Source organism: Ciconia boyciana, chromosome 2, assembly GCF_034638445.1.
Source record: "Ciconia boyciana chromosome 2, ASM3463844v1, whole genome shotgun sequence".
In the NCBI taxonomy this organism is placed as follows: domain Eukaryota; kingdom Metazoa; phylum Chordata; class Aves; order Ciconiiformes; family Ciconiidae; genus Ciconia; species Ciconia boyciana.
The window spans coordinates 82,722,151-82,956,078 of record NC_132935.1 but is presented as its reverse complement, the minus strand read 5'-3'; the positions used below and the strand labels follow the sequence as shown (position 1 = coordinate 82,956,078).

At 41.1% G+C, this 233,928-nt stretch overlaps 1 protein-coding gene across 5 annotated transcripts; it reads right to left on the bottom strand.

Moving 5' to 3' along the window:
• Window positions 1-34,669: 34,669 nt before the first annotated feature.
• FBXL7 (F-box and leucine rich repeat protein 7) lies at window positions 34,670-225,316 on the bottom strand. 5 transcript variants are annotated; one of them, XM_072853118.1, is made up of 5 exons: window positions 224,699-225,316; window positions 179,353-179,442; window positions 170,576-170,708; window positions 40,634-41,245; window positions 34,670-35,806 (listed from the first exon to the last, which is right to left on the bottom strand). In XM_072853118.1, the coding sequence occupies exons 2-5, from the start codon at window positions 179,368-179,370 to the stop codon at window positions 35,070-35,072; spliced, it is 1,500 nt and encodes a 499-aa protein (XP_072709219.1). In that variant the 5' UTR covers window positions 179,371-179,442; window positions 224,699-225,316; the 3' UTR covers window positions 34,670-35,069. The 5 variants fall into 5 exon arrangements, with proteins under 5 accessions (XP_072709219.1, XP_072709221.1, XP_072709223.1 ...); XM_072853120.1 differs by lacking the exon at window positions 224,699-225,316 and adding an exon at window positions 224,097-224,275; XM_072853122.1 differs by lacking the exon at window positions 224,699-225,316 and adding an exon at window positions 172,073-172,267.
• Between the last annotated feature and the right edge of the window lie 8,612 nt (window positions 225,317-233,928).

Sequence of the window (233,928 nt, the reverse complement as noted above, 5' to 3'; positions counted from 1 at the left end):
TATTTTGTTGCTGTTTGTAGCTCAGTTCAGGTGTATGAAAGTAAGTAAAGAATATATTGTCCCTTGCGTTTAAGAAGTCCAATGGGTGTTCTACAAAACATGAGGGAAGATGCCAACTCTTCTTTTAGCTCTCCCACATGGATGTGGAAGATGTCAGACACAAGCATGACACAGACAGGGGAGGAGTCTTGCACTTCCTCTCTACTCTCTTAGATCTGCAGAGTGCTGGTGTTGTGCCTGTGCACAGAAATGATGTGACCTTCTGAGCAGTGGTGCTGAATTTAGCAGCCTGAGAATTTCTAGTACCATTCTAACTATAGGACATTGACATCCCGTATTTTTTTAAAAAAAGAAGAAATGTACATTACAACTTCTGGGATCATAATAAAGCCTAATGGAAACTGAAATAGAAATAATGCAGAGCCTTAATTTTGCCAGGTAACGACTCATCATATTAAAAATGAGCCAATATTAATCTTTATCATGATAGCTAATCAATGCTGTGAAGTTTGCATCTCTGTTTTTGTCTCATGCCAAAAATTTTAATATCATTTAATCAAATGGAAATGGAAATAATTTCCAAGTTAATAATTAAGTCTGTTGAAGATCAAGATGAAAAAGTAGGGCTGAAATGACTCTGAGAGCTCTACCTTACTTAAAACAGTTTGTGGTGGGTTAACCTTGGCTGGCTGTCAGATCCCCACCCAGCTGCTCTCTCCCCCTCCTCAACAGGACAGGGGGAGAAAATAGTATGAAAAAGCTTGTGGGTGGAGACAAAGACAAGGGCATCACTTACCAATTACTATCACAAGCAAAAAAGATACAACACAGGGAAAATTAATTTATTGCCAATTAAAATAGAGTTGGATGGTGAGAAACAAAGACAGAACCTAAACCACCTTCCTTCCACCCACCACCCTTCTTCCCAGGCTCAGCTCCACCCCTTCACTCCTAACTCCTCTACCTCGTCCCCCGAGGCAGCACAGGGGGATGAGGAATGGGGGGCATGCAGTCCTTAACAGCTCCTCTCTGCTGCTCCTTCCTCCTCACACTTTTACCTGCTCCAGCCTGGGGCCTTCCCACAGGCTGCAGTCCTTCAGGATAAACCTGCTCCAGCATGGGCTCTCCATGGGCCACAGTTCCTTCAGGACATGTCCACCTGCTGTGGTGTGGAGTCCTCCAGGGGCTGCAGTGTGGATACCTGCTCCAGCATGATCCTCTCCATGGGCTGCAGGAGATACCTTCTCCACCGTGGTCTCTCCAGGGGCTACAGGGAAATACCTTCTCCACCAGGATCTCTCCAGGGTTGCAGGGGAATCTCTGCTTGGGACCAGCTGTGTCCGGCATGGGGCAGTCCCAGCCTCTCCTCACAGAGGCCACCCCTTCAGCTCCCACTCCCACATTCCCACCTGGACACCTGCACCCAGTACACAGTTAAACATTTTTCTGTTTCAAAATAAGTTGTAACCAATGGCTGAAAAATTTTGTTAGAGTTATTTTGTGCAGTAGCTGATGTGCTGTGGTTGGAAAATTTCCTCTGCGGGATCAACAGGATGGTGCTGGAATCGGCGCATACCTTCCCTTTGTAGGAAACTCACGTGCCAAGACCAGACACAGGAGGCTTCTGCAACTATGCTTAGAAGGGATATAGAAATAATTTAAGCATTGGAGCTAAGAGCTCCTTATATATTCATAAACATTTAGCCAATGAACTCTACACAGGGCCCAGCATTCTGGATTAGTCTCACAAGCTCAAATTTACACTTACTAAATCTACAGATTATTTACTGCTCTTTAAACAATTAATGTGAAAAGCAGTACGTAAGCCATGAACAACAAAATGCTACCTCAAAAAAAGCCAGTTTATCTCTTGCATGGCAAATTACCAACATATGACTGGCAATCTCATTGAGAAACTATGAGAATTCGCTTCCAGATTAGCTTTAAACAATTTCCCAAAGGAGGAATTTGTGGAGAAACAGAAGATGAGAGAAACTATGACCGGGGAAACCTGCTGCATCACTGGGAATTTCTTGTTCTTAGTTACTACTTAAATAAAGCCCGCTTTCCCAGAAGGACCACAATTCCACACAACCAAATTGGAATCAGAGTTAGTATCTCAAAAGCACTTGTAATACAAGGAGAATAAGGCATTCCGTGATCAATATACTTAAAAGGTTATGTCTCTCACATTTTAGGTACTTGTGATCTCTGGGATTTAAAGAATGTTTCGGTGGTCTTTTTACAGGAGCCTAAAAACAAAATGGAGAACTATACGAGAACATTTTGTTGTAAAGAAATCCTTTTCATTCACATCCAAATAATTAGGGTGCTGGAAAAAAATGACTCACCAGAAAAGATCAACAGATGTAACTTAAAAGAGGACAAGATTTCTGTGTACAAGTATTTGAAAGACACCTGGGTTTAGAACACTTAACAGCTTCTGAGAGAAAAAAATGGTCCAATTAAGAGTAATGAAAAGTAGTAGTGAGAGAATTGTTTAGGGCAAACATCAGAAAAGCCTTTTTAATAGTAGGATTTGTCATCATTAATAATTTCTATGGCACAATAATTTTGCATATGTGTGCATTTATGTATTTTTTAATATATATAAAGCAAGATCATATAAACAGTGACAGAATCAGTATGGGCAGGGTGCAGTCGTGAAAAAAAAAAAGAAATTAAATCTATGGCTGCATTGTGCTGCGGAATGTTTTCTGTAACAAGAGTGCCTAGTGCAGGGTATGAATATTTCTTCGTTGACCTTGTATTTGGATTTGTGCAGTACTGCAGTGCTGTGATCACCTACATGCAAGACAGATGAATTCAAATCAGAACCCGTGCAGAGAGGGGATATTAGGATGAAAAAGGAGTAGGGACTCTATTTCACATGAGGAGATTAGAAGACCGTGGCTTGTTCTGCTTAACAAAAGTTGAGAGCGAATGTTATTGTTCTCAGTTAATACATTGCAGAATAAAATTTATTTTAGGCAAAGAACAAGCCTAAGAAGCAAAAGAACTCAAGGACACAAACAGATCACAAATAAATTTAGCTGGAAGTTCAAGGTAGTTTTAAAATATTTGTATAATGAATCACAGACAACAATTCAAGTTGGAAGGGCCTGTGGAAGGACATCTAGTCCAAGCTCGGGGGTCACTTCTGAGGTCAGACCAGGTTGCTCAGGGCTTTAAGCAGTCAGGTCTTAAACTTCTCTACGGTTGGAAATTGTATAACCTCTCTGGGCAACCAGCTCCAGTTCTTGACTGTCCCCAGAGTGAAAAAGTATTTCCTTCTATCCTACCTCTTCTCTTGTTCCAGCTTAACGCCTGTTGTCGCTCACCCTCCCATAACGCCCCACTGTGAAGTGGATGGCTCTGTTTTCTCATAACCCCCTCGCAGGTGCTGGCAGGCTGCTTTTAGGCCTTCCCTGAAGCCATCTCTTCCCCAGCCTAAGCAAGACTTGATCCCTCAGCCTCCCCTCACAGGGCAAGGGGTCTGGTCCTCAGCCAGCTTGGGGGCCTTCTGATGAACTTGCTCCTGTTACTCCATGTCTTTCCTGCACTGGGTTGCCCAGGGTGCTGTTGGCCATCTCTGCAGCCAGGGCACGTTGCTGGCTTATGCTCAGTTTGTGTCTGCAAAGGTCCCCAGGTCCCTTCCCACAGAGCTGCTCCCAGCCAGGCATGGACCAGCCTGTGTCCTTGCACTGGTGCTTCCTGCCTAGGGACAGCACTTGGCATGTGTCCTTGAATTTCATGAGGTTCCTACTGGTCTATTTCTCCAGCCTGGTTAGGTCCCTCTGGATGGCAGCACCGACCCAACTGTGTGTCCCTGGAATCTGGCATCACCTGCAAACTTGAGACCAGAACTGCCTGTCACCTCCTCCAGGTCACTGATAAAGATGTCAGATGGGACAGGGCCCAGCACAGACCCTTGCATTACTCCACTTGTTACTGGTCTACAGGCAGTGTAGGTCCCATTAACCACCACCTTCTGGACCCAACTACCCAACCAGCTTTTTTGCAATCAAATTGTCCAACCATTCAGACCTCAATGTCCTGACTTTGAAAGAAGACTATTGAGGCAGGCAGTGTGGAAGGCTTTGCTGGGATCAAGGTAAACGGCATCCACTGCTGTCCCCTCAACCACAAATGCAGTCCTTCAAACACAGAAGGCAATCAGTTGGGGCAGGTATGAGTCACTTTCAGTAAAGTCAGGCTCTCTGTTCCCAACAACCTTCTTCTTCCTGCATGTGCTCAGAAATGGGCTCCAGAAGGATTTGCTCTATAACTTCCCCAGGGACCAAAGTGAAGTCAACCAGCCTGTAGGTCTCTAGGTTGTCCTTTGGGCTCTTCTTGAAGATGGGTGTGACATTTGCTGCTTTCTGCAGTTGCCAGGGACCTCCCTGATCTCTACGAGTTCTTGCATATAACCCCTGAGTCAGTCTTTACCCACTGATCGTCATTCCTATCCTTGAGCCCTTTCTCTAAGCACCCAAGGCTGTGAGAACTTGGTGGTGAAGATGGAGATAAAGAAGGCATTAGGGACCCTTGTCTTCTCTGTGTCCAGTGCTACAAAATCACTCACCCCACTAAGCAGTGAGCCCACGTTTCCTTGTTTGGCCTTTTACTACTCATGTAGAAGCTGAAGCTCTTCATCTTGCCCTTGATGTCCCTGCGAGTTCAAGCTGAGCTTTGGCTTTCCTAATCCCATCCCTGCAGTGGAGTTGTGCCATGAGTTCTCGGCTTAGCCAAGCCAGGATCCTGATACACCTGCTTGTTTTCCTGGGTATCAGGATGGTCCGTTCTTGTATCTGGAGGAGGCAGTCCATACAAACCCTGCAGCTGCCCTCATCTCCTTCACCCTTCAGAGCTGCTCCCTGTGACCCCAGCTGCCTGCTCCCTGGACAAGCCGCAGGCTGCTCGCCCAGTGCCCCACGTCTGGGCTCTGCAGAATATCTTAGTTTATTGCATCATTATTCTGTAAATTACATATCCAAGGAATGATTACCAATACTGAAATCTACCTCAAATCTACCTACAGCAGCACAGGGCAATACAAGCAGGGACTACTATACTGAGAAGCATTCTTCTCCCTCTGAAACCTTAACAGGTGTTTTAAAGAGAACTGAAGATTTCTAGTGGACTAAATTCGAAAATAGTGTGTTATTATCTGTCAGATCTGTGACTCCAATAATTATGTACTAAGAAACATGAAAATTTTCTAATGCTTGAAAAATAGGAACTGTTAGCAGCTTTTCTGAAGGGAAATGAAGATGTTCTTTAAAACATTTCATCTTTCTTTTTTGCCTTACATAAAAGAATTAATTTTCATAAACCTCATAATAATTTCAAAAAACCCTAGTGAGCTACCAGTTCCTAGAATCATCTCTTAGCTGTTGTGTAAGAGGAACTAAAGCAGTGTTCAGGGCTGAGAAAGGACACCAGAGAAATCTTTAAAAACTGGTAATACTTGTATTTCATTTTATTAAAAGCAGAAATGAGGTTTCAGATCTTTCTACATTCAGAAATTTGTCAGGTGGATACTGACATTTCTCCTGGATATCCATACTCCTGGATAAGAAGAGTTATTTATAATGTACTGCAGAGTGCAGCCACAGTCTGAATTAAAGGTGATGCATACATTAAAACCAGTCACATGGCACAAAATAAAAAGGAAACACTAGGAGACAGGCCCCTGAGAAGCATAAACACCTTTCAAAGATCACCCCGCAGATAACAGAAAAATAGCAATCAGTAGCATAATTTTTCCCCGCTGTGGCCAGTCAGCTATCCTGCAGGCCTGTAGAAACCCATGATCATCCCCCTACTTCACGAGTTCTCGCCTGACAGACTGAAACGATCCTTTCCCCTGGAGCCTACACATGTACTAACTCCAGCTGCATTTGACCCTGACTTGTCACCATTTGCTCCCTTAGTTCAGAAGACCTTAGCAGCGGGCTTGAGGGGCTGTCCTCTGAAGGATTGAAGATGTATCAGATGAAAGTTTGTAAAAGCCTCATAAAATGACATTTTCAGCATGAAGCAGCTGGCTGAAGCCAACCACAGAACTAGTTTTAACACCAGTCCAAGCAGATAGTGTTAAATCAGGTTCATGCTGGTGAGTCTGTCTGGGTGCCAGAATTCAGGATCGGCCATGGGCAGAGATCAGAAATGCCGCCGAGGTCACCCCAAGAGCGAGAGTTAAGGTGAATGACAGGGCCTTGAACAGCGGTGGCTTGGGGACCCAGAGAACTTCCTCCAGCTTCCACAGTTCCTTCCTGGCCCAAAACCTTGCTTTGTCCTACACATGAGGCTGGAAGAGGAACAGCCAAACTTGTGAAAGGAAAAATTATGTTGAATAATTAGTCCACAGGTCCCATTTTCTAGGCCTGACCACCACTGATGCTCGAGGAAAGAGTACTTCTCCCCTCCCTTGTTTGCAACTTTTGCCCTGCCAGTTTTGAAAAAGAGGGGAAAAATGCAGTCAAAACCAAGCAACTTGGTTTTTCCGAGGGATCATATCAAAGTCACCAGATGCTCCTCATCCCAGTTTAGCTAGAATTCAAAATGTTGAGCTGGAGCAGCTAAGCCTTTAAAGAGGGGAAACCTGAACTCCACTGCAGGAGACAAACTGAATGTGAGCGATGTCCCCCTTCCCACGCCCCTGCAGTAAGGCTTCCCCCAGTGCTGCGCTCTACCAGCTGCCTGGGAACCGGCCCTGCGCGGGCTCCGTCACCGCTGGGGCTGGCTTTGGCTGAGCTCTCTGCTGCAGGCAGGGGCCTCTAGCAAGCCCTCGCCTGCGAGCCTGCAGCGGGTCTCAGCCCCTCTTTGCCCTTCTGCTCCGCTTCAGACGTCCCTGCCAGCAGAGCTGCCCCAGAGGAAGGCGTCCCTTCCGTTCCCCAAGTGCAGCTCAGCCAGAGAGCTGTGGTCAGGGCTTGGCAAACAGGCAGCTGCCCTCCCTCCTGCCCACCACAACCTATACACCGCACAGTAGCCTGAATAAGCAAACCAGTTTTACCATGGGTCACAAATATACCAACTCCTCCTGCGTAGATGCACGGACGTGGTTTTGTTTTCTCTAATGCAACCAGTCAAAATGAATAGTAGCTAGAGTCTGGTGTAGGGACAGAAGTCCTGTGCCATCTGCATTTCTCCTATCAGGGAGAATCCCTGAATATAACTCTTTCATCTCTCTTATGAAGAAAGCAATTAAATCCAGAAAAGGCCCAAATAATTTTAATGGAACGTGTTTTGTCCCCTCAGACATAGCTTCCCAAGCCGTGCAGCAGGTCTCTGACATACTGACCTAACAAGACAGGAAAATCTATCATCCAGGCACAGACTGGCTCCGTCTGGGTAGCATTTCTTCTTAGACTTTGCTGTTTCTTGTCCCATAAAGATTCAGCTTGTATTAATGAACTTTAGAAAAGAATCTATAGAAGCTTTTACACTTTGAAACGGAAACTTTTCTGTACATGGGCAGATATTAGCAAGACATTTCGAGCTAGTGCCTCACATGCAGCACACACTGGGGTGGGGTGTTTGTTCCCACTAAATACATCTGGGCTATCACTCACTCCCAGACGTTAAGGTAATTTATCCACATCCCAGTTTGCCGCTAATGACGATTTGGCATTTGTCCATGCAACAGGAGTTTCTAAGAGACCCGTTCAACATTTATCCTCACATCAAGTGTTTATCACCTTCGCAGGACTTTAATTTGGGTTTTACATTTTTAATAAAACACCCGTTTACTCCTGTGGAGAAAAGTGTGCTTCACCTTGTTTAATAATTGAAACACTTTTTAAAAAATGCAAACACAATCTCATGGTAAGTAACAACCCCTAATGACCAATCCACCATTTCCAGTCATTCATAAGGTTAAATTAGTTTTCCTGTCATCTTCCCAAATTCTCATGTTTCTTGTGACAGTTTCTAACCCATCACTCAGGAAAAGCCCCAGACACACCATGCCTCACACGCTGAAAGGTGTATGCTTTGCATGATAGGACAGCTTTAAACTCACCACGCAGGTCAAACTAGCACTCAGCTCTCGCGCCTTCACCCTGTTGGTGGAAGGGGTAGAGGTCCGACGGTCTCTTCCCAAGCATCAGCCAGATGGGCCAAATGCTGTAGTTACGGAGCTGCGCGTCAGCAGTTGTCCCCGTTTCCCCAGCTGACGTGGACTCTGCTCGTGCCACAGCAGCCTCAAGAGCTGAGACACACTGGTCCCTACGAAAACCATCAGAGGCCAGCAGCTGTCCCCGTGTGTGCACAGAGAACGCGACCACCCGTTGCACAACCCAGCTGAACGGGCCTTTGTTCTTTTGAACCATCTCCCCGTTCTGCCTTTCCCTTCTCACCAATATGCCTTGTTCATCATGCCCCACGGGTGGAAAAATGCAGTAGCCCCACCAGAAGGAAAAAATAAAGTTACTTGTAAGCAGATATTTTGGAGATAGAAGTTGTTCCCTCCCCTGCCCAGGCCCTTCATTATGTACTGCCCTTCAGCAGCAAGAAGGAGCTGTGATGGCTGCAGGGCTGCGTCCTTTCGCTGCTGCACTCTGTGAACTCAAAAAACAGCCTGGGAGGATGATGCTCCTCAGGAGAGGGACTGCATGTAAAGCCCAGTGCTCAGGACGTTGCTGGATCTGATGCACCACCACCCCAGCCAGAGCCAGGGAGCCCTGCCAGGAAGGTCAAACAGCTCCCTGGCAGCGGATGGGCTGCTTCCGTACCTCGTCAGCGACTCCAAGCCTAAGGATGCCCAAAGATTCCCTCACTCCCTCCACGCACCGGCCAGCTCTTCTGCTGCTGGCCTTCCCCCGGTGCCTGGGACCCCCCTCACACCTCACTGCCCTGCTCTGGGGTACGGCGACCGGCAGAGCCTGCCTCTTCGGCTGACCGTCTCCGGTGGGAGGGGAAAGAGCTTCACCTCTTCTTCTATTGCAGTTTTCCAGAAAACACAGGCGGCACTTACCAAACTCCCACCTGGAAACGAGTCTCTGTGCAGAGAAGGAGAGGCCACGTCTGGGCAGGCAGAGGTAGGGGGACAGCAGGAGGGACACAAAATTATCCTAGCAGAAGCCACTTCAGGCAAGGCTGTGGTAGAGTGGGATTAGTCCCGAGTGGAAACAGGTGGTGAAAAGGCATTGATCAGTTATTCTCTTTGAATCTGTTTGCAAGGTGTCACAACCATCTCCCGAGTGCCTGCGTTCGTGGGGCTCGGATGCTGCCTGCCCTTTCCTTCACCTCTGTGTGGGGAAAGCAGTGGCCAGCATTCACTATAGGACATACCATATGTTCAGTATAATGTGGGAATATAGGCCTGGCATCATGTCTAAGCTATAGCTCACTGCTGGCACAGTGTCTGTGCCCAACGCCATCCTGCTAAACCCTTGTTACATTTTCCTCCTCCGTCCCAATGCCTCATTGGCATGCCAGGGCTCAAAAATGCTGAAGCGGGCAGAGCTGCCAGTTGTCAGATGGAGATGCCTCTGGGTATTCAGCATAGCCATGCCACTAGGATCTTTTGCCGTTCACTGACCATTTCGCTCCTCAAGTTCAGGGGAAATATTATCCTGTGGATTTAACCCTGGCAGGAGCAAGAGACATTGCTGAGCGCAGGGTGTTGGTCTCAACTACAGAATTGCTTCCTTTAAAAGACATCCTGCAGCTGTCCAAAATGGAAAACTTGATTTATCTTCCACTCCTTCTTTATTGAAAGCAAAATGTGTAAGAAGGCAGGAACAAGCCTCTGCCAGTGACCCGTGGGAGGACGTGAATTCTCCCATTGTTTGAGGCCTCTTGATTGCCAGGAAAAGGGCTGAATGAGGTGCACCCTGATGAACCTAGCAGACAGCCCTGCTTGACACCCAGCCTCCTAACCTTGGGCTCAGCTCCCTCGCTACCCACAGTGAGACCAGAGAGGAACTCCTGAGGAGCTCCATGCTGCGACCCTTATGGCACATGGGTTTAGGGTCCTCCCATCCTCCTCCTCTGGCATCAGAGTGCCAGAAACTAATTCTCCTGACATTCATGGTAGCTCTTCCCTTAACTGAGGAAAAGCTTCAGCAGCTTCCCCCACCCCCGGTGGTAATGCTTGCAAGGACATATGACATGTTGGCACTGCCAGCTGGATTCTTATGTCTAAGCTCGGATGCTGTTTTATATTGACAGTGCAAATCTCTTAGAATGAAAAAACTCTCAACTGATACAGTTCAAATCAAATTTAAACCGATTTTTATTGAGATAACAATACAATATAAAAAAAGAGAAAAAATCTCTTCCCAGGCAGATGTGGGCGGTGTGGAGAGGTGACATGGGAGCGGGACACAAGGAGCCCGCCTAGATGAGAGGTGGCTTGAAGAAGGTGGACCCAAGTGATGGTGGCAGGCAGCTGGTGCTCCATGCTGCAAAGGATGGTGAAAAGCCTGCCTTGTCCCAGCCACTGTGACCTGGGGAAATTTCCTTCCTGACCCTGATGGTAACGATGGGCTTTACACCAAGCACAAGAACAGAAGTGGCACAGTCGAGTCCGTGGGGCCTCCCAGGGGTGGTCCATGCATGTGGCCATCACAGTGGCCTCCTGATGTCCTGGATCATCTGAATCATCACCATGAGGAGGATCAGGAGAATCAGGTTCAAGCCAGACAATTCCTGACTATTCATTGTCCTCGGTATACATAGCAGCCATCACTTTAACAGCGTCTATTTGAGTAGACCGTAGTAAATGATCCCTGCACATGTGAGAATTGGCTGTGATCTGAGGCTGCAGTTCTGATCCTAAGAACCTGTTTTGATTTCCTAGCTGCATACATTGTGTTTTATACATCTTGTTATTTTTTATAACTGTTTCTTTTTCTCTTTCTAGCATTTTGTTCTTACATATCTCCTCTTCTAACTTCTCCACTACTGCTCGCAAGCAACTCCCTAACAGCTAGCGCAAGCCTGCTTTCCCCTTTCCTCTCCTCCACTTACTAGAACCTTTCATTTTTTCAGATTCATCCCAGACTTGGTGGCTGCCTGGCCCAGGGGATGGTGCACCCCATGGCGAGTCTGCCTGTTGTGGTGTTCGGGTTTGTAGGAGAGTCCCTGGTCCTAGTACTAAATCTTGAGCCTCATCCATGGTGAAGATATCCTGATTTGCTCATAATGAGATTTGAGAGACTCTACTAGTTATCTCAGGTGCCTAAATACTGCCGCAGTGGGTAGCTAAGTCCATCTTGTTGTTTTAATACAAGTCTAAAATATTTCGGTTCAGCCGTCATATGAGGGTTGTGAGTTACTTTGGTTGCTGCCAGGGAGGTCCCTTTACACACTGAGAGCTGCCCGAATCGCATCACTGACCAACAGCAACACAGCAAAGCTTATCCATAATTCCCACCACAAATGCAGGTTGCTATTCCTCTCCCCTCCTCACGTCTAGGGCTGAACGAAGTACTCTCAAAGTCTCTCTGCCACACTGAGCACAAGGGAAGGACACTCAGCAGCTCCGTCATTAGTTGACTCCTGCATGCCATAGGAGGCTGGGATTCAATTCCTGCTTTTGCTGAAAGGTCTTGAACATGCCGCAAAGCTTTCCCTTTTTGCCCTGGAGGTGGCAAGGCCATGAAAAGGATGTGTGCAACTAGTGCACCCACAGCCACAAAAACCCCCCAATGTCATGACAAATCTTTTGAATTTATTGCCAAACTAATTCAGGTATTCAAGGAATTGTCTTCTATGGATTCTCCAATTCATTGCTACTTTAACACTATATAAAACACTTGCCTGTCTAGTTTTGAGTATGTTTTCAGCAAGGAAATGAAGCTTTGCTAGGCATTCCATTATAGAAAGGTTTTTCCATGGGAAACAGACGTAAGCTACTAAATCACATCCTTTTACACACAGAAAAATTGATTTTGAAGTGAGGTTTTCCGAGAACTACCAGGCTACAAGCCTGATTTATTGTGTGGCCCTAGCCCTCCAATCTGTAGTATCTATTAAAATATAGAACTACCTGAAAAACGCTGAGTTTTTCTTATCAGCAGAACATCCATTTTTTTGAGTAGGGCATAAGGCAGCCAAAATATGGGAGCTTCCAAACTTGTAGGATTCCCTGTCCTTTTATATTTGCATTTTGTATTTCTGTATTGCCTTTTTTTCCCCTTTCCCATTTTCTTTGTTTCCTCTTCATGTATAATAAAATTAATCCTTTGGAAGGCAGGGTGATTCATCTTTAGGACCAGTTGTAACTTAGTTTTTGTCATCTGATGATCTTTTTATCTACAGCTTGTTTGCAACTGAGAAATGTGTACTAACCGCATTGTGCTGGTTTTGGCTGGGATAGAGTTAATTTTCTTCATAGTAGCTAGCATGGGGCTATGTTTTGGATTTGTGCTGGAAACAGCGTTGATAACATAGGGATGTTTTCGTTACAGCTGAGCAGTGCTCACACAGAGTCAAGGCCTTTTCTGCTCCTCACCCCACCCCACCAGCGAGTAGGCTGGGGGTGCACAAGAAGCTGGGAGGGGACACGGCTGGGACAGCTGACCCCAACTGACCAAAGGGATATTCCATACCATATGGCGTCATGCTCAGCATATACAGTTGGGGGAAGAAGAAGGAAGTGGGGGACGTTCGGAGTGATGGCGTTTGTCTTCCCAAGTAACCGTTACGCGTGATGGAGCCCTGCTTTCCTGGAGATGGCTGAACACCTGCCTGCCCATGGGAAGCAGTGAATGAATTCCTTGTTTTGCTTTGCTTGTGTGTGGCTTTTGCTTTCCCTATTAAACTGTCTTTATCTCAACCCACGAGTTTTCTCACTTTTACCCTTCCGATTCTCTCCCCCATCCCATTGTGGGGGGAGTGAGCGAGCGGCTGGGTGGGGCTGAGTTGCTGGCTGGGGTTAAACCACAACACGCATGATGAATAATACTCCCTACATATCTTTGCAGATGAGAACATTGCCCAGAAGAACCACATGTTTGATCCTGGGTATTTATAGATATTGTTATAAGGATTCCCAGATGTCAACACCACAGAGCTGGAAAGCACTTCTAAAAGTAGACCCTGAGTGAAAAACACATTGACGGTAGACAATTTAAAATAGACACTTGGGATGATCAGTACACCCAGTTTTAGAAAATGTATTTTATGGTGAAGTGAAATATTAATATTTAAGCCTTGAATACTTCACTACACTACATATAAAGAACTGGGCAGTTTTTAGAGGCAATATCCCTGTTTCAATGTTGCATTCATTTATAACTACCATCTTCAAAATGAACACTGGTTCTTTTTGCCACATGTACATTTTTCACCATGTTCCATAACACAGCTTATCCAATAACTTCTGGATATGATGCATAAAGCGTGTGAAAACTCTTAAGCCCCTGGTGTACATGATGCTCTCTAGCTTCTTGGCTATCTTCCTTAAACTCAGAAATTTCTCTCACTTTAAATTTGAATCAGCTGAAAGAAAGCAGAAAATTGTTGATTTAGGTGGGGGTGGGAATTATCTTTCCTTGAAAAAAAACAAGAATGCCTTTTCTGGTTTTCATTCTTTTTGGTTACAATTGTTTTAGTACTTCCATTCATGTTTGAAAGTCATTTGATGCCCATCATCTGATGACTCTTTTCTAAAAAAGTATCATTCCATCCTTAACTTTCTAGTAAGGTTGGTATTTGCATATTTACAAAAAACCTCAAGCATGTTGACAGTGTGAATCATTAACTGCTTGAAGAAATCGCAAATAAAGCCCAAAGTCTCTTCAGTTCAGTTGCTAAGTGGCCAAGGCAGTACAGGACAAACAAAGTTATTGATGGAAAGGGACACTGGCAAACAAGAACCTAGGTTTTCATCCCAGTTCTGCTGATGACTTTTTACTCACTTTGCTTCTCTGTGCCTGGATCCTGCTCACTCTCTATGTAGTTAGGTTAGATTTTAGATTTTTAGATTTTTTTATTTTAATATACAGCTTCCTCACTGTGCATACATAGCATATGACAAGGAGCCTCTGCTCTCCAGCAGGGCCTTTTAAAGCCTACTGAAATGTAGCATAATGTAATGTAACAGCATCCTCACTCTAAATCTCCAGGATAATATTAAACTTGTGCTAAATATGAATCCCGTGTTTGATGCTGGCTTGGATTCAATTCACTTGATAAGTAAAGTAAAGATACAGTGTAGAAAAACATACGCAGATTCAGTAAGGCAGACTTACTGTTTCCAGGGAAATATTTACAGAAACACACGGGACTATTGAAACTCTGGTTCTGCTGCATGCGTTCCAACACCATCATTTTGAGCGAGGGAGAAATCTGTAGGGGTACGTGTGTGTGTATCAAAGCTGCCAGCCAGGCAGCCCACCAGCAGCGAGGCCCCAGTGCCCACCAGAGCTGGGCCGGGCACGGCGCGGAGCTCAGATCTGTGTGAAAGCGTACGGCCTCTCTCCTACGTCTCGCAGAAACGAAGGCAGAGAAATGGCAGTGCAAAACCATACAAGCCAGGTGCTTGAGCAGAATAGGATGAGTTGAGGATGCAGCTTTGGCCAGAATCACAAGTTTCCAGACTGCTAGAGTCAACCTGAAACATTAATTCATCTTAGTATGGTTTTAGGTTTGAATATCTTTCCCTGCTCTATAAACTGTAGCTGTACACAAAGTTTTAAAAAGAAGATATAAAGCCAGTGATTAAGATTTTGAGGCCAGATTTGGTAAGGAGAAAACCCCCAGCATTTTTACAGAGCCTTCCTTTATAAAAGAAAAGGCATATTTCTGAAAAAAATGGTCATCCAGATTGTACGAAGACACTTAGACCCTGTAGCATTTTAGCTTTTGCCAGGCTGGGCCTCTCTGCTTACGTGAAGTCTCTTTCAAACTGAGCTGCCATTTGCTCTTCCAGATTTTTGTTTTTTCCTTTTGTCCCAGTCAACTCAAATTCTCAAGTGGTTTCACAATGACGAAACAGTTCTACTCAGCCAAAGTGGAGGACAGCCAAAATATCCAGATAAAGAGATTTTCAGATGAGCTGGGGGAAATTCATTATGCTGAAGGTACATCATTATTTTCAGTAGCATTTGGTAAAGTGGAACAGGCAGTAGGTGATTATTAATCATAGAAACATTAGCACTTTGGCTCCTTTCCTCCTCTGCTTTAAGATGTTGTTTCTCTGCAGTCGCGCTTGCTCTGGGCTATTAGTCTTAGGCTTACACTGTACGTACTATCTCAGCATCGACGGTGATGTAGATGTTTCCTCTGCAAAACTAAAGCTGAGGATGCTGCTGCTGTACAAAAGCAAGCAATAACGCCATTTTAACCCAGAGCACTGAGAATGCTACAACCCACAGAGCAGAAGTGTGCTATGATCAAGTTTTTTTTTCTACTTGTATAAAAGAGAACCCATTCTCACTTACAATCTAACCTTTCCTTGGTCTCATCTGCAAGTTAGATAAATTAGCCTTGATGGTACCTGGAAAAGGGGATAACTATACTTATTTGTGAGCAGTCGCTTATTTGTCCTCTTCTGCAGTGTAAAGTCCACAGATTAATGCCAGTGAATTGCATACTGCTGTTGAAAGGAGAAATTAGAGCAGAAGAGAGAAATATTACAGAGGAGAGGTTAGATTTTTCTGGAGACCCTTTATTAAATCACAGTATATTTAAATGCAAGTTTAAGTTAAGAGGACAAAGTGTTGTAGCAGTCCCTTTCTAGCCCAAACAGAATCCAATACACAGCATTAGTATCAGGGCTTGTTGCAGCCTTAGGCCGCAAGCTGTGAACTTTCACCCAGATTCACCGACCATGCACTGAACTTTTACTTGGGTACGTGAAGGAAGGCCCCCGAAACCGGTGCAAACCAGAAAGTTAAGGAAGCTTCAGCCTTAGCAGAAGTTGCAACCTTAGAGATAAGAGAAGAATTGGCCTAGAGACAAGGAAAGGGCCCGATGAGGAACGGGAAGACCCCAGACCCTGATACTGCTGTTGGTCCGAGCTGTCTCCTGAGGGGAGGGGAATTTAGATTGTAAGGGTATAATTGCCCAGGGATTTCTTTGTTCTGGGTCCCTCTCTGGAGGCACCCAGCTCCAGCCGTACCAATCAATAAATTCGTCTGGCGTACGTCGTATCGGAGACTTTGCTTTGGGAAACCTCGGGTCGAGCCAGAGGGGAGAGAAAGCACCTGAGAGTGAGTGTGTGTGTGTGAGCCAGGAGCCGAAAAGGGGCACTCGTCGGCTCAACGGAGCTGCCGCTGCGCAGGGGCTCCGGTCCGAGCAGTTAACGTCTCGGGCGGTGTGTGTGCGGGTCCCTGAACGGTGCGTGAGTGCTTGGGCAGCGGCTTCTCCTGTAACAGAAGTGATACAGAAATCCGCCTCTAGGAACCTGAGCTCAGAGCCAGGCTCTGACTCCGACCGTGAGAAAAGAAGAACAGAAGCATCTCATACAAGTTTCCATGTGCACACTGCAAACCCACCAGTAATGGTTGGCTATTGTTTTTGGAGGAAGCTAAAGGATTAAAATACCTCATTCTAGAAGATCATAATGGTGGCATGTACCAAAAAGGAAAAAAAGTGACTTTCAGTAGTAACAAGCAGGGTACAGCTCCGGCTTATTTAACCCAGAAAACATTCCCGTCTGGCTTACCTGGTAAAAACCATGTCAGCCACCTCTAAGTGTCAGAGAGAGCATCAGCTGTCCCTGTTGCAATGAGCTCAGGTCTTAACAACTTTTACCAAGCAACAATTGTAAAAATCCAGCCACCTGTATACCAGCTATTTTGGGACAGTGAAATACTTATGCTACCTCAACTATACTATACTTTTTAGGCTGTTTCAACCTACTTACATGAATTCTCTAGAAATCAAAAATGATTAGGCCTAAACTGTAATTGCTGTTCTGGCATTAAAAGTCTATTCTTCTTTCATGCACAGTGCTCAGAGACTGATTGTCCCGACAGAGCCTGAGTTTTAGTAGAGGAAGAGAGAAACTAGTAGACAGCAAGAGACAACAATGTCCTAAGAGTAGATGTGCTGCAGCCTTCCTCCCCTGCCCCATAAACCTGCTTTTTTAAATAGACATTTGAATGCTAGGTAGTGTAAACATGAGTTTCGCTACAGCGGATAGGGGAAAGGGGAACTTTCCACAGTGGAGTTCCCTTCACCGGTATTATTTCTAAATTGAAGTTCAGGCTTTGCAGTCTGCAAGCAGATCGGGTTACTTGATGACCAAGGGGTTCTTCATGAAATCCGGACTGGGCTCCCAGTACATGCATGCATCTGTTTATCCCTGAAGTCTGAAAAATATCTAGCTTCCTTACACCACGATATCCTATGCTTTCCACAGTCATTTTGCCTGAAAAGAAGAATTAGGTCACTGGCAGCAGTGAGAAAAATCACAGGAGCAACATAGCGAAGCAGCGCCAGGTGAGATGGTCCATAAGGTAAAAGAAAGCACATGCGTGCTGAGCTGCTGCATAATACAGGGGCCGGAACCTGACGTCGTGGACTGAGACGTTCTCAAATCACAGCAGGATTATCTCAGTCAAGACACAGAATTCATTCCCCACCACCAAAAAAAGAGGAGGAGGATTGGCTTTTTTGTTTGTTTTTCAAATGAAGTTTCTGGATGACCGTTGTGCCTGCTCTCTCCATTGTAAGAGTGCAGTGACAAGTAGTGATGCAAAGACCTGTAAGAAAACCAGCTCCCCACTCCCTCTCCCCTGCATCCCGACTTCCTGTTGCGCATCGATATCCATGAGCGCGTTTCAGAAGTAAGCAAAGTGATATCCAATTTGCCTGATAAGTGTTTTCTCCTCTAGAGCCAGATGTAATTGAATATTGGGTGCATAAGCAATTCCACTATCTAAATTGCATACAATTTGTTCTTAAAAAAAAAAAAAGAAAATTGATTCAATTCTGCTGTTGTGCAATTCCCTATTCGAGTTAGGTTAATTAAGCCAGTACCATTAGTTGTGCGGGAAGGAGGTTTTTTCTGCCCAGAATAAGCAGGGCTGGGAGATTTGGGCCTTCTATCTTCTTGGGATGACCAGTTAGAAATGTAAAATCACAAAGACAGTTTGCGCTTCTCTGGTGTGATTGAACTTAGCTTGACAGCTGGCCAGCCTAATGGTAAATGTGCTAATCACGATAAAAGCAGGGCAATTAATCAGAGCCTGGCAAGGACATGGTGTTAACAGTGCTGAAAGCAAGAAAGGAAACCTTCCCACATTACAATACATACTTTTCTTCCCCAGGGAGCTTTTGTGATACCTATTATGGAAATGTTTACTTCGGTAACACTGGGGGGGAAATGGTGCAGTGACGCTGCTAATGGCGATAGCCTTGATGTTTTACAACGTAAGCAAGCAGTTATCTATACAGAGGGACAGCAGTAAAAGTATTTCCTACCTCTTCTGTGATGAGTCTCATAAGAAAACTTAAACCAGAGAAGAACAGGCAGTATAATTCAGAAACTGGCCTACTACAGCAGGGAAAGACCTTTTCCTCTTCAAGTCAGAGGGAATTGCATATGGCTAATAATTAGGAGACACCTTTTGGTCAGCTGTAATAATCCACGGAGTTAAAAGGATTGCTGTTAAAGCACAAGAGCTTCCAGCTAATACTTCAGGTAAAAAGCTACCACTTTTATGCCTTAGCCATGGCTACCTACCAGATTTTTATTTTAAATTTGGGGTGGAAATACACTGTCTACTTAAAGGAAGAAAAATCCTCTTGAAACGAAGGCCTGGGAAGCCTTGGTTCAATATCCAGCTCCTGGGCAAGTCACCAATATGCTCAGAGAAATACCTGGATGGAAACGCAACACGTGCTGCAGCCCCTGCGCGCACCCCGAAGCCAAACGCTGGCTCGGCCCCTCCGTGTGCCCGCGGGATCCTGCTCCCCGGCCGACCAGCAGCGGGCAGGAGGCCACACCAAGCATCACCGGGCTGGCCCGCGAAGAGCTGAATGAGGAAGAGGAGCAGCGTAGCCTCCTAGAAAAGGGGCCGGGAGCCCTCCTGGGCTCTACTCAGCTGCACAGCCCTGGGTAGGAGAGGATGTGTTTCGAAATCTGAACACGCTGTATGTGTTCAGTCCTGCTAGCTCTGGATTTTGCTGCCTGTAGGTATAAGGACATTTACTGACTTGATAGCTGTGTTGTTTTTCTGCACAAAAATTACACAGACTGAGACAGAGCAAATTTACAGCGGCGCTTCATGTTTCACCTAGAGTCACTGGACCTTGGGCTCATGCTAAGCTGTTTGCCAAGCTATGGGAAGATTCTCATGTGAAGAGATCACTGATATGGATTCATAGCCTTTAAGGCCCAAAGGAATCATTTTCACAAGCCAGGTGGGTATCCTGCAAAGCCCAGACTGCAAAATGCAGGTCCATGTGTGGGGACCTTGAACAAAACCTCCTCTCTCTTTTATTACCAAGCAACTAAGCTTGGACCTCCTAAAGAAAAAAAATAAATCCCATTAAGACGATCCAGCATGGTAAGGCATGGGACCCTTCACTCTCTGGTGACAGAAATAACAGACGACAGCTATGGAGTGGAGGTCTCTGTCCTCAAAAATAAGACACCGTCATTTCCACAGTGGCCAAAGGGACCCCAGTTATCAGTGAGCCACGTTTCTTCCTTGTTGAACAGAGGGATTGCACTTAGCTATATATAAACTCAGAAGATGACAGCTTGCAGACAAATTATATGAGGTAATAAAAAAAGTAATAGGGAACTGCCTGCCGGATTGTCATGAGCAAGAGCTATGAGAAAATGTTTACCCTGCTAGGCATTGCCAGGAGCATCAACATTCAGCTGCTCTCCCACTGTAAAACTATCTAGGAACGCCAGCTGCTGCCGAGTGACGTTGGACAGACTCAGCCACGGCAGGGACATGTACAGAAGACATGTTCCTTCTGACAGGTACAACGCCAAATGCCCATGCTTTGCATGTATGGCAACCGCAAACTAAAAAAAAAAAGAGAGTGGCAATGCAGATGGAGAGGGAGCAGCGTGCACGCACGCACACGCACACACACAGAGCCACTTACAGGAGCATTCCCAGTTTGCTCTCACGCATGAAAAGTTCAGACAACCTGTACTGGTTCCAGGCAAGCCCTAAAGCTGTAGCAACTTAACATCAGAAAAAGCAAATCCTCACCCATGAGCATCACTGCTTCAGCAGCGCATAGCTTGCTTTGCTCACGACTGCAACACGGATTCAGAGACTGAATTTTCCTGTGTGGGTTTTGCAGGCAGTGCATTTTAGCAAAACAGTAATTCACCATGCATGTGGTGAAGGCGAAACCCTGAGGGTTGTCCCCTTCTTCTTACAAGAATGTAGCATCTCCTCGGCAAGGATGCTGGTCCTTTTCCCGCAGATGGAGCCCTTGCTCAAGCCAGCGGCAGCGCAGCCGCCCTGCGCGTTGGCCGAACCCCACGCCGGGGAAAGCCATTCTTCTGCAGAGTCGGGTTTCTGCTGCTCATTCTCTCGATCTTATCAGATTGTGATTATTATTTTTTTTTCGCTCTGGGAGATTTATATTAAATGAGCTGGTTTTATTAGCGAATTCCAGGAGAAGGCAGGATCGTGGGGAAGTGTAGAGCGGGACCAGCAGCTCGCTGCTGGCCTAATAGGGGATCAGGATCACAGGGGGACTTGAAAAGATATTAAAAGTATGTAAGCAGAGTCGTCAAGTAACCGTAGTTTTTTTGCCAGGAAAAGAGCCCATTCTGTGGGAACCTGTAAAATCGGACAACGTTTTGATCCCATTTCCTATCATTGCCTGTGATTAGCAGTTGACCTTCCTGTAAGATGCATTTATGGATCACTCTGTGCTCGCACAGGTGAGGGGTGTGTTATAGTTTGCCATCCATACAAGCAGAATGGTGAGAGGTAGAGCACAGCAAACCATGTCTCCTGGAAAGAGCCAACACAAATCTGCAAATGCCATTTTCCCCTAAAACACTGCAGGTTTCAAATTTTGTTTTATCCCAAACTAGGAGAAAACAATTTTAAAAGTGTTCGCGGAGTAGAGCTATACATCCAAATGAATCATGCTAAACCCAGTAAAATGATACATGTTGATGAACTCCAAATGTTTTATTTGGAAGCTGCTATCATTTCACTGAATTGTTTTTAAGTGTTTTTGTTCAAACAGTGAACAGAGACATTTTTGGAGGGAGGCTGGTCAGGTTGGTCAGGAGGCAGGTCAGACTCGGAAGGATGGGAATGTAACACAGGTTTTATCCAAGCCAAAACTAAAAGCCCAGCATTTAAAAAAAGTTTTAAAATTCTTTTGAAAATATTTTGGTTCTGTGTCAGTGAAACTGATCTCATTTCACAATTGAAGCAGAATTAAATAGTTTCATCTAAAAAAAATTTTTTTCAATAACAAACCCTGCAATATTTTTGATCCTGAAGCACCACATTTCTTGGCTGCCAGTGCAGCAGAGAACTAGATTATAATACTGAGACAGATGTTATCAATAATAGTGGGCCAAGAAATAACTACATGTCTCAGTATGAGAGAGTCCTCTGTATTTTGAATCTGGTCAGGCTATGAGGAAACACAACAGCATTCCAGGAAAATCAAGAGCTGTGACATTAACTAATGTCACTACTCAGAAAATATGATGAAGATAAATGCATGTACTGAATACACCACTTTCACACTGGGTGAGCAATGAAGGCTGAGCCTCCGCAATTATGAAACTTTGTGTGATACTACAAAAATATGTAGTTATTTATGATACAGAACCATGAACTCTTCATCGATTTGGAACTGAACCTCCCAGGTTCTCACCTGAACCTCAACTTGAGTGAATCTGGCAAAACCCGCGTACTCCTTTTCTTCAAGAAACGAACAATTCAAATGAATCATCACATGCCAACAAATCTTCAGCAGAGGAAAGGTGGTTCAGACTGCAAGGATCCGCTCAAGGACAACTGTCTCCAGACAGCAGGTCTTTGCTCTCAGAGGTGCTGTCTTTCTCAGCAAGATGCAGGCAGCAGAAAACCTTCAGACCAACTTTGCAAGATGGAAGAAATGTAAAGAGCAGTATCTAATTTTCAAAATTGACATGAACACTGAGGAGCCATGCAACCAGAATACTTCTTATATTTATTCTATTTGCTATTTGGCACTTGTATAATTTGGTATTTTAAATATAAGGTATCTTGTCATGGGTGACATGATTTTTCCTAGTGATTTAAGCTGCCCAGTTTGAGAATTGACTGTTACAGGAGCCATAGCTTTTAATCTAACACTGTTGTCACAATACCTGGCTTTATTTAGGGTAGTTTCTACTACTTAAGTGAAAGATAAATTTGATCACCTTGTTCATTAAGAGAATTTAATCTTATTAGAAAGGATGAAGAAGAAGAGATGGGAAATATTCTCTGCAGAATAAACCCATTAATACCTCTTTCTTACAAAATAAATCAGGATAATCTTTCTGCATGTTCTGATAGAAAAGGCATCCCTACCTTTTTATTTAAAAGGCACTGTTGCTTAGCAATGAGAGCTGATATTGCCTTCAAGGAGTATCACAAACAGTGCGATTCAGCACAAACATTTATCATTTTCACATGAATCATTCACCTTGGGTAGTGATCCAGGATGACTGTTTTACAGGAAAACATTCACGTGCAAAACAAAAGTAAATTAATTTCATGCTGTCATCAGCCCATAGATTTTTCCACACAAACCAGCCTTTACTTGCAAAGGATCTATCAACTGTTGTAGCTACTGGAAAAAAGAAAAACCCAAAACATATGGGTGATAGCTTTCAGCATTTAATAGCCTGATATCATGGAAAGCAAGGCTCTAGCTCGTCTTTTATAGGTGCAGTTAATGGCTTATGGTAAAATCTTCCTAGTTCGGCCTTCTGAGGGAAAAGTAAAAAAAAATGAAGGATTTCTGAGAGACCTTCAGGGCATCTGCTAGGTGGAGAGAAAATATGCTGATTTTAAATCAAAACGGAGCAGGTAGGGTGTGAAAGCCACTGCAGAAGCAGGGAAGATGGGGGGGGGAGGGGGGCAAAGCAAAAATACCTAGAGAACAAACAAACAGACAGAGATTATTTAATAGCAAATTATTTAGTGCTGAAAAACAGGCAGCAGTGCAAATTGTCATTACCTTCTAGACCATAATGCAGGAAAAGAAACCCAGAACAACACTTGCAACACCTTGAAGTGTCTGGGTATGCTGCAAGCAGCTGTTATGCAAAGGCCCCCCAGCACTGCAGCCTGCGCTACGGCCCCTGCTTCAAAAACCCAGCTGGGCTTCAGGTCTTCATCCCTCCCTGCCTCTGCTCACCGCGCACACCTGGGATGTGCGGAGGAGGAAAGGGAGGGAGAAGGGGACACTGAGCCCTGCTGGAGTTTGCCACGTGGAGGTCCCCGGTTAGGGGACGAGTTAGGACTCTCTCACACAAGGCTCTGGGTCAAGGCCAGAAGTCAGACAAGCCCTGCAGGTCTTGCTCAACACCCCGTCCCTCGCAGCGCCCTTGGCAAGGCACGCTGAGCTACGCACCATCCCCTGCGTAGGGCTGCAGAGGAGCCTGAACGTAACTGCAAAGTGCAACCGGCTCCAGGTTTCTTCCCGTGAGCCCAGGACCCGACGTGAGGTGCTGTTTCGTCAGCAGCTGAATGGCAGAACCTAACGCAGAGCAGGGCTGTATCCTGGCAGCTATTTTAGGTGTTAGGACATCCTCAGCGATTCCTAGACCGTGACTCAACATCCCCTCCCCTTCAGCCGGGGATGGAGCCAGTGCTGCAGTTTGAGATGACTTCTTCCTTCAAATCTCAGAGAGGGGCCTAGGGACCTTCAGCAAAGGCTGGGCAGTAAGAGCTAAGATGTCTGACTTTTTTCTTTTTTTTTAAACATCAGAAACATTTCAGGTTTGAAAAGGAAGCCTGAACTGTCTTTTCTCCACGAGTAAATATTTGCACAAGGATTGCGGCAGCCAGCATTACAAAATGATCATACCCTCACATGACAGTCATTTCTATACTTGCCTGCATAGTCAATCATTTGTGGTTTATTTTTTGTGTGTTTGTGGCCCAGTGAACAGCCTGTCTGACCTTAACCACAAACATCTTCCCTATAACTTTTGGAAGCATGTTTGCCTAAGTAAGGACAACTAAAGGCATTTGAGATGCCTGATGGCATCTGTCTGGCCTCCCTCGGCCGATGCAAAAGGGCACAAGTCTTCCTCGGGGACTGTCTCATCCCTGCCAGCCTTCTGGGGATGTCTTGGATACCCCTGCGCATCTCTAATGGCATCCAATACCTGTGTTTTGACAACTAAATTGAGCCTTTGGTCTAACACTTTTCCTGAAACTCCGGCTCTAATAAGAAATAAATGTAGGCCTGGAAATGTGGCAGGAATTCACAAATGTGTGGATTCCTTCGCAGTGACAAGTCTCCCTGCAAACTGCTGCTCTACACTGCTATGATTTTCCCCAATATGAGTCTACATTTATATTAAGCTGTAAGGGTATTACAGGAAGAACACTTTATTAAAAAAAAAAAATGCAGGCTGAGATTATGCAGCAAAGAGTGGTTATTGATGACCTTAGAGAAGACCCAGAATATGTTTAAACATCAGCAGTGTTGTTTATACCTTTTATCCACACAGTGTGCATTAAGGGGCAAATTCAGCAAAGCTCTTAAACACATGAAATATTGCAGCACTGTAGGGAAATTCTGTGAAGAAAATTAAGTGAAGTCCAGGAGTGTTTCAAACAGCATCTCAGTGCTCTAAGATCAGCACAGTAATTCTGTGTGCACCTTTTTTTTGTTGTTTAACATGGGTGACTTCGGAGATGCACAGAGCAAGGACTTGTCCCTCTCATAGTGCCATAGTTCCCTCCTCCCTCTTTGCTTCCCGGCATTGCTGATGCTCTGTGCCCTACAGAAGAGCACCGCGAACAACCAAACCTGTCAGTTGGCCTCAGAAGAGAATTATAAGAAAAAGACATGATTCCCCATCTTCTTAACTCTATTTTTAACTTAGGTTGATAACGGTCTTGCCTTTCCTATTTTTCTCCAGTTTTCCCTAAAAGCAATATTAAAGAGTTAAGTTCTCCAACACTCAAGTCTTGGTCCAGTCATTCATTTAAGTGAGCGCATTTGGGGCATTTGTCTAAAAACCTGGGTGTACTTTGATATCCAGCCGTGAAGAGAATGGACTCATTTTTTCCAATCTTGGCAAGACGAGCACTCTTAAATCAAAACAACTTAGTCATATTATGAAAGCTGAGACCCTTGTGAGTTTATATTCCTCACTGTGTTTGGGTATTTGTGTGGGCCCAGGGCCAGAAGTAGGCAAGGGGTTTGAAGAAGCAGAGAAAGGACTTTGCATTGCCGATTTGGACAGCATTTCTGCCTCCTCCAGACGAGTCTGGGAATCACACCCCCAGGAACTGCTGCTTAATGACCGTACAGGTTGTACCAAGTCTATGGTCACTGGTCATGCTCTGGCTTCTGGGCATCTAAAGGAGATTAAATTTTGATGTCAAGCATCAGAGCCAGCTGTTTGAAGACTGCTAATACCTGACTGAGCTGTCAACTGCCCTTAGACAGCCTCTTGCATCTGAAATTATCACAACAACTGGCGGGCCCTTTTAAAAACTAGTAAAGGGAAGCAGAGATACTTAACTTCTTTGACTGAGCAGAGGCTACAGGCAAGTTCTGGTGTTGATTACAAAGATGTGGCACAGCTGTCTTAAAGAAATCAAGAGGCTTCTCGATTTCCCAAAGTCTCCCTGTAGATGAGAGGAGTGAGAGAGACCTGAAAAAGCAGCATGTCTCCGTGACCAGCTTCCTGATTGCAGGAGTTAGAAGGAGCACAAAATGCTCTCCTGCCCCTGGTCTCTCTTGCAAATACAGCGATGCTTTTGTTGCAGGCCTGCAGCAATAGGACCTAAATACTCAGAGTACCAAGCCCCTAGCAAAATTTCAAGTGCCTACTGCCATGAGAGTCAATAGATGAGGATGTTAGCTTCTGACAAGACTGGGTTTTGCTCTCTGGAGCATAAGGATTTTAGAAAAGAGGTTGCCAAAAATATTTAATTTGGAGGACCTGGAGCAGCTCTGACTAACGACATCATGAGCAAGAAGTGAGGGTGTGCTCTGTGTCAGGGATCGGCTGAGGCAAATATCAAAATATGAAAACAGCTGCTGACAGAAGGTCCATGTAGCTGAACAGTCTGTCTGACAGTAGCCAAAACCAGATGCCTAGAGAGAAGCACAAGAATAGAGCAAGCGTATTTTCCCAGCATAGCCTGCCAGCCCCCAACACTTTGTGCCTCAGGCATTTCCCGATCAGAGGTTGTCTGTTGTATTTAATACCTGCACACGGACTTCTTCTCCACAAACTTGTCCAGTCTCTTTTTTACTGACGTGAACACTTAGGATCTGCAACACCCTGTGGCAAGAGTCCATGGCTTTAACACATGGCAAACAAAGAACTGCTTTAATTTGCTATGGATCTATTACCTGCTGGCTTCACTTGATGGCCTCTAACTTCTTTTTTTTTTTTTTTTTTTTTAACTAGTAGTCATGGTAAACATTCAGTCCCTTCATCCCTTAAGCCATCCATGATTCAATTACTTTTGTCATACCTGTCATATCCCACCTTATTTATATCTCTTTTCCCGACGAAGCATGCTAGCCCACACTGCGATGCCAGACGCAGAAGCTGTCCTCAAACCTCTTCTGGTGCCCTCAGCACCCCAGCCTGACAGGGGCCCCCACATATTTGTTGAACCCATGGGAGGATTTCTTGTAGAAAAGCTGCATTGCTTCTTCCCTACTGGCATGTTTACCCATGTGCCCACTATATGTGATCTTTATGATAGCTTTCAGTTTCTTCTCCAGCTTCACAGGACCACATCTGAGTCCTGAGGGAGAAAATATCTTTCAAGCAAGAGATTACACATTACCATTTGCAATTCAGCTTTCAGCCCTGAATTCCTTTACTCTCTTTATTGGAAGTTTTGATGCAATTTTTCCTTGCTTTTTCTTATGTTTTGGCAGGGGAAAGGGAGGCTGCTTTATCATGCTCTCAGATTTAACCTGCCAGAGGTTTATGACCTACAAAGTTCAGGCTGCAAGGCCCTCTTGTGCCTTCATCAATTCGCCTTACAAAAAAGTAAACCAGTGTTCAGAAATCAGACACCCCTCCGATCTGAAGATAAGCCAGTCTTGCAGTGTTTTTGAATGAGCTTCCCCTACAGACAGTAAATACCACGCAACTCTAAAAGACCGTTACTTAAAAAACCCCAAACCAACAAAAAACCCCCGCCATAGTTTCTTTCTTTGCAAAAATAAGCTAGAGAGCCTGAAGTCTCTTAGCATGTGCCTGTGTTGCATCTTCAACAACCTCTCCTCAGGTTATCAGGGCACGGCCACCTCTGCCTTCTCACAGCTCCGTTTGCTGCTTCTGAGCAGTCCCTGCACAGCGTAAACTCTTTGGAGAAGGTCAGGCCCATCTGGATGCCAGAAGAGCCCCTGCTGCAAAACACACGTTTTTAGGAGGAGCCCCTGACCCTTTTTCTCCCCTCTCTCTCCTTGGCTTATGACAGGGCTCCAACAGCCCCGGCAGTACGGACCCCTCACCTGGCCACACCACACCAAGCAGACTTTCCACTCCTTTGCAACTCCAGTATCTAACAAATGACATTTAAATTAAAGTGACCCAAGCTGCCAAACACCTGACATGAGGCTCAGCATGCCCCAGGACACCCCAGAGCCCCCCCAGCTGGCCAGAGCTTCCCTCTCTCTCAGACCCGGCTCCACTGGGAAGGACAGCACTTCTCCCTTTTCACTGAGACGCTGACAGTGGGCTCTTTGCTTTAAGACTTCAGGTCCCCCTGCACACACAACTATGCAGATGCTGTGATGCCACAGCAGCAAGAACGTACCGTTGTAAAACCCTTCCCGGGTCTTCCATTGCAGCCAGGCTGTTTTGGGCAGCTGTATTTCCAGGACATTCCTCTCTGTCCTAACAGATGAAGTGCCTCCCCGCTCCTTCCCTTCTCCAGCTCTCCCGTTACTGTCATACGTGAGGCACTTCCTTGCTTGCTTGAGCTTTCCCTTCCTTCTCGGCTCTGGCAAACGCAGTGGGTCCCACCAGAGTGGTGCAGCTACAGGAATACAACACCAGAGAGAAAAAACAGCCAACGCAGTGCTGTCCCAGCAGTGTCACCGAGTGATGACCTGCTGTGTTATGAAAACTCACCAGCAGCTCAGTCTTACACTGGCAATCAGTGAAAGCCGTTGTGGCTCGTGATAGACATATGCCTGATTTTCTACTACGCTACTTTAACAAAGACAATTTTAATGGTTTGGTGTCGTCGTCCCCCCCCCAGCTGATTCATCTTGTAGTTTTACATATCACTGCAAGAAGAAGTGTTGGAAAGCATTATATTTACTGACGTTCATACAGACTTCCCACCTCCACTGAGAAACATGAGCAAGATTTGGCCACTGAGTCGTCACTGACTTGCAGCAATCACCTCACCTGACTGCCTGCCAAGTAAACAGCCTTACTCCTCCTATTAATACCGAGCCATTCGTTATTTGTATTATCCACGGCTACGTAGGCAGAATGCCTCAAAGTCTCGCAGGAGCTCGGATAACTCTGAGCGCAGAAGAGAAAAGGAAAGGACAGTATGGAGAAAAGGTCGCAGCTCTACTACCTTCACCAAAGCAGGTACTGAAGTTAGAGTTTGTTCCTATAATTTATGCCCAATAAAATGGAAGATGCTTCATGCAGTTAAGGAATGAATCACTACAAAAGTACTGACGCTATTGTAGATGGGTATTTTCAGACCCCCAGCAGCCAGCCGCACAGGAGATCTGAGCTGTGACAACTGTTATGTGTCACATACGTCATGCATTAGGCAATTCTATTTCCACGCTGAAATGCAGGTAGCCACTCTGCAGTGTCATGTCACAAAAGACACATCAACAACCGTAATACCATGAGATACATGACCATAGAATAATCAAATACAGTGTAATTCAAGCCCAGAAATAAGCTCTATTCTGCAAAGTCTTTTCACAGCATACAACAGACCAGGAACAGACATCTAAAGCAAAATTTGGGTGCCAGAAAAATATAATTTGTTATTAATAAATATAGAGAAATATTTTTTCACTTGTCCTGATAAAGGCTTAGGATATATCCTTTACGTGACAAGTGATAAAGATGTGAAAACACTTGATAAGGCAAATCATAAATTATAAATTAGCTACACTTATTTTTTTATAGCTAGAAATTCAGTTTTTCTAAAGCTCTGATGTCTATCTGCTGAGGCAATCGTGTGAATGGAGCGTATTCAAGAAGTAATGGAAACTTCTCAAGAATGGCCATTTACTTGATTTTAGAAAAATATTTTAGGAGCCATCAAAGACAGACAAGGCAACATGAAACTGTTAAAAATATTCATTCCTTTTGGCACAAATCCCTCTTTGCATTCTCTCATCTTTTTAAGATGACTTTTTCCACCTCTACCATTTACATGAGCTTGAGGCTACAGCATGCAATGTTTCTTTAAAAAACAAAGGAAAGCTAATCTATTCTAACCCAAAGAACACAGTGTCTTTAGTGCTAGAAGGAATGGTTAAGATTTCTGTTCTGCATTAAAAGTATCAGGGTCATTTATAAAAGCTCGTGGTTTTTTATTTTTTTAAAAAGATCCCTCCTTCTGGTCCCTCTGGTTCTCTCTCTGGTGCCTGTTTAGTAACTTTTATATTTATAATGGCTTAATTTGACATATCTATGGCCAACTGGACTGTTGCAGTCATAATATTTTTTTAAATTTGTATTAGCAGAGCCTACTTGGAAAAGATTTCCATTAACTAGTTTAAATCTCAGACGCGCCTCTATGATCATCCAGAGGACAAGGGAAAAATGACCTGACATTTCTGTCCAGCTTTCACAGAAGACAAAAATAGAGGAAAAACCTGCTCTGAAGCATACAGCTGTACAGCAGGGGTGCATGAAAATAAACATCCCTCAGCTATTTTATGGAGAAAACTGATTTAATCTGTTTAATAGCATGCAGTTATGCTGCTCAGTTAAATGTATTTTTGTTAAGCAAAGTTTGAATTCTGATGTCTACTGCCTGGCAGTAACTTGAACCTATTATTATTATGCCCTTAACAGTCGTCAACAGGGCACGAATTTGGCTCCACACTGACGCCTGCACTTTAGCAAAGCAGAACAGCTGGTGTTGCTGAAACACAATGCAAAAGGAAGAACAGATGTTACAAACCTGCCTTGCCTTGTTCTTCTCGACAGACTACCTCGCGCAAAGGTGTAAAGGCAGGAACAAGACACTGAGGTTGACAATGTCTCAGGCCTCTGTATACATTTGGTGGCAAAGGCAGAAGTTCTGCCTGTAAAGATTTTCTGGCTTCACAAAATATAAAAAAAGGGTAGATATTGGATGCATTAAATGCAAAATTACTATTTCAGTTTTGAAAGGCTGTTTCAAATTTGAGGCATCCTCACAGAAACAGTTTGTCAGCCTTTCTCAGAGCCTTCGCCAAGGGAGTGTACTGTATTTACATGATGTTCAGTTAATTTTCTTCGTGTTTCTGCTCCTGTCCCAAACCTCATTCTTCAGTACTTACACCTTCTCTGGCCCAACTCTCCCTGCTCAACAAGTCATACAAACCCACCTCTCTCAACCCCAGTCCCAGTTTCTTTGCTGAAAATCATTCAATCTCTTCTCATCTCAGTCCCAGTCCCCCTTGCCCAGGAAATTTCCTTCATCCTTCTTCTTGTCCCAGTTCTCAAAACCCCATCTTTCAACCCTGCCCTGACTTTCCAGCCAGCTTCCATATAATTCAGGTCATTTCCTCCTTCACACTGCCAGAGTGATAAACGCCTCTTAGCTTTGCCAAATCTCAACCTCGCCAGACTACAAGCTCCAAAAGACCTGAGCACACCCCTCTTCTCCCTAGTCATGGAGTTGGAGATGTTTAAAGACATGTAATGTAGCTAAATTTGGGTGAATTTTAACTGGGAGATCAGTAAGGCACATCCTTGTCCCAAAGCTGACCTCCTGGCGAGGCTCACACGTTCACTCTGAAGGCCTTCGAGGAGACGAAGAGCAATGAACCGTTTTCAAAGGAAAGGTCACCAGGAGTTTAACATGAGCAAAATGACATTTCCTCCTAGCTTTATTTACAGAACCAGATGAACCATTTCAACTAACATTTTCAAAGCCCAGCGTGGGAAGTTTCAGCACGAATAGCTAAATTGACAAAATTATAAAAAAACGAGGGCAGGTTACTTTCCTGGGGAACGCTGGGGGAAGAGGAGCCATGCAGCAGCTCTGTCAGATAACTTTTCCCCTTTAAACTAACACAGGCAGCTGTGGGGCAGCCAGTCTGCAGTCCAAATGGTCACTATATTTCTTTTTAATGAGAGCTTGGACCTGTTTCAAGCCTAGTGCTAAAATTAGGTCTTTTACTAGCTTTTTAATTTTCCAGTTCAAAGGCTAGAAGTTTTTAGAAACCACGTAAGCCACTACTGAAGGTTACAGTCTGGACCACGGTTCTGAGTCCAAGACACCCAGCAGAAGCTGGTTTGCATTTTGTAGGAAGCCAAATGAGCATAGCTCAAAAAGGCGAAAGTGTTGCACTTCACATCAATCTCATGCTGCTAACGTGGAAAACACAGTTCCACTTTTTACGAAAGCCAAGGGAATGAGAAGGATGAATACCTAGATAGCGAGCTTTGGCTATAATCACAGTGCACGGTAGTTTAGACGCGCCTTTTCTAAGAGACCTCTCTCTACAGGACACAAGTTATTCCAAAGGCATAAACAACATGCCAGCCTGACTGATGTGATTCATCACTGCTTTCTTTGATGAGATCACCACATGCTATGGCAGAGCAGAAGAAGCCTCAGTGCCTGAGCCCAAATTTTATGGTTCAAGAATCAACAATGTTTTCGCTCAGGAAATTTATAGTCTTTGCCAACCCCAAACTGGAACGAAGACACATCAGTCACATGTTGCAACCTTTCCAGCAAACTCAGCTCCACATGCGCTATTTCAGTTGCTTTTCTGATCGTGTCATTTTGCAAGTAGACATAGGGAAAAGGTTAAAAGTCAAAACAGGCAAGCTGTATCAATAAGTTAAATTCAAATTTTCTTGAAATAAGTAGCAGTCTCAGAGTGCCAACTCAGATCATGTAAGACTATATACTTAAAAATGTTTGGCTTAGAAAAATTACCTTTATTCATTTTCCACCAGTGCCCCCCTAGAGTGGGTTTTTAGAGCACTCAAAAGGCAACACTGCACTAGTAAGTGCTCTACCCTTTCAGTCATTCCATTTTACTTTTCATATCAAATATGTTAACTTGCCTTTAAACCAATGCAGAGGCCCTCCTGAAATTTTTATACATTTTATACACTGGTTTTTCTTTTACTTACACTTCCAGTTACTGATTATGTTTCAGGGTCAAGAAGAACCACATGAGGAAAATCAAATTTTAAAGAGATAGATAGGCAAGGTCATAATCTATACCAGGTTTTTTTTTCCTTTTTTAATATAGTCATCCACCTACCTGATGTGCTGATGTGCTCATTCACCTACCTATCTTTCAAGAAAAGTTTTACAAGTATTTAATCTTTTCTTTTTCACCAGAAGTTAATCAATTAGTGCAAATGACGATGCACGCTCATCAGTTACCAATATATTGCTTTATTTCTTGGTAGCAAATTAAGGCTTTATAGTGAGATTTGTACAGTACAGGCCAATTTAAACATTAGAAACCTTAAAAACCATGTAGCACTATTCACTCAATTTAGCATAGCCAGAAAAGTAGCTTTTTTTTTTTTAATAAACAGTTAAATGTTACTAATGAGGCCTTATATTTCATGAGTGCAAATGGCTCAAAATCCCACCATCCTCAGGAATGGGCTTAACATTTAACTATCCTCGGGGCCATTTTGAGATAAAGGATAAACAGAGAGTATAGCTGGCTCGGATAAAATATACTGTACTACTTGCTGGAGAAGAATCTCTAATTTTAAAAATACAGAAAGGAAAACCAAAGTGATATTAACTGGCCAAAGGATGGTATCACCCCCTATTAGTCACTGACCAGTAATAGTGGCCATGACAAAATCATTTTCCACGGCCCTCTTTGCTTTAGTACAATCTGATTTATAATTCAGAGCTGATGACATCCTGTATGTTAGGAGACTCAAAATTGGAGGAACATACATACATAAGTTACAGGAATTTTTGCAGCAGTAGGACAAGTTCCCTCTGCAGGGACATGTCCAAACCATTGCTTTTTTGTAATTTGAGAGAGCATTGCTACAAGTATTTCCTCAGCAGTTATGTATTTTTCTCGAGCATATGGATTTTCACTTCATATCAATGATTTTATTAGTGTTGTCTGGAGATGATGGAACTACTGCTTATGAAAACCAGACACGGTGCTTCCCTTCTTATGTTCTCTACCGAGACATTTATAGCGTTTGAGCTGAACGAATGAATTCACCTGTCAGTCAGGCGCAGGGGGCCTGCCTGAAAATATCATCACCCCTAACGTGTCTGGCTTTCAGATCTGAGCATTACATGTGAAAATGCAGAGAAATGGCTGCCAGAAGACTGTGAAGAAAGTAGCCATGAAACGACCACACGCTCTGGGGAAGGAGGCAATGAGACGGGGGAACTCCAGACCACTCTTGCTCTGAGCAAGAGTGACCATGAGAGTACAAGGGGCTCCCAGTGTCACAGGGCAATGCTGGCGTTTTAATTCCTTGTTGAACAGCAGCTGTTTCTCCAGCCTAAGGGAACACACACAGACAAGTTTTCACAAAATCTAAATCTAATGTGAATAACACTCTCAGCCCCTCTGTCCCCAGGGGTGTTATCTAACATCAGGCTAACGTCTTTGAAGTCTCAAGATCAGCCATCTATCCTTTGAACTGGAAGGCCACAGAAAAGGGTCAGGTTTCTATGTGTATTAAGGCACATACTGAATTTACCTCAACGCACGTGCCTGGTTTGCTCAGGGAGTGTCAACTGCAGTGGTGCCATGGCCGCTGAAGAGATACAGTGAAGGAACAAGGACAGACTTTCTGGTGACAGCCGCGCAGCACAGCAGTTGGGACTGCCCCGTGCAAGCTGCTCGACAATGCCTCAGAGAGTCCCCAGTGTACTATGGTGCCATCTCAGCTCGTTGCAGAATGGCAGCAGCTTCTTGCAGAATGACAGCAGCTTCTCAGGCTGATTTGCTGGCTTTTCCCTTTGCCAGGCCACCAATATCTCATCTGTTTTCCTTCACTCAGGTGAGTATGTCACTACTTATCAGACCCAGAAGTCCCTATCTGCTACCAGAGGGTGGTACTACACATGCAGGAGAGGGTGGATTTAGAAATGAAGGCAAGTAGTGATGATGCACGAGTGACCTGGAGATGGGCTTTCCAAGAGAATCCATGCATGGGCACAATCTCCAGATTCACTCAGCAGAGTGCTCGGCAATGGCCAGCAGGTCTTATTCTGCCTCAATCGAGTATGTTTAAGAACATTACCCAGTATTTTCTGAGGGATTACAATGGATGACTACCAAAGAGAAACTACTTGGAGACAAGGGGATGCTTTATCAGCCATATTGGAAGAAGTTGGGGAACACAGACACATATTGCATAGTCAGCTTCATGAGCACAGCTGGAATTCAGATGTATTTGACCCAGCTTAGTAGCATTTCCAAAGGAGGGATTATGTGCTATTTCCTTTGGAGGTAGCTACTGTAGCCTGGGACAAGGTCACGGCTGTTATGGAAATGGCACCCCACTGGGGATGCTGAGTACTCATTGCTTTTGCATTAAGGCAGTCTCTCCACGGAGACTCACCGCACCTTAAAAAGTGATCATACGAAAAGCAAACAAAATAGTCCTCTAGAAACCCCCCTCACCCACAACATACAAGAAAAGCTGACTCCCGTGAGCTATAGAAAAGACAGCATTACTGAATATGGGAGCGTGTGTTTATACATTAGTGTTTTTAATACTGCATCGTAACGACAGGTGGGGTGTCCTTTCAGAAGAAGGCAGGGTTGGTGTGCTCTATAATACAGCGCTTGCAATGTCGTTTAACAAATCGCAGAGCATCCACAGAGACATCGCAGTCCTGCACATTCAACATTTGCAGGTCGAAACAGTTGGCAGCTACAATCTGCAGGCCCTGCCCAGTGATGCTCTCACAGGATTTCAGGCTCAGGCGCTTCAGGTTGAAGCAGTTGAGGGCTAGAAACTCCAGGCCGGTGTCTGAGACCAGAGGGCACTTGCCAATATCTAGCGATTTGAGTTTTGTGCAATTTTTGGCGAGGTACTCCACACCGTGGTCCGTGATGCCCTCGCAGCCCCGCGCGTTGAGGTAGCGCAGCTTGCTGCAGTATTTGGCTATGTAACGGATGCCCACGTCTGTGATCCGGCCGCAGTGAGCGATGCTAAGGTATCGGAGGCGCGACTCCAGCTTGGCAATCTCCCGCATGCCGAAGTCACTGACAAAGCGACAGTCGCTCACGCTCAGTTCCTTAATGGATGTGCAGTAAATCATCAGGTAGCGGAGACCCTCGTCGGTGATGCGGACACAGCGGCGCAGGTACAGGTGGGTCAGTTGAGTGCAGTGAGCGGCAATGGTGTGCAGTCCTTCGTCCTCCAGGACGAAGCAGTCTGTCATGTCCAAGTAGCGAATAGAGATTTGCTTCCCATGTAAGGGAGACAGCTTGATGGAAGCTTCGCGAGTTAAACTGATGCATGTTACTTTGGAGCAGCCTAAGCGGAAACACACAACAGATTTAAGCAAGCAGTAAAAACAAATCACACAGCAAGACCAGAAAGGTGGGCACGAAACTGAGTGCTGGATGTGATGAAGATACCTTCATGTTGCAAGAGCAGAATCATCCAGACTGACTAGTCTGGATTTGCTGTGATGTGTCCCTACACCAGAGGAAATAAAATCCCCTGGAGTCAGTGAGGTTGCTTTGGGATTTTGAGCACCAGCAAAGCAACAGACCGATTTTGTCCATATCCCAAATGTAAAATGATGGTCCTAGGTTTTTATCTAGGGACAGTCTGTGATCTGTTACTGCAATATAAACCCAGTGACAATTTGAGAAAATGGTAGTACATGACAACCAACACAGCTTTTTGATCAGAGGCACTCTCATTGCTGACATCAGAGGCTCTTTCACCATCCAACCCCATTATAAAAAAGACAAACCCCACCCACCCTCCAAAAAGCATTTGGAGAACAGATGTGAGTCCAGCCCCAAGCCTGCAATGTGGGAACGATGCAAAACTATGGCAAGACTATGTGCTTGCAGAAGGGTGGAGACTGGGGTAACCTGAGGAGAATGGGGAGAGTCAGCAGGAGCCAACAGACTGGTAAGGGCATGGGAGGACATGGACAGATGCAGAAAAGGACTGTTTCAAGTGAGGAAGTCCGGCCATGAATGGAGGTAACTAGACTAGAGGAGAAACGCCACACCTTGCAAGGAAAGATAAAGAGCTAGATTAAAGGGAAAAACACACTCACAGACTTCCCCCATTTTTAACCTCCACTCTGTGCATGGTGGTGAATGAAAGCTTTTTTTTGGAAAGTGCTGTTTCTGCTGCACTGCAAACTGGCAGTCTCGGGCTCCTGAAGGGAAATTCTTATCTGTGCCAAGTTCAGCTGGGCACATCGCATTAGCGTAGCTAGAAACAGCCGCAAGGAAGAAGGGAGGGTCTACCTGTTAGTGATCAAGGCTCAACAGTTTTAGCTGTAAAAGTCACTCAGACAAATTCCGCAGCTTATGCCTAAAGAGGTGCCCTCAGGCAGGGTTAAAAAGAGCTTTGTTGTATTGCTGAAACTGGCCAACAGGGATGAAGGGACCCATGAAAAGCCAGAAAAGTTAGGATGACGACCTTAGAGCTCCATGTATCAGAAATGCTGCACAAATGCTGTAGTCTGGAAGTAAAGAGCATGACAATGCGAGACCACCTCAAAAACGTGAATGACCCAAACCCATACCACTTGATACAACAGGTTCTCATTCAGAGGTTTAGAGGAAGGTATGAATATGCTTCAGTTCTTAAAAACAAAAAGGAAAAAAAACCCCTTGAGATAACCCAGTGGGCTCGCACAAATGCTGTAAGAAGCATGGGATATGGACTTGAAACAGTTTGCCACCTGCAGTTAGATTTCTACATTCATCATTTGAATTTGCAGCTGGATTTTTAATTTAGGCTTCAAATTTATTTGAACAGATGTTAATTTTACCTTAGGCCTCACACAATGAAACGGACAAATTGTCCACAGGTTATGCAGAAGCTCTGGGACCTTGAAGCAAAGCACTTTGTTCAACAAACAACATCTTCTTAACACTGAATGCTGCTATTTCCTCTTCGGACTGTGTGGCAGATCCACCTATGTTACGGTGCAATCTTTGGAAATATGTTTGCCTTCAAATAAGTACTACATACATGGTCAATAATGCAAAGTGATTTTTCTAAAGGGAAGCAGTACAATACTAATGGTGTAAAAATGTCACCTCTAATATGTTCTTTGGAGTAGGTGATGCAAAATGCACCACACGAGTCCCCATCCTTAAGCTGGGTTTCCACAGAAGAAGCTGGCACCTAGGCAGAGTTCTGCTGGACCTGATGTAGCTGTCATTACTGCATTTGCCCGAGGAGGTTGCTGGATTAAGGAGTCAGTCTGGATATTTTACGTGCTGACCAGAATTCAATTTTAAAATCTGGCTCAGTGAGAATGAAGGGTCCATGAGGCCAAGGAGAATGTTCTGTCTGCTGGGGATCCAAGAAGAGGGAACGCTTTAATGACCACAATTAGAAAGTGAATGGGTCAGAAGTCTCACAGCAGGGTTGGAGTGACATACATCTGTGTGATCACTCTTTTGAGAAGCTCAGCATCGCTTTTAGTTACTTTGGCTACACTGTAAAATATTTAATGGGAAGAATATTCAAAATGGTTTCACCAGAAAAAGAGTCCATGTTGATATAGAACTGCCTGATTTTTAGGCAAAATGACAGGTTCCTGGGTCTGCAACAATTTTTCTGTCCTAAATAATAAAACATGTAAAAACAGAGCTCTTGTAACAGGATTTTCCATAAAGTAAGTATAACTGATTTTTAAAAGGGAGGAGAAACTTCCAAACAGATTGAAAAAAATGTTGGCTAGCGTGTTAGATAATAACTTGCAGTCAAGCTCAACCAACTTCTAGAGATATCTCCGACCTGCCCACAAAGTGATGCTGAGAGTGACAGAACTTACATTGTGGAAAACTCTCAAAGTTAATACAAACATCTGGTTTTGACATTAAAGATTTTGGTACATTATTGCTGCCAAGTAACCATCCAAGGGGGAGAGGGATTCAACTAGATGTACAACTGTGAACTGGGTTTTAATTAACTAGCTACAAGTATGGCGTTATCCCCCAGCACATGTACCCAACTTCTCTTGCTCAGTATGACCAAACCAGTGAACCACTTCAGTCCTGAGAACTGCTCAAGCGAGTAGGTGCAAGCCTTGCCCTCCTAACTACAGACAGAAGGAGGGGAAAAAGGAATCCTGGTTCCAAAACATCCTCCAAAATTACCCACATCAGAACGAAAAAAGTGGACTCAAAACAAGACCCCAGAGATCAATTATCCTCAATTCATATGCAGGCACATGCAGCAAAAGCCATGTCTGAACACAAACACCCTGACTTCTGAGCATGTTCAAAACCAGGATTTTTCCTCACCTGCTCCAAAAAGAAAGGACAACTTAGAAAAATGTGAAACTAAAATTACTTTGCTGTCCCATTGATGAGACAAAATTCAAGGAAGACAGGTATTTTACTTGCCCTCTACGTACTTCGGACCAAACTGATGAGTTCTTAGGGACAGACACCATCTTCTAGGTCTGAAAGTAACAGGTTTGAGGAAACCACAAATGAAGACAGACCCCAAAAGAACCTATTTCAAGACTTGCTATCATCTTTTCATTTTCCCTGCTTTTGAGAAAGTCACCTTTGGTCTACAGAATATCTATCAGTAGGAGCTGTGGACCAAAGCATTTTCAGCCACCTACAAGCCCCCAAGTGCACTCAGGGTGTCAGCTAACAGACTGGTGTGCCAAGGCAGTTCACCCTCAGCTCAGCAATTCTACTTGTCCTGTCTCTCCAGACCCAGGATACTTGAGCCACTCAACTCTCCATACCACCCTAGAGGATGTAGTAAGAAAAGCATAAATAGGCCAGCATACAGCCAGCCTTCGAAGTGATATGTAGCTCTAGGTCTAAATCACACAGGCATATACATTTTCTTCTGGTGTTGGAGATGCTTCAACCTGAATATGTGGTTCGCAATCCAGAACTAATGTCAGTATGTACTGACAATAAGTAATTCACATGCAAGGTCATTGCGAACAGACTCCATGGGACAGGACTCCCATGGAGTCCCGCAGAGACCCCTTATCATCTGGTGGTTTCAGAGAGCGATCACAAAAAGTGAATAATTCTCATTTGTTGCTATTTGTTTGGATGCCTTCCATGACATTCTGCCATCCTAGGAAAATTAGGTGAAAGAGTTGGATAAATCAGTTAAAAAAAATAAAAGGCAGAAAAAAGAAAGCAAATCAGTGTACACCAGATAGGCAGCCTGGGAAAAATCAGTTTATCTGGGTACCAGGGACTCAATAGCATTGCTTCCTATCCCCACTTCATCCTGCTTATCACCATTAGTACCTCTGCAATGGCAAATCTGGTCCGGCTGATTAATAACAACATTAGACTGATAACAAGTGAGATCACAAAATAAGTATTGAACATCAAATTCACTTCAGTGCTCTTCTTGGCTACATCTTTTCCATTAAGTGCCAACCTATTTGCAGAGAGGAAATTCTGTGTGGCTGACCTTGGGGAAAAAACCTCTTGTTTCCCCAGAGCAGGTCTGAGGAAAATTGTCTAAAACATTTCTGCTGATCTAAACAGCTGCAGTGATACATGGTAACTGGGTGAAAGGAAAAGCAGAAAATCACTAAGCAAATATATACGCTATTAAAAAAAAAAAATCCAAGCTAGCTCAGTCTTGTTAAAATAGCAATAGAAACAAGGGGACCTTGAAGTTTAGCTAGGGATGACAATTGATATTTATACTGAGACGAAAGGCTAGCACTGATTCTGAGCTCCTCCTCAAGTCACTTACCAGATTACAGATATATACATTATATATATATAAAATCTACATATAAATGATATATATATGAAAAAGATAAATTTTGCTGAAGTAACTAGCCTTCACCATATGATTTAGCACTGACTGCAACGTGGGCCTTTGTGCAAAAATCTATAAAAAGTACTTGTGCTATTTGAACGGGCCATCTCTGCTAGCTTGTCTTCATTGGAGGAGGCCCGGCCACTCAAGAGGTGCTGCTGGCATTTGGAGCACTGAGATTCTAGCGGTGCCTGTCTCACCAGTACTGTGTTGGGAGACTGGCATTCCTACTTCGAAAGACAACACAGAAAGAGAAAGTGGGCAGTTGTGGCGCCAGCGGTTTGACAAGCATGAGGCTTTTAGAATCAGAGGCATCCGTATTGAAATATTTCCTGTTACCTGACACATCCAGGTGTTCCAGGTTTGGGCACAGTGACACGACATCAAAGACTGCCTCATTGGAGATGTTGTAACAGCCAGACACCTCCAGCCTCCTCAGTTCCGGACAGCACTGGGCAATGGTGTAGAGTCCTCTGTCTGTGAGCCGCCTGCAGCCACTAACAATTACTGTCTCCAACATGAGACATACGTTGGGTGTATCCTGACAAAGCCTCCGGGTCAGCACTTTAAGAGCTCTGTCTACATTGATTGTCTCGCCGGTCAGGCGAATAGTCCTCCAAAGTCGGGGGTCCCAGGCAAGGTTATACCAGCGGCGGCACACACGGGCACAGCGGCACAGCTGGTTGGTGGGCAGGAAGGAGAATATCTGGACCATGGAGTGGTCGGGCAGCCGGTCTATGTTGGCCTGTTCCTTCTGGTGCTTGGACGCCAGCCGGATGAGAGGATGAGTGAGACGGGTTGGAGGCGGCGAGTGGACCATGGCAACAGTTTCCCCAGTGACTGAGGATGAAGACGTCGACGACCCTCTGCCATTCTGGAAACCAGGGGAATTTGGTGGAAATATTAATGCTGGACTGGGTGTGCTGAGCGTCCGCATGCTCAGGTCAGAGTCTGGAAGACAAAACACACAATTTCAGTAAGTGGTGGGTGAATGCAGAGCTCTCGCTCTCCCCACAGCACAGCACCCCACTAGCCCATTTGTTAATGAAGCATGATGGGCTTTGGGGTTTGTTGGGGGTTAAGCAGTCATTTTTACCAGTGAGAGTGCGGAAACACATATTTCAAAATCTATCTTAGAGTATACTCTGAAAACACTATTCACCTTAGAGTTGGGTACACAATAGAGATGCACCCCTAGCTGTGCTATCAAAGCCATGCTAGCAAAGGAGGGGCTGCAGGTCTGAGCGCTGTAATGAAGAGGAGACATCAGTGGAAGTCCAGGGACTTTAATTCTTTATATTCACACCTAAACACTGCAAGAAATGAGTACATTTGAGTCGTAGGCTTTTTTGACAGACAATAACTGCCCATAACCTTGGCAATATCTAGGCAGCTGTGAGCTGTTAGGAGAGGAATACTGTGGTCCTTTGCCTCTCAGCTCCTTCAGCCATTCAGTGGGAGGCCAAAGAGCAGCTCACAAGGCAAATGCTACTTCCTTCACCAGACCTGGGCAGATGCGAAAAGCACAACCCCGTACACTTTCACCGTGTCATTAAATAAGTTCATTTTTCATTCATGCAAACTGGGACTCAGCAGTTCAACCAAGAGCGCAGTGACTAGTTCTTGAACAGGTTGGCTGTGCCTCTTCATGTGCATGCAGAAAGCACTCCTTTCCAATGGACTGAAGTGAACTTCAGTTGGATTTGAAAAAATAAGCCCAGAAAAGTAAGTGGCAAAGAAACAGCATGACTGGAAACTTGTTACAGAGCTGTTGCACAACATTTACACGCTCTTTTTGCTAGGGCTAATTGTCACACTGGAAGCAGTCAACCCAAAAAACCCCATGCAAAACAATTTGCTACTTCTTTACCTTCTTTATTTCACTTCACTGGCAAAAAGCAGGCACAGAAATAAAGGGCCTCTGCTACTAAGAAAGGTTGCCTTTGCTGTAAGATTATTTCAACTGTTTTCCCTCTGTGCTGACATTGCTGCCTACGAGTCACTCCCACTCCTGCTCCCAGCTCTCCAAGCAAAGCAAGTAAAAGACTGGAAGACAACTAGGATATTATTTTGATAGTCAAGCAAATGCCATGGGCAATACATTTAGAGAACCTGAGATATTTCAGCAGTACGTTACACAAGATGCAACCAGTGTACGAGAGAGGAATGCTGCTGCTGAACACACTCCTTCCATCTGCGACTTCTCAGTACTGATCTCAACAGAAATTCTTCATGAAGGAAAGCACCATCCAGAGATAAATACAGGAACCACAGTTTAGTGCCCAGTAGCATAACAAATATCATGAATGGAGTAAGAACAGTGGTTTTAGAGCACCAAGCTTTCCTCCATGTCACATCTTCTGCTATCCCTTCAGCGTTCAGACATTTCAGGGAAGCGTGCAAAGCCATCTCCTTAAGTAACATCGACTCTACAGCTCTGTGACTGACAGCACAGATATGGGCTAAGCAGGGTACAGCTAGAAATGCATTCAGCAAACCTGCCCAAATCTGGGTTTAGGTAGAGTTTTTAAAGTACATTTTAGATGAATTTGATCAGTGTATTACACATGAATTTGCCCATCAAGCTTTTACTTAGGCCAGCACAGGCATGCTCTGATCTCACTAGCTGCAACAGTAGCAACCACAGGCCTGCATTTGCACAGCGTGTCTTGCAAGGGAGAGAGGCACGACTATTTGGCTGAAGAACCCAAGACACAAAGTCCAGCGGCTTGCCTGAGATCACCTAGTTCAGTTGCAGAGAGATCAAAATCATCATCTCACACTGTGAAGGAAAAACCTATGCTACCCAGCTACTTCTCTCTTCCTCTTCTGCATCTTGTTTTACTTAGAAACTCAGTATTTCAGCAAGTGACAGGAAAAACATTTTCTTCAAGGCTTCTGAGTCTATGCTATGGTTACGTGGACCTAACCCAGGGATTTGTGTATTTCTGAGCAAGAACCATATCTTAACGCAGAGTGGGTTTTGCAGACACTCTGCTCCCCTTTGAGACCTCCTAATACCCCCCTGGCAGCTATTGCAAATAACTGCATTGAGGAGTGTTATTTGGAAAGTGTCTGGTATACTCCGCTATTTTAAAAATGAGATTTACAGCTGGAGAGAAAAAAACCAAAACACCAGCAGCAGCCAGGCTCCTGCAGACAAGCACTGACTCCACAGGCCACTTAGGCAACAGTCCCTTAGATTAATTTTTGCAAGGACTTACCATATGTCTGACCTCCCTCACATTACCACCAAAACCAATGACAGTGCCTGAAGTTAAACATGTGCAGAAGATGTGGCAGACTTGGAACCTTTACTTTTTGCTCTTTTCTTGAGATTTTAACAAGGATGCTTCTAATATAAAAGAATATACATTTTTTCAAGTGCTGGATGTCTCTTCCACTACCACATATATTTGGTATTGTGAATTCCTCTCCTTTCCTTTTACTTTTTTATTTGCTTTGGGATTTTTGTTTGGTTGGTTGTTGTTTGTTTGTTTTTTACACAAACCAGCACAAAAAGGGAAAACAAAATGATATAAATAAAACCCACAGAACAAACACTTGCTTCTACACCGCAAAATAGATGGAACTAAAATCAAAAGCAAAAAGTTTCATTTTTTAACATCTGCTATAAACAATTTCTAGTACTGTGGGAACAATTACCTCCTGTAAGACAGTCTCCCAGCATATTTTGAAAACATACATTTTTAGTCCGTTATTGTTGAAAACACCTAAAAATCTCTGCAGGGTTACATTCTCCCCTAGTCTCCATTCCTCCTTAAGTATAAAAAAGCATTTAATACTCCATGATTCTCCCTCTCTCCCCTGGTGATCAAAGCACCAAGCTAATACAGCTAATCTCCACTCCTTTTGGATCAAAAGTAGCATTCCTTCATCACTCCTGAGCACACTGTGAATAATCAATACCTTAGACATTCTGGGTGTGTAATGAATTACCAAAATGTGGTTTTTAACTTAGACCTAGAGCTAAAAAAAGTTTGACCTTCTGTTTTATGAGTATGCTCCGTGCTCGCTTCGTGCTCTCTTAATTCTCTCATTAGTATAGCAGTTCCAGATGTGCATCCTGTATTTCCTTTACCTTCAATCCTGAAGGTGCATCATGTGAAACTTGCTCCCTCCACCTTCAGGGCACAGACTTCTAGACAGACACATACACGTGCATTCGCACACACCCCGTCTCTGCACCCCAAAGTATTTTGGAAAAAGCCCGTAGTGTTGTCATTATGTTTAAACAAGAGAGTCGAGAGAGCATTACTGGTCTGCTGAGCCCGTAATGCAATATGCTCTCAGACGGGAATTTTGCTGGTAGCTCAGCTGAACTCTGTACAGAGGTATTCCCGCTTCTGTTCGTTGTACACCCCTAAGGGCGAAAGAAAAAAATAGCAGGTGAGTCCAGGAGCTTTTTGCCAGTAAAAACTTGGAAACCTTTTTGCTAGCATTTAAAGCTTCAGCAAAACACTTGGTCTACTGTACATTTTCCAGGCTTTTCAAGTATTCTTGGGAGGGGCTTCCTATAGCACTATCTGAACTGCTAAGGGTTTCCTTCCAGTTTTGTTCTTCACCATTTAGTGAGTCTAACCGGCTGAGTCAGTCTGAGACAGGGCAACTTAATGACACTGTGACATTAATAAACACAACCCTGCAAGAGCAAATGTAGTTACTGATTGCACTCCTCAATACACATCTTTCCATACACATGCCCTATACAAGCATTTCTTTTCCTGAAAAAAAACCAATTGTTTACAAGCCTGAAATGCAGCTTTACATTTTGGTGATCTTAGATAGTAAAAAACAAATTACAAAGCAGCCCTGTGCTTCCCTCCCTACAACCTCTTTTGCCCCTCTTCCTCCCCAGTTACCAATCTTCTGTGCAAGATGCTTTTTATTAAAGCTTTGCTTGGGCTCTGAAAATTGTTTGTTGATGTAAGAGAAAATTTCTTAACAATCTTTAAAGAAATCTCAAAAGATACGTGCCAGAAACAGAACTATAAAAGCTGACACAGAGGGAGAAAATGCACTGGAGGGAGTTTTCTTATTCCATTAGGAATCTGGTTTATTTCAAAGGAATTTTTTTTTCCCCCCAGTTTGTCTCCCAATTAATAGATACATCTGGGAAAAAGAGCCTTTAAATATATATGATTTAAACCGAGATCTAGTCTCTGTTCCTTCTGGCATTGACAACAATATGCAGTCTCCAATTTCAGAACCAGAGAGAGAAAACAATGGTGTATTTTCATTAGTCCAGCGATGCACACTAACATGGGACACTTGATGTCCAGACCCCAGCACGGACTTTTTAAGATTGAGCCATTTTCCATGCTTAAAGCGTGACTCCATTCAACCGCACCTTCTGCTATGGTGTTGAGGGTGTGCCTTTTTTAAAGTGAATCTTATACCAAGCTCCTCAAGTTAACAAAATTAAAATGAAAAATTTGGTAAATATCAATCAAACTTCAGATTCTTATCTGACAACTGAAAAGGATCCTTCATGTTGATCTGTTGTCACAACTGAGGTTTTTAGCAAAACTAAGGCAAGAATTAAACCAAACTATGTTCAGGCTCTGAAAAGTCAGTATAGCTGAGAAAAAAAAAAGGCAATTGGCATTTTTGTCAAAATGCTAGATGCAAAATAATGTGCAAGAAGCATTTACACACAGTACAGAAACATCACCTACTTAGCGTCTCTTCAATAACGGTGTTGCATAGGTATTACATATTTTACGAAGTGCAATGTGGGTATAGACTTCACATTTTTACTACGATACCATCAACTTCGTGCATGCCAAGGAAGTACTCCTTCTACAGAGACTGGGGAAAGTGGGAGCTTAATGGTTGTAGCAGCTACAGTCTACGGTGCAAAGGGGAACAGAAGCAGCTGACAGGCTTCTACAGGGGGAACATTGTGGGCTGATTCAAGGAGAGACTTGTGAATTTGACAGACAGATGTCAAATATGGCTGTGTGCCCTTAGAGGATATTAGGAAAAGGAGTTAGCTACGATGGCAGGCTACAACGGGGCCATTTGCTTTCTAAGGCCCTGGGCATGGACAAAGTCCCAGAAAAAGTGATACCTACGAAAGAGTGTCTTCCGCATCGCAAACATCCTCAGGCATTTCTCTCAGGCTAAGTTACCCTACCAAGCTCAGTTCCTCCTAGCTTCAGGAGGCTGGGAGGAATCAGGGGGCCCGTGATAGCAAAGAGGCAGCTGGAACAAAATTCACCGTGCAAACTTGCGCGGGGCTGCAGTGGTCAAGTATGCCAGAGGGAAAGGGATGCTCAGTGGAGATACCTATGTGATTTTGCAACCTTTTACAATCAAGAACGTACAGAATGAGAAACAGAGTTGGATGAGCTCTCTCGTCTCTCTCGAAGTACACCAAGTACACTTAAACCATCTCCGATGTGCATGTCTGCCCTGTTCTTAATTTCCAGGGACAGCTATTACTCCGCTCACTGACATTCCTGTTCCAATGTTGTCACCATATCAAGTTTCTAAGTTTCTCCTCTTATGCAACTGATACAAGAAGCTGTTTCTTGCCCCTCTCCTAGTGATTGCGAAGAACGAGAGGTCTCCACTCTTCCTGCAAGGATTTCTCACGTGCATTTGCTCAAACTTCAGCCCTTTCTTCCTAGTCACATTACTAATATTTGCAGTTTCTCCTTTAGATTTTCTCCAATCTGCGTGTATTTCTCCAAAAGCACAATGCTCCAAACTGAGCACTGCACGCTACCGCACCTCACCAGCAGCAGCTAAAGTGGAGTCCTTCCCACCTATATTTCATGGAAACTACATTGTCAAGCTTCCAGATTTCAACAGTCTCAGAAGGATGATGCATTCAGTATGTGATTCGACATATTGTCCAGATTCCCATGTGCCATACAGCTGCCTGGCCATTTATTTTCTTCACCCATGTTTATATAATCTATTCATCTTCCCCACACCTGTCTCCTTAGAGAGTGGTATGTTTTCTCTCTCCTTAATCTTCTATTTCTTCAAGAGCATTCTGAGTACTGAGAAACCTTCTCAAATTGTGCTCATTTTCAGTTTTCCAAATATACTGCAGGTCCAGTGTCATAAATAAATTTTAGTCCATTCCTCTGTATATTGGTAGTTTTGTGTCTCAATTCAATTCAAACAGATGGCTTCTGCAGAGGGATGGAAAAATTCAGCAACCTAGTAACAAATACTGTAGGGTATAGCAGGGCAGATCCCTAAAGGGTCCTCCTTGAAACATCATCACAGTTGACAAATACTTAGTGATAACTATTCAATATATCATACCCTTCAGTGGCCACCTTATGATGATTTCATTTAGTCTGCATTTCACTGGCTTGTTTCCAACACAGACATGCAAAAGTCTAAATAAACATAAGAGAGGTTACAGCTACTGTTTCCCTCTCAATAGACAATTTATTCTTACCAACACAGAAAATTAGATTGAAAACTTAAGAAGAGTAAGGTCAAGGGAACAAAAACACTTTGGCAAAGATGAAAACTTATTTCTTATCCTGTGAGATCTTGTAGGTTGTGCAACTCTCTTTTTAAGAGCAAAGACCTGTGACAAAGCTCGATTTTTTCAGTGTAAGAATGAGCAGCCTCGGAGCTCATGAAGTAATCGCATCCACATGCTCCTGGAAGGAACAGTTCCACAGAACTTAAAATAACCTTTTATAGTTTTTAAAAACCTCCCATAGAATGTAATAAGACACTGTACCTATTCTACAAGACTAGAGACTTTGTTACAAGACCATGTGGAAGAGGGATATGTTAACTTAAATTTGAGGCCATTTCATAGTAGTTTCTGTGTGACATTTTACACCTTGGATTATACTGGTGTAACTTCCCTGTGATGTTGAGCTCCAGTTTTCTTCAGTCTATAAACTCCTCCACATACATTTGGAGACCTGATCTTGCATTCCTGGCATAGTCACACTAGATGCTTAAAGTCAAACAGCACTGCAAGTGAAGTAATCGTTATAGTTTTATTAAGCAAATAATTCTTCCTTACAATGTATTTGTCAAAAGCTGGAACTAATTTCCCCCCTACTGACTTTGTCCCCTGCCACTTGGCAAGAATTAATTTTATCCCCATATTTTTGAACAGAGCTAAAAATACAAAGACTGCGGGGAAAAAAAGAAAAAAGTAATCAATCTATTAATTTATGAAGTCAGAGCATCTTAATTTTGCCTTCAGTACCACTGATGATACTAGCACACCAGTTCTGAGGAAAGGGTTTGTCAGTGCATCATTGCTGGGAAATTACATAGAGATAGATGGGATGATGCATTTTTTCCACATTCAATAAATATCTAACCCCCAAATGAATTGCATACATGCTTAAGTACAAGCTCTTCTTAAACCCCTTCAGGTCAGATGCTCTCCCAACTCCTTGCGGTATGCCAGGGAGCTCCTCCAGCTGAGCTAGTTTATGTCTACATTAGCAGCCCAGAAAGAGGAGCTCTGCGGAGCAAAACTGTCACTGCTGAGAACCCGACATCCGCAGGCCTGGGAAGTGGGTGTTAGCTTTCAGACAACATCTAATTTCATCCCCAAACCTGAATGCTCACTAGGGGTTGCCTCTGGTGCTTTAGGTGTCCTGCCAGAACATATTTTTTGCTTTAGTTTCACCTGAAAGTAATTGGGTTCATACACATTGTGGTGGTAACTAAAGCATGGTAAGGAGGGACTAAGGGGAGAGTCATTTCAAAAGTGAGCTTCAGACCTGAACAAAAATGCTAGTGTAGATTAATCCACTGGCCAGTGAAGAACCCCCGTCCACCTCCTCCAAACCCTGAGTTACCACCTCCCAGCCTAACCCGTACCATGTAGAGAAGAGGCATCCTGTGCCCTGCTGGGTTCTCAAGACTGGATTATCAATGGACTGGACACATTGCATTTCATTGTCCTCCATTTTCAGGATTACCAGACCTATGGGGATTCAGTCCTTTGCTGTTCAATGCATTGCTTTGAAATGTGCAAACCAACTGTGGTTAAAATGAAAATAAGCATTTACAAGATGCTTATATATAAGCATCTTCTATATACTTCTATATAAAGGTTTAAGATAAATAAGACAGCAAAAAGATAGCAAGTTTCCTTAATTTCAAAGTCATGCTAAAAAGCCTGCCATCCTTTCTCTCTCTCCACCTGACAAGCTGTTAGCAAGTCTTAATTAACCCAGGAACTCCATCCTGGTGAATATAAAAAACCTTCCCAATTCATCCAGAGAATGACTTGGTTCAGTGAAATGGGCTTACAACTATGTTCTGCCTTTTCTTTGAGCTACTCTGACATACTCCACGGTCAAAATTTTGTCACATAGAACACTTTCCTCCCTGACTAGGCAACATTTACATTTCCATGTTCCACTTTTTAATATATTGATATTCATTTTTCATTTAAAACCCACTTTACATAACTATAGATAGGATGAGTGCACATTGCGTAATACTGGCTCTCAAGCTATACGTACGTGGCCAGAACCAGTTGCTTAGCGTGACACTGAGCTGGGGCAAACAGATCCTACTCTGTGTTTGAATGATATGCTGCTATGAAGTTTGTGTTGATGCAAATGTATCTTTGCAATTTATATAGAAAACGGGAACAAATTTGGCTCCCAACTTCAAAATGCAGAAATCCAGGTAGCTGCTGCAGTCAGGTGCAGCTGTTCCACTATTTCACCTCTGAAAAATGGAAGAATTTGGAATAAAAGATGTGTCAGTTTACATTATTATAGAACTTCAAGATAAGTTGCTGGACATAAATTTATAGGAGGGAAACATTTTTAAAATCCCCAGTTGTTCACATGGATCAAAACCAAGAGGACCTGCAGAACTCTGAAATGTAGTTCTAGTAGATGTGTGTTGCTCTAAACGGAAAATAATATACAAAGCAGAGGAATGCTTGCCTCTGGGAAAAACTGAGAATATAATAACTTTGTTGTGTAATCAAGATGACTTGCATCCAGTTGGTAGCAAACTCTACAGCAGACAAATAATTCCCCCAAGAATGACTGTTTCCAGCATATTTACCAAAAATGAATTATTCATGTAAAAGAACATTGTTTTTCATAATCAAATACTGGCATTTTAAAAATGCACAACTCTCAGAAATGATTGACTTTCAAATTAACAGGGGATCCAGGATTTGACCTCCAAAATTGGAGAAATAAATGGTAAGCAATAGGCTAAACAGAAGAGGGAACAGTAGCAAGAGATTTAAAGCCACGAAGTTATGCTCCTCTCTTAACACTCAAGTTTAGATGTTAAAGATTCATTAAATTAATGTAATTTAGAATAGTCCAAATATCCTTCCTAAAATAAATTCAGGCTTTGTAAACATAGGCTTTGCTGATAATCTGGGAAGAGACAACCCTCCAAATTATGGGACAGAGTTGTACACAGCACAAAAAGAGGCCTCTAGATGAAAAAAAAACACCACCTAAAACCAAATGAGAAAGTAAAGCCAATCCCAGCTCAGCTTGCTTCAGCCCAGCTCCTTCTGGATTGTCCTGTGAGATACCTGCAAGTGCCCACCTGGTGTCCCAGCTGAGGAGTCGTATGCCAAAGCAGATGACGTATCCCTCTACCAGCTAAGTTATCAGTAAGGGAGTGATAATAAAACAACAACAACAAATGCTGCCAATAGAAAAGAGAACGCAACCCTCTTCTGTAAAAACTGCTCAATTAGTTACCATGTCATTGCTCACTCCAGGGTGAGCGAGGTGAGCTCTTTTCAATCATGTAGGAGAATTACCCCGAGGCAGTCAGAGTTTTCCAGGCTTCACAAATCAGCAGAAGTATTTATTCCCAGACTAATGCTTTTGCAGACTAGGAGGGACTCCATCAAGAGCCCTGCCTGGGTCTGTAGGATAGCTACAGAAAATCAGCAGACTTGTGCAAAGCGTAACTGAAGGCCGACCTGCAACACCTGCTCCCGATCAGCTCAGATCCATTTACACTTCAGTTTCCAAAGTTTATTTTCTTTCCCAGGAATGAGATTCCTTCAAAAGCACCTGCTAGCATGCTGGCAAGCATTCTCTTATTTTGCAGACAAATACCTCTTTTCTAGGGTTGCATCCCTCTTCCCTTTTGACACGTGGCCAAACTGAGAAAGCTGGTCTCCAGGGATGGAGAATGGTAGAAAGGAATGGCAGAAAACGTCACTTAATCCACAGTTTTACGTTTCTTACAAGTCCACAATGCTACCGCTACGCTTACAGACAAAGGAATAAATTCAGCAAAGAGCTGGCCAAAGCCAGTTGCCCAACAAATTGCCGTTGGGACTTGGGTGAGAGGAACACTCTGGAGGGGATGAAAGAAAAGAAACAGAGGTCTCCAAAGCAGAAACCCAGGACACCAGCACAATCTAATTTATCCAACACCTCTCTAACAAAGATACACAAACCGAGGATTTTTCATAATAAACACTTCAGTTATAAGAGCCCTGGAGTGACAGTCAGCATTCCCCTCTTCTGTTACAAACACATGCACTATTCATACAACGATGCACTGAGCAAGCACATAGAGCTTATTCAGAACCACAAGGATTAAAATTTTGTTTATGGGAAATTCAGGAGTTAAGCTGGGAAAGAGACATGGCCACTGGCAGCCTTCTCCTACTAGAAAATGTAACTGGCTCAAGCCCAAGTGCACCAAGTTACGTGGATTCCTGACCACCAGTGTGAAGCAGTCCCAGACTGTGTCAAAACAGATGGTACTTACAACTGCAAAAGCAGTGAGTGCATTAGCCATCCTCTAAACCTGCCATCTGAGGTCCCACTTGCTGTGTCTGTGACTTGTGATGTATAAATTGCAGATTGCTATTTATACGCAATAGCATATGGTACTCTGACATTTGAGGAGCATCAGATGTACATACGTGCGAGTAAATCAAGAATTCAGCACTATGTATTTATGGCAACTTCAATAACTTCCCAGTCTACTGAAAGCCATGATAAATAATTGCCTCCTTGTGCATAAAATATTAACTGACTGTAATTATTCCTTTTCAATTCATTGTGATTTCAAGTTACTAAAATGAGATAAACAAAATTATTCACCGATTGTTTTTATGTCATCTTCATTTCATTAACTCAAAATCAATATGCAGAAAAAGAAAATGTGATGTTTACGTCTACACAATCGCTGAAAGAGTTATTATTCAAAGCAAGAACTCTGGCATTATCTAAATCCTTCAGCCTCTTATTTTTCATATTAACCTAACCTAATTATATTAAACACCACCACTGATTTCTAGCTCTATATGCAATTTCACATTTATCCTCAGACTGAGTATCACCAGCTTATGGCGATATCTTAGGGAGTAGACTTAAAGACAGGACAGCAGCAGCAGTGTTTGGAATCAAGAGATATTTGGCATCTTGACAAAAGAGAAAGGCCCTTTTCTTTACAAAGCCCAAGAAAAAAGTGAACCTGCAGAGCGATCTCATCAATATATATAAATACCTGACGAAAGGGTGTACAGGAGATGGAACCAGGCTCTTTTCAGTGGTGCCCAATGACAGGACCAGAGGCAATGGGCACAAATTGAAATGCAGGAGGTTCCCTCTGAACATCATCAGGAAACACTTCTTACTGTGAGAGTGACTGAACACTGGCATAGGTGTCCCAGAGACGTTGTGGAATCTCCGTCCTTGGAGATATTCAAAAGCTGTCCGGACATGGTCCTGGTCAACCAGCTCTAGGTGGCCCTGCTTGAGCAGAAGGTTTGAACCAGATGACCTTTAGAGGTCCCTGCCAACCTCAACCATTCTGTGATTCTATGAAATAACTCTAATATACCTCCTACAAAGAGCACATGAAGTTTAAGTCCCACTTTCAAACAGGCACTGTATAAACCTTTGCACTATGGTTCCAGGCATCTTCAAATCTGATCGCCCATCAAGGGGGTCTTGCAGAGTTTGCTTTTTTCATTACACCAACTCAAGCTCCATCTCAACAGGTGCCTGATCCTCCTGTTCTAAAACACCTTTTGTGACTGAGACGATAAATGATCACCCTCATCGTTGAATGTTAAAGCTCAAACAGGCAACTATTGTCAGCTGGTAACACAGCCATTAGTGAGAATTGGCTTAAGGGATACTTGTTCTGCGGTGTTTGCCCCCAGTCCAGAGAATTCCCTGAAGCTCAGCACTGGCTCTTGGTACCTGTAGAAAGGACGGGCGCTTTTTGCCAGAATTCACTGAAAAACTAGTCTACCTCAAAACTTTCAGTAGTACCCTCATCACATGTGACAGATAATATCAGGTTTACCTGAACATAAAGTTAGTGATCTATGGGTAAAAAAGCTATTTTTTACCCATAGCTCTTTTTTGTAATAGCTCTTAAGCTATTACACAGGCATTGTGTCCCATAACTTCCTTATCAACAAACTGGTGAAGTACAGATTAGATAAGTGGATAGTGAGGTGGACCAAAAGCTGACTGAACTGCTGGGCTCAAAGGGTTGTCATCAATGACACAAAGTCCAGCTGGAAGCCAGTCACCACAGGTGTACTGGGGCTAATACCACTTAACCTCTTCATTAATGACCTGGATAATGGGACAGAGTGCACCCTGAGCAAGTTTGCAGATGAGACAGAACTGGGAGGAGTAGCTGATATGCCAGAGGGTCATGCTGCCATCCAGAGGGACCTTGACAGGCTGGAGAAAAATGGGCTGACAGGAACATCACAAAGTTCGACAAAGCAAAATGAAAAGTCCTGTACCTGGAGAGGAATATCCCTATGTACCAGCACAGCCTGGGGGGCTGATGAGCTGGAAAGCAGCTTGGCAGAAAAGGTCCTCGTGGACACCAAGTTGAACATGAGCTAGCGACATGCCCTCACTGTAAAGAAGGCCAAAAGCATCCTGGGCTGCATTAGGAGGAATGTTGTCAGCAGGTCGAAGGAGGTGATGCTTCCCCTCTGCTCAAGACTGGTGAGGCCACACCTGGAGTAGTGTCCACTTCTGGGCTCCCCAGTACGAGAGAGACATGGACACACTGGAGAGAAATGCCACAGAGATGATCAAGGGATTGGAGCATCTGACATATGAGAAGAGGCTGAGAGAGCTGGGATTGGTTACCCTGGAGAAGACTCAGGGGGATCTTATCAATGTGTATAAGTAAAGAGAAGATGGAGCCAGGCTTTCCTCAGTGGTATCCAGTGAATGGACAAGAGATGGTAGATGCAAAGAAAAATACAGGAAATTCCTATTTAAACAAAGTTTTTCATGGTGAGAGTGGTCAAGCATGGGATCAGATTGCCCAGAAAGGTGTGGAGTCTCCATCCTTGAAGACAATGTCCTGGGCAATGTGCTGTATTCGGCCCTGCTTTGAGCCGGAGGTTGGACAATCTCCAGAGGTCCCTTCTGAACTCAACTATTCTGTGATTACCAATTCAACTGAACGCATCGAGCCTCTTCTCTTTGAGGCCTTGCATAGAAGAACAAACTAGGCTAATTAAAGCAAATCAAACCCTCATGAAAATGTCATAACAAATGTGTTAATTCACAAACTCTGAATGAAGAGGTTAAGTAATCTTGACCTGTGTAGCTGAAGGTCAAAAGGATATGCTAATATATAGCATTACCTCCAGTGTACGTAGATAGAAGACAGAGGTAACGGAAAGGTTACTGTACTTGAGAAGGTATGTAAGAAGGAGCAGTAGCAAAGTTTGAGACTAAGAGAAAACATTGTAGTTGAGGGTTAAAAATTATCACACAGTACACCATTAGGTCAAGGCATAGGCTGCCGAGAGTGTGAGTTGGGATTGACATCTAGAGCATTCTAGGAAGCAGTGAGATAAAAAACAAAACAAAACAAAACACAAAACACAACAATAGAGAAATGAATCTATGAAGAAAATTCTGCTATAAGCTGCTGTTTAGACAAGATGACCCAAGAACTTTCCCACCCTTTATCATCAGCCAGCCCTGATTTGTCAGCCATCCTTGCCTTTCTAAAACAGAGAAGTAAAACTCTTACTGAAATAATTTGTCACAGTGCATGAAAAATGAAGGACAGAATAACAGCGAGTAATTAATGCTTATTCTCATCAGCAAAGCTGTGCCACTCTTTTCCATCAGGCTGGCACAGATACACAGTTTGTGCTGAAAAGCAATGCCCTTGCTACAACTTTTTCAAGGTTGTTTCAGTACATACTTTTACAGATTTTGTACTCCTGATTCATAATGTGCAGACCATTCTCCCTTTTGGGAGAAAAGAGGATGAAGTTCACTGCAATGTACATGATCCACAGAAGCATATTAAACCCTGCTCATGTGGCCTGATAAGACTGCTGCACTTCAGTGAGAAGTCCTCAAGATGCTCTTTTTTTTCCTATAATGCAATGAATATACTGAAAATCCTTGTAACTTATAACTTGAGTTAGAAAGACAGCGTTCGCTGGCCTCAGTTCTCGGACTCCTGAGAGCAGCATACTGCATTGCTAGTCTTCCTTCTCGGTGCAGAAAAAGTAGCATGCGTTCTCCTTCTCTGCAGAGTTGAGGCTACAGATTTCTTGGTGGGATGCACTATGTTAAGCTTGTGGACAAGGGCTACCTGAACTACTAAACTGGCACTGAAGTCCTAGTGAATTCATGCTCAGACTACCTTCAGCTCAACTGACACTTTTCCTTGTAAGACCAACTTCAGAAGTTAGACTGATTGACACAAAGCACAGGTGAAAGTTATACTCTGTTAAGCTGCAGAGAGAGCAAAGCAGTGTCCAACTGGTGTACTACTATTATATTTAAGCAGCAAAGTGATGACAAGCTTGTGTTTACAGGATGTGTGATGTAAATTAAGGTACATCTAATGAGCCTCGGGTTCTAGAAAAGGCATTTAACACTGTGCTACAGTTCCACTAGGTACTGAAGTTTCAGGTGGACGAATTATGGTAATGACTTCATCTTCTCCTTCTTAATTGCACAAGACTTCAAGCAAAAGACCAACACAAAAAAGAAATTTATAAAAATTATTTTCTAGCATTTTTCAGTATAATTTGGAAACATGGAGCACAGCCAATAAAGAGAGATCACAAAGTCACATTTTAAAACTTCTAATGAGGAGGTAAAAAGAATTTATATTAGGAAATGTTTGAGAGACCCACAGTGACTTCACATTTTCCAGCTCACTGGATTTACAAGCGAAGAGGCTGATGCTGCAGTATCGGGATGCCGAGTACTTCCTGGGATGTGTGGAGTACCAGTGGCTACTGTAAGTTCAGAGCAGTCAGCATCTCGCAGGATCACAACTCACCTCACCTCACCTCACGCTAAATCTGAAACACTGCTGGGTTGGTTCACTCTCTCTGTTCTGTTTGTGGCAAAGAGACTTTTCTAACATCAGGAATTGCCTGGAACGTATTCCCCTCATTTTACTATACTGAGCTACACTCCACTCACGCTGGATTCATGCCTATTTATAGCATGTACCATGTATAGTAACATGACACTGCAAAAGTGTCAGCATGAGAAATGCTGAATTAAGAAGTGAGATGACATTGTAAACATTGGGCCACTAAGCTACTATAATGCAGTTATAGTTACATTTACTTGTTCCTTCATTTTAATTCCATTTACAGAACACGTGAGCCATGTGCAAGGCAGTGATAATACTGGTATTACACACAATTCAGGAAAATACTTTTGTAGCCCTAAGGGTGATTCAAAAACTAGTACAAAATGTTGAAGCTTTCACTATTTAATGTCTTATCCAGTTTGGAAGACAGTGAAATCTGTTGCCAATTCCTGATCACCCTTTAGTTTGTGGGAATAGGTGTCTGCATCACAAGGCATCCCTGTTGATCAGTTTGGATTGACTGTTTTGACATGGGACATGGAAGGAAACGGAGGTGACAAAAGCATTGCTCCTTCTGAAGCAGGACATTTTCAATGACAGGAGTGTACGTGGCAGCTTGTGCCTTAGAGAGGTGTCTCTAGTACTAGAGCACTGAAGTCCTTCCATTTGAATCTCAGGAGTTAAATTCTCCCTAGGAGCATCTCCATACCACATGAAATGGGTCTTTTGTTCACTACCTGCTGAAATAGGATGTTTATACATCAACCTGGAGATGGAAAACAAGCTATCAATGATCTGTGTCTCCACTGAGCTTCTTCGCATGTGGCTTTTGCGGTATTTGAATTCTGCCACTACAGCATCAGGCTGTGATTTAACTGCATAAAACCCTAGCATGAAAGTAGCTCATACCTTACAGAAGGGTGTCTCTTCCCAGGGTCTGCATTAGCAGAGCGCAAGGTTGATGGACAGACTGCACAGGTCACATGGAGAGCTACCCCTTATTGAACAAAACCTGGCCTTGACCATCCTGCCTTTTTAAGGAAAGCACCTTATAAGGCTTTGAGTTTACTGAAATGCAATAACAAACACATACCTTGCTGAAGTGATATTTGACTCACTAGGCTTTTATCTTGATTGGCCTCTGTTGATTTAGAAATGTCTATTTCGTAAACTCTGGAAGGAGAGAAGCCTATATTCCCAAGTGATCTGCTATCTCTAAAACAGCCAGAAGCCATTTGAAAACCACACCATAAGAAAAGGCTTCAGAGAGGCGTGCAGTGCCTCCACCCATGAGGGCTGATCATTAGGCATGGACATCAGCTTTTCCTTCCTCCAGAACAAAGGTGGGATGCCTGCCTTGGGACTGGGCCATGGTCCCTGCATACCCCAGCCAAATGGTCACTTCTCTTCATTACTTTTTATATCTACATCACTCACCAGTGATGCTACTGAGTCTTCTTTACTGAATATAATGAGTTTCATGCAAGTGCAGCCGTATCTGGGGAACAATTCAGGCAGAATAAGTTATTTTAGCTAAGACTACCGCTGGCAGAGCCTGCTCCTTTGGCAAATCGCTTAAGTCCTTGTAACACAACAAAGCCTCATCTGCCTGCAGTACATTGCAGAAAGCTCACCAGCCTTTCTGTGAACAGCTATTTGATCCTTGAAGGGAATTTAGATTTTTGTTTACAGAAAAACTCCAGAGTGTCAATCACAGCAATCTCATCACACTTGAACTGCATTTAGCAGCCTTGCTGCACACAAGATATGGATGGAGGGTGTGCTTCTATGCCCTGCCCGTGCAGCATGAGATTACTGCTGATATCAAAATAAGATCTAGGAACACATGTTGATGGCATGGCCCAACCTTGGCAAATGGTCTGGGTAACACCACCTTTTAAGATAGCAATGTGAGTGAACCATTTGTGGTGTGCATGTGTAAAAAATGCATAAAGCCAGAGGGTGCTTCCTCAAAGTGATCATGTTAAAAGGGAAGAAAATCATCACCCTCCAACCAGTCACCTTAAAGAGGAAGAAAATCATCAGCCAGATAGAGCAGCCTCCCAGTCAGAGGCCATGAGCTGCCTCCTTTCAGGCTGGCTGCTGCAGGTAGAGACCCACACCTCATGGGGTGCATGTGAGCTTGTGGGTGCTGTCTCACCAGCTGCAAGGAGCAGCACGGGGCCTCACGAGGTGAGAGCACCCACATCTCCTGCAGGACATGGGTGCACTGCCAGATGGGTGGGGGGGGATTATAACCTACACAGGCTGGTAGAGTGTGTGTGTGTGTGTGTACCTGTGAAAGAGAGACCAGAACTTTTGGGGATTAAAGCTGTTTATCTGTAGGTGTTTATTAACATCTATTCAGTGTTCAGTGTTGTGATTTATCTGTGACATTACCGGTACTGATCCCAAATGTGCAGTTCATTGAGTATTGATTAATTTCATGTCATTATTAAACTGCTTTGATCCTGATTTTGGTTTAAACTACATGAACTGAATAGTACTCTACTGCAGCACATGGCTGTGACTCATCACCCACTGCTGTTTGTTTGTTATATTCTTAAGGATGAGAAAACTTATTTATAGCAGGTGTTGACGAGAGTTTCAAAGTAAAGCTAGAGATTAAAGAGTGTTGTTTAACCAGCTGCAACAAGCCATTGCTTAGAAAAGGTGTGGACAAACTCCAAAAGCAACCTAGATCTCACTGTGGATTTGTGGAGCACTGGTAGTGCTGCATAGTGGAGCAACAGTGAGATGCTGAACACCTGCACTGAGGGATCATGTTCTGCCTTGGCAAGGACTGCAGCTGATTCAGACTCTGTTTCTCCAGCAGGGAATCACAACCTTGGTATAATCTAATTATCTCTCCACACATAAATGTGTATTATTTCCATATATAGCTATATTTGGCTATATCTATAGGCAGATTACTATAATTACAGATGGCCAGAAATGAAACAGTGGCTCTGAATTTTCTTACTAAGTATGGAAAGTACTGGAAACCACAGAAGTGCTATAACTGAATGAAAAGCTTACCTTTCATTTATAAAAGTGTGTGCCAGGGAAAACTTAATAATATACACCTAATATCATTAGGAAACCAAATTAAAGACAATTAGGTAAATTATTTAAAACATTTTTCTAGGGAAAGGTGTCAAATTCCTTATGAGGATATTCCAATCACACAATTAAAACAGAAGGATTTTACTCTATTAACTCGCTCTCTTTTCTTTTTTTTTTGTCTTAAAATATTTAAGATCAGGAATTGGCACACTACAATAGATGAGTTTCTTTGCAGAATTATATATATATGAAGAAAAAAAGAACCAGAGGCGCACTGGTAATGACTATTTTTTAAGCTGAGTTAAATTTAGGTGCTTATACTAAAATTAATTAAAAACTGATTAGTTAAGCCACAGAATATTTTTCTGACAAATATTTGATATACCTTTACAATAAGGGGCACTTACACAGGTTTCATCTGCTATGTTTAAAACTGAGGCACTTTGTGATAGCACTGCTCAGAAAACAGATAGATATGAGCTGTAAAATTTCAAGAGATTCCAAGCTACCAAAATATTGTAACTGTAAATTTATACCACAAGGAAAACAGCTTCCAGTGTGTGTCCAGTGCATCCTTGTAACTCAGCCAGGAAATGGCCCTTCTCACTTTCCTGAGAGTAACACCACTTGGAGTTGTACTAACCTATGAGAGGCACAACTACACTGTAGTCTTTTCCAGGCTCCTACCCATGTTTTAACTGAATTCTCCCTTATTAAACACACCTCCCCTTTCAGCAGAGTGGCACAAGAACAGACACGATAAACCCTGAGAATGGTTTTGGGTTGTATCTGGTCCTCAGGTGAGCTCCAGTGCAGCCAGCGGGGTGATGCAGCCTGGGGACACACTAATGCAGGACCAGAACTCCCAACCGTGGGAAATGTGGAGCGTGGCCCAGAGCCAGGGGCAGCTACAGCTGTGGGAGACAGGCTGCAGAAATGGGACACGTTCCCAAATTATGGGAAGCACAGTGTTTCCAGACGATACCACATGCACTGAGCTGGCTTCAGTAAGACGGTGTAAAAGTGCTGCCATTTCACTCACTTCCCTTTTGCATGCCCTCTGTTAAAACCCACAACTCCACTGCACAATATGATATAAAAAATGTCATACAGATAATGACGAGTGGAGCCAGAGGATGAAGACAGATGTTTATTCTTATGTTTTAAGTAATATAAACTGGATTAGGAAATTCAGTTTATACTTAATCGTATATTTTAACATAAGCCGTTGTAATTATTGCACTAACCTACAAGGAATTCAGATGCTGCTGGATGTCTTGGCAACCTTGATGTAAATTCATATTCTGCTTATTTCAAAAGGCCGTATCCAAAAGAAACACTGCATCAAATATATTGTTAAGGCTTTCCCCAGCACGTGCTTTGACATCTAGGCAAATTTTACAAGTCAGGGTGGTTGAGAAGCTTAAGCAGCAGACCTGATGCTGCTGCATCTGACAGATTCACCACTTGGAGGAAATAAGTTGCCTGTCTTCTTTTGACAGCTGAACAGGAAATCTCAGCCTCTTGGCTTCATGCTCCCCATCAGTACACTCACATCGGCATTCTCCAGCTTCAGCATGCAGCCAGCCATGGCACGCAGCAGGGCTAAGGGGCCTCCTTTGCAGCTGGCACTTATGTATTCCTGGTAACACGGAAGGAAAGAAGGAGCCCCAGGGCACTCTGAGACACCCGTGCTCTCAAAGCAGCTGACAGGCACCTAAATTACATCAATCATCTGCGAGCATGCCACAGGATTAACTGCCCCCTGCATTCCCTACCACAGCATTGGCAGCTTACTTCTATCACACCTAATCAGTCACCAATAATCATTTAGCAGCCTGAGAAGCAGCTCTCGGATGGCATGCACAGCCTGGTCGCAGAAGAGGTCTGTTTCCTTGCAATTGTGCATTCTGGTACCGGAGCATTAAAGGCAAGTGAGGTTCACAGAGCCGCAGAAAGATTTCTTCCCTCACAGGAATATTAAAGGCTGGCATGACCACATGGTGCCAACAGCCTGACTGTGTTAGATATCCCATGAAGATGATGCAGAATATGACATACTGGAAACCACAGTAAGCAACACATCTAATAGTTGTGCTCACCCTGCCATGCATCCTCCTCTGTCCTGAGGTCCCTGTAATACTCTTAGCATTTAGATACGGCTGCTGAAATGCAATCTGTTGTTTCCCAGCGCTAGTAGTAAAAAGCATGCAGCCAGAGCCACACGTAACTTGTCTACCATCACAGGCAGTAGTTGCAGCAGACAAAACCTGAATATGCAGATACAAAGTATTCTAGTTTAAAGAAAAAAAAAAAAAGAGAAAGCAAAAGCAAACAGACTGCAGGGGCTTGGGAAAGAAGCTAACGTGTAATACAACACAAACTTCTCAAACACCTCAAGTTAGAGATGCTAGCAGACTTGAAATACAGCTCTCTGGACACACCACTGTCCTATGCAGTTTGGAATCACCAGCATCTTGCAAGCAACTCTGAAAACCCTGGCAACCCTAAGGTTCATTATTTGAAATAGTTTCAGTTGTCAGTTCAAGTTTTGTTTACCTGTATGACAGGACATAGCCAAGCTGAGACATGCTATGAGGATTCTGCTAGTAAATCAATAATCACAACAAAGTCTGTTCAAGAGGAAGAATACTTAACATTCACTCATTAACTGTTTTGAAATCTTATGAAGAAAGACTTGATGTCGCTTTAAAAAAAAAAAAAGAAATCAAACCAGGTAAATTAACCAGCCTCCCTTAAAACATGGAGTTACCTACTGTCAGAGGCCTGTGACGAGGGTGAAGGTAAAGCGTTTACCACTGGTTTCTACCATCTGGCCAATACTGACACATTGTAGTTTTCTATATACTGTACTATAAACACATACTAGATTTAAGCTTTGTATATGAGCCTTTTACCTGCAAAACCCAAAATATCACGTTGCACACCACAACAGAGATTTGCCATCCACAGGACGGTTTGTTTGTGCCTCTAACTTCTCTCGGCCACAGCACCCTCCAACTCCTACGACTCCGCAGAAAAACTCCCAGAGCTTGCTCCTTTGTGCCACTATCAGCACACACGCACAGTGCTGCTAGCAAGTAAACTTGGCGGAGGCTCACAAAATACACAACTTAACAATCAAGGGCCTTGTTGAGTTGGACCTTTTATTGAACACAACTCTGGCCCTTGTCTCCCCTCTCTGTTTATAAGGCTTACCAAGTATATAAACTATTGCTCTTAAATTATGAGGACCCACATTTATGAGAGCAATTATCCTTTGTTTGTTTAGAAAGGCTATTTGTCTTTCTCCTGTCTTTTAAATGCCTCCCTGCCTCCTTTGCCCAAAACAAAGCAAATTGTTTGGATTTTTATTTGAGGGTGGGCTCCATCTGAAGTTCATTTAATGAGAGGAAATCTCTGCTATAACCATTGGATGGGGGGAGGAGCGGGAGGAAGATAACAAGCCTTGCTCCAGTTCAAATGAAAACTGGGCAAGGGAATTGTTTGGAGGAATAGATAAAAGTTTTTGCTTTTATACCTCTATGAAATTAATTATAAAGTTGGGTTGGTTTTGCTTTAAAAAAAAAAATTAAAAATCAATCATAGTACACATCAGTTAATAAGTACCTCACTGTCACTGTGCACTAGGGCAGGGTAGGGTTTGAACATTTGACTGGCCCTTCTGCAGTCTGTTCAGATGAGATGGAAAGTAAAAACTCACTGCTGCGGGTTTACAAAGACGATGCTATCCCTAGAGAATGCATTAAACTATAACTTCCAAAAGAATAAAATATATCTTTGTAACACTGCTCTATTCAGAATTAATACCACCAACATAAAACACATTTGAAGTCTGCAAGCGAGCTCACTCGGCTGTCTGACTGTGCTTCCCAGCGAGTTGTCAAGTACTGAGCATAGATGGATTTCCTTTAACGGTTTCAGAAAAATGATCCTACATATCAGCTCTGTCATTCCTGTAACTCCAACAAGACTTTAAGACCTGAACAGCCCTGTGGCGTGCAGCCAACGGGCTATTTACCCTGAGGACCGCTGTTCTTCCTTCCCCTCCAGAACTTGCATCACGTGCCCTCTGCTACACAAGGCAACACCCGGACTGAGCCTTTGAAATCATCTACTTAATGAAAAAGAAAGCTTAGTTGCCTGGAAAGCCACAGCAGCAGTAGGGAAAGGAAACAGAAAGGTGACGTAGCTCTCCCTTTCCTCAGCCACACACCTCCTCACTGTCAGCTATGATTGAAACTGTGCTTTAATATGAGATGCCCTGGGTAGGGGAAACCCTCCATCATACTTTTAAGTGTGAAACTCCATAGAGGTCCTTCTGAGACAGGAGGATGGGACAGATCTAGAGTAGCTGAGCTTCATCTTGGGGGAAAAAAAAAAAAAGAGATTTTTAAAGCAAGTGCTGCAGAACTGTGTCAACAGAAGGGAACACAGGGCTGGTGGGTGCAAGGAAAGCCGCTCGGCGGGCAGAGTCATTGCACAACCACCAGCCGCTAGAGCACAGAACAGAAATGCAGCATGGAAAAAGCCTTCCAGGAAAGTGGCAGTTGTTTTGTTCAACAAAGCCTGATGAGAAGATACTTCAGAAGTGAAATGCATTTTCGAAATTAGGGGATTCTTAATTATATGACAGGGAAAACTCATGCCTTTGAGTAGAGTTCAGTGGTTGTTTGCTCTCCACGTAGCACTCACCCATCACTTAGGTGACTTTTATTCACTGAAATTCAGTGTGTCAGTGCAGAAAGGGGAAAGCACCAGCCACTTGCAGGCTGAAAGTACATTTTGCTTTTCATAAGCCAAAGTCACTGACACTCCCTAATACAGTTTCCATGTCCAAATATGATTAGCAGAGATCTTGTAATGGGACTTCATGACACTTGTCAAGTTATAATAAATGAGCTTATCTTTCATGATGCAGGATGTATTACACTCTGAACAAGGCACTTCTGAAATAAAATCATGAGTTCCCCTTCTTGTAGAACCTGCTTTCAAGGTTAAATGAATACAGGCTTCTTTTGGTAGGAATATGAAGTATTAATCATGAAAAGCATAAAGATGAGATCATACAAGGGCTAAATGCCATTCTACTTTCCAGAAGCAGTCTTTTTACTCCCCAATACTCATTTAAAAAAAAAAATTTAAACCATCAACAACTGTTTTTATGGAGTAACTTTACGCCATGTCCTAAATATGAATTTTATAGAAAGCTTTTGCTGTAAAAGAGTTGTCTGGTTTGATGAATAGTCATCTTGAACAGGAAATACTTGCATAATGTGAATACATCTTGGACACAGATCTGGCTCACAGTAGGTCTTTTGTGCTGCAGAGACTAACCTGGAACTGTTCCCACTGATACTGCTTTAAACAATCCTGCTGGACTGCAGAGTGCGGATACCAGCATCTCCTTCTGCAGGTTTTAAGCTATCCAGCTGGAGAGGGGAATTCACCCATGTTCCACCAGCTACGGACAAAGAAGAGAAACTGCCCGATTACCAAACTATATAAATGGGCCTTTCAGTCAGAAAGCCTCTCACCCCTATTGCACAGCTCAGCATTGAGCGCTTAGAGAGCTCTGAATAGAGGGCCAAAATACAGAAAATCTAGGATTACTTGTAAGCTGGCAAACAAAACCTCTGCAGGCAGCAGCCTCAACCAAAAAAAAAGGTACTAAAACGAGAGAGAAAGATCTGGTGGATATAGTCCACTTGAGTTTCCAGAAGATGCTCAATTAACATCTACCAGAAAGGTCCTGAAAGAAACTGGGCAGCCAAAAGGAGAAGTGGGAAGATCTCAAAGACGAACTCTCTATTTATTTGTGAGAACAGGAAACAAAGTAAGAACTATCAGTTGCTTCTTGCCATTAAAGGAAGGATCCAGACAGTTCAATATGCTCATAAGTAATCTAGAAAACATGGTTAATAGGAAAACAATGAATATGACTGTTGATACATTAAACTGTTCAAGGAGATAAAGATGAGGGCTTACTCTGAAGAACTGCAGAAAAGTCTTAATCATACTCTGTTATTGGACATTACATTGTGAAATAATTTAATGTAGATATGAAAGAAACTCATTTGGATAAACTTTCAGGCATACACACATAGATACACAATTTTCCATACAAAGTGAAGGAGTTTGAGATGACCATTACTATTGAGTAAGATCTTGGGATTGTAACAGACAGTTACACACCGTAACTGTCTTCCACTGTATTTACTGTAGTTCCAAGTAAATATCATCTCAAACAAACAAACAAAAAAAAACCCCAAAAAGCAAAACTCTCACAAAGGAATAAAGAACAGGAAAAAGCAATCAACATCACAGAGCAAAAATACAACTCAAGTACTGCGTGCAGTCCTGGTCCTCTCCTCTCAAAACACTTCAGTATAAGCAGAAGCGGTCCGGAGGAGGACTCTGAGGACAGGCAAAAATAAGGAACAGCTTCTGCATGAAAAAGAACTAAACATCTTCAGTCAGAAAAAGAGACAATTGAAAAAGAATATGATGAAGATCTGTATAGTCACAAGCAGTACTAAAAAGCTGTACTCCACTTACTCTCTTGCACTAGAGAACAGAGTAGATTAATCAAACTAACCATTGACAGGCTCAAAACAAATGGATGTGAGATGGTAACAATCTCTATCTAGAGGATGGCAGCATTTGCAGACCAAGACCTATCACCTCTCCTCCTACCCTATTCATAACGCTTATACTTCTTGCTCAACTCCACCACTGTTTTAAATCTTACTCCCTCCTCTCCCACGTGGTTTTTTAAATTCTGTAAGAATACCATATAAGCACTTCCAATAAATATAGGACTGAAAACACATTATACTGCAAAGTGTTAAGAGCTGCTGTCTCTTCTATATAGAGTATTGCAAACATGATTAAAACTGATGAGTGTTCTCAAGCCCTAAGGCTGACTGGAAGGTGCAATTAAATGTCTCTTATTATAAGAGCAGCTGGAGCCAAATGGTGGTGAAAAACTGGTGAGGGCCATAAGTCAAGAAAGTGAGCTGTGAACCGGGTCAAGAAAAGGTTAAGTTGTAAACAGGCAACCTGGCATTTAAGACTAAAAAAATTAACGTGTAGTCAATTGCTTAAGTTGGTAAATATTAGGCTTCCTAATAAACATGTCTGAACGTAAGGGAAAGAAAAAACACAGCAGGAGATGGGCATTTTCTGACAACAGCCCAAAGGTTAGGTAGACCTAGGTAACACGCATGGGAACTAGTGATTTAACTCAGAAGACTGGCGTGTGTAGTGCGTAAGAAAGCTCCTCCACTTGCTAGTATCGTAACTGCGTTAGGGCCTTCCTGAAGTTCAGAGAACCAGGAGAACAATTCTTAGACTAATTTTTAGAAACAACCTTCCCAGTACCTACATACTGGGCAACGGCTCAAGCTAGCATTACTCCAAATAAATTTTGAATTCTGCAAAGTGGACAGAGTTTTCTCGTCAGATTTTTAAATTTCAGCCAAAGACCATCTGTAAAAATCATAGAGGAGAGTTGTGATCCATGTCTGACCACCTGCAGTGTTATACAAGAACTCTAGTGGAAACAAGGGAAATTTTATTTCCCCAGAAGGTCCTGCAAGATAAAAACATCCAGAAAATGGTTGGTATTTGAGACTACTTTTATTAAAATCTAGTCAAGGAAGAAAGGATAATATTTTCCCAGCGATCCAAATCTCAAGATGAGTAAACAGAACTGTAGTAGGTATATGGCAAGGAAAGACAAGGTTTAATCCTAACAGGATCTAAAAGTTATTGCTTGTTATTGTCAGAGAAGAAAATGTAATACAGAAGAAACAGCTCCCCTCTTCAGGGCATGAGAAGCAACAGAAGCTGAGAAACAGGCTCGCACAAGCAGCTCACATACAGAAGCCCCAACGTGGGAATGCCTGACGTGGAAAAAGCAATTCATTTCCAGTGAACAAAGAAGCAAAAGCTGCTGTTGTCACCTGAGGAAAGGGAAAAGGGCACTGGCATGGGAAGGAAGAATGATCCTCTAGTTAAGTTACCACATCTGCTCCAGGACTGCAGAGTTATCAGGTGGCCTAAGCCACAGTGGTGTTTCTGCACAATTTACAGAATAACTGTGCAGTGGCATTTTCCCAGAATATATTTTTCCCCTTCAACATCTCTCCACTGACGCACACACCCGAGCTTCTGCAGTAATTAGGGACACCCCCCCAGGACCCAGAATACTACCGAAAGGCTCGCGGGCAGTACCATGGCTTGTAGTTATCTGTATTGCACACACCAAATACTGCCCAGCCAAAGCGTGATTCATCTTCCTTGAGTGTACTTATGTTACAGTGTCCTTTTAGTCGCATGTAGTTACAACGTCAAGCAGCCCTAAGCAGTGCCCAAGTGCAGCAGCAAGCAGCTTTTGCTGCCTTACAGCTGTGAGTACTGCTGTGGAGCAGAGCTGGATTGCTGCTAAAGCAGTGTAAGAGGCAGAGGGTGTGCCGAGAGCCAGGGGAGCACACGCCTGTCCAGTGGTTTAATCCCAGGAAGGGAGAAGGCAATTTGAAGTGAAGCTGCTTCAGTGAATTGTTCATGCTGACCTTCAAGACTGCCCTAATTCTACCAGTGCAGAAAGGTCACTTTTGCAATAACGAGCAACTCTATCAAAAACATTATTTTAACAGTAGTGCTAAGAACACAGCAGGTCTGTAATTGATAAAACAAGGAAACTCCACCAAGGTGTTTTTAAAGGGTTTGGTTAGAGGAAGAAGGTAAGAAAGCAACTTAATGAAAAAGCAGCAAAACAAAACACATAATGCACAGAGTTCACTGGAGTTCAGTTTTCATATATTTTATACTTTTTTTTTCAACACTGTTGCTCTTTCTGAAATGGTCTGCTGTACTCCAGGAACAATGAAGAGCCACATAAATAAATAAATGAACTAAGAGCTAAGTTCCCTTTAGGCTATTTGAAAAGGAACAGGTATCATCTGACAACGTTATTACAGCTTTTTAAGTATACTAAACACCTGTAGGGAACAGTAAGAGCATTAAGAAAAAGGGAAATGTATTAAGCAGGAACAAAGACATTCATGACAGCATCAGAAATTGAATTACAAGTATGTTTGGATGCTCAGTCTGAATCACTAGAAATAGGGTAGCTGTAGTAAGGAGGCATATTGCCATAACATGAAAAAACCCACTCCCTTCAATGATTTATATGATACATTGTCAGTGAGGCAAATCACCATGGTTGGGCTGACAACTGCAGTATTATCAACACAAAAAACCAGCTGTAAATTGAGAGAAAACCTATACTGCTGTCAGGAAAGGTATACTGAGCATCACAATATTATTCATTGACTTTTTTGCAGAAAAAATAAAGGTAGATTTCTTGAATTCTCATCTTTTCTCATGCAAACCTTCAGAAGAAAAGCCTCACCGCCATGTTTTTAGGAGCTGTGGCAGCCAGCCACTGAAGGCATTCAGCTGCCTAGTAGAGCAGGCAGAACCTGGCCAGCCTCAGCCTGCAGGTTAACCCTGCTCACTTGACAAGGGTAGCTATAACCCATGCAGTCCCACATGTGATAGCTGAGATCACTGCCAATGCACCAAAAGTATAAGCACAAAGGCATATAGCATACCTCAGAGAAGAACTTCACAAATTTACCTGCCATTACTTAATTACAGGGGAAAAAAAAAAAGCAATATTGATAAGTTCCCTCTCACCTCTGAGACACCGCTTGCCTTGAGCCTCGCCCCTGCAGTTTAAGGCAATGGTCATCTTTATTCTGCATGTTTATTTAAAAAAAGTTTCCTATTTAGTGTGTTTATCTCAGCCTGCTTCATTTGACTAGCTTCATCTTCTGAGCTTCACGCTACTTCTTCTGGCATTTCTTTCTGAAAGACTTGTCATATTGTTTAGTGTCCACTTGACCATCCAGCTTAAATGTTTATGCAAGAGACTACTCTAACGGTATGCTTACTAATAAAACTCTGCTCAGTACTATCGTTTGATTTCCAACCCCTCTCCTCCATGACCTGTACACATTTTGAAAGACCTCACCTTAAGAAATTCTTGCCTATTGCCATAACCTTCTGCAGTGTTTTTCACAATATTCCTCATTTTTCATAGCACCACCTAAGATCTCTGCTTCAGAATATGTACGTGCATATGCTTATCATACCTTTAGTTCCCTATTGTGAATGGATTGTGGAATGGAGCACAGCACTGCCTAATCTCTTAAAAGAGTTACAGATACTAAATACAGTTGCTTCTGTGCTAGTGTCATCACTGACGCAGCTCTGATTCTTTCCTAGTGCACCTCTTCCATCAGAAATATGTCTTTTCCTGGGACAGGATCCTGCCATTTGACTTTCTAGCCCAAGACTTAGTTTACACACCACAGGACAGCCTCCATGATCCTCAGCAGACCCAAATGGCCTTGGAGTATAGTTAGCAGCCAGTGACTTCCTCACCACCCCCCCCTGCCAAATTCATGTCTTCAAAGAGTCACCACAAAAGTCACACAGAACAAGGGCTAAAAAGCTGTATGTGTGTTACCTACTGCTCTGTGTTCCCTGAAGCCCACAGCCCTTTTGCAGTTGCTCTCCACCCCAGCTGACCTTCCAGCATGAAAAAGCAGCCCTGTCCCAGGGTCTTTGTCTTTTCGCTTGTGCAGGAGGTAGGTCATCAAGCCTCTCTCATAGGCTCCCTCAGTAAAAATCCTGCAAAATCCTGTCCTCTTTTCAGCATTTACAATTCTAATTCTTCTCTGAACCCAGGTCTAGTTCATAGAGACTAACCAATTCACAGCTTAAGGGAAACTTGTTACGCTCCATCTTAGAAACCCCTCAGGTAACAAAGCTCCAAAGGATATCTGTATTGCTGTTTTATATTCCCACGTCTTTACACTCTAATAGGCTTTTTATAGTCTCCATCACCTTTGCACATTCAGGAAGGAAACAGTACAGAACTGATTGGAGAAACAAAATTACTAAAGAAAAAAGCAGATGCTATCCCAGCTTATGCAGTAAACATTGCTAACAGCTCTACAAACCCTGGGATGGGTTGAATGAAATTATAAACCAGTTTTAAAAGAAGGGGGGGGGGGGGGGGAGGCAAAAAAAGTCCCCCTAAAACATCCTCAGCCTGGAAAAGCTTTTCCTTGTCAGAAACAAAGAGAAGGAAAACAAAGCCAAAAGGTGTGTGGTCTAAAGTGCTGGATTCAAAGTCAAATAGCTGTATCTAACCAAAACACTCCACACAATGCCATGCAAGCTCTTGGAGTTTGACTCTCCCGTGTGCCTCTTAGCAGGCAGAGATGGTGTTGTATAGCAGTTTTAGTCAGCACACTTTTTATTAAAACGCGTCGTTAAAGAGACATGCTGAGAGTTTTAGTTTTCCGCATCAGAAGTTTCACTTTGCCCACTGAAGTTAAGCATTTGTTGCACGCAAGCCTCTTCTGTGTAGCTGGAGGGAAAGCGCAATACAATGTCAAACTAAGTGCATTTGATCCTGTCTACAGGAAAAGGCAAAAAAAAAAGATGTTTTATTTAACAAGTCATATTATATTAAAAACTGTAAATATAAAAGAATCAAGAGTTTAAGGCTGAGGAGAGCAAAAAATTTAAAATTGGATTTATTCCTTTTTTTTTTAAAGTACAAAAATCAGGGACTTAGAAGGAGAAGCTCACAACTTATCAACAGGCTAAAATTTAGACATTATTGTGTTGGTTTATGTGATTTATTTTCAAAGAATTCAGACTCAATCTTTATATGATAGGCTAGAATTACTTAGAAATATGTAATAAGTGGGTTTTTTATTTTATATATTTGCACAAGACCCACTCAATGCCAATGTAAAACATGTTTTAATTTGGATCTCAATATTTATACTTGCAACTTCTTCCAAATTTCTGAAGTTTACATTCATACTGCAGAGCGTTCTGAAAGCATTGCTTGTACTAAAGAGTGGCAAAACTATTCCATTTTCACTCTGATTTAATGTGACTACAAAGTTTTCCTGAACGTAGGCCTTCACTCCAATACAAAAACTTTTGATCTTCATAAAAATGTAATGAGGAAAGGAAAGGACCCTAACATATAACCGCCTTAACCCAGCCAGACCAGTATTTAACTTTTTATGTATTTTACTTAAACAAAATGCAAGTGACTCTAGGGAAAGCAACGTTAATAAACATGACCATATAAACTTTATGGTGAAAATTCAATTTTACCTTTAATAGCGTCTCTCAAACAGTAAACTTTATTATAAGACCAATAACTCTTAATCAGATCCTAGCACCAAAATCAGGTGTTTCATTTTCAATTTTTAATCAGTATGTCCAATTGCTTCTTGGAATATTTCATGCCCTAAATAAGATAAAAAATGCCAATGAAAGTGTCAGATTCTGCTGGAAACTGGACTGATGCCTTCACTCTCCTTGGTTCCAGGAAAATTTTTCTTGACCAAGAAAAGCATTCCTCTTTGGTTACTGCAAGATTCCATATCTGAGAAGCAGAGATACTAACATGAGAGGTGTACAACTAGAATTTGTCCAGAAAGCCATTCTGAAACTTGGGTTAGTAGCAATTTCAGAGCCACACTGAAATGATGATAATTTGGCCCAAATTCTGACTAATGACAACAAGAAAATAATTGTGATACAAGCTGATCATAGGTCTCTCTACTTGTTTGTTTGGTTTAAGTCTCCATAATGCTCTACACTGTACTCCTACGCACTATCATCCTCTGCACTTATTCCTAATCTTTCCATTTGAAGTTTCCAGAAATGCTCTAGGGCATTTTCACTCTGCCCTCATCACAGCATTTGCAGCACATAAATGTGCACAGCCTGGATTTTCCCATAAGTCTACTTTCTGTTTTAAGACACTATTGTTCTTTACGTGCAAACATATAATTTGCCAGACACTAATTTCTTTCTCAAGCCATAACGTCTTTAGCATATTTAAAGGCAATTCCACAAACTTTATATGCTAGGTTAGTGCATCATTAACTTTTTCAGGGATGCTATTTACATCTTTTTCCCAAGAACACATGGAAGAGCTCTTGCCCATTTGGAAATTCTGCGTGGAGCCAAGCTTTCCATACTTAGTGCAAGCACTCAGGTTTTTGGGAGCCACCAGTTCTGAATGCTCAGTTTGAGTGACTACACCCAGACTTGCCATAAACAGTTGCTTGAGCTTCTGCAATGGGGCACAGGAAAGAGAATGAAGATGCAAGATGCAAGCATAATCTGCTCTACCATTGTAACATTTCCACCAGACCATGAAAAAAAATAATCTTGACTTTCAGCTGCAAATTTGCGTGTCTGAAGAATGTCAAGAAAAACAGCAATTTGTGGTCCACGAGTACAGTTTGAAGTCAACTTTGCTGTACAAGCAAAAAGAACACCCCTGCCCCTGCAGAGTCCAGGCTGAACATAAGCACTGCATGTACAGCACAAGAAAAGAGATGCTTGGGTTCTGCATGGTTAAGATTTTGCCAAAATACAGAGATATCTGAAGGGAAATAAAACTGTCATGCATGGTTAATATTTGCAGTCCTATGGATTGTCATGAAATAACGAAGGGCAAGAAAATTCCTGGGAACACAACTTTGTTATCACTGGATCTTCTGCACTTTTGTCTCACCACCAGTTCTGATAATGTTGAAAAAGAGTCCTACAGACTGACGTTGGTGTAGTTGCACCCAAAAGCCTGCCCTAAATTCGGCACCTATCCTATGGAAATCCTAATTTAATTTATTTGCAAAGATGTATGGTGACTGTAATATATATATTTTTGTAATGTCATAAAATTATCTTTTCATGTACATTTCAGCCAGCTATAGCAGGTATTGAAAATTTTTTAATTACTCATAATGAATATTGTACCTCTAAAGGGGAAAAAATGCAAAACAACTGCATCCTCCTACTCTAAAAGCAGACAAAACTTGCACACAAAGTAATGTATTGAGCTTATCTCTGAAGTACGCTTCTCATCCATGGGCACAAACCAACCCTTTCATGCTCTCTGGAAAGAAAAACATGACCAGTTCTTGAGAAATTCCTCCACTCCATTACCTGAGATTCTGGACGACTCGGATGTATGTTTCCAGTGCTTCCAATAATTTAACAGGCTCACAGGTTTCCGCATTCTCTTAAGATTACTCAGACTCGAGAAACTATACGCCAAGCTGAAGGAACTACAACGGCATTACTTTGGCACACATGGGGACAGAAAGGCTCTCCAAAATCAGGAGCATTAAGAACAGAAAGAAATTATTCTTACAGAATGCAACTCTGCAGAATTTAACGCAAGCTCCAAGGGACAGACAAGGTGAAATGTTCCAGGGGATTTCTCACTATTTGCAGAACACTTTCTTAGTTCAAGGACCAAAATAGCAGCTGCCCTTGATTAAAGGCTTGTTTCTGCTCTTCTGGATACTGCAAACCTGTCACGCCACAGGACAGAGTTACAAGATATATTTTCTTCAGTGCCAAGCCAGACGCAGGAGGTTCCACCCCGTCAACTGGGTCGATGCGACTCCACATGGAGCCGCATCGTTCACTGGATTGCCGAAATGCTCTAGTTGTAAGAGCATCCTATTGTGTCACAGCACTGCATGACTCGCACAGCTGAGTCCCGCCGCTCAGAAGTTTGGCTCTAGCTCATGTTTTGGGAAGGCAGCACCACAGTCTCTTCTCTCGCATGCCAGAAAAAATGGATCAGTGAACCCCAGGTGGGATATGCTGTGCTGCAGCCAAAATGAGGCCAGTTTTAAGAGGCCAAAAGCAGCCCTTTGAAGTGTCAATAGATGTAATGCTCTGCATCATCTCACATACTGGGAAGTTTTCTGCCAGGGGTCACAATGAAACCGAAGGTTCGCTGCAGAGAGACGTGATCTGTAACTCTGCTGTCATGAGCTCAAGCAAGGTATGACACCCACTGTGCCTTCAGCACTAGTGAGGCATGTTGCAGTTGGGATATAGGCAGCAAGAATGAAAAAGGATACAAGACCAGACCCACAAATCAACTAATTGAAGAGACCTATGGAAAGCTAACTTCATGACATTGAAACTGTAACATGAAGGTACTTACAGATATCTGGCAAAGGATTTCCAGTGCTTAACCTTTGCTTTCAAAAAACAGAATATCCAGACATTGGGAAAGAGATGAAGGTATAGGTTCTGAACCACTCTCAGCCTCTGCAGGCTTGTAAGATATATGAAATAATATACTTTTGTTCCCAAGCAAATGTCTTTTAAATGAATAGTATAGAACCATTGCAAACTATCCACAGGGAGAAATGCCCAAGTACTCATGCTGTTGCCATATAACTACTCCAGACACTATCCTTGCTACTCACACATGAATTCAATTGTTTAGTGAGTTTAGATGACTGTTAGAAGCAACTATTTCTGCTGCCTTTTTTTAAAATCTTTATAAAGTGTTCTCTCCTCATGCCTCCTTCTCATTTTAGTACAAAATATGGTCCCATGTTGAATGTGACTGCAAAGAAAATTACATGGTTTACAACAGAATTCAAATTACATTCATAATTTTTTAATTCTGTTTCTTGAAATATAGTATATAAAATCCCAATTGCTTCAATAGAATTAAAAGAGAAAACGTGCGTAAAAAGCGAAGCACAAAATGCTTAAATGCAGTCTTATTTAGCAAGCACATGTTCTACACTGCTGGATGGGTTTCAGAATGAAGCTTCACATTATTTCCAAATAATCTTTACTGCCCTGTAAATGGGTCCATTGTATGAACTTTTTGGATTGGACACATAAGCAGATAACACAGACACATTTATTTAATGCTGTAACTGAAACCAGGCATATATTCAGTACGAAACTTACCCCAAGATCAAGGATTGCCAAATGCCTTGGTCAACGTAATGAGAAAATGGGGCAAAATGTTGGGAGTCCCAGGAAACTAGACCTGAAGGCTCCCACCCCGCAAGGCACAGGATGTACCAAACTACACCTTATGACAAACTCTTCCAGCTCTGAGGGGGGCTTTAAGACATCAGATCCCATTTTATCCTTCTGCTGACTGGGCATCTCACCAGCCTTTCTTAAAAATGCTGTAGAATAAAGCAGCATCCGTTGTAAGCAGTTACACTTCCTTGTTTCATGCTGTGATGAGGGCTCTGTTGTATTGGTTTTCTTTGCAAAATTTCTCTTGGTCAATACAACCAACTGACCTGATGACAGCATGATCAGGCCAAAAAGGAGGCGGCAAAAAGAGGATGTGCCACCCTCAACTCCATCAAACAAGTGCACTACTCCTGTGCAAATCTAGGGGCTACAACCCTGTCATCCAAGTGCTCTATTACTCTTCTGCCTGGAGTACAGTGCAACCCACCTGGGCCATATTAGCTCCTACTCTTTATAAGGTAAGTCACATGCTTGATCACCATTAGGGGATATCTGAAATGATACTTCATAAAACAATCGCCCTAGATCGCCTATTTATCACAAATAGTGATAATTTACCTTCCTGTTCCCCAGAAGAAAGAAGAAAAGGGACTATGTAGCACTTGCTATTTTTTTAATGGCCTACTTAGCCTAGTTTGGGGGCTTTGGTCTGTGCCTCAGCCACACTCGTACTAGTTAGAGGATGGCTGTAAGTATCTGATTCAGCAACATTCATTTCATATATCACCTTCCCAAACATTTGAAAACAAAAGCCTTTTAATTAGTTGATGCATATTTATTTCCTTCTGACAGAGAAATACCTGAAGTGCAACCTCTACAGTAGTTCTGTGGCAATAGGAAATGCTCAAGTAATTGTTACTGTTTTTCTCATGGGATGTCAGGGTGCACCCATTTGCGTCGCATTACACAGAGGTACCATGATGTTCACACCACTGACTTCTGCTCCTTGTGCATTTTACATTCACGCTTCTGTAGTCACTGGCTGAAATGGCAACCAACTGCTAGACAAGTAAAAGCTATCATAGCAGGGAGCTCGTCAGTTGGCAGTGGCTCGATGAAGCCCCTCTATAACTTACTTACAGAGGACTGAATAGAATACAGGAGAAAACATAATTTTCTAAATAATATAATTTAATAATACAATGTATAATATAATAATAATAATATTCTGTCTATGGCACAGAAGTGGGATTGCTGGCTTTGTTTTTCAACTCCATAGTGCAATAACATTGTTATCAGTCAAGCTAGTTCACAAGACACCCATTTACGTCTTAAGAAAATGAAGACTTAATGAACAAGGAGAGCTGGAAGACTTTGTTCACAAGACAAATGTTTGGAGCATATATATATAAAATAATATAATACAGGGACAAGTTTCTGGTCATATTCACATGAACGTAACATGAGAGAATAAGGATAGAGTTTAATGTTTTGCTTGTCAAAGTACAGGTACAGTCCCTGCACAGTCTGCTGGATAACTCAAAGGAGGTGATGGCCGAGAAGAAGCAGATTGAACATTTCACCCCTGACTGGCAAAGTGGTGATGTACTGCCAGTTCGCTTCAGCTAAGTTGAACTGCAACCACAACCCATACTGGCCTCAGACAAAGGTTTCCCTAGAAACCTTCGCCCATCTCTAATTACACTTTTAAACAAGCCTTCAATTTTCTAAATTCATACAATATCAGAAATATATTAATGCTTTTAAATTATATGTGCCAAAAGGAACTAAACCGTGCTTGGGCTAACATGTTTTTCCAACACATTTCCACAACCATGGCGGTAAATTCCCCTTGCAACACAATCAGCAACATGACAGGAGCAGAGGCTTGTGCCTCCCAATGAGCAATACATGTCAGCTGGTGGACAAAATGCCCTCAGGGAAACTGTGTGGGTAAGAAACCGCAGCCAGTAGATGCCTGAATGAACTCATAGTTGATAAAGGCCAGAAATATCCAGTTACCAGAGGGGAAAAAAAAACCCAAAAAACAACCCTGTGTTTGCTCAGTCTGGATCCTTTAAAGAAATGTATAAGATCCCTTTGGAAGAGAACTGGAAACAAAAATTCATATAGGTACGACTGGACACCAAAACATAAAATAAACAAAATTACAGACTCAACAGGAATACTGGTCTTAAGGTATTTCCAACTCCTCTCCCTCCTCCCAGACAGCCTCTCCACAATCCACAGGCAGTATAAGTTTCAGGTCATGCTGTTTTCCATAAGAACCCAGCATTTGTCCACCTTTCCTCCTGCTTTATAGTCACCCATCACTTCTGCTGTCAGGTGGCTGGACCAACACAGACTATCTACACTCCAAACAGTTGTTAAACTGTTAACGAGCTGTGAAGACTACAGATCTACAGAACAGCTTGTGCATCCAAAAACTTGTATTCTCCCCCATCCATTAATATCATATTATTTCGTCCAAAAAATAAATTATCTCTCCTCACAAATCGCGCCTGTGAAACTTGAAGCACCCTGCCCACAGCAAAGTGGGGTGCTGCCAAAGCTGCATCAGGAAGACGCAGCTCAGTGTTGCCCTCCAAGCCAGCAGCATCCTTACCTTCATCTGCTAACAGTAATTTCTAATTGTTTTCCATCCCTAACTACTTAATGCTGCCAGGCAGCCCTCCGCAACTCCACGTGATTTACTTAAGCAATGCTAATGATTCATCCCGCACAAGGTCTTTAAGGAATGTGGGTTATTTTCTGTGCTTGTATTTACACTAAAAACTTCTCTATTGTTTATATTTCCTTTCACAGCCCCCTGACTGTTTATTAAGACATCAAATATCAACAACGTCCTCCAGGCTGGTGATGCTCTTGGCTAACCATACTGATCAGACCGTGGCCAAACTGTGACTGAACTGTCAAATAAGTCTGTGGTAAGAAAGATTTTAAATCCCTTAGGGAAACATAGCTTATCCAAAAAATGCAATAAATATTATTTTATTTTTATTTTTTGAAAATGTATTATGTGGTTGCTTGGTTTCATTTAACCTTTAAGAAAAAAACAATTTGGTGGTTTAAAGAAAGAAAAATTGACATATTCTGCCAATTCTCTCTCCCTCATTCATCTATTTCCTTGTTCTATTGTGTCCCAAGTGTATTTCACTTGTTAACAGTTAAGCTCAGAATTTCTACATTTTTAGATGCCTATGCACTGAGGTAGTATCCATATACCCCAGAAGAGAGTGGATTGTCCTGTGACAGCAAGAGAGGCAGTTCCCACCTGGCAAAGCTAATATAACCCATTCCTCAGGTGCTGCAGGTCCTTCTGGGCCCAAGTGAGATATTGCCGAGGTGCTGCCACTGATCCAGCTCAGGAACCTTTGCTCTGCTGTTAGGTTTACCTCTGTTCTGGAGTCCTTGCAGTACAGATACAAGTGAGTGCCAAGACACTGTTCCAGTCGATCAAAACCAACGATTCTAAGAGGCGTAAGGGAAATTACGTGCTGCCTGCAGTTGCCTTCAGATGGGAAATGGAAGCATCACACATACTGTCTGACATGCAAGATGGGATGCAATCAGTTTTCTTTGTTGTTGTTTTGGGGTCTTTTTTTGTGGGGGGTTGTTTGTTTTTAAATCCTCTACATTTCCCTGCCCCCATCCCCACAGAGAACCTCCACAGCTCATCTCAGAGCCCGTCTCTTCAGTGCAGGAAAAAATACTGATTTTAATTCTGAAAGTTCCCAGTCTCTGTCATCAGACAAGGTAGCAGCTGTTGCAGGTGGTCCTCATCATAAGGATTCAAGCTATGTTGCCTCTCATATATCTTAATACCCTTCTTGGGATGCCCATGGAATACAACCCAGTAAGGAAGCCCTATAAATATCCCTCCTTACACAATACATACAAGATAAGCATATTTTACAGACTCCAATTCATGGGATCTGCTGTTCAACCAGAAGGCAATTGCAAAGGTACTAGATTTTTATCCCCCTGTTCTGTGGAAAAAGTATATAATCCAGTATTACCATCTTCCATGAGTAACCACAACAGAGTTGTGGTTTGGTATGTGGATAAGGAAATACTAAGCAGGAAGATAAGACTGTCTCTATTGGCACTAACATAACCTCTGCTAGCATACCACACTGACACAAATAGTATGGAAAAATTGGAGATAGATCAATGAGAGCCACAAGAATGACTAAAACATATTTCATCAGACTAGGAAATTCGAGCAGCTCAAGATATTTATCTTACAGAGAAGGTCCAGGATAACCATGTGTAAGTGCCAGTAGGAAAAGGCAGATTTGATAGAGGACCACTCAACTTTGGATATAAAACATATAATTATGTATAACATTTAGAAATTGCAGTAGACATTCTTATTGGAAACAAGACTTTATTTTATTTTTAAAAAAAAACAAACCATCAAGTCCAATGAAGCTCTGGAACAACTTATGAGATGGATCCCCTCTACCCATTTTTTAGCTGATTTTTAGAGTTCTAAAAAAGACATACTGTCATATAAAGAAGGAAAGGTCTGTGGCTCCTGTCCATGCAGGAGGTAAAATACACTCATGACAGTCCCTTCTGGTGTGAGAAATGACTAAATTCATAGAAACTTGAAAGATATTTTGCAACATCTTCAAAGAGATTATTCTTCTTTTAGAATCACCACCAGTTAGGTCTGGAAATAATTACCATTATGCTGGAATTGGGTTTCAACTTTTTAAGAAAAATTATTCTGCCACCATCTTTGCAACCACTTAAGCAACATCCCTCAGCAACTACAAAGAATGAAAGAGGAACGATGGAGACGGAAAAAAAGCGCAATATATTACCTTATTATTGAACTGCCTAATGCAAGAGCTAGTATACAAGGAGGGCATCTCCCATATCATTAAATCAATTAATTTGCTAACTTTTCCAAAAAAGGAGTGAGTACCATTTAATTCACATTATAGTTCAGTAATAGCTGGAGCCTTTGGTTCCAGGAACCAAAACATCCCCAACACAGATGGTCCGCAGCCAGTGTGCATCCTCTCATCTGCTCTTGCAGAGCACTGCCTTCCCCTGTGTGAGTGCAAAGCTGCTGCTCTGGACTATCTGAAGAGCTTTGGCTGCTCACATACCCTGCGCTCGCCCAGTGCCAGGCAGCGTCACCATCTGGTGACTTACCCACAGAAAGGGAGTCTGCTCTTCTGGTTCGATCTTCTCCTTCAACCACGCCACAGCCCGCTAGCAGGCCTCCCTCCTCCTTTGGCCTGAGATGCCACGACATGTGTGCGGCACATGAGCCACCTCACCACAGCCTCTGGCGGGGAGGGCAACCACGCTGCTGCTGAAAGACGTACCTAGGGACTGGCTGGCTGCGAGCCAGTCTGCTTCCACAGCCACGGTGCTGGCTTCCCCCAGCCCCTTGGCACACCAAAAGCGCTCCCTGCTTCAAACATGTCCTCACTGGAGGGGAAATTGCTGAGCATTATACTCACAGGTATAATAGATGGCTCAGAGGCACTATCAACAGCTGAAACCTGTTTCAAGCTCAACGGGAAAGTAAGTCTCAGAGCGAATGAGAAACTCCCGCCCCTATGGCTAACAACCACTGAAATTAAGCTGTTGTCATACTGTACCTCATCAGTCTCTCATTAGATCTTAACAGAATATACTGGCAAAAAGCAGAGAGGTCACCAACATGCTGGAGAGCTGTCCGTATTCTCAGAATGAAAGGAGGATGTTGCCCCTGACCGAGCTCTGAAAAGGTCCATGACACCTAATCAGTGGACTTCCTTTACAGCAACAAATTTATTAATAACAGTACCCGAGACATCAAGCTAACCCAATGAAAATTTTGAAATCTATTTATAACAGAAAGGAGCACGGGGAAGAAAAGTGAAGATGAGGAAGGCTCTGCTTTGCTGCACGCACGTTCTCAGATGGCTGCAGGCTCATGCCACCTTCCTCCAAGACTCGGCACCCACCCAGGGCAGGACCTGCACCAATGAGACCGCCCAGATGTAGCTGCTATCTGCACTCTTCCCGACGCGTGGGGAAAGTACCCAGCTTGGCACCCCTTTCCAATCCAGGGAGTCCCTTTGCTCAAGTACACGAAAGGCTACCATCACTCGGCAAGGCCTGGCTGTCTTTGAAGCCATGCATGGTTATAGAAGCTAAAAGGAGACTCCACCAGTGTTGTGCAAAGCCAGAAGGAGCCCTGCAAAGCCAGCTCCCTGCCAGCACAACGTGGAGCACAGCCCGACGCCACCGACAGAGCAAAGCAGGAGGAGTCTGGAAGAGACCAGAGAGGCTGAGCACGCTGCTGGCTAGTTCCTGGCTCACAGCTTTGTTTGTTAATCTACTTGTACGAATCCAGAAGGGAAAAGCAGGCCCATGTAAGAAGGCATGAACCATCTGTATGTGGAAATTACTTCACCTATTCAGAATCTGATGGACAGTTCGAATAATAAAAACTAAAAAAAAAAAACACAAACAAACAAAAACAAAAAAACCCAAAAAACTGAAATAATCTGGCAACTTTCTGCTCAGGAAAGAGCTGGGGGAAACATATCCCTGCTGATTATATGTTTAATAGCTCCAAAAGCTGTGTTCTGTATCAAATAAATCTGTACAGCACAACCCTGTTTGCAAAAGGGAGAGCAGTTCTTTAATTGACCACTTTCAGAATGATGTAAGAGTTTTACAAAAGAGCAAGAAAGAAGAAAAAACAACACAGCCTGATTCATGAAATTAAGACATATGCATTGCAGCTCGTAATATAAAAATATACATGCTGTTAAAACCTCGACTATTCCTTTACCACAGCACTTACACGTGCCAAAGTGTGCGACAGTGTGTGATACTGTTGTGCCATGAAAACCAAAAATATGGAAATCACAATAGATGTTTCCCTATTATTGCCCAACAGACTGCTACATTAAGAACTCACTGACATAAGAAAATTATTAACCAAGGTCAAAGGCTTCAGAATTTACTTTGATGGTATAATCATTACAAGCAAAAAGCCAGAAACATTCATTCTAATCCCAGATTTGACAAAGCCCACTTTTGTAACTTGGCTTGGCATTTAAACGGCTTGTCTAGCATTACACTATCAAAAGCCTGGGTGATGAGTCAGATTTTACATAGTATATATGTATATCTAGATTTTCCTTAGAAGCCAGGCATAAACACCTATCCTTTGAAGATATTATGGTGCTAATTTTTTAATCCCAGTGACTTTTAAAATATGGTAAAATGCAGAAACTCAATGTCTCTGAAAAATATGAGGTAAAACAAAGACAAGTTTTTAAGAGTTCAACTTTAGCTTCGTTTCATATTTTAACAAAATGTAAAAATATTCTCTAAAGAAAGGTGTCCGAAGAGGTTTTTTTATAGGCTTCATTCTAATTTTGATGATGTATTAGAGCATAGAACAACAAAAGCCATAAAGATATTTCAAAACAAAAACTCTTTTGTGGGTGGCACGTATGGTTAAAAGTGCATTTTCCAGTGTTGTTAGAAACTTCTTTTCATTCGCTTCCCAAATTGAAGTGAGAGGTGGGGGGGAGCATCAGCATCTTGCGCCGCTCCTTGATTTCAAAGGGAACAGCATTCTCCGACAGAGAACAGGTCTATCAGTAGGAGCAGCACTTTAGAGGAACTCATGGTTTGCTCCCTGCCAAGATAAGGAGGCCTCACGGCTCATTAAGCAGCAGCAGTAAGTACTGCTACTCATCTCAGTGCGTCTACTCACACTTACACTGTATGTCTGTGCATTATCAGAAGCTGAAATATGTCTGACTATGGGTTCTAGAGGTTAAACAACTGGGCCTTTTGCAAATAAATGCACATCCAAAATCCTTTAAAATCATTAAGCAGTTGTCTCCTACAGCCCCTGGAGAATCAATAGTTTCCGAAATCACTCAATTGACAGACCTGCGGTTCTGCTCCAGGTGGATGCTGGCCAGCTGGAACAAGATGGAAGATTTTCAGCTGGATCCTTAACTCAGCTGACAGGGAGGCAAAACCCGAAGCATTAAAGCAACTGAGGTGATATTCTTTGTTTCCTTGGTGCTACTTCTGAGGTGCAAAAAATCAAAATAAAAGCCCATTAAAAGCTTTTACTGCATTTGGTGCCCTGCTGCTTAAGCCATACAGTTTTTGATGTTGGTATCTACAGACATGTCTCAGGGGCTGCCCAAGCCATGTAGTGGTATGGTGCATTTGATAAAGAACAGCAGTATACCTAAGTATGTGAGAGGAGTAAATGTCTGCTCCTAGCTTCCGTCTCCTCTGTAGCTCCCACCAGCTTCGGATGCGTTACAGGAGACCAGGTGTTTCAGACAAATTTCAGAACCAGACAGATTAGTAGCAGTCACCGACTGGATCAAATGTAACCAGCAACCTGCGCGCAGTGTTTAAGAGGCGCTCCGATGGAATGAAACAAGGGAACTTCAGCGGGTGGATTCCAGACTAAAACTAAAATAATGGGTGGCCCTAAGAAAGATCTGTATGTCTGTTTATCACTGGATCTTAGATGAACAAGGACCAAGACCTCCATGTTTTCAATTTAATATTTCCATGATCAAGCCTATAGTTAAACTATGCTAAATGCAGTGACTCCAGTTAAGAGTTCTACTAAATATTTTGTGTCTTCTGTATTTTAAACAAGTCTCAAAGAAAATGAAAAAACCTCTTCTTTTCATACTTAACATTAAATACATCTTAACTAGCATACAGAAAAAAAGTTAAAAGCCCTGTAACAACCAATGTAACTTTTCATTTAACAACTTTCCTTAAGCATACAAGTTCTTTAGTCATGGGGACAACTGTTTCTAAAACCAGATGAACAAAGTCATTTTAATCCTTCATTTGAAGAACAAAGGCAGTGTAATCTATTCATTAAATATCTGATGGTGTAGTTTAATGACATGTGAAAAAAGTGCCTTGGAACAGCCTGGGGAACATGTGCTAGCAAGAGCAAAGATTTCCATGTTGCTGTGATGGAATAAAAACCATGCCAGCCCACTAAGAGGCACTTGAAAAATTAAGCCTTTAACATCAAAGATCAGACGGCAGAATATCCTAAATTACAGAATCTACACTAGCAATAAAAATATTTGTGATAAGTTGCTAGAGAGGAAAAAAAAAAATCAGATAAGGTAGAGACATCATAAATGCACAGTAATCTCAGAGACCTTTCCCTCCAAGTTAGTGTTAACTGAAGTGAATGAAAATGGGGGATATAGGGAAAAAAGTTACTGCTAGCCTCATACATAGAGTGATATCCACAGGCTCTATTCTGCAACTCTCTATTATGTAACACTTCAAATGCTAATATTTGGATAGTAAAAAAAGTGAGCAAGAAAACAAAGACAGCAGATATTGGCCACTGAACCAGAGGTGAAGGTGCTATTTCATTAGAAAAATTTGAAGGAAGTCTTGTAATCGCTGACCACACAACCATACTTTCTATTGCAGCTGCAGCTTCATCAGTTGAGTAATTCTGGAAGTGAAAAATTTCGTGATGTACTAAAATCATGATCAGAAATGTAAACAGCAACCTCATGTAACTCTGTACACACACACACACACACACACACCCCCCATGTATTTACATGTGGCAAATGTGAAAACACTGAAATGCAGAAATATTTAGATGATGGAGCAGGGCTAAGGACTATTTGCTTGCAAAGAGCCAGCATTCCCCAGAAGACTAGTGCCCTGCATTGAAACCTGCCTGAACACAAATGACCACCTGTACCTGAAATAAACTGTTACCACTTAATTCCAGCCTTTTATTATATTCTGCCTCCCCCCTCCCTGTTAAACATTGGCAGGACAACCAGGGAAAGCATTTAGAAAGGGTTAAGATACAGAAAAATCACTATCTCTAACAGGCATTAAAACCTGCGCAGTAAAATTACTCCATACTAGAACTAACAAACACTAATGTATTTTTATTTCCTTTTCTTTTTTTACGTTAGCCACAAGAGGGAGCCAATAGTATTTGAATGCCAACACTATCCCCTCCCCCATCAAAAACAAGACATGGAGTGAAAAACAGCAGTTTTAAAAAAAAAAACCACATTCTCAAGCTCCCAGTGAGATTTTTTGATATGCATTTCAGGAAAATTGGGATCACTAGCTAAAGTGTAAACAGAAAGCTTCAGTTTCTTCATATGCGAATTCATATTCACTTCTTTTGTGTATTTGAAGGTGAAAACCATGTTTCTAATGCATAACATAATAATCCAGACAGCACAAAGAACTTATAGCAAAGTTTCATTCGCTTCAGGGCACCATCCCAGGCTCCCAGCCTTCAGCAGTGGTACTACCAGTTTGATGTTCAAGCTGAATTGCCCAACTTTCAGACCATATAGCCTCTTCCAGTGACTTTCAAGACCTGTGCACACAAGAGCCAGTCCCCTGTCCTGTGCAACACTGTGTGCTCGACACAGAAGTAACACACTTTTGCTCAGTCCCCTGCAATGTAAAAGCTGTACGTGCTTGTCGGCCATGACTAGGGCAGCAGGCAGGCCCCAAACAGGGGATCACCAGGGACATTTACCAGGGTCCTCCAGCACAAGAGGAAATTCTGCTTTTTGGGTTGCATGAAGAGCAGGGGGCATCTGTAAGAGGCAGGCTGGGACACCTCAGAAGACTTTACTGTCCGCTCCCTGTCCACATCTTCACAGCCTGAGCAACTTGGAGGCCGACTGCAAGCTACAGATCTGGCATCCACCTCTATAAAATAGCAATCTCTTAGAAGAAATTAAAATGAATGAATTGAAGGGTCTGAATGAAAGTCAGCTCTGTGCCTTTTTCTGAAGGTAATGCCAGGACAGGAGTACTTGGCTATTTAGCCTCTTTACCGCCTCTTTTTCTTGTATTTTTGCCTTAGACATCAATTCTAATCAGATATAAATGGCCTTGTTAAAATAATTTTAATCCTCACTAAGCAGAATTGAATTCTGTAGATAGCTGCTTTAAGTTGGACATGGTACTCAAGCAAAGCTGATTTAGTATATTCTTCTCTTTATAATTTGCCTACAGAAACAAATTTTTGTTCTGTCCATTCCTATAGTTACACAGGAGCTCCTAAAATACTGAGAACCCGATCAGAAATACCAACCTCTGTTTCACTGACTTAATTTCTTACACATTGCTTTTCTAATACTCTCTCCCCCACACTATATTTGTGAGAAGGGTAAAACCACCATTCTCATTATGAAAAATATTTATATTCATCTGATAAAACAAACTACTTTCCCAGGATGTCTTGCAATCACACTTCATTTGCATGTCCTACATTTCTATCCGGATGCTCATTTTGTCCTGTGAGTCTGCAAATAACTACTACTGACACAAGCACTGAAGATGTGTTTTCTTCAAATGTACCAAAAAACTCCGAACAAACAAAGAAACCAAACACACCCTCACACACAAAGCAAACAAAAAAACCTGTTGAGAGTTTCTGCTGGCTGAGGCAATGGAGCAATTTTAGCACTAATAATGTCATAGCACCCAAAATAATTCTGGATATAATTGGTACTTTGAATTGCCTACTAGCCTGGTGATTTATGATGTGGCATGGTTTTAAGTCAAGATCCCACTGAAAGACTACTTTCATAATCATTATTTTTATTGTTGTGAAACTTCCTAAGTTCTCCCAGCTACAGTGCAGCTACAACAGGAGCTATTAAAAAATAAAGATTTATCAGTTGTTACCACAAGAGATTTTCTCTCTGCGCAGAAGGCCACGCAACATAGCCCACAATGTGTCTAGGAGGCCAGTGAAGAGAACCTTTGGTTACCCACATAGGAGCATCCATTGAATTTATAAATTCTGTGACATCCTATTCACACAGGATAGGACCAAGCAGGTATGAGGCAAGATGTGTGCAGCACCCTTTCCACCTGTATTTTCCACACTAGGCTTGTTTCAGCTTTGATTAGCCTTCGAACTGGCAACAGGCTGTCAGCACTAAAGGGGCCCTATATCACCGGAGTTTAGTCCTTCTGGGAACAAAATTACCTACCCATTAATAGACTAAAACTAACACTTAAAGATGAAGACTACAAGAAACACTACCAAATCTTACGCTTGATGACATCAAATGTTCCACTACCTCAGCTAGGACCAAGCCTTTTCCCCTGATCACAGCTAAGCGTACATACTGGGCATATTCTTCCCCTCTTCCTCAGACCCACCAGAAACATGCCAACGCTGAGGATAAACAAGCACTCTGTACTGGAGACAGAAAATCCTTTTTCTCATGTGCCTGGCTAGTGCACTCTGCTGATACAGTCAGGGTTCTGGCTCCAAGAAGTGTTCTCCTCCCAGGTCCTGTGATGCTGGAGGACACATACTGCAACAGACAGCACTGCCAGTGGGAAGCTCAACCCATTGCCCCCTTCTGGAAAATCTGCCCTTAGTTCTCTCTCCCGTTTGCCCTGTGCTCTTGAAATAATGCCCCAAAAGGCAAAATAAAGACTACAATTACAGATCTTTTGTGTCACGTAGAAGATCAGCGATGAGCATCGTCCTCTTCTTCATGGACCCAATGCAAGGCATTGGAACCTGAATCAGCTCAGGCAAGGGGGGAGGACCATGTAGGCACAACGTAGGAAGCAGGCCACTCATTTTAGCTATACTGCTCACTTGGAGCTTAATGCAACTTTGAATTTTTACCTGGCTAAAAAGCTGAAACCACGTAAAACCGTCAAGTTTTACATGTTTCCATCCACAAAGAATGAACTGACCTAGATTCTCTCATTCTTAGATTCCCTCACGGTTCTGGCCAGGTTTTCAGAGGGTTGCTAACCTTGGCTAAGTTAAGGGTTTATAATGAAACACTAAAAACCAAGTATGTTTGAGCTGGTTTGGATTTTATTATGAATGTTTTGGATGGCTGTAATGTTAGAGTCAATTCAGATATTCTGGGTACTTTTCATCCAAAAAAATTGCTGCTTGGAAAAAAAATCCCATGTTTACAATAAATTAAAATCAATCATTATTTTGGGCCTGACTCTGTACTGCACCATTCCAGCACAGCATCTGGTTTAAGATTAGGCTCCTGCAGTTGCAGTGAATGTACCTTATTTTTATATCCTCTTACTCACTACAATAATGAAAATAAAACATTTGTGGAAAAATTTACTTGCAACTTCAAAAGAATCAAAAGTATAAGGTGACAGACATAAGGGTGATGAGTAAAGAAACAGAATACTAAGAGAAATGTCAGACAAAAATAACACCGGAAATTCAAACGATATCAGAAGTAGTGAATCAAGAGTCTACACAGTTTAAAAGACAGCATCTTCAAGCTCGTGAGATGACTCACCACCTTGAGACACATATGAAGATATCCCATTAAGGTAAGACTCAAGGTAATGGCTTCTCATTTAACTGAGAGCTTCATCCTCAAAAAGTTTAAGCAATGACATACCTCAACTGCCAATCCGCAGCTCTGGAAGAAGTTGAAAGAAACTTATCTGAGGTACAGGTAATGCAAAGCAGCACTTTTAACATGCTGTTAAACCAGAAAGGGCCTGGCTCAGAGGGCTCAGAGTAACTAGACATTGAGAGTATGAAAGCAAATGAAAACTACTGCCAAGACACCATGCCACAGGCTAAATAATGAAACAAGTATTTTCAACACCTGAAGTTTTCTCATGCTTTGCTTGACAGGTTCTCAGGTTCTGTCAGTATGTAGTGTAGACTGATTTTTGCCCTTTAGTCAGAACAGTGATTTCAGGTAAGGATGCAGTAGGACAGAGGGAGGAAAAAGAAAAAAAGGGTGGATGATGCTGATAAAACACTCTGGAGTTCTTCAGACATCAGACCATGCATATGCTACCTTCAAAGCCTTTTCGCACTTACTTTAATTGTTCTTTCTAAAGCAAAATTCTTTCTCCTAAAGAAAAACCTAAAATGACTCTGCCATGTTCAACTCCCCAAAAATGAGGTTGCAAAAAGTAGTTCCACAGCAGGAACAAAATACTCTATACCATGCTAATACTGTGCATACCTTAACAATAGACAGGGCATTCAGAGATGCCTGTTTTCACTTACAAACGGGGACAGAGTAATTCTTAGTTAATTTTGTCTGCACTTTATTGAAACAGTTATGAAAGGAGGAAGAAAAAGCATGCTTCGAACTTTGCCAATATCCAAACAAAACAAACAGCAGCAGGGTTTTGTTTTCACTTAAGTTTCATTATGCTTCATATATAGAGAATTAGTGCAACTTAAAACTGTTTTGTATTTAAACCCATGTGTATGACAAGAGTAGCCAACATGCTCATTTGCGAGTGGAAAAGTCTTATTCCTGCCATTATTTCCTAGCGTAATGTGTTTTCATATGTTCTTTTTCCTAAAACAAAAGTAGACCTTAACAAATTAGCAGACCTGAACCAAAAGACCAGTCAAGAAATCTGAACTTTAGGGAGTTTGCAACTGGCTTTATGATTCTATGGCTAATGTTCCTCTACTACGATAACTGAACTTGGGTAACGGTGGCAAGAGAACGCCAGTCACACAATGTTGGTCTGGAACAGAACAAGCAAAACAACCTTGGCAAGGCTTTTGCAACACTCTGAAAACCAAAGAGACAGCCAGGAGCAAGCTATGTTTTCCTCAAGTCAGTAGAGGTTACTCAACCGAAAGCTTTTTTTGTTCCTTCATGCTGCTTGTGCAGTTTGGCAGCTGAGTCATGTCCTCTTAATTCGTGTTATGGCCCACTGCAGGCCACCGACGTATACAACCTTAATGACAATGAGCAAGGGAAAATAATTAAATTCAGCAAAATGCACCAACTGTAGGTATCTCAGATGAAAACAACTCCCAGCCAAAATGTGACTGGTGCATTGCATAATGCATCTGTAAAGGCTTGGAAGTTGTCTAGAAAACATACAGACAGGGAGAGGGATTAACTTTGCAAGTGTTAGTCCCTAAGTGTGAATTCAAAGTGTCCAGTCATTTACAGGTGATGGTCAGCACTTCAAATAGCAAGCTTAGAAAGAATTAGCATTACATGAAGCAGCTAATTAACACACGTTAAACTTCTGACAATTCATGATAGAAAATGCATGTTCAAACACTATGTTTTACTTCTTTGTTACCCGCTCTAGTTGCATGCTCATTCCAGTCTTACATCATCCAGAGGAAGATGCTACGGAGTAAGGTGAATGAAAGGGCAATTAGGTTTCCAATTAGAGGGAGTGACAGGATTTCTTACTGAAGCGGAAAATACAGGAGAGCTCTCCTGAGTCAGCTTTCTATACTGTGTATATTAACAATTACTCCAAAACTTTTAAGAAGAAATCAGTCAAGAACCCTCTGTAAAGCAACCATGACCTCAGGTAATCTGACTTAGCAAGGAATCAGAGGACAGTTTACAACAGTTTAACTCGAAATTCCTCAGTGGTATTTCTGCCATAAATTCATTGTTGAGTCATCCAACAAATATTAGATCTCTGTTCCCGTAGTTTTCATGCTAGTTTGCCAAGCAAGCAAAATATTCCTCAATCGTTCTCCACACTCTGGCCATCTTTCCACCAGAAATCAGACAGGAGAGAGCGTAGCCAACAAATATGGTAGGCAACACATGTGACACTAGTCATCACCCTCTGGTTGTAACAAAAGTTGTGAATGTGAGCCTGTAACCTAAAGGCAAAAGGCTCCATGTTTCATCAACACTCCTGCAGCACCTGCTTCCTGCCTGATAGCTTTAAAAAGAGCAACAGCAGTAATCTGGGAAGGACCTTCCACAGGCAGGGTGACCATGAAATTTCCACCACACACATGCTTCAAAATGATGCCTCTCCACGCTAGCTAAAAGAAAAATCTTGGGAGCATAACTTAAATGAGAAAATTACCCTTTTTTTTTTCCCCAGGACTCATATGGTGGGAACTCCAGACAGTTTGGGAGGACCGATAACAAAAGAGGCCTTCCAGTTGTGAAGCAACAGATATGCTACGAAGTGGATGGATATCAGAACAGACATGAAACGGGCAAAGTGTTAAGACAGAAGAATCGATCAAAAAAATGAATTCAAAATTGCCAGAACTTTCACAAGGCTTTTCAGAAATGGGAATAAACTTGTGAGGATGAAGAAAAAAAAGCAAGATTAAATTAGAAAGGGTCTTATAGGACTATTGGAAGCAGAATGCTGTTGAAAAATATTGCTTAGAACCCCGGCACTTGAAATAAAACATTCAAAAGAAGAACAAAACCATCACTTTCAAGATACTAATAAACCCTTAGGAGAAAGCAAACTCCAACTAAAGAAACGTGCAGGTGATGTTCTCTAGATGACAGCATGCACTATTACAGTCTATAAACATTTGGAAAAAGCAATTTGGTCTCATTTGTTCCAGTTAATTTAATCTCTAAACAGAAAAGCTTATCTTCTCAAGCCAAGACTAATGAAGAAAGAATGTCTTCAGCCTAATAGGTCAAATGTAAACAGGTTTAGAATTAAACCATTTCCAATACATTAGAAATGACCCTACCCACACTATTGTTCACACTCATCTTCCTCATCTGGAAGTCCAGACCTGACTCCAAGTTTCCTGCCCTGAGTTTTGTTCCTACCCAAAGCAATCACTGTTTAACTGAGTACATGCAATCAATTTACCTGGCAGATTTCATAACACTCAGTGGTATCACTGCGACTGAAAAAGCAGTTGATAGTTGTGTGTTGCTTGGAGAGCCTTAGATAGCAAGATTCTCCTTGGGAACTGAATGATGAGTCTGCTATTAATACTGTTTCCAGCCCTAGTCCTGCTGCTCCTTTACCATTTGATTCTTTACAATTCTGCAGTTTTACCAAGGGTTGGGTAAAAGCTGTCTCGCTTGAAGGTTCTCCAAATATTTATGTTTAGATATTGTTTATTTCTCCCAATCTCCTTCATTCTCTTTTTTCCTTGCATAACTATACAACAGGAGTTAGAATGAAAGGACAGGAGTTAGGATTGCTAGGACAGGAGTTAGAATGAAAGTTCTGGAATGCAACCTAGAAAAACCCCACCCCAGCCCCCACAAGAAACCCAAACCAGGCAAAAACACACACACAAAAACTATTCCCCCCACCAACCCCCCCACCAACTCACATAGTTACTAAAATGAATACTGAATCAGAATAAAAGTGCATAAGCTCTTGGTGACAGGAACTCTTTGCCAAAACTCCAGAATGAATCCCAATTAGCCCAAACAACAAGTCCATAATTATGATAGGTATTTCACAAGGAAATTTATGGATCTGAACGACAGCAGAGATGAGCTAGGTTTTGGATTAAATTTTAGGCAGAACCTTTCTCTCTGTATCTTCTAATTTTGTAGAGCCTGATATACAAGTACTTGGGTCATACTATTGCTACCAGAGGTTCAAAGCCCGCAAATTTCATGGCCGCTGAGCTCATTGAACAGCAGAAGCAATGAGGTGCCAAATCCCTTCTGAGAAGTAATGAAGGATATCAGATTTTTCCTGAATAGTCTCTGTACACTCAGTGTGTTGCTGGATAGGGCCTTCTATTCCCTCTTTATTAACAAAACGGTATCACTTCACGTCTCAGCAAATATGCTGGCTTCAGGATGCCTAGCTACAAGAATGCAAGCTGTATGCAAATAGCCTAATTACTTTCCTCTATCCATTAAATCTAACTTAACCTGAATAAGGACTGATCAATTATAACTTATTTCAGTGTTTTCAGAGGACTTATGTTTCTAATCAAGATTTTAGATTAGAGGTATCCTTTCATGCCACAAATACACAAATGTAATAGATTTTTTCCACTCAAGTTCAAAAAGTTAAAAGCTTCCTAGGAACTATCTAGACCATCGATTGAATCTGCAAAATCCCATTTGAATAGTGTGACAATATCAGAAGATGTTATATAGCTGCTATTTTTATGACTATGTCACTGAATGTACCTTTTGGTATAGCTCAAAGTACTTCTGGGGTAGTCAGTACTACACAGGTATTGGAAATAGTGATGGAAAGTTAGGCAGTAGGATTTAACTTCTGCTGCTGAGGAAACAACAGCAGAGCCAAGCACGCTTGTCTGACAGCCAGTGCGACAGCACAAATTGACGTTAACCCACCTTAGCGTGGCCAGAAGAGTCTGGCTCCATCTTGTCTTTACTCTTCCATTAAGTAGTTGTAGGCAGCAATAAGATCTCCCCAAGACTGTCTGTTCTGCAAGCAAAATAAGCTCTGTTCCCTCAGCCTTTGCTTACAGGTAAGTGCTCCAGCCCTTGACCATCTTTGATGGTGCTTCACTTGACTGACTCCATTAGGCCAATGTCTTTCCTGGACTGAGGAGCTCAAACACACACAGTATAGCAGGTGTGGCTTCACAGGTGCCAAATGAGGAGAAAGAACTACTTCCCTCAGTTTGTTAGCCACACTTTCGCTAATGCAGCCTGAGATGCTGTAGGGTTTCTTCAGTGCAAGGGCACACTGCTGCCTCATGTTCAACTTGGTGCCTACAAGGTCCCCTCTGGCATTTTTCTGCAAAGCTGCTCTTTAGTCAGTTGGCCTTTACCCTGGACTGTTGCACGGGGTTATTCCTTCCCAGGTGCAGGATTCAGCATTTGTCTTGGCTAAACATTGTGAGGTGCTGCTCAGGCCATTTTTCCAACTGGTTGATGTTCTCCCTGCCCTCAAGCATATCAATCACTCCACTCAGTTTGGTATTGTCCACAAACTTGCTGAGAACACACTCTATACCATCATCTAGGTTATTAACTTGGATATTAAACAGTGTTGGCCCCAGTATCAATACCCAAGGGATACCACTGGTAACTGGCTGCTAGTTGAACTTTGTGCAGCTGATCACCTGCATATTGATATTGTAACTGATAATCTTGCTTCTGAAATGCATTTTATAGTGTGAAAAATAATTTAAAAAGAGTTCATTAAAAACCTTTATGAAAACACCTCCCAGTGTCTATCCTAACAGAGGCTTGTTTCCTTGAATTACAAGTCCACATGGCACAAGTTCAGGACTTTGTGATGATGTGAATAATTTACACCAAGAGCTGCTTAGAGTTGCTTTGTCAGAAATGCAAGCTCTAGGACAGTCTGTCAAGATTACCACAGAAAGATGGACAGCTTCACAGTCATCCCCCCAAATCAGTGCAGTGGAGTATGTATGACAGGGATCCTGACTGTCCAGACCCACAACTGAAGCTTGCTTTTTCTCCCCAAGCAGGATACTGCACATGCAGAACTTCTGCTCTCAGTTCCAAACAAACCTACTCCCACTCAGTTCCATTTGCCATTGAACATTGCTTGGGAGACCTGTATTTGATGTCAAGTATGAGATGTTCTTACTGAGAAGAAAGTCATTTAATAATGCTTAAGTTTTTAATCTTCAAAAATTGACAGACCATGCCTGCAGGGGGTATGGGGAGCTTATGAATTACCTGGTTAGAATGCAAAGCCATTCTACTTCAGCATTAAATTACATTTTCTAATCCAGCCCCTCATATACTTATCCTGCTTGAAAGCTTCTTGATGGGATGAAAAGCTATTAACTTTGATTATTACCTGTAGTGGATGTTTCTATAGAAATACACTTCTACCATGTACAAACAACATTAGTTTGAGAACCTGTGCTATTAGCAAACACTGCTTCAAACTGCAAAGAAAGACTTCAGAGGCCTGTGCCTCCAGCAGCAGGAGCACACGAAAGGTATTTGTCTTAGTGGTTCTGTGGGCTATGAAACAGCAGAAGGAAGCTGCAAGGAAGATGGCTTTCCCTGGAGAGTCCGTCACCTTTGAGCAGTCAGCAACCACTCTTTTGATCTGTGAAATGGGTACGGGCATCTCTACAGCTCGTGGCAGCACTGAAACAGATCATGGCTAAGCTTTACTGTGCAGTGCTGCACCTCCTGGGCACCACAGAGCGTGGTGGCTCAGCTCCGCTGCAGCTGCACATCTCCAGCCTTGCTAAAAAACCACTGAATGTCAGACACAACATGCCTCTGCTGAGGCATTTAGCAGTGTCTGTTTTCCTGCAAAGTGCTCTTTCTGCCCTAGATATTGAGTAGTTACAGCAAAATATTTAGTTAGCAGAATATTCTTCTACTTCACACTAGGATAAAAACACGTCTCTTCAAAGATGTTTTCCTGAAAACTGGGATTTGCCTTCCTCAAGGAGAGACTGGATTTGGGTGCATGGTCCCAAGTCTCAGACAAATACCCTTAGTAACTGAACTTCTGGCCATTTCAAAAACAGATGGTACCTCTGCTTCCCCAGACACATGTATTCCCATTAAAAAGTTTTGATTCCAACAAGTCAACATTTTCCAAAGAAAAAAAATTCTCTTATCAGAAACATTCTCAGTGTCAATAGACAGAATAGTGCCTTTGACATCCACCTCTGAAAGTATTAGGCTACTTAAGTGCTTTTATCTTTCCTTATTTAATTTCAAATGATTAAAGGGAATGGAAGAAAAAGACCCTGGTCCAGCAATACACAGACACACTCTCTCTGAATTGAGATGCTCGGCTTTATCTGCGGCCATGCCTTTCAGTTAAGCCCTAGGATCAAGTACCATAACTTTGCATCCAAATCTTGTATTGTTAAGCCCATCCAGAAGGCAAGAGGCATTTCAGTGCAAACCATCTGCTCTCTCTCCCATCTCCAGTTCCACAATATATTACTGACAAGTCTTACTGATGAATTTTCATAGCATAGGCAATTAAACATATACATGTGTGCATTTAGTTTTTATTTTAAATATACATATATGTGTATACACAGGTTAAAAAATCCTTGGAAAAACAGGAAGAGGGGAAATTAAAATACACAATGTTTTTAAAGGGCATGGAGTCAAGCAGTGTGAAACTGGATTATACAGAAGACTTTGAATTCATTAGCTCTGTCAGTCTGTGCCATGGCAGATGTGGAGAGGGCAATGGAAACACTATTTGCAAGCAGCTTAGCTCACTGCCTGCTATAAACAGCTGAACTGTGGCAATCACCTGACTTCCATGAAAGTACTGATTCACAGAGAAGTTTTCTTGCTCAGAACTTAGGAAAGAAAGAAAAAAGTTTAAAAAGCCCCACACCTTTGCAGCACTATAGGAAGACCTGGGCCAAGAACAAATACCAGCCCAAACTTCTCAGAAAACTCAAGTTTTAAGCACACTGGAGACCTCCAGACCTAGGAGCAGATGCATTACACACTTTGTGATGCCTGAGAGAAGACTGAGCAATCCCTGCAGACCTCACCAGCAGTGCCCAAAATGCTGGGAAAGGAGCAAGAAAGGATCAGTTTTAGATCTAGCCCTACTTTCTCTTCTCACTGGTGGTTATCTTAAAGGCAAATGTTCCCACACTCACCTAACACTACATAAAGTTCATATCCTTCACCACGAACACATTTTATTTCTTCATTTACTTCCATCCTACCTGTTGGCAGCTGCCACTTTACTAAGTCGATAAACTCATTTACTGTACACTTAGCTAACAGAAGTTAGTAAGCTCTTTGTACAGCTCAGAAAGAGATATGACCATATTTCTGCACTCACAGGAAAATACAGGATCTGTAATAAGTCTCCCAACTGCTTCTGTGGCCTCAACTGTCACTTTTATGACCTGGGAGATTTAACTACCAGGCTTCCATAGTAAGTTATGCTAACAGCATAACTTGCTGCTACTCAGCAGAAGAACTCTTTTCCTTCCTCCCTCAGATACCAGATTTCTAATTAAGGAGAGATTAATCCATTTCCTTCTTTGCTTAAAATATGCATTTAACATGCAACAGTCACATGAACATTGTTAACTGACTTAAATACACCAGCATCTCCTTCCCTCATCTACTAGGATCCTTAATTCCTCCTGCAAGCAAGCAACACCTGCTGTAACTTGCCATGACTTCCATAGCAATTCACAGCATCAGGCATCTCACAGGCTCAAGCCTTTTGAAGAGCTTAACAAGTTTGCATATATAATGGATTAGTGAGGAATGCTGTTTCCATGGAGCAAACAAAGTTATTCGTCATCTGAAAACTGCTCAGTGCTGTTAATTAATGTTTTCTTGCCTCTAAGGGTCATCTGACATCCATTTCTATTCATTCACACAATGAGATAAGTAGCTGCAGCGGTACTGAATGCCAAGGAAGAAAAGGTGTTGTCTCCAGCCATGAGAGGTGGGAAAAAGACCCTGTGAGGGTCTAGGAATGGAAGGGGCACATCCAGCACCACTAGCAGAAAGATGTTGCAGTGACAAAGTACACATAGCTTTTCTAAATAAGTGTGCACACTGGTGCAAATTATAGCCACATAAAAGACACACTTCTATTGCTATCTAAGATCAAATAGTCATGAAATAATGTAGATGACTAAAGCACATGCATATTCAGAGGTGACTCCATCTCAGGGAATGCAGCACTGGAACAGAGCACCACACCCACACAATTATGACATGTGGCGGGGTCAGGGTGTTTTGGTTTTATTTTGGTTTGGGTTGTTGGGGTTTTTTTTTTGAGGAACGATTGACAGAAGTTGCAGGATCCTGCTTCTCTTCTGCAACAGACTTTGGGGAAGATTAGAGGGAAAGAACAATAGCTCAGGGAGAACAGAAGAACTGTTTTGTCTGATGCTCTGCCAAGCTTGTGTTAAATAACAAAACAGTGTCCTAAAAGAATTTGTTAATATGGCAACAAGTGCCTCCTGGACTGATGAAAGATAAGGCTATGTAAAGCATTGCTAATCTATTTGAGCACCAGTTTCTGCTACTCAAGTTAAAGCTATATATCTTGGCTCTGGGAAGCTTGCTCATTTGTCAGGGTCTACCTCTCCAGCACCAGTGAGCCTGCAGTACTCCTTGATGTGGTATGAGTTCAGCCAAGCAATTTTCAAATCTTTGCAGAGGACCAACTCTTTCTAAAGTAAAAAATTATCATCTGCAGCAGTTTCAGCCTCCCAAACAAAAAATTACTAGCTAACTAGAGAAATTAAGATATACTTTATTAAGATCACACATTTTTTCAGAAGAGCTCCTAACTTGCTCTGATCCCACTAAAACAAAGCAAGCAATTAAAAACATTCCTTTACTGAAAATCTCCTTTGTCCTGTAAGCTATCCATCCATACCTACCCTTCTGATTCAGGTACTTGTATTATTTTATGGCACCTCTTCTTAGTGCAGTACATAAACACAGGCTCTGGCCCAGAGAATTTATCCTCTTATTTTAGCCAAGATATAATGAAGCGAGATGGAGAAGAATAACTGGGAATGTGACAATGAAGCTATAAGGTTATGAAATGGTGTAAGGTACTTCAATAGACATATGGGAAGACTGGCAAAGAATTGCAGAAGGATGCTGCTTTACACAACATATTGTGATACTCTAGATTGAAAAGATGAACATAGACAGTTTGGGTATGCCACAGATGAGAAATGAGCAATTTACACTACTTAGCTGGATTAGGATGATTTAACTTTATGGATCAAAACAAAGGCAAAATCCTAGCTTGAGCACAGCTATGCAGCTAAATCAGCAAAGCCGCATCCTAAGTTTCCATGAACTGTCAAGAAAATGGATTAAATACAACTTCAGAGCAGTGCCTAAGGAAGGATTTTTACATGTAATTGCTTTCCGTGATCTTCAACATATGGTTATTGAAAATCAGATTGGTTTGCGCCCTTCCTATAACACAGGTTTCTGATTACGTTTGTCTTCCCTTCTCCTCTAGAGCAGAACTTTTAATGCAAAAAGTCATGAAAAAAGAATCTCACAACTACAAAGTGTTACATGCTCAAAGCAGCGACTCCCTCCTCTCCTACGAGCATCCCAGGACAGCTTGTACTTATCTCAATCACCAGTGTACATATGCAGCTCAAATCAAGGCTGTGAGAAACTTGGCAGCATTTATCTTTACAGGCTTGCCACTCCCAGAATTTTGTTGCTTTCTGACCTGTATTACAACACAAAAGAAGCAGCCAGAAATGCCTAGTTTTCTTTGACTTAAGGGTCACAAAGATGTGAAAATGCACAAGCTTGTATGGTTAAGGTGGAAACTGAACTAGTCACCTAATTTCTCAGAGCTTGACTGAGGCCCAGATCCCTTAAAATCATTTTGGAGAACTGGAGATTTTCTGTTCCTAGGCCAAGTTTCAGGTTAGGATTGGAGACCAGACTGATGTTTATATTCATTCCCCTGTATGCAGTTCATTTCAAGTGCAAGTAGAGACAAAACCACCCAGTACTACCACATTTAAGTAAGTTTAGAAGAATTTGGGTCTTTGGTGTTTATAGCTTATGAAATAAAGCTACAAGCTGAAAAAGCATCTTTTCTTTTTTTTAACCAGATTTTATTGTCTACCATCTAAGGACAAAGATAATTATAGGATTTCAGTTTTAACACTTGTAAACTTTCACTACTGTTGTGTGACCTTCAAGACTCCAATGACCTTAGAAATAAAAAAAAGAAAAAAGAAAATAAAATTGCTGTCAGCATTTTACAGAACCACTGCTATCATGGGTCACTAATGGCTCTTAAAATTTTCCCAAGAAGCAGAGATGCTGGGTAAACATTTAAAAATAACAAACGTGGCCCCAAAATAAAAACAACAGTACTTGATTAAGACTAAAACAATGCAGAGATTTCAATGTCCATTATCTGCGCACGAAAGGTGAGGGAATTATAAACTGAGCTAGGAAGGCAATATGACAGGACAAAAAGAAGCATAAACCAAAAAGCTCCTATCCTAAACTGTCCCTCTATGAAAAGAGAGAAAGTGCTTTAAGGCAGAAGTGTGTGTATGTGAATTCTGGCTACATCTACTGCTGTGTGCTGCAGCATACAGACACTTGGGGATCTGCCATCACAAATAAAATGAGCAGTTTGCCAACAACATACCAAACACTAGTGGTCTCTAACATAACTACAGGTTTTGCTCAAGATAGCGTTGCCAAATGACAGCAGGGTTTTTGTTCAACTGCTTGCTTCACTTTCCCACTGTGGAACAACTGCCTGCCTAGCTATTGAAAACTATATACTGATAAATATGTTTGTTATATGCATACAGAAAACCCACAAGGTTTCAGTCATTAGTATTCAACTCCAGGGCCTTTAATCACACAATCATTTATCAAAACAGTTACTGTGTGAACAGTAGAAACAAAATGCTATGGTTTTTCACAACGTAATACAAACCAACCCAAAACCGGAGAAGAGATTTCCACAGCAATACTCAAAGCACGTTAAAAAGGAAGTTTCAAATCTAGTAGCTCTTCAAGTTCACTGGCTTGCTTTGATTATGATTTTAAAAGCCATGAACTCTTAGTTTAAGTAGGGTCTTTTTGTTTCCGTGTGGTCAACCTGTACAGGATCAGTTAAAAATACTCAAAGGCGATGAAAGGCAAAAATGGCTGGAATTACTGTTAGCTTAAGGAGAACAAAATACCACCCTGTACCTGTCCAAGACTATATCAAAGTTCAAGTGAAAGCAGATGAAGTTTTCCATTAAGACACACAAAGCAGAAAGACAAGTGCCTTCTTTAGTCAGCTAAACCATGTTAAAACCCTGTTAAAACCCTACTGGCTTAAGAGCACAATATGGGCAAACTGTCTTTTAGGGGCAGAAGAGCAGAAGATCAGCATCCATGTGCAGCAGTCTGTTCAGTCACAAACTGTAAGCGGCCCCCTGAAAACCACTATCAAAGGAAACTAAAGGCCAGTTAAGCACCACTACAGACAAGGTTCATTAGTCCACATCCAAGTTGAAAGAACTAGGCAGGACAAACTACTAGCATCTTGCCTTTATCAGTTCTAAGAGAGTTGGAAGTAAAATCTTTGCTGTAAAGCAGCGTAAGATAATCCAAGCAACTATTCTTTCCAGCTACACTGCTCAGTGTAGGCAGTTGTCAAAAAACACAAAAAACCAAACCAAAACACAAAACCCAACAACAAAGCCCCTGCCATGAAACTCAGCTGTAGGAGATACTCTTTCAGAATTATTAGAAAGTCTTTGCTTGTGTTACAACAGCTTTTTTCTTTTTCCCAAACAAGAATGCAATGGCCTGTCACAGGTGTGCTTCAGTAGGTGAGCTAACCTCTGCTAATGCACCAAACTTTGCCATCCTTGAAATGAAACTTAACAGTGGCTGGAGCAGTAAAGGATCAAAAATTGAAAGTTAAAAGAAAAAACTTTGAGAGCTTGAAAACAAATAGCAGGAAAGGAAGTGACTGTTACTTGACAGTCGCTTCACTGCTCTAAGACTGACTAGGTTGGGGTTTTTGGACTGTATGTCCTGTGCAGCATTCTTTTCTCCCTCTGTGCATCTCTTCCAGACATCTAGATACCTCACTAAGATGACGGTGCTTGTCTGCACAGGAGTTGTATTCATGTGCGCCTATGACAGCCCTGCCGAGCCTCACACAGTCACTTCCCACTCTTTCACCAAAACAGCAGCCACTTACGTACTGGTGCTGAAGGACCTGCTGCTATGTGCATTGCTTCTCCTACCAACCAACTCAGGAGGACATGCACGTGCTGCATGACCAGCCTCATGCTCCCACTGCATAATCCAGCCCACCCCAAAGATGTTTGAGGACCAGATTAAAATTCACATTTGAAAACTTCCAGAGGCTACCGCAAAAAATGATGATCTATTAAGTTAGAATAACCATCTCAATCTCCTAGCACGTTAACAATCAGCACACCCAAAGAAGCAAATAGAAAACCTACTTAAGCAGCAGTGAGACAAGGCCCAAACCTCTTTACATTTTCCTTCATGAAAAATATTTCTATGCAATACAACCACAGTTGTTTTTCAAAACCCAACAGGCAATGTTAACGCAGTGCTTGCTGCAATGATACAACTCTAATGCCAAGTCAAAAGCATTTGCTTCCACACATCATGCCAGTGGGAGTTGGATGCTACGTCAAATTAAGTGCATCACCTAAATTGACGTGATGTTTGAATGACAGCAGTGTGCAAAGAACTGCAGAAACATGGGAAGATCATCAGTCCTGCCTGAAACACTTCTACAGTCTAAACCAAGTCCTGACCACTTAATTTAGAAAAATATGGATGATTTAATCCTGATGTTTCAACATGCTGTATTAACTATTCCACTTTGTCTAGTCAAGCTATACCATACAGAGTAAAAGGAACAAGTGAAACAAGTAATTGAATTAATAATTGGGACATACTACTAGCATTTAATTTAATTCCAAAGTGAAATTGTTAGCATTATCTAAACTCTTTGCCTGCTAAACCTCATGCATCCTTCAGCCATTTCTTCTCCAGATAGCCCATCATACTTCCATTTCTACCCTTGTAACAGCATTAGGGTCACAGCCCGATTATTCAATCCGCCACACTGAGGTATACCACATTTCAATCACAGTACTTTCTCTCAGTAACCTGGTTGTGACAAAGGAAAGTTAGCTCAGTTCTTACCTCTCCTTCTTTCAAAAGGAAGTGGAATACTACCCATCAGGCATCAAAAGTAGCATCTTGCTTCTTATGTGTTTTGTTGATTTCCACCACTTAAGTTTGAACAAAATTTCAGAACTTCTGGGTTAACTCCATACATAAAGAACAACTTGAATTCTCTACATTGCCACCATATTTTTTTTTTTAAATAGCACCTTTAACAGCATTTCTTAACAGTCAAGAATCACTGTTACCATCCCATGTTCTGCACCATCCCATATTACATCTGCTTCTTTGAAAGCATTTGATACTGTCCCACATAACATCCTTGTCTCTAAAATGGAGAGACATGGATTTGATGGGTGGACCACTTGGTAGATAAGCAATTGGCTGGCTGGTCACACTCAGAGAGCTGTGGTCAATGGCTTGATGACCGGGTGGAGAACAGTGATGAGCGGTGTCCCTCAGGGGTCCGTATTGGGACCAGTATTATTCAACATCTTTGTTGGCAACATGGACAGTGAGATTGAGTGCACCCTCAGCAAGTCTGCAAATGAAGCCACGCTGAGTAGCGTGGTTGATACTCTAGAGGGAAGGGATGCCATCCAGAGGGATTTTAACAGGCTAGAGAGAGGCCTGTGTGAACCTCATGAAGTTCAACAAGGCCAAGTGCAAGGTCCTGCACATGGGTCAGGGCAATCCGAAGCACAAATACAGGCTGGGCAGAGAATGGATTGAGAGCAGCCCTGAGGAGAAGGACTTGGGGGTGTTGGTTGATGAGAGCCTCAACATGACCCAGCAATGTGTGCTTGCAGCCCAGAAAGCCAACCGTATCCTAGGCTGCATCAAAAGAAGCGTGACCAGCAGGTTGAGGGAGGTGATTCTCCCCCTCTACTCCGCTCTCGTGAGACCCCACCTGGAGTACTGCATTCAGCTCTGGGGCCCCCAACATAAGAAGGACATGGACCTGTTGGAGCAAGTCCAGAGGAGCGCCACAAAGATGATCAGAGGGCTGGAGCACCTATCCTATGAAGACAGGCTGAGAGAGTTGGGCTTGTTCAGGCTGGAGAAGAGAAGGCTTCAGGGAGACCTTATAGCAGCCTTCCAGTACCTGAAGGGGGCCTACAAGAAAGCTGGAGAGGGACTTTTTACAAGGGCATGTAGTGATAGGAAAAGAGGTAATGGTTTTCAACTGAAAGAGGGTAGATTTAGATTAGATATAAGGAAGAAATTCTTCACTATGAGCGTGGCAAGGCATTGGAACAGGCTGCCCGGAGAAGTTGTGGACACCCCATCCCTGGAAGTGTTCAAGGCCAGGTTGGATGGGGCTTTGAGCAACCTGATCTGGGGGAAGGTGTCCCTGCCCATGGCAGGGGGGTTGGAACTAGATAATCTTTAAGGTCCCTTCCAACTCAAACCATTCTATGAATCTTTGGACAATACATCATGTACCCAGTTTGTGCTGCTGTCTCTTTGCCAGTCTGATATATTCAATGGCTGTCAAAAACACAAGAAAAATAGGAAGATATAATTCTCACTAGGAGGAAGTGAATAAGCAGACATTCCAGTGTTTTGCTGTCCATATGCAGCACTTCTTGTCTCTGTTTCAAATGGGAATTCAGAACTGCTGAGAGTTTGCCCAGTCTCACCCCACAATAACAGAGCAGGACAAAGGGAAGGCTGTCCTGTTCTCTCCCTTGGTCCATAGGGGAACTGCCAGAAATTCTGGCCATAAACCAACTCTGCATCTCCTGAAGAGTCAGCAGGGCCAATGGCATAGACCAGTCATTCTACAGGTAAGGGTGGAAGTGATGCCAGAACTCACTATTCATCTGCATAAACCTCTTCAGCAGTCCAACGAAGCAACAGCAGCCATATGAAGATATCAGACAACTTGGCCTCCTGCTTATAAAGGGAAGTAAGTCAATACCTCATGACTTCTACTTCCAGACAACAGCACCAATGGATATCAGTCATCACGTGGCTTATCACATCCCAAGAGGGACAGACTAGGACTCTCTGGCAGCCTGGGCAGTATGTTGCACTAAGGCAGCCACAGCACCCTCCATTTATTTGTAGAGTGCTTGTTGCTCTCCAGCTGGGCTGGAGATGACATCTCAGCAAGCTGACAAGCAATCTTGGTTCCTTCCGGAAGAAAAACCCTACTCTTCCTTCTGATACACTTTCTATTTCAGAAGACCTTTCCTTTTCTCATTTCACTTTCTCAAGGGTAGATTTGTGAATCTCTACCTCCAATTCCTTTTGCAAATGGTTTTCAGACTACTTCCTAGAATGGGTCCAACTTGTCTGTTTATAAGTTTACCGGGTTTGAATATAAATTTCAGCATAAACTTTCTCCCTATCTTGGCTACTTTGTTTCCTTCTGCTGGAGTGTGCCACCAATTATCTAAAAAAAACCCCAGCTCTACTGCATTTGGCAGGAATATTTGGGTAAGGCAGCATTGTAGAGATTAAGGAGTCCAAAAGCTCTCCTCTTCTCCAAAACCTAGGAAGGGCGTCATTACCTAAATTGATATGGGCGGGGAAAAGAGAAAAAGGAAGTTGGGGGAATTGGAACACTGGAAAAATTGTTCTGAAAGATTTCACATTTAAAAAAAGCTAACAAATTTTTAGCGCAGCGGGTATTTCAAATAATATTACTCTATTTCAAGGCATAGCATTTGATCAGCTGCAGCTCCTGTAAAACAGTGCTGCCAAAAGGCAGTCTGTAGGTACTGTTTAAATAGCCAAAGACTTTTTTCCTTTGCACTGGCAGGAACTGTTTGTAATACTTGAACAAAGTGTGTTGGTAAAACTTTGTTATATACAATAGGCCAAGTTATTGATGGTCTTAATAAAGTGATTCTAATGAAGTATTATCACCACCATCATTATGTATAATGGGGCATATCCATTTTCCAGGTTTTCTTCTAGAAATTCAAATTTCTTCATTATTGTGCCATTATAACATTGACTCCATTTAAGTAGCATTTCTGAGCCTTGTGGATATAATGCTGATTTACCTAGCATCAAAATGAATATTTTATATTTTTCTGTTAGAGAAATCAACAAGGGGAAAAAATAACATGTTTCTAGCTTACTTGGCAATGCAAGACCTTTTGCAATATTCAGTATGTTTGATAGCATTTAAAAGAAAACAGTCACCCTTATTTCCTAAACCTATCAAGCAATATTTTCTGATACTTAAATATTCCTAATTTTTCTCACTCTAGAAGTAGTGAAGTTCAGTTTCACTAAGAAATCTGATGACTGCAGACTCCCCATAAAGTTGTTATTATTCCCCATAAAGTAGTGTTTTTCTTATGCTTTCAATGTTGTACATCTCTAGGAACAAGTCACCTCTTACCATGTTAGTGCAAGCCATTCAATAAAATTTAGTTTGTGCCAGAAGGCAGACTGTTAACAGCTGTTAAATATAGGCACTTCTGAAGATTGTACTACCTGTTGGGCAGTTGATTAAAGCAACAAGTGATCTCATCTAGAAAGGGAAGTATCTACATGCAAATATACAAGTGTCTGTACAAGAAATTATAGAATAATTATTTCATTATTTGTATCATATTTTATATATATGTGTGTGTATCTATCAATATATACATTAACAGTAACATAGATTTACATTTTGCTAATACTGGGTCAATACCAGACAACACTACTGACAGCAGAATAAGATGTAGTAAGAGTCCAAACTGGCAATGGCAGGAGGCCAGGTGTAGGCAGGTAGTTTCTGTATCTGCTTCTTCCAACATGTGGATCAATAGTGAAGTTGCAATCCCACCTCCTGGAGGTGACCTTAGAAGTTACCATACCACAAATTACATCTCTCCACATGTAGCATTACTCAAGCCTGCCACATAGCCCCTTTGAACTGAGATGGGGGTGAGGGAGAGTATGCTAAGTCTGACATTAAATGGGGAAAAAAAAAAAAAGGTCCAGCTACTCTTTTCAGAGTTGTGCTGACCCAGAAAACTTAGATTTGACATTTGATATATTTTGTTCCATCAACACCTTTCAGGAGTGGATTTTCCTAGAAGAGGCTTCATATCCTAGTTTACTGCAGCAGAACCTTCCTCCCAGAAAGGACTAATGTGTACTATTTATTCTACTTTGGCAAGTCCTTAAGTATTTTCTTATTGATGTATGCTGCTCCTAATAAGGGTCTAAAGTCCCCTCAATCTGACAGGGGAATGCACATACACAAAGGCATGGTTGCTCTACCACTAGGATTTAATGATTCTAAAAACTGAACTGTAACACAGCCTGAAAACCCTCCAGTTTCCAGTGCTAGACTACAGATATCATCAGCTCACAGTCAGAAATCTACCCTACCTGATTTTGCAGTTGTGTTATTAAGTACCTTCTCCAGCCGTCAGTAAAACAAGATGAAACTAAAATGCAGACTGGAGAAGCCATTTCCAGCAGATAAGCTCCTTGCTAGCTCTCTCCCGCCTGTTGCTAAGTCAGCCTTCTATCTAGAGGAAAGACCTTTGTGATATTTTTCCTGCTTTATTATTAGGCTGGAAACAATAGCCTTTTTGTTCTATGGCAAGAATACAGGAGCCGAAGCTCCGTGCACAATTGTGTGATCATTGCGCAGCCCTGTGTCCCAACCTTTCTGAAGCACGGCAGGCACAAAGCTATCCAGCTGACTAGTGAGAAGATAAAGGACGGTCCAAGGGAAACAATGAACAAAATTGTCACTTCCAACAATGCAGAAGGCCACTTCAGTATTCCCACAATCTCTTGCCAATTTTTCTTTCCTTGTGCGATTTCCTCCATCAAATAACTGCTGTCAGTTTTGACTGCTTAAATGATTAATTATTCTGTCCATAAATATTCTTAGGAGAAATGAGAACACTGACCTAAAGCTGGAACATTTATTTGTAATAATAACGATAACTTTATGTCCTTGAACATGAAGGAGGGTCTGGCACACTGAACAGTTTACTCCCTAAGCTCCAAAACCCAGATCCTGCCCTGCTCGGCATCTCCAAGGTAGGTCCAACCTACAAGGGCCAAGCTCCAGATCACATAGTCCCTGTGGAGGACACCCACATAACAAAACTACTCTACAAGCCAGGGCAGAAGTATCATTCCAAAAATAGAGAGACTTTTCTAGAAGTGTTTTTGGCTGGTGACGATATAACTAGGGCCTTCTGGGTGTGCAGCAGCAGTAGTCGCTGTGCAGATTTTCAGCTGGTTTACAGCTGTGTGTGTTCTCTGTAGCATCAAAGGATTTCAGTTAGCTGCTTCAGTCAGCCATGCTAGCCGATATAATGATAATATGCTGTGCTTGTGTTTTGTATTTTCAGTGGGTCGGAGTCCCACAAGCAAGTAGGAAATTTCTGTGGTGTTCATTCATAAGAGGAAATTGTCCCACTTTGAAAAAAATAAAGGAAGAACTAGATGATGCCCATCTTAGACAACTTTTCGCTACCGCCACTATGCTGCAACTAATTGACCAAATGTAGCAGCAGAGCTACGAAGGGCTGCTAGAAACCCTACTCCCTCACTTTGCAAAAGTAAACTATACACCAAGCTTAGTGGTGAAATTCTTCACCACAATTATAAGCTTTTGCTGAAAAGTGCATCTGTTACTTCTAGATGAAGAGATGATTGTCTTAGGCATGATCTGTTTTGCACATGGTGACCAATCATGCTAAACACTCTGTATTCCATTCAGCAAAGCGATACAGATGAAATGGCCAGCAAGAAACACAAATATACTATGAAAACAAGAGGCTTGCTTCAACTCACACTGCTTTAACTTGACAGTTCAGGTGCTTGTGATCCAAAGTAGTCTCTGACTTACATGCTGGGGAGGAGAAGATTCGTCCTAAATTCACTACAGTTCTAAGACAGCTATCACTCAATCTCAGTCTGACTGTCCTCCTTTGAACTCCACACTGTATTCATTGCATTTGGGGGGTGTGAGGGTGGTGTGGTGTGGTGTGTCTCCTCTCCCCTTTAAAAAAAAAATTAAAAAAAGGAAAAGGAACAGGCTAGTATTTTCTTCACGTCTCACTTCTTTCTGTTGCAGTACTCCTGCCCTGCAACACTGGTGGAACATTTACCTTTTGTATTGTTGACGTTCAGCTATTAAATTATATCTCTCATAAAATGAGCTACTGATCTGGTACACAAAACATGTACCAGAAGCGTATTTATAGTCCTAACACACCTCTGTTGTTAAGACAAAAATCTCCCCCCAAGCACTGAGGTAAAAATAAACAGTTGATATTTGGGAGGAGTCCCTCCCAGATCATGATAAAATGACAGAAGTTGTCCTGCTATGCATTTACTCAACTAAATATAGACTTAACCTGCCTGGCAAAACTAACTGAAACAATAGCAGAAAAAGCCCCAAATATTGTTAAATAAAAATATTTTTATACAACAATGTATTTCAAGTTATTTTATAATACTGCATAACAATATATTTTAATGTGTTACAATAATAGATATTATTATTATATAATTATATATCAGGATTATAATTAAATAAATTGTAAAATACTTTGATTTTCAAATTTAACATCCAATTATTTTCTAGGCAACATACAGATAAGGAATTTACAGCATTATGGTAGACATTTGCTATCACACCTTAGACATCAGCTGTAGGATACATGTGAAAAACAAAAGAAAGCATGTTAAGACTACATGCAAAATGATCAGCCCAAAGAGAATTCCAGGTGAATGAAGTGTCCAAAAATGACACAGCTCTTAAAATAGTGTAAAGTTATATTACAGTAAAATTATAAGTTAAAAATTATTTTACAGTATTTCAACAGGACTTAAAGAAAGCTTTGATCTGCCAAAGTTATGGAATCTAAAAGCAAAAATAAGACACTTAAACCCCCCCCGGACTGAACATGTCCCAGGTTTTTAGACTGCGTGTTTCATATGGAAGCCTGTCTTGTTCAGTACCCCCATGCTATCACATGCAAACCCATCCAAGATCTGGCAAATAAAGGCAGGAAGCAACAGGAGTTGCTACAGGGAAATCGACAACCACAAGGCAGGACCTTTACAGAAGCTGTGCTAATGGCTCAGAAAACTATATGCAATGGAGGTTTAACTATGGATATTTTAGTTTCCCTGCCTCAGCTTTACCTTTCCCATGTGAATTAAAAACTGTTGGGGGGAACACTCTCACTTGTATTACATACCACCACAATAGGGACCCCAGTACGTTTGCCACTTTCTGATCCTGTGACAAGAAGTGCCACAGTAAGAAATGGGTGAGCGAAAGCACTGCCTTAGACAACTGAACACTAACCTGGCAATGGTTAGTTGTTCCTTACACAGTGCGTTCCCTCCAGTGACACAGGACATTCTTTATTAACTAGAGCAATTGTTATAGGGATCTTATTTATCTCACCAGAAAATGAACTCAAGACACTGGAACATCCTTATTCTCAAATACTGTTAAAGTGCCTTTTTCCTTAGAGTGATGACTTTTGTAATGCAATGCTTGGCACAAAAAGTAACCGGAGGGCAAACAGCATCTTTACAAATACTAGATGTGGTAGATGAACTAGGAAACATCTAGACAGCTTCCTCTGTCAGCCCACTCTGAATGAATTAACATTGCAATTCAAATTGACACAGACTTTAATTTTATGAAGTTCAGTTATAAGTACATCTGAATGCTATATGCAAAATAAAAGCAATTATCATAAATTCAAAGGATTTATGACCAAATGCATGCTGGTTCTTGGCCTTTCAACTGTTTGCTGTCATAAAACTCATGACAGTAACTAAATGAAAGGCTTTTTATTGTAAGATCATCCTAGTAGAAGTCCAGAGTGCACAAATATGCTGGAAACTCTCCCTCTAGTTTAATTTTAAATTATTCTAATATTTATGTTTCTACAGTTTGCATAAGCAACTGTTATACCAATAGGCCCCAAGACTCAGCAGCTGCCTCTTGCACTCAGATAACATTTTCTTGGTTCAATTTTGCATGGGCATTGTCTCATGCTAGTATGGTTGCACTAACTCCAGGGTGAAGTCAATAAAATCCCCTTTCTTTAAAAGGCAGTAGATGTTTAAGAAAGATTTGACCTCATGGGATGGTACACTACACAGCGCTAAGATGCGCTGTTCATAACTTCCACACAAACAGCCCTGGTGAATCTTTGCTTAACTTGTGCCAGAACAGCATGCTGAATTTTGTCCAATTCTGTCAAATAATCATTACCTCCACATGGCACAGCACATGGGAGCATTGTGAAAACAGACGAAAGGGAAGGGATCATAAGGACAGAAGCTGCAGATAGGAAAAAATCATATTTGCTGACCGGTGCATTTTTGCCTTTCACAAAGAGAAGGCAGAGAATGGATTATTTTGGGATAAAGTCCTAATCAGACTGGCACAGGGAAATCTACAGAGAAATAAGCATGCTAGCCATAACAACTTATATATCACAACAGTCGAAGGCAAGAGGATGACTTCATTACCTAGGAAAAATAAGCTCATTTTCATTCACTCCTTGGCAGTAAAACTAGAGTTATCAGTATCTTGCTCACATGGACACTGGTGACAGTCAAGAAAGCTTAATATAGATGCTCTTTTTCCTCACCTTGTCACTCCCTACTAAATTTAAACCCTACTATACAAGTTTAGCCTGATCCTCACCATCAAACTAACTATGCAGGTGGGCACAAGCTAGTGGAAACTGCTGCAGACATAGCTAAGGCACAGCATATCGCAGGAAAATCTGCAGATGAAGTGTTCAAAAGAGAAACAGAGAAGAAAATACAACTAAGTATGTGTGCCAAAGAGGCATTGCAAGCCAGTGCAAAACTAAGAAAAGGTTTTATACTGCTCTTCTAGAGATCATAGCATCATAGAATGGTTTGGGTTGGAAGGAACCTTTAAAGGTCATCTAGTCCAACGCCCCTGCAATAAGCAGGGACATCGTCAACTAGATCAGGTTGCTCAAACCTGACCTTGAATGTTTCCAGGGATGGGGCATCTACCACCTCTCTGGGCAACCTGTTCCAGTGTTTCACCACCCTCATCGTAAAAAATTTCTTCCTTATATCTAGTCTGAATCTACCCTCTTTCAGTTTGAAACCATTACACCTTGTCCTATTGCTGCAGGCCCTACTAAAAAGTCTGTCCCCATCAGAGAGATGTAGATGTACATGTAGAAAATGTAGAGATACACACGACAGGAAGCAGCAGATGACCACATAAACTGAATCCTGAGTCTAAGGATGCCAGTTTGCAGAGTCCTTCACCACACAGGTGTCAGACATCCTTATTTTAAGTCAGTATTTTAATGAAGTCTAAACATACCACATAACTGTATAAGCTGACAATGGAAGCTGCAGTCTCCTTTGCACAAGGATTATTAAGTCAGTTTAATTGGTGCCTGCTAAAGAAAATAAATAAATTCCCAGAAGTTTGATGACTTCCTAAATCCTACCGTGTAGTCAAATGTCAACCAATCAAAAGAGCTAGGAAGGCTTCCCAATTTCACTAAAACTTCATGTTCCACACTCACATGCAAGGATGACAAAAAGTTTTATAAAAAAACCAAAAGTTGAAGGCTAAGAGAGGAAACAGATGAAATAACTGGCGTATACTACACATGAGATCTTCCACTTCAGGGTCTTCTCGCCATCTGACTACCCCTGGGTTACAAACAGTAGCCATTTTATTAAGCTATGGCTGCTAGAGATGTGCTGCAATGTATTTGTAGTGCTTGTGATGTTAGCCTGTGCTGATACCAGGGGATACGCAGTCATCCTCAAAATAGCATAAAGTAATTCTGACAATTCATGACATACATTTAATTGTACTATCAAATTGCAAGGGTTTCTCCCAGGCTCATCAGCCTGAAATTTAGTGGTCTGACTGTTCTGCATTGGATCCCTCAGCACACCAGCTGTAGCACTTACCACTGCAGCCTAATAGACAAAGCAATAGAAGAGAGTTGGCAGACAAAAACAAAAATGTGATTTTATGGGCTAGCATATACCCACAAAAACAGTGGTGGAACACAAGCCCAATCAATATAGGACCATGGGGACCCCTGTTTATGTAACGTGAAGCCAGAACACATTAAACTCTCAAGTTCTTTCCAGTGTTAGAGGTTTGCAGCATGCGTTGTACAGACCTTGGAACGATATCTGATTTACTTTGCCAGCAAAAACATTACAGATGGAACTGTCAAGTCTTCTTGTTTAGTGGCGCCTGCTTTTCTAACACGTGACTTTTTTAAATAACAACCGTCACTCATCGGATAAACTCAATGTCTTTTCCAGCACCTGCAAAAAATGCTTTGGAGGACAAAGAATACACTTCAAGAACTGACAATCTACAAAATTCCCTTCAAAAAGCCATTCTAGGCTGTTTTAAACATCATGCTTTTCACTATTATAATTCTGGTTTATTGTTGGTGTGTAGGACTGTATCTGCCAATTACTTACAACACATTTCGCTATTTCTTCATTTTTCCACAGTAAGCAAACAGTGGGCACATGCTACATAAGATCATCCTAGAGATAATTTAGGTGTGTACATGGTGTAAAAATGGCTGCAAGAAGCCCAAGACTCCTACAAGTCTCATTCATATTTTATTTCCTCATACCACTCAGAATTCAGAGAAGGCTTAAGGGTATTCTCAGTCATGTCAATGGGAATAGAAGAAAAACAGCACAAGGTGTATTCGAAAGGCAGCCTTGGAAGCAGGACATCATGAAATTTCACTGGGATCAAATCCTAAAACCAGATGCTGAAAATGAGTTCAAAGTTAGAACTTGGAGTCTGGCTCCTGCTGCTTTCCTCACTTGTCCTTAGAAGTGAGGACTAAAAAAAAAAATCGTTACTACAGGGCATTACATAAAGCAGTCTTTTTGTTTAAATACAATGTTATTACAAAAAAACCCCAAACCAAACTAATTTCATAACAAAGAACACTATTATTTCATAACAAAGAACCCATAAAAGAATGCTGCAGCTATACAAGCAGAGAAAGAGTTAATGAATACAGCACAAAAAGTTTTTTGGGGCCTCCCAAAATTGCGTGGGAAGTTTGCAGAAAATCACTGCTACCAAATAAAATCATCTAACAATTAGTTTTAGACCATAAACTTTCCATTATGAAAACATCAGTAATAAATGCTGTAAAAAAACCCCAGCAGAGCTGTAGTTAATCCGAATACCAGGAAGGAAAAAAGCAAACTTGGAAGACTGACACTGGCACAACCCTTGCTGATTAAAAGGAAGGAGCAGGAAGCAGGCAGCTCATGCGATATGGCTTAAGCCATATGTATGCAAAGACTTAAAGATCTACAAGCAGAAAACTGAGTACTTGCTATCAAGAAGATACATCACACAAACAGAACAGCAGCATTTATAGAAAGGCCTGGTCATAACAGGTACTTTGGTTTTTATGACTTAATTGGTTGTTTCTGCAGAAGATGTGTGTTTTTGCAAGTTTTGGCTGGTTGAACTACAAGAAACTATTTCCCAGTTCCTGCTTCCCTACAGGTGCGGCGGCATCAAGACCGGAAACTATATTTTTCTTGCAAACTTGCAAGTACTTAAAAAAGCACCACAAAAAAGCTGAGTATAATAAGGTAATTCCTTTAAAAAGCTTTTCTAATGCCAAGCTACATTGAGTGTCCATACTAAATGTAGGGATATTAGAAAGAAACTTTGTGAAAGGTGAAGTTACTTGCTCAGGCTGGTAGCACTTCAGTTGCTCTGTGTCCAGTCTGCACTTTGATGCATTAGGAAAATCACAACCATTTGCCAAAAACACAAGTGACATTAGGTATAGTTATTATTGGAAGTAACTAAAACAAACTTTATACCATCAGCTTCTCTCAAAACAGGTAGCATTTAGCAAAGCACAACTGAAAGTTACTCAACAAATAGAATATATGTATTAAAACTAACTCTAGCATTGAAAGAAAACTGCAGCAACATGTTTCTGCAATAGAGATAACCATTTAATAGGAAGCAACTGTTGACGGTGGTCCATTAGATGCTTACATCTAATTAACTACACACACTAGTCAACACTTCACTCAAGCGTTCAATATTAATCAGAGCTGCTGGCTAATAAGGGCCTATATGCATACATATCCACATTTATATAAACATGTGGTGTTAAACATGATACTTCCTTTAACAGAAGATTTTAAGTTTGTCAGTTCACTCCATGTTTCTTGCAGATGTTTTTGAATGAGTGTTTATCATTTCTTTGTTTTAGGGGTGTTTGGGTTTGTTTCTTAGGGGGTAGTGGTTTGCTTTGTTTTTTAAGACTCTTCATTCCACCAAGATAATGTTAAGAAACTCTGTTCTGTGTAAAATTTGCGTGACAACCTAAACAGAAAAAGACTGGTCTCCTGTCTTTTCTACAGCAAAAGGCAGCAACACCTTAATCACAAACCACCTGTTACTCAACCTGAATTATGGTTTTCTAATCTAGTCTTCCTTCAGCAACACAAGGTATTTGCTTTCTTGCAATGCTACATTGCGTAAGCTCATAGAGCATCCTTTTTTCCCCCGTGAGGTTCAATGTAACATGTACCTACTTGGCAAAAGGCAGTCACAAGAGATTCCTATAAGATTTCCATTTCAATTAACTGAATTTCAAATGTTAAACTATATTGCCTCTACTTTCCATAATGAAAGTGGCTGGAAATTTTAGTAACCCACAAAGCATTTCCTGAAGGCCCAAAACACCATAGCTTTATCAATTATAAGGTATCTGTCAGATCTAAAATATTCACAAACATGGCAGTTTGACAGTGTGGCAAAGTGAGTGACAACATGTCTAAGAAGGCACTGCAGCAGTTGCTCTGCTGAGTCCTAAAGTCCTAAGTATGCCTCACAATGCCATGGGCGGGTGATGCTTTTAGATAACCTAGTGCCCGTTTTGCTGTAAGGACACAAACACAGGGCAAAGTCACTTTTCCGCTGAGGCTTCTGCATTCTTCTCCCCCCTCTATTTTAACCCAGGAACCATCCTGATTCCCCACCACCTGAACAGCAAAAATTGCAAACAATTTTTCTTTAACATGCACTAACTCAACAACAGTGTTAAGAGCCGTAAAACCACTTTCTCCTTCCCCAAGGCCTTTCTCCCTCATGAGCCTCAGGAATTCCACAAGCAGTCAGAAAAAACTTTTAAAAGTTTTAAAGTTTTTAAAAATACTGTCCAAATCACCTAATTTTCATGAAGTTTTAGAGGTAGGATGAGGGAAGCATCTAAGAACATTCAACTTGGTTGAGACGCTCCAACATACAGGTCATGAAGCTCTCGCTCTCCTCCTTATGCATCTAATTAACTGACCTCAACCTGCATGCTTCAAGTGCAACCCCTCTATCACTGAGCAGGTACCCAGACAGCACAGAAGGAATGCAAACCAGACCTTTTCAACCTGACCATACAATGCTTTGTTAAAGGTTGCCAGCAAGACTTGTGGAATCAGTTGGTGGCATCTACGCTGGTTATTTGGGCTGGGATCCCCATGTCAGGTACTCCCAAATCCATTTCCACAGAAACAGTGATATATCAGTCACTGTGCAAACTTTTGACAATTAAGCTGTACACAGCTTGTTAGACGCCACCAGAAGAGGAAGGAAAGCTACTAGACAGCACCGATCTAATTGCTCAGCTGCACAAAGGGCAGCAGAGGCAGATCAAATGGGAATATACCTGAAGCCGCTGCTGCCTCCAGAGGAGGCTGGAAGTCTGCTGGTCAAAAGGCCTGGAGTGTCCACCCTGGTTATCTTGCTGAAGATCTGAGTAGGAATCAACCATGAATATTAGCTTGCTTCTGCAATTGCCTTCCTTAAAGAAGGCCAGATTTCTAACATGTTCCTGTGCCAAAGCATCTCTGATAAAAGTGGGGTTTTGAGCGTGAGCTTTATGTGTGTGTGTGGGGGGGGGGGTTGTTTGGTTTGGTGGGGGTTTTTTTTTTGTTTGTTTGGGTTTTGGTTTTTTTTTTTTTTTTGGGGGGGGGGGGGTTGTTTTGGGATTGTTTAGTTGGTTTGGGGTTTTTTTGTTGTGAGTCTTGGAAGGCAGACCTATAGTTGGGAAGGAAAGAAAGGAGCCTTCTGGTCAGTCTAGATGGTACTTAGTAAAGCAAATACTGAAAGATCCCCATCACTGTATGAGAAAACAGAAATTAAAGTGGTGTGTGCAAGCTGTGACCACAGTAAAGTACAGATTTCTACATGTATGAGCGGAGCCTAACACCCCATGACAGACTGAAATTTTCATCCTCTCTCCTATGTGAAAGGTAGTAGCAAAGTTGCACTTTTAAATACAGAGATGATTCTTGGGGTAGGGGTACGTTTATATATGCAAACAATAGATTTTGCACCTATGGTAAAAGATACACCTAGTACTCTATTTTTGCTTCATTCATTTTGCTTTCCATTCTCCTTTTCTAGTAGGATTCAACTCCTGACTGCCTCCAGCTGGCCAAAAGAAGGCAGGCAGATGACCTAATCATTCCACTACCAGAAAAATGACTCAGTGGAACATGTTTGGATTTTTTTCCCTTTATAAATGGTTTGAGATCCATTGAATCACAAGTACCTGGGTTACCCTGTTCTGTGTTAAAGCAAGGACAGAAAAATGTCCTTTTCAACATGTGTATATACATGAGGCATTGGCAAGAGGGAGATGCCTCAATTCTTCTCCCCTCCCCTTTTGATCTCAATGCCTTGGCCACTGCCTGATAAAAAACATATGAAAGAAGCAATGCAACAACAAAAAATTCTCACATTCCAAGCATTAACATCACATATGCTGAGCACCAGACTCAATTATACTTTTAAAATGCATTACAGATGTAGCTCAAACCAAATGGGTGCAAGATGTACAGTCAGATAGGAGTTTACAGACAAGTGTTAGGAAATAGCTAGCAGAAGACAGGCAATGTTGTTTGCATTCTGCCAGCCCAAACCTTCTCCCCTTTTCCCTCCCCCTCCTCCTTTCTCTTCAGGAGTTTTGGCAGCTGTGTCTCAATCTCTTCAAATTACTCTTCTAATTGGGTGTTTCTATGGAAACAGACTAGAAGATACAGTACCTCTCCATTAAAGAACTATAAAAACAAGAGGTGCACCCTGAGCAAACAAAAAGGATGAAGAATAACAATACTATGGGAAAAGTTCTTACCAACAATGAGAAACTGTACGGCCTTTAACAGTTTAACAGCACAGGGCAAACCAGGACCGTACTGACACTGCCAAGTTACCGTGTAACCATCTGTGATTCTGCAGGGATGGCCTTTAACTGAAACAGCGAGTGTTACGCTGTTTTTCACATGAAATCTCTGCAGGCCCCAAGTACCTATGCTGGTGGCCTTATATAGTCTGTGTCTGATCATATTCTCTATAATACAGGATAAGATTCTCTTGAGACTCCTCTCTCTGCAAGCATTTACTTTGACAGCCAGTGCATTTAGCATCATCTCAGAAGGGAGATTTCCTGACATGCTGTAGCATTCAAAGTGGAGGAGCACAGAGTGCCAGTGTACCCAGACTGTACACCATTCCTTAATAAGGTCGCATAGATTAGCTCTTTGATAGGTATTTGTTTTGTATACCTACGTGGGTTTTGCAAATTGTCAGGAAAGCTTACTACATTCAACCTCCAGCAGAGAGCTGGTTGCCTACACTCTAGCAACAGCCACCAAGAAGCTGCAGCACAACACTGAGAAAACACAAGGTGCCGATACCCCAACAAGGGAGTACGAGATAGTGTGTACGCTTCACACAATGCCTGGAGTCTTGCAGGGGAAAACATTTACTTTGTCCAATCTGTTAAGGAGTTATCACAGGACAAAAGTTAGACTTAGTTTAGGTATGTCCAGTCATTAATACTGAAAAAAATCTTAAATCTATTAATTAGAAAAAACCTACATCCCAACAATGTCAGGTCATTGGGTCTTAGCACCCAGCCCCACCACTTTAGCCCATGATGAATGAGGGAATCGGCAACAGAATTGCCATCACTTCAGATCCTGAGTCTATTGTGAATCAATTAAAAGGCACTGCCTACTAGTGAAGGAATGTCACAGCAGCCTCAGCTGAAAAGAAAGTGCATTCAAGACTTAATTAAATTAAATTACAACATTCCCTTACCACATAACCCATAGCAGGAAGAGGGACCACATGGGAAAAAAATCAGTTCTGAAGCATAAAGCAAAAGGGGGGGGGGGGGAGAAAGAGGACTTAATGCTTCATTACTCCAGATGTCTATTTTGCTGAATTTTTTAGGGTGAGGCTAGGAGTGCTCAACAGCTTTGCCAACCTGAGCTTACTGCAAGACTGGAGTTGTAAGAGCAGCATCGGGCCTCTAGCGTTTTCAACCCCTGGTCACCTGGTAATGGCTTTAGTTTGTTCATTTTTTAAATTAGTCTTCAAACATTCCTCTCTGCTTTTGGTGATATTGAAGACACTAACACTTGGTAAAAAAAAAAAAACAACAAACCAAACGCCTCTAAAATGCAGTTCTCATTAATACAGTCTTGTCTCTTATAACTAAATTTACTAACTTATTCACCCCAGATTGTTGACTAACTTTTCCAAAGTGTACTGTAAAAAGAAGTGCTGCTGGAAATCCAGGGAATTTCTACCTTTAAGCAGTACCAGCAGCTGCTGCTATCCAGGTTCTGCTCTCAGCTACGTCGAGGCAACAGAACCTTGTAACTGCACTGGAGTAACAAAGCAGAATTGTCAATGTATCTTTTCAGGGTCAATGAAGAAGAATTACACTGATATGACATGCAAGATAGTAATTTATGGTAAGATGAATAATCTCTACACCATACCTTTTTAAAAAGGAACATATTAGTTTCCAGCAATCAACGGGATAAAGACAGAATTTATTAAACCCTTGATATTAACAAGTGGTGCTTAAGACAAATCAGGGATTTTTAACCTTGAAGTATAAATCTGAAATCCACTGAAAGTTTTATGCTATTGTAGCAGTGAGGAGTGAAACAAATGAAGTATTTTTGTTCAAGACCATCTGTCAGGTTGGTTTTTGGTTGAAAATCTTGTTAGAAAGCTACACTGAAGACTGCTGTACTTATCAGTCTAGTGATTTTTAAACAATACAGTAGTTAACCTAATCTGATCTCACTGTTGCCAGGGCCTAAAAGCTCACACTGAGGTCAAGGCAGACAATAGGTCATGAAGGAAATGAAACATTAAATAAGGTGGCCAGCTGCCAACTGTTGCCTTGGCATCAGGAGCTTATTCTTCACCCTCATCCTACTCCACCTTTCCCAAATAATTCTGTTAAAGAGGACAGTGAAATTTGACACATGATCAGAGTTGATAAGCCACCCCAGAATTACAATGCTGTCAGGACAAGTTTTCCTCTAAACTATAACTGATACCTCCCTCCCACCCCGACAAAGTTTCTCCACTACATTCAGAAATATAGTGACACAGGTATTTGGTAGTTTTTCTACGAACCTCCTACTTAGATGAACACCAGCTTGTGTCCCTGAAGCAACAGTTATTCCTGTCTGCCTAAGAGATGCAAAAGACTGTAACAATTGCCCTGGCAGCAGGAAGCAGTATCCTCTAGATGCATCTGGCTAGCAGAAAATTCACATGAAAGGAATATCGCAAATGCCTACACTAACTTGGTAGCAAATCCTTTACCTCCAGCTTTGTTTTTTCTTCTGCTGCCCTGGGAGCCCAGGGAAGGAAAAAAAAAAAAATTAAAAAAAAAATCACCCTTTAGAGCACATATGAGCACAAAACCATGCATAAACAAAGGTATTTATAAGAACATTGTAATCTGCTACCTCAGCAGTTCAGCCACTCTTGATTTGGGAGAGGCTTACTCATATGGCCTTTTGATGAAGAAATGCAGAAAGAGCTTGGGGGAACAAAAATAACTTAAATGAACTTCTACAGAGGCCTGCATGCTCACCTCTCATGTTAGGAACAGGATTCACCAAATTTAAAGACAGAGACGACTTTAGAAATTAGGAAAGGCTTCTTTTATTCACCAACTAAATACATTATGTGTGACCAGACAAGAGTTCATCTTTTATGACAGTGCTACAAAGAGCCCTTATTTTCATCAGTTTCTTCATCACTCATCCTAATTTCCCCAGTGTACTGGCAACTCAAGTTCTTAACATCTGGAGTTCTTGTCTTCATACTGCAAGCTATTTGGTAAGAAAAAAGCTGAAAACAAAACCTCAAATAAGACACCTAATTATTAATTTTTAAACCACATTATAATATCCTTTAAGTCTGAGAATATTCTCCCTCCATGCTCAGGAAAATCAGTAGCAAAAAAAAAAAGTGTCTCATGGATGAGTTTCCTAGTTCTCATTAACATGAGGAAAACCACCTGGAATTTCAATAGAATTAAGAAAAATATCCGTTTCCTTTAAACAGATATGAAAAATATACATGATACTTGCAGAAGAGTAGACTGACGTAGACCGATTCCTTACATGAAATTACTTTTAACAGCCTGTAAGCTTGCTTCTGAGCAAGGCAACATAATTTCATGAAGCTTTGTGCAACCTCACACAGATGAGAGAAATAACATGAACTCATACTGCTCAGCGCACACATAAATTGAAGCGTTCCAGGGCTCTCACTCAGGCAGTGGGCCAAAGTCATACCTAGATACAACCTGGAGTAGGCTATTGATTTACTATGAAGTCAACTGGGTTCACTGTCTAGAAAAATGAATGTTTACATGCATGTTCCAGACAATTCGAGCTATTTCCGATGTAGAAAGCAGTTCCCATATAACCCAAGTCCCATTTACACACACAGGAGTAATTCTTGCTGCCACCACGCTGGACAGCTGTGATACGTCATTGCCATTTTCCATCTCAACCCTAGACAGAAAGCAGAAATATTTTTTGTGCACACTCTGCTACAATTATTTTAAAAAGGAGAGAAAAGGAAATTACCTACTTAAAAAATTAATGCTGCCTATTACTCAGCAGTGCACTGGAACAAAGGAGAGGAAATTGAAGAATCATGTTCATTCCAAAATCAACACAATATGCTACCTCTCATGACGTCTTATTCCCTCCATGTACACCTTCTGCTGTACCTGCCCAAAACACTGAGCAAAGTAGGACAGTTTTCAATTCCAACATTTTTTAAGGAGAGATATGTAATTGCATACAAACTGACCCTATTTCCCCGATTGCACAATCTGCAGTTGTGCACTTTACATTTTCTCTTGACAACTCTGCACATCTCCCCACTTCCTTTGAAAAAATGGATGGGGAGCAAGCAACAGAAAGGAAAAAGTTCAGTTTGTCTGGGTAGCTGCTTATTGAGCCAACAATAAGCAGCTCTTTGGATGATACTAGCTCTAGAGTAGGATTTGAGACTACTTGGCACATCTTCACAATCTTCCCAGAGAAACCATTAATTCTGGTCTATTGTTTAACACAGAGTTAAGATTCTTAAACACTTTTCAACAGGTAAATGAAATGTTTTTAGCAAATATTTCATAAACAAGATAATAGGGAAATTAAATCAATACATGCAGATTTTAAACAGTAAACTTTACAGTTTATTGAAGGTTGTTTCTGATTCATTGGGTCTACCAAATCATGAGGGCTGCTTTTAAACTACCTTGAAGTTTGACAGCCCACACCTTTCTAAGTGCTAGAAGTCATTTGCTCCCAACTCTAGTGCACTAAGATGTATTACACTTATACAACATAATTAAAGTTTACTGGAAGAGTGCTACATATTATGTTTATTTGTTTCTAAAATGCATCGCTGACCTATTCCACACATTCCAAGCCCTATACAATTGTCATTCAGAGCAGTGACATAATCCAGCCTGACAAAAAACAGGACAATTCAGGCTTTCTAATAAACCTCAGCTATTGCTGAGGCAATGCACATGAAGAGAACTGAATACCATGTATTACCATCTCAAATTTCATTTCAGATACCTACCCACTGCATTTCTCTTACACCAAGTGATGTAATTGTTCAACCATCTAAAGTAAGCTTTTTTTAATCACATGAAATTGTGGCTGAGGTGGTATGGAAAAAAAAAAAATCTCACTGCAATTGTCCCACAGTTATATACTGCCTGGAAGTACTGTGGACATATCTAACCAGACTGAGAGCAGTTTGCACAGAACCATTTCTGTCAGTATGACTGCAGACACATGCCCATTAAGATATGGCTACCTACCTACCACACACCTTACACTCTTCAAATTACTGTCTTGAACCACACACCTAAACAACCTTGAATACATACAAGAAAAATCTACCCACAGTTCTACTCGGCATTTAGTATTTCCCTCTGGATAAAAAACAAACCTTTGCCCTCCATAACTGTATACAGATTAGCTTTCAGTTTGATAGTCTCAGGGCAGAATGTTAAAAATCCAAGGTATTGGTGGAGAAAAAAAGCCATTATTAGGTACCCGCATCTGCAGGACCTCTGACAATTGATTTGCTTTTCATTATTTCTTTGCATTGCTGCTATTTTGATTCCTTCTTTTCTCGCCAGCCTATGACAGTTTAAGCATCCCATACACTTATCCTAGTCTTCCATTAAGCTAAAAAGACAAATTAGTATTTTTTCACCACAGTGGGGAGAACAGAGAACAAAACAAAAAACCCTGTACATAAGCAGGCTAAGGAAAACTTGTCATTTAAAAATTAACTCTCAGTTTCAGATACATTTACTTTGTTGGTGGCAAAACTTGCCCATAAGAGTGGATAAACTGTCAGGTGGTTATTCCCTCTTCGACTGGTGGTGCTGGTGATGCTACAAAATTTACTCATTATGGGGTTGTTTGGGGGCATTCAACACTAATTTGCTTTAAAAAAGGAAAACAAGGCAAATCACCTGGACACAACACACCATAACCTTAGATAGGCCACAAATGATCACTGAACTCATCTAGTCTACCTCAAATCACAACAAAGTTGCCTAGGTTTCACTAGGATTTTTACAGGAGGGATTGTTCATATAAGCAAAATTGACACTAAGGTCTAAGCCTGGAGGGGGCTAAACCCCCAGCATGTCTAGAGCAAAAGTTGTGAGAACAGTCTCAGCTCCATTTCTGTGCAAAGCTAAATATCAAGCTTGAAGCTTGTATAAATAATTCATGGAAATGGGTGGAGGGATTTTCTATTAGAGTTTTACAGAGAGCAAGAGCAGTTTACTTGCTTAAAACAATTGCATTTTTAAAGCTTGCAATTTTTTTTTTTTTTTTTTGGGGTGCAGAACAGTGCCATTTCAACCCTCTAAGCAACTTTGAACAACTCAGCCTGCTATCTTAGGCAACAAGTTGTTACCTAACATTTGAAAGGACTGTATGTGTGTGTGCATCTGTGTTCTTTCCAAGAGAAAGAAAAATGGCTGGGCAGGGTGGGGATGAACAGTTTCCTTCATTTCTCCAGAAGGCAGCGAAGAGTAAAGAACAACCTCAAGCGCATGGCGCCCTATCAAATCCAATTTCATACTTTCCTAGTAAGCTACAAGGAAACGTCACAGTTCATCTGATGGAACAGCAAATATAAACCAGCACCTGCCACAGCTTAAGTGATTCCTCTAAGCCTTGCCCAGGCAGGAAATATCTTTTGTTCACTCCTTATAAACACTTATTGCTGCACTGTCACTAAAAATGTGATAATATTTTGGCAACCAGCTAGCTCTGACTGACAGCATTATGCAGTTTAATCACTCAATTTATATTCATCTTATGCTTCACCTGTACTTACATGGAGCATATCGATTCCTCATCTTAAAGCAGCTAAATTATTTAAGATTAAAACTCTCAAGGGTCAATACTGAGATTAATACCGTTCAACATCTTCACTAAGGACTTGGACGATGGGAGTGAGGGCACTTTCAGCAAGTCTCTGGACAGTACCAGGTCAGGGTGAGTAGTCAACATGCTGGGGGTAGGACTGGTATGCAGAAGGATCTTGACAGGTTGTAAAAAAATGGGCCAACGTAAACCCTATCAAGTGCAAACACCAGGTCCTGCCCCAGGGATGATGTCACACATGGCCAGGGCAGCAGCTTTGCAGAAGACCTGGGCAGCCCAATGCACAACCAGTTCAACACCAGTCAGAGGTGCACCCTTGGAGCAAAGATGGTTACCCACAGATCATGCTGTTTGAGCCACAACAGAGTTGGCACAGTGGGAAAAAAACGCTTTTCCCCTCTGCCCAGCTCTTGTCAGAGCCCACTGGGAGGGCTGGGTCCACTTCGGGGCTCCCCATGACAACAAGCTGCAATGCCAACCAAGCTGCAGTCAGCACCCAGGAGGACCCCCCAGGTGAGCAGGCAGATGGAGCACAGGACCTACAAGAGGCAGCTAACACAGGTGGCAGATGCTGATGGACTCTCTTCAAAGATGCACAGTGACAGCAAAGCAGCAAAACAAGAAATTTCAAATAGAAAAAGAAATATTTTTTTTTCCACCATGAGGGTGGTCAGATATTGGACTGGCTGTGAAACCTTCATCTTTGAAGTAAGCTGATCTAGTTGAACCTGCTTTGAGCAGGATGGAGGACTGCATGATCTGCAGGTCACTTGCAACTTAAGTTATTGCTTGATTTTTGCTTAAACAGTGCCTTCTGTCAAAAAAAGGACACAAAGTTTTCCCTCTCCTCCCCTCCCCCTCAAAAAACAATCACACAGTCACTGACTTTAGCAGTTTGAACAACCTGGTCCTCTGAAACATGTCTTGTCCTTGGTTTTCATTTCAGAGGACACTAGAAGAACTACCTTTACATTAGAGTAGCTTTTACAGAATGGATAGAACTGGAAAGGTACAAATCCATGAACAGTATACCAGACAATCATTGATCACATTTTAAAATTAGAAGAGGATAGCTAATTTGATCATAGGAATAATTTGTAAAGAAATGCAAGGGATGCCACTCTGACATCTGAATTATCAGTTAGAAGCAATGCATTTGACTACTCATTCTAACAACCAACAGATACAGGCAGAAAAGTAAAATGGATATTATTTACCCACACTCAGATCACAGAATCACAGGATGATTGAGGTTGGAAGGGACCTCTGGAGATCATCTAGTCCAAGCTCAAAATATGGCTTTTCAAAAAGGTATATTTAGTAGGATTAATCTAATGGTTTGGCAGTACCCTAATAGTTAAGAGTTAGAGTGGTAAAATTGTAAGCCTGACACCACAATATCCACAAGAACTGGCAGGAAAAAGCATTCTCAGTTTGGCAAATGTAAAACAAAAACAGGCCTTTTGAGATGAACTTTCATTAAAGTTTAACACTGCTCTTTAACAACAGGCAACAGACCCAGGTGAGTCCAAAGTAGTTAAAAGCTGCCATATCTTTATACTTATAATACACATCATTCTGTCTGTCATGAGTTTGAGACACCTGAAAGGGCAAGACAGGCTTGAACTTGAAGACTCAGAACTTGCAGCTGGGAATGCAATAAATCCAGAATGAACTTCACAACTCCAGTTAGTCAATTTTTTTTCTGATTAACTCAGTATCATTGGAAATGAGTATTTGTTGAGCTTAAAGTGTGTTTGAAACATCTGATGTCCTCAAATTTATGCCCAGTCTATGGTAGGACTCTGCTGAAAATCCCAGTGAATCTGCACCAGCTCCCAAAGCTCTCTGGCAGTATAGTTCCCTGGGAAAGTGATACTCCATCTACACTAGAGCCAACAAGCTCCTACAGCCACTCAAGAAAAAGTGACATGCCATGAGATGACCTGGAAGGAGAGTGCTCAGTTTGAAAAGGCACAAACAATGACACAATAAGAGAACTACTTAAAGACAGCTAATGGAGCAGAAGGAGGGCTGTCTCAGATTCAGAAGTGCTTGAACTCAGGACTTATCCCACGTGAGGAGTGCTCTGGAGGGAAGGAAGTCTATGAGAAGGGACCACTGATTTCCTTGAAAGATGACATCTAGGCATCTGCTCGGAATACAGGAGGGTGCTGTTAGGGAATAGGAAAACACCAAAGGAAGCACTGGTCACAGTCAAGAAGTATAGGGATAAGGCAGGAACTGCCAAAAGTCAAGTTTAATTAGACTTTGAAAGATTAAAACTCCTAGTAAAAGTCCTTCAGCTATATTCAAAAAAAAAAAAAAGAAAAAAAAAGAAAATAAAAGGTAAGTAGTAGAGGTGCTCTCCAAAAAGAACAGCAGATGAAGATTGTTTAGGTGCAGCCTGATAACTAAGATACAACAGTAAGAGAAGAGCTGTTGTAACTAAAGGGTGTTGCCTAAGAAGAAATAGGTGTTTTGGCCCTGAACAGTTTTAGGCTTCGAATGAAAGAAATTTTCTGGATCCTCAGAGAAATAAAGCTTTGAAATAATCTCCCACAGAAATGGAGGGAGGGGACAAAGTGCTTTCAAGAAGGCCTCAACAAGTTAATGAAAGGGACTGCATGAGGCAGTTGCGCCAACAGCAGAGCAGTTGGTTCCAGTGTCCCAAGACATCCCTTCAAATTCTTTGTTCTCCTCCACAAAACACCAGTGAAATCCTTGCCCACCTTTATTACAATAGTCAGTATGACATTCACACACTGTAGTGATTTGCAAACCTTTTTTAACCTTATGTTATTTCATCGCTATGTGCAAAAAAAAAAAAAATCCAGCTGAAGAAGTAACGAGTGTTAGTGCTAAAGAACAAAAGCCTTGAAGCATTGCTCTGCATAGCCTTTTCTCCTCCACATACAGTTAATCCATCTCCAAAAATGGATTGATCTGTATGGGAGTAAATCAAGGTTGCTAAAATCCCAAATTACTTTACAAGTGAAGAGAGACTGAAAAGCATTTCCTCCATCCCTAATGACAGTGGTCCCAATTCTGAGACATGCTCAGGGCACAGTTTGTTAACATGTGTCAACATCAACTCAGTTTTACAGAAAAATGGCTGAAAAAGCTTCAGTGGAAGTACTTTGGAAAGATGTGCTTCTCTTGAAATGAATGTCTTCCAGAGACTAGTATAATGGCCAATCATTTGCCCAATTTTAGGAAGAAGTCAGCACAATAGTCGAAGATTTTGAGAAATAAATGTAACTTTTTTCATTGTGAAATGAATGCTTTCTCTTGCATCAAGTATTACGAAAACAGTATTAAAAGTCAAAATAGAAATAAAGTTTCAGCTGACAGGAAACAACTGAAAATTCTGACAATAAAATGAAAAATTTTTCCTGTGTGGAGTAGTCTTATACTGTAAACTATCTTTACAGCAAATTCTGAGCCTTATCTCACTCTATTATCTATATTCCCAGACTGTATAAAACCTCACATTTTTCTAAACTTGTACTGTCCCTCATCCCTTTGTAAAAAGTTAAGGCAGAAGTTTGCTTTTATAAAAGTTTACTAGATATATTAGAACGAGAATATAAATTGAACAGAGAGAAGAGCTCTGCCCCCACAGTAAAGAAACTTGACTCTCTCAGTCAATTAAATACAGACTTAAATTAGTCAACTGAATACAGAATTTAGAAGAAAAGCAGAAATGGAGTAAGTCTTCAGGAATGCACCGCTTTTTCTATTGCAGCAAAAAGGCTACAAGGCATATCTAGTTATGATGCAAGTTTAGGGGCAGGGATTTGCAGCATGTATGTAAAGGGCTTCTTTTCAGCTGCTGGGGTGTCAAGTGAAAAACGGAACAATGTAACTGAAGCCTCCATAAATTAAATACTATTCTAAACTGCAACTAAGTTGTTCGCTGCTACCAGTTTAATAGTCCCTGCTTGGTTTCATTTTCAGCTTTCTGTGGCTTACATTCCTTGCCGGGATACGTCAATCTGTATAAACCACAGCAAAAATTGTTAAAACTGTGGTGTCTAGGCAGCTGCATATACCCAGCCAACAGCAATCAAAAGCATTTAAAAAAATGAAGTCTTCTCTTGCTTGTATGTTTTAAAAAAACAACAGCAGATTTTACAGGACCTGTAGAGGAGTCAAATTAAGTAAATCACACATCTCTGCTGGAAATATTAAGTCCCAGTTTGGGCACACAAGCACCATGGTGACAACTGGCATCAGCCTTGGAGTCCCGATTGACAGAGCAGATGGGGAAGAGGCAAGAAAGCTGCTGCGGGCTTTGGGGGCACTGGCTTTGTGGGACAGCCTTGCTTGGAGGGCTGCCAGGTGCCACCACTGAATGGGGATGACACCCCCATGAGGGCAGGCAGTTGATGCACAGGCAAGCGGGGAGAGGAGCTGTGAGGAAGGAGGTTCTGAGCAGCCGAAATCTATTGTTTCCAGGACCTTGTGCTGCATTTAAAATGCAAGGATACCAACAGAAGAGGAGGGTGAATACTGCCCCTTTCTAGTGCTGCTGGAACAAAGCCACAGGGGAGCGTTGAGAGACGTCTTGGCAGAAGCTGCGGCGAGCCTGGATGCCTTTGCAGGAAAGCAGCCCCCCATCCAAGCAAGCAGTGGGGCTAGACGTACAAGGGGTGAACAAAGCTGACAAAGCCAAGCACTGACTATAAGTAACAGCAATGGAGTGATTGCTGAGGAAATTCTTCATGCCTCCTGAAAGGCAGTAGGAACATCTCTGCCAGATATTTAAGACCTACTTAGCAGTTAGGAAACCACCAGCCAATTCAATAGTTGTTTTGAAAGTTCATCAAAAGATCGCTTCTTGCACCACACAAAGTATCTTCTAATGTGACACTCCACTGAATGCTTCAGTCAGCCTAGGGTCTGGTACTGGAGTGATGCTTTGTGTCAAAACAATTTGCCTGTTCACTATTCAATCCTACTGTGCTGTTAATCTGTATTAGCTACAGGAAGCAGGAAAATTCATGGAGTTTTCAGCTCTGTCGATGCATATGCAAATCTTTACATGGCAAAGTCCTTGGTATGAGAAACTGCAGCAGAATAATCGTCCTGCAATTAACAACTTCTTGAACTGGGCCCATCCAAATCCTATTCAAGTTACCTCTCCTATCTGAGAAGTGACCCAAATTTCAGAGTTCAAGTGGGTCCCCTCTTGGAACCCATTTCTGGGCACACGCAAGAAAGAGATTGGAAACAGTCAGCACAGCTTTACCAAGAGCAAATCATGTCTGACCCACGTGACTGCCTTCAGTGATCTGGTGACCTTGGCTTTTTTAGGCCTTTTAATGCTATCTTCTTCAATATTCTTGTAACCCAATTGGCACATCAAGGTCTGGATGGCTGGACAACCAGATGGGCAAAAAATTGGTTGGATGATTGGTCCTAGAGGGTAGCAATTACTTGGTTGTACTCTACCCAGGCTAGAAACAAGCACCAGAGGGGTCAGTCCTGGGACCTCTCCTGTTTAACATCTTTATCAATGATCTGGAGGCGGTGACGGAGTACAGGCTCACCAAGTTTGCAGATCACACCAAACTGGGGAGAACCATCAACACACTTAAGGGCAGGCCTGCCACCCTTAGGGACCTAGACTGACTGGAGGAATGAGCCAACAGGAAACTCATGACATTCATCAAGGACAAATGCAAAGTCCTGCACTGAGCAGGATTAACACCACACAATGGTACAGGCTGGAGACTGCCCAGTTAAGAACCTCTACTTGGCGTTCATGAGAACGCATCTCCAATACTTCCAGTTTTGGACTCCCTGATACCAGACAGACATTGAAAAACTGGAGCAAGTCCAGCAGAAGGCCCCCAGGGTGGTCAGGTTACTGGAGCACTTACGCTGTGAGGATAGGGTGAGGGACCTGGGCTTCAGCCTGGAGAAGAGACAGCTAGGGGGAAGTGGCAGGGGGAGAGAGCTAACAGCAGTTTCCCATTCCTACAAGAAGGTTATCAAGAAGATAGAGCCAGGCTCTTCACAGCAATGCATGATGTGAGGACAAGAAACAATGAGCATAAGTTGAAACAAAGAGTTCAGACACTATAAAAGGGAAAGCCTTTTTTACCCTGAGGAAAGTCAAGCAGTGGAACAGGATGCTCAGAGCTTGTGCAGCCACTGTCCTTGGAGGTTTACAAAACCCAATTGGATAAAGACCTGGGAACCTGGTGTGACATAGCTGACCCTGCTCTGAACAGGCAGTTGGACTTGTCTGCCAAAGTTGTCTTCCAACCTGAATTATTCTATAATTTTGGAAAATATTATTTGATTTTTATAGGAAAACATCACTACAGGATGATATATTCAAAGATATGACAGATTTGCTAGCACAGACCTACATTAGCTATATGTACACAAACTTTTCCAAAGCAGCTCTTCCCAGCATGGTCAACCTATATCCAATCCAATGAAAAAAATACCACCTAAATTTCCCAGAATGATCTAGAACTAAAACTCAGGAGTGCCTCATGGCATTAATTTATTCATACTATTGCCCCATATAAAGAGAATTAAGTACTTCATATGAAAAGAACAAACCATCCCCATCATACTGTATCTCAAAAACCAAGACTGAGGTCTGTCCCATCCAACCCACTGGATTCCACCCTTTACACTGCATTACAGTCAGCTCTGTCCAAAGGCTTCCTATCAGCAGAAGTGTTAAGAGATCTCCCTCCTGTCTGCTTTTATTAACAACAAGGTCAAGGCCAGGCAACTACTACCTCATGCATGCAGCACTGCACTCTTAGTACCTCATTCTGCCAACTATTGAATATTGAGGTCTTGGTCCCACAAGATACTCTCTGTAACAAACTCCATACTGCAAGTGTTACAACATCCACGAATTAAAGGTGCTTACAGCACACGTGATTTAGCACGAAGTCACTAAGGACAAGTCTACATTCTGGAAGTTAACTAGGAACACATAAGAAGTTGACCAAATTAGTCTGGAAGACACTAAAACAGGCTGTAGCGTTTATTTCCAGGTATCATCCTACTGTGCTACTGTATGTTTCTTTGATTCTTACAACCTTTAGCAACAGACCTATACTATAGCATTTGTTGATATATTGTGCTATCCTAAAACAGAAAATAAATGTAGAATACCATGTTTTACTCTCGTAATGAAAGTGTTGCCTTCTGGGGACAGAACAATGTTTTACTTTTACTGGAAATGGGGGGAGGGAAGAAGATCCAGATCAGGGACTTCCAAAAGAGTCCTAAATCCACAGATTTTCCACTTTCATCATTTGCAATCTTTGACCAACCACTACAGTTTGGAAGCTATCTATCTAGATAAATTACTCACTTTTAGAATATTCCAGCTGTCACTGATCTCCCAGAAAGATGTCTGAACAAATGAAAACACTTTAGCAAGAGCCTGATATCCGCAGCCAGAAAACCTCACATTAGTAACTCAGTTTTATTGCAAGTCTCAAGATACTGCTAATATAAATGCACTTTGTCCCTTGGCTCACGGAATTAGTATATCTCAATTTTTCGAGAAGGCTTCTACTTACCATACCTGACAATATGAATTTGTAAAAATTCAAACAGCTGACACTGCTCAGCATAACAGTTAGCACATCCCTACTGGTGGTGGTTCCTAGAACCCCAACAGTACTTTTGGAATCAGGGTTCTGAAAGCCAGCTTCCAGATTTTTGTTCTGTGAAAGGACTTGAGTTGCACTTAAGTGCAGGTGTGAATAGAAAAAACTGGGTTTTTTTGCCACAATTGCATTCTAGCTTAATACTGTGTAGCTGCAGTTCTGAAATAATATTTAGCTATTCTGTAAGGTGACAAGGTGCTTTTATTTCAGAGCTGCCTACTCTATGCATAAAAACATTCAAAAAGCATTACTTCCATCACATGGGAGGGAGAGGGAAGCTTTCAATCATTTGCAGATTCAAGTTACAGCAGATAGTTAAACACCTGATTTATGGGTACAGGCAATGTTTCCCTCTGCACATCATGGTAGGAGGACTTCACATTTTGTTTTTTGTGGCTCCAATTTTGCTTCAACAAGTCAATTGTGGGTGGAAGTAACCAAAGAGCACAGAAGATGCCAAGTAGAGGCCTCTGCAAACTTGGCTCACAGTGTACATACTTGTTAGTCTTAAATTTGCTGTTCTGATTTTAATCCCCTGTGCTTCTAGCATCTGCAAATTGTTTAGCAAATTTAAGTCCTTCATTTATCCACTTACAACCCAGTCTGCTTTCCTATAATATTTTATCATCAGATTTGTGGAGCTGCCATTGTTCCACTTGGATGTTAAATGAAGTTGGATAGTAAATGATGCTAATCTCTAAGCATTTGCCATCAAAAAGGTGCGGGTATCAGTAACAGCATGCCGCTTATTTAAAATATTGCTGCTGCAAATGAGAGGGCAATAGGAAATAGTAACAGCAAGTTTGCAAGGGAGTTAAATACAGCCATGTATTTCAACTCCACTGTATCTCCAACCATACTATTTTATTATTTTATCTCTGCAAGTTACATCGTCATGATGGGTAAATATTATGTACTAGTGAGATGTTAACTACCATACAAATTATAAGGTTACTTTATTTATTCATCTTCAGGTTTTTTCCTAACAAAAACAATTGGGAAAGATGTACATACCTTGGTACGTTCTTGACCAAATTTTCTGTGACACACAAGTTATCTTCCTGGCATATATTTCTATGTTCTTATGATCATTTGACCTACCCTTCAGTTCACAGTGATATATCAGTGGATGGAATTATTGCTGGTGTTTCAATGTATTAATATGCTAGTTTTTCCCCTGTGGAAAGGAGCAAACGATAACAACATGATGCTACTACAGTATAGACAATGGCATTTTTCTGGAAAACACGATACAAAACTGTCCTTCGTAAAAAACCCACACAAACACTGAATAAACAAAAGAGTAAAGTTTAGAAGCAGCTCCCCATTTTACCTACGAAAAAAAAGAGAGAAATAAATACAAAGGGTCTGGCATGCAGTGAAGCAAAAAGAATCTTTCCCTCACTTCAGATTTCAATGAGTTGCACATTTCCAGACAGCTGTTCTGTTTCAAACAAACAGGCAAAGTCTGCCTCAGGATATGAAGGCTTTTCTATTAATATGTTTTTGGCTAGATAGGGGTAATCTGCCATGGAGTACCTATATCTGTATATCCTAATGAACTAGGATTATGTCCCCCATTACTCAAACAGCAACACCAACAAAATACCCCCACCAAAACCACACACACAAAGACACCAACAAACCACAAACCAAACCAAAACCGAACTGTTAGGAAACAAATTCATATTTTAAATAAAAAATGCTATGGGTAGCTTTATTGCCATGGCATAGCATTGTTCCTCAAGAGTCTTGTCTTGCAATGAAATTTTCTCTTGCCTTGCAGATCTGATTTCTAGTTCCTAGATGAATTGCAAAAATGAGTCCCATGGAGTTCTGGGTAATTCACTTGGCTCCCACTGTTCTTCCAGCCCTTCCAAGACTGCAGCCGTTCCAAGGCAAGCACAAAAACCCAAGCATATTTGCCATTTGATGTACTATGTAAGCAAATAACATGTCTTTCTTCTGGAAAGAGATATAAGTCTGACAACTGTGTAGGGGAGATTGGCCTTACTTCATGCTGCTTAATTTATTTCAGACCTGAACAGCTAAGTGACTTAATCAGTCTCAGCAGCTGACCACTATGATTTGATGACCACATATGGCCAAACCCTGAGGGGAAAAAGACGGCTGGAGTTAGCATGGCAGCCAGAACTTTTAAATGCACAAACAGGTGAGAATACAAAATCATCTGGTTACCCAAGACAGGCAGCTGCACACATAGAAAAAACAAGACAGCTGCTTGCAGTTGGTAGTGTTGACTGTCAGAAAACTAGTTTTCCTTACCAACTTACATATTTACAACAGATATCCCCAGGAAGATGTCTGGAAAGGCACAGAGGGATCTTAATTCCCTTTAAAAACAAAATTACATAGTAATTCAGCTTATCTGTAACAGATGCTCAGTTTTAGAAAAAAACATGGAGTTCCATCAAAATTCAACTAAAAGATTTGAATGGAAAACTGATAATTACATTTAATTCATAGCATTTTGGGACTAGATACTGGCCACTAGTATCTAGAAGCACTAGTGTCAAACAGCACAGAACAACATGCTACTTGACACAGATGCCAGCTGAATACTGCCACCAGACAATAAACTTAGGAATTCAGATAAAAATCTGAGCTTTAAGACTTGAAACCTGCATTTGTTTTGGACAACAAAGAACAAGTCTCTTCCTTCCATGAAAAACGCCTGCTACTAGTTAGAAAACCTGTTCATATATAACAAAAGGAACAGTAGCTGACTAGTGGGAGAGTTAGAGTTACTGATGTCCGAGAAAGAGAAAGCAGTTTGGATACAGGAAACAAACAGCTGCAAAATTACTGTAAGACTTTTTATTTTACATTTGCCAGAACCAACTTTGCACTATTGAATTACAGACCTACAATTTTTTTCTAAAGAGTGAAAGAAAATACAATGAACAAAAGATTTGAAAAGATTCACCAAAGGGGTTTGAAACAACAAATAACAGCAGAGAGTGAACAAATGGCTTAAATATGGTAACATGCTGGAGAGATAACTTTTTGTCAACCATGAAGTATAATTTGACATGAATGTTATTTCTGGCAATGGGCATCCATAAATAGCATCATCAAGAGCATGCTAGTGTGCCAGAAAAAGCCATTGCCAATTAAACAAATTCAGCCCTTTCTTCTTCCCCCTTTCCCTCGCTATATTCAACAGCTCTGCAACAAGGAACAGCGCTGAATTTTAACTAGCAGCAACATACTTGGACAGAGCCTTCCTGAAACCTCCTGAAGCGCAGGGCAAGTAAAAAAGCTGAGGTCTATCAGGGACAACACTCATCTATCAGACCCTTTGGGTGAGACAGACACATGGAATTTATTTCAATTTCATCCGTCCTGCCCCACAGCTCCATCCCGCACCTTGTATGGCAACATTAATAGGGACCTTGAGGAGATTTCGTTACACAACTACAGTGCTGTAAAAGAGCAGCATTTACCAGTTGCAGAATTAGACCGGCCTCACCTGAACCAAATTTAAAATTACAGGCAACAGAACAGAATCAGAGCACCTCACACAGAAATCAAACACACTCCTTAAAGACCATGGGGGTCAAAAAGATGAGTGGGAATCCTTCCTTCCAGTTCGCCTTCCATATTTCTAAGATACTCTGCCTATATGTGCCAGATAGGGTTAGCTTTTGATGGGTTAAAACTCAGAGAAAAGTTTTTCTAGGATAAATGAAAATGGGCGTACTGGGGGTTGGAATGAACCATATTTCCATATTTGAGAACAGTAGGTGCTTTTTAATACATGAGTTAATTCCACACAGGAGCAGCACAATTAGGTTAGAATTTTCAAAGCAATCTCAAGTCATTAAATAGCCAAATTCTGTAATAAAACAAGCCCCCAGGTGAATTATTATCATCATCAAATCTTTAAACAGACTAATTGCAAGCTTAATGCTTGTAAAGATGTTTTTATAACATTTAACTAACAGGGGCAAAAAATTTTAAGTGATGCTTGGATGCTTGATTTGGACTACATTCACCTGCACTTCTGGCTGAGTAGCCAATACTGCAGAGAAATACTTCAGCGTAAGGAAACCATTGATCATAACGATATTTGTTAGGTCATAAAAATCTGATTATATGGCAACAAGACTGTTCTAAATCAACACTAAGAGTTCGGTTTTAATACTGTGTATGCAGCAAACATACTCACTGAGAATTATGGTCTACTTTGTTTATGCTCATTTTGAATGCTTTTCTCCCCAGATGATTTAGAATTTTATTTTCTCTTTCAAGGCTCAGTTCCTAGAATTCTTAAACTGTTCCAACTCAACCACTTCCAGATCATCCGTTAGATGTTTCATTAACATTGTGATCTTACAGTGCCCACTCAGCATTCCTATCACTGACTCATTTCCACATGGCAAGCGAGTTTTGACCAGTAATTATTTCACCCCCCCAACTGAGGTCTATGTTATCTGCATAAGGCAACTTGCCAGCGTGCATGCTGTCACCAACTGGACATCTGGTTTTACAGTATCCACCCAGGGGCCACTTTGAGACTTGTTTGGAGATTCCAACCTTTAGTCATGCTTAGTCCTGCAGTCCTCAAGCATCCAGTCTCCTTAAAATCCCACATCAATTGGACAATACCAGGAGTGCAGGTAATACCTCTGTCTTCCCTCACATTTCCTCCTGATTTATGCAAAATATCTCCTGCCTTAAGGCAGCCTTGCAGAATCCACTCCTCCTACAGTCAGGAAGAACTTGAAAACAAAATGCACGCTCAACCTTCGAGAGACTAAATTAGAATGTTAGTCGCATCCATGTCAATACTGAAAACCCATCCGTTCTTCCCAATACAGAGGCAAGGCATTTACAGAAGGCTCTTAAGAAGCCCAAGTATTGTTCTCCAAGTCTGTGAGAGACCAGTCTCCATGAACCAGAAAGACTGCTCTCAGTAATATTTCTCAATAAATACAAGCAGAAATATTACCACCTTCAAAATAACACTGAAAAGGTATTCCATGGTACTGTTGTGTTAACTGGATATCACAACTGAACAGTTTGAAAGAGGATCACTTAAATGTTCGCAGGTACATCACAGGTTCTACAGGGAGACAAAGAAAAAAAACCTGCTAGAATCACAATTCTTTTTTCCTCCAAACTTTTTATACTGTTGACAGATAGTTATTCACAAATGCATCCAGAATATCTATTGTTTCAAATTCAGGTGTTAACTTGCAGCAGAGTCATTACCTTTTATTTTGTTAAAGACATGCTACAGTTGCAACAGTTGCTTTTAAATTAACTTTTTAAATTACTATAAATTCTATTACCTGTTTTCTTACACTTAAGTTTCATACATATATAGTGTAAGAGAAAATTAAGATGCATGTTACTAATATAAGTAATACGCAGGCTTGCAAATACGCTTCGTCACTTGAAGATGCGATAGATTGATTTGAGCTATGATTATGAAAATCCACTGATCCACCAGTATTCCAAAAGGGTTAATGATCCCTCTTAAAATTTTACATAACTGGAATGACCACACAACATACAGTAACACCTGGAAATACAAATACAAAAGTGTAGATTGGTGCCATTTTAGCACTCCTAGACACAGAGAAAGCTACAGTGTTAACATATCCATTCAATTTGCTTGAATGTATGAATCCCCATATGATTTTTCCCCCCTAAGCAAAATGTGTGGTTAGCCTTTCAATGGCACAGCTTTTGCTTCTCACATATGTATCGCTCATCTGATCATACAGCAATGCAGCGTAACACTTAAATGTGAATTAAACAATTTTTTCCCAACAATTCCCATAATATTCATGCCATTCACATTACTGAACAGATGTACTTGTTTTACTCCTCAGTTTCTTGTTAGTGTGGTTCTCTTTGAAGTCTCTTAGTAGCTCCCAGGCAGTTAACCATAACAGTCCTCTCTAACTTTAAACTACTTCAAGTTCAGTCAATATTCAAGTCTCAAAAAAACCCAACCCAAAAAACCCAACCCAACCCAAAAAACCCAACCCAACAAAAAAATTATAGTTTTTTTCCATTATTCAGTACCTCCACAAAGCGACTAGAAATGAGTATTTCTAGTCATTACATTACTACATCATTACATTACATCCACTTTGTATAAATGCATATAATTCCAGTAGATAAAAGGCTTATGTGTGAGTGAAATCAGGCCCATCAGTTACTACATAGCTTACATATAAAGAAATATGTAATTTTTGCAATGCAAAATTAGCAATGCACTGCTCAGCCACTTCAAAACACAGCAAAACAAATTGCATCAGCTGATGAACACAGACTAATATCACTGTACACAGAAAGCAGTGCTTGACTTGGAATAGCAGATCTAGTACATTAAAGAAGGCTGACACTTATCCGTATCCAAAACTGAAATATACTGTACATTCTTTTAGGTATTGGATGGCTGTAAGAGACCAATAAACCAACATCTCATTGGGAAATTCCTGGATAAACAAAGTAACACACACAGACTTCTCCTCTTGTGGCCACCCATTGACTGCAATGCCTCTGAGAATAATTTATATATCATTGTTAAATAAATCACGGCTCATTCCTGAGTCATATAATTCGCGTTTATAAGAAACAAAAATGTCATGTACTAGAAAGGATAAATCTCTCTGCCTAACAGTACTTTTCTTCTGCACTACTGTATTTATCACTCATGGTTCCCATCTAATATTAATCTCATACAGTTATGAAATTCATAACCAATGTTTAGATACATCTTAATTCTTGCAGAGTGAGCACCATCACCCTGAGGGTAAGGGGCAAATTTTGTTCTCACATCAAAGCAATGCCTTGGAAGCCTAGAGTTAAAAACTGAGATAATATGAACAAAACTGAACCAAATAACTTCATATATGGGTGATCAGCCAATAGTCTGCCAGCTGTGCTACTGGAAGAAACTAAGTTATCTGCCAATTTTTGAGCAGGTATGCACTCTCAACATGAAGAACCAAGACTCTTGAAGCCAGAGGATTATGTTTAGATAGCTTCTATACTACTTTCACTAAAGTACATTTTCTCAGGCATACTATATATGGTCAGAGAGCATTATCTGGCTGATTCACATTCAGTAACAGAGGTCTCCACATTAAGACAAAAAGTTTTTGTTAGAAGCAACACTGACCAAAAGCAATGAATTTACAGGCACACTTCATTCCAAGTAGGACTGAATCCTACGTGAGAGGTCTTTGTGGGGTTAGCGTCTTGTACAGCAATTTCTATAAAACATTGAACAATCCTCTGCGAGCAGGGGGTGAGAAAGGAGTTCACAACTTCCAGATGATCTCAGAGAAAAATGAACAGCCACAGTCACTAAATTTTCTTTCATGTTTCCACAACAGCTAATCCTGCCAAGATAATCCCAATCACTTCAGAATGTTTCCTTTTTCTAAAGTTCCATACTTACAGGAAAGGATAACTTAAGATACTGGTTTTCGCACCAATTGTGTTGATAGACCTCCCCCCAAATCCATGGGCCAATATTTTGAACACACCTAGGACAAAACTTGTGTCACACCAATAGCTAGAAATCAGACAAGCAACATTTTTTACATTATAATGTGTCATGTTTGGCAGAAAACTTGTTTAAAGACAATATTGCATTTAAATTGTTTTAATCTTTATCCAAAATAAGAGTTTAGCTTATTAATACATAAGATTTTCAACTATTTCTTCTGCTTAAAACACGTGTAGATTTCATTTCTCATCAAGCTGATACTGCACTGGTATCTGCTGTCATATTCAGAAAAAACAGCCATTGTGCTGTGCACCATAGGAGAAAAGCGTCAATGATAATCATCCAAACAGCATTTCTCCTACACTTAAAATTTGCTGCTATGCTTTTAGAAAACACATAATGCTAACTTCACACCACAAAGGATAAAGATAGGTTCTAAGCTAAGCCACACATGAAACATTTTACGTACAGTATTTCACCTATTAAAACAATATTTTTGTTCATTTAAACCAAAACAATTTTCTAGTTGTACAACTAAGACATGACTTCAACTCATATGTAAAGCCTTGAGTGAGTTGGGAGTCTTCATGTACAAGGCCTGTTTTGAAACCTAGCATGCAGACAAGTGCTCATGAATAAAATTTGTCATGTAAGACATTTTTGCAAAGTAATTTTATATCATTGGAATTCTTTGTTTTTTCACCCTACACTCATTGACAGTTGTGTTCAATCTGATGCATATGAGCATTCCCTTCACACTTTGTCACAGTTTCTAGTGAAACATGCCAGTTTCCAGTGGTTCAAGAACTACAGCTGTCAACTATAATTATCATTTAAATCTGCACCCAAATAATGATACGTTACTCCAGTATTTCAAAAGATATCTTAAAACAAGACTCCTTAATCAGAAAAAAATATCCCTACTTTGCATGAGCAATGTCGATTAGAAACTCTCACTAATGAATAAATGAGATTCTTCAAAGAATAAAAAGAGTCTCAAATTTCAGACTCCAAGTTGAGCTAAAACCCCAGAGGCAAACTGCAGGTTTTAGTTGATAATCCACCACAAGAGAGTCTCATCATTTTCATTAAGAATATTATCTGGAGAGAGATTGAGAGAGCTGATGGCTTCCAGACCACAAAGCACTTGACTTCCAAGAACCTACTGTTCTGTCAAATCTCTTAGTCTCCTCTAGGAAAGACACAAGAGCAGAATAGCTTATTGTTCCAGGTCAGAGCTGCTCAAAATCTTTTCTTTTCCTGGCATGCATGTTTTCTCCTTAGTTACACTCATGGATCTGAATCTAATCTGAATAGGAAGCACAACTCAAGCTGACAATGTAATTGCTTAATTATTGCAGCCTGCTCACCTTCCAAAGCAAACTAGTCCAAAAGAAATCAGAGGACAACAGAAAGCAACTGATTGTGCCTCATGAGCCAGAGCATGGAAAACAGTGGAATAACACAAATAGCGTAATGATCGAAAGGTATTTTTCTAGTAACATCAACCAGTGCCCCAGTGCCATAAAATTCGTCAAAAGTTAAAAGAAACTTTCAGATTATCATTTGGTAGTTTGTACTCATGTCTTCATTTTCCCCACCCATCTTACTGTGTGGCAATGTTGGTCTGGTAAAGCTTTAGCAACCATAGATATATACCCTTTAAAACTAATAGTGTGAATGCCTTTATTCCTAGGCAACCTAAGTATGTTAATAGTCACTACCAGTCTCCTACAAGTCTTTGACAACAGCAGAACACATCAGGAGCAGTATCTTTAGTTCCATCCTGAAAGATAAACTCCATACAGCCACCACTGCCCACCAAGGCTGAACCCAGGCCAAATGGGAATACAATTCTTTTGTGCCAGGTGCTTCAGGGAGAACACACTACAGCTACTCACCATTTTTGGCCAAGAGCAGTCTGGGCTATATTTGAACTGATGTTTTAAAGAAAGAGCTTAACAACAACAACAAAAAAAAGCAACAGTAGTTTTCCCTGTTTCTTCAATTCATATTAAACAACGAATGTAAGCCCCAAAATTAAAAACTGGACTCCTTATGCTTTAATGTGCAGGACCACACTGCGCACGTGTCTTGCTTATTTCTCTCTCCTCCCAGGATGTGGAGGGCATTATTTTGCAGTGCTGCTGTTTACAGAACCATTCTCATTTAACATTTTATTCAAGTTTCTGAAAAGAGAAACCATGCTGAGTAATCCTCCATTCTCTTATCAGACACATAGTTTTAAGCTTTTCAAACGGTCAGCTCTGCAAACTAAACCTCTCTGGACATGAAACTGCATTTGGTTATCATCGCATATCACCTTCAGGAAAGGCCAAGGAACCTAACATTATGCTCCAACCTCTGCAACTCCTTTGAAAGCAATAGTCATTGGCTACCTATTAAATACATTCCTGCCGAAAATTCTTCCTTTGACTAGTATAATAAAAAACCCTGGTAGTACATGCCTGATTAAAGCATCTTTCACACAATATTTTCACTAAGCCATACTTTGGCATGAGACTTGAGTTATTTTTCAAAAAACACATTGCCGTCTTTCTTTAAAGCAAAGCCACTACCAACACCACCTAGCAACAGGCACATGTCATAATACCTACATGTTCTGTTTCAAAACAGCCCCTACATCAAAACGTTTCCATCTTTGTTGCCTGAAATGATCACAAAACCAATGTAACATGACCTTCTCACTTGAAGCCCATTCTTGCACATTGGGACAGCAGATTTCCACACTGCAGTGGGAGGGACCAGCAGGCAGCACTGCTCTCGGAGCAGGGTACTCAGTGGAGGTCTCAGACTGAATTGGACCCACTTTTGTGGGGAGTGGGGGAATTTGAAGAAACCAGGCAAATGGTACTCTGACCTTTGCTCTTAAAGAAAATAGAAAAAACCCACAGAGGCCTGAAAGTCTCACTGGGTGGCACATGTAGCCCCTTTACGCAAAGCTTTGCTTTTCTCCTTCAGTAACGCTTGAATGATCAGAGAAAGCGACACGCCAGCAAGAAGTTTTATTGTCCAGCTATCCAATACTGCATGCTCGCTGGAGGCTTCCACTCTGATTACCAAGTCACACTCTGTTGAGTCACAATATGTTTTTGTAAAACTATACTTTGACTATACTTGGAAAAAAGCCTGAACAGCAGTTGCTCTTGTCACAGAGAGAAGGTACCATGAATAAATGTCAAGCTGCTTTTTAGGAAAAGTGGGAGATACGAAATGAACCTGACTGGCAGTGTTTTGAAACATCCCATCTTCTGATAGACTGGCAGTTCTCACTCAAACACAACAAATCTCTCCAAGCACTCTGCAGTTAGCCAGCCCTGGGATAATTATTGCTGCTAGATTATGTCAGTGCAACTAATAGAAGAACTTTATTTGAGGCTCCTGTTTACATACAGCCCCCAAGGTATTTTCTTTTTGAAGAGGTTGTTTAAAAAGGGCATCAGCACAGCTTCAACATTAAGAGCTCCATTTTCAAGCAGGGCTTCTCTGACCTGACCTAATGAAATAACTCACCCACAAATGCAAGCAATATTTATGGAATCCCTGTGCGATCTTAAAACAAGAATCATTATTTTTCTATATTTGCAAAACAGAATTGATATTTATTTTAAATACTTAAATGCATCCTCCCTCCCTCTTCTTTTTCTTTGCAGGAAAAGCCTGTTATTTTCATGGCTGAAAGCAATAATTTCTAAATGGGAAAACATTTCCAAATGAGAAACTTCTGATTATCACCAAGATGCTCAATTGTTATTTTGTTTGGTTTTTTGTTTGTTCCCCTACCCCCCAAACAGCCATCTGCAAAGAAGGTGAAATTTAAGTGTGTGTAAGGATGCACATTTACAGGAAAGTAGCTCTTCAAAGCATTTATGGTTTGTCCAAAAAGCACCATTAATACAGTTCACATTTGGCACCACAAGCATGCTCTTCTATGCCTAGGACAGGAAAAACACTTCTCCTAGCACTTGGGAAAGGAACATGAACATCTTTCAAAGTCTTATCTATTGAGGAATGGTGACAATTATACTGTTCTTAATAAAAGTCACAAATCAGAGGCTAGTTTCTGCAAGAACAATCTAAATGTTCTTAAAGGCTGCTAACTGAAAAGAGTAGTGCTGGTTTTATACAGGCTCTTCTCCTCTGCTGGTCCCAAAGCTGTTCTTAAGCAACCACCAAGCAGTAATCATACAGTCAAAGATTACCTAGAATAAGTCAAATCTCTTTTCACAAATCTTGTGCCTACATAGATGTAAATATTCTGAACCCCATTCATATCAGAGCAATTACAAAGGATTCCTGCACTAGTCTAATAGTGAAAAGCTTGAATAACTTGGACAACAGGTATCAGAGGAAAAGGCTCGAAGGATGGAAACATGTTTCGTTGAGCACAGGTCATAAAATATAGATCAGTTAATACCATGGGAAAAGAAGAATACATGCAGCTCTCCAGAAAATAATCAGGAGGTTACATTAACTACAGCCCTCTTCTATGCTTGGCATTTCACCACAATGCAATGACTGCTTTTTCAACTGCTTAATAGGACTTAAATTAGATTTTCCTAAATTGAACAGAACAATAGCAAACTGAAGTCAGGTAACAGCCTACATAATCATAAAGTGTTGCATTTCCACTAGAAGTCAGGGAAGAACACAATCCCATTTTCATAAAAGATGTTCCAGACTCAACTTTCCAGGTGCAGCCAGCTAGAAAGCCAGGGTGGGCTGTTATTCCTTCCTTTCAAGGAGCAATTGAGGGAAAGATTTAAAGGATTCTCCCATCAGAAAACATCATGGCAAATTGGTGGACTACGTCCTTGTGTCTAAGTCCTACGGGCAATAATCTCAAAAGCGGCAGAATTGACCATGACTAAGAAAAATGCAGTAACAGAAAATGCAGCACACTATTTTTCCTGTCAGCTCAATTTTATGGGTAACACTACCATCTACGAGTCATGCCTGGCTAAAGTCTTTTAGTGTTTTTATCCCTTTCTCCTGGTTGCTATAAAATGGTTACTGTACAAGAGTAGATATTATTTTAGGTTAACAGTAGGAAGAGTAATGTTTCTGGACTAATAACTACAATACACTCCTTACCAGATCAGAATTCCTTTCCTACAAGTGCAGCCTTCACAAAGGAAACTGTCAGAAGAGCAGCATGTGTAATTAGAGTTGACAACTCAAGTGTTGCTATTCCAGAGATTCTCATTTCTTGGCTTTACCCAAAACAAATCTACCAAGAATGAAATTTCACAAAGTGGATTCTTAAGACACTGACACACACTTCCAGGCCATTAACTAGGCACACAGATTCAGTTCTACAGACAAAAGAGGGCATTTCAAAAGCTTAACCATAACCACTTCTTCTCAATATCCCTAACTATTACCAAGAAAAGCCTGGTGACCCTGCATTGTCAAGTAAACCCATTTCAAAATCATACCTGTGACAAGTGGTCCCAAAGAAAAGGAATATATTCACACTGGACGTGAATTCTCTCCACAGTTAGCACAAGGATACATCACTGCTGGAGGCAGAACAGCTACCGACATTCAATTTTTCATTGTAGCCATGAAAGTGGCATGCGTTTATGTGGAGGATGCTTAACTCTACCAGGAAAATTAAGAGAAGAAGCCAAAGATCAAGATATACTGTAGAACCTGCACTATTGAGAAAACAGTTTTACCCAGAGGTACCCCATACAATCCCACAGAACTGCCACCTCCAAAAGAAACGAAGTAGAACCATGGTGGTGAGGTAGCACTATGCTTGTTCTTTTGCTGAGAAATCGGGCTCTACATAGCTTCACAAATTCCTGCACAAAAAGAAAAACGGATAAAGAAAGAGAGGGAAGGAGCAGGAACACCACAGAGGAAAGACTCCCTCTGCTCAAGCACCAGCAGTAACTAAACTTTTACTTTAAAAGTTAAAAAGCAATCTTTGTCCTTGTATGTTAGATCACAGTTAACTGTTTGTTAAAGAAGGGCTGGTTTTTTTGGGGCAGAGGGGGGTGGGTGGTGGGGAGTAATAGTTATGGGGATTTAGCCCCCTCTACTTTGTAAATTTTCTCAAAGCCTCACAGAAAAGGATAATGAGAAACAGCACAAAGTTGCAGATTGGGGGAAGGAAAAAAAAGGGGGGGGGAGATAGGTATGCACAGGAAATTAAATTAATTTCTATGGGTATAAAATGGAATGCAGACAAGAATAAATAAAGTTTGGAGTTTTAAGGATCCAAAAGGGCACAACTAAGTACAGTAAGCATATGAGATTTAAGGGAGGAAAAAATACAGGCAAGGACATGAAGACAGAGAAAAGAATGTTACATTCTATTTCTCAACGCCAAGCCTAAATACCTGAAAGCAGGGGTGTGCTTGCCAGAGAGAACGTTTGGTGGTGATGTGAACGACAAGGGGAAGGAAATTCAACATGTGGAACCACTCAGTAGTTTTTACACAGTTAGTAATGGTCTTCCCCACCCTAAGTACTCTGTGCAGGTTCCAGTGGAATTAATTCCAATGTATTTACAAGCAGGTTACTAGCCAGAGGACACATCCTAACTGGGTTAAGATAAAAGCTGGACTTTGGGAGAATTACAAGCAAGTGTCCTCCACTCCATCCTATAACAAATTCTCTGTAGGGTTTTGGAGCTCAGCAGAAGCAGCTTCATATCCCTGAGTCCTGAAGATGATCATCACTCCTTTTCTTTCCCTGCATACTAAATGGGCAAACAGGTTTGCCCATAGGTACCTAGCCATACATTTTGTGGCACAATTATAGTGGTATGCACACACCAGCAGAGAAACACCTTTCAGAAGATAACAGTGCTGATGGACTATGCCCCACCCTGAAACATAACCATAAAATGGGATATTCCTATGTAACAGTTGACACTCATATCACTGACCAGGTTTGATTAAATCTATGACAGCAATTCCATACTTTACACTAAGCCAAGAGTCCTGTACCTGCAAATAAGTTGGTACCAGTGCCTTTCCCACTTCCTCATAAGCCCATGTAGGAAAGTAAAGAACATGTTCTCAAGAAGGGCAAGTTCTTTAGCTGTAAATAAGGCACTGACCCACTACTACTTACTACTTACTTACTACTTACTTACTACTACCAATGGGGCCTCCTTCAGACTGGAAAATGTGTAGAGGGCCCAATTCTTTAAAAAGACCACATATATGTATATGTCTACACCCCCTCACCCCCAAACACAAAGCCATCTTCAGATGGCTTCTTCAGATCCTAATAGAATAAAAATATGAATACATGGGAACAGCAAAGTTAAGACACAAGACAGTACGCAGCCAACATTGGAAAAATGACGAAATTGGAGCACCACAGCTAAACATCTCTGGTCAGGTTTTATTACACTGATGAATAATAAAGTCCTGCTTCGGTCAATAGGTTTGTCTGTTCAAATAACGTGTTGCAATTATTCAAAGTTCCACTGGTGAGAAGTCATCTTTGTCAGACAAGGAAAGGGAGCAAGGGAAGCATCAAGCTCTCTCCCCTTTTTAGCACAGGAGGAGATGCTCTCTTTTAACCCCTGAGAAAAATGAGAAGTGATGAGTTAGTGCTACCCAAGCTCTTAGTGCACTTCACTAATTTATATGAAATGTCAAGCATGTGGTATTGCTCACAAAGAATTTTAAATGTTTTAATATGTTGCACTGTGAAGCAGTATGCTATGTTCAGAGCAAAAAACCTCAATCCACAGTGCTAAATACGTGAATAAATGAGGCAAATTCATAAAAAAAGGAGCACAAAACTAAGTCCTAACACTGGATATTTATGCTGCATTACCTTGGTGTAGCAATGGTATCTTCCAGTGTCCAAAACCTGTTACATTTAAGCCTTTATAATAAAAGCTTACAAATATTACATTTGTCTTTTACATTACTTCACATTTCTATTTGGCAGGTTACTTAATATAAGCATAAAAATATAGAGATTATCAGTGAAACAAAATCATTAATTAAATCCTAAGTAGGACTGCTATGCCAAACATTTTTGTGTATGCAAGAAACATCTAATTATTTTTGTCTACATAAGTAATGAGCATAGTCTAAGGGGATGTCAGTATTACCTAAAGCATCACTGCAGTAGAATAATTCTGAACTTTTTGAACCAGTGATTCTGTGTACTCATCCTCACATTGACAAGGATTAGTCACACCAATATATTTAAGACATCAATTCACAGCTGAAAAAGCAGCCCTAAAACGTTTGACAAAACACCTGCAAATGTGCAAAGAGTAAGACAAGTTCCACTCATCCTATTTCCCACTGTTAGTGGTAAGTCATGCTTTAGACTTGACAAGACAACAGTCAGCTAATAGGCACATGCAGGAGCACCTTCTTTTCTGCAAGTCACCATCCATCCTAATGTTGACCAGGTAATGATTATCATTGCAACATTTCTTCTGCACTGACCGTGACTGAGATTGAACCATACATTTATGGACAGAAAACTCTGCACCAGTGTTAAGAAAGTGCTGACATGGCTTACAATCTTAACCAATTGTCCACACTGCAAGATTCAGCTCTGATATTAATGACTGTATTTCCATTTCATGTAAGCAAAGATCAGGGGAAAACCTTTTACTTACATTTACCAGATACACAGCTACAACTGAGAAGATACAAAATTTTTTTACTCTACAGAGACAAGTGATCTTTAGACACTACACCATGAATACCAGAGAAAAACCAGCTTTTACCATAGTATGACTGTATGTTTCTTAGCCAGCCCTGGAGACCAAAATGCACAAAGCTAACTCATAGCAATAGTAAATCTGAAGTACAGGTGTCAAGCTTTGAATTGCTCAGCAGCTTTTCATTTCTTGGCAAAAAAAAAAGAATTAAGGAAAGGAGATTTTAATCACAGGTCAGAAATTGCATTTTCTGTTTTGCACCTCTGTAAACCTCCAAATTTGAATAAGTCCAAGATTTTTTTAGCAACTACCTCCTTACGCTGAAATCTGACCTGATGCCACCTAAAGTCTGTAACTTGACAGAGGAAAAGAAGAAATCACTGCTAATTAACTAGATACACTTCTTAACCTTGGGGAAGAAGTCTTCACATTCCAGCTAGGAAATGAAAGACCAGAACAAGAACATGGCAGATCAAACTCATGGTTGCATACAAGACACCCACAAAACAGCAAGGAGTCACTTAGCGTAACGTACAGTGACAGTATGACTATCCTTTCAAGGTACTTCTCCAATTAAAGGCAAAATGAGAAGTATAATTTTCCCACCACAACTTAATGATCAGTGGGGGAAAAGAAAACCAAAACCACACAGAGCTGTGCATTCCTCTCCCCAGTTATGTGACTAAACCAGTATGTTGTTTGAAGTGGATGCATCCTCATTTAAGATTTGCAGGTAGAAGGCCCCATACAGGGTATGGGGCACACACTGAGATTTCAGTTAACATACAGAAACAGTGCATATACAGATGCTGACAGGATTAATCTCTCATCATATACAGCCTTGGCTCTACTTGGGATGTACCTCCAATTTGGATGTACTGATGCAATTTTGCTTTCTTTTTCAGTTTCCAAGAATTACTTTCCTCAATGGGTAACTAGCTGATCATTTGGAAAAGGCAGTCAGTCATCAATAAGTTAAGTCTTCAGAGTTAGCAGAACTATCCAAATTTTTAACCTCTTTCTGCTTCTGGACAACCAAGAAACATCACTGACCTTGAAATTTGAACTGATGAAATACTTTCCTCCTTTGAGGGTGAATGCACTGTATTCAGTCACAACTTTTTTCCTGGTTAAAAACAGAATTGTATTCAGAGCCTATGCAAAATGGCTTTTTCATATTTAAGAAATAATTACTCAGCAACCAATTTTGTGTCTTTGGGCTTAATATTAACTTTTTAAACCTTTGGTATTAAAAGAGTACATAACACAGGGAGGAAAGCTACACTTACGTTTTTGCCAAAGAAAAGTATTCCAAATTCAACTCTGCGTTCTGCATCTGTATCATAACCCTGATGTAAGCATACTTAGAGAGCTATAAAATTGTTACAGTGCAATAGTTTCTCAGTATATCATGATACTAATGAGTAACACAGTACCTGCAGTAGAGAAAAAAAGAAATCTTTTTTTTCCTTTGAGAGATTTTAGCAATCCTTTTTCCCAAAGTGATTGTAGGTTAATCACAATACTACAAAAAAGCAAAACTTTGCCTGTATGGATCCTCTCAGTTACTCTTTTCAGTGAAGGAGATTTATTACTTAGTAGTTTGAAAGTGTTGCTTATTGATTCTATAGTGAAAATATATTGAAAAGTAAGTTGAAAACCATTTTGTTTTTATTAATCAAATATCCTTCAAGTCAAATGAGTAGAAGGTGTAATATCACATTCAGGGTCTCCGCATTTATTTTTTGCACATGGAACAAAAGTTTAAAAAAAAAAGTAAATACTTCTAGCACTGGGCTTTTATCCCTGATCTCTTGAGGATAATGTCCTCCAGACAGTTTGGAACACAGTTTTACCACTGTGTAGACTTTCAAAACCTTGAAATGAAGAGTTTAGAATTGAAATACTGGCAGAACTATATCAGTAGTTGCATAAATTGTATGTTTAAGTATAAATTAGTGTGTTTATCAACTTTCAGTTATACACACTTAAAAAGCATATTGCTATTTTGAATTTATGTATGGCAGATTAAATCCAAAAGTTCAGCTGTGTAATTTTCATACCTCCAAACACAAAAATGAAACTTCAAATTATGTCTTTTAAGTTTCTATAAAGATATGACATTTACATCAATGGTCTTCAGACAAGCCATACAAACAAGTAAGATAAAATCCTCTTTTGTTCTTCATTAGAGGTTAAGAAAGCTTCCATTTGATTTGAAAAGAAACAAAGATAATATCTTAAGATACCCACAAGTTTATAGGCACCTATACATTCTATAACATTGGTGTCCCACAATCTTTGAGTTGCTTCCCAATTTAACGTAAAGAAAATAATTGGCATTAACAATTTAATCCTGCTTCTTGCACATTTTCAGGGATGTATTTATTCTTAAACCAGTTGTTTCTGAACTATCTGAAATGGCAGTAATATTATGGAGATGCAATTAAAACAAATGAAGAAGGCTTAACTTGGCTTAATTAAGAGTGATGGATAATCTCAGCATTTAGTTTCAGCTTAAGTCATACAGTGGTATACAACTGAGTGTCCCCTTCTTCTGACTTTGACTAAGAGCAAGTCCTTTAAAGGAAACATTTGGTCTCAGATTTTAACAGGGGCAGCTAATTCTTCACAGTCAACTTAATGCTCCACTTTTCAGAAAGAAATTCCCATTTCCTCTCTTCTTCTCCCCTCCAGTGGAGTCCTCACAAGGAATGACACTGGGCATTCAAAAATGCTAGTGTTCCCACTCCTCCACTCCCAAACATTACTTGGCACATTTGGTGGTAAGTCATTTGCTCATGAGCTTTCTGTTAAGAAAATTTAAGCTTTGAGCTTCCATCACTCCAGGGCTGGAGGCTGGGGAACAGCAAAGTGGGGAGAGGCTTTTGCTGTCCACAACTGTGAAGTTTTACTGGTCAACTGACTGCATGAACTTAAAGCTGACAAATTTACCTTCTTGAATAAAGCTGTAATATGCAGGTAGGGAGAGACCATACAGGCTATATAACAACAAGACACAATACTGGAATTAAGGGAAAGCATCTCACACCTACCTGTGTGTCCTTAGGCAGCTTACTGTAAGCCTAGTTCCTGGGAGACAATTATCTGAAGAAATAATTACAAGGATAAATGTTTCTTAATTTTAGAGACCTCATGAATGGGCAAAGAACCAAAGTTTAACATGTTCAGGTAATAAGTCAAAATAATCCACATTCTCTCTTGGAAAACTTCATGTTTTCCAAACTAGCTTGTGTTCCCAGAACTCTAAAAGCAGGCATCCACATTCTGCGTGAAACAGCGCTGTTGCCGTTGCTTAAATTCTCTTGTTAAATCTCTCCCATTTTATAGCTAATCACATTTTTATAGCAGGCATGAAGCACTCTACAAGGCCCTTGCTGAGCTGTTCCTGTAAATCAAAACCTTATTCCATCGTTCTGCTTTCTGGCAGCAGAGCAAGGTTACTTTTACCATTTATGGTTGTAAAACCCATCCAGCTTTTTCCCCCCTTCAGTTGCAGCCTTTTTTCCACTATTCTTTCCTTCTCTGTCTTGCTCCAAGAAAGATATTCCAAGTTCAGCTAAACAACTTCAGAACTAATCTTTAAGGTTCTTCTTGTCTTCCAGTACACTTAAAACCTCATGAAAACATCTAACAAGACGACAAGTGAAATATTAATACAGTATTTAGGTCAAGAGCCTCCTTCCCACCTTAAGTCACATGAAACAAACCAAAGCCACACAAGAACAGCAGCAGCTCAAAAGCTCTTTATGCTAAGTTATCACTATGTGGCCCATGCATATACTAGCTTATAAAATAAGGCCCAGATCAGACTGGAGGTGCTTAGAATCACAGTTTAACAGTCTGATATAAGCACTCAAGTCCAGTGTATGAGCAAGAAGAAAGAATCACCACAGTTAAATGTTACTATTAGACCACCTATAAGCAGCCACCATGTTCTGGAACAAAGCAAGCTTAAAAATGAGGGGGAAAAAAATAAAATCCCACTTTTAGATATGCTCTCCAATTGGTATCACCCCTCCTGGCACACAGAGTATTAAACTGAAACAGCCTCTATTTACAATGACCACAAGACTGAAACACCAGATCCAGTTTTTGTCAGGTCTGGTTCTGTTCTTCCCCTCTCCAGCTCAGAGCTGGAGCATCCTGCCATAGAAACAGAACACTAAAAGGACTGTCTCTGCCCTTGCACAAGCCTTCGCAGGGCACTTATCAACACAGCCCTATAAGAAGTTTCTATGAACATGAAAGAACAATGATGTACACTGCAAACTCCTGACTTTTCACCTAGAAAGGGCTCAAGCCCACATTGTGTATGGGACCAGTCAGCACACACACAAATCATTACAGGGATGTTACTACAGGAGAACACCTGTCCAGTTACAAAAGCAAAGCAACCCTTGCTGCTTAGAAATTAAGTTTAAGTGCTCTAGTGCTTTTTCCAACTGACTTGAAATCTACAGTGCTTCACAGAGATATGGATAGATTGTATGGACAAAATCCAATTCATCTGAACATCAACAGCCAGCCTCTTTTTTTGGTCTAAAAGGACCCTTTACACGTGTCAGCCTATTGTTTAAAATTTGATGTTAAAAAGAAATATAAGCATAGCTCACTCTCGTATTTAATTCCTACATTCATGTCAGTATGGGATTTGCTGAAACTGAGAAATCAGCACTGAAAAGCTACTGACCTTTAAGCTTAACATCTCCTGAATCTTATAGGTGAAATGAACATGCTAGAGAGATCACGATGTGCACATGCACAGAAAAAGGCTTTAAGGAGACTATTCCCACATTACCTGGGTGGATCAAGACAACAAACTGGTTTATGAACCCACATTGCCCCAGTATTTCACCTCAGCAGAAATCTGCAAGCAATCAGTAGAAATGATGCAACTACCTGCTTATCAAGTGGGTTTGGTTTTTCTGATTTCTGGAAGCATGCCCTAAATAATGCTGCTCACTTAGAAGATGTTTGATTTTGTGCATAATTTATTGTACATATTCTACGCAGATGTGAGCATAACTAACTGTTGTTACTATTTTCCACCTGGAAAAGCACAGTGACTGTACTGATTAATGGCTCCATGACAATTACATCATTCTTGACTTCACCCCTTGTAGTTAAGCATATTTCCTGAACAATGGAACAGAGAGTGATCAAAGGAAACCAGTTTTTAAGGTCATAAGTTCTTGACACACAGACCACCTGAATGAGGTGCTCAAAGTATCTTTGCATCCTGATCTCTTGGGTGCAGGATGAGGAAATTGAAGTGTTTGGAGTAAGAGCTGGGCGCTGGCCATTAGGGGAATGGTTGCACATAATGAGAAAGGGAGAGAGAGGAGCCATGCAAAACCCTGCTTTCTCTGCGGAAGCTACCACTCACTCCCCTGGGCCCAGAAAGACAAGGTACCAAGGAGCAAACCTTCCTTTCACCCAGAGAGGGAGTCCCCAGGGAAGAGCTGAAAAGAATTAAGACTATGAGGATATCTCCATGCTTGTATTCTTTTTCATAATGATCTTGCATAACTTGCACTACTACTAAAAATGACTACAGCAACTACAACCATCTCTTGCTCACTGGCTGACACAGAGGTCCTCATAGCTGCTACCTTTACCTTCCTGCCAGGAAGAGAAGGTAGCAGAACATCCACTGAAGTACAAAAAGAACTTTAGAAATGAGGTTGCCTGCAAAAAGTTCCTTGCACTTTCTGGTAAGGAACTTCAACACAGCCATCCTCTCTCATGGTTAGCGTAATTAACTACAGATGAATGCCTTCGAGAGCTCATCAACAAAGGGGAAGAAGGAACTTGCCACAACCTTTCAGCTTCACAGCCCTCCTATCCCAATGGCAGACCAAATCAAACACGGGTTGTTTGTTCATCAAAAACAGAGGTCAGATTACAATCTCGTAGTAAGATGAATAAATACCTGGAGTAACACTATTAAGTCAATGGAGCTACCCTGAATTTGCACACAAAATCTGGCTCATTATATTCCAAATTGCTAAAAAGGTGGCTGACATCACAAGACAGCACAGTAGCTGAAAGATTTGAAGAAAACTCTACTTGGATGAATTTTTCTGAGCAAAAAGAGCAGAAGGTTAGATTCAAATCCTACTGTCAACACAGCAAGGGTCAACATTAATGTTTTCTTCTCTTATGTAATGAATTGTCAGATCTCAGCTACACTGCTGTCCTGTTATCTCCTGGGAGGAAGGATAAATTGGTTAATAAAGTTCTTTCCAAAAAAAGCCTTCAAAAGTAGAAACATCTGCTATGTTCATTAGTCACCATTTGGCCTGAGTTCAGTAGTAAGGCAAACTACAAACCCATTCCCTTTCTCTTACCTAGAGAGGTCACAGCAAATGGGATCCTAGGTTTACGGAAATCATAGCTAACTGGAATGAAGATAGCTGTGAAGCTTACAGATACGCTTTGTTTCCTGTCCATTCACGAGAGCGTAAGACTGCATTCACACACACTAGCATCTGATGGTCATAGGAACTCATATGATTTACAGTAGACACAGAGGTTCAGGTAGTCAAAAAAATTTTTAGATGCGGCATTTAAGAAACCCAGAATATATATATTTTTAAAAGTACAATAAGAGTTAGTTCAAAAAATCTAAGCCTATAACCACATGAAAACTGGGAAGAGTTGCAGAAATCAGGCAACATGAATTAGTCTGAAGCAAAGCTGGGAGCTGAATCCAGATGCCAGAAGTTTGGGTTTAACTCTTCCATTCAGTTGCCTGCGCAACTGGACTGAGCAATACTGGAATCATACATTTTTTCCTCTTTGCATTTAAAAATACTAGTAAGGTTGTAAAGTCAAGCACTCCAAAGCTGGAAAATAAACATCAGAGACTTATTTTTTTTTCTCCTTTTCTACTGTAAATGACTACTGTATAGTATAGTCCTATACAAGAGAAAACACTGTTTTTTCTCTCTTCATTCAAGAGACAAGTCCATACATGACATGCACGAGGCACACTGCCCAAAAAGAGAACTGTGTGATGAGATTATGAATGGGCTAATTTATTCACAGCAAAATCCACAATAGGAGTTTGCTGTTGTGATGCTCAGTATTCCAATACCAAGAATCTAGATATCCCCTAAGAAAAGTCCCTAAAGCTGTGGGCCACCATTTTGCACACATGGAATGTGCTTTCACATATTCTTGCATGTAAGGTAAAACTTAAGGTTAAAATGTAGGACACTTGGCAATGCCAAAATGACTTAGTTGTTACACAGGTCATCACTGCACCCCTAAGCCCCAAAGCTTTCTTGATACATCAGAAAGAGGAAAATACCGCTCTATTCAAAATATACTGTGAGGACTATACCTGAAATACTGGTACCACAGTTAGAGTGACCACATAAAATAAACAGTAGCTCCTTGAACGAGCACCCTCTGGTCTTGATATCAATTGAGGCAGAAAAGCTCTGAAATGCAGATTGTTAGAATTAATAAGCATGACAAAGGTAAATTAATGTTTTACAGAATTTCCTAATTAGAGAGTGCTTGAGTTCAAAGCTGTGACTACTGTTTGAACTTAGGTCATATACCATTTCTAAGTTTATTTAAAAAAAATCCAACGTAAAATAAAGTTTTACATTATGTTCTTGCATTGAAACCTGCTTGTTTCAACAACTGTTGATCACTTTCTGATCCACTAAACAAACCTCTGCTATTCAAGCAAGCAGAAAATTAAAGCTTAAAAAATTAAAAAAATAGCAGTTGTCATATACCATAGTGGAGGGCAGTAGACTGGAATGAGAGGTGACCAATTGGTTTCACAGGCATTTACAAACAGAAGACATTAAGTAGCTGCCCCACCATCTACTTTGGAGGTTTCCTACCCTGTTCCACTCTTCCTGACCAGGCAAGGACTCCTCCTACCATTCAGACTTTTATTCTTATCTTCCTTCCCCCTTCAGATACCTGTCCAGCTTCCTTTTCACAGACAGCTGTAAAACACAAACACTTCCTCATCCAATGTCTGCCCTAATTTCTAGGGTTTGGAGGTTTGGGGTGTGAATGTGGGGAGGGTAGGGTTTTGTTCTGGTTTTTTTTGTTGTTGTTGTTCTTCACAAGTTGTTCACCCGTCCTTATTTTCTTTCTCCGCTTTCTCAGTCCAAACCACAGCATCTGTGAAAGCAGTAGAGATGACACTGGGGAATTAGGAAGCAGTTTCTTGATCAGCTTTAGTACCTCTGCAAATGATCCTAGGTCGTGTTCATGGTGACACCTAAGGTTTTAAAGGCTAAGCTCTAACAAGTCTCATTAAACACAGCCAAACTGAATGTTACAAGGTTTGTAATTCAACCTAATTTGGATCAGGCACCCCAAGGATATGTGCTTCTGACAAACACTATCCTAATTCAAACCAGTGACTCTGCATTTCACACCAAGAGAAATAAACAATAAAACTCCAGTAAACCTCACAGTATGATTACAAAATATTTTTCCCAATTAACCTTCACACAAACAGTTAATCTGCTGCAATGAAAAAGGCTAAAAAAAGGTAAAGATCAACAGCACATGCCACAGACACACACACATCAAGAAGTGATGTAATTTAACTTCTGTCATCCTTTCATATACGTGTTGTGCAGGTTATCTTAATGGTTGAACAGATTCACACACACACATTAAAGAACGCTGCTTCAAACTGTAAGAAGCTTATCTGTTCCCCTTAAAAGCTCCAAAATTATTTGCTAAAATGAATTATATTTTACCTTGTCATAAGATCACCCCATATTTAAAAATGTGGGTTTTGAACAGCACCATATAATTTTGTACCTGAAATATTTCAAAAACACTTAGTGCTTTCCATAAGAAAATAAAGTTCAATTTCATCTATTATTTTACTTTTTCTTATCAAAACTCTTCTTGGTTTCTAGCAGGCCTAGCAGTTTCAAAATTAGACAACAGAGCTATACTTTTTCAAGCAGTAATCTCACTAAAACTGTTAAACCTTTCTCTAGATTGAAAAATGGAAGAACACCTCCTTATGTTTTTTATTATCTATTTTTCTCCTCAAAGTAAGCTTGTTCTGTTTACCTTCATGTCTTCCATATTTACTATTCATACTCTGAAGTGCTGACCTATTTCGCTTTCAGGAAGGAAAATTTTCAGCTCTTCTTGATAATCATGCTCACTGTCACTTGCATATAGCATCAGTGTGAACCCACACATATACATGTTATGTCCAAGCTGGAGAAGGGAGTGGGAGGGAGATTCCACATCTGGAAACTACTCTAAGCCTACAGTCTTATCAGTTCACTAAGAAAACTGAGATGTCCTGAAAAAAGCTACTACAAGATAGCAATCATCATCAAAAAAGCCAAGAGAATTGTACAGGAAACTACAGGCAACCTCCTGTTGTCCCTTCCTACATCAATTATCCTCTCATCCTAAGGTTTAAGGAAGGACTTTAATGTAATAGAGAAAGAAATTATGACATTCAGCATCTAGAACTTGGAAGTAAATTCTAACTCTATCAAACTTTACAGTGAAGTTAATGTCCCGAGACATACTCTATTTTAGTCAGAGCCTACAAGCTTTGATGCAGCAACTAAGCACATTTTATTACCTGAAGTGGAGACTGTAACAGGGGACCTTCTGGCCTTCACGTCTATAGCAAATAGTGATCCCTTTTATTTGCATGTATTTGCTCTAGCAAAATAATTTATTCATTTACCATGCATCATACTTTCAATGAACTTCCTAAACACATTTTCATGTACTTCACTCCTTCCCATGCACAGGAGAACATCTAAGTTCTGTTTTACCTCATGTGTTTCTATGAAGAGAGAGGCCAAATAATTCCCCCGCCCGCCCCCCCACATGCCCTTCTGCTAGATTTTACTATAGTTCTAATGCCTATAAAAGTTGATCCAACAACAGAACAGGTAGATCAGAAGTACTGAAGGCTTCCTGGAGACCCTTTACAAAACCTCTCAGCCATTTCCCAAAAAACTACCTTGGCAGTTACATTGTCAGTGATGCTTTTCCAGCCTGTGAGGCAATTCAAGTCCCTGTTTTCTTTAGGCTAGTATTCTCTAAAGGGAAAATCCAGAATTTTGTAGTAAAGCTGGAAGGATGTTATCTTTCACATAGGCAGGTGGAATCTGTCCACAGCGTGAATACACTCTTAATTCATAAATAACAATCCATTTCCAATTTACAGGTTAAAACTAGCACTATCATAAGGAAAATATTCATTTGTGAACAAGTCCAACATGACAGCAGATAAGGGGTAGAGGTTGCAAAAGGTCATCAATAGTCCCTTTTCATCTTTAGTTCTATTTCACAGCAGTGTTAGCTGTTAGTTAGTCCTACAAATATCTAGGCCAAGCTTTCTTTCCTTCATGTCTCAGCAGAGACACCACAACTTACCAATCTAGTTCAATGCACATAGGAAAGTTTGATCTAATATTAAACTCTAATTCTCTCATCCATAGCAAGCGTGGACAAGATCTTAATCCCTTCTCCTCTGCAGTAAATTTTTCTGTATTCAAAGACACACTTATTTCCTCTTCACTTCCCAATCTTATCCTAGGCTAAGCAAATACAGATCTTTCAGTGATCTCCCTTATAGGTCAGGTTTTCTAGACTTCTGTTCGTTCTTGTTTTCCCTTGAACTTACTCTAATCATTATGAAATACACTCATAAACCCTCAAGTCAACTACCAAGGTGCATCTTAAAAGTAAATATGCTGCTTAAAATGCAAAGTACTTCAAATTCAATCTAGAGAGAAGCTCGTATATTCTACTTTAGTGCTTTGCAAGCTGGAGGACGGCATTTGAAATACCAACTTGAAAGAACTCTAGAAGAAATTTATTTACTTTAGCTTGCCTTCTTAAGACCCTGTAGTACTGGTTGCCACCTATATACATAATAGCAGTTTTTACTTTAAATATCACAAGCTTCTATGGTGTCAAACAGTGTGGCTGGGCCTAGCTCAGTCCCTTCTTCCTTACCAAGATGACTGAAATCCCACCTAAGTGCTGCAGGACACGGACTTCGTTCATTACAAAAGCGCTTGCCTCTCGCGACACCCGACGGACCACATATATCTGAGAACGGAAATACCTTTAAAAAGCCCCATGGTGTTAGAAAGTGCAGCACCGGATGAACTAAGCTATTCCACTCAAGTTTGTTTTGGCAGATTTTCAGCTCTCTAGTCTATCCTTGCCTTGTTTTCACACACAAGACTTGGAACAATTCCATTTATCAAGTCTACCTAGATGGAGCATTAAGTTGGCCTCTAAAATAAGACAGGGAGAAAAAGAGGAAAAAGTAATGCAATTCAATACTGTTAACAATTTTCTCACTATAGTTTTATGTATGCAGGACAAAAGTGGAAGGTAGACAGGGAAAAAAAACCACCACATTTGAAACCTGAAGATTCAAAAGACTACTTTTCAAGCTGTGCTACTTGACATAAGACAATGTTAGCTAAATATGAAAACTTATTTTTGTGGAAAAAAAACCCAAACAAACAAAAAAGCCCCCCATGTAAAAATAATATCTCTGAATAATTGTCAGTTAAGCTAGAAAAGGGAAATATGCTTATTTTCCATAGTTTAAGGGCTTTACTACAACTGTCTAAAACAGATAGTTGCTGGCATTTCTTGTAAGACTGAAGAGCTTTCAGTCATGTATATTTTTTAATATATTAATAAAATGGCTATAAATATATATGCTATAAATAAATATATACCATATATCCAACATACATCCACTAATTGGAATATAAAATTACTTTGTTTCAAGCAAAAGCTACAGTGATTAAAAAGCTACACTTCATTTTACATCATCTTTCAAGGGAAGCAGCTTCTTTACAATACCAATGCTTGCTTTAGATACTACCAGGGAACAATTACCAAATATGCGCACTTGGGTATCTATTCATATAAGAGGAGCTTTCCAATTGCAGAAGAACTTGTAACAGCTTAGAGAAAGAAGAAAAAGTTAAATATTTTAGAATTTTCTATTTTCTATTTTAGAATTTAACTTTTATGAAATTCAGCTTCCATTTTATTCTCAGACATTTCAGTAAACCACAACTAAATTATGATCAGTTTTAATCAAGTTAATGGATTATGAAAAATACACTACCTAAAATTACACAATTCCTTTTTACTAGGGCCTGCATTTGACTTTTACAAACCAGTCTAGTTTGGCAGACACTCATATCTACAACATGGCAAGAGAAAGAATACAAAAGCAATGAGAAAGCGTTGCCCACTGGCATGACATTTTTCATCTAAAAAATTTTCTTCATTAGTGAACGTATCTTGCAATAACTTTAATGGTGTAGTTTACAGACCTTTAAGGAAGAAACTGTATTCTTATGATCATGCAATTCCCAAAGCAACTTTGCCAAATCTGTTGAGCATTTTTAAGTACTACTGCAAGATACATGCCACCCTTCCTACTGTATTTTCTGCTGTGCCACACAGCTAACTATCAAGTAGAGCACATGCTCTAAGTCAGTCTTGTGCTCCAAGCTTTTTCTACATAATACAATTTAAGTCAGAGCCTTAACTTGATTCAGAGTCATCTAGTATCAAACTGATGGATACTTAATACCTGTTTATTTAAGTTAGAAACAAGTTTATTACATATAGGACAAAACAGTATAGTTAAATGAGTTAAGATTATAACTTAACATTCACCATTCAAACAAACAAAAAATTCCCCACCTTTTTACATCTTGTTAAAGTTTGCCTTTGATGGCGGATAGCTGCCCTGCTTCATTTGTGGGTGAGGAAACAGACTGAAATGAGAAATGACAGCTTCAAGGAACGGGTTCTAAGACATGCAAGTTCCTTAATTCTCCCCAGAACAGCTCCTTTTTCAGCAGAGATCTCATTACATCAGAAGTTTCTACCTGAGGGTTCAGAACTTTTACTATCAATAATATAAAAAAAAAAAAAGCAAGCCTATTGTCAGCAAGCTTAAGTTCACAATTGGACTCTACTCCATGGAAAAATTGAGGTCTGCAGATCAACAAGTTGACATTCACAGTACATTACTTCAACTGTTAACCGTTTTGGCAAGCAGTCAGTCCTTGTACAGTCATCAAGAAGTATAGACAATAATTCTTACACTCTCCCTTCTAGGTCTAAACTACATGCTTGATTAATGACATCTGAGTTTCACCAGTAACCTAAATTGACATATTTAGCAGGGATGCCATGAAGAATTGTTTGCCTGTCAGTAGAAATTAATCATACAGGACTTGTACAAAGATTAAGCTTAGAAGAGGTGGGACAAATAATTTGCAGCAGGACAACACACCGGTAACCTCCCACCACAGGAGCTCTTCTGGAAAAGCTTTACTACTCTCTGCAAGTCTCATCTTGAACAACAGGGAGTAGTAGCAAAGTCTCGGTAACAGATAATATTGCAAGACTGCAAGCAGATGCTGTCCTCTGTATTAGCAGGATAAACAGGGCACATTTTCAACCCCTGAACTCATCTACTTCAGGTGTGTTCATTTTCAAAGTTTTTCCCCCAGAACAACTCAAGATTAAGCTACTCAGTTACAGCTTTACTTCTCAAAACAATTTAGCCAGGCATTTAAGTTATCCAAGACAACAGTTTAACTGCTCCTAATAATTTAATAAACTTCAGAGAAAGCAGCAGGTAGATCATAGTGATCACTGATGACATTCTATATTAGGTTTACAATCCTGAAGCCCTTTTAAGCTTATAGAAAAAACAGGCAAGGTTTTTATTTCCTTCTTCTGTGCACAATACTTGGTGAAGAATAGTCATGATTATCACTCAGCAATCAAGCCTATTTTTCTGCTTGTGGAAGTAGATTAATTACTTTATGACTGCCATTGCTTGTTAAGGCATTTTTTTCTGCATAACTATAAAATATGGGATATAATTTCATTTCAGGTGAGATTCTCAAAATCCAAAGCCTATAACTCCAGAAAAAAAAAAAGAAAAAAATGAAAAAATTTATGGATGAAATAGCATTCAAGTCTATTTTGCAATTGCACAAAGTTCTGCCATGCCATTCCATTTAATTTTCATCTCCCGCAGGCAGTACTCACTCCTTTCATCCATGTTTTCCACATGAAAATGGACTAGGTATAGCCATTAGGTGTTTCAAGAAAGCCATCAGGCACTACTTCACACCTCTGCCCCTCATGCCAGCTGAGAGACAGCTGGCATCAAAGCCTTCAAGAAATACTGATTTCCCCTGCTGGCCAGCCCAAACCCAGCATTAAGAAGGAAAGCGGCCATACAACAGACCTAGCACTGTCCCTAAACGAGTCCTCTCAATCAAGAACAGAAAGTAGGTCTCCAACTTAACCTTCATACCATGTCCAAAAGTGACAACTCCAGAGCTTTGTTCAGTCTCAGCTAAGATGCTTTTGAGTACATTACATGAAACAAATGCACAGCGCTGAGGGCTCCAGAGAAATTGGTGACTCATTTGCCTTTAATCCTGTGAATGCAAACTGCCAAGAATGCCTCTATGGTTCTATAGTTAACCATGGTTTTGCAAAGTCATTTGTCTAGCTATCATTAAAAAACCTTAAGGTCTTCATGCGAAGCAACTCCAGCCCAGACAAGCAATGCAGGAAGAAAGGGGTTGTGCATACCAGTGGCTTCTGACTCCCACACAACCAATGGTCCCTCTCACCCTCAACTTGTAAACCTCAGTGCAGCCATACTTTATACATCCTTAGAGAGGATTAATTTAATTTTGATTTCCTCTCTGTGTTTGCTTTGGAGGTTTGCAGCTTGAGCAATATATATATGACTAAGATTTGGCAGCGAGCCGCCTGTAATATGATGTATATCATTTCAGCCAGGCCAGCATATTCAGGAAAACAACAAGCTGGCAGTGAGGACAGCTTCATCTCACATTCAGAAAGTGGAAGACTGGTGTAGGAATAAGCAATGGCAAGACATTTCCAGGAGCTAAACTTAAGAGGGATGGGTTCTGATATCATCCATGTGACCGAGGGAACACAGTGCCCAGCAAAACAAGTTTCGATCATGACAGAGGAGGCGGCGACAGGCATATAGGTCTTTAAACCCATGGCCTTTCCATCATCCAACAGGTTTCTAGTATATTGGTTACTGGCATCTTCCAAAGCTTGCCAGGGCAATGGTAAAACCAGGGCCATGCAAAGAGGTATTGTTGCCACAGGAAAGCAGACAGAAATAAAAGGATTTTGCTGGGCTGACTTTCGTGTTTGAGCATCATACTAGATTAAAGAAAATATTAAGTATTTTCTGTAAGATTTTTCAATGAGAGAAGTAGGAATTAAACTCTGAACTGTACCATTTCCAATGTAAACTTCAGTTAAACATTTCAAATTTCAGTCTCAGCTTTTATTCCATCAGTTGTCCTTCATGAGAAGTTAACAGAATAGTATATTACACATGCTATGTATAATATTCTATTCTATGCAATCATAGAGTCATGATTCTATGATTCTAGTACTGGAGCAGTAATGTTCTATGCCCAACAGAAAGCACTTTCTTTTTATCTCATTCATGCCATTTTTCATAGCTGAAATGCATCTGCTCAGCTGAGTTCAGTGGTACATACCTACAATCATAAGCTCCAACCAATGTATGAAGAAAGTCATTATTGCCTGGAGCAAAACAATCCAACCATCCTGACACAGACCTTGTTTCAAGGATAGCCCAGCACATAAGGATTCTTCAGAGTACAAACTCAAAATCATCAAACATCACAAGCTATTATTGTTTCAATAGTGTACTAGTCTTCTAGCATTTCCAGATTTCCACCCACCTAGAATTGGCAAGGTTCCTTTTATTAGACCTCCATATTAGTTTATCAAGATTATGCTGTTGCTTCCATCAGAAGCTTTCTGTAAAGGGACACGAGGGCTAGAATGCAATGGCCTATGTCTGCCTTAATGTCTGTTATCACTGCTTAGCAGTGTTACCCATACATCTGAAACCCAAAACTATAGCTACCTTTTTAGTATTATACACCAGAGAAGCTTTACTTTCAACTTAGTTTACTACCTTTGCTATCTTTTGTCATCACTGCCTCCTTTTCCCAGTCTAAATTCAGTGCCTTTAGTTTGAATAGTCCCTTCCCTCCTGAAAGCAAAATTCAGTCTGGTACTTCCATGATATGAAACCAAACTAACTTGTGGCAGAAATGGCAATAAAAATCCTAGTTCATTCAGACTCATCAGTCACAAGCTCAATAGCAGAGTTAAGTATGACTGTTTTCAAGTTCAAAAAGTAGACACAAAAGAACGGAAGTTATCATCAGGTTCAACACCACAGTCAAAAGTTCACCCTTTAAAAAAAAAAGGGGGGGGACGACACATAACAGGGAATAAAACTCATTACAAATCAGTGTTTAAATTTCCTACACGGTATTTCACCCAGGCCTAAGAGACAACACACAATGGTCAAAAACACTGAGAATAAGACCATGTATTTCAACACCTATATATAAACTTTTTTTTTTAAACCTTTCCCATCTAGTGATTCATAGTTTGAATACTTGTATCTGAAGACTACCATACTCTGCACGTGTAAGACAACAGCATCTACAAGATGGTGCAACACAGTTAAACACCTGGTTTTCCCTGGCCTTGTTCTGTCAGCCTACAATTCTTTCCTTGAGGAAAAAGAAAAAATGCTGATTTTTCTACTACTTCCAGATGTTAAATGGCAATGGCTCTGACCAGGATACCTGAAGCTTCAAAAGCTTCAGATAATCCATACATCCGCATTAAGATGAATCATCCTAAATGCATCTGACTTGGCGAGTAAAGGCGTCATGTCACACTTTCAGAGTTCTGCATTGGATGCCCCGACAAATTGAGGGCAGGAGTGTCCTTCATTTGGATCAAATTAACACAGACGTGACGTACAAATGAGGAAGTTAAGCTAGTATGTCAATAAAACAGCATAGGAGCCTAAAAACTTCCAAGCCCAGTAGAAGATCTAATTGAGCAAGCCATTCACAGACCACGACGAGTGCCCACAAAACTGGGTCAGAAGTGAAAAGAAGATTACTGTCCAAGGAGAAAAATTCTTTCAATTGATATTTGAACCACATTAATATTAAAACATACTCAAAGTCAGAACAGAATTGATGTTACTTGTTTAATTTTCAAGAAGCAACCAAGGTAACAAAACCTTTCTAGTTTTTCTAATAAGTAAACACACACACTGCAAACTACTGCAATACAGTCTGTAAAGAGGTGAGGACTGGCAACGTGTTTTCACTTGAGCATCCTCCCATGCCAAGTTTCTTGAAAATTCCAATACGTGCACATATGGGAAGAGTTGAAGCTCATCCAAATCTTGAATTTAGTTTCCTGGACACAAGAAAATGAATGCGAGCACAAATAAATTTAAAAACGCAACACACAAATAGCACCTTAGCACCTAAAATACACATATTTTTCTTGCTATAGAGAAATGTGTCAGGACATAAATATACACCAGTATCATTGACAGCACTCCATTTCATACCAAAGATGACCTTGATCCTGAGGTTAAAAGGAGATGACAAACATGCCCCAGATTTTCCCTCAAGTTTCAGCTATTTTCTTTTTGTAGAGGCTTTAGGTAATGGTTTATTACTAGCTCTAGGGATATTATTTTTCTATATTCCTTTAACAAAGGAGTAACTTTTTGATGAGTTATTTCAGTCCAGTAACAACTTAAGCAAATGGGTGCAGTTTTAAGTCTGCAAGACCCCTATTCCCATGCAAATGAGTTCTTTCAAGAACGGCTCAAGCAGTCAAATACTTCAGTTTTTAAGGAAACTTCTTGATGGGATATATCTGTGAGGTTCCACAACTTCCTCAAACTTTGACTGAACTCTTTGAAAGCTTTGAAGACAAATGGCCTCTGTTAGGACTTGAAATTAGTAAGTGACACTTACTCTTGGATTTCAATGAGAGTAAAAGCATAATTTAATCCAGGATAATAAGCAACATTTTGGGACTGACATGTGAACTATTTTTTAGAACCACAGTCACAATCCCAAGATAAAAATCAGTAAATTCACACAGAGTTTATGAGTTATCTTCTGGATTAAGGAAGCCTATCTGGTTACCAAAGTAACATACATCAGTTTTCCCAGCAGCCACAAAATTCCATAGATTCACCGTGATTACATTTACTGTTAACTAAATGATCCACTACAAAATGCTTGTTTCTCTGGCCTGAATTGGCTAACCATTCAGACAAAAAGACACAATTTCTATGAAGGGGCCCAAAGGAAACACTTTATCCTTTCAGCAAATCTGAGCCTGCTAAGTTTATAAGCATAATATATTATATTGAGCAATAGACAGTAGGATACGAAAGTTTGGTCACTTGTACTTTTAACAACATTGTCCTTTTTTTTATGACTTTGCAGCTAATATGATCTGTTTTTCAGTTTCACCTAACTAGTTTTACTGCTTGCAGTTCCCAACTACATTCCTTTTGTCCCCCCTTAGTGAGGCCAATATTTTAGTTACTGTTTAAGTTATGGTTTCATTATTTTTCCCTCCTAAATAGCACAGAATATTACCTATTTAAACATGGTTGCTCGAATTTAGAACCCACAAATGCTAAACAGTAACACATTCATGGCATATTGTCCTTCTATGCTCATCTTATTTCCAAGATGCATGAGAAAAGATCTTTCTATTAGACAGGGATAAATGAGTTGCTCTAATATTATATGTTCCAGTTTCTATGAAATTAGAAGGTGCAAAGAAGCAGCATAGAACCCCTTGAAGTTCTGAGTCAAAGCATGAATGAATGATAATAAAGTTACACTAATAATTTGGGCATTAATTTATCACCAAATTCAAGAGGATACCCTTGTACTTCCCCTTTAGGCATCTGTCCAAATCAGAACTGGAATAACCAATAACAGAAATCAGGACATGAGAGAAGCCTCAGAACTGATGTCATTTGTTTTTTCAGTTCACATCAGCATTTGTCTGCTGTCTAATTCAAAATGGACATCTATGGATAACCGTGACAAATAGTTTCTCATGACAAAATCTCACAGTTGCTTTTGAAGCTTCCCAGTCTTCTCCTTATGGGCAATATTTTAAAAAAGACTGGTATCATCACAGTAACACAGAAAATATCAGATGGGGGTGAGTATTTCCTGGGTGTTTTGGGTTCATTTCTTTTTTTGGCCATATACAAATGCACATTCTAAACAAAAAACATTTACAAATGTCCTGGTTTCAGCTGAGATAGAGTTAATTTTCTTTATAGTGGCTGGTATGGGGCTATGTTTTGGATTTGTGCTGAAAACAGTGTTGATAGCACAGAGATGTTTTAGTTGTTGCTGCACTAGTCAAGGACTTGTCAGCTTCCTATGCTCTGGCAGGTGCAGAAGCTGGGAGGGGACACAGCCAGGATAGTTGATCCAAACTGACCAAAGGGCTATTCCATACCACATGACGTCATGCTCAGTATATAAAGCTGGGGAAGAAGAAGGAAGGGGGGGACATTTGGAGTGATGGCGTTTGCCTTCCCAAGTAACCACTAGGCGTGATGGAGCCCTGCTTTCCTGGAGATGGCTGAACACCTGCCTGCCCATGGGAAGGAGTGAATGAATTCCTTGCTTTGCTTTGCTTGTGTGTGCGCGGCTTTTGCTTTCCCTATTAAACGGTCTTTATCTCAACCCTCGAGTTTTCTTACTTTTGCTCTTCCGATTCTCAACCCCATCCCACCAGGGGGGAGTGAGCGAGCGGCTATGTGGTGCTTAGTTGCCGGCTGGGGCTAAACCATGACAAGTGGTTTAAAAGTATGTGAAAGCATTAACACATCAAGCTCAGAAGAGGCCAATTCTCCTTCATCCCAAAGAGCTATTTAATATGGTTGGTAAAATCTGAATTCAGTGACTGAATGGTAGTGCTGTTATTTTGATGCAGATACAATTTCATTGGGGGTGACATTCTTAGCGTAGTCCAGAAAATATTCAGATTTCATTAAATGCTATAGGAGTCTGTCTTCCTTAATTAAACACTGACAGAAGTGATCTTTACTAAATATTGAAGGATACAAGCAGCTTAATCATTCATCCAATACCACATCAGCAGAAAGAAAAACAAGTGTTCCTCAAGAATTTTTTCCCCAAAAATGTATTTGTCAAGTAGTCTGACAAATTAACAGCACCAACTGACACCTACTGATGTCAGTTCTTTCTACTGGAAGCAGCCAAAGCAGATGCGGAATATTGTGAATTTTAGCCAGATCCAGAATAACCTCCCATTAAAATCAGGCACATCAGCTTCTTGATCAGCTTCACATGCTTAACACTGCAAAAGCCTTCCAAATACAAATGCAAGGCTGGATAGAAAATGTGTAGTACAACTGAATCTGAGGTACAAGGGCATTAAAAGAAATTTGAGAAAGTTAACTCTACTGGAATAGCAAAGAGAAAATACACTCACAGCTAAAATCAGATTGGACTGTAATTTTGCCTCAGATTGCAAAAAGTTACTAAAGTCTTGTTTCAAAAGCAAAAGAAAAGCAAAAGTGTCAAAGAGCAAGATGATTTCACAAAGCAGAGTTCAAGCTAATGGTTTATCTCAGCCCACAATAAAGAAGGGCCAAGTAAACATAGTCTCCCAAGCTAGAGCCCGCTGACGACGGTCCAATTATGATTTTATCATTTAGACCACATTTGTTTGTTATATAAGGAAACCTACTATAAAAGTCCTTCCTTGTGCCAGGTAAACAACTGCTCTGCACAATGCACAGTTTCTGAGGTTTCAGGTGCCACACAAAGTTTTTATTGCTCAAATGGGAGCTAAAGACCTAACCTGGCAAGGCTTACAAATGTTTATCTTGCCAGGGGGATGTGATAAGAAAGAAAAAAAAAAAATGCACATTTACATAAGTCTACATGAACATACAAATATCTTCAGATTAAGCAAATCACAAACTTCACAGTTGGGAAGAAGAATTTGTTCCTACTACCCACATCCTTGAGATTGCTTAACATTAATGTTTGTCTTTCAGAGATTTACCTATTTACCTATAATGAACAAGTAAAAGACTTCCCACAAACAATGAATACCTGATAGTGCTGTAAAATTTCACCCTCAGTTATACAAGATGGAAATGGACTTTATGTTAGGGAAAACCAAAAAGCACTATAGATTAGATTAGACACTGGTACAAACTGAAATTTCACTATCATAAGTCTGATAATAATTTACAATGGAGATTTATGATATATCCAAGTCATTGCAAGCAGCATGACAGGTTACAGTCATCAAGTAAAGCCATCAAGCTTCTTCCTACTCATGCATTCACATCTGTAAGGCAGCATAATCATATCACAGGTAGGCTACTTGCCTATGAGAAGTCTCCATACTTCACTTTGTTGAAGGGTAACTCAAACTAGCTGATCTGAATTGACTACCAAATCTCACAAACAAGCATTTACAATGCACCCCTAAAGAAAACCTGCCCACCTTCTGGCAAGAGACACAAGAGGCCAGAGGAGGTGAGTAGAAATCTCCTAGCTCAGTAGGGCCGATAGGCTGCTATGGGCACTTGTTTCTTGTATCAAGAAAAAAAAAAAAATCTTTTATTTAAACCATTAAAATAGAATTTATACTTTGAGGTTGAAGAGATACAAACTCCTGATCCATCATCACAGTTCAAGATGAAAACTAGCCTTAAGTATGAAAGGAAATATCACAATGGACAGTTGCTGAACAGGCACAACACAAGTTATATGCTGGTGTGTCTGATTAAGGCTAGAGGAATATGTAGACTGCTAATCATCAGATTATACTCATGCCCATAACTTCTGCTTATACTTCCAGCCTAGCCTACCGTAACTGCCTAAACCAATGATGATCCAGCAGTCAGAATTAAAAGGATAAAAGAATTACCATTATCCATTCTTGAATTGCCATTTTCATCAGCCAATCTCAGTACATACTTCTCAAGAGAAATCAGAGGAATGCTGGCAGAAACAAGGACAGGCCAAACTTCAGTAACTTGAGGAAAACACAGCAGCAGGTACTATGGTACAATAGCCAGAAGAGAAGAACAGAATGAGTCAGCAACTCTAAGCTGTTATTTCTCAAGCATGCTGCTAGTTTTGGCACTGTTGGCAGTATCATTCTTAAAAATTATACAGTCATTTGACAAGCTGACATAAAAAGACAAGATACAGGAAAATAAGGCAGGATATTTTGTGCAATAAATTTAAACTACAGCATCTGAACAGGGATCGTCAAGTTAAAGGCAAAAACTTGCTGTTCCAATTTTATTTCATTATTTCAATCAAGTACTGGAATTGATCTGGAGAAACTTGCTAGTGTCAGTTCATAAATTCTGGAAAATGGATAAGCCTGACATATTTAAATATGCATTATCAGGTTGTATATATTCTTCAAGCAGTCTTGGGAGACAGTCTAGCATTCAAGAAAGATGGGTTTTAGACTAGCAAATGTTGGGCAATCATCAGATACTTCAAGATGACTCTTCACTTTTCAGAGAAGGAAACTACTTCAAGTGGCTAGCATTGGCAATAACAAACAAAGAACAGTTTAGTGTCAGAACCTCCCTATGATAACACTGTTCAAGTAGTTTGGTACAGCATTTTACAGAAAGAATCACATTTGGGATCTTGGATTCCTTAAAATCAGATTTACAGGTAATTGAATAAACCGTAATCACTCCTACCAAGCATCAGACCTTACTTTGGAAAAGCTAATGCCAGGTTTTTAAATTGGGATCATTTCTCTAACTATACTGTAAGTACATTTGCTCTGGTAGGTCTCACATTTCAGGCAGCAGATCAAGTAAGACTGCAGTTTTATGTACCTTTCCAATTTGTTCCTAGTATTGTTTGGGCAAGTTTTAAACATTTGGCTATAACATTTCAGTACAAATTAGCCAGAATAACGCAAGGTTTCAATTTGCAGCTTTAACCTTGCCAATGTCCCAACTACTTTTGCCTTGTATTTGAACTCTGATTTAAATGCCGATTGCAATGGTATTGTTACAATTAGCAGAACAGCTTTGCAGGAACACTGCCTATTAGATAGCAAAAGCATAACAAGATGTGGTTAAACACAAAAAATAGTGCCTAAGAACAACCTCTATACTACTCTGTACCTCTACATACTGCTTAAGGTGATTATATTTGTGTATGCATTCAGATATGTTGGTTAAAGGAACTTAAATAGTGAGCTCCATTTATTCTGCCAAAGTGTTTATAGTTTTGGATTTATTAACTGTCACGCCTCCCACCCCCCTCTTATTCTTCCCCAGTTTTTTGGCTGCAAATGATTCTGTTTTGGCACATTGAGTAATGCAACATTTCACTTTCTAGAAAACTCCACTGCTAGAAAAGTAACACAAAACCCTAGGAAACTTACCTGGTCTCCAGTTTCACTACCAACTCAAAACAGCCACAGTTCACTCAAAGCCAACTGAATCTCAGCCCAGTTCCAAGTAAGCAGGGGCAAATTCAGGCATTCATATCAAATTCAGACTTGGTTTGGTGCACAGAAAGTCTGCTTAGACAGCACTTCAACAGTAGAACCAAAAGCGCAAATTCCCAGTAAGAGACACTGCAAAGACATGAGGACGGAGATAAACAGGGAGAGAACTGCCATCAAAAGAATGAGGAATTACATATATGCTTGCATGCATCCAGAAAGAACATATATATATATATATTCATTTCTGATACAGGGTTAGTAAGCTTCTGAAGTTAAAGAGAAAATGAAAGGAAAAATATTAAATAACTAAACTGGGGAAAGATTTCTTAACAGGTATCAGACATGGGAAGGGATCAAAAGAGCTCTTTCTGCCAAAAGGATCGTCAAGAAAAACTGGGCAGAAAACAGTGTCTCTTTTCAGCAACAGCCTTTTGCCACAACACTTTATTAGCTCAATGTCCTGAGAGGATACACAAGTGACTCAAAAGCTTCAATGGAACTTTGTAGTATATTAAACATAGCTAGCTACCTACCTTAGGTGAACCATAATACACAGAAGGGCTGCCTATTTGCAAACTGTCTCTGAGATTTTTAGCTCCCTCTGAAATAAGATCAGGATTGCACTCACCTGAATCTCAGTCTGAGCTGATTCTCTATCAGGAACCATTTTAAATACCAAGAGCATTCAGTAGCAAGGGACCCATTCCACCTTTCCAAATTTTTCGTAGTGTCCCTCATTGTGCACAATGCAAGGACCCCTCCTCTTAAATTCATTGAATAAATTAAGAATTACTCAGAGATCTAAAAGACACCCAGCCTTTCGAAAGAATGTGATTATGAAGCCAAGAGAAATTAACAGCATGACATCCTCCCTGAAAATATCCTATAATGTGTACTTTGTTCCCTCACTTGTAAGGTGAAATGAAAGGCACACAACCCAAATAAATCTTTCTGTGTTCAATAAATGTCACTTAATATATTCCCATGTAGAGCAGTGATAAATGTTTTCTGATATAGAGCTTGAACTTTTCTGGAAAAGAAGTTTTTCTATATAGAGAGCCAAGATATCACTAATTTTCTATACCTCTCAGTATGAAAGCCAGGGACAAATGTGTCTATCATTCTGAGACACAGAAAATAAGAGTGCAAAACGACTGCTTTGAGAGATTTCACATATCGATAAAGCTCAAGTTGTCTTTCCACAGTTCATACAAAAAAATGTTTCAAAAGTAGCTGCTTGTTCCATTGTTCACTGTAGTCTTCTAAAATGACTTTAATATCTTAAGTGTAAAAGTAAGAATGGTATGGCTGAACACTCTCTTTTCCTACTTTCCTCAATTAGATATTAATTACACATTAATTCACTTACAGTTTGTAGAATAAAGTGATGCAGTAGTAGTCAAATTGCAGTGGTTTCGAAAGTCACTTGAAAGTAATTTTCTTAAGAAATTATTAGAAGAGTACAGCAAATGCATGAAGGACTTTTACTACAGGAATAGAGGCTAACTTCTCTTAGAAATAAAGTATAAATCCAGCTTAGCTACTTGAGTAACTGGTACTGCTATAATTAAAGAAAACTTGAGTCAATACCTGTACTTCTATATTCAGAATAGTAGAAGTCCTACTGAGAGCTCCTAAATTCATAAAACTTGCCACCAGCTGTAACTCTCAGCTCCAGGTTTTTTGTTTTGGATTTTTTTTTTTTTTTTGGGGGGGGTGGTTTTGGGGGAATTGGGGAGGGTGTTGTTTGTTTGGGTTTTGTCTGGTTTTTGGTGGGGGGGTTGGTTTGGTTTTGTTTGTTTTTGGTTTGTTGTGTTGGTTTGGTTTTTGTTTGGTGTTTTCTGGGGTTTTTGTTGTTGTTGTTTTGGTTTTTTACTTTTTGGTTTTTTTCAAGGACTTCAGCAGAATGAAGACCAGTACTAAGAGAGGGCTAGTTCCTCATTCACAGCCATCCTTTTCTCTGGAACTTATCACATGCCAGGGGAAGATAACGGACAGCAGAAATTCCATAGCATAGACCAGGACTCAATGATATATCATACACTTCAAGAAGCTTCAATGGCAGGGACCCACCATAAGAGGATGCTGAGGACCACAGCAACACAGCCTGATCAACCTTAGCCAGGTATTGTCTTGCACAGGATATAAAGTAACAGTCTTACATGAGTAATTAAAGCATTTCATATTTGCAAAATGCTACATTTTCACATAGTTACTCCCAAACATGGTTTAATAGAGGGAACGGTTCCTAATGAATGTAATTATTACAGCCAGGCTATAGGGCCTGCTTCTCCCAGAATCATAGAATCATTTAGGTTGGAAAAGACCCTTAATCAAGATCATTAAGTCCAACCATTAACCTAACACTACCAAGTCCACCAGAACCACTAAAAAGCCCAAATAAAACAGAAAGGAGGATACAACTATGAGAATGAGGAACTTTTCTAGTACACACCTAAACTTCAAGAGAAATATCTCTTCTGTTGAGATGCATACAAACAGGTACTGTCAAAACAAATGCGTTTGATCTCCACACTAAACATACATTGCAGCGGTAATGGGTGAAAAGCTCTGTTCTCTTAATTCATCTGTTTTCCAAACACAGTCTTTTTTTAAGTATATTTAAGGTACATGAGCATCATATGAGGAAGCCAGACTCTAGAATTCTGAGTACTGCACAAGGAAAAACAAAGTTAAATACTTACTTTTTGAAGGTCCCTAAAAGTCAACATCACTAAAAGTCTATATAATTTTAACTTCTGCAGAATACAGCAGCTGACTTCACTGTATTTCCGCAAAATTCAAAATATAAACATTTAACAGCATATATTCAGAGGTATTTCAGCACTGAATCCCTCTGCTAAAAGTTTTTTGCTTCAGGCTTAATCCTTCAATTTGATTTTATAGAAACTGAGAAATAAATTAGAACTCATACATGGAGCTCATACATGAGCTCTCAATTTAAAGCTGCTTCCGGATTACCACTTAACAGCCATATACATGAAGTGCAAACAGTGTTGATTTTTTTATTTGAAAAAACAGTCAAGTTAATATGAAGCATCCAGCCTGGACACAACATTCCATGCTCTGCAGGTAGGTGTTAGAAGAAAGCTCCCTGGTCAAGGTAAGCCCATACAAAAACATTCAGTCTAATCTTCTAAATCAAGTTTTAGACAATAATGTTCCAGCTGAGACTGTGTCTAGCAAATTGCATTTAAATGGCCCACAAAAATCCATTTAGTCTTTCACTTGCCAGAAGAGCAACGGGGGGTAGCAAAAACTCATGCGTTCTCAAGTTTCTAACTGTAATTGATTGATGGGGTAAAGAATTGCAGACAATGTCTGAGAATGGAAAAGTAGTAAAAGGCAGTGTATATTCAAAGTTAAAGAAAATTGTATCCTCAGAAGAGGAGACAGTGTGGAGGCATCAGTGTGCATGCACACCCACAGTCTACCATGCTTCCTTCTGAGCCAAGCCATAGCCAAACAAACAGTCCCTACAGCATACTCTGTGATTTACAGAGAGAACCAGACATCTATTTTTTGCTAGCTGCCCTTCACTGAAGTACAGAAAGTGAAAGCTCCAATGAGAGCAACTGGACTTCAGTTTCTGCACCTGTACAGCCTCACCTTTGCAACTCTCTCAAGTGCATCACTGGTATCTCAAGTTTGAATTTAGGAAGTTGCATGGTCTGCCAGCTACCATCTGCATTCCTCTACACAACAGAAACAGGGCAGTAGTTACCTCTCCAATGCATCACTGAGTGAAGCTGGTTTGGCTAAGGATACTAACACACACTGTCCTTCACTGGTAGAGGATGTGCAGTTCACCCAGGGACATTTAACAGCATGACAAGCATTTTATCTCTTTGAAATATAAAATACCCTTACACAACTCTATAGATGCTCATAATCCACAGTGTGAGGGAGGGTACCATATTTTGTCCATAACTGCATCTCCCATTCCCATCAAGAGATTTAACTGATATTGCCTTAACAGCATATCTAGGACTGGAACACCACATTAAGCCATTTCAAGCAGCTTGTTACCCATTTCTTGTACCCATCCTATAGAGAAACATCACAGCACTGAAACTTGACACATACAGCAGTTGCAGTAGACAAGATGAAGAGTGTGGTTCATTTGATTGTTCAAACTGATGGCAAGATAGCACCTGCTGTCAGATACTTCCTGAGATGGTTTGCTCCTTCAAGCAAGAGTCCTGCTTGACACCTTTTTGCAGTCCTTGGGAATCTCTACCTGCCTAAGAAGTACTTTACATGACTGCTTCTCTGCTGTAGAGTACCACAGAGTTTGTATAAATCAGTTACACAGATTTCCTTTCTAGTTGTTTCAAGGCATTTCACTGATTCAACTTCAGCAAGTGTTGTGTCAACTGTCTTACAGAAACAGAAGAGAAGACATGCTGTGCAGAACTGGAAAGAATTAGGTCTGTTTGCAAAGCTGGAAAGCAGAAGCCAAGAAAGGCCTTCAGCCTCGAACACAAATTCTATGCTCTTCAGAGCTGGGCACTCAGGAATTCAGCTGCCAACAGAAATTCAAGGGATGCAAAGAAGCTGTCTGCAACTTGTTCAATTAAGATCATTTCACATGTCAATGAAGGTGAAGAAAGGTTCACCTGCAATCTTTCATAGTCCTTCCTACTCCATACGTAGGATGCATAAGTCTCACCACACACAACACGTGGCTCATTCACAGGACAGCATACAGTGCTATGAATTTACAGTACAGGGCTAAAGCAAAGGGCAGAATTGGAGCTTTCTGTCCCTGTGATAAACCAGTCTCATGGTGAAAAGCAAGATACATTTAGCAGTCTCTGGGGTGGGCAGGTACTACTGTATCATGGCAAGCAAATACTAGAGCATGGAGTGCTATAAAGGTAAATTTAACTAACAGTTACAAAATGTTATGTAAACACCCCAATGAAAAGACATAACTGCCACTGCTTGTACAGTATCTAGCACAATCATGCTCCTGTTCTTAGCTGGTCCGTAAACACTACTCTAACTGAACAGTATAAAAGCATTCAGTCTTGTAAGCACAGAACTCTACTCATCTTGCAGAAGGTACGAGTCTTTCTGTTCAGCTGAATCCTCCTACAGCATGAGTCTACTGTACATGGGGAAAGAGGCAGCATTAGTAAAAATATCTAGACACACACCAGTTGATAAACGTGCCTTCCAGTAACTGCACTGGTTTCAACAGTCCCTGTTTTTCCCCAACACCACTTCCATGTCTCTGCTCTCACTTGCCTTCATGGAACTCTTATGCTCCCTGGTTATGACATTCAAAATATCTGCCAGATTATACAGCAATCTACATTAAGGCAATTTATATTAAACTGATCCACATTAGTAACTGCTCAGCAGAAAAACTTGGTAGGAAAGTAGTAGCAGCACAGGCTGAGGAAGAGACTACTTCTGCTGTTGTCAAAGTAAGCATTTGTCAAATCACACTCTTCTAGGGCACAGAAAAACTAGGCTCACATCTGAAATTGCCTCCAAGTATAGAATACACAACTCCACTGCTCTGAACTCTTTCTGAATCTGCACGAGAACTCATAAAAACATATCTTTACTACAGCATCTGCTGGCCTGCCTTTAAGCCTCCCTCACTAATGAATTAATCAGCTGCAAACCAGTGGTGAAGATTTCAGGGTCAACATTGGTATTCACTGGCTCTACGATGGGATAGATTAAGAACGTAAATCTTAGAGATTAGTAAAGGATTATTTTGCATTATCTGATTTGAAAATAAGGAAAAAAAACATGCTTTAGCGACTGAAGGAAAACAGAAATTTAAAGCAATTGTTAAGTACTGACTTCAGAGTTTCCACTATTCTTTTGTGGTTTCTTCCCCCCCCACATACCCCGGCTGTCATACGGAAAAGTTGAAGTGCTTTTATACATTTCCTAAATTTATTTTGTGTCTTGGCAATTCACGTCCTTCAGGTACCTCAAAACTTTTGAATCTAAGGCTTAGAGAAACGAAGTCTATTATTCAACTTAACTTTATTTATCATGTATTCATTTATTGTTAAATTTATTGCCAAGACTAAAAAGCAGAGCTTTTAAACCAGTATCTCTCATGATTCAGAGGTGCCAGATCTTCATTCTTGATATGGGATTATGCATGCCTAACAATAAACTCTTGTGATTTATATGGTCATTTATTACTTACATGAAGTGCTTTTACTGTACAGATTCTACAGACATAGTCAGACTTGCCAAACTAGAACTATTCAAAGTCTATGATTTCTTTTAACCATAAGAAATAAAGCCAGACTGAAAGCAATCAGAGCTTGTAACTTAATTTGTAATGACAGACGTGTAAGAAATCAGAATTATTTGATGATTACCAAGTACAACCAACTTATTATGACAGAGTTGAACAGAAATGCTAGTTAAGGCATATAAATTTATCATTTAAAAAAAATCCTTTCAGCTTACATCATTAAACTACATATAGATTTAATGATTTCCTCTCAGCCCTCGAAGACACTCTTGTAAAAACTAGGGCCAATATACTTTCATTTAACAGAGCACACACCTACTCGCATATAAGAAGGCGGCAGGAAAGGATCAGCATTTCTCTGTTCATTGGCCAGTTAGTACAACTTTGTATTAATACTGACACATAAAGCATCTCCTTCCCATAGACATTAAAAAAAAAATCTTGTCCCAGATGATCCCATACTCCAGTAACTGCAGGTGAGATGTGTTGATCTAATTACATCTTGTCAGCTCTTCATGTCCATAGCTACACTTTTGAAAACTTGGCACAAACAACTCACATTTTCATGGTGTTCGAGGTATGAAGATAAGAGGCTGAGATTTAATCTAGAACATATGCCAAAAAGCTTCCATTAAGTATATTCTTCAAAAATAAATTTAAAATCAGATCGCATCAAATCTGAAGTATAAAATCCTTTGCTGAAAAAGTAACATGCAAAATTACTCAAAACCCTCTATATTTTTGTTCTGCAGAAGAATCTTAAATCCCTTGTCACAAGCTTAAATCAGAAACTGCAGCAGGTAGGAGTGAAAACCGCATACAGGAAGACCTGTTTTTTAATTTCTAGTACACTGATGGTACTGTACACAGAAGGAACGAGGAGGAGGGGTTCCTTTTCTGCAAATAGCTAGGATTATGTTGGGGGGCCTGACCTGGCTAATGAGTACCAGCTGCCTACCTTCACTGGTAGCTGCATTCTTCTGGGCTTTGGTGGGTGTGTGATCTGTACTTGAACTCACGTCGGATGAGATGCTTGAGCTGCCCTTGCCTGCAAAGGGAGAAAGAGAGGGTGGGAGGGAGAGAGAACAAACAAACATGAGTATCAACAGCGAAATAGAAAGACCTTCCATATCAGAACCTGGAACAATTCCAGGAAGCTTTAAACTAAGTTTAAAGCAGCTGATGTTCATTTTGTACACACTGGGGTAGGAGTTAACTGCATTATAACTTAAAACATGACCAACTTTACGTGTACTAAGGCTGCAATCAACCTCCTGTGTCACAGGGACTCTCATTGCGTATTTGCTAAGCTCCACTGTAAATGAAAAGTTTGTGATTAACAGCATTAGGAGAACTTTCATGATCAGTTTTCTCATTCAAATACCTCTAACACAGGTCAGGACAAATGGACACTGATCCTCATCAGCATGAATGGTTAAATTCAAAATGTGTTAAATGAGTTTAGATTTCTGTTTTATGTGTTCACATCATGTATTCAAGTCACTTGGTCATGTGAAAATGAAAGCGAGGTATCTGCTGTCTCCTCCTACACCATGCTCACTGCTTGATGTAATGCACCATTTTAAAACTAACTTCTACAGTTGCTGTTCTTCACTTTTCATTTTTTAACTGTAAATCTGAACCAATAGATGTTTCTTCTCTTATTTTCCTTCTCAAGAGTTTTTCCTGCATTTCCTACATCAATGCCCCCCAGACCTATTTTTGGGATGTTAAACCAGGTTTCTAAGTTACCAACAGAAGAAATCCAAATACAAATTAAAAATTAACTCAAATAGATACCAGAGAACAGCAGAGGGGGCTAAAACAGTTTTATCTTTGTTTACCTGTGAGCATCTAAGAATGAGTCATTTCTCTTTTCCTTCACTCACTCTATTCAATCTCAGTAACTACTAACAGAGAATACACTCTGCTCCGCAGCAGGAACCAGACCAACCACCCAATCAGCAATACGTGAGATAATTCTAGAGAGGAAAGGTAATGAACACTGTTACATTTTAAGAAGTTATCTATCCCCACAAACACTGTATCAGTGAAGCCTTTAAAAGCTATGTTAGTTTTTGAACCAAAATTAGGCTGTATGCAGAAAGCTAGCTGACACCATGTTTCTGTCACTTGAATAAACCTACAATCACAGGAATGTTAGCAAGAGACTTTTCTGATCTGTTATTTCAATCAAGCATTCCTTGGGGTTCTGGGTTACAGTATGCCTGGTTTTCATAACATTTAGATGTAAGGAGGAGGTCTGTTTTTTAAAGGTGCCACAACAGAACAAGGATTTAAGTTTTAATGGGAAACGACTGGAGAATGTGCAAACGTAAGTTGCTTCACAACCAAGGTACTGCCACTTAATCCGTCTGCCAGCCCTAGAGAATCATTCTCCACATAAAGTTGCTTAATTTAACATGCTCAGATTTGAGAGATGATTGTGGAGTGAAAAAATATTAAAAAGGCCAGAAGGAAGTAAAAAATAAATGGCTAAGGCTAGTAGTTTGGTGGGGTGAAGAGAAAAAAAAAAATATATATTTTTTCAGTGATTCACTAACTGCTCTTTACATTCCTTTAAAAAGTTAACCAAACCTAAGAAGCAGTGCCTCTAGAATATCGCTTCAATTGTTCTCAAACTGTGACATGAGTTGGAGTAATAGACTGTGGTCTTTATAGAAATGACTGCCCCAAAATAGCTCTCCAGCTAAAGCAACTAGGGTTGTGGTAGAAAAAAGGCAGATAAGAAGAGAAGGATAAATGTAAGATGCTCTTTCCCAGGAAGAGGCCAGAGAACCTGGAACACCTGCAAAAAAAAAAATCATTAATGACAAGAAAAGTATTTAGATGGTATTGCCACTACCAGCACTTTCTCATGTACCAAGCACTGCAACTGCAGAGGCAGAAAACAAAACTTCCAAGGAGTATCAGCACTCCTTAACAGATTAATAGAAAGAAAAAAAATGGCCAAAACAAAAAAAGACCAACTGGAAAAAATGATTTCCTCAAAACAAATAAACAGGATTTCCTCTAAAAAAATAAAAAAACTTTTTGGAGAAAAGGAAGTCAGTGATACCAAACAACAGCAGAGTTGCTAGCTGGTTATCTGTGGCATAGGTTGTTTTCACAAAGTGAATGCTTCCTGTGGCTACATACCTCCCCCATTTACATCAATAATATTTCTATTTACACCACATACAAGCAAGCCTCCAAGAGCACAACAGAAATATTTTACCCACTGTAGGGTGCTGATTTCCAGTACATCCAATAGCAACATATTATTTACAATTGCACACTTCTGTAGAAACTGTGAAATGCCAGTTATAAGTCTAGATATTTACCATTTAAATCTACTTGAACTTTAAAATACTTTAACTCCTTGTGAGAAGTTAACACCAGAAATTAAGAATAAAAGAATCCATAGTGGTTACTGCTTTGGTTGGATACCGGTTCTTCCTGCAATTACACTTTCAATATTTTATGATACTGTTCGAGTCTTCTCTTACTGTATACAGCCCCAAACAAGCCTTCTTCGTCACTGTCTACTCTGAAACTCTCCATTCAGCTGGGGAGGAGGCAGGAGATACTTTCAGGTAAATTTACAATGTGTTTTAAATAGACTAGCAGACACTACATCTATTATTTTAGTGCAAAACCAAGCCATTCACTTCTAATAGGCTAGATTTGGCTACTGCAGACTCATGTACACATGCAACAGCTAACACATAAGAGTATCTAAGCATTCTCCAAACAACTTGGGTTTGATAATGGGACAGAGTGCACCCTCAGCAAGTTCCCAGATGATACAAAACGTGAAGGAATGGTTGATACACCAAGAGGTTGCTGCCATTCAGAGGGACCTCATCAGGCTGAGAAAAATGGGCTGATGAAACCTCAGGAAGTTAGTTGAGCAGAAGGAAATGCCACGTCCTGCATCTGGGGAGGAATAACCCCATGCACCAGTGCATGCTGAGGACTGACCAGCTGGAAAGTGTCTTGACAGAGAAAGACCTGGCAATCCAGGTGGACATCAAGTTCAACATGAGCCAGCGATCGGCCCCTGTGGCAAAAAAGGCCAAAAGCACCATGGGCTGCATTAGGAGGAATGTAGCCAGCAGGCTGAGGGGGGTGATCCTTCCCCACCTCTGCTCAGTACTGGCAAGACACATCTGGAGTGCTGGGCCCAGTTCTGGGCTCCCCACTACAGGATAGGTAGGGACATACTGAAGAGATTCCAGGGAAGGGCCATAAAGATGGACTGGAGCATATCCCCTAAGAGGAAAGGCTGAGAGAGCTGGGACTGCTCAGCCTGAAGAAGAGAAGGCTCGGAGGGATCTTACCAATGTATATAAATACCTGAAGGAAGGGTGTGAAGAAGAGGGAGCCACCAGGCTCTTTTCAGCAGTGCCCACTGACAGGACAAGAGGCAATAGGCACAAATCAAAATATAACAAGTTACATTTAAACATAAGATTTATTTACTTATTTATGTTACTGTGATGATGGTCAAACACTGGAACAGGTTGCACAGAGAGGCTGTGGAGTCTCCATCCTTGGAGATACTCAAAACCCAAATGGTCATGGCCATGAGCAGCCTGTTTTAGTTGACCCTGCTTTAAGCACTGAGGTTGGACCAGATGATCCAGAGGTCCTTTCCCACTTCAACGATTCCATAATTTTATAATTCAGGTACCTCTGTGAGGACAGTGTTTTGTAGACCAGTAAGCTGTGTTAATCATCCCATGATTTCAGCGCTTCTATGAAAAATTCATTATACAAATGCCTTTCCAATGGACTACACCAGTTTTTACCACATCTTCATTTTTTACCTTTAATAGTAGCCACTTAATAGTACAGTACTAGATTTTACTACACAACTCACTACAAACTTATGTATCCAACAAATACATACCCAAAATAGGTGCAAAAATAGCTCCCAAAGATGAGATGTTGCCTTTTTTTCCTTAGACAGCTTATCTTAATCAAGCTCTTTAAGAAAGATCTGCAGGCAGCTGCACTAGTAATGAACAACAGCAAAAGTAGTAGCCACCTTCTATGATCCTTAACATACACAAAGTTGAACACCCAAAACTAAACAGACATGAAAGGAAGTAGGTCTATCAGCCAGGGTTCATTCTCTGAAAACCACATAAAGAAGGGTCTGTAACAACAGGGAGCATTTCAATAAAAATGTCTTAAGCAGAAGTTCCATATTAGAGGAGACACCATCTAGTCCTCAAGTCAGAAGATACCTGACTCAACTGAGAAGCCTTTTGCCATGCTGTAGTTGGTGCCCACATACTACTTTCAGGAAGCATGTTGCAAGGCAAAGGAAAGAGGCAAATTATGATTTAGAATATGGGACTGGTGCTGTCAAACGTTCAGCAAGTAGCATGACTTCCCAGGTCTCACACTCACCTGAGCTCATCTGAGGCAGGGTTCTTCTGCAGTGCTTTTCTCAGGGCATTATCTGCCTAATATGCCATGTACATTCAAAGACTGCCAATTTCCCTGATGCCAAAGGAAAACTTGATGTGTAGCATAACACTGGTCTTCAGAGATCAGTTCATCTCCCCAATTTAAAAAGTGCACTGAGAAAGTCATAGCAAGTAAATATAACCTGACAGGAGTTCTAACACAATGACAACTAGAAGGATCAAACAGACAGCAATATTGCAAAGACTACAAAAGTAATGACTGTATTTGATCCTCTGCTTAAACAAATTAAGGGCCTGCCAAATGTTTCCCTAGCATGACTTGCAACTGTCTAGAGTTTCCTTCAAACATTCAACAGTTTATTTCGAAGCCAGAAGTTGCAATCCAAAAGAAAGCAAACTGCACTACGGTAGTAGGTAGATATGGTGGAAGAAAACAATCTTCCTACAATAAATTATAATTCACACCAGGAGTGAAGGTAGCATGGACTTCACCACACCTGAAAAGAATCACACAGCTACACAGTTGCAATTCAAATCATGTCTCTGGCCTGATTCTGAAGAAGCAAGAGGATGGATATTTTTTTCCATATACTAGTGCCAAAGCCTTACGATAGTCACAGGAACAAGATTCCAGCCATCTAACCTAGTATGCTATTTCCTACACATTTTATTTTGATCCTGCTGGAAAGAAAATTAGAATAAGGCAAGCATGTAACAGATACTTCCCCTGAACACTGTCTCTGCCTCCAGCTCTTTGTAGCCCAAGGAATTTTTTTAGTCATAGATGTCTTTGTACTCAGTAGTCCTGTAGCCCTATTCAATCTACCAGGTCTCTTTTTGAGTCATGACTATTAAAATAACGTGTTTATCACAGATGGCTATACTGACTAAAAGATTAGGTAGGCTTGTTTTAGAAAAGTGTTTGCATCTTCAGTTTTGCTATCAGAACATAATAAATAGCTATATTAATAAAAGAGATGCTACGGACTATCCAATGAAACATTATTAGAAGGGTGTGCATGGAACTGGGTGGTCTTACTCTGTATTTCAATATTGCTGCAAAAAAGCAATAGCTTTTCCCAGCTGCTTGTATAGCTCGTCATAATCTTTTTTTCAAAAGCATACTTATTAGAGCAGTATTTCTCCAAACACCTCTATCAATGTATTTCAGGCTGTCAAAAACTTGCAGGACAGAAGTAAGACTAAACACACACAAGGCATCTTAAGACAAATGGAAGCATTTGATAAACACCGGAAAGGAAACAGCATGAACTGGTGAAAAGCGAACTTTAGATTCTGCCAGTCACACTCACTGCTGAGAAGTGTCAAAAACATCACAAGTCAGTCAGGATAGAAGCAATGCAATTTAAAAACTTACCCAGGAAAGTACAGTCTACAACTGTGCAAGACTGAAAAACTGTTTTCAGAAGCACATATGCAAAGCCTGTCCTACTGCAGGCAGTGTTTATGACTGTATGACTGTCACCTCTTCTGCTGCATTTTGTTATTTTCCTCATTGTTACTGCACATCCAGCCAGTATAAACAGAGGCTGCTTGAATTATGTGATGCAAGTCATAAGACACATGAGGCTCATTGACCTATGTGATAGATGAAGGTATGTCCTGGCAGTGAATCCCTTTCACTCTGCTCTGGAATAGTTTTACTAGTTTTTTTTGCAGCACATTTGCTCTTTGATTCTGATATATGGGCATTTTGTGCTGTATTTTGCAGGCTCTTCTAAGATGTCATGCAAACAGGCTGACTTCTTACATGCCACCCTGGAAAATAACAGCAGTATTACTCTTGACATCAAGTTTTAATCCAATGACACCTGCCTTCAGCAGGCAGTGACAGTTACCTCAGGAGTTAAATGAACAGTAGGGCCAAATCCACTGTTTGCCATGCTGAAGTGAAACATTAGGCAAAATGCCAAAACAGAAAAACAAAACATAATAATTCAGAAAAAATAGCAAAAACCAGTAAAGCCCAGAATAATAAGAGCCATTAATCTTTTTAATTGTCCAAAAGCATTATATTGCAATGACTTTAATGTAAAGAAGTCTGAAAAATTTTACTTAAGCCATCAATTCTTATACAAGTGACATTAGTCAAATTCAACTTCTCAACATGAAAGGGCATATGCATATGGCTTTTCTACCAGATGATCATTACTTTCTCTTTTATATCTTCTGACAAGATTTTTTTAATCAAATACATGCCAATTACATCAAGAAGAGATCCAGAAAAAAAACAATCCAAACCTCAAAGCATCTGAGATCATGCAAGAGGAAAGAAAAATCTCTTTTCCTTCTCCTGCTTCCACAACACACATTATGCTGGTTCAAGTCTCCAAAACCTCAAATGTATCTCTTTACAACCTGCACCTCCAGAGACCACAGACTCCTAGTATGTTTCTAAGTATCCCCATGGAAATCAGCAGCATGCTGTGATACTAGGGTTTGAGAATATATGGCATTCTTTAAAGATGCAATATATCAATTCATTTATCCAAAGTAAAAGCAAAGTTGGACTACACACTGGACAATCATCCTCCTTGGACTTTACGTTTCTACCAGTGGAAATTATATGTCATAAAACTGGTTTCCATTTATTTACTCTTAACTGCTGAGCAAACCACCACTGATTTAACACTGAAGTTACCTACCTACAAGCGTTGTCACTCACTGAACTGCTTTCAGGATAGGCTATATGTTAATTTATAAATCCACATTGTCCTTCTGCCCTAGAATCTTAGGAGTAGGGTTCTCAAGTGATTTTTTTTTCCCCCCCAAATCAAATTAAAACATGTGCCAACATAACACACACACGGGCTCCAAATTTCATTCCACACAACATTTGTCAGGATATGATAAAACAAACAGCAATCTGCACAAACTCCAACCCTGAGGAAAGGAAATAAACTGAATGTTTCACAGGAAGCGTACTGAAGAGTGAAGAGTTTGCAGATATGTGGTAGCACTGGCACTTTGGGACAATATTTCTTAAGACTTTCAAGAGTACAACCTCTACAAGCCTTTCTACATTATTTTTTTATTTTTAAATCATAACTCCAACTTCCAGGATCACTTAATTTGGCTGTGAAATTTGGCATAACTTAGCTATGAAATAGTATACTTAGTTCTGCAGTGCTTCTGTAAGTTTTAAGCTAAATTTCAACTCAGGCCACATAGGCCAGTTTGGCCTTTGTTGTTGTTCTTCCAGTCAGTGCCTTCCTCGCCTTTTCAAGTATCACAGCACGCTACAAAATCTCCTGCAAACGCTCACAGAACATAACTAGTATACTAAAGTATCTCTTGTAGGGAGTCAGTCACTGTACTCATTTTTAACGCCTTTTAGGAATTTGTACCCCGTGCAGGTGCCCAGGTGCTGGCAGCCGGAGCGGCCCCTGTGAGGAGCAGCAGGGGCAGCCCCTGTGAGGGGCCGGACACAGCCGGTTCCAGCCGGCTCCAACGGCCCCACCGCAGGGCCCGGCTGAGCCCCTCAGCCACGGGCGGGAGCCTCGGCGTAGCAAAGCCTTGAGACACAGCCTCTCAGCATCGCCTTTTTTAATCAGTGTTACAGCCAGATTCAACAAGCCACTTGCAAGGTGAAGCTGTAAAACCGAGGGCAATAATAATTGGTTTAATTCTGATGTAAATATGACTGTGAAGTTCTGCAGCTAGTAAGACATAACGGTTTGTCCACTATACTGTGAAATGCTTGAAAAATGTATATAAAAATGCGTGTGTGGGATTGAATTTCAGAACTGTTTATCAGAATGACGTTTACTGCTAGCAAGGCTAAGCCTATTCAGAAAGGCTCGATTAAAACCAGAAAGCTTAAGTAAAATTGTTCGTATAGACACAGATTCTACTTGCTGTGCCGTGCTGGGAGCAGATTTGATGTACGGGGTTTGTAGTTGTGACATCCTTAACTCACATCTTGGTGCCAAATAACTCGCTATGAGTTCAGACGGGCTAAAGACTTTATTTAATGAAGTCTTCACGTGGATTCATCTAATCTAATGATTAAAAAGGGGCAGGCACATATTTTAGTTCTCAAGTAACCTGTCTTACTCCTGTACCTTTGCCTCCCCCATGTAACAGTTGATGATATTGATCCCTTTTTTCCAGAGAATTTCAACACTCACTGATGAGGCTTGTTAACCAAGAGCTGCTAAATGGGACTACTGAAGTCACCATCATTTTTGAAGATATAGGCAGAGATGTACTAAAAGCATTTCACAATAGAGAGTGATGAACAGCATATACCACTGCTGAGTTCATAAAGAAGTAATAATGCATCATAAACTACTCTGGTACAAGGCCTCTCTTTGAAGCCTGTAAGGCAGCCTGCATGCCAGAAGGTAATGCTAATTTGCAGCCAAACTTTGCACCCACTCCAAGTGTTAAGCTCTACTTTTCAAACACTGGTAAAAGCCCATGAACAATTTAGTCTAGGAGGTAAATATTATTTAAGTAATGCTGCCTGAGAAGGAAAGAATGCAAATACGTTTCTTACTTGAACTTAAAGGGAAAAAAACAAGATGAGAAATCTGTAACATCCTCTTTTAATTACATAACGGGACTACCATGTCTCATGACCGAGTCTTAAAGTACTACCTTCCACTGAAATGGCTTAGCCTGTTCTCCAAAAGCAGTTCCAACTCTGTAGCCTTCTACTTTGCTGCAGAAACAGGGAAATAAAACTTTGCCCTTCCTACCAGTCACAGAATTTTCATAGAAACTGTTACAGTCATTCAATATTGGGCTTTTCATTACAAATTGTCTTCCAATCACCAACATGTTTTAAGAGGGGTATTTACTCAAGATATGCTGTTCTAAAGTTTAGTTAGAAACAAAGTTTCCTTATTATATACTACCTAACCTTAACTCTACTATTTTAATCCAACAGTCAAAAATAATTATTAAACCAACACAAGAAATTAATAAACACAATTGAGTCAGAACAAAACAAAATCCTTTTTCTGGCTTTATACTGTCTCTGAGAATGTCACTTCATTGCCAAGTTCTCCACTAATGGCTGCTTCAGATTTGTTTTTCCCCAACTCCACTGTAATTTAAACAAAATTCTAATCCTTTATATTCAGAAAAGGCAATGGCTATTCAGTTAAATACCAAATATAAATTGGTAGAGAATTCATTTGCACATTACCACATGAGACATGCCAGCAGATGGAGGTAGGCCTGAGAGGATAAACTCCAGTATAGATTCTGAACTGGCTGCAGAACCTACCATTGCACTGGAAAGCATCAGGCATTTGGTACAGGTCTGATTTTCATTAGATAGTAACATACTGATTTCATTAGATAGTAACATACTATCCAAGTCCAAAAGTCCAAGTCTGAAGTCCAAAATCAAAACCACTAAACATATGTTTGTCTTCCACGATAATAGTATTGACACTTAAAATCCGTATTCAGATTTTCACAAACAACTAGTCCCAGCATTTGAACACAAAAGGTTAATATTAAAACTTGCACTATCAATTTTACTGCTCATTTCACCTAAAGCACAAAAGTTACGATATTCTCAATGATCATTTTCATCCATTTATTAGAACTGCATCCATGCACTAAGAACATGCACTAAGACACAAAGAGCCTATTACTGCTGCAGGAACAGATGCACTATGTTCACAGTCAAAAGTAGCTGTGAATGTTCTGGTATCAAGGCCCAGCTATCCTGCTTACAGCTTATAAAACATCATCAATCTCACAGATGGAGTTTTAATCAGCACTTAAAGGTGTAACTACAGGGCATGCAAAACCTTTTCTTGAATACAGTGTTTAGTCCCCAGTCATGCCTCATCTCTCTGTCCAAACGGAAGTCTAAAAGCAGAGTTACCCAGTCAGTCTGGCTGCACAACTCCACATGCTCATCCGTGAGGAGGATCCAAAGCAAGTCTTGGTCCCAATCCACTTCCCAGCTCTCAACCCATTTTTCGATAGCTGACTTATCTCTTCCACTGAAATCTTACTACACACTACTCTAACTTTGCCGGACCTTTCCCTGGCTGGCTAAGCTTTTACCAGTCCTTGCTCTTGGCTTCCCTTGTGGACTTGGTTCTTAGCATGACTAGTTTGCAGAACACCACCTGGGAAAGGCTGACAAGTGAGGGCAAATTCTCCAACTTACCAAAACAAGCACAGCAGCAGCAGCGAGCATGAAGGTAATTGGTATGACATCTGTCGAGCTTGACTGAAGCCTAGATTTTTATAGAAGTATTTCCACCCAAACAGGAGCTTCTGCATGTGCTTAAGTCAGGTAACAGATCTCCAAAACCTCTCCTACAGTATCAGGATTCCCACAGCCTACTTTTGATGCTATTATCTGAAACCTAACAAAGTTTGGGTACCATGCTGAAAATATTCACACAGAAGTTTCTACTAAAAGTGTTTTACTTTCCTGGTCCCGTGCTAAATTGGTACAACAAGGTATAGCATATATTGCAGATCTGATTTAAAAAAAAGTAATTCCTTTTTCCTCTATCTTAGTCCTGAGCTGGATCAGCAAACTAAACAGATTATTCTTATAACTGCACGACTGCTAAATCAGGTACAGTGGAAGCAGAAGGAACCCACAGCTGGAGGTGGCTGCTGTGGCAGTGCTGGCAGAACGGCTCTTTTTGCATAGTACATAGTAACACCACAATAATCAACCTCACAATAGCCCCCAAATTTTCAGTTTGAATGTTGACAACTGGTTAAGCCAGAGTGAACAGTAAAGAGGTGAGGAAGTGAAATACCTTTATCAAGACAGCGTACAAAGAAAGTACGCTGGTGTCAGTGTACACTGTGAAAAGTGATGCAAAAATCTTTCACATGACAATACAGATCTGAAAGCCTAGGACGACTTTTTTTAAGTAAAGAAGAACAAAGGAACCTGACAGCTAAGGAAAAACAGACAAGGATCACTTTACTCCTTTAGATAAGCACAGTCACTTCCAGCTTTTCTTCACTGATGGATCCAGGGAGGGGGAGAGGGGGAAAGGGAAGTGGCTGACTCAAGGATGCAAGTAAGAGGAGACTTTGAAAAATTGTGATATTACAAAAACTGAATGAAACAGATTTGTGAAAGGCATACAGTGATACAAAGTGGTATCTTAAAGGCGATTAAAAGGAGATAATATGCACACTTGAGAAATATGTCTAAATTTTTTCTATTGAGCATCAAGTTTGGCGAAGTTACAAGCCACATACTAGCAGGTTCAGAAACCAAACTCATCAGCACACAGAACCGAATTAAAAACAATTAAGAGTATGAAAGAAGCCGTACTTACAAAAGAAAATTGAATCAAACTAAGGCTTCACACTATACATTTGACAATCAACTTTAGATTTCTTCCTCCTTCTTCTCTGAATTCTGTGAAATTCAAAGAAGCTCTAATGTTGCACTGACCACAGAATGTCTGGCAATGTTAGCAAGCAAAAAAAAAACCACCCCCAAAAATACCACACCCACACACCACAAACGCCCCCCCAAAAAAAACCAAAACACCCAGTACCTGCCTGATATTTTTTAAAATTTAAACACAGTTTTAACAGATAATTGTGTAATAACAGAAATTATTCCATTATTCCTATTGACAACTCTCTGTTGGTTCAATTGCATAACTTAATCATCTTCTGGTCTTAACTCCGCATGGAGACTGCACGCACTACAATTTGCTGCTGCAGTCACTGCCTGAACACTGGGAACAGATGCTTATCCAAAACAACAGAGGCTCATCTATCCCCAGAATATGAGCAGGATAGTAATTCTCCATAGAAATAATGTGGCTTTCAGTGCCAATTCAGCATTTTTGTTTCTTCTGCAGCATTATCTGTATTTCAGCTGTCTTCCACATAGACCTTCCTTTCAGAGAACATGGAAACATGGCATGGAAACTCTCAGAAGTGTTAAATATAAATGCATCAGCCACAAAACATTAGAATTTCCTCATCTATTTTAAGCATAGCATACTCCAAGGTATCCCAACAGACTAGCAACAAAAAGACAAAGGACACTTTTTAGCGTGCCCTACAACCTTCACCAGGGCACTGTTATTTATAACCCATACAGGTATTCAGTGGAGGAAGGGCACATTAAGGCAAAAATGAAGGTAGGTAATAGCTACCCTGTTGATTAATCAGTAATTCATTTTGACATTTTTTTCATTCTCACTATTTAGTAGTATGTGTACCACTGGCATAAAGACTGTTTGGTTTTAGTTTAATGATTTAAAAAAAAAATCCCTTCTGAAGTATATCTGTGAAGCTCAGATTGAACTGAGTAATTCTGAAAGAATTTCAGAATGGCACCACTTTCAAAAGTGTTTTATCCAATATCTTTGTGAAAAGGCATGTTTCAGTTCCCTTTCTTTACTGCAGTACAGACGAGAAATAATTCTGTTCTTAGGTATGATAAATCATACTTGTAGTACTCAGTATTAGCACCTCATTAGGGGGAAAAAATATTGAAACTAGGGTACATCTGCAGCAGAAGTAAAGAGAGCAGAAACAACAGAACAACCACTAATAGCCAGAGCCAAGATAAGCAGCTGGAAGAAGGGTAAGGACAGCAACTGCTTAACCTTAGTTCAGCACAGCCAGAGTAGCTCACACAGTTGAACTTTAACCAGCCTAGACTTTTTCCATTTAAGACAAAACTGGAAAAGATAATGAGAAGTAGATTAGGTCTGTAAAATCACAAGAGGCTTTGGCAAAGGTGTAGAATTGTCAGGGCACTGGAAGCCAAAGGGGTTAGCCACATTTATATACAGTGGGTGTGTTTGTGACCATGACACATGACAGTGCAAACAATCTCTAGCTCGGGATATTCTTGTCTGGATAGTTTCTGGGAACCAAAAAGCATACCAGGAGAAAGTTACTACCATTATGGCCTAGAAGGCACTGTTAGCCCAGTCTATTCATGCCCACCTCCCTCCCCTTGGACCTCCCCCCACCTGCCCACAGCCCAGGACCCCATTTCAACTCCCCAGGGCCATCAGTCCCTGCCCCAGCAATGCCACAGCAGGGCTGGTCTCCAGCTCCTTACTGCCCTGCTCTGTGCCACACCGATTCTTGCGATATTTATTCATGCTAAGTTTATTCCTCTGACCCAGCTCATCATCGGTACAGAAGGAGGGACAGAGAAAGACACAATACTTGCACTGATAACCTGTCATTTGCCACCAGATCTTCACCACACCTACTGCAATGTCACATGAGCACCCTGAAACACTCAGTATAACCTCCGTAAATCATCTCTGCTTCTTGATCCCACTTTAATACATACGTTTTAATTAAGCAGTACTGGTAAAAAACTAACAAAAGCCACACACCAAAGAAATATGAAAAAAAATTCTCTAAAATGATCCAACAAAAAAACATCGTTAAGCTTTGTAATAACTGTGGGAGGAGTTAAAAGTTCAGAGAGGGCATATAAAGTGGTACAATTGCTTATGGCAATGTAACAGCAATGAGTACAGAAGAAACAGTTCATTATCTCAAAAAAGTGCTGTCAAGAATCAAAGGGTTGGTAATACGGGAATTAAACTAGAAATCCAAATGGGGCTGTCAACTGGTCTGAGGCTAATGGAAAATGCAGACCAGACTCTGTGGTCAACAGGCTGAGGTCCAAGCGCACTATCTGCAAGCTCCTTCTGGTTCTCTCCTTGCATAAACTTCCACTCAATTATTCGAGTGGTTTTTGCATCATTCTGAAACTGACTACACTACCTATGTAGTGCAATGAGGGGAGATGGCCCAACTGGCTGTAATCAAGGGTTAGCACCTTATCCCTTGTGACTTTAAAAGATGTGACCTGATGAACCAAATGAAATTAAACAGACTCCAGAACAGCAGCCTTTATGGCAGACCTGTTAGGCCAGAGTATCCAAGCGTAAGTGAATACTTTGTCATTGAACAAAATAAAACTCAACTTTTTCCAGTTCTTTCAGTCTTCCTGCTTAGCTTCATTTTGCTGAAAGCAGTTGTCACTGCTAACTCACTTCTGTGAGAACTCCTCCAACTCCTTGACCACAATCTGTCTGACAAGAAACATACTCCACGCTTGAAAGGCGCATTGAGAAGAGCTGTCTGACAATTTAGCGATTTGGGATGTATTTTGCATCTTCCTGCATTTGCTCCAACCTGTCTGATGATTTCTAGCAACTAAGTTTAATAAAATTTACAATCATGTTAGTAAGTTTTTGCTAGCAGACAGAGCAAGTCTGGACTTTTGTATGCAGAAGCAGAGCATGGAGCAGAGAAGTTATGTCCTGGGAATTGATGACAGTTGGGCATTTCCTCCCACTCTCTCCTTTTTGAAAAATCTTGTCTAGTGCCATTTGGCACCTTTCATACCTAAGCACTTCCTTAACTAGTAAGCATCTACTTTTGTAGTTGTAGGCAATAGCAAGCTGCATTTAATTTCCAAGGAAGCATATAGTTTACATGAGCCAGAGGGAAACACCTGCCTCCCTCTGGTCTTAGTATGCCCATGGCTGCATATCAGATCAAAACATAGCTGATGTCAAAGAGACACAGGTGCAGGAAGCTTGCTCCAGTGTTCACTTCCACAATATCCTTTTAAAAGGACAGCTTATCCTTTGCTAACTACACTTAGGAGAGCTGCTAACTGCTCATACAATTTTTTTTCTAACATACGTTTTAACTAAATGCCACTGTAAAATTACAGTTTGAGAAATGCTGCATGCCATGCCAAGAACCTGACTTACTCCTCTTAAAATTTAGTCTTCAGAAACCATCTGTACTGTGACAACAAGGAGCAATACTGCTTATCCAACCCAGTTAGAAGTTTTGCTGATTTATCTCATTCTCCACCATGCTATTCAGTGCTACATTCAGTGAAAAGTCTGAGCTAAACCACTGCTCTAACACAGAAAAGGCCTTCAGAAGGTTTCAAGATACTCTTCTACCAGTTCATTAGTACATAGTGCAAAATATAATTGAATTGAAATGCAAAAATAACTCCATGTATCAGGGAATAATTGCCAATGGGATATGTATTAATACTGAAACACAAGCACCCATTTACTAAAGCCGACTTTTCCAAAACTATACAACGTACTGAGGCAGCAGTTTCTCACTTAAACAGTATTTGAGTATTTCCTCGGGTACCCCTTACCTTCATTAAAGGAAATCTAAGGCTAACATTTTTCTAAACACAGTTACAAGCCCTACAGCAGCAGGAAGACCATCGGAGTCCTACGCCAGCCTGGAACAATCAAGCCCACTAATTCTGCCCACGGAGCACACTGAGTACCCTGACCAGGTCCCAGTGCAGCAGCAGCAGCCCACGTTACTATTATCCTCCCTTCAGCTATTGCCTCACCTGCACTGGTGGTAAGCAATACTTGCAAACACAAATGGAGCAGATCACATTCTTGCACAGTGTGTGCCTCAGTGCAAAAATCTGCTACGGTAGCTCAAGCCAGCTCCAGCAGCATTTTAAACCAAACAGGCTGATTTTTCCACTTGAGCCAATAATTACATGTTCATCTTAAATGCGCTACCAGAGGACCTGAGAGAAGGCAAGAATACTTAAAATCATCCACACCTGGTTTTTTTCATTGTCTGCTGCTCCTTTTGACAAAGGTAATGACAAGCTTTACTAGATGGTACTTGCTCAAAACAAACAGTGACAGTCTGTAGGGGAAGGAAGGGGAAGTGAAGAATACAAGAGAACCTTATCCTACGCCTATGTCAAAAAACAGGTAGGAATATATGTAAAATGTTGGGTAGCAGAGGTGAGGCAATATAAACAATATTTTCTAAAAAAAAACCCAAAAAATCTATGCTTCCAACAGTGTGGAACAGATGTTTGTACTAATGGAATGATCATACTACACCTCTGAAATAAATCAAAAGCTACCAAAAGGAAGTCACCATAGGAAAATAACTGAGAAGAACTTTAGACAGTACCACCACCACTGTTTCTTTTCTAGAAAGGTTCCCTCTGCAACCATTTTACTAGGTACAGCACACAAGATATCAGCATGGCACATCTAGTAATTCATAGTTAAACCAAAGAATAAATGCTATTTGAACATCCATGCTGACTTGAAAACTCAGCGAGGGACTTTTTCTGCATATAAATGCACACATGTAGATGCATACAATCAAGAAGAAATGTGACAGCATTTCTGTTTTTAAGATCACTTCAGAAATGGAAGTCGTACCATGCAACAACGGCACCAGTGTGACTTCTTTGAAATTTATGATTTGTGTTTCAGATGTCAGTGAACCTCACAGCAAGCTTTCTCACTAGTTACTTTTAAGGTGCGATGCTCCTTGACTCTTTCCTTTGTAATACTGCACACTTTTTGAAGTGAAAAACAGTCTAAAATCACAGTAGTAAAATCCAGCTTTGGAAAGCATCATCATAAAACCTGAAGCTGTAGAGACAGGCATCTGTTAATGACAAATATATTTGGTAAATAAGTCTGCTCACAACTGACCGAATGCATTTTTAATCTAATATCTAAAGCATTTTAAAGCACACACAACTATTGAAGATCCTTTGCCAAAGTGGTTTTGGCACACAAAGGAAGAGATGGATACTGAGCATGCATCCACTGGACTGGGTCTGACAGAAAGGTCAATCTGTCTCCAAGCTCTGGCTGACAATGCCAGACAGCAGACGCCTTTTTGGCACAGTTATCATATCCGACGCTGAAGAAAAGCACACCTCTCAGAAAGGACCACTATCACGCCCTTGTCATTTCCTCTTACCTTAAAGCCATGTAACAACTCTTAGTAAATACCTGCTTGAAAAGGAACCTTTTTTGAGGAACCCATTACGTAAAGCTCCATCTGTCACCGGGGTGACCTTTCCCTATGTAAAACTATCCCTATTTCAGAGGAATAAATCTCAGCCCCAGCTTTCATTACCCACTCCACTAGCTTACAATAGTGCAGACTAGCCTTCCTTAAGCATTTTGGCAGTCTCCCTTTCCAAAATAGGCACCACTGATAAAACACATCTTACGGCAAGAACTCACATTACTTGCACTGTTCATTTTAAAAATCAACACAATGAAATCTATCCCCAGGCACTACCTCACACAAGGGAGGTATGACTGGTTGATTCATGGTTTACTGTACCCATCCTGCCTGTTGGTCCACTGAAACAAACCAAACAGCTCTTTCTTCACAGCCTTCAATTCCAGCTACTCCCTAGTGACATCCACAGGCTCCAGGCACTTTCCCAAGGTGCCCTTCAAGCTCATGAAGTCTCTGCAAAGCTACCTCCCCCTTTGAGTCTCTCAACTGAAGTTGTCCATGACTTAAGCAGTTTGCCCGTAGGTAGGCGAATATCGATCAAGCCAACTAGTATTAAATACTATTTGTTTGCCTAGATCTGTCTTTCTATATCCATCTGACTCATTCAAAATACAAGACAAGCTCTGGAGGACTGAAATTTTATTCTATTGCTGCAGTCCAGCAGCAAGAACAACCAACCCAACCAACGTTTCAATTCTGGAAAAGCCCAGGAAAATATTTTTCTCCTTTTGCTGGCAAAGGCAAGCAGTTAATCTTCTCATTTTCTCTGAAGAGAGCAGCAGAGAATAAAAACCTCTCTGCAAGTTGATCAAGTACCCACCACAGTGGGTAAAACAAACTGCCAAGTGACATATAACAGGATCCCTGCAAAGGAATGCAGGGTCATGATATACTCTATCTTCCACAATGATTTATTCCTTTAAAAAAGTTGTAAAAATCAGGGGATAAAGTAGGTGGTCATGTCACTCTCTTCATCTAACAAGTCTGCACTGATACAGCACGCTGAACTAGACTGACTTTCATGTCAAAATCCACAAAAGTATCGGCAACTGATGGATGACTGAGCTGTGTGCTTGCAAATGGCTACTTACTACTTCTCCTGCACAGGCAGAAGAAAAAGATTCAGTTCACTGAAAACTTTACAAAACTGTAGATGAGCTTGTTTACTCCCCATATGTTCCTCCACTTTTGGTCTCTGTTCGAACTGGAAGAACGCCTTCCGGAGAGCATGATCCCCAGGGTGCATCAGGTTTCTCATCAACACTGACTGCTAGGTCAGAATTTTGCCTGTGGATAATGTTTTAGTTACATCATGCTGGAATTTGGCAACAGTCCTGGCATTTAATTAAACAGGCGTTTTTTGAAGCAAAGCCCACAGTAGGGCAGACCAAGAGACATAGAGGCCTGACGATGTGCCTCATAACAGCTCTTTCCCTATGGCCCAGTACTAACTCTGTGAGCAGTTCTGTTCTACCAGGAATGCAACGTTTCAGATCACTGGGTGCCTACAATCAGGCTGAAGCGGGTGGTCTACACCCAGGAGTACAAAAGCCACTCACATTTTCCAGGAACAGTGAAAACCATAGTTGACTGATTTCAGGCAAATGAAAGCTGTATAGCCAGCATTAGGAAAAGATGGTCTGGGTCCTTCCAAATTGCCTTCTCCTGTGAGAAAAGGTTCACAGAGTAGCCTTGCCACCACATTTCCCTAAACACAAACGAAAGGCCCAACAGGAAGATAACAAAATAGTAAGCATGACCATTAGAATTTTTTAAGCATTTTTACCTAGAAAGGGACTTTTTCCCCAGGTTACAGGGAAAGACCAGCACCACTGTAACAGTTCAAAGACCTCTTGCCTTAACATAGAATCCCTACCCCTGCTGCCAGGTCTGGAAGATAACTTTAAAACTTCAATCCTATGATCAAGCATTACAACTTCTAGTTTCAGCCTTTTTTTCCCCATGACTGATTTACATCCCTCTGAACATTTGTAGAGGAACCAAGGATGACTCCCCAGAAACACACGCAGAGTAAGCACGTGTCCTGGTTTTGGCTGGGATAGAGTTAATTTTCTTCCTAGTAGCTGGTATAGTGCTGTGTTTTGGATTTAGTATGAGAATAACGTTGATAACACACTGATGTTTTAGTTGTTGCTAAGTAATGTTTACACTAGTCAAGGACTTTTCAGCTTCCCATGCTCTGCCGGGTGCACAAGAAGCTGGGAGGGGGCACAGCCAAGAGAGTTGATCCAAACTGGCCAAAGGGCTATTCCATACCATATGACGCCGTGCTCAGTATATAAACTGGGGGGAGTTGGCTGGGGGGCAGCGATCGCTGCTCAGGGACTGGCTGGGCATCGGTCGGTGGGTGGCAAGCGGTTGTATCACTTGGGTTTTTTTTCCCTGGGTTTTGTTCCTCTCTCGCTCTCTTGTTGTTTTCCTTCTCATTACAATTTTTAATTATTACTATTATTATTATTTTGTTCCAATTATTAAACTGTTCTTATCCCAACCCACAAATTTCCTTACTTTTGCTCTTCCGATTCTCTCCCCCATCCCACCGGGGAGGGAGGGTGAGCGGCTGGGTGGGGCTTACTTGCTGACTGGGGCTAAACCACAACAGCACAGCCACCCAGAACATCTGTTCTACCTCTGGGAGACCAGACCCATTTCTAGTTTCAGAGTCCTGAACATAACAGTCTTAAAGAAAGTCTACATGGAAGGTAGAGTTCCCACTTTCTCTAAGTACTCTAATAGCAATTTCCTACAGATGTTCTGCTTTAAATCAGCACTGCTATTCTGGCACTCTAAATAGGATCTTTTACACAGGTTCTAGTATTCTTTTATCAAAAATACTCTCCCTGATGTACAGTAGCCTTTCCCTTGCCTCCAGCTATACGCCATGCCCTGCTGACAATCCATGGCCAGTTTAGACTCAAGGAATACACTCTAGATCCCTCTTCTTAGCTGCCTCCAATCAGTCCGTTGTCCACTAAAAATTTTAGTGTTATGCTCTCCTCCCTGCAGTACTTGGCATTTTGCACCATGGAGTTATGTCACATCTACTCTTCCACTCCACAGGGTTCTTTCACTGTAGTATGGTATAGGCCTTTTGCAGCAGGGATGTTTCCCATCCTTATTCACAAATCGCTGGAGCTCATCTAGTTCAAAGTCAATAATGGAAACGTTAGTCAAGACAGGTCTGAGGGAACAGTGCTAGTAACGTCTCCGTTGTGGTAACTTCCTCTTGAAAACAACTTATTATACTCTTCACATCAGCCAAGCTTTTGTTCACTCAAAGACGAGTCTCATTTCAATCCCCATTTTTTTTCCCAACAGGAAGTTGTATCAGAGGATTTAATTAAATCTACCCAGGCAAGGCTAATGCAGTAGATGTAATCAATTGTCTTACATTTCAACTAGAAACAATCCACCTTTGCCAAGATAGCATCTCTTGTCTGAGTTCATATTTAACTCTTGTGCTTGATCTGTCACTTTCAAAAATGCACAGAATTGGAGAAGATGAAAATCAGGCCAACTACCTGAATCAGTTATTTCCCATTGAATACTTAATTTCTCCCTTCTCCATCAAATCGCCACCATCTGCTCACAGGCAGATCTGCACAGGCTGGCCTCACTACTTGAGAAAATTCGGACTACCGTGGCAGCAGCACTTGCATGCTCAGAGGCTAATGCCTTGCCCAGGAGACAAGTATGCAAGGACTACTGGTGTATGGGAAAAGGAGATGAGGCAGCAAAGAACTGCAGTGACCCTGCAGGTACTGGCCAGTAGAAAAGACACTGTGCTTTGGAAGACGCACTCCCTTTCTGAAGTAAGCATTAAACATAAACAACCTAAAGCAGAGCTTCCTTTCATTAAGGAACTAAAACTGAGGTAGGTTTGATTTTGATATAATTTTACACTAAAATTCAGCTTGACAAAAAGAAAAATTTAAAAATATAACCCAGCAGTATCACGTTCAACATAATGACAACCATTACAAAAACCTTACAGCTTCCCATCTGTGAACTGTCAATCATTAAATTTTCTTTGATGGCATTTGGAGGAAAAAAAAGGAAAAGTAAGACACCAAATACAGAACAGATCCATTCGAAGGTCTCCTCTCCTCCTGTCCCTTTACCAAACTTCTTTCAATCCAGTCGGGGGGGGGGGGAATATATGTAACAGTTGCCACCAAGACACAAGGCCAAGTGAAGATTCATAGGGCTGATTTATGGTCAAACCCCATAAAAAATGAACTTGAACTTCTAGTCAACTAAGATTCATACTTGCACATGTAAAAATTGAAAGCTAAGCATCCACAAAACCAAACAAACAAAAAACCCAACAACAAAAACCAACACAAACAAACCAATAATAGCAATAATCCCTGCAGCTAAAATAACTGAAATGTTATGGAAGTCAAGCTACTTGCTTTAAGTCTAACCCATGTTTTCAAGGATACCTCATCTTGGTATACAAACACTGTAGTGCTCCAAATGTATGAAAAATTTTGTATTTTGGCCATGAGAACCCATTCAATTGAGCAATTTCCAGACAAAGTACCTTACAGGGAAGATGTGAGGTTGGACTGTCTGTACAAGCACACTGCATGTTCAAACAAAAATTGGTGCGAATTGGGAACCTTTTAAAAATTTCTCTGCTGTACACAATATGGTATTATAAGACCATACTGTACACAGTATGGTATTATAAGTTGTTCCCATGCCAAGATTGGATTTCTATAGGACACAGTAGCAAACACTAAATTTTAAATTTAATCCCATATGACATATCAGTTTTTAAGTTCTCGTATGCATAGTCATTTTAACTCTGAAGAGACAGACATTTTTAAAAAATGGAGGCTAAAATTCTCCACAAAATCCAACTACCTAAAGGCTGTCAACATTCACATGACTGCAATGATTTCAAAACACAATTAAAGACACCTTGAAAGCTGATACACGTTGTGAATGCAGTTTCTACTGTCAAGATTAATAACAGCAGATTATTTGTCTCCATCTGTTTGAAACCAATACTAACTGTGTTTCCTGGGTCTTGACTATGACTAGGCCAGTAATTTCCGTTCTACCTAAGCAAGAGGCAATGGGAGTCCTGAGGACCTTGAGCAAACACCTGTTTCTGTACATCCACATTTTAGATGAGGCCCACATTTCAGATGAGGCTTCTGGAACATGTGTCCACCAAAGACCACTATTAACTTGCTACATCTGGAGTAGAGAGAAGTACTGTGGCAGGCAGGCAAGACAGAGCACAGCTGAATTAAAACAGAAACACATATGCTTATACAAAAACTTACACCACTTAGGGCCAGCAAGGCAGAGGTGTCAGATCTCATCTCAGAAAGTCCTCCTCTCAATCTCCTTTCACCAAATAAGGTATGTAACTACATATGTACCGGTAAATGATATGCATTGGTCGGGTACCTCACACTATATCTATATTATTTTGATTACTACTTACATTTGAGTCAGAATTCTTGATGAAACATTGAAAGTTCTAATTATGATCTGACTTCATAATGGGTTACACTATATGCTTAATGTCAGGCATTCTCCACCTGGTTTCCAGACTCACTCAGAAGCAGTCACAATGGCTCTTTGCATTCTATTGTCAAATTTTATTTTTAACATAAAGGATCTATATGCTTATTTTTCTTTCATGTCAAAGGTTCCAATAGTTTCATTTAAGGATAGCAATTTTTAACTAGACCTTTCTAAACTATAACCGTGTTATTATATGCCAGTTATCGTGAGGATTAATATTACAAGCACTTCACAGCCTACATATCCTTTAAGAGCTCTGCAACACCACTCACATCAAAAGCTACCAAAGGACACCTGTGTAGAAGTGAAAATTGTTGCAATGAACAGTTCCCTGTAACTGTTCTGACTGCTTAGCAGACCTGCTTCAGAAAAATGTACTAATGAACTAGAGCTGTCTGTCATATCTGTAAATACTGGGGTCCATGTAGTTACCTGTATCACCATCCTGATCTTCAGTTTTTATTAAAACTTTTTTTATTTTATTTTTTAAATGAATCAATCAATGACTGGTAAATCTTGCAAATACTTTAGCTTTTAATAAAGACCTGACATTTGACTAAGAAGTAGTTGGATTGCTTCTGTATTTCCAGAATTACATGATCAACAGTGTACCTAAAATTCAACACATGTAGATCAAAAAACTCCTCGGGCCTAAGTTTCCTCTCTGCTTACACTTCGGCACAACAAGTTTCCCTGAAGTGGGATTCCCCCAGTTTGAGTCACCTATTACAGCTGTTTGCCATTTAAGATGGGGAGGGCCAGGGCATGCAGAACAATCAGCATTGCCACGTCCCAATTGCTCTGTTTAACCCAGAGCATTAACACAGATTCCCCAACATGGGAAGCAGAGCCATGCTGACATGCCTGCGAGTATCTGACATCCAGCTACTAGGAGCTGTTACTGCCAGTAGACACAAAACATGAACAAACAGGCCAGTAACAAGAGTACTCCTTGGAGAAGAGCAGCAGATGCTGACAGTATTCAGCTTTTAGTACAGTACCTACAATATTTAGAGTACTTAGCATTCTTCTTTTAAGAATATAGTCCAGGAGAGAGCAACAGTCCTCATTAAGTCTGAAGAGAAATATGACCTACAGAATAAGTCAGAAAAAATTAAGCCATTACTACCACACATCTGTTTAGATATGGAGCATCCCACCTTGTGATGGGAAAGAACCTCTCCAAAACACTTTAGTCCTGTATTGCAGGAAATGCTCACCATACAAAAATCAGTATTCAGGAAAAGCAAGCCTAAGCAGGATTAGATAATTACAAACAGAGAGACATGCAAGTTATGCAGCTTTGAGTCAGAGCTGTTATCAAGCTACAAAATCTGCTTTTTGCAGGACTCGGCCAATAATCACAGATAGTAAATGTGTCCATTTGCCTGTCTTCTATCCTTACCAAGGAGGAAACATAGACCCCGCAATCCTATTCTTCTTAAACCCCTGGAATGGTTTCAAGTCCATAAAGGCATTCTGCACAAGTTATTTGAAATTTACAGGCCAGATCAGCTTTAGAAACTTTTGCTGAAGAAGCAATGTCCATTAGCAACAGCATTTCTTCCATGCAAAGCTTCTACATGGATGAGGATCTCAGTTTAGACAATTTTACCAGCAATAAATGGATTCTCCTATGGTACTTTACCTGATCTGAGGAAACCATTGTAGACTACATTTGAAAATGCCCTTTTCCTTGTATAAGCCAAACTAAAACTAAGAGGGCTTATCACTATACCTAGCTAGTAGATTAGCTCTCACTATGTGTTCACCCTCAGTTTTAAAGGTAGTCTCATTGTTCTGAAGCAGAGACTTTCAAAAGAACAAGCATGCTTCCACATGCAAATCAAGGCTTAGACTTGCACACAGAGTCCCTCTCAGTGAAAGTTGTCCCAGTCAGACCCATCAAGTCCAAGCCAGGGCTTGGAGCTACAGCAGTCCCATGTGATACAAGCAAAGTATTTGAGAAAAAGCTATTTCAGGGTAAGATGAACACAAGCAACGATATGCTTCAAAGCTTTTACTGTAAAAATGTTTTATAAAACCCATCCCTTTTTGAGAGCTATTGAAAACAGATGAACAATAAAAATGCTTATGCAGAAAAAATAAAAAGCTTGGAAAAAGGCAGCTTTATTTCTTATGGTCTATAAATCCAATAGTTAGGGATGTACTATACATGTGACAAAACTGAATTTCCAGAACCCTAGAACGGTCCTTCATAGTTCAATGCAAATTCATGGAGCTTCAATTAATTTTAGCATCTTGAGAGGAGTAGTTCGCACAACTAGGTTAATACATTGTCACACAACAAGGGTGCACTTTTGGAGTAGAGCTAGAAAAGCACCATTATACAGCAAGGAAAAAACAGACTCGCCCTCCCTAATGAAACTTCTCATATTGCTGCTGCTCTGGGGCTCAGCCACAAGGTGTCAGAAACAAACATTTTCAGATAACTGTCATGATACATGATCACAATTTGCAGGATTTAATTTTTAAACACAAAATATGACTGCAGCTTTTCACTTCTACTGACTACTGTAGTCAGTAGAACTGTAGTATTTCAAATAAGGAGCAGTGAACACCTAACAAGAAAAGCACACCCATGTCGCTCATTCCTGCTTCAGATATCAGTCATACCTCTAAAAAAAAAAATTCTAGCTTACAGGTTCTGTCAAGTAACTCTTCATGTGATTCCATTAAACTATTCTTTCTTTGGGATTCACTAAGGGTTACTGTGGAGGATGGGACACGAGGGTACAGGGATTTCTTGTTTCAGCCAGTACATGTATTTCAGGCTCTGTGCAAAGGTACTTCCAGGAATGTCTTTAGAGAGAGCAATCTTGCCTGTACAGCATTTTTCTTCCAATTCCTACTTCTGCCACTGTTGATAACTGCCATTCAGATTTTAATTGAAATCATGAATCGTTGGACACACACACAGTCGCTACACAAATCCTGAGCTCTCAAGCCTTGAGAGACGAGCATCACCTGCACAGTCAATACACAACATTTCTTAGGATAAGAGCAAAGAATTAGTATTAAATTCCATGACAGAAATACAACAGCACAACATGCCGAGTCTCTCCCCGATGTAAACCCATACAAAAAAAGTACTGCTCTGAAGGACACTCAGATGCCCACGTGTTACAGAGGAAGGCAAGTAGTCCCACAGCAGCACACTCTCACAGGTCAAGTACACGTTTTGGGTTAGCAGAAAGCATGCCAATGAATCCCAAGGAATCAATCAACCAAAATAAAGACGTTCAACTCTAAATAGCATTTTTACATCACACATGTGCAAACAACATTTTAAGATAAAAGTGGTACTTTGCTACAAATGAGGCATAAAGTACTTTGCAACAATTTATTGTCATTAAACATTAAAAGAAGCAGCAACTCTAGTCTGTTTACTATGGCCAAATGCCCAGATTTAATTTTTTTTTTCATGCATCTGTTTAACCTAAAGATTGGACAGTTTAGGCTGCAAGAAAACAGAAGGCAGAAAATGCGAACAACTTTGCCTTCAGGCGAGGGGACTTGCAAACCTGGCAGGCCATTTATCTTTACAGCAACGTAGGTGAAGTTTTGCCAAGACTGGAGATTCCCAATTAGTTGAGACGGTACAGTATTATTCAGTATTTTACATCAATTTCTTCACACCTTAAACAGAATATCTGTCCTTAGCATCCTCCACGACCACCTGCAACTCTAACTAGCAAAAGGCAATCAAGACCATTTATTCTACTAAGTGAAAGTGGAAGAAAATCCTGCCTACAAATTTGCCTGCAGCTCTGGTACCTACTTGAGAACTCACCTACAGAGTTAGGAGATTTTGGGAGAGAGGAGGAGAGGTTCCTCCCCTTTTGTACTTGATAATCTGGCTCTGAACCTCTGGCTTCATTTCCCTCTCTGCTTTTCTGGAATGAAGGAGCCTTGATCCAGTTCTGTCACTAGATTTACGAGACATGTGCAACAGAGACCCAGTGGGCAGCAAGGCCCAGTTCTATCACTCCTAAATTTTCCTTTGCTTCAGAGAAGTTTGCTGGCTGCTATAATTTAGTTGGCCTTTCCTATTTCCTGTGCCTCTCACAGACAATAAACAGAAATATTCCAGACATTACTCTTTGTCTGGATCCTGAGAAGCATTTTCAAAACAACACAGGCACTTGCAGTGCCCACTCTCCCACACTTCCCCTTAAACTACACAGCAGAAGAGAAATACTTACACTCATCTGAGGAGACAACTGTGCCATTAAGCAAGGGAAGAATAGCTTCTTAGCCACTTCACAATTTACTCAAAAGGGATTAGGAGGTGGAAGGGAAAATTCTTCAGGATGTTAAACACTTCTGGACAGTCTGAACTACACCAGTACAGAAAAAAGAACCTGAGCTACAAAGAGTCAAGCAGCAGTTGCGGCCAGCCAACCATCTCCACACGGGAGCACACCTGAGGTTTTATTTACTTTGAAGATAGCCATTGAACTATGAGGAACTGTTGTCAGACTTTACAAGAGGGCAGCAGGCAATTGGATTAACAGTGAGTCCAAGGATCAGAGAATCAGAGACAACCAACGATGTTCATCTCTCAGAATACAATAAGGTGAATCCAGACTGATCTTTGATTGAAGTTTGCTTTCAGCTGCAGAGAGACAATTTGAGAGGCAGCTCTTGAAGGAGCAATACCAGATTTGACCCAAAATTGCAAACTTAAATTCCTGTGGCAGCTTCTGGATGGATTCCTTCCCTGCTGTTTTCAACTTCATTCAAACATTCAAAGCCCTACCTGGAAAAATGAGAACGTCTTTCTTGCCTAATCTTAACCATTCCAACATTGTTGCAGAGCTTTGTAGCAGTTCACACTGCAAGATAGCACAGGAAGTAATTGAAGTGGCAAGCTTTCTTTAAAAATACTTTTGAAAGCCTTTGTGTCACTATCTAAATGGTGTTATCTAGCTGTACAGTGTTATCAAATCATAAATCCATTACACTTCAGAATAAACCTTCATGTAAATGGCAAAGCAACTACAAAACATAAGATAAGAAGCATTGTCCATTTACCGCTCACAACTGATACGATCTCTTCAGAGGAGTTTTCTTATGTCTACTGTAAAGAGTCAATCTTCAAGAAAAATCAAACCGATGATACTCTTCCCAACTTGGTTAGAAAGCACTGAAGGACTGCCTGATGTGCCAGATCCTTGAGGTGTCTTGGACTATGACCAAACGGGGAAGATAATATTAAGCTACTCTACTTCTTTTTATTGGGAAGGAGAAAGTTAAAAGTCAGTCCTCTAGTAAATGGAAGACAGCAACCAATTTGTAAGTTCACAAAAGTTATGATTGCACATTAAAGCTCCACTTTATAGGAGTTACTCTGCCACTGCTCAGATGCAGCATCCCTGTCTCCTCCATCGCAGAACACCCCACCAAGAAGTCCCAGGGGAATACCCAGCTTATTGCATCTGGTGTCTCATCTCATCTCCACCAGAAGAGCAGCAAACTAACAAAACATTACATCAATAAAATAATTTTAATTCCCCAACTTTCCAAAGGGGATAGCCCTACAAAAAAGACTAGGGCTGACAGATTTCACTGGGTCAATTCAATGCACTACATTAATATATATTAACACAAAGCTAACATTAGTGTTAGCATTGTTTGTATATATTGAATACATTCAAATACAAATCACATTTGGCTTTTAATTAAGATATTGCTAAAGCTAAAGGAAAGGGTGTGTGTGGATATAAACTTGTTTAAAAAAAGCAGACAACACTGGTGAAAAGAACACCACCTACATAAAACCCATCAGAGTCGAAGATGCACGCATCTGTTGAAGAGTACAGATTTTGCCACAGTTTCTTTGTTTCTCAGTCTCACAAAAAAAGTCAGAGGGCATATCTTTTCCTTTCCTTCTCAGCTGAAGCTATGAAAACACTATGGTAAACTGTTTATGAAAAATGCAATTAGTTGGTTTCTGGTCTGCTGGCAACTAGAATTATCAGGACTCAGCTGATGCATTTCAGAAGGCAGCCAGGATTTAATGACTTTCCTGTGTAACTGATGTGGGCTAGACAGTCTCAAGGAAAGTACAGTGAGTCTGGTTTCCAGTCTCCTTAACACATTTCATTCTCACATCACTTGTGCTGGGTTGTTTGTGTTTTTTCTTAAGGCACAACGTAGTACATTTGACTGTCCCTAACAGAATATTGTATTTTAATTAAAAAATGTAATAACAATACAGTTCCATTACTCAAATGAAGTATTCCAGAAATAAGCCATCCATTTTAGATCACAAAAGTCAATGCTGATCACAGAACACTGAAATCATATTCTCAGCCTTAACTCTTCAAAGCCATTTTACGGGAACAAGACTGAAAACTACTTTGAGGATTCTTACTGGAATTCTAGAGCTTAAAGTTTTATAAATTCCATTAACTTAGCACATATACTAAGAAGAAATAGGGGCTTGAAGCAAGTTGTGAGTGCAATTTTTTTTAAAATACACTACACTATTAAACTAAAAGGCCAGAATATCAACCACACTGCGTAGTGTGAATACACAACATCTCCACTATATACATTGACCTTATAGAACTTAATTTTAAGGCCAGTTTCCAAAGAATTTTGTTATTCGGGTATTTCTATTCTCATCATACAGTTTTGCAGAAGTCCAAAACGTATTACTTGTGTTGCAGTCCTGGTATCATTAACACAGGACTTCATTAGCATATTAGCTAGAATTAGCATATTAAGGTTTTTTTGTTTGGTTTGGGGTTTTTTGTTTGTTTTTTTACTTTTTATGGCTCCATCATGAAGGCTGGTTTAAAAATAAATAAGTCCCTATTTTAAAAAATATCCATTTTAAAAAAGCAGTAGCTCTTGTTCCAGAGGCAAGAGGCTCAGCCATACCATGAGATAAGGTCCCTTTCTCAAAACTGAAGCAAACTCAATTTTTATATTTCTGTAGAAGAGAATAACAGAGAACACTTCAAGTACTTTGCTAATCTTCCACCATTTTCTATCATCCACACACATAGTTAAAACCAAGAACATCTCAGTTCACTAGATGATTCAATAGTGAAATGGATTGACCTACAATCTGTAAGGCATTCATTCAAAGGAATTTTTTATTAATTTAAGAGAAGTTTCCACTGGGTACCTGCTAAACATCTCTTGTATGGTCCAGGAAAGATTTTTCTCTTAATCTTCTACATACACACCCTTACACTGCAACTCCACCTCTTTGTGCGTTCAGCTGTAAGACCCAAGACGCTAGAATATATAGTTCAGATTACATTGAACTTTTTTCTGAAACCTTGTATTGTCAAGTCTACAGCAAAGAAAAAATTTTACACAAAAATCCTCACATCGGAACAGCGTATGTTGCTACAATGCAATGTGTGCTGGGAAGGAGTCATCTTCATCTTCAAATCAACTTAGAGTACCTACCATTTGTAAAGTGGGGGAGAGAAGGTGGAACAGTTTTGCTAGTCTTAGTTCTGACATCCACTGCTACGAACTAAAGAGCAGTCCCCAATTCTCCTACAACCCTACTTGATTTAAGTAGCAATAATTTGTATTGGCGACACACATCCAAACCCATGAGGATGGAAAAGGGATAGCAGCCGTTCTTGCTCATAACAAAAAGATTTTTCATTTGACACTACAGAACCTCAAACAGATCAAATCCCAACCAGGTGAAGTAGAGCAGCTGCAAGAGCTATAAAGAAGAAAAAACTATGCACACTTTTTCCTCCTGTGGGAAGGTAAAGCTCTAGAGAGATGGAAGGAATTGCAGGGGGCTTAAGGGACAGTTAGAAAAAGCTGAGTGCAAAGGTATCACAGAGCAGCATTGCACCATTATCATTTCTGGAGAGTATGCTAAATCAAAGCAGATTATAAGTCAATGAAAACGCTGAGAATTCTTTACATTTGCCCTTGAGCTCTCACGTTGCTCATCCTGCACCTCCAACACTGCTACAGGTTACAAGCACACAGACCAAAAGCAGATTTGTCATGTAAAATGAAAATAAAACACAGCACACTTGTTTAAGTGTGGTCATGCTGCCTACTAGTTAAGGAATTGTGTGAAAGACTGAGGAACTCCAGAGACATCACCCTCTTCCCCACCCTGCCCTTCCTTACCTGGGTACATAAAACTGGCTTCCTCACCAGCCATCCAGGACTACAGGGCTAGATTACTCTATACCAATATGTGAGCTTGATCTATCCTATTTGTTACAGAGATTTTTTGTACTAGACTGTGTTCGTTATTTCTGGAGAATGCTGCCTACTGGAAGACTTTACCATGTGAGATAAAGGGCTCATCTTCTACAAAACAGTTGCTTTTGAGTATGAGCCAGCAGACTTGAGGGCTCACTTCACAGGGCTGCCCAATGGCCAAGTACCACCACTTTCAGCCCTTGGTAAATACAGGATTTGTTCAACTAACAAAGAAAAAAGTTAGAAGAATGAGTTCTACTGATCATACAGGGATTTCATCCACACTCCACTTGCTGCCCATAAGCCAGCATCTACAGGGTTAAAGCAAGATTGTGCGAGGATTCTTTTTCTCTCAAGTGCGTAGTTAGAGACCTGGCCTTGGCTTGAAAATACCTCCTAAATTTTCAGAATCCTTCACAATTTGTCTTACATTTCCTCAAAACCATCGATGGCTAGTGTTAGAAACAAGGCAGTTATCAGTATGACTCAATTCACAAAAAGACCAGGCTCTGTGTCCTACCTACCACATTCCTTCCAGCCAAGTGCCAATACCTCAGCTAGGAAGAAAATTGAGGAAAACACAGGTAGGATTAAGTGGTGCTTAAAAGGCACAAACAGACAAGCCACACAACCACTAACAGCCAACTCAGCTGCGTGAAAGGCTCCTGTGTCTGACTAGACTTGTTCTGGTTTAGATTCTAATCCTGTGGAAGCCAAACTTCACTTTCTAGGAATGTTTTTGCTCATGTAGGGACTTAACGAAGAAACCCTATACTTCAGTGAAGGACACGGGGGGGGGGGGGGGGGGGGAAGGGCAGGAGTAGATCTTATCCACAGAAGGGCATGAATGTATTTTCTATAGAAAATGAGGCGTGGCAAAGCAAAAGCAAGAAACCCAGAAAGGATCAGGTCTGCAACATTCACTTGTGTCCAACATCTGCTGCCAGCATTTCTTCCTGTGCTCAAAACTGGTAAGTGATAGGGTGGTTCAATTCCATCTCATTACCTGACCCAGAACTAGAGAAACATGTACAATTTTTAAGATGCTGGGCAGTCATTCCAGTTCAGCTCTCAGAGACAGAAATACAGCTTGACATACTATGTACTTTCAGGGTGAGAAGCAAATGACATCATTACCAAAGCCCTAAATCAAAACACAATCCTTCAATCAATAAATTCCTGGACAACCAAACAGAAACTAACTCTTCCCCTTACTCACAACTCCTGTGCCACCTCTTGATAAACTGTAAGTCCATTCACAGTAGGATAACTTCTCAGATACAAGAAAAGCTCTCTCGCATACAGCCTCTAGAAACCAGATTCAAAGCGAGAAAAACTAGTAATTGTTTGAGGGAGAGGAATTTTCACATTCACCTTTGTTCCAGCAGTTCCTGGCAAGAGAAATAAATAGCCACGAGAAGCATTCATGTTTCTCCATAAAGAAAACCACGCAGTGCAACAAAAGGTACACGCACAGGGGAATAAAGAGCAATAATTTCCCAAGAGAAATGAAGACATAAGCAAAATATTCTGCTCATGCCTAACGAGTGCCAAAGAAAACTTCATACCGGACTATGCTGTATAGTCTATACATACAAATGGAAAGAAAGCCTGTTTTTAAAAAGTTACCCCTAAAATCTTTTATGTTTGAACATTTTAATTCACGCACTGTGGATATAGTTCTGATCCCAATACCTTTCATAGACCTGATTATGTCGCAGGACATTTAAACTTCCATCTTGCTAGAAGGTTACCCACTCTCCTACACAGAACAAATGTTCAATGAATAGATAATGTTAACAGGTGAACTAACCTAAAGGTAGCTTTTTGGTACTAAAACCAAAATGTAAATTCCATTGCCAAGTAGCATAACACGTAGCAATACCCAAAACACGTTGTGTTGTACATGGCTTTAGTTTTAAATAGAAGATTCTAAACTGAGAAGGACCTACTAGCACTTTAGAGCATTAAAAATTAACTGTGTCATCTGGTAATGATTGGTTTTTGTTTTCAGAAGAAAATTTAGAACAATTGTATTTAATTATTTCAGTTATGAAAAATAAGCTGTTTCTTCTAAACTTGAAGATTAACCCACCCCTTGCACCATAATTTAAATGGGGGATTTAAATGCTTTTTGATACAATTCTAGAACATGTGGAAAGAAGCAAATCTTTACAGCAGCAGAATATGGATTACTGTCAAGTATTTTTACCCATCATGGCTACATCAACTTGAAAACTGCAGAAATTATTTCCTACCATGATTAATACAAATATAACTTCTTCATTAATTAAAGCAACAATCTTCATTTTCTAGGAAAGCAAAAAAAATGTGATCCTGAGCTAGCTGTTCCTTCTGAAACAAGCAAAACTCCATTGAAGAAGCTTTTCGTAAAAGCACAGACCATTTATGCTGCCAGACACAGCAAGAACAACCACCAAAAAAATAGAGCCAGATTCTACCACCACAACTCTTAGGAGGATTCTTCTGTTTTATCTGTTCTCTGCCAAGGGAAAGCATAGTCATTGAGAAAGAGTGAGTTTCTTTATACAGTGGAAATGAAGACTTTTTTTAACCTTAATAATACAAGGTAAAAATAAATTATAGCTGAAAAAACTCCAAACCAGCTATAGACACAAGTTTATAGAGCACTGTTTAGAGATACTCAACTACTGTAGGACAGCCTTAACACTTGCCAGAACTTGCTACAGTTGAACTCTATTGCTTCTGAAAGCCTGGTAGTACCTTTTGTAAACGTAAGTAACCAGTAGAAGTACAGGAGGATCAAGTTAGGGAACGTTTAAACAAACTGGACAGACACAAATCCATGAGACCTGATGGCATGCACTTCTGAGGGCTGAGTGATCTGGCCAATGCCATGGCAGGTCACACTCAATTATCTTAGAAAGGTCATGGCAATCAGGAGAGGTTCTTGAGGACTGGACAAAAGCAAAAATCACCCCTATCTTAAAGAAAGGCAGGGAGGACAATCTAGGGAGCCACAGGCTGGTCAGTCTCCCCTCAATCCAGGAAAAGTGACAGAGCTTCCTGGAAAACATCTCCAAGCCAAGAAGGTGATCGGGAGTCATTAGTGTGGATTTATAACTGGAAGTCATGCCTGACCAACCTGATAGACATCAGCAATGAAACGACTGGATCAATGGATGAGGGGAGTACAGCAGATGTGGTTTATCCTGACTTCAGTAAGACTTTCCAACGCTGTTTCCCATAGCACCTTCATAGACAAACTGATGAAGTACAGACTAGCTAAATGGACAGCGAGACAGACTGAAAACTGACTAACCTGCAGGGCTCAAATTGTTGTGATCAGCAGCATGAAAATGCACCTGGAGCCCTGTCACTAGTGGTGACCTGGATGATGGGAGAGAGTGCACCCTCAACAAGTTCACAGTTGACACAAAGCTGTGAGGAGTGGCTGGTACACCAAGGGGTTGCTGCCCTTCAGATGGACCCCAACAGGATGGCAAATAGGCGAACAAGAGCCTCAGGAAGACAGTTCAAGAAAAGGAAGTGCAGAGTCCTGCACCTGGGGAGGTATAACCAGCTGGAAAGCAGCTTGTAAGAAAAGGATCTGGGGGTTCTGGTGGACATCAAGTTGAACATGAGCCAGCAACATGCCCTCACAGCAAAGGCAGCCAACTGTATCCCCACCTGCATCGCTGGCAGGAAACATTGCTAGCAGATTGAGAGCGCCGATCCTTCCCTTCTACTCAGCACTGGTGAGGCTACATCTGGAGTGCTGGGTCCAGGTCTGGGCTCCTCAGTACAAGACACACATGGACATTCAGAGAGTCCAGTAAAGGGCCATAAGGATGATAAGGGATTGGAGCATCTGACACACAAGGAGAGGCTTAGAGAACTGGGACAGTTTACCCTGGAGAAGAGAGGGCTCAACAGGTAACCTTATCAATGTGTATAAATACCTGGAGGGGGGAAGAGAGGAGAGTAAAGATGACAGAACCAGATTATTTTCAGTGACAGCCAGTGAACAGACAAGAGGGGAGGGAATAGGCACAAATTGAAATGCAAGCACTTCCATTTAAACATAATAAAGCATCCTTTTTTTTTTTTTCTTTAAATCTACAGGTGATTGAGCACTGGAACAGGCTGCCCAAGGATGCTGTAACATCTCCATCTTTGGAGGTGCTCAGAATCTGACTGCACATGGTTCTGGGCAACCTGCTCTAGTTGACTCTGTTTGGAGCAGTGGGTTGGCTTAGACATCTCCAGAGATGTCACTCCCAATCTGTGAGTTTGTATACTTCAGGCTCTAAAGCAGACATCGAGATATGGCCAGGAATTGATTGGAAAATGTCCTAATGTAATTTTACTGCCTGTACTGATCTCCACTGGCAGTCTAGTATTGCAGAACAAGAGCGCAATTCCTCAGCAAGAGGCTCTGCAGTAAGAGCACCTATGTTCTCAAACCCTGCTAAAAACAGATGAGGGCTTTCAAGCTTGTTGGCTACAAAAAAGTACAATCAAACATGAACTCAAGGAGGAAGGTCAGCTACTAGATCTTCTTGACATACAAAAGCATATTGTTAGTTTCAACTTAATGCTAGCATGGCTAACTGGAATAGAAATCCTTCTGCTCAGAGGCTTTTATTTATACCTCTTTTAGTAAATCCTAAGGTTCCAAAAATTCTAAAAGCATGAGTCGTAGTAGTATAATATCAACAATTTTCACCACATATTTCAGCAATAGCTTATTGTTTCCATCATCTCAGTTTAAAAAAAAAAAAAAATTATGTTGATGCTACAAGCAACTTCCTTATAAACTGTCAGAGAAAAGGCAAATGGAATACGGAGAATAGAAATCTGTTTTACTAGGTACCACATAAAAGATGATCCGTTCGGTACGTCTGTTGGTGACCAGCTGTTGCCTTTTGTCTTGTGCTCCAGTAGTGAGCTAGATCAAGTACTACCATCATTGTGCCAGTGACAAAACAACAACATATTTCATGATAAGAGCCACGAGCACCGTAAGAAACTCTCAAATACATGCACTTCCTATTCATCAGTTCCCACAGTGGCTTTGCTATCTCTCAAGGATAGGATTTAAATAAAATACTAGTTCTTTAAGTAATTATTACACAATTTTAAGAAAAAAACCTCCAAGTTCTTCTGTCCCATGCAGTCACACTTACACAGAAAGAGGATTGTGTGCAATCTGGCAACAAAGTAATATCAGAGCCTTAAATAGTGGCCTGCTTCTCCACAATGCACGCAGTCATACAAGCAATAAAAGTCTGGGCTCCCCACGAACTGACAAGATTACACTTGTAATGTGACAACTAGACTCGATCCAAATTCTCCTTTCACTGTCAAACAAGCCTGTGTGACTCTTGATCAAAAGGGCTTCTTCCTAGTTAACTATCACTGATATTATGCCAGTGTTTCTGGCTTCTCCTTTTTCTTTTCTGTCTTAAAAAAACCCAACCAAACAAACAAAGACATCTGACCTCATAACTGCTCCTTTTATAATATCATCTGCAAACTTCATTAGTGTTTCTACAGGAACAAAGAAGGAAATAGAGGAAAGTAATTTTTAAAATAGATTCACTGAAAAGAGTATTAAAACACCTTTCTCCAAGTTAGTATGCTGTTTGAGAAGACTGCAGCTATTATACACATTTGTACACAAATCCCCAAGAAAGAAAAGTGTCACATGATTTAAGATGTTGATATGACAAATTTATGTATTGTAGACAGGAATTTCCTGATTCAAAACATGGGCATGAAAGAGAGCTTCCTGTTTCCCTCTTTACTCCAAGAAGTGTCTTCAGAAGGGTTTCCTAGCACAGCCTGCCTGGAATACAGAGCTCCAGGTTAAGTGCTACCATGCACACTACTAAAGCAAGGATACGATGGCAACGTAAGTCTAACTACATAACTCTTCAGCTCAAGGGAGTCACTATGCCACCTATTTCTGAATGCAAGTTGCTATATGTTATGCATTTTCATATCTCAATTCTGAAAACAGATGTGTTAGAAAACAAACCTTTCCCACTGAGCAAAGATCCACTAAACTCAGGGCAACAACTGATATGCCTCTATAGATTCCTCTGTTTAAAAGCCCATGCATATAAATTAAACCTGGGGTTGCGTTTTCAGCAAACAGTGCTGTTGAGTACAGGAAGGAAAAAGATTCCCAATGCCATGCAGATGCCTACAGTAATTACCCAGTTCAAATCAATACAGACATGTGTGTTAAACACCCATTTGCATGAACAGGTAGTCTTACAACAAGGGTTTCAACTTGGTGGGGTGGGAAAAACACATACAGGAAAAAAGAAAGAAAGAAAAAAAACACCCAGCAATTTTTCCCCATTTACTTGTTTAAGGCAGAGGTTACAAAAGTGTGTAGGGTGAAGACACCTACTTTGCAAAGAAGTTACTTTTGTTGAGTTTGGATACTGGCACAGAGTTGGAGCCTTTTCCTTAAATATCTGTTCAAACACAGCCAACTCAAGCCTTTACTTTAAGGCAGGACTTGAAACTGTGCCTATTTCAGGCTTTCCTGCAGTTCAGGCTATGTAACACAATCACAACAGCACTTCTTCATACCTCCATATGGAAGATATATGAGAGCATTTCTCTGATCAGCACAGTTTAGTCCTGTTTAGTTTTGCTTCAGAACTTCTTGGCGTAAAGACCCTTACTTTGGTCAATACACAGACTTTACTAATTGCTTGAGAAGAATGGCCATGGTCCCTGCTGAATTCTTCTTCTGTATGGAGACATCCACAGATACAGACACCACAGTGGCAAGCATGTAAGAGGTGTGATCTAGGATAAGGGGGACTTTTTTAATGACCTACAGCATAACATCAAGATGATAGCACCTCCTCTATGCTTCAACTCCTCCAAGGAGGTCTTGCATAAAACTGTCCTTAATGTGATGTCTACACTAGAAGGCATGCAAGTAGACTTGGAATTAAGTGAGGGATGTGATCAGACAGAACTAATAGCTTTTCCCCTGAGGTCAGCTACGATACCACTAGTACTCAACCTAAATGCTACTTGAGTAAGAGTCCCACAGCATGTCTATCCAGTCACAACTTGTACATCCATATTCCTAGGAGATGTTGCATGTTTCTTTTCCTTATGAACAAGGAACAGATTCTACCGACAGCTCACCACCCGTTTTTCAAGTTTTCAAGGTTTTTAATCCTCCATGAAATAGTTGCCCTAATTTAGCAAAGTGCACGTCCTGTATTAAAGAATACAGACATAGCTGACTACAAAACAAAGAGCAGAAATAAACCACTTGTGCGTTTCAGCCTTCAAATGTCATCCACTGCCTTCTGCCAATCACTTTCCTAACACAAACAAGACCCACAAAGAAGCAAACCAATTCCTAGTTAGGAATTGTTCACAGAAGTGAGGAATCCAGAAGTAGCAAAGGACTGAAAACTCCGGAAGACGAAGTTTGCTGAGGAGATTTTTGGGGTTAGCAATTTAGACCTAAAACCGTTTAGCCAATACTGAATACATGTTGATGTTTTTCCACAAGTAATGATACAGTATCAACTTCAGTTTGGATTTTATGAGTCCAATTTGGTAGAAGGACTTTCTTTCCTAAACAGAAACTGTATTTTTGTTTTCTTGAAAGTTACCAAAGCAATCTCATTTCCTTCCCTGCCTGTGGGGAGTGGGTAAGACACAGACTAGGATGTGCAAGTCCTAGACTCCTACTACCTTAGCAGAGAGGGTTCTGCTGGAAGCTTTCCATGTCATGCATCACCAGCACCAAAGCTTATTCAGGCCTCTGACTGGCACCCAGTTAACATTTTTTTTTTCCTTCTTTTTTTTTTTTAATTTTTTTTTCTCCTTTTTTTTTTTTTTTTAAATAAGATGTACAAAAGAAAGAGCATCCAGTTACTTTTGCACTGGGCTGAAGCAACCATCCAAGGCAAAGATAACTCCCTAGATATAAGCTAACTAACTGTACCCTATTAACAAAATAATAATAAAATAGAAGAGACCCTACCTTCCCCCAGAAGCATTTTATGAAACGAGTAACATTTTATGAAATAACATGCATGTGAGCCATAACATTAGCAACTTTTTAAGCCTAAATCCCCCACAAATCTGTTACTTTGTGTGTGTATATAACCACACATGCCTGCGTACACACACACACAGAGGCAGGTTTTTTTTGGTTTTTTTTTAGAAAGAAAATACTGTATGATGAGAAACCGAAAGCAGCACAGCAGCTCAGTTAAGTGCCATATCCGACCCTCCTCCTGCCCCTGCCATGTGATCTGGACAACAAGCAACATAAGCACTGAGCTTAGAGTAAATTTACTTTTTGGAGACAAACTGAGTAAACACACACAGTCCTTTTGCATCACTCAGTTGAAAGTGACATAAAAAAAGAATATCATAAGCAGCATTTATAAAGGTTACTTTTAGTTAGCAGCAGTTGGCCACTGTCAGAGTGCAAATTCACTTTTATAATCAACATTGCTTGAAGGACTGACATTTTGAATGTTGCCATCTTTCCTGTCCAAATCTGGCTGTTAAAAGGCAAGTCTCAACTCCCTGAGTGCAGCAGAGTCAAACACAGCTGCAGGTAAAATGCAGGAACCAACGCTGGCCGAGACCAGAAAGCAGAACAGGATCACATAAGTAAGCATAACACAAAAAGTGCCACCCAGCAGCACCATAATATTTACAGTAGTCCTATGGAGGGTGTTAAGGTTCAGTTGCAGCTATTATGCACTGGGGAGGTGCGCGGGAGAAGACTAGCCAAACCAGGACAAAAAGATTTCTCCAAGAACAGCAAGATACATTATCTCAACAGATCACCTGGGAAAGGATCAGAACTGTAAGAAGACACTGGTAAAAGCTATATGCTAAACTTCATGTTTAACACATCAGATGTGTAAACACAACTCAGGCGTCAAAACAAAGCGGGAATAAACTGCACAGCCTAGGAGCCATTTAGCACCTAACTTGATGAGACTCTTCACTTGATTCTGGAAATCCCATGGGGGGGGGGAAGCAACACACCAAAACAGAGTCAAAAACTGCCCCTGGCTGTTGAAGATGTAGTGCACAGAGAAGCTACCTTGGGGGGGGAGGGGGGGTGTATCATAATTTTGTAATGAAATAATTCAATAAAAGCTAATGTACTGTCTTTTTCATTCCCTTATACTCATTAAAATATCCAGTGAAGCTCCACAGATTCTAACAACCAGTATAAACCATTGATAAACTATTCTGATTCAACTCTTTAAACAAAATGGCTTACAAACAAAATACCATTTCTCTAGTGCAAGACCACCATGTTATACTGCTTTTCAGACCTGACATAAACACTGCATGTGAAGCTAATCTACCAACACTTTGTGGGGAAAAAAAAATCCTAACATATGCAAAAGTCTATAGGTCCTAATAACAGAACTTTCCCATTTAAAAGATTTCCACACACAACGTCTGATGTGTCAGAACACTTGCCATCACTGAATTAGCAGAGATCTAATCAAAGGCAGCATTCGCAAGGAGTTACTGTGTCCAACAGCGCCTTCAAGAAAGAAGACACAAGTATGAAATCTTAGGTCTGCAAAGCAGACCTTAACCATTTCCCCTCACTGAAGGGAGGGATTTAAGAGAGTAGCCTACTCCAAAACGAACACAGACTGATCTATTTCACCACAGTGCTATATGCTAGCAATCCCTAGAAAGCTTCAGCTACCATACACCAGCTCACACATCATCATAGTTAAAGCCAGCTTCGTGAACCATGATGCCTGTGCTTTATGGCAACTATATCCCATGACATAGGCAGGTTTCTGCACTGGCACTTACATTAGCAGGACACTGGGATCTACACGGGAATTCTCCCTCCAAGTCATTTGTGAATATAAAATGCGACAAATAAAAGTTTGGAGAAGGAACATTTTCAAAACCAGAATTGAGTTAAAGTTATTCCCCAAGAGTTTCCATTTAAATCTTACCAAATTAAATATTCAGATTCAAAAAGAAAAAAAAATTAGTTTGTCAGAAAGGCTTGTGATTCAGGAAAGATGTTTATTTCCTTGCCTAAGCTTCCATTTCACCTATTTCTCCCTTGCCATCCTCTGTTCTCCACAGCACCAAGCTCCTGTGTCATATCAAGTCTTTCATGATGCATTTTAGCAGATCAACCGGAGCTGCTGCACGCTGTCACCAACCCTCTCTAGACCAGCTTCTGGAAGGAGAAGGGGCAGAAGATACCCAAAGGAAGTTTTATCAACAACTGCAGCAATCTGGACAGCTGACTCATTAAAAAGACATCCCTTCATAAGGTCTGAACACTGGTATTGTCAAAATGTTGTCCCATTATTTAGCTGCTCTCAAACTTAACTGGTTCCCAAGTCTCACAATTTAGTGAGGAAGACAAATGCTGAAAACTTACGGTTATTTTCAAAGCAGCCATTCCACCTCAATGCCACAGCTTCCTTTCATATGTAAGAACACAGATTGCTCTGGTGGTTCATGTCACAAAGCCAATCTCCTTACAAAACAGAAACCTGTGATTTTGAAGTCCTCCCCCTCAGCTTGTGGGTGCAAAAGTGTCTCAGGTGGTAAGGGGGACAGCATTCAGTCACCTTTTCCCAAAGAAAGCGGGTAGATGTCAGCTGCTCCCCTCTCCAGCAGCAGGCTCTATAGCCAGCCCCCGCCTAGCCTCGGGCCCAGCACACCTAAGGTTGTTCTGCGCAGAACTGTTACAGAAACAGTGCGCAGCAAAGTACGAACAGCAACTGCTTAGGTGTCTAATCAACTCGGCAATAGTTAAAAGGCAATATACTTCAATTCAGCCTCCTCATTTGTGATGATGAACTGTGTCTTACTTGGTCAGCTGCAATTCTCTTCAGCAATACGTTTCAACTAAGGTCCTTGAACAAAAACACCTCATTTTTGATAGCCTCTACAACAACAGGCTGCTCCTTCTGCTATCAGACATGAGGTAGGCATGCTTCCTCTTATTTAAAAAAAATCAAGCAAAGAACTAAATCAAGGACAGAAAGATGAATGATTTATCCCTAAGGCAAGAAAGTAAAGGACAACAATAAGCACTCTTGCCAAGATTAGTGACAATACATTTCCACTGCATAGGTGCAAGCCTTACAAGAACTGCTCCATGATCAAATGGATTTCTTACTCCAGTGATCCATTACCTTCAGTCATGCTATTCAAACACAACTGCTGGAACACATTCAGAAAGACTAACTTCAAGCTTTCACACTTCAGTCAATCTACTGCACACTATGATAAGCCTGACATCTCAAGCTCTGTATTTTTCTAGCTAAACAAGCTTTCAGAAATCATCTCCCTCATAGAAACATTTTAAAAGGCCAAATGAAAACTAGGAAAATAAACCTGTATTTAATAATTTACTTTTTAAAAGAAGTAAATTCCTGTAGACAAAATTTGGTATGTTATAATTTTATTTTTTTAAATGAGTGTTGTGTTCATATCCCATCTGCATGACATGATTTTGCAGAGAAGCAACTTTATTCACATTTAACCTTCATTTAAAGCAAGTTTTAGCCTGTCTTAGAAAATTAAATTTCTGGAAAACAGACATATTCATCAAGAGTGCCAGGAATTATTCACTGGACTGAACAAACTAATTTAGACTCCTCAAACATCCAACTAACTCTCCTGTCCATCTTAACATGACAACTGTAGCTTCCAATAAAATTCTACTCAATAAAGCGTTGGATGAGCAAAATAAATAAGTAAATAAAGGCAGCAAAGTGTAGTTTATGTGATTCGTCACAAACACTTAGCTGCCTGAGATTATTACACACAGTGTATATGTGAATTTCAAAAAATTGTCTAGTCCTGATAAGTGTAACAATGTAACAATCCACGAAAAACATAATTTCCTAGTAATAAAGGTTATCTAGTGTTTTAGAAGTGGTATCTTGAGCAGGAGTTATCCTTGCCCTAAGGTATCTCTTCAGCTTTGAAATGAGAAGCAATTCAGGCAAATTCCTGATGTTCCGCAGTTTCACAGCAGATGGGAAGGCTGCATGAAAAACAACAGCCATTTTAAAAATCATTTGTAGTTGTCTTTCTGAAATCTCACCTAAGATACTAGCAAGCAGCAAATGAGAAAACAACATTCAAGAAGTTCAGCTACCAAAGGTACTTTTCTCCATCCCTAAAACGGCATACCAGAGCACAACGTAGCCTAGCAAGCCCACTATGCTGGAAACTATGTACCACGTACCCAACCACAGATGCCACTCTACAAACTTCAACCCAGATATTCAGGTTGCTCTTAAAGCACACAGCAATTGGGTGTTTCCTCAGAGTGCTACCCCTCCACCTGGGATCCCAATGTTAAATGCCTGTCAAAAAGCAACTTTTTATGGCAATTAAGCAGTTCAGTTGTCAAAGGCACCAAAAGCCCCAGTGGCTTATGCAAAAAGGCCTCCCTTTACCAGGTTTAGATTTGTTCTCTGCATCACCCAGAAAGAAAGCAGCAAACAAGAGCTTCTCCAAGTTTCACAGTAATTGATGATGCATAGAAGCTGCCAGGAAACCCAGATCTACGAGCACACTAATGATGCATGGGACCAGTTACCTAAATTGAAAGATCAAAGTTTTGGCCATGGGGTTTGGGGAATTTTTTTTATTTATTTATTTTTATTGTCTTTTATTTTTAAGCCAGTATTCTACCTATTTCTCAACCCAGGTAATGGTCTGTAGTGCAAAGATTAATTTGCCACATGTAGTCTCCATTCCCAGGATCCAACCTCCACTCTGAATGGAGGAGAGAGGTGAATTAATTAAGAATATCCTAGTTGCACCAATCCTCCTTTTCCTCACAGTTCCCATCAGGTAGTTCTGGAACAGTAAAGCTCTCCTCCATCTCACCGAGGGCTGCAGAAGACTCAGTGTCCACCACATTCCTCCCACAAAATTGTATATTAATTGAAGCAAGCATTCCTCTGAACTCACAAGAAAGCTCAGGGATGCAGCCATGCCTCCCTATCATCACGCTAAACGCCCTTCGGCAACGTGATTTTTGCAAGCAACCAGCACTATAAACACTGACCCTTTCAACTCTGGGGACAAACTAGGGTTTCCTTTCAGGGGGAATCCAAAGAGGCTTTGATCACAATTTCCAGGTTCACATCATTTATGCAGAAGTTATTCTAGTGATGGTATCGAGTGAGCTAAACCCCGCAACAGTGAGCATATCTTTAGCTTGAAGCTTCCGACTTCCTCAACTCTTCCGAAAGCAGAGCTCATTTGGCAATAAATGAAAGGAACTGAAGAATCTGTTCAAGAAGCGGTGTTTTTCCCCTTTCCTTTTCACAATCTTCATGCATATTTTGGATGTGAGAGAGGTGTATTCTTTGGCAGTTGCCTTATGGACTCCCAAAGAATCGAGCAGACCATAGGGCCATCTCCCTCGCTCCACCCACAAGCCCTCAACAAAAAAAAAGGGGGGGGGGGGGGGGAGGAAATGTAGCGATCCTATACAGTTGCCCAGTACTGTGAGGGGAAGACATATATCCTATATAGTTGCCTCAATACTACGAGGGCAAGACATATACAAGACGGCTAAAAGTTAAAGAGAGCTTAAAACTAGCTGGCAGGAAGACAAACTTTCTGTACTTGCCATTGGTTTGCCTGACACCAGCTGACCGTTCCAGTAGTCCTTCGCACCAGCAGCAAAGCAGCTGAAATTCATCCCTGATGCAACTCCGGCGAGACTAATAGGTTTCCACAAGAATGAATCAGGCCCTGTCTATCTAAAACCAAACCCACTAAAGTTTCACTGAAGCGAAATTGCAGGAGTACAATCTATGGATAACAGCTGGAGAACATTAACTCTCCCCCCAGCTCTTTCCTGGGGTTAATTTTTTTTTTTTTTTCTGTTCAGACAGGAAGCAGTCATATACCATACTGCATAATATAAGGATCCTGGAATATAAAGACAAGTAGAAAGAGGATTACGAAGAGCGCTCTAAAAGTTTTTAGCAAAGTTACGCTGCTGTAACCCCCTGAGCTGCCTCCACATCATGAATTGAGGCAGCGCTTACCTCCCACCTATTATGAAAAAAAAACAAAAAAACCCCATAATTAAAGGTATTTTAAGGGTCTCAGCGCAGTGGGAGCCTGAGGGCCATGTCCTGCTTCCCAGCTGGGGTCGCCCCGGCCCGGGGGTGCCGGGCGACCCCTTTGTTGCCCCCCAGCACCCCACTTTTCCCCCCGACTCACCCTCGCTGCCGTACTGCTTGCCATTGTTCGCGCCCATCCTGCCGGCTTCATGCTCGCCGCCGCCTCCCCACGCCGCCGCGCAGCATCTCTACCGCGGGGCGCCGAGCGGCCGCGGATGATGGAGTGGAGCCAGGGTGTGTGTGTGTGTGTGGGGGGGGGGGGGGGGGTGCGGGAACCCCGGGAGTTTTTTCACGAAGCAGCCCTGCAACTTCCTCTACTTCTTCTCGGGTGGCCGACACCCCTCCCTTTCCCCCTCAAAAAAAAAAAAAAAAAAAAGAGAGAGGGAAATAATAAAAAATGCGATGTATCGGGGCGCCTTCCCCGCCCCGGTTTCCAGCCGGGGTGTCAGGGCAGGGGAGGCGGCTCCAGTTATAATCCACGGGCGGGACGGCCCCCGGGCGCAGGCTCCGCCGCCCCGCGGCCGGCGCTGGGGCTCCTCCGGTACTTCAGCGCCGCTCCGCCTTCCTCCTCCTCGCAGCCCCGCTCCTGCCTCCCCCGGGAAGCCGCCGCCAGCCACTTGTTGCCCGGGCAGGGAGGAAGGGGAGAGCCGCCGCCGCAGACTTTTGTTAGCGGCAGGCGCCTCCTCCCGGCACCCAGCGCCGCCGGGCCGGGGGGAGGGAGGGAGGATGGATGGAGCCGAGAGCCGGCCCCGGCCTTTAAAGACACAGCGCCCGGCCCGGGGGCTCCCCCCGCCGCTCCTCCGCCTCCCCCCGCCGCTCCCCCGCCTCCCCCGGTGTCGCGCCCGGCCGCGGGCCGCCCCCGCCGGCGGTGCCGCAGGGGAGCGGCCCAGGGGCCGCCCGGCCCCGGTTCCCTGCCCTTCTCCCCGCGGGGGTCTGCCCCGGCCCCAGCCCCAGCCCCGCCGTCCTCCGGCCTTCCTCAGCTCAGCTCGGCCCCGGCCGTGGCCCGACGGGAGGGTTTGCCGGGCCCTCCCCGGGCTGCCCGGCCGCACGGCCGAGCCCCGAAGGCCGCCGTGAGGGCAGCGGGGGCTGCGCAGCACAGCTCGCAGAGAACCACCCGGGGCGGGACTGGAAGCTGTTCGCCCGGGTGTCCTTCCGATGGTCCGGCGCTGCTGGTCGGGCCCCTTCGTGGCACCCTCCAACCCTCTGCAACTCACAGGAGTGGTGAGAAAGTGGCCCTGCGTGCAGGGAAGCCACACAGGCGGGCTGTTTACCTGTCGTTCCCTGCTTCTCCGGAGTTCCAGCTGTTTTCTCCTTCGCAAATAGTCTTCCCGCAGACACTGAACTTCAGTGGATCCCTCCTGGCCTTTGCCACCACATCAAAGAAAAAAACCCCAACTGTTTAACATCCCCACATTAGTTCTGCAGGTATCCTATAGGGCTGGTGCTTTGAGATGAGATGTTTCTACTTAATTCAGCTTTCTTAAAAAGCAGCTGCTGCTTCTTTCACCCCAAAAGACAGACTCTTTAACTCCTACGACCATGGGGATTGTCAGGAAATCAGAAGCAATATATGCCCATTCAGCTCAAACGTTAGGGCTGTTATTATGAACTCTGATAGGGACTCATCTACCGTTACCCATGTCATCTAACAGAACATGACATATCTGAAACGGTGGCGTATGCTCAGTGGCGTAAGGGACAGCACTGATGGGGTAAAGGCCTTTCCCGAGGGCAACCCATCCTAGCAACAGAATTGGGGATCACGGTTTTCACTACCGTGGGGGAGTCCGCACTGCCTCTGCCTGGCCAAAGGGGCTGGAGAACAAGAGATGCTCTCAAGTGGGTGTGAGGGTAAACTGCGTGTGGGGACAGGTTAATAGCCAAAGCTGCCAGTCCTGAGAGGATGCTTGCCCCCAAAGGGCTAACACTAAAACAACAAATATAACAACAATGAAGTTTGCTCAAGATAACTATTACACAGATTAAGTGGTAATCAGGTGTCATGGTTTAACCCAGCCAGCAACTGAGCACCACGCAGCCACTCGCTCACTCCCCCGCAGTGGGATAGGGGAGAGAATTGGAAGAGCAAAAGTAAGAAAACTCGAGGGTTGAGATAAAGACAGTTTAATAGGGAAAGCAAAAGCCGCGCACGCAAGCAAAGCAAAGCAAGGAATTCATTCACTGCTTCCCATGGGCAGGCAGGTGTTCAGCCATCTCCAGGAAAGCAGGGCTCCATCACACATAACAGTTACTTGGGAAGACAAACGCCATCACTCCGAACATCCCCCCCTTCCTTCTTCTTCCCCAGCTTTATATGCTGAGCATGATGCCATATGGTATGGAATACCTCCTTGGTCAGTCTGGATCAACTATCCTGGCTCTGTCCCCTCCCAGCTTCTTCTGCACCTGCCAGAGCATGGGAAGCTGAAAAGTCCTTGACTAGTGCAGCAACAACTAAAACGTCTCTGTATTATCAATGCTGTCTTCAGCACAAATCCAAAACATAGCCCCATATCAGCCACTATAAAGAAAATTAACGCTATCCCAGCTGAAACCAGGACATCAGGGGTTACCAAAAGATTTCTGGAAAAGAGTCAGATTGAAAAGAAGTAAAAAGGAAGGATGAACGTTTGCAATAGGTGGAGAGAGACCTCGGAGCAGGCACAGAGCAGCAGTCCAACCTAGTTTGACACTGCCAAAAGCCACCCCACCGGCATCTTGCCTCAGCCTCGGCCTGATGGCGCCAGCTCTCTGCCTCGTGGCAGTTTGGGGTTTTTTCACGAAGCAGCCCTGCAACTTCCTCTACTTCTTCTCGGGTGGCTGACACCCCAGGAGTGCGGCGGTACTCGTGGCATGTGCGTTAGCCAGTCGCAGGGAACAGCACAGGTAGGCATAAATACACCTAAAATGTGGGTTGCGCAGGTACCTGCAGGAGGTGTGTGTGAATGGGGGGACCCACACCCCCAGAAGAGGGGTGCGTGCTTGTAACCCACACAGCCTGGGGAGTGGCGTGCCCACAGCTGTGCGTGTGTGAGACTAGGACTCTTTAGGATTGGTTATAGAAGGGTCTTTAGAAGTTTATAGCTGTTTACTAACATTTTGCAAGTATCTACTATTGTGGTTTATGTATTGCATTGCTGATAGTGATCCTCAGCATACAGCTCACTGATTGCCAGGTCATTACATGTCCTTATTAAAAAGACAAAACTGCTTTAATCCTGATTTGATTTAAACCGTAAGTTGAGCATTTTTCCCTGCACCACACTGTGATCTTATGTATGAAAAAGCCTGTCTTCCTAAATATATCACAACACACACTAGACAATTACTGCATGTACAGATAATTCTGAGCAAATTACATCTTTGTCAACATATGCAAATGGCATATGAAACTGCAGAGACAAAAGCATCAACACTGACAGCACTACAGAGAAAGTTGCTAAAACCTGAAGTTTTGGGGACGGGAGGTTAACTTAAGAAGAAAAAACGTGCATTTTCATTAAGAGGTGGGCTAATTACCTGAAGCTGAAATGAGTACCAGCAGCACAGATGACTGACAAGTAATTGGGCAATGTTAATTAGGCTCTAATCCCACCAGATACTGGTCATTAATGCTTCTCCTTGTGAAAAAGTTTTGGTCCTGATTCCAAATGACCACACACGCTTCAATTCTCAAGAATCAGTGAAGGTCTAAGAAAACATTGCCTTCTGGGGTCAGACTCATCAGACGACCACCCTAGGTTTTTTGAAAGAAAATGTGAATTAGTCTCAATATATAGTTTTCTGTAACCAAAGGTTAATTTCTAACCACTGATATTAAGCAAACTTTGTACTGCGCCAAGGCAGTACAAAGTGTCTGCTTTTGACATCCTCTATTTTCTTTTTGAGAGTTACCTATTCCGGGGGTGGGGGAGAAGCAGTCTGCCTTCTGTAAAATGGTAAAAGGTTATGGTGCAAGGTTAATGTTTGCCTCACATACAGGCCCACAGACTGCCAACGAAGACATATAACCAAGCACTTTTTTTCCTGCCATGTGACTTGTAGGGTTTGAAAAACCCAGCTCAAACACTTGCTAGGAACTCACCTAGGGAGAGCAGGATGGTAAAGAAAAAAACTAGGGCTTTCTATGGCACAGCAGCCTACCTTGGTCACTCAAGCCCTGCCCTCCGACTCGGCGATGGGCAGCTGTAGCTCGCATGCCCAGCCATACCATCCTCCCCGCAGCAGGTACTGCAGGGTAATGCTAGTCCCCAGCTGTGGGAGAGCACACACAGGCCGAAACCAACACGTGTTCCTGCTCCGCGTGCAGCCCAGCTGTGCTCAATCTTTGCCTGAAATACAGTGATGGGAGTAGCCACTGCAAATGACTCCCTCGGCCGCCTCTCAGCTCCTCATGTCACGTTGTGTGCTGTGCATCCCATGGCGGTCAGCCACCCGAAAGTTTTCCTGTGTGGGTCATGGGGCCAGGAAGGCCAGTGGTCCCACTTCTGACTCCTAGAAGGCTGTGCATTTGTTCCAGCAACCTTTCTTGCATATAAGAGAGAAATATCTTAGGCCAATTGGAAGCATAATCTCACATAGACCCAAGCGCATAGCTGTACGTAAATAATTTTATGGGATTCAGAAAGAACAGAGCATCCGTGAGAAGACATATAGCAGTTTCCCTCCAAACTCAAAATTTGATGCGCCACAACCAAAATGAATCCCTTTCCCAAGGAGTATTTTTGCTCATCAAGAATAGCATAGGCTGGTGCTTTGTGAGACATCAAGTGCAGCTGTCGAGGGAGCCCTGTAAAGAATAAAGACATTAGACAAACGAGTTACCACTCCATCAAGTTTATGGCATAAATCCCAGTAATATTCTGACATGACCAGAACTAAAAGGAAAGGAAAAAAACCGCACCAAACAAAACAAAACAAAACAAAGAATCGGAAAAAAAGCCTAGAGAGGAAAGAACATCTTGGTTTAAGAGATCTGAATTAAACTTTCAGATGAAGGACTGAATATTTCTGTGCACATTCCATTACACTCTTTCTACAGGAGAATCAGATGGCAGGCGCATGGAGAAGCAGTAAAGTACCAAACTCATTTTGGTACAAAGACATCAAACTCTCAGCACAAATGTGTTCGTCACAGATGGTACTACTGATGATGGGCAACTGTTTTGTGCAAGGCATTTAAGACAATCAGTCTTGGAGCTTCATAAGCCCAAAAGCGTCAACATGAAGAGAGAAGTTGGGAAATGGCAGTTCAAAGAGGACCTACAAGTTTCAACTAGGACTGAGTCATCTTATAGCCCTTCAGTATTTACCAAATGCTTGGTTCATTGTGGGATTCGCTGTGGGAGTCTGGGAGGCCTGTTATGCCTAGCCATATGGTTTGGGACTTAGTACCATTATTGTGCCTGTGGATGAGACCTAACAAGATATTTTCTTTTAACAGTTTCAGAGATGTTTCACTCGTTCTTGGCAAAGTTATGTAGTAGTCTTTTTCTTTTTTTTTTCCTCCTTGTCTTCCAGTTGGTCAGTACCTTATACGTTGAGACTATTCAGCTTGAACTACAAACATAGTATTTTTATATATAAATACAAAGGACTGGTAGGAGTCTCTTGGCTGTGACTGAGTTAAGCTGCCTGAACCACATCATATAATTCCTTTGTGAAACTGTTTACAATAACCCTTTAAGATACCCTAGGCTTCAAAATGGTGCAAAGAATCTGAAAACACATCAGTTCTGCCATCTTTTCAATGATCCAAAGGAGATGAAGTGCTTTCTGTAAGGACAAGAATAACTTTCAGGTTTGTTGCCTTTTAATATAAGCAGTATGAGCCCACCTAAGGGGGGAGAAGATGGAGTGCTATCAACTACTAGTTTTGCAAGACTGGGAAAGATTCATTTTAATATGAGGCGTCCCTTCCTATATTGCCATTTTCCTTCTTCATGAGGAGATACCGATGCATCTTTCTTAGACTTGTATCCTGTCCCAGCAAGAGGAACTTAGAAATTATTAGGGCTGAGGAAGAACAAGAAAGCTATGGGCCAAAATGTTTCTATTTGGATGTGTTGCTACAATCGTTCCTGGGAGTGTTTGTATTACATCTCTATTCATTATGGGCCTCCCTCTGTGGTGCATTATATGTCTCATGATGCACCATTTTTCTATTCCATGAATAAAACCACAATGATTTTGGAAGAAGTAGCCAAACAAAGGGTTCTGGATAAAGGAAAAAAAAAAATTGAAAGCAACTGAACTATTTCCATAAGGCATCATCACAGCAATTCCAAGACTAAATATTTTGGCTCTGGAATTTTTGCCACAGTTGTTTTTGGTGGTTTTTTCCCTTCAGTTTTAGTCTAAGCTTTCCTCTTTGAAATAATAATAATAAACAAAAATCAAAAACTTCCAGCTACTTCCAACTAGCTTTATGTCAAACTTCAGTTTAAAAGCCATTTGTATCCCAGGCCTTCAAATTCCAGCAACAAAACTAACACTAGTTTCCTATTTGGTGTAGGAAGCTTTGATTTTTCATACTTGAGACATTTTAAGCATTTGTTTTCACACTTTGTATTTAAATAAAATGATGAAAAAAAATAGTATCCTTTTAAAGACTGCAGAAGCCAAGTAATATTTTTCTAATTAATTCTACTTTTGCATCACCATGTTTGTATGGCTGCATATATTTTGTGAACGCTCCATGATAATATCTGTGTTGACTGCTTTTGGGCATTCTAAAGTGAAAAAGAATCCAAAAGAAATTTGACTAATATGTTGCTGCCAACTTAAAGCAATTATCAAAAGCATATTGTTTTATTAACTACAAAATGATCCATTAATACTACCTACCTCCGAAAGGAAAAAAAAAACCCTAGATTATCTTCATCATTATAGATAAAAGTTATGGCCTCATCTCCATATGATCTGAGAGTATGTGCCATTTTATCATTAGTAGCCTTAATATAATTATGAGTGACTTGATCTACATGGCTAAAAAGCTGCAGGATCTAAGGGTAGCTCAGATGATTGTATTTTAAGGGGTAGCTTTTAGTAGAGTCTGTTCTGCTGGCTGAGAACTCTCATGGCATCCCCTCACATGAGGTCAGGCTGCCCCAGCCAAGCAAAGGCTCTGGTCCCACAGTGACTTCAACAGGTCTGGTTAAAATGCATTAAATCAAGGTGGTGCTCAAGTTCCAGGACACTTTGGACTTTAATGAGTTTGTCTTATGATAGGTGCTGATGGGATCGCAGAACAGGTGAAGTACAGGCAGTTCTATCAAATAAAGATCCAGTTTTATTTTAAACTTCTTTCAGAAATTCAACTAATTCAAATCTTAAACAAAAAGATTTTAACCAACCTGAGATTTTGAGACATTTTTGCTGATTTTTTTCTGTTTTACAGGAGAAAATCCTCACTCGGACCTGATTTTTCCCGTCTTCCAACAACAAAAGCAATAAATAAAGTTCAGACTGTGTTGAAATATGTTTAACATTACACGTAAAATCTGTTGAAAAGAACAGTGAGTTTGCAAAGTCAAGCTCCTAAGTCTCAAGTGTTAGAAACACAAGAACAAAGACTGTGCAACTCCAGAACCACCGTCCTGAATTCCCCTGCCTTGTCCACAATACACCTTCCACAACAGACAAGGCTGGGGCCTACAGCCAACGCTGCAAAACCACTTCATTCCCAGAAGCAGTTTGCGATTATGTAAATTATGGCATTATAATGCATAAGCACAGTGGAGCCATAGTAGGACCGTGGAGGCAAAATTAATTCTGGCATTTCATAGCTTATGTCTGACCTTGCCATTTTAATGTAGGGAGTTTTTGTTTGGTTTAAAACACAGGGTTGGCTGGTGCATTCTCCAAGAACTAAGCAAAGAATGAACTCAAGAAGATACATTGCTTCATCTCATTGACATCTATAGCGATCATTTGCAGGGTTGGAAGCCTAAGCTCTGCTGAACAGACTGCTGTTAGTTGGACTAAGAGAAGCACTTATGGCAACGGAAGATTTTCCAAGCACTGTGGTTGTGTCTACGCTCTCCTTCTTCTCGGGACCCTGGCTGCAGCACACTGTGCAGCTGGTGTGGCCAGGTTTCCTTTCTGTGAAAAACAGAGCAGGGTGAGATTTATGCCTGGGTTGCACATAGTGAACACTCACACTGTGGACACTCCCCGAACAGGGATGTGGGCAAACTCTGAAAATGCCTGTCTAGAAGCAGCCTACAGGAATCAACACTGGGGAAAGACAAAGCATTTTTTCAGCTGTGTGTATCTTCTCCCAAGAAGCAGCAGGTGCTGCAGGATCACAGGGTGATGGACAAAGGATGCTGCATTAGACCAAGCTTCTTCTGACCATTGCATCTCTATAAGCACTGCTCCTTCTGCTTTGACCTTGGTCCACTGCCCATACAAACAGTGCCACACCACATGCACACCAATGCCTCATTTCACATCCTTTCTTCACATCTGGCTAGCTGCAGTCTCAGCTTGTCGGGCCCCATTTATCCCAGAGACCTCACTCAACAAAGCTCTCTTCCACCCTTCTGGTCTTCCCTTCCTTCTTCCTTCCTCTACTGTCTTCCCTCCCAAGGCGGTAACCAGCAACCTCTCACATTTCCACAGAATTTTTCTCCTCAGCACTAATCTCCACTAACTTCCCTCTATATTCAGTCTTCATCAGTGTTCCCTGAACCAACTGCTTTCTTCTGGTCTCTCACCGCTGCTAGTTCCATTATTCTGCCTCAGACTGATGTTAATGCAAAACATCCTAAGAAAATTCACAGGCAGTGGCTCTTGAATTGTTCAGCCCTGACGGGCTCCCTCCCAGTTCTTTCTTCCTTTCACAAGGAAAGGCAGCACAATTTAGCCACAGGGGAGTGGCTAAATTGTGCTGCTTTAGGGGAGTTTCACCAAGTTTCTATCAGAAAGTTTTGTTGTATTTCAGAGCTTTCTTAGACATCACACCTGAGTTGTCCAGCCTGCAGCCAAAATGCCTCATTTTCCCTTGGTTGTGTTACTCCCTGCACAGCCAGCCTGGACTTCCTTTAGATCCTGGCTTGACTTCCCCTGGTTTTCAGTGAAGAATTAATGGATAGCTCTGCACAAGGCTTACTGGGGGAAAAAAGTCTCTTTGATGCCCATAGGTCTCCTCACAGGCCTGGCAGAATCACAGCGCGCCCAGTCACTGGGTCACCCAACTCACAGATGGAGCTGAACTAGGTTTCCTCTGAGGCAGCTTGTGCCTGCTGAGAGCAAGCTATGTGTCTTCTCCCAGAGGTAAAGCCAACAAATGCTGTCAGCTGTCAGTAATGCTAATGCCACTCTATC

Bases quoted from the DNA above. Each gene is read 5' to 3' on its own strand.
- FBXL7 (XM_072853118.1), bottom strand. The intron at 41,246-170,575 runs GTAATTCTTTTA...TTTGTCTTCCAG, and splicing joins CAATTCAAGAATGGATAATG to ACTCTGACCTGAGCATGCGG. The intron at 35,807-40,633 runs GTAACAGGAAAT...GTTTCCGCTTAG, and splicing joins GGAACACCTGGATGTGTCAG to GCTGCTCCAAAGTAACATGC.